The sequence below is a fragment of the Oncorhynchus kisutch genome, linkage group LG12 (assembly GCF_002021735.2).
Source record: "Oncorhynchus kisutch isolate 150728-3 linkage group LG12, Okis_V2, whole genome shotgun sequence".
In the NCBI taxonomy this organism is placed as follows: Eukaryota; Metazoa; Chordata; class Actinopteri; order Salmoniformes; family Salmonidae; genus Oncorhynchus; species Oncorhynchus kisutch.
In genome coordinates this window covers 29,286,416-29,574,773 of record NC_034185.2, presented here as the reverse complement: position 1 = coordinate 29,574,773, position 288,358 = coordinate 29,286,416, and the positions used below count along the sequence as shown (strand labels likewise).

The following is a 288,358-nucleotide window of genomic DNA, read 5'->3' as shown; positions in this document are numbered from 1 at the left end:
ACTGAAGGCAAACATGGCAGAGAAGAGACAATTAATGGAAATAATTAAATCAATGCAAAGTCGCCCAATGACGAGGTGTGTTCAAGGTTGCTTACTCAACGCATAATTAACGCTCTCTGGCGATCGTTATCGCGTCGACTTGAAAGGGAGCAGCTCGTTAAGGCGCAGTCAATTACGCCCGTGAGAAAACAAGGGTTAATGTATTCAAATTAGAGCGCTCTTCATTCAACAGACTCCTATGGTCTTAATAAACAAACAGTGTGAGTAAGAGGCTCCATTTGACCTCCGGAAAACTGCAGCTAATGCGGTAAAATGGGATGGGAATGATAACATTTTCAAGGCCGCTGCATCTCACATGCACACAATAAGAAAAAACGGTATATCACAAATCACATATACTTTATTAAACAGATGTGTAACAGATATGAAAAAGAGAAAATGCATCTCTTAGACCTAAATTCAGCAGTTTTAACATAGTAATTTGGAGACATCTACTGGTTAAAAGAGTGAGTCAAAGATTTTGAATGTTATGTTTTTGTGCATCTCTGAGCGATGTTCTATCGATTCCCTGAATAATTTCATGTTTTCATGTGTATTTGATCTGATGCCGTTCAACCGTGCAGGAATTGGACCGGTATGACGTGACGTTGCGATAAACCGTTCTCCGTATACTGGAAGTGTACGTCTTTTAGATCGCGAAAACGTCTATCATGCATGTAAGATGTCAATACTGGTCTCCTATCACACATGTTAATTTTCAACACATAATGTGGGAGGTTGTCTTCTCTCAAATTATCCATTGATCATATTTTTTGCGATATTTCTACCTCAAGAAATGTGTCATTTATCAGAGGGTCCACCACATTTCTCCTATTTGTCTGCTCTTCAGTCCAGGGTGCATTGCATGGTGTTGTTGGATGGCTGTTGCGAACTCTGCTCTGCAGGTGGAACATGGTGAGATTGTAGACTCCTAAATTGATAGTACAGTTCGTGTAGGCGATTTTACAGCTAATATTGACTTCGGTATTATTGTGTGTAGCCATATGGGCCGGCGGCCCATAGAAAGAGCATTGCATTGTGGGTTTTGTAGTCGACTTGAGCTGCAACAGATTTCCACAACAATTTTCACATGTTGCTACCAACCTTATAATAAAGACTAAATTAAACGTTTGTTCCCAAAAAACATTTTCAACAAATATTAGTGTTATTTTAACACTGTAAATTATAGGAAGTAGTGGTTTTGTTTGGATTTTTCCTTAGGGCTCCTGAGTGGCGCTGCGGTCTAAGGCACTGCATCTCAGTGCTAGAGTCATCACTACAGACCCTGGTTTGATTCCAGGCTGTATCACAACCGTATCCAAAAGGGGGTGGTGCACAATTGGCCCAGTGTCGTCCGGGGTAGGCAGTCATTGTAAATGAAATAATTGTTCTTAACTGACTTGCCTAGATAAATAAAGGATAAAAAAATTAAGGTAAGCAACTATGTCTGTGCATTACTAATAGTATCGTTTGGGCCCAATCCCAAATGAACCTCTGAGCTCTATGCACTTGTTGAGATATGAGAGGATTTGACTGGGGTAATCAATATGGTAATAGCTTCACCTTGTCTTCTAATAGGTTAGGTGTGGGTTTCACCAAATTGCTTATACCAATCAAATCCTCTCCTCTCAGTGCATAGGGTGCTGCAATGTATCTTTGATCCTTAGATACATGTTCAGTAAATAGAGAAAAACATGTTTTAAGAACAGAAAATAACATGTATAGTAGATTAAATGCTAGCCATTGCAACTAACAAAGTATTCATACTTTGTGTTTTGGGCACATTTTCAGAATGAATTGGATGATAATACTGAGAAAATTCAATAACTGCATCAAATATAGTACCTATGTACAGTAAGTTAAAAAAAATGTCTTTGGAAATCGACTACAGCCAAGGTACAGTAATTTGAAAAAAACATCCTAGGTTATATTTTGAATGGAACATCCCAATATCCCAGGGCAGTGATTGTGGTGCCATCTTTTGGATGGGAGGTTAAACGGGTGTCCTGACTGTCTGTGGTCATTAAACATCCCATGGCACTTATCGTAAGAGTAGGGGTGTTAACCCCCGGTGTCCTGGTTAAATTCCCAATCTGGTCCTCATACCCAGCTTCCAATTAGTACTCCCCTATAACAATTCCTCAGGTTGTTACTATAAATGAGAATGTGTTCTCAGTCAACTTACCTGGTAAAATGAAGGTTTAAAAAAAATCTAGCTTGAGGTTGCTTTATACAAGTTATCACACAATGTGATCAGTATACCTTGTACAGATAAAAATAGTAGTGATGTAATCTTTCTCTCCGTCTCCCTTTTCCCATCGTTTTTCTCTTCTCCACAACCCCCCTCCCCCTTGTTTTCGTTCAGTAACCCAATTTCCCTTATTAAATTCAATCCCCTGTGCTGCAGCAGTGAATGATTTCCTGTTTGCCTGTCGCTCGCAAAAAAAGTCAGTGTCCTCTTTTAGACAGGAGGAGGATGAAGGAGAGCTGCCTGCTCCAGTGTGTGTCCATGGGGATACTTTCACAACAATTTTACTTGGTGCCACATGGGAAATCCCCATAGAATTGGCTGTGTTTTTGTATATCCTGTTACTAATGTGTGGGTGTGTGTTTTGAGGTTGGAGTAGCGGGAAGTTAAGGGGTCAAAGTCGCTGGCTCACCAGCAAATAAGTATCACATGCCTTCACTGCTTCAATGGTGTCCGTGTAACTTCCTGACAGCAAAGGGACATGGGAAACCTGCACAAAGGCTCTTTGTCCACTCTCTTCATTTATAGTCATTCTATACAGTCCTCAGAACTAAGATAAATTCCCTTTCCAGAGAAGACAGAACTCACTAACCCGGCAATTACATAAAATCCAATCAAACATTACTGAAAGTGCATAGAATCGCAACACAGTAAAATGTAGGAGATGAAAAAAAAACTGAATGCAATAAAAGAGATTCATTAAAGAGCTGTTACGGCTTTCTTCCATCGAAGGAGAGTCGGACCAAAATGCAGCGTGATTAGTTCGATACATGTTTAATGAAAGAATAAACACAATAAATACAAAAACAAGAAACGGAACGTGAAACCCTATACAGCCTATCTGGTGAATACAAACACACAGAGACATGAACAATCACCCACAAACACACAGTGAAACCCGGGCTACCTAAATATGGTTCCCAATCAGAGACAACGAGAATCACCTGACCTTGATTGAGAACCGCCTCAGGCAGCCATAGACTCTGCTAGAAAACCCCACTAAGCCACAATCCCAAAACCTATGAAAAACCCCCATACATAAACACAACACAAAATAAACCCATGTCACACCCTGGCCTGACCAAATAAATATAGAAAACACAAAATACTAAGACCAGGGCGTGACAGAACCCCCCCCCCCCCCCCCCCCCCAAGGTGCGGACTCCCGGCCGCACACTAAAACCCATAGGGGAGGGTCCGGGTGGGCGTCTGTCCACGGTGGCGGCTCCGGCTCGGGACGTGGACCCCACTCCAACCAAGTCTTAGTCCCCCTGTAACGCGTCCTTTGATTGGCGACCCTCGCCGCCGACCTTGGCCTAATAACCCTCACCAAGGACCCCACTGGACTCCCTCAGTCCAGCTCGGGACTGAGGTGGAAGCTCGGGACTGAGGGGAAGCTCAGGACTGAGGGGAAGCTCGGGACTGAGGGGAAGCTCGGGACTGAGGGGAAGCTCGGGACTGAGGGGAAGCTCGGGACTGAGGGGAAGCTCAGCACTGAGGGGAAGCTCAGCACTGAGGGGAAGCTCAGCACTGAGAGGAAGCTCAGCACTGAGAGGAAGCTCAGCACTGAGAGGAAGCTCAGCACTGAGAGGAAGCCCAGCACTGAGAGGAAGCTCAGGCAGGTAGTAGGCTCTGGCAGATCCTGGCTAGCTGGTGGTTCTGGCAGATCCTGGCTGACTGGCGGATCCTGGCTAGCTGGTGGTTCTGGCGGATCCTGGCTGACTGGCGGATCCTGGCTGACTGGCGGATCTGGAAGATCATGGCTGACTGGCGGATCCTGGCTGACTGGTGGATCTGGAAGATCCTGGCTAACTGGCGGCTCTGGCTGCTCCAAGCAGACTGGCGGCTCTGGCTGCTCCATGCAGACTGGCGGCTCTGGCTGCTCCATGCAGACTGGCGGCTCTGGCTGCTCCATTGAGACTGGCGGCTCTGGCTGCTCCATGCAGACTGGCAGCTCTGGCTGCTCCATGCAGACTGGCAGCTCTGGCTGCTCCATGCAGACTGGCAGCTCTGGCTGCTCCATGCAGACTGGCAGCTCTGGCTGCTCCATGCAGACTGGCAGCTCTGGCTGCTCCATGCAGACTGGCAGCTCTGGCTGCTCCATGCAGACTGGCAGCTCTGGCTGCTCCATGCAGACTGGCAGCTCTGGCTGCTCCATGCAGACTGGCAGCTCAGGCTGCTCCATTGAGACTGGCGGCTCTGGCTGCTCCATGCAGGCTGGCAGCTCAGGCTGCTCCATGCAGGCTGGCAGCTCAGGCTGCTCCATGCAGGCTGGCAGCTCAGGCTGCTCCATGCAGGCTGGCAGCTCTGGCTGCGCTGAACAGGCAGGAGACTCCAGCAGCGCTGTAGAGGAGGAAGGCTCTGGCAGTGCTGAACATGCGGGAGACTCCGGCAGCGCAGGAGAGGTGGATGGCTCTGGCTGCGCTAAACAGGCGGGAGACTCCGGCAGCGCAGGAGAGGAGGAAGGCTCTTGCTGCGCTGAACAGGCGGGAGGCTCCGACAGCGCAGGAGAGGAGAAAGGCTCTGGCAGCGCTAAACAGGCGGGACGCACTGAAGGCCTGGTGCGTGGTGCTGGTACTGGTGGTACTGGACCGAGGACACGCACAGGAAGCCTGGTGCGGGGAGCTGCCATCGGAGGACTGGTGTGTGAAGGTGGCACAGGATGGACCGGACCGTGAAGGCGTACTGGAGAACCTGAGAGCAGGACTGGCACAGGACGTGCAAGGCTAGGGAGGTGCACAGGAGGCCTGATGCGTGAGACTGGCACAATCTTCACCAGCTGACTAACACGCACCTCAGGACGAGTATGGAGCGCTGACCCAGGTGCCATCAAATCCCCGACACGCTCCGTCGTGCGACTATCTTGCATACTACGCCAAATCAACTGCTCTCTCTCTTCACTCTCCTCCAATTCTATTAACAACTCATCAAGTGTCTCCTCATCTCCCATCTGTTCACTCTCCTCCATTCTGTCCAATAATTCCTCGACCCTCTCAGACTCAGCCCTCAGCTTCGCCGATAGCTCCGATAACATCCATGGCTCTTTACGGTAAACAGGGGAGTTGGCTCAGGTCTGAACCCTGACTCTGCCACACTCTCCCTGAGCCCCCCCCCCCAATACATTTTTGGGGCTGACTTTCGGGTTCCTTCTGCGCCGCCGTGCTTTTCTCTTCAACTCCATCCTCCTATAGCCCTCTTCGCACTGCTCCAGCGAATCCCAGGCGGGCTCCGGCACTCTCTCTGGGTCGACCGCCCACCTGTTTATTTCCTCCCAAGTAGTATAGTCCATACTCCTGCTGTCCATAACGTCCTCCCATGTCCATTCCTCTTTTCGCTGCTGTTACTGTCGCTGCCTGTCACCACGCTGCTTGGTCCAGTTGTGGTGGGTGATTCTGTTACGGCTTTCTTCCGTCGAAGGAGAGTCGGACCAAAATGCAGCGTGGTTAGTTCGATACATGTTTAATGAAAGAATAAACACGATAAATACAAAAACAAGAAACGGAACGTGAAAACCTATACAGCCTATCTGGTGAATACAAACACACAGAGACATGAACAATCACCCACAAACACACAGTGAAACCCGGGCTACCTAAATATGATTCCCAATCAGAGACAACGAGAATCACCTGACTCTGATTGAGAACCGCCTCAGGCAGCCATAGACTCTGCTAGAAAACCCCACTAAGCCACAATCCCAAAACCTATGAAAAACCCCCATACATAAACACAACACAAAATAAACCCATGTCACACCCTGGCCTGACCAAATAAATATAGAAAACACAAAATACTAAAACCAGGGCGTGACAAGAGCATGAAACAAAGAATGTCTAAAATTGTGAAATAATTGATTAAAGGCTAAGATCGCAGTAATTAGATTTTTCGTGTAATATTGCCCCTCTTTAAATGTAGATTTTTTGGGTCACAGTAGTAACGTCATGCTGGTAAATAAGCCATGATGTAGCCTTAGACTGGTTGGGCCAAGTTATTATGTAGAAATCGATATAATCGCAGCAGCAATCGATAGTAATAGATTAGGCACGTTCACACCTTAGCCCAGGGCTAAGGGTGATTTTAGGCCAAGGCTAATTGGGTGTTCATACTTGCACATTCTAAAGTGGGCTAGCTTAGCCCGGGACTAGCTGGCTCTTTTCAGGGTTAGCCCCAGAAACACCGTACCAAAATAGTGAAACGGGGTCAAAAACAACACATATCATTTTCACTGTCCAATCACAAAAGCTGCACTTTCACTTAATTTGCATACGCTCGTGACTCTCTTGTTTACCTCAGTCAGAGTGACACTTACCTAGCTATCAGTTGGAAGATGGGGTATGTTTTTGGTCAGTGTCAGCGGAGGAAAGGCAGAGTGGAGGGGCGTTGAGAGGCGGACCCTGAAAGGCTCTGCATGGTCAATCAGACACCTGCAGTGGCCGTACAGCATTTACAGCGATGTGGCTTCCACAGAAGGAAGAGCGTTCATCCTTCTTCCACTTCGCGGAATGTGTCATATGCATCCAATACAAAAGGTGGCAGTATAGACGATCAATGTAGAATTCAGCAGAACATTTCCAAATATCTGAAGAAGAGGATAGGGCGATACAATACAAACAACACAACATTACAAAATGGCAACATATGATGGAGAGACACTTATCGATGAAGAGGAGGAAGAGTTGCTGTGTCTTGTATTGGAGCAGAGAAGGAGGAACCGCAGAAAACACATAATATGTTCAGTGCAACATCTTAAAGGCTTTGCATGGTCAATCCAACATCTGCAGGGCCCATAAACCATTGGGGACATCTGCTGTAGCCGTTGCTGTAATGCATCCAATAAATTGGTCTGCACCGCACTACTAGTGGTGATTCAGAGCTAATCTCTATAGTCATCCACCTAATTACAAGCAACTGGCTAAATGAAAAGAGAAGACCTTACCTCTTCTGAGATGTTGGAGTCCATATCCCAGTGCTTGACATAGGAGCTCTGACAAGATATAATGAAGTAAAAAGGCTGCACCATTTCCCACCTGCATCTCCATCCATAAACTCCCCATTTCCCCCAGCAAAATGTGTGTACATTTAGGTTAATGTTTATATGCGTATTTTTATTTACCTTTACCTTTAAGAACAAATTCTTATTTACAATGACGGCCTAACCCGGCCAAACCCTCCCCTGTCCCAAGTGACTCCCGATCAAGGCCGGTTGTGATACAGCCGGTTGTAGTGACGCCTCTTGCACTGCAATGCAGTGCCTTAGACAGCTGTGCCTCTCAGGATCCCACTATGTTGAGGTAAAAATAGAAGTATAATGCTTGTATGGATGTCTACTCCAACACATGTTCATGTCATCATCATCAGTCCACTGCATCACAGTTAAAAATGACTGACTACCACCACCGATTTCTGTATGCTAACTATACTACCAGTTTATACAAATGGGAATTAGCGTTTAACAGTCACTTTTTCTAAACCTGAAAAGGGACAACTAAATGTTATGCAGTGAAAACAGCCAAATATATCCAAATCAGATTTTGGTAACCACATTGTGGACCTGATACAGTAACTCAATCATTATGGATTTGACAAATATACACTTTGTTTTATCAGATTTGTTGATTGTGCGCCAATCCAGCGTACTTATGTCCGCCACTGTCTGCAATTCATTGATGTCTTTTCCGCATCTATCCTCATTAAACAAATTCAAACCTCAGTTCAACCAAATGTTTGTGTCTTTGAAATCCATACATGAAGTATCATAAAGAGGTTTTTTATTTGTGAACTTGTTCCGGTTAGCCTGTCATCAAAGTTATCCTTGTTAGTTGTCATGGAAGTTGTGATGGAAGTGAGTTTGTGTTCATACAGGATGTACCGCCCCCAGCTACCCTTAAACCAATCATGTCAATGCGGAGCTATACAGAGCTATGCAGAACAATGAGCCAGATATTTCAACGGATGTATAAATATGAAGCATCCGGTTACCGTTTCCACTCACTACCAAATATGGTGATGAGAGGAAGTCCAGTGGCCGGCAGTGGGAGAAGGTGGAGAAGTTCGGCATCTAAAGATCAAGCATAAATTGTCTTTCAGTCTGCTGCTCTCTCCCTCCACTGAGGCTGACCATCAGATGCAGGCACCATCAGCCCACTAAAATAAAAAGCAAATTATTTAAATGTATGTTCACTCAGCTGTGCCTCACAAGTAATACAACTACGTATCTATTACCGGTGTGATCATATAACCTACCTCAAATGTTTTAATATAATTCAAAGAAATGGTCAGAACAATGCAATGGCAGGGCAATTCAAGCAAAGCCATTATGTGGGGCTATAGCCTACTGCACAAACCTCATCGCTACAGTACTTTTTTTAATACGTTCAGTTTGCGTAGCCTTTCGTTTTTTAAGTAATGTTAAAAAAATAATAATCTGAGCGGTAGATCTCGGCATACATTTTGACTCAGGAAGTGATCTTGACTCAGGAAAGATTGGCGACCGCTGGTCTAAACCCTATGTGTCTACGATATACAGTGCCTTCAAAAAGTATTCACATCTTTTTACTTTTTCCAAATTCTGTTGTGTTACATCCTGAATTTAAAATGAATTAAAATGACATTTTGTGTTCCTGGCCTACACACAATACCTCATAATGTCAAAGGGGAATTATGTTTTAAGAAATGTTTACAAATTATTTAAAAATGAAAAGCTGAAATGTCTTGGGTCAATAAGTATTCAACCCCTTTGTTATGGTAAGCCTAAATAAGTTCAGGAGTAAAAATGTGCTAAATAAATCACATAACTCACTCTGTGTGCAATAATGGTGGTTAACATGATCTCTGAACCCAACACATACAATTATCTGTGAGGTCCCTCAGTCAAGCAGTACATTTCAAACACAGATTCAAATGCAAATAAGGGCACCTATTTGTACATGGGTCAAAATAACAAAAAGAAGACATTGAATATCTCTTTGAGCATGGTGAAATTATTAATTACACTTTGGATGGCGTACCAATACATCCAGTCACTACAAAGATACAGGAGAGGAAGGAAACCGCTCAGGGATTTCACCATGAGGCCAATGGTGACTTTAAAAGAGTTACAGAGTTTAATGGCTGTGATAGGAGAAAACTGAGGATGGATCAACAACATTTTAGTTACTCCCCAATACTAACCTAAATGGCAGAGTGAAAAGATGGAAGTTTGTACAGAATAAAAATATTCCAAAACATGCATCCTGTTTGCAATAAGGCACTAAAGTAAAACAGCTCAAATGTAGCAAAGACATGTCCTGAATACTAAGTGTTATGTTTGGGGCAAATCCAACACAACACATCAATGAGTACCTGTCTTCATAATTTCAAGCATTGTCATCTGTAAGGAGTAGGGGATTTTTTTTAGGATAAAAATAAATGGAATATAGCATAGCACAGGCAAAATCCTAGAGGATAACCTGGTTCAGTCTGCTTTCCAACAGACACTGGGAGCCAAATTCACCATTCAGCAGGACAATAGCCTTAAATACAAGGCCAAATGTTCCTGAGTGGCCTAGTTACAGCTTTCACTTAAATCAGCTTGAAAATCTATGGCAAGACTTGAAAATGGCTGTGTAGCAATGATAAACAACCAACTTGACAGAGCTTGAAGAATTTAAAAAATAAAAATGTGCAAATGTTTTACAATCCAGCTGTGCAAAGCTCTTAGTGACTTAGCCAGAAAAACTCACAGCTGTTATCACTGCCAAAGGTGACTCAGGGATGTAAATACTTACGTAAAGTTGGTTGTTTATCATTGCTACACAGCCATTTTCAAGCCATTTTCAATTTATCATTATGGGGTATTGTGTAGTTGGGTGAGAAAAACAATCTGTTTAATCCATTTTGGATTCAGGCTGTAACACAACAAAATGTGTCAATACATTCTGAAGGCACTGTATATTGTTTAATGCACAGTTCTACAAGTCTCAGTCACAAATGACAGCTCCAATAAGCCCCCTATGGTGAACATCATGTGAACATGAGAGGCTTGTACAATCCTCACTCTTTCAATTTTTCAGTTCATCGTTCGCCGGTAGGGGGTCCTGCATACTCTGGGCATTACTGACTGAAATAACTAATATTTGGACAAAATTTGTTCATTCGACTGAACAAGTCGGTAAAAAGAGCAAGACTTCCATTCAATAATAGATAAAACAAAGCAAGCTTGCTAGCCAGATGTGCAGCCCTGCCCCATGTGGAGTTGGTAGCTAATTTGAATATCCAACTGCATGCACGTCTCATTGGCTGAGCTGGCAAATCAGCTCTTTTTGACTAGTATATGTCCACACCATTCTGTTATTTCCCAACAGGCCTAGCAGGGGCACTGAGAAAAGCTCCTCTTTTAACATCCTAATTATAATTTTTGGGAAATCGATTTAATTCATATTGTAATTAATTACAGGTCATATGTCATAGAAATCTGGAACACTGGACAGGTACTTTAAGCACAAAACCAAAGAGAAAATATCCACAGGTAATGACTAGTACTACTATTAATAAACATTACACTAGCCTATACAATCACTATAATATGTCATGATGATCTCTAGCCCTAATAACAAACAGTAAATCATCATTGTCATGTTGATACTGTGACGTCCTAGTGTAATGGGGTTGAAGGACACTAGGGGGCGCCTGTGTGTTATATAAAGTACAAGGAAATATTGAGTAAAGATTTAATAATATGTAAGCAGGTAAACCTGAAATAAATGCCCATGCTAATTAGTAACTCTAGTTATTGCAATACTACATATTGGCGTCGATTCCTCACTGTTACCTTAATACATACTGTTAAGTATTTCAAATGATTGGACCTTAATAAATGTTGTATTTCCAGACAGCAGAGATGGATGCCCCAGAAGACCTGTATAATCACATCACAGACAACTTGATAAAATCTGGTTCTCCTGTGACAATCATCCCAACCCCACAAAGCAACCCGCCACTCCCCAGCCTGCACCTGCAGAAGATTCTCCACCAATCTGTCTGCAAGTACCATCCTCATTATCTTATTTGGAGCTACTTGATTGTCAACCATTTTACTAACCACACCACCAAATGAAACAGCAGTTTTTTAAAATTGTTTTGTTGTTATGTCACCTCTGTCCTACAGCTACTAACACCAAAGACAATACAGTATGAAGATAGGCAGAAACTGCTTCTCCAATAGATATCCCCGATTCCAATAGAAATCCCTGATCACGCTTGTAGGCGATGTTATGGTGACATTGGCTAGCTAAGCTCATGTGCAGAATCACATCATTGGTTCTTACAGTAGACTCGCAACGAACTGCGCATGTGCAGAATCACATCACTGGGTCTTACAGTAGACTCGCAACGAACTGCGCATGTGCAGAATCACATCATTGGGTCTTACAGTAGACTCGCAACGAACTGCGCATGTGCAGGCTGTCAAATCAAAGGCACTCATTCGATATAGAGTTATTGTCACTTTTATGAGGTTGGAGTAATAACTGCTTTCTCTGCTGCCTGTGACTGGAACGAATTGCAAAAATCTCTGAAGTTGGAGACTTTTATCTCCCTCACCAACTTCAAACATCTGCTATCTGAGCAGCTAACCGATCGCTGCAGCTGTACATAGCCTATCGCTAAATAGCCCACCCAATTTTACCTACCTCATCCCCATACTGTTTATATTTATTTACTTTTCTGCTCTTTTGCACACCAATATCTCTACCTGTACATGACCATCTGATCATTTATCACTCCAGTGTTAATCTGCAAAATTGTAATTATTCGCCTATCCCCTCATGCCTTTTGCACACAATGTATATAGACTGTGTTGTTGACTTGTTAATTGTTTACTCCGTGTGTAACTCTGTGTTGTCTATTCACACTGCTTTGCTTTATCTCGGCCAGGTCGCAGTTGCAAATGAGAACTTGTTCTCAACTAGCCTACCTGGTTAAATAAAGGTGAAATACATTTTTTAAGACTTTGACTCAAATCTAGGTTGTGCCTTTAGATTTGGAAATTAACAACTAAGGAAGAATTTTGAACTTCTCTCTGGCCTGGTCTGCGTGGTCTAACTCTCTAGGCTTAGAAACTCTGTGCTAAGACCACAACACCTGTGAAATCAACAAGCAAGAGGTGGATAAGTCCAGGGGCCTCGTTTATAACCGTTACCTAAATTTAACACGAAATATCTGCGTGGACTCACAAACATATAGAGATTTATGAACTTGGCGTACGCCATACATACCCATGTTTCCTATTATAAATCAGACCTGTCATGAAACTGTGCAAGCATGAACAAGAATTATAACCCCGCCTAAAAAACGCCCATCATTCACCTTTTATGTTGACTATAATATCCGTATTTGCTGTGTACCTTGGAAGTACTGGAATAAGGCCAATACAGTATCTAAAGAAATAGCAATGCATGGCGAACTTTATCAAATGTCTTTGGATGGGTTGGAAAAATGTTTTCTTTTGCAGTGACATGAACTGTTTCTGACCATGTCTGAAAGACAAAAACAATTACACATTGTTGTGGACCTGTAAACAGACTGCTTGAATTCAATAATGTTTTGCATTGACTTTTTCCCGAACAAAAATATGCTGCACTGCCCACGAATTCTGAAATATTGTTTGCTTGGGAAAAACATGAAAACTACAAGTAGGCCTACTTATAGTGGTAGCCTACACACTTCAATGCAAAATATCAACTGTCTGTTCACCTGTCAAATTCTACTGTATGTTATAAACCACTCTCCTTTTCGGATGAGAAAACTTGAAATTATCATATCTAATAGGCACAATGAAAGATGCACATGGTAATTTGTTGTATGGCTACTTCGGGAATATGAACTCATAATGTCCAGAAAAGGTGTGGAATTTATTCTGCAATGTTTATGATATGGGCTATGTTGTAACGTACTGTATACGCTGGGAGTCTGGAAGCAGGTGCAGAAGGTGAGTTTAATGATAAGGATACGGCAGATTAACAAAACAGGAGAAGCATACTGTGACCAAAACCAATACTGCCTGATGACTGTGTAATGGGCGGCAGAGAAGTCAGGCGCAGGAGAGCAGAACTTGGTAAAACCGGAGATTTATTAAGCAAAACCAACGGCATCCAGAACAACAAATGTGTATAAATGTGCACATAATAACCCGTTGTGCGCTCCAGGGGAACGTGCACAAGCACTACAATAAACAATCCCACACAAAGACAGGTGTGAGGAAAAACAAGACAAAGAAATGGAAAATGAAAAGTAGATCGACGATGGCTAGAAGACCAGCGACGCCGAGAGCCGTGCGCCGCCCGAACAAGGAGAGACAGTACACCCCCCCCCCCCCCCCTTGACGCGCGGCTCCAGCAGCTCGCCCATGCTGGCCTCGGCAACGACCCGGAGGGCGATTCGGACGGAGACGGTGGAACTCCCGCAGCATTGAAGGGTCCAACACGTCCTTCACAGGAACCCAGCACCTCACCTCTGGACCGTACCCCTCCCAGTCCACGATGCACTGAAGGCCCCTCACCCGACGCCTCGAATCCAGTATGGAGCAGACGGAGTACGCTGGGGGCCCCTCGATGTCCAGAGGAGGCGGAGGAACTTCCCGCACCTCAGACTCCTGGAGCAGGCCAACCAATACCGGCCTGAGGAGAGACACATGGAACAAGGGGTTAATACGGTAATCAAGAGAAAGCTGTAAACTATAACAAACCTTGTTAACTCTCCTCAAGACTTTAAATGGCCCCACAAACCACGGGCCCAGCTTCCGGCAGGGCAGCACGGCCTGCTGGAGGTGAACATGGGCGGCGTCCCATGTTTCCTCCGCGCGCCTGAACCAGTTGTCCACTGCAGGAGCCTCGGTCTGACTCTGATGCCAAGGCGCCAGAACCGGATGGAACTCCAGTACGCACTGGAAGGAGGAGAGGTTACGAACACTGCCCACTCCCCCGGCCGATCCTGGCAATACGACCGCATAAACCTGCCCACATCCTGGTTCACTCTCTCCACCTGACCATTACTCTTGGGATGAAACCCAGAGGTAAGGCTGATCGAGACCCCCAGACAATCCATGAATGCCTTCCAGACTCTCGAAGTGAACTGGGGACCTTGATCAGACACTATATCCTCAGGCACACCATAGTGCCGGGAGACATGCGTAAACAAGGCCTCCGCAGTCTGTAGGGTCGTAGGGAGACCGGGCAGAGGGAAGAGACGGCAGGACTTAGAGAACAGATCCACAACGACCAGGATCATGGTGTTTCCCTGTGAGGGGGGAGATAGGTAAAAAATCCACCGACAGATGCGACCAAGGCCGCTGTGGAACGGGTAAGCGGTGTAGCTTCCCTCTGGGCAGGTGCCTAGGAGCCTTACCGTGAGCACACACCGAGCAGGAGGAAACATACACCCTCACATCCTTGGCCACCAGTACTTCCCACCAAACAGTGCACCGTCCGACAGATCCCAGGATGACCAGAGGAGGGTGACGTGTGGTCCCAATAGATCAACCGGTCACGGACAACCGACGGAACATACAGACGCCCAGCAGGACACTGGAGAGGAGCGGCCTCTGCACGTAATGCCTGCTCAATGTCCGAGTCCAGCTTCAGTGATTTTTGCAGTTCGTTCCAGTCATTGGCAGCAGAGAACTGGAAGGAAAGGCGGCCAAAGAAGGAATTGGCTTTGGAGGTGACCAGTGAAATATACCTGCTGGAGCGCGTGCTACAGGTGGGTGCTGCTATGGTGACCAGTGAGCTGAGATAAGGCGGGGCTTTACCTAGCAAAGACGTATAGATGACCTGGAGCCAGTGGGTTTGGCGATGAATATGTAGTGAGGGCCAGCCACCAAGAGCATACAGGTCGCAGTGCTGGGTAGTATATGGGGCTTTGGTGACAAAACGAATGGCACTGTGATAGACTGCATCCAATTTGCTGAGTAGAGTGTTGGAGGCTATTTTGTAAATGACATCGCCGAAAGTCAAGGATCGGTAGGATAATCAGTTTTACGAGGGTATGTTTGGCAGCATGAGTCAAGGATGCTTTGTTGCAAAATAGGAAGCCGATTCGAGATTTCATTTTGGATTGGAGATGCTTAATGTGAGTCTGGAAGGAGAGTTTACAGTCTAACCAGACACCTAGGTGGAGACAGGTGCATGATAAATCAAATTAGATTTCACACATATATTATTTAGTATATGTAAAGACAAGATTCAATCAAGAATAGTCTGATGGGTGACAAACTTTGCCCATCACTTGTGAACTATATATTATCAGTTGTGAATGATGCTCAGCGTAAGGCAAGAAACAACTTTTTCTAATCATAGTCGCACACCTCATGTAGTCTAGCCCATAGGCCTATATGTTTTGATAAGGTTTGTATCACAACTAAAGTGACCAAATAATTTCTTAGAATTAAGCATATTCATTTGCTTTACAAGGGGTGTAGAGCCTAACTGGCATACATAAACCGCATTTGAATTTTGAAGTTTGTGGAAGATAATTTTCACAATAAAAATGCACCTTTATACTAAAAGCATTACATGCATAATTTCATGTGCGGTCACTTCTGATAATGGTGTTTTACCGCTAATGGAACATAGCCTACTGTCGTGTGAGCATTGCTGCGATTACAATGTGAAGAAATAGCCTAATAGTTTCTCAACATTTTAAGCCAAACGGGATAGTAAGATTGACATCGGCTAGTGCTTTTGTTGTTCGTTAGGCATACTCATCTTGTTTGCTGATGAAAAGTAAATGTGTGTCACGCCCTGGCCTTAGTATTCTGTGTTTTCTTTCTTATGTTGGTTAGGCCAGGGTGTGACATGGGTGATTTATGTGTCTTGTTTTGTCTAGGGGTTTTGTGGTCTATGGGGTTGTGTTCAGTTGAGTGTTCTAGGTAAGTCTATGGTTGCCTGAAGTGGTTCTCAATCAGAGGCAGGTGTTTATCGTTGTCTCTGATTGAGAACCATATTTATTTATATATTGTTCCTGTCTCTGTGTTTTGCACCAGTTAGGACTGTTTCGGTTTTTCCACATTTTCTTATTTTGTATAGTGTTCACGTTTTCATCTTTCATTAAAGATGTTTATAAATAACCACGCTGCATTTTGGTCATCCTCTCCTTCCCAGGAAGAAAACCCTTACAATGTGAACAGTTCCAATATCTTCAATATGCACCTCGGAATTGGATAAGGACTTGCGCAGTTGCGTCCCGATGTGTTTGTCTTCACTTGTAGCCTGTGAAAAAGACCCGATCAGATGATGGAGAGCCATGTGAGTGAGAGGTTCTTCGGAGAAAGCAGCATTCAGGGAGAAAGGAATGATCATTATTATATTCAGCCCAAAGGCACAACGGCCACTGGCCGCAAAAGGCATGGATTACGGCCACACAAAGGGGATGCCTCGCGGCATTATCAAGTGCATGTCAAATTGTGAATGATAGACTGATGAAGTGTGTATAGCCTGCACACCAAAAAAGCAGAGCTCATGCCTTTCATTCAACTTTTTTCAAATATGGTGATGAGAGGAAGTCCAGTGGCCGGCAGTGGGAGAAGGTGGAGAAGTTCGGCATCTAAAGATCAAGCATAAATTGTCTTTCAGTCTGCTGCTCTCTCCCTCCACTGAGGCTGACCATCAGATGCAGGCACCATCAGCCCACTAAAATAAAAAGCAAATTATTTAAATGTATGTTCACTCAGCTGTGCCTCACAAGTAATACAACTACGTATCTATTACCGGTGTGATCATATAACCTACCTCAAATGTTTTAATATAATTCAAAGAAATGGTCAGAACAATGCAATGGCAGGGCAATTCAAGCAAAGCCATTATGTGGGGCTATAGCCTACTGCACAAACCTCATCGCTACAGTACTTTTTTTAATACGTTCAGTTTGCGTAGCCTTTCGTTTTTTAAGTAATGTTAAAAAAATAATAATCTGAGCGGTAGATCTCGGCATACATTTTGACTCAGGAAGTGATCTTGACTCAGGAAAGATTGGCGACCGCTGGTCTAAACCCTATGTGTCTACGATATACAGTGCCTTCAAAAAGTATTCACATCTTTTTACTTTTTCCAAATTCTGTTGTGTTACATCCTGAATTTAAAATGAATTAAAATGACATTTTGTGTTCCTGGCCTACACACAATACCTCATAATGTCAAAGGGGAATTATGTTTTAAGAAATGTTTACAAATTATTTAAAAATGAAAAGCTGAAATGTCTTGGGTCAATAAGTATTCAACCCCTTTGTTATGGTAAGCCTAAATAAGTTCAGGAGTAAAAATGTGCTAAATAAATCACATAACTCACTCTGTGTGCAATAATGGTGGTTAACATGATCTCTGAACCCAACACATACAATTATCTGTGAGGTCCCTCAGTCAAGCAGTACATTTCAAACACAGATTCAAATGCAAATAAGGGCACCTATTTGTACATGGGTCAAAATAACAAAAAGAAGACATTGAATATCTCTTTGAGCATGGTGAAATTATTAATTACACTTTGGATGGCGTACCAATACATCCAGTCACTACAAAGATACAGGAGAGGAAGGAAACCGCTCAGGGATTTCACCATGAGGCCAATGGTGACTTTAAAAGAGTTACAGAGTTTAATGGCTGTGATAGGAGAAAACTGAGGATGGATCAACAACATTTTAGTTACTCCCCAATACTAACCTAAATGGCAGAGTGAAAAGATGGAAGTTTGTACAGAATAAAAATATTCCAAAACATGCATCCTGTTTGCAATAAGGCACTAAAGTAAAACAGCTCAAATGTAGCAAAGACATGTCCTGAATACTAAGTGTTATGTTTGGGGCAAATCCAACACAACACATCAATGAGTACCTGTCTTCATAATTTCAAGCATTGTCATCTGTAAGGAGTAGGGGATTTTTTTTAGGATAAAAATAAATGGAATATAGCATAGCACAGGCAAAATCCTAGAGGATAACCTGGTTCAGTCTGCTTTCCAACAGACACTGGGAGCCAAATTCACCATTCAGCAGGACAATAGCCTTAAATACAAGGCCAAATGTTCCTGAGTGGCCTAGTTACAGCTTTCACTTAAATCAGCTTGAAAATCTATGGCAAGACTTGAAAATGGCTGTGTAGCAATGATAAACAACCAACTTGACAGAGCTTGAAGAATTTAAAAAATAAAAATGTGCAAATGTTTTACAATCCAGCTGTGCAAAGCTCTTAGTGACTTAGCCAGAAAAACTCACAGCTGTTATCACTGCCAAAGGTGACTCAGGGATGTAAATACTTACGTAAAGTTGGTTGTTTATCATTGCTACACAGCCATTTTCAAGCCATTTTCAATTTATCATTATGGGGTATTGTGTAGTTGGGTGAGAAAAACAATCTGTTTAATCCATTTTGGATTCAGGCTGTAACACAACAAAATGTGTCAATACATTCTGAAGGCACTGTATATTGTTTAATGCACAGTTCTACAAGTCTCAGTCACAAATGACAGCTCCAATAAGCCCCCTATGGTGAACATCATGTGAACATGAGAGGCTTGTACAATCCTCACTCTTTCAATTTTTCAGTTCATCGTTCGCCGGTAGGGGGTCCTGCATACTCTGGGCATTACTGACTGAAATAACTAATATTTGGACAAAATTTGTTCATTCGACTGAACAAGTCGGTAAAAAGAGCAAGACTTCCATTCAATAATAGATAAAACAAAGCAAGCTTGCTAGCCAGATGTGCAGCCCTGCCCCATGTGGAGTTGGTAGCTAATTTGAATATCCAACTGCATGCACGTCTCATTGGCTGAGCTGGCAAATCAGCTCTTTTTGACTAGTATATGTCCAAACCATTCTGTTATTTCCCAACAGGCCTAGCAGGGGCACTGAGAAAAGCTCCTCTTTTAACATCCTAATTATAATTTTTGGGAAATCGATTTAATTCATATTGTAATTAATTACAGGTCATATGTCATAGAAATCTGGAACACTGGACAGGTACTTTAAGCACAAAACCAAAGAGAAAATATCCACAGGTAATGACTAGTACTACTATTAATAAACATTACACTAGCCTATACAATCACTATAATATGTCATGATGATCTCTAGCCCTAATAACAAACAGTAAATCATCATTGTCATGTTGATACTGTGACGTCCTAGTGTAATGGGGTTGAAGGACACTAGGGGGCGCCTGTGTGTTATATAAAGTACAAGGAAATATTGAGTAAAGATTTAATAATATGTAAGCAGGTAAACCTGAAATAAATGCCCATGCTAATTAGTAACTCTAGTTATTGCAATACTACATATTGGCGTCGATTCCTCACTGTTACCTTAATACATACTGTTAAGTATTTCAAATGATTGGACCTTAATAAATGTTGTATTTCCAGACAGCAGAGATGGATGCCCCAGAAGACCTGTATAATCACATCACAGACAACTTGATAAAATCTGGTTCTCCTGTGACAATCATCCCAACCCCACAAAGCAACCCGCCACTCCCCAGCCTGCACCTGCAGAAGATTCTCCACCAATCTGTCTGCAAGTACCATCCTCATTATCTTATTTGGAGCTACTTGATTGTCAACCATTTTACTAACCACACCACCAAATGAAACAGCAGTTTTTTAAAATTGTTTTGTTGTTATGTCACCTCTGTCCTACAGCTACTAACACCAAAGACAATACAGTATGAAGATAGGCAGAAACTGCTTCTCCAATAGATATCCCCGATTCCAATAGAAATCCCTGATCACGCTTGTAGGCGATGTTATGGTGACATTGGCTAGCTAAGCTCATGTGCAGAATCACATCATTGGTTCTTACAGTAGACTCGCAACGAACTGCGCATGTGCAGAATCACATCACTGGGTCTTACAGTAGACTCGCAACGAACTGCGCATGTGCAGAATCACATCATTGGGTCTTACAGTAGACTCGCAACGAACTGCGCATGTGCAGGCTGTCAAATCAAAGGCACTCATTCGATATAGAGTTATTGTCACTTTTATGAGGTTGGAGTAATAACTGCTTTCTCTGCTGCCTGTGACTGGAACGAATTGCAAAAATCTCTGAAGTTGGAGACTTTTATCTCCCTCACCAACTTCAAACATCTGCTATCTGAGCAGCTAACCGATCGCTGCAGCTGTACATAGCCTATCGCTAAATAGCCCACCCAATTTTACCTACCTCATCCCCATACTGTTTATATTTATTTACTTTTCTGCTCTTTTGCACACCAATATCTCTACCTGTACATGACCATCTGATCATTTATCACTCCAGTGTTAATCTGCAAAATTGTAATTATTCGCCTATCCCCTCATGCCTTTTGCACACAATGTATATAGACTGTGTTGTTGACTTGTTAATTGTTTACTCCGTGTGTAACTCTGTGTTGTCTATTCACACTGCTTTGCTTTATCTCGGCCAGGTCGCAGTTGCAAATGAGAACTTGTTCTCAACTAGCCTACCTGGTTAAATAAAGGTGAAATACATTTTTTAAGACTTTGACTCAAATCTAGGTTGTGCCTTTAGATTTGGAAATTAACAACTAAGGAAGAATTTTGAACTTCTCTCTGGCCTGGTCTGCGTGGTCTAACTCTCTAGGCTTAGAAACTCTGTGCTAAGACCACAACACCTGTGAAATCAACAAGCAAGAGGTGGATAAGTCCAGGGGCCTCGTTTATAACCGTTACCTAAATTTAACACGAAATATCTGCGTGGACTCACAAACATATAGAGATTTATGAACTTGGCGTACGCCATACATACCCATGTTTCCTATTATAAATCAGACCTGTCATGAAACTGTGCAAGCATGAACAAGAATTATAACCCCGCCTAAAAAACGCCCATCATTCACCTTTTATGTTGACTATAATATCCGTATTTGCTGTGTACCTTGGAAGTACTGGAATAAGGCCAATACAGTATCTAAAGAAATAGCAATGCATGGCGAACTTTATCAAATGTCTTTGGATGGGTTGGAAAAATGTTTTCTTTTGCAGTGACATGAACTGTTTCTGACCATGTCTGAAAGACAAAAACAATTACACATTGTTGTGGACCTGTAAACAGACTGCTTGAATTCAATAATGTTTTGCATTGACTTTTTCCCGAACAAAAATATGCTGCACTGCCCACGAATTCTGAAATATTGTTTGCTTGGGAAAAACATGAAAACTACAAGTAGGCCTACTTATAGTGGTAGCCTACACACTTCAATGCAAAATATCAACTGTCTGTTCACCTGTCAAATTCTACTGTATGTTATAAACCACTCTCCTTTTCGGATGAGAAAACTTGAAATTATCATATCTAATAGGCACAATGAAAGATGCACATGGTAATTTGTTGTATGGCTACTTCGGGAATATGAACTCATAATGTCCAGAAAAGGTGTGGAATTTATTCTGCAATGTTTATGATATGGGCTATGTTGTAACGTACTGTATACGCTGGGAGTCTGGAAGCAGGTGCAGAAGGTGAGTTTAATGATAAGGATACGGCAGATTAACAAAACAGGAGAAGCATACTGTGACCAAAACCAATACTGCCTGATGACTGTGTAATGGGCGGCAGAGAAGTCAGGCGCAGGAGAGCAGAACTTGGTAAAACCGGAGATTTATTAAGCAAAACCAACGGCATCCAGAACAACAAATGTGTATAAATGTGCACATAATAACCCGTTGTGCGCTCCAGGGGAACGTGCACAAGCACTACAATAAACAATCCCACACAAAGACAGGTGTGAGGAAAAACAAGACAAAGAAATGGAAAATGAAAAGTAGATCGACGATGGCTAGAAGACCAGCGACGCCGAGAGCCGTGCGCCGCCCGAACAAGGAGAGACAGTACACCCCCCCCCCCCCCCCCTTGACGCGCGGCTCCAGCAGCTCGCCCATGCTGGCCTCGGCAACGACCCGGAGGGCGATTCGGACGGAGACGGTGGAACTCCCGCAGCATTGAAGGGTCCAACACGTCCTTCACAGGAACCCAGCACCTCACCTCTGGACCGTACCCCTCCCAGTCCACGATGCACTGAAGGCCCCTCACCCGACGCCTCGAATCCAGTATGGAGCAGACGGAGTACGCTGGGGGCCCCTCGATGTCCAGAGGAGGCGGAGGAACTTCCCGCACCTCAGACTCCTGGAGCAGGCCAACCAATACCGGCCTGAGGAGAGACACATGGAACAAGGGGTTAATACGGTAATCAAGAGAAAGCTGTAAACTATAACAAACCTTGTTAACTCTCCTCAAGACTTTAAATGGCCCCACAAACCACGGGCCCAGCTTCCGGCAGGGCAGCACGGCCTGCTGGAGGTGAACATGGGCGGCGTCCCATGTTTCCTCCGCGCGCCTGAACCAGTTGTCCACTGCAGGAGCCTCGGTCTGACTCTGATGCCAAGGCGCCAGAACCGGATGGAACTCCAGTACGCACTGGAAGGAGGAGAGGTTACGAACACTGCCCACTCCCCCGGCCGATCCTGGCAATACGACCGCATAAACCTGCCCACATCCTGGTTCACTCTCTCCACCTGACCATTACTCTTGGGATGAAACCCAGAGGTAAGGCTGATCGAGACCCCCAGACAATCCATGAATGCCTTCCAGACTCTCGAAGTGAACTGGGGACCTTGATCAGACACTATATCCTCAGGCACACCATAGTGCCGGGAGACATGCGTAAACAAGGCCTCCGCAGTCTGTAGGGTCGTAGGGAGACCGGGCAGAGGGAAGAGACGGCAGGACTTAGAGAACAGATCCACAACGACCAGGATCATGGTGTTTCCCTGTGAGGGGGGAGATAGGTAAAAAATCCACCGACAGATGCGACCAAGGCCGCTGTGGAACGGGTAAGCGGTGTAGCTTCCCTCTGGGCAGGTGCCTAGGAGCCTTACCGTGAGCACACACCGAGCAGGAGGAAACATACACCCTCACATCCTTGGCCACCAGTACTTCCCACCAAACAGTGCACCGTCCGACAGATCCCAGGATGACCAGAGGAGGGTGACGTGTGGTCCCAATAGATCAACCGGTCACGGACAACCGACGGAACATACAGACGCCCAGCAGGACACTGGAGAGGAGCGGCCTCTGCACGTAATGCCTGCTCAATGTCCGAGTCCAGCTTCAGTGATTTTTGCAGTTCGTTCCAGTCATTGGCAGCAGAGAACTGGAAGGAAAGGCGGCCAAAGAAGGAATTGGCTTTGGAGGTGACCAGTGAAATATACCTGCTGGAGCGCGTGCTACAGGTGGGTGCTGCTATGGTGACCAGTGAGCTGAGATAAGGCGGGGCTTTACCTAGCAAAGACGTATAGATGACCTGGAGCCAGTGGGTTTGGCGATGAATATGTAGTGAGGGCCAGCCACCAAGAGCATACAGGTCGCAGTGCTGGGTAGTATATGGGGCTTTGGTGACAAAACGAATGGCACTGTGATAGACTGCATCCAATTTGCTGAGTAGAGTGTTGGAGGCTATTTTGTAAATGACATCGCCGAAAGTCAAGGATCGGTAGGATAATCAGTTTTACGAGGGTATGTTTGGCAGCATGAGTCAAGGATGCTTTGTTGCAAAATAGGAAGCCGATTCGAGATTTCATTTTGGATTGGAGATGCTTAATGTGAGTCTGGAAGGAGAGTTTACAGTCTAACCAGACACCTAGGTGGAGACAGGTGCATGATAAATCAAATTAGATTTCACACATATATTATTTAGTATATGTAAAGACAAGATTCAATCAAGAATAGTCTGATGGGTGACAAACTTTGCCCATCACTTGTGAACTATATATTATCAGTTGTGAATGATGCTCAGCGTAAGGCAAGAAACAACTTTTTCTAATCATAGTCGCACACCTCATGTAGTCTAGCCCATAGGCCTATATGTTTTGATAAGGTTTGTATCACAACTAAAGTGACCAAATAATTTCTTAGAATTAAGCATATTCATTTGCTTTACAAGGGGTGTAGAGCCTAACTGGCATACATAAACCGCATTTGAATTTTGAAGTTTGTGGAAGATAATTTTCACAATAAAAATGCACCTTTATACTAAAAGCATTACATGCATAATTTCATGTGCGGTCACTTCTGATAATGGTGTTTTACCGCTAATGGAACATAGCCTACTGTCGTGTGAGCATTGCTGCGATTACAATGTGAAGAAATAGCCTAATAGTTTCTCAACATTTTAAGCCAAACGGGATAGTAAGATTGACATCGGCTAGTGCTTTTGTTGTTCGTTAGGCATACTCATCTTGTTTGCTGATGAAAAGTAAATGTGTGTCACGCCCTGGCCTTAGTATTCTGTGTTTTCTTTCTTATGTTGGTTAGGCCAGGGTGTGACATGGGTGATTTATGTGTCTTGTTTTGTCTAGGGGTTTTGTGGTCTATGGGGTTGTGTTCAGTTGAGTGTTCTAGGTAAGTCTATGGTTGCCTGAAGTGGTTCTCAATCAGAGGCAGGTGTTTATCGTTGTCTCTGATTGAGAACCATATTTATTTATATATTGTTCCTGTCTCTGTGTTTTGCACCAGTTAGGACTGTTTCGGTTTTTCCACATTTTCTTATTTTGTATAGTGTTCACGTTTTCATCTTTCATTAAAGATGTTTATAAATAACCACGCTGCATTTTGGTCATCCTCTCCTTCCCAGGAAGAAAACCCTTACAATGTGAACAGTTCCAATATCTTCAATATGCACCTCGGAATTGGATAAGGACTTGCGCAGTTGCGTCCCGATGTGTTTGTCTTCACTTGTAGCCTGTGAAAAAGACCCGATCAGATGATGGAGAGCCATGTGAGTGAGAGGTTCTTCGGAGAAAGCAGCATTCAGGGAGAAAGGAATGATCATTATTATATTCAGCCCAAAGGCACAACGGCCACTGGCCGCAAAAGGCATGGATTACGGCCACACAAAGGGGATGCCTCGCGGCATTATCAAGTGCATGTCAAATTGTGAATGATAGACTGATGAAGTGTGTATAGCCTGCACACCAAAAAAGCAGAGCTCATGCCTTTCATGCAACTTTTTTCAAATCATCATTAGAGTCGCATCATGCAGCCTTGCAATGTATGAAAAAATGTAAACATATAGCCCAACTTTTGTATAAGAACTAAAGTTACATTAATAACTCTAAATTAAGCATATAGGAGTGACAAGGTAAAAATGTGTTCTGCCCCTGAGCAAGACAGTTAACTTCTTGGATATAGGGGGCGCTCTTTTAATTTTTGGATAAAAAAACGTTCCCGTTTTAAACAAGATATTTTGTCACGAAAAGATGCTCGACTATACATATAATTGACAGCTTTGGAAAGAAAACACTCTGACGTTTCCAAAACGGCAAAGATATTATCTGTGAGTGCCACAGAACTGATGCTACAGGCGAAACCAAGATGAAATTTCAAACAGGAAGTGCCCCAGATTTTGAAGGCGCTGTGTTCCAATGTCTCCTTATATGGCTGTGAATGCGCCAGGAATGAGCTTACACTTTCTGTCGTTTCCCCAAGGTGTCTGCAGCATTGTGACGTATTTGTAGGCATATCATTGGAAGATTGACCATTTTACAATACATCCTGCAGGTGCTTGCTTAGTGTCCTCCATTGCAATTATTGCGTAATCTCCAGCTGTGTGTATTTTTCCATTTGCTTCTGAGGTGAAACCCAACTGCCACGAATGATTTATCATCGAATAGATATGTGAAACACACCTTGAGGATTGATTCTAAACAACGTTTGCCATGTTTCTGTCGATATTATGGAGTTAATTTGGAAAAAAGTTTGGCTTTGTAATGACTGAATTTTCTGGTTTTTTTCTTAGCCAAACGTGATGAACAAAACAGAGCGATTTCTTCTACACAAATAATCTTTTTGGAAAAAATGAACATTTGCTATCTAACTGAGAGTCTCCTCATTGAAAACATCTGAAGTTCTTCAAAGGTAAATGATTTTATTTGAATGCTTTTCTTGTTTTTGTGAAAATGTTGCCTGCTGATTGCTAGGCTTAATGCTATGCTAGCTATCAATACTCTTACACAAATGTTTGTGTAGCTATGGTTGAAAAGCATATTTGAAAATCTGAGATGACAGTGTTGTTAACAAAAGGCTAAGCTTGTGAGTGAATATATTTCTTTCATTTCATTTGCGATTTTCATGAATAGTTAACGTTGCGTTATGGTAATGAGCTTGAGGCTATGATTACGCTCCCGGATACGGGATTGCTCGACGCAAGAAGTTAACCCACTGTTCCCTGGGCGCCGAAGACGTGGTTGTTAACTCTCCGATTCAGAGGGATTGGGTTAAATGCGGAAGACACATTTCAGTTGAATGCATTCAGTTGTACAACTGACTAGATATCCCCCTTTCCTATTCCTATTTCTCTGTTAACCGTTCAACACAGAAGAGTTTGCACTCCCTCAAATATTATTTATATTTTATTCAGCTTTGTTCAATTGTATCCTTCATACTATAAAATAATGCCATGGAATTCTAAGCAAATCATGTCTGCTAATGAACTAGTTTAGCCCACAGCCATATTGCATATGAGGACCTAACATAAGGACAACTCAGAGTACGCTATTCTGTTCTTCTGAAATAAACAAAATTTTCTTCATGTTTCTTTAGACCTGTCTAAAATAACTCATGGATCTATTGTGAAGGTGTAGACTAAATTAAATGGATGTATTAGACTAATTTCAAATGTAGACGTTCCAAAGGTCTGTATCAGTGGCATGTAGGCTATGTGTGGAAGCCAGGAGCTGCTAAATGTGTTTAGTTAATTCAGTCAATTTCCTTGAGACCGGCAGTTATTTGCTTGACAATCACCGGCTGACAATATTTTGTGACTGCCGAAGCGTTAAGTCTGATGAAACAAACTCACTCAACAACTCTCTGGCCTGAATGGCAAGAGACACGTCTGGAGGAAACCAGGCACCGCTCATCACCTGGCCAATACAATCAGCATCATCCTGTGGAGACGTTTTTCAGCCGCAGGGACTGGGAGACTAGTCAGGATCGAGGGAAAGATGAACGGAGCAAAGCATAGAGAGATCCTTGATGAAAACCTGCTCCAGAGCACTCAGGACCTCAGACTGGGGCGAAGGTTCACCTTCCAACAGGACAACGACCCTAATCACACAGCCAAGACAACGCAGGAGTGGTTTCGGAACAAGTCTCTGAATGTCCTTGAGTGGCCCGGCTAGAGCCCGGTCTTGAACCCAATCTAACATTTCTGGAGAGACTTAAAAATAGCTTTGCAGCGATGCTCCCCATCCACCCTGATAGAGCTTGATAGGATCTGCAGAGAAGAACGGGAGAAACTCGCCAAATACAGGTGTGCCAAGCCTATAGCGTAATACCCAAGAAGACTCAAGGCTGTAATTGCTGCCAAAGGTGCTTCAACAAAGTACTGAGTAAAAGGTCTGAATATAGATTTTTTTTTAAATAAATTTGCACACAAAAAATAATAATACTTTTTTGCTTTGTAATTATAGGGTATTGTGTGTAGAACAATTTAATACATTTTAGAATAAGGCTGTTACATAACAAAATGTGGAAAAAGTCAAGGGGTCTGAATACTTTCCGAATGTATGTATTGGACACTGAATCATTTTATTTTGGGGGGACTCTATACTACAGCATTTTAGATTTGAGATAGAATGTTTCATATTAGGAGACAGTCCAGAATGTCACTTCTTATTTGAGTGTATTTTCAAACATGTCTGTTTTACCTTTTAGAAATGAAAGCACTTGATGTATCTAGGCCCCCATGTGAAAATGTTATAACTATTTGGACAAATTCACTAATAGGGTATTAAAGTAGTCAAAAGTTTAGTATTTCGTGTCATATTCCTTACACACAACGACTACATCAAGCTTGTGACTCTACAAACTCGTTGGATGCATTTGCAGTTTGTTTTGGTTGTGTTTTGGATTATATTTTGTCCAATAGTAACTGAATGGTGAATGATGTCTTGTGCAAGTCTTAAGAAGAGAAGATGCTCCACTTTTATACTGAACAAAATATAAATGCAACATGCAATAATTTAAAAGATTTTACTGAGTTACAGGAAATCAGACAATTGAAATACATTCATTAGGCCCTATTCTATGGATTTCACATGACTGGGAATACAGATATGCATCTGTTGGTCACAGACAACTTTTTTAAAAGGTAGAGGCGTGGATCAGAAAACCAGTCAGTATCTGGTGTGACCACCCTCATGTAGAACTACACATCTCCTTCACAGAGTTGATCAGGCTGTTGATTGAGGCCTGTGGAATGTTGTCCCACAGAGAGATTAAAGTAGATGTCACGTGTCAAAATTTTGATTGATGACCCTATGTGAACCTATGTGAACTCTATGTGAACCCTATGTAGTGATGACGTGTGCATGTCTTCTGGTCAGGCAAGCCTGGTTAGGTGGGGGCTATGGGTTGAGTAAGGGTCCATTTGACAGGCCGTTAATGATTGATGACCCAAGCCTGATTTATGACCCTATGTAATGATTTATGACCCTATGTCATGTAGAAGGGTGCATGCCCAGGGGTGTTGTTGGGGTTGAGTAAGTGACCATGTGTCAGGTCAACCTGTTACTGTTTCTCACGGTTTGGGTTGGTTAATGCCCCTTATAAAGCGCCTGAACAATACCTGTTTAAGAGTGCACAAGATCTTAAGAATAACCATGGAATTTGGGATCGGTACCAAAGCAGTGATGACGGTAACAACTGAAGCAGGCCCTCGGGTTGCCCATAGAGCAAGGGCAAAGTATCAACCAGCAATATATGATGCGCCAAAAAAACGTTTTTTAAATGTGTATAGAACCCAAATACCGCCAGCAAATGCTCTGACAGATCAAGTGTTGATGTCTAATGGCCAGCAGTGGGGGTATCGGTTTGATTACCTGGCCTGTAGAGTGACCCTCTATACGGTAGATGAAGGAGAAGAATATACAGACCAGACTGTAGGCTTGGAATATGGTGTTGAAGACTGGTCGGTTTTTCGCAAGGTTGTGTGTCCTGAACTGAGCCTTATCACCAAGGGGTATAGTGTGTTCACGGGCCACGAGACCCGTTGGGAAGGTACCCCTGACTCCTCAGGACAAATATTTCACAGGGTGAAAATACAAAGAAAGAATGGCCGACCGTGCGGCAGCGTGGAGTTCTATATCGGCACCGAGGCAATCCGAAACCACAACCTTAGGGGTGGTGGCCTGACTGGGGATACCCGACTGCGTCTGCTTATTCCTTTTAACAGTTGGGATGTACTGGAATTGAAAATGTTGCAACCGTTGGATGCTCTCTTTGTACAGAGCCAACAGCGTCAGAGCCTTGTTCATTTAAAGAAGTGCATAATATATACGAATCGTAAAGATTACGATGCAAAAGAGCCTCAAGAAGATACAGCGTCAGAAGAAAACTAAGTAAGCGGATGCTTTAACCCCGCCCCCCCAGATACCCAATGGCCTTGTTCTACAATAAAAAGAAAAAAGCAGCCAGTTCTTCATTTCAGCATACACCATGGATCTCCAGACCATCTACGAGGAAGCCACTACGTCATGGGGGCCCGACACTAAAGACTCTATGCCACGAAGCCCTACACTCTACGCACCCCTGGCAAGACCCGTGACACCCCCGACATTTACCCAGCCTGAGGATGTGTTTGATGGGGTGGCCAGTACTATTTTTGTGGATACAATCAAGGCCTCTGTAGCTACACTTTTAAACGTGGTGATTGGCGAATATATACGAGAAAAATGCATCGGCTGTGAGATCAATCATCCCAGCCAGCGTCGTCATCCTTGCCTCTACGACCCTCCTAGATACTACTTTTTCAATCATTTTGAGGAGCTGGTGAAAAGACTGTGGTCCTGCCGTTTTATACCAGCGCTGGTCATCGCCCTGGAGTCTATGGGTATTGCGCCGTCTATCCCTAGAGTTTACGGGGTAACCGAAGCCTTCCTACATGAACTGAAGGAGGCCATCTTCATCCATGAGAAACTCAAAGAAATCCGACACACCCTGGTGGACGACAACAAATACAGGGAAGCTGTGGTGGCTGATGTGATGCTTTTCTGGCTCAATAAATCCCAAGAGACCGAGTGACATTTTGTTTATTTAGAGCTATGGGTAACTATGTGTCTACGATGTTTGAGCGAATAAATACATTTTTTCTTTTGAGAGACCTTACAAATGTTATGCATCAGATTATTGAAAATAAAGTGAACAATGTAAAGTTCTACACAACCCACAATACAGGGGTTATTGTAGAGCGTGTGTTAAAAATGGAGCAAATCATGAAACATGTCCGACATACGGGCGAGAGTTTACAATGGTCACATATGGTATCAAGGCTTGTTGAGGATTCTGAAGAACTAGAAATAACTTTGGCTAAGATTTTACATTATTTGTTTGAACCACCCTTTAATGTGAATGTGTATCATATTTGTTGTTTATATACTTATATATCAGACGTGTGTGTTTTAAAAATTCAGCGAAACAAACCTGTAAATCTAAACAATATATACAGGGTGTTGCATGCTGTGATTGTTGAGAAAACGGGGACTTGTATCTTGCAACAAATCCTGAATTGTCTGTATACGTAATAATTGTTGCATTCTTAAAATAAAAATTCACAAACTGAAATGTTGTCGTTATATGAAAGTGGCTCATTACAGTTATTGTACCTCAGAGAGGCAAGAAGGATGGCTGAGCAGCTGTTGAAAAACATATATTATAATCCCTCTAACCCCGGGTCTTATGGGGGTAAAGAGCGTTTACAGAGAGCTATAGTCGAAGAAACAGGTAGTCTGTTAAGCGATGCTAAAGTGAATGAATGGTTATCAGAGCAAGATGCCTACACTCTACATAAACCTGTAAGAAAACATTTTCCAAGAAATAGAGTTTTTTCTACGCATCCATTATCCCAATTTCAGGCGGATCTATGTGACATGCAGTCCCTTGCCGATAAAAATGATGGAAATCGCTACATGCTAACGGTTATAGATATTTTCTCTAAATTAGCCTATGTAAGGGTGTTAAAAAATAAGAGCGGGGCAGAGGTGACCAGGGCCTTTGAATCGATCTTGAAGGCAGGAGGCGCACCCAAGAAAGTGCAGACGGATGGCGGAAAATAATTTTTTAATAAAACATTTCAGAAGCTAATGAATAAGTATAATATAGTACATTTTGCTACAGGCTCTGATTTGAAAGCTTCGGTTGTGGAACGCTTTAATAGGACTTTGAAAGAGCGGATGTGGCGCTATTTTACAGCTCACAACACCAACCGATATACAGACATAGTTCAGGATTTAGTAAACGGGTACAACCACAGCTACCATAAGACTATACGTATGAAGCCCTCGGAGGTCTCTTCGGAAAACTCTTTTCAAGTCTTTAAAAATATGTATGGTTTGTTCCCACTTCGCCGTAAGAAAAAAATGACTTTTAAATTCCTAGTGGGTGACTTGGTGCGTATATCAAAGTTGAGGGGTGTTTTCGACAAAAAATACGAACAAGGCTTTAGCTCGGAGTTGTTTACCGTTACCGAATGTCTGCCACGCATTCCGCCGGTCTACAAATTAAAAGATTATGACGGGGATCTTATAGAGGGATCTTTTTATGAGAAGGAATTACAGAAGGTCCAGTTGGGTAAAGACAAAGTCTTTCACGTGGAGGAGATTCTAGATCAGAAGAGAGAAAAGGGTAAAAAATGGTTACTGGTCCGCTGGAAAAACTGGCCTCAAAAGTTCAACAGTTGGGTATTGGAGCAGGATGTGGTGGAGGCAACGGGGCTTAATTTAAACCCCTAGTCATGATAACTAGCGCATCATTCGCGTGTACACAGTTGGGCATCATGGAACACAGCGGCTTCTACCTGACTCTCCCCAGTAATGCGTCGGCACAGATATATCGTAATAATCAGAGTTCGAAGTATACAACCAATTTTCCAAAGCCTATAGAGTTATCAGAGGCTTGGGAAGTAGGTCTCAGCGAGATTACATACCCCCATAGTTGGTATAATATCAAAGCTAAGGACCGTGATTTTTATTGCAAAAGGTTCTCGGAACCTGCGATACTTATTAAGCTTAAAAAAGGTTTCTATAGAACCGTCGACAGGATCGTCTCAGAGTTGAATGAACACCTAACCCTGAACAAGATGGAAATATTCCTATTCTACAATCCAATCCATAAAAGGATACAAATCTCAGGGCCTGCTAACGGAGGTATAAAGACCAGCGGTAATTTATCCTACATGTTGGGGATGGGTCCCAATAAATGGACGTATGTGAACGATAAATTATTCCCATTCCCTGCGGATATACATGCAGGCTTTTACAACATATTTGTCTATACCGACATCATAACCTATCAAAGGGTCGGAGACAGCTGTGTGCCCCTCCTGCGAACAGTTCATATAGACGGCAAGGATGGGGACATCGTCACTGTCAATTATGACAAGCCGCACTACGTACATGTCAGCAAGAACTATATTGAAAACATTCTGGTTGAGCTTAAAACGGATCAGAACGAAAACATTGAATTTACTTATGGTAAAACGATTGTAAAACTCCACTTTAGACCCACCAAAACCTCTCTACATATATAATAGCTGTATTATATTTATAAACATAATACAAATAAAAGTGTTATGGAGCACCATCAGCTCGACCCTAACCGTTATGTTTCATACTATGTGGATCAAGTGGGTAATGGACTACCAGGATATCATGGAGCGCCGACAATGTATGGTTCGGGGATAGGAGGTATATTCCGTAACCTCTTCAGGATGGTTTTACCGTTTATGAAGAGAGGCTTCAGCATAGCCAAACCACATTTAAAATCAGCGGCTAAAAATATAGTAAGTGAGGTTGTAGCCAATGCTATGACCCGAAGGGCGTCACCAGAGGTGGAGCATCAAGAAGGCTCGGGGCTTATGATATTGTCTCGAAGGCCAAAAAAGAGACCCCCTGGTTTAAGGCGTAGGCCGGCACCTAAAAAGCGGCGGTTAACTGTTAAAAGAACCTCAGTAAGTCAAAGACGGGGTAAAGTGAGGAGGTCTGTACCAAAACAGGCTAAAAGAATACTAGGAAGTATTTTCTAAAAGAATAAGTGACATGGCTCTTTTACATCGAATGTCCTCTGAAGCTATAAAGACAGAACTTGATCTTTTCACGGCACCGTTAACGCAGCATTCAATAGATAGATCCAGTTATGTGGAGATAGCCCCTCTCTCTGCTATTACCGATAACGGGCCTATCGAATTTTTCATACCAGGCCATGGTGACAACTATCTGGACCTCAACAACACCTTGGTGCATTTACGTCTAAAAGTGACCAAAAGAGATGGGTCTAATATTGCAGACGATGCCAAAGTGAGTCTCATTAATTACCCCTTGGCCACCATTTTCTCCCAAGTTGATGTGACTTTGGGTGAACGCCTAATCAGTCAAAGCAGCGCTACATACCCTTATAGAGCCATCATGGAGTGTTTACTAAACTACTCCGAAGACACTCTCAAAACCCAATTTAGCGCCGGGCTGTTTAGCAAGGATACTGCAGGAGCCTCTATGGAATCGACAGACCCTTCCACCGGTGCAAACAAAGGACTAGCGGCACGAGCTCGCTACTGCGCCGAATCTCGAGAGTTTCATTTGCTAGGCCCTATACACTCTGACATTTTCTTTCAAGAACGGTTACTCTTAAATTCGGTTGATTTAAGATTAAAATTAACCAGGGCCAAGGATGATTTTTGCCTGATGTCTCCCCAAGACGGGGATTTTAGTTTGAAAGTGTTGGGGGCAACCCTTTTTATTAAAAAAGTATCTGTATCTCCGGCCGTGCGCCTGGGTCACTCACATGCTTTGATGAAAGGAAATGCCCTTTACCCTCTCCAAAGAATTACCATGAAAACCTTTAGCATACCTGTGGGCAGTAGAATCTGCAGTCAAGAAAACCTATTTCTAGGCCCTTTACCTAGATATGTGGTTATAGGTCTGGTTGATCACGCCTCTAATACGGGCAGTTTAGATAAAAAACCCTTTAATTTTCAGCACTTCAATGCAGAGTATGTAGCGCTCTGTCAGGACGGACGTCAGGTTCCGGCGAAGGCTTTCCAACCACAATTTAATAACAACATATCTGTGCGAGAATTTTACAATCTATTCCTGGCTACAGGGCGACATCTAAAAGATCTCTCTTTACCTATTGACAGAAATGATTTTGCAGAGGGTTACACATTGTATGCTTTCAATTTATCACCTGATGATGACACCTCAGGAAATCTGTCTGTGGTGTCCCAAGGTAACCTCAGGCTGGAAATGCGTTTCCGTACACCTTTAGCCTGTACAGTTAGCATGATTGTTTACGCATGCTCTGATTCAATCTTGGAAGTGAATGCCCGAAGACAGGTCTTAGTGGATTATTATTAAGGACCTTTGAACAAAGACATGAATACCCAAGAGTTGGACGGGCTCATGAGCCGCTTGATTGGAAAACAATTTTGTGGAGTGTTGGCTTGTGATGAATTACCTATTGAGATATGGCCTGAGAGGCCTGCAATGTTTATTGTCAATACCCATCCTAAACACATGCCTGGTGAACATTGGCTAGCTATGACATTAGAACAGGAAGGTGGACGAAAAATCTCAACTTTTTTTGATTCCTATGGCTTTCCCCCCGGTTTTTCACATTTCCCTAAATCTATTAAAGATTTTTTGACCCTAAACGGTACAAAGATCTACTACAACATCAAACAAGTGCAAGATAACCTTTCCACTACATGCGGTCACCACTGTGTATTTTACCTGTGCCAAAGAGCCCGGGGAGTTTCTTTTGAAGATGTTATGTCTCTTTATAAGGATGATTTAAGAAGTAATGATAACCTTGTATCTTGTTTTGTTAGAAAATATCAAAAGTGTTCAAATGTGTGTCCTTTAAGAACGCGTAATCAAGGCGTATGCTCACGTCATATGTTTCAAGAATGCCACAAATGTTAACTTGCTTATTTTTCAAATAAAAAATTTATTGAATTTAATCATAGTCATTCAAAAGTCATTTTCAAAAGTCTAACCACGCCGAGAGATCGGGTTTAGGAAAAGGTCCTGAGACGTTCATGGGAGTAAATGAGTTAGCATCATCGCTTTCATAGGGGGACGGTGTCGTTGGGGCATCTTTAGGGGTGCTGTATCTCGTTGAAGGCTTTTGTTTTAAAGCTTGAATCTGTTGACGAAGCTTATGGTTGGGTACACCGGAGAGGGGGATGTTGAGGATTGCCAGGGCCTTAAGAAACTGACGCCAGCCGGGAGGCCTTCGGTCATCAGCAACCTTGTGGGCAGCCGTGGTACTTTTAAGCAAGTCCTGCATATGGGACCCCCTAACCACAGAGCCCTGAAGGATAAACTCTCCAGAGTCGTTCCAAGCAGCTATCCCCTTTGAGTCTTTTATCTTGTTCATAATGTATTTAACATTCTTCCTGTTACGTAAAGGCACATGTGTCAGTAGGTCATGCATAACTTTATCTTCAAATGGCATTTGAGCTTCACCCGACATATTATCTCCACTAGGTAAGATCGACGGTACAGGCCTTACAGGGGCATGGCTATCGTTAGGTTCGACATCTGTTAAAGGGTCCGGTAGGGAAAGGGTTAAATGGTTAGTCTCTCTCTCCCCTTGCTTTACCCGAGTCAAATACCTTTGCATTAGGTTTGTGTATTTTTGAATCTTATCATAGGGGTTCAATCCTTTTCGGTTCAAAACATCCTTCATGGCCGTATCCAAATCATTTTCCGCTGTTTGTCTGATATCTTCAGGACCCTGCATTTGTTTTTTAAGTCTATCCAACTCTTGTTGAGGCACCAAGTACATTTTAGTGGCCATCACACCACGTGTTCAACCCCCACGTCTGGCCGCAATAAGGCTGGTGATGAAGGGCACGGCTATACTGAGTAAAGGTAGAAGAAAACCCCCAGACTGTTGTATACTATGTCTTTTCTTTTGAAGACTGGCCCTTTTATTGGCAAAGAGTTTGATCGCTGTCTTTTGTCTCCTTAATTTTTTCAATTGGTTCAGGGTGAGTGGAATGCGTCCTTTGAGAAGATTCAAAGCAATCTCACATAGGGCTAATATGAGATCTGAAGAACAGCGACCCAAGATGGCCTTCCGTTCTTTAGCTGTAGAACCTACTAGCCTTCTCAAGAGGGGGAGGTTTCTTTTTAAACGCAGAGACATAGCGTTTACTTTTTAGGAAGGTATGCAGCAGGCCTCTCCCCCGGAAACAGCCCTGTACGTAGCCTAAGGTGTTCTGGAGTATTTGCTTTTAAATCCACGATTAAATAAGAAAATGGCTCTTTGGTAGCGTCCTCATAGCTCTCCATAAAGTATGATTTCCGTCCAGGGTACATCTGCTGAGCTAGAGTGCTAATTTGCAGTTTGTCTCTAGGATTTTTAAACAATACCATGTAGTTGGCATTCAAGCTAATGGTCCGACTATTTTTACCTTGGTGAAACACATTCTGGACCAAGTAAAGCACGGACAGGTTTCTATGATGAGTATATTGGGTAAAAGCTCGTGCAATTTCAGGGTGTTCGCTACCAGCAAATAGCATATCGTCCAAAACCAGCAGATTATTTACATGTGGGGGGAGAAGTTCATCATCAGACAGAGAATCGGGTATTCCTTCAACAAACTTGATTTTTATTGTCTTCAATAATTCATCATACAGAGGTTGGTAACATGAATAACACCATACAATATTGTCAGGCTTTTGAGATAACACATGTTCAGAATTCTCTAAAATACTTTTTACAAAAAAAGTTTTACCACTGTTTGAAGGGCCTGCAATTAATGCTGAAAAAGGCAATTGTAGACGGGGGTCAAAACCCTCGACAGCAGTCATAATATCTTAAGCTTTAAGACACACTGGGGCTTGTAGCATAAGTCAGTAGCCAAAGGGCAATGTGGTACCGTCAGGCAATAGCTGTCTCTTGTCATAGACTACCCTGAATCTTTTAGTGAGTGGTGCGTTTCTTAGATGGAACCCCTTTTTATCCCTCACTATTTTGTTGTAGGAGCTCAAAATCTCCAAGTCACTATTCTTGTCCTTTACGAACCCCTCGACCAAGCGCGTGATTGATTCCAAGTTTACACGCGGTGCATTTTCATAGTTTTGAGTCACGCCTTTGGCTTTCAACACCACGTGATTGGCTTTAGTCCTAAAAGCATAGCTTTTTGGACCACATGAGGACCATTCTGTAATATGGTCACCCTCTTCGAGTTCACTCGTTAAACCCCCAAGATAGTTGCTAAGTGGGGGGGTCCAATCCCCCGGTTTGCTTACATAGACCACAGAGTCTGTGTCGTGGTAAAGAACCCGCCTCTGAAGCTGTTCCATGAGGGTGTACAGTTCAAGGCGGCCATAGGCTGTGGTAAATGCTGCAAGAAACACATTTACATTACCCGGGGGTAGAACCCACTTTTGGTGGCGCCTCCATTGCACCAAGGCAATGTCTTGACTCAAGAAGGAAAAATGTGAAATTTCGTATTGGTCCGAAAAAACAAATTCCAAAAATTCTTCGGGGTCTTTAATGATCGAAGTTGTTAGCATATTGCATCTCTGCGCTAATTTCCCCCAAAGGGAGTTCAAGTACAATTTCGACACATTTCTTTTGGTTTTGTTGACCTCTATTCTGTCAGGGTCAAGAAGTATGCCTTCTCTGTCATGGTAGTCTTGAATGTACTGGTCTTTACTTTCTTGATCTGTGACCGATGCAGGATAGCCTGAAGCCATCTGCTTGCATCTCAAGAAGGTTTTGATGTACTCTTTAAAAAGTGTGTCTGATTTCCTGGAAAAGTTCCACACTTCAAAGATTTTGGCCACACGATACCCCTTCTCTAAAGCCTTAGAGAATTCTACAGTGACCCATACACCGGTCAGGGCTCTTTCTTGATCTGTGTGATCACAGGGGTTTTCCTGGTTGTGGTTTTCACAGCATGTGCGACAAAGGGGAAAGAAAAGTTTTCCTTTAGGACCCTTGTAAGGCAACACAGGTATAAACAGCCCCCTAGGAGGGTAGACAGTCGCTTTGATTAAACCAAAATAATTTTGGGGTTCGTCAAAGTCGCTGTGAATAATTTCAGGATGCCCTATAGGATAGAATGAGGAACTCATTACATGAGGATATAGGGATGTAAAATCTACATAGCCTATTGTCTCGTCGGGTTGAGCTACATAACGCAATGTCAAAGCATTGGTCCGGCCTCCAAACAAGGCCTGTCGCGGTTCCAGGGGCTCTGGAGGGTCATAATGGGTAAGGAAGGCCTTAACACTAGGATCTGCCTTTTTGAGGGCTGTCCATTCGTGCTCCCACAAAACCACAACTTTTAACCCGTAAGTAGCCTTTAAAGAATTCAGTTTGTCTTGAAACTCTTGGTACATTTCCCCAAAAGTCTTTTGGGTTAGGACACACAAGGTCTGGGGGACAAAGCATAATTTACAACCGTGGAAGAAACAACCGTTGTACTCATACACTGTCTCAACCCCGTCAATCTGTGTGTATCCATCTACATGGTAAGGCCCAAAAGCCTTCTCCCCCCGATTCAAAGCATGTTGGATAAAAATATCTTTATCCTGGGCCAAGTACTCCAACCATTGAATGGAACCACTAGAGTAGGCCTTGAATTGGCGTCGGTAGTTGTCTGGCGATGGGATAGCTATAGATTCAGGAGTTAGATAGTGTGTACGATAGGTTTTCATGCACGCTGATGCAATAGTTGTACAGCTCCAGGGGTCAATGCCCGCATCTTTGATTACCTCTTCTCTGAATCTGAGGCATCCTTCACGAAGTATAACAACGTCATTGTCACAGTATGATTCCATCTCTTTATGGAAATCAAAAGTGCCATGTCTTACGGTCTCGTACCATGTCATGAATCTCTCACGCTCTTTGGGAGACATTTGATCACACCCGTACATTTCGGGGGCTGGATAAGATCCTATATAATGTAGATTCTCCTCAGATGTGAAGAAATGAGGGAAATAGCCTTTGACAGAGTTTTCAAAACCCAAGGCCTCTGGCATTTGAGCCAATCTCATGGGTAAGAAGCTTAAGCTGTCAATGTATCTCTGTTTGAAGGCGGGGTCAACAAAGCATAATATTTTACTCCCTTGAGCTATGACACTGGGGGCCACGCCTTGCTGTATCAAAGGGTTCAGAAGCAGATAGGCGTCATAGGCCCTAGCATTGTGAGCTATAAACGTGAAGTTTCTGTACTGGGCTTTTCTAAAATGTTTTAGAAAGAGCCGGGCACAATTGGGTCCCTCGGCCGACCATTTTTCACCCTTGAAAGTCATGGTTGACACAAAAATAGGCAAATGAACCCCTGATTGCTGATTTGTCTCAAAATCATAAAACACATATTTCTCTGTATGTTCATCTTCAGCCAAGGGCTGAATGTAACACTCATGTGTTACTTCTTGAACCGCTTCCGCGTCTCTGCTTTTCAAAGGACCTTTACAGATTGGGCAGTGTATAATTCCACAAACATGAGGTTTAGGGCTATCTATTTTAAGGTTGTAATTGCAATGACATTTTGGACATTTCTTGTTAATGTCACAACTGCTTACAGATTTACATGCCTTGGGATGCCATGTTTCAGTTTTGTGTTTTTCGTAACAGTAGGCCGAACGACATGTGCGGTGACAATCCGCACAGGGGGTCAAGTTTAGCGGCTGCATAGGGCAATGTTTATCCAGACATACTGAACAGTTGTAACGGCACGAGTGCCCCCCCATGCGTGTGTAGCCGGTATGACAGGCTGGACAGACATATGGAGCGCCTAAAAAGGCTGTGATGTTAGTTACGGCATAGTAATGCTCATTTTGCACATAAAAGTACATAGTCTTAGGATGTGGTTCGGGTATATTTTGGAACTTGAGGAGAGCGTCATTAGCCCTACTGTGGTACAAAACCACAATCTTGATGTTCAGAAAGTTTTCAAATTTGACTATGTCTGAGAAAGCCACAGCATCCTGTATACCGAGACCCACCGCAGTTTGTAGCTCTCGAGCTTTTTGTAACGCGGCTTGATCAGTACATCCTGGGCTGAGTAAGTGGGCCAAACCTATGGCAAAACATAGCTTATTACCTGGATTGTGAACGTTTATGAGATAGGCCCTTTTATTGCTTATGATTTCGGACTGCATTAAACTCTCGAGCTTTCGTCTCTGACCCCCGCCCCCTTGTGGTTGTCGTACTAATTGTACTACAAGTTCGAGGGTCCTATCTGCTAGCACGTTTAAATTTGACTGAACAAGGCGTTCTAGCAGTTTAACAAATTGTTCAAGCTCTGCTTCACCATTCTGTAAAATAAGCGATACCTTGCTCTGTAGACTGTCTCCACAAATTTCCAACTGTAAGAGATCCCTAGGTTCGCTATAATCTCTAATCCTCGCTAACAGTTCATTCAAAGTGTCCATAAGCATTACGTAAAACACAGCATATTCCCGAATCTGACCCCCCCATGCGAAATTGAAAAACTGGCGAACCTCAATATTGCTGAATTTATTTCGACGCAAAACATGTACACTTCGATCAAGACCTCCCCCCTCCAGATTTGCTAGGCAATTGTCCAACTGTTCAAAAACATCGTATTGGGTTTCAGACTCTTCGGACATTGGTGTTAAAGGCTGATTTATAGGTGTCTGGGGTGCCGAATTAAACCTAGCGCTCTCGTTCTGTACACTGATCTCAAGACCGCCCCCCTCCAGATTTGCTAGACATTTGTCCAACTGTTCAAAAACATCATATTGACTTTCAGACTCTTCGGACAATGTTGTTAAAGGCTGTCTTAGAGGTGTCTGTGGGGCCGAATTAAACCTAGGGCTCGCGTTAAGCTGGGTAATTAGAGATATGATGGTTTCGGGAATCTGTGTTAACATGTTTTCCTCGGAAGGCCCTGACTCATTCATACGTGTAATAATGTCTATGAGTTCGGAGGGAATCTGTGATAATAGATTTTCATCTATTGTCATTATGTCAATTACCCCCGAATCATTCATATGGTTAACTATATCTTGGAGCTCTGTAGGGATCATGGCTAAGAGGGTTTCAATTGTCTCACTTTGGTCTATAGGGGGCGCCATCTGTCTAATTAAGGATGTGTGTGTGTGTGTGTTTACATGTGTGTTTTTTAACGGCGGTATTTGCTTGTTTTAGCCCTAATGTTTTTTAACATACGGGGTAGCTCGCTACGCCAGAATGACACATCCTGATTGTATTGATGCTCGAGTAGAATACACATGCGCCTCTGGAGTAGAGCCTTTCGTGATTTTAAACCCAGGGTAAACGCTTTGAAAAAACGTTCTTGGTCTATTTCAGAATCTGCTGTTTCCCCCACAGAATTGGCCGATTCAAGAAGGTTGGCAGCTTCACAGAACATCAAATCGTCTACCTCAGAAATGTCATTTAAATCTTTGAAATCATCAGGTTTCGCTGTTTTCTTGACTGGTGTCTTTGGAGCCTCCTCGGGGATGCTTGTCTGGGCATCCTCCGATGTTTGTGCGTTGTCTTTATAAGCCGGTGAGGAGTCTGAAATAAAAATAATACATACAAAAATAGGTTATTAACCCTAAAATATGTTAAAAATGCCAAATACATTTCAGATATAAGCCTATATATTAACAATACATTAATTAAATACCTCGGCTTTTTTGACGAGGGCTGTTCTGAAGAAGCTCTGAAACCAGGGGCTGATGTCTTTGTTCAACCTGTATTACAGCATCTGCAGGTTCGGTAGATGGTGAGCCTGAAAAAAACAAAAAAAAAAAAAAAAAAACAGCATTAGGCCTTGTTTTAACATATTCCGGCATAAAAAAAATATATAAATATTAAAATAATAATATATATAAATAATAATATATAATTGATTCATACCTTGTCCTTGGAACGACGTCTCGTGAATATCGGCCAAGTAGAATTGTTCGGGTGAAGCGGAACTGTGGATCTGAGCACTAATTATCCTTTGGTGTTTAGAAATATGGGGGACAACGTTGTCCTGGCCAAGGGGAGTTGACCTGCCGTTTAAAGTCTCTGTTCGCTGCTTTTGTGTAAATACATCCTGGGAGTAGGGCAGAATTGTCTCGTAGTCATATGCTTCGCAGAAACCGTTCAGGCTCCATAGGGCCTCGTTTAACCTTCTAGGCTTTAGGTCCTCTGTAAACATATAAAATAACTTTTAATATAAGATGCCCACACTTTTTGTTTTTAAGGTATAAATATTTTTATGTATGGAATTCTTGGAGCTTACTTACGTTTACAATTCAGGGTAGGCGTTTGTTTGTCTGCACTTTGTTCCGGAGCCCCATTGGATGGTTCGAGCTCAGTTATACCTCGGAGTATCTGCGTGAATGCTTCAGAATCTATAAAACATTCGACAATATTAAAGCTATAATCACTTTAGCTAATATTGCCTTGTTATACGGTAAGCATACTGATCCTAATGATTGTTTAATATTTCTATAACATCCCACGCTTTTCAAACAATTCCCCACAACAACCAAATCTAATAAAGATTTATTTCAAGAACTCACCTTGCGATAGATCCATTAGACTGTTTTCCCCGATTATCTTTTTTAACGCTTCAGTCCGATAACGATTCTTGGAGTTTCTGGAGGTGCTGTTTGCATCGGAACTAAAACGCTGCTAACATTGCCCATGGTTTCTAGCGCTTTTGTACCCTACGACCTAGAGAAAAACCCCTGAATGATTTTTACATAGCATTTGGGGTTTGTCGTTTTTTTCGGGCTATACCCCCGCCCATGGTATATTTGACACATTTCAAACACATGGTATTGGGTGTGTCTAAACATTAGGATCCTTTTGGATCTTCTAAAATCTCCGGGGTGCTAGCACCTAGATGCATGGGGGTGGGTTGGTCTCGACATCGCTGGGATGAATGACTTTTTAGCCCACCTAAAAAATAGTTTTATGAAAGGCCTTTAAGATTAGGAGTCGTAAGACACAATATTATTGTTGGGGGGTAGGCATCTGTTTTGCAGGCTAGTGTAAACCTTGGTTTCAAACGACTGCAAGGGTATTTTTTTAACAAACAACCCGCCCCCCTTTTTCTGTTTTTGAAACACACACACACACACACACACACACACACACACAGCCACTACAGAAAACTCCCTCACGCACATACGCGCGCACATGGCTTTTTCCGCAAGTTTTTTCTCAGGGACAGACTGCGCTAAGAGTGAACAAACGCGAGAGTTCATAACGTGGTGAGATTCTGATTTTAAAACCATTTATTTCATTCAAAATATTTAGTACATACATTTTATATCCTTACATTCTTAAGGTATTTTACGATGCCTTTCTTACAGATCCTGGGAGCTTATGCAACCAACCGCCATTGTCCGTGTCGAGTTCGCCCTCAAAAGGCAAGGCTCTCTTGCTAGGTCCATCAACACTTGGTAAGTTTTCACTCCAGGGGTAGATCCTCCGTCGGGCCTTTTGGTCTTGACTCTGTCTCAAGGAAAGCCTCGCCCAGCGCTTTAACTGTTCCCCATTTTGGAAGAGAATGTCCAGCTTATTCATAAGTGTTATGAAAATTGGATAATCCACCCATTTAAAACTAAACACAGGAATAAAAAAGTTTACATGTTTGCGTGCTCTGGAAGCTACAGGAGAATTGACAGACTTTGTAGCATTATACTTATCATAAAGGTCACAGGCTAAAATTGTCACTTTGTTGTCAGGGCTATAGTCCATTGAAGCAATTCTTAGAGCCTTGAGATCACTGCGGCCGCAGACCTGTTCTTCCAACGCATATCCTGGCACATTTGTACCACTCAGGACCTGTTCAATTTTACAAAGAGCCAGCCTGATGTTTAGCCATTCTCTCATCCCCAGAGCCGGGGGAAAACTCCCAGGTTTTGCAGGATAAAGGGGTTTGGGTCCACGGTCTGTGAATATCTTTACCGTAGAATCCTCCGGGTGGAATATGTAAAACATGTGGCCCTCACTCGTACCCAAAAATCCTTTAAAACATTCTGGAGCTTCACACAGAACTTCTTCAAGGCTTTGGTCACTGGGTTCATGACAAGCCGAGCATAACATCCCTAAAATTGGCATAGGTGTCATTTTTGTTTAATATTCAGGGGGGTTATCATGTACAGTCTTAAACAGGTATTGTTCAGGCGCTTTATAAGGGGCATTAACCACCCCAAACCGTGAGAAACAGTAACAGGTTGACCTGACACATGGTCACTTACTCAACCCCAACAACACCCCTGGGCATGCACCCTTCTACATGACATAGGGTCATAAATCATTACATAGGGTCATAAATCAGGCTTGGGTCATCAATCATTAACGGCCTGTCAAATGGACCCTTACTCAACCCATAGCCCCCACCTAACCAGGCTTGCCTGACCAGAAGACATGCACACGTCATCACTACATAGGGTTCACATAGAGTTCACATAGGTTCACATAGGGTCATCAATCAAAATTTTGACACGTGACATCTACTTTAATCTCTCTTCCCACTCCTCTTCAGTTGCTGTATATTGGTGGGACCTGGAACATGCTGTCAAACACCTCGATCCAGAGCATCCCAAACATTCTCAATAGGTGACATGTCTGGTGAGTATGCACACCATGAAAAAACGGGGACATTTTCAGCTTCCATGAATTGTGTACAGATCCTTGCGACATGGGGCCGTGCATTATCCTGCTGAAACATGAGGTGATGGCAACTGATGAATGACACGACAATTATTTTTTTATAATGATAACTGTCTTGTGTGTAGGCAGAAACACTTCCCCCAAAACCTTCTTAATTTAATGTTAACTACAAGTAGACCTACCTGAAAGAATGATATCATGATTATTTGTATCAATCGACTGGGCTTTTTTTTCTCAAACTCTGCCATCACATGTGCAGTAGCAGTACAGAACCATCACTAGACAAGCACATTCCTCTCTCGCTATATTCAAAATTGAATTAAAGGAAAATTACATAACATTTTGAAATATCACTTTTTTTCCAGAATGGTCTCCAATGTGATTTAAGCATTGACATTGACTCAGAACTAGTGGTGGAGAGTTCACTCCAAAAGTGTCTATTCCTATCATTAGCACCTCTAACTGACAACACGAAGTGATAGACAAACCTGTGATAGACTAACATGCACACCACACAGAAAGAAAGGGGCAATGTTACTGGATATTATTGGCAGATATTGTGTTACATTTGGCTGCCTAAGCCAATTGTGGCTAACGAGGGACTTTGTCACTATATCTAGCAAGTTTTCAGACCTCTCTAGTGGCATTTTAAATTAGGGCATAATTCGAGCCCGATCTCACAACTGCTGCTAGCCCAATTAGATTCAGACCAGTGACATCGTCGCTCAAGTTGGTAAACGCCATTGCTAAGCAACCAGCTGTCAGCTACCTCATCAATTCCTTCTGTCAACTAAAAATGGCTATCTGTTGCAGAGAAGAAAACAGAGGTCTTGCATGGCTCAGTTGGTAGAGCTCTACAACTCTAAGGGCCTCCGTTAGAGTTGTAGAGTATGTTAATCATCTGTTCAAAATTGTTAAAATTAGATTGAAAATCGTTAGGTAGATTGTGTTTGCTGCTTACTTTTTGCAAATCCTATCTATTTTGTCAATTGACAAACATAAAATACAGTGCGTTCAGTAGCTGCAACATTGATTTAATCTATTTTTGCCCGGTGGGTAGGCTTGACAGTGACACTGTTGTTCTTTCATGTTTGTCGTTGTGTAACAAAAGTGAAATAGCTAGCTTGTTAGCGGTGCACGCCAATAGCGTTCAATTGATGATGCCACTTGCTCTGAGACCTTGCAATAGTTGTTTCCCTTGCTATGCAAGGACCACAGCTTTTCTGGAGTGATACTAACAATGCTTCTTGGTGACAGTTGGCGATGTGTTCGAGCCCAGGTTGTGGCAAGGATCGAGACAGAAGCAATACTGTTACAGTTGCATGCACAGTTCGGCTTGGAATCTAGTTCAATGGCAGGAATTTTCAGTTCTTTGATGTTTCTCCTAAGGGAGACTATTTATATGGCGCCACTTGTTCTCTGTCAAGCGTTTGCCTCTGCTCGTAGCCCATAGCTCAGTGCTGTACAGTACACAGGCATGTAAACACCACAAGGCTTTGAGCGGCCCCTCTCCTTATCGACAGGAACTGAAAGTTCCTTCGGTGGAAATGTCTTTGTTCCCCCAACTCCATCACACACAATGCGAGCGACCTTCTGGTGAAGGATTCTCTCATTCCAGGAAGAACAGAGTGAGGCTTTGACCTTCACAATAAGCTTTTAGAAGCATTCACTATAGCAAACACTCACACAAACACACACAAACGAAATAATACCAACAATAGCATTGACTAGGTGGAGAAGAAAAAGCCTTATTGCGGAGGACAGAGCAAAAGCTGAGGAGACATTGTACTAATGCATTTGTATGCTCAAATTCAGGAACAGTTAGAAGTATTTACCATAGAGGTATTGACCTGTGGAGTCTGTATGAAGGCCATGCTTAACTGTAGGTCAACCATAAAGAATTAGTGGTTACACTTCACTTGAACCATCTGTCATTAAGGCTGCAACATAACACGGTCATAATGCAGATCATTAAATACAAGGTAATGCAAGTGTTTACGTTAAACCTATTACACATGTACCTGGAATCCCAGTCGTTGTTGTTTAATTTATCATTTATAATCTTCAGAGCCAGAAATAAAAGTTGTATGTCCAATCGCCACTGTACTATCCTCGTGAAAGTCAAAAAGGCAAAAACATAACTAATCATATTCCATAAATTAGTTAAGGAAAGTTATCAGTTTCAAAATCTAAGATACTACAACTGACTGTTGGAAACTGACAGTTGAAAATGTATAGTGACGTCAACCTGAGCTGTACGTAGCATCTGGCGGCAGTTGAAAATGTCAGAATGTCTCGAGACTCTGAAGTGGCGCGCTCTCTCCCCCTCTCATTGTGTGGCTGATGCATAGACTGTATGTTCCGTTTCTACATGGAGCCCGGGGAACCACATCAGAAACTAAAAGTGTTACCCCTCCAGTTGTGCAGAGCTGTGGTTGAGTATTCCCCACTGGAGTTCAGGGTTCAATCCCAGTGTCCACCATTCCCACATAGTCTCCTGCCTGTATCCCCTTCTGATTTCCATAAATACATTTTCAAAATACCCTAACAAATAGATGTTAGAAGCTGCAGGGAGAGGCTAGTGTGGGTAGAAACAACTACAGAACAGTGAAAGAGTTATACAGTACAAAGACAAATGACTGTGGGTATAAACCAGTGCACTGCCCTCCTCCTTGCTGTTGGCACAGCCACACTGAGTGTGGGCATTTGGCATGACACACCATGACCCTTTGGCCCGCCCCACATCCTGTGCCTGTGAGGAGGAGGCAGATTTGTAATATAACACTCGGAAGAGCACCCACATACTGTACAGTAAAACAACACACACGTGTACACACCATCCCCCTTGCATGTGTGTAGGCTTACACGGCATCATGCAGACCTACACAAAGATGCATGTGTACGCTGCCAAAATAGACCACACATGTGAACATACACACACAAAAACTAGAAGAAAGGGGTGTAAGCAATACTGGCTTCGTGACACGGATTACTCAATTGGGCTTGGGCTGATGCGTAGAAGGAGGAGGTCAAAGGGGGGTGAGTGCAACCAATGTGAAGAGGCTATCTAGTTAGTGGTGCATGCTAGTAGCGTTCAATCGGTAACGTCACTTGCACAGCAAGATCTCTCTTTCCCCCTAATCTCACGGCAACAGTCAGATGCTATTCCGTTTAGGTGATTAAACCCATTACGCCTGCCTTTTCATGATATCTCTAACCACATTAAGCTCCCCTCTCAAGTAAGGATCACATTTCCCTATCAAACAAGGTGCTGCAGCTACACTTTAATTACCCTGACTTTAAACTCCATCACCATCAAAAACAGTGGCGGTAGTTTTTTCTAAACACCCAATGGGGGCGGTTCTCTCTGGGCCTTTGACTGGGATTTGATTCGATTAAAGGGGCTAGGACAGATAGGCAAGCTGTTTTTAGAGATTTGCCCCTAGACACAGATCCAGCGCTACCCTGTACAAATTGTATAAATGTAATCGTTATGATCTGGTCACAGAACGGGGTTGACTCGGGAGATAGATATTCCAGGGGCGTTTACTTGCTTTGCAAGAATGATTTTCCCAATAATCCTGTTTACATGGACACATCTGAAATCAGGCTACCGGATGGGACTTTGATAATTCCTGAAAATCACCAATCAAAATAAACATTCTACCACAGCAGCTATTGCTTTTCTGAGATGCATACTCTCAGTTTTTCCGAACTCACTTCACTTGTGCATAAGAAGGAAACTTGCGCTGTTCGTGCTAGCACATGCACAGATCAAATACACCGCTATCACTTGGATTAAAGCGTTTACATATCGGAAACTCATGGGGCGGTGCACAATTGGCCCAGCATCGTCTGGGTTAGGGCAGGGTTTGGCCGGCAGGGATGTCCTTGTCCCATTGTGCACTAGTGACTCCTGTGGCGGGCCGGGAGCAGTGCACGCTGACACGGTCGCCAGATGTATGGTGTTTCCTCCGAAACATTGGTGCGGCTCACTTCCGAGTTAAGTAGGCATTGTGTCAAGAAGCAGTGCAGCTTGATTGGGTTGTGTTTCAGAGGACACACTGATCTCGACCGTCGCCACTCCCGACTCCGTACGGGAGTTGCAACGATGAGACAAGACTGTAACTACCAATGGGATACCACGAAATTGGGGAGAAAAAGGGCCAAAAAATTATAATTATTTAAAAAAAATCTTGTTTCTGATATGATTTCATAAACTTTCATAAATAAGTGCCTACGATGGACCGTATACATCAGATGCTCAGACAAGGTCAGCAACATCGACCTGTGCACCATCCGGGGGAGATCCAAAGGAGTAGAATGGAAAAGATCGGCCACAGCCACCGAAGCACCCCTCCAACAACACCAGTCTCTATACTGGAACCTGCAAGTGAACAGAAGAGCGGGCGCCCACAAAACAACTGGAGGCGGGAGCTTGAAGCAGACACCAAAATATCCAGCATGGGGTGGAACGAGATTGAGAAGAGTCGTCGATGACCTACGCATGAGTAAGTAAGTAAACGGCACTGGGTGTGTAGCAAATTGCCCCTGTCCAAAATTGTAACACAGCACAAGCATTTGCTGCATTTAAATGGGTTACCCAAAACATGAATGCAAGGGAGTATGAAAGGAAGACACACAAATTGTCGCTTTTTGACATCACACAGCTTTCTAAAACGTACATAACCTATATATAAATAAGTATGTGGACACCCCTTCAAATTAGTGGATTCCGCTATTTCAGCCATGCCCATTGCTGACAGGTGCATAAAATCAAGCCCACAGCCATGCAATCTCCATAGACAAAACATTGGCAGTAGAATGGTTTACTGACGAGCTCAGTGACTTTCAATGTGGCACAACTCAGTTCGTAAAATTTCTGCTCTGCTAGAGCTGCACCGGTTAAGAGTGCTGTTATTGTGAAGTTGAAACGTCTAGGAGCAACAATGGCTCAGCCATGAAGTGGTAGGCAACACAAGCTCATAGAATGGGACCACTGAGTGCTGAAGCGTGCAAAAATTGTCTGTCCTCAGTTATAACACTCACTAATGAGTTCCAAACTGCCTCTGGAAGCAACGTCAGCACAAGAACTGTTTATCGGGAGCTTCATGAAATGGGTTTCCATGGCCGAGCAGCCGGACACAAAACAAATTACCATGTGCAATGCCAAGCTTCAGCTGGAATGGTGTAAAGCTCGCTGCCATTGCACTCTGGAGCAGTGGAAATGCATTCTCTGGAGTGATAAATCACGCTTCCCCATCTGGAACAAATCTGAGTTTGGCGGATGTCAGGATAATGCAACCTACCCGAAAGCATAGTGCCAACTGTAAAGTTTTATGGAGGAGGAATAGTGGTCTGGATCTGTTTTTCATGGTTCAGGCCCCTTATTTCCAATGAAGGGAAATCTTAATGCTACAGCATACAATGACATTCTAGACGATTCCAAATTTTTGGCAACAGTTTGGGAAAGTCCCTTTCCTGTTTCAGCATGACAATGTCCCTGTGCACAAAGCGAGGTCCATACAGAAATGGTTTGTTGAGAACGGTGTGGAAGAACATGACTGGCCTGCACAGTGCCCTGACCCCAACGAACACCTTTGGAATGATTTGGAACACCGACTGCGAGCCAGGCTAAATCGCTCAATATCAGTGTCCCTGCAGCAATGTTCCAACATCTAGTGGGAAGCCTTCCCAGAAGAGTGGAGGCTGTTGTAGCAGCAAAGGGGGACCAACTCCATATTAATGGCCATGATTTTGGAATGAGATGTTCAACGAGCAGGTATCCACATGCTTTCGGTCATGTAGTGTATTTGTCCCGGCTTTAGACCGCTCATGTGTTCTGGCCATGATCAGTTCTGTTGTCATGGGATGCTCCGTCCAACATCCTCCCCATCTCTTAATGCTCAATGCACGACAGCGCAAGAAACAATTCATGGCAGCTTGCCATCTCACCACTCTCTCACTCTTTTTCTGTGTCTCCATCTCTCCCTCTGCCTAGATATCTAATCTTCTCTCTCCTCTTTGTCCCTCCCTTTGAGTAGATGAACCGTAAATATTTGGATTGGATTTTTGTAGCGCTTTTTCCAGGGCTCTATTCATAAAGTGTCTCATTAAAAGTAGGGGTGCTGATCTCGGCTCATGTCCCCCATCAGGTCCCTTATTATTATTTAAAAGGCAAAACTGACTGATCCTAGATCAGCACTCCTACTCTGAGACACGTTATGAATACGGGCCCAGGTGCCCAAGACACTACATTATTTGGACGGAGGATTCTCCTCACCGAATACCCAGCTCGGTGGTGCCATGGTGGCCATTTTGCGCCAGGAAGCTCAAAACAGATGGTTTAGGAATCCTTTCTTAGCAGTTAGCCATTTGATTGTATAGCGACAAAAGTTGATTTATAAATCTGACGAAAATAATAACATATTTTGCATGTAAATTTGTGATTTATAATTCAAACTTGTTTATGTATGTGTGATCGAACAAAAAATATGTTGTTCAGTTTGTGTTCATGTGTTTCCTCAATTTCCCTGAAGAGCTGATCTATGTATGATCATAGTCCAATACAAATAAAAAAGGACAGAACCTGAGATAGCTATCTCTTACAGTGTCAAGAAACCATGTCACAATCAACTATACTTAATGTATATAAATCACTGTCTAGCTGTGAGAAAGAGAAACAGAGAGGGCATGATACAAAGACATAGACGGCGGTAGTTGAAGAGAGACAGTTAGAGAGACAAAATGAAAGAAAGAAAGAAACACGAAGACAAAGAAAATAGAGAGAGAGGGGAGAGAGAGATCCTCAGGTCAAGCTGTTTTCCTGAGCAGGAGAATGAGGACCTCACCTTTCCTTGCGCTGGCAGTGGGGAAACCCCTCTGGGGCCGATCTGGCCTCCAGCGGCAGCCACATGTTCTTCCTCCAAGATCAAAGGAGGGCCCTTATTAAATCAGCTGTCATGCCAAGCTGGCACCATGCCAACCGGCGTGTTGACCTGCCAATCCCAGCTGTGCCCTGACCCCCTCAGTACCCCCTAATGAGTCTGCACAAGTTGGCCCGCATGACCTCCCACACCCTGATCCCCCTCCTTATCAAACCCTATCCCATAACCTCATACCCCACAATATATCAATATATCAAGGTTCGCAAAAATACTTTGACTTTATTTGTTTACTCCACTGAGACCATGTACAACAGACATTGTACCAGATGTTTGTATTGATGTCTCGTTTCACGTGGGAACCGTATGTTTGAGAAGGGCTGATGGAATCTCTTGGAACATCCCAGACACCCTTCATTCAAAAACAACCTCCTTCCTTCTCTTGGCAGCCGCTCCCTCTCTCCTATGTGCAAACAGCTGCGTGAGGAACGGAACATCTGTTAGCACTAAGCTAGCTAGCTAATTCCGCAGCGCTAGCTGCTGCTGAGACTCTGCCCTGACTGACTATTACTCTGCCTCGTGTCAGCTATGGGCTGGATGATGGATTTGAGGTAGGTTTAGCTGTCTCTCAAGGGGTCATGTCAGGTATTTCAATTGAAATCTTGTCAATCCAAAGAATGAACTAAAATCCATATGAGAAATTGTTTGATCAATGACAATTTCTACAGATAACATTTTTTTATTGCATTTGTTTGATGAGAAGTGCTCAGATTAGAGACATATACTAATTCTAAAGCATGAATAATCTTCTAATAGTTCAATCATGGGTAAAGGATTTGGCTATTGATGATGATGCTATTGATTGGGAGAATATATTTCACTCATCAAAGAACCCAAACCATCAGTCAATCCATTTAAGCTCTGTCATAGGTCGTACTGGACACCAATTATAAAATTTTATAAAAACAGGCTCCAAGCCCAAACTGTAACGTATGTTCCCTATACACCTGGGGTTGTTCAATAAAGGGAGATGTTGTGTTTTTTTATTGGTTGTATTGCCTTTGGTCCAATAAAAACAATTGTTCACAAAAAAACAAGACATAGTAGTGTCCAGTCTAGCAACATAAACATTTAGAGAGCTAGGGTTGCAAAAATCCTGTAACAAAATTCCCAGGTTTTCCAGAAAGATTTCTGGAATCAGGAGGGAATGAGCAGAAAATCCAGATGCCTCCAACTAGTTTGGGGAAAGAAACCAGAATTTTGCCGCACTAAGGACAGTGCAACTTACTCAAAAACAGGTCTCACCATCTAATATGGACAATACTAGGAGACAAGCAAGGATGTCGAGGCAGAACGAATAAGGAAACTGGCCAAAGGAATAAGTTACATCAGGGCTTCAACTGTTCCCTTTCAAGTTCCGTTTGATGTCCGTTGAAGAAAGAACCTGTGGATATCCATTGATTTTCGAAGCAGTTCTGTATGTTTTGGAAACCCTTCTCTTTGATGTCTGGCAGATTTTTTTTTACAGATTGAGACTGTTTCCCTAGGTTATCCTACATCTAGGCTGTGTCCCAGAGGTCACCTTATTCCCTATTTAGTGCACTACTTTTGACCAGGGCCCATAAGGCTTTGGTCGAAAGTAGTGCACTATATGGAATATGTTGCCATTTGGAACGGAGCCCTAGTGTGGGATACATAGTCAGCTGACTGTCCTGAAGAAAGGAGATGGGTTAAAACGAGAGGAAACAAGGGAAAGCCAAAGGAAACACGGTTCTCTTCGGGACGAGAACCATGAAAAGCTCTCTCTCTTCATCCTCCTCTTCTGACTTGTTTTCTTGCCTTGTTCTCTCTATCCCCAATGAGGCTGCTTTCCTATCAAGCCTTTATTACAAAGTATCTGATTGAGTACCTGATTGTTCTCAGCTTCAGATAAGCACTCAAATTCTTTACATGTCCAGTATCCACCTTTGTGGCCGATTTGTGGGGTGACCGTTGTAGCACAAACAGGACTGAGAGAGGGTAAGCTCCCAGCTAGCACATAACGTTCTGAGAACCATATGTTTCTTAGAGCATTGTGAAAGCGTGGTTGTCCTATGGTTATTTAGCATACAACCTTCCCACAACTTTCTGGGAATGGTGCAGGCTAGTTGCTTGGCTTTGATTTTCTTGGTATTTCATTACTTTAACAGAATGTTTCCTAAAAGTTCAAACGTGGTTACCCTGAAGTTGTAGACATGCAGACCCACAATTAAGAGGTACTGACTTTTATCAGAAATCAGTCTGTAGCTAGATCACCATGTTTCTCTGCGATCGTATTGTTGGATCCGCTGGACACAGTCAGCAGCTGACTCGGGAGACTACTGCAATGACTGACTCGTGGCAGAAGAACAGCTGCTTCTTGAAAACTAATAATAATGTAAGCATCAGCACTACTAGATACAGTAGCTTGCTAGCTACTGTAGCTTTTGATAGAAGATTCAACATTGTGCGTGTAGCACTAAGTAGGGAGCTGGTTGGTTAGCAGCATCATTTCAGTCAAATATTATTTCAGTGAATGGCTCAGCTAAGGTTCGTGTTAATGTAGGACAAATTTATGCTAGCTTTTGTGCCACAGTTAAACTTGAGAAATACTGCTCCTTGAAGCACAATAATCCTTAGCTAGATGTCAAATGGGGTGTCTAAGACTTCTTCACCAAAAAAAGCATCAACATTATTTACATATTTATTGTTTTAGCTTAGACACCTCAAACTCAACTCTGGACCGCGAATCCAGTTCCATTGTGTTTTTTCATCGTTCCCCTCGAATCAGGGAATGTTTAAGACCTGTGACACCAGGTGTATACAATTAATTATCAAGTAGAACAGAAAACCAGCAGGCTCTGGACCTCGTAAGGTAAGAGTTGAATATCGCTGTTTTAGATTCATTCAGACAGTTTTGAGGCAGAGATGGGGTTCAACAGATCATGTCACATAGGTAATATTTTTTAATGTTAGACAGCACATTGTAGCCTAGGAAGATACAGAGTTGTATTTGAGATTTCTCAAGCGGCCGCTGGGCCAGCCACCCACAATCAGTCAGTATCAGGCAGCTGGTGTTCTTGTTTGCTTGTAGATGTCATGACGTTGGCCTGGGGGTAGGTTTATGACAGTCATAAGTACCTCTTCCCCCCTTTTTCCTCTCTCTACCCTACTGATGTTACATTTGCAAACACGTTGGTTAACATAGAGATTCTGGGAACATCAGAACGTGGGGGGAAATTAACTATATTCTGGTAAGCCGACCAATTGAACATATGCGGTGGTACTTAATGAATATGATGTCAGTTCGGTTGTCATCTGAGACATTCTCATCAATGATAAGATGACATAAACTTATTGGATTCACATGGAATTGTTGTTCAATTTAAATGTTTGAATATGAAATTATTTGTGATGGGATGACATGATTTTAGCTTCTAAAACCGCCCCTGTGAAGGGACATGGGCTATAAAACTTTTCAAACACACCCTCCTCTCCCTTCCTATATAAAGCCTTGACGATAATATAACCTCCTGTTCCGAGGATGTGAGGACGATGGTCCGATGTCAGAATGGTTCAGATAATAACTACAGAACGAAGCCAACATCAGCGTGAGCTTTGGTTGCGAATGGTATGAACTTTGAACTCTTATTCACTACAGAAGTGATACCTCCTAGCAGTTGAGTTAGCAACAGCAGCTGCAAACGCAGGTTAGGAAGGAACAGAGAGTATCCCGTCTACCACACAACGACGTTACTACAACGTAACCAATTGACCACCAGAGACATTCTTCAAAGGACAAAGGACTCGGTTGGGCAACACGGCCTTCCATCTACCACCAACCTACCGAAGCGCAGCTCAGAGTAAATATTTATTGCATTTTCCTTTTCCAAATGGGCGGTAATTTAGAATGCATAAGATACTGTATTTACGACAGCAACCTACAAATTAACATTCTTTAAATGCTTTATATATTTGTATTTTTGTATATGAGTTTGTATATGAGTTTCTACAATTTAGAGTTGGTTTGAGGTTTTTAAGTCATTGAAATTGGGCTATTGGAATTTTAACATATAGTTGTCCCATGTACATTGTGTAATTTAACAATGGTCCCTAACTTGCCCCATAGGGATATCCATAGTCAACCCGAATTTACCACAGGCATTACGATTGGGTCGAGTGCAGCTGCACTCCGAATTGATAATTTGTGTGCTGCCAGCTGTGGACATGTGGGCATGATTGAAACAAACCCAAACTTCATTTATGCTGCGATGCCGTCATAAAACTCAGTTTTGGACGAGACTGACTTTATGACCACAATTATCCTACTTACACTTTGTAATAAATGTTTATGGTAGAAATACTCTTTCTGACCCATATCAATGCCACATAGGCTGTTTTCTAAATGAGAAGTTGGTTTGTAAGGACAGTTGCTCTTTGAAGAAGTTTACCGCAAGTCCAAACTCAAACACACATTGGCGAGCATCTACACTAGAGTAGTTTATCATTCTACAATACACCTGTCAATCAACTGATCAACCAGTAGTGGTGGGTGGGTAAAAATCACTGGGGCAGCAAAGACCCCCCCACGCACTTTTGCTGGTCCCCCCAGCAAAAGTGATAGCGGATTCTGGATGATAGCGGGGTGAACAGGCAGTGGCTCGGGTGGTTGCTGTCCTTGATGATCTTTATGGCCTTCCTGTGACATCGGGTGGTGTAGGTGTCCTGGAGGGCAGGTAGTTTGCCCCCGGTGATGCGTTGTGCAGACCTCACTACCCTCTGGAGAGCCTAACGGTTGTGGGCGGAGCAGTTGCCGTACCAGGCGGTGATACAGCCCGACAGGATGCTCTCAATTGTGCATCTGTAGAAGTTTGTGAGTGCTTTTGGTGATAAGCCCGAATTTCTTCAGCCTCCTGAGTTTGAAGAGGCGCTGCTGCGCCTTCTTCACGATTCTGTCTGTGTGGGTGGACCAATTCAGTTTGTCTGTGATGTGTACGCCGAGGAACTTAAAACTTACTACCCTCTCCACTACTGTTCCATCGATGTGGATAGGGGGGTGTTCCCTCTGCTGTTTCCTGAAGTCCACAATCATCTCCTTAGTTTTGTTGACGTTGAGTGTGAGGTTATTTTCCTGACACCACACTCCGAGGGCCCTCACCTCCTCCCTGTAGGCCGTCTCGTCGTTGTTGGTAATCAAGCCTACCACTGTTGTGTCGTCCGCAAACTTGATGATTGAGTTGGAGGCGTGCGTGGCCACGCAGTCGTGGGTGAACAGGGAGTACAGGAGAGGGCTCAGAACGCACCCTTGTGGGGCCCCAGTGTTGAGGATCAAGACCATTTCAAGGACAGCTTTTTTCCATCTACATAACATTGCACAAATCAGAAACTTTCTGTCCAAAAATGGTGCAGAAAAATTCATCCATGCTTTTGTCACTTCTAGGTTAGACTACTGCAATGCTCTACTTTCCGGCTACCCGGATAAAGCACTAAATAAACTTCAGTTAGTGCTAAATACGGCTGCTAGAATCCTGACTAGAACCAAAAAGAATTGATCATATTACTCCAGTGCTAGCCTCTCTACACTGGCTTCCTGTCAAAGCAAGGGCTGATTTCAAGGTTTTACTGCTAACCTACAGAGCATTACATGGGCTTGCTCTGATTTGGTCCTGCCGTACATACCTACACATACGCTACGGTCACAAGACGCAGGCCTCCTAATTGTCCCTAGAATTTCTAAACAAACAGCTGGAGGCAGGGCTATCTCCTAAAGAGCTCCATTTTTATGGAACGGTCTGCCTACCCATGTCAGAGACGCAAACTCGGTCTCAACCTTTAAGTCTTTACTGAAGACTCATCTCTTCAGTGGGTCATATGATTGAGTGTAGTCTGGCCCAGGAGTGGGAGGGTGAACGGAAAGGCTCTGGAGCAACGAACCGCCCTTGCTGTCTCTACCTGGCCGGTTCCCCTCTTTCCACTGGGATTCTCTGCCTCTAACCCTATTATAGGGGCTGAGTCACTGGCTTACTGGGGCTCTCTCGTGCCGTCCCTGGAAGGGGTGCGTCACCTGAGTGGGTTGATTCACTGATGTGGTCATCCTGTCTGGGTTGGCGCCCCCCCCCTTGGGTTGTGCCATGGCGGAGATCTTTGTGGGCTATAGTCAGCCTTGTCTCAGGATGGTAAGTTGGTAGTTGAAGATATCCCTCTAGTGGTGTGGGGGCTGTGCTTTGGCAAAGTGGGTGGGGTTATATCCTTCCTGTTTGGCCCTCTCCGGGGGTGTCCTCGGATGGGGCCACAGTGTCTCCTGACCCCTCCTGTCTCAGCCTCCAGTATTTATGCTGCAGTAGTTTATGTGTCGGGGGGCTAGGGTCAGTTTGTTATATCTGGAGTACTTCTCCTGTCCTATTCGGTGTCCTGTGTGAATCTAAGTGTGCGTTCTCTAATTCTCTCCTTCTCTCTTTCTTTCTCTCTCTCGGAGGACCTGAGCCCTAGGACCATGCCCCAGGACTACCTGACATGATGACTCCTTGCTGTCCCGAGTCCACCTGGCCGTGCTGCTGCTCCAGTTTCAACTGTTCTGCCTTATTATTATTCGACCATGCTGGTCATTTATGAACATTTGAACATATTGGCCATGTTCTGTTATAATCTCCACCCGGCACAGCCAGAAGAGGACTGGCCACCCCACATAGCCTGGTTCCTCTCTAGGTTTCTTCCTAGGTTTTGGCCTTTCTAGGGAGTTTTTCCTAGCCACCGTGCTTCTACACCTGCATTGCTTGCTGTTTGGGGTTTTAGGCTGGGTTTCTGTACAGCACTTTGAGATATCAGCTGATGTACGAAGGGCTATATAAATACATTTGATTTGATATCACATCCTATGTGCTGTGATAATTGTGTTGTTTGCTCTATAACCTGTTAATTCATGATCGTGACATATAGGCCTAAAGGCCAGGACAATAGGAAGACACACTGTCAGAATAAATTCAACCACACCTTTGTTTTAGCACAAAACCAGATAACAACCTCTGTCCAGTGAAGTCAACAAAGCGTGTTGCATGCACAGTAACAGACAGTTAGTTATATGGCCTGAGCATGGTCAAGCAAGTTAATGTTTCTGACATTTTCGGACCACTAAACAACTATTGATTTAGAACCATAGAGAGTTACCACAAGTCACAAAGAAAACAGGAGCTGCCTCCACTATTCCAACCCCATTTACACTTCAACATTTCAACATCATCAAATCCCTTCTGCTTAGTAGAATACAATGATGACTAAAAGATACCAACAACTATTTAGTTAAATATGATGTGGCTGTCCATGGTTCTGATTTTTGTGTACGTGTGTGTGCGTGCTCATTCGAGCAAGTAGAAAACCATGTTGACTCACCCTGTTTGTAGAGAAACGCAAATGTCATCCTCCTCTCTTTCATGTTGACGAAGCGGTCTATCACTCTGTCATACAGTACACGCTTGTATTTTTTGGTTGTCCTAGGATACCTGGCAAAAATGCTTGCTCGATAGCCTAACTTCCATTCATGGGCAACATTAGCTAGTTAACATTAGCCTTCTACATCTAGCTACATATTGAACTTTCATCCTCTTAAGCCAGGGGCACAACAAGGTAAGAATTAATGGTTGGATCAGATTCACTGTTATAATCATTAGCCGGTATGGAGAATTTAGTAAAACCACAAGTCCAAATCCATTTCTCCATCCATGGCTAATTTTGGAAAGGGACAATTTTAGCTAGATGGCTAACTAGCCACAGGAGGACAACAACACAACCAGATGCAACAAATCAAGTTGTTCTGTCAATGATGTATGCTCTCAATGGGACTTGATAGGAGTGACGCCAAATTCAAGCTGGCTTCACTTCACACTTTTCTTTGGTGCGCCAGGACCATTCACAGTTGAGCTCGCTCAGTTTAGCACAACGCTTATTGTCAAATGTGTTACACTTTTTTTGTTAAGGGAGACCAAATGCTCGCTTGTTTGGACCAGACAGCATCAGATAGATGGCCTACACATAGAGAGACAGAGGGGCACTGTTTTGCTCGCTCGGATGCTTTCTCCTGTGAGATACATTCAGCATCTTGCGATTTGAAGGAAAATTATGAAACACAGAGCGACGAAAGATCAATTATTTATTTGCATTTCTGGGGGGAAGCCTGGCATCCCTGAATACACTCCGCAATTCAGTGCTTTCGGGGAGTGTTAATTGTCATAGTGACAACTGCAAATAATACTATATTAATAATAATTTAAAATAATACAAAAACTCGTATTTAAATGTAGCAATTCAACAGCGAATGCCATTTAGCCTGCACATACTGTCATTGCTTGCCTTGTTGCTCAAGTGGTTTGCAAATGATTTTTAAAAATTCTAATGCTTGTCAATTCTTTTGGATTTGCCGACAGTTAATTTGACCAATGTTATAGTAGGCCTGTTTTACATACAGCAGGAAACCCAAGCCTGCCTCTTTTCCTTCATAGCCTATTACAAGCACAAAACCATATTTGCAAAATCATATTTGCGAAACAACATACAGTCGTGGCCTAAAGTTTTGAGAATGTCACAAATATTATTTTTCACAAAGCTTGCTGCTTCAGTGTCTTTAGATATTTTTGTCAGATGTTACTATGGAATACTGAAGTATAATTACAAGCATTTCATAAGTGTCAAAAGCTTTTATTGACAATTACATGAAGTTGATGCAAAGAGTCAATATTTGCAGTGTTGACCCTTCTTTTTCAAGACCTCTGCAATCTGCCCTGGCATGCTGTCAATTAACTTCTGGGCCACATCCTGACTGATGGCAGCCCATTCTTGCATAATCAATGCTTGGAGTTTGTCAGGATTTGTGGGTTTTTGTTTGTCCACCCGCCTCTTGAGGATTGACCACAAGTTCTCAATAGGATTAAGGTCTGGGGAGTTTCCTGGCCATGGACCCAAAATATCGATGTTTTGTTCCCCGAGCCACTTAGTTATCACTTTTGCCTTATGGCAAGGTGCTCCATCATGCTGGAAAAGTTATTGTTTGTCACCAAACTGTTCCTGGATGGTTGGGAGAAGTTGCTCTCAAGGATGTGTTGGTACCATTCTTTATTCATGGCTGTGTTCTTAGGCAAAATTGTGAGTGAGTGAGTGAGCTCCCTTGGCTGAAAACCAACCCCACACATTAATGGCCTCAGGATGCTTTACTGTTGGCATGACACAGGACTGATGGTAGCGCTCACGTTGTCTTCTCCGGACAAGCTTTTTTCCGGATGCCCCAAACAATCGGAAAGGGGATTCATCAGAGAAAATGACTTTACCCCAGTCCTCAACAGTCCAATCCCTGTACCTTTTGCAGAATATCAGTCTGTCCCTGATGTTTTTCCTGGAGAGAAGGGGCTTCTTTGCTGCCCTTCTTGACACCAGGCCATCATCCAAAAGTTTTCGTCTCACTGTGCGTGCAGATGCACTCAGACCTGCCTGCTGCCATTCCTGAGCAAGCTCTGTACTGGTGGTGCTCCGATCCCGCAGCTGAATCAACTTTAGGAGACAGACCTGGCGCTTGCTGGACTTTCTTGGGCACCAAGAAATATAACAAGGCAAGTCAGTTAAGAACAAATTCTTATCTTCAATAACAGCCTAGTGGGTTAACTGCCTGTTCAGGGGCAGAACAACAGATTTGTACCTTGTCAGCTCGGGGATTTGAACTTTCAACCTTTCAGTTACAAGTCAAACACTCTAACCACTAGGCTACCCTGCCGCCCCAAATTGAACTGCTCTCCTTGAAGTTCTTGATGATCCGATAAATGATTGATTTAGGTGCAATCTTACTGGCAGCAATATCCTTGCCTGTGAAGCCCTTTTTGTGCAAAGCAATGATGACGGCACGTGTTTCCTTGCATTCAACCATGAGAATCACTGACATGATGTCAGCTGGTCCTTTTGTGGCAGGGCTGAAATGCAGTGGAAATGTTTTGAGGCAAACACTGAGGCAGAAGACTTTGTGAAAATGTATATTTGTGTCATTGTCAAAACTTTTGTCCACGACTGTACATTAGATCACTCATTTCACAAGCCTTGGCCACACTGTAGGCTTAGGCTACCCTTTAAATGTAGGCATACAAATTAGGCCTACACTAATTGTGGTAGTGTGATGTGAAGAGAAGTGCTGGCAAAACCCGTATGAAGATTACGAATACATTTTATAAATAATCGTTGCAACTATAGGATATATTACATAGATTTTAATAATCATCTACTTTGTTACATATGCATTATTGACTTGAGGACTAACAGGGGACTTACCTCAAATAAAAACCTTGTGGCCTCCTGAGTGGTGCAGCGATCTATAAGGCCCTGCATCGCAGTACTTGAGGCGACACGACAGACCCGGGTTCGAGCCCGGGCTGTGTTGCAGCCGGCCTTGACCAGGAGACCCATGAGGTGGTGCACAATTGGCCCAGTGTTGTCCAGGTTAGGGGAGAGTTCGGCCGCATGGGATGTCCTTCTCCCAATGTGCTCTAGCGACTCCGGTTGTGGGCCCGGGCGCATGAAAGCTGACATGGTCGACAGTGGTAGGGTGTTTCCTCCAACACATTGGTCCAGCTGGCTTCCGGGTTAAGAGAGCAGTGTGTCGAGAAGCAGTGCGGCTTGTCAGGGTCGTGTTTCGGAGGATGCATGGCTCTCAACCTTTGCCTTTCACCTAATCCGTTCGGGAGTTGCAGTGATGGGACAAGATTGTAACTACCAATTGGATATCATGAAATTGTAGGTAAAAAGTTTTAAAAAATTAAAATAAAGACCTTGCCCCAAGGGGGATTCAAACTTGTGACGTTTCCACCTACCCACCGCCTTGATGGATCACACCACCAATTAGTGATAGCAGTAATGGTAAATTACAGCTTTTTGACAAGACCACATGAATCTTAAACTTTTTTTACGATGTACGAATATAGACATACATGTTGTGTTTTATTTTATTTAAATTTTGAACCTTTATTGAACTAGGCAAGTCAGTTAAGAACAAATTCTTATTTACAATGATGGCCTACCAAAAGGCAAAAGGCCCCCTGATGGCCTGGGATAAAAACAAAAACAAAACAACTATATAATTATAGGACAAAACACACATCACAACAAGAGAGACAACACTACATAAAGAGAGACCTAAGACAACAACATAGCATGGTAGCAACACAAAATAACAACAACATGGTAGCAACACAACATGATAGCAGCACAAAACATGGTACAAACATTATTGGGCACAGTCAACAGCACAAAGGTCAAGAAGGTAGAGACAACAATACATCACACAAAGCAGGCAAAACTGTCAGTAAGAGTGTCCATGATTGAGTCTTTGAATGAAGAGATTGAGATAAAACTGTCCAGTTTGAGTGTTTGTTGCAGCTTGTTCCAGTCGCTAGCTGCAGCGAAATGAAAAGAGGAGCGACCCGGGATGTGTGTGCTTTGGGGACCTTTAACAGAATGTGACTGGCAGAATGGGTGTTGTATGTGGAGGATGAGGGCTGCAGTAGATATCTCAGATAGGAGGGAGTGAGGCCTAAGAGGGTTTTATAGATAAGCATCAACCAGAGGGTCTTGCGACAGGTATACAGAGAGGACCAGTTCACAGAGGAGTATAGAGTGCAGTGATGTGTCCTATAAGGAGCATTGTTGGCAAATCTGATGGCAGAACGGTAAAGAACGTCTAGCTGCTCAAGAGCACCCTTACCTGCCGATCTATAAATTATGTCTCCATAATCTTGCATGGGTAGGATGGTCATCTGAATCAGGGTTAGTTTGGCAGCTGGGGTGAAAGAGGAGTGATTACGATAGAGGAAACCAAGTCTAGATTTAACTTTAGCCTGCAGCTTTGATATGTGCTGTACAGAAGTTTACATACACTTAGGTTTGAGCCAAGAAAACTTGTTATTCAACCACTCTACAGATTTCTTGTTAACAAACTATAGTTCTGGCAAGTCGGTCAGGACATCTACTTTGTGCATGAAACAAGTAATTTTTCCAACAGACAGAGTATTTCACTTATAATTCACTGTATCACAATTCCAGTGGGTCAGAAGTTAACATACACTAAGTTGACTGTGCCTTTAAACAGCTTGGAAAATTCCAGAAAATTATGTCATGGCTTTAGAAGCTTCTGATAGGCTAATTGACATAATTTGAGTCAATTGGAGGTGTACCTGTGAATGTCTTTCAAGGCGTACCTTCAAACTCAGTGCCTCTTTGCTTGACATCATGGGAAAATCTAAAGAAATCAGCCAAGACCTCCGAAAAATAAATTGTAGACCTCCACAATTCTGGTTCATCATTGGGAGCAATTTCTAAACACCGGAAGGTACCACGTGCATCTGTACAAACAATAGTACGCAAGGAAAAACACCATGGGACCACACAGAAATCATACCGCTCAGGAAGGAGAAGCGTTCTGTCTCCTAGAGATTCAAATACTTTGTTGCAAAAAGTGCAAATCAATCCCAGAACAACAGCAAAAGACCTTGTGAAGATGCTGGAGGAAACAGGTACAAAAGTATCTATATCCACAGTAAAATGAGTCCTATATCGACATAACCTGAAAGGCCGCTCAGCAAGGAAGAAGCCACTGCTCCAAAACCGCCATAAAAAAGCCAGACTACGGTTTGCAACTGCACATGGGGACAAAGATCGTACTTTTTGGAGAAATGTTCTCTGGTCTGATGAAACAAAAATAGAACCGTTTGGCCATAATCACCATCGTTATGTTTGGAGGAAAAGGGGGCAGAGTTGCAAGCTGAAGAACACCATCCCAACTGTGAAGCATGGAGGTTGGCAGCATCATGTTGTGGGGTTGCTTTGCTGCAGGAGGGACTGGTGCACTTCACAAAATAGATGAGGTAGAAAAATGATGTGGATATATTGAAGCAACATCTCAAGACATCAGTCAGGAAGTTAAAGCTTGGTTGCAAATGGGTCTTCCAAATGGACAATGACCCCAAGCATACTTCCAAAGTTGTGGTAAAATGGCTTAAGGAAAACAAAGTCAAGGTATTAGAGTGGCCATCACAAAGCCTTGACCTCAATCCTATAGAAAATGTGTGGGCAGAACTGAAAAAGTGTGTGCGAGCAAGGAGGCCTACAAACCGGACTCAGTTACACCAGCTCTGTCGAGAGGAATGGGCCAGAATTCACCCAACTTATTGTGGGATGCTTGTGGAAGGCTACCCAAAACATTTGCCCTAAGTTAAACATTTTAAAGGCAATGCTACCAAATACTAATTGAGTGTATATCAACTTCTGATCAACTGGGAATGTGATGAAAGCTGAAATAAATAATTCTCTCTACTATTATTCTGCCATTTCACATTCTTAAAATAATGTGGTGATCCTAACTGACCTAAAATAGGACATTTTTACTAGGATTAAATGTCAAGAATTGTGAAAAACTGAGTTTAAATGTATTTGGCTAAGGTGTATGTAAACGTCCGACTTCAACTGTATATCCACAGCAGCAGCCCAGGGAACTACAGAGAAGTACGGATGTAAGGTGGGCTTGCTGATACATGGCATGCCGTAATCTGAGGGACAGGTTTCCAGCAGTTCTGAAAGAGCTACTAGATATCACAGTTGAAAATAGTAGTGATAGATCAGTGGAGGCAAGGTGCCTTCTTTCTCAGATAGATTTACATTTCATTGGGCCTTTGGTTACCTTTTGTAAAGTGCTTGGTGACACCAAATGTCTTTCTGACATACTCCAGTCAAGCTCGCTTGACCTAGCAAGGGCTGTGTATCTAGTAGGTGCCTTTACAGACACATTACAGGACTACAGAAGTGAGGGTAACTTCTTAGAACTATGGAAAGAGGTTGAAGAGATTGCAGAGCACTGCAAAATAAGTGTACAAACTGTGTAAAAGACAGCCAGCCTAAAACAAGCTTAAGATTTCACGACTCATTGATGATGAGCACTGTAGGACAGAAAAATTGTGACCAGAGTGATGGTAAGAACTTCCAAAGAGCTATCTTTTATCAAGTGCTTGACAGTCTCACAGCTGAGCTGCAGGAGATGTTTTTCAAAGAAGAATTGTGAGATAATGCAAGTCTCTAAACCCAAAGAGTACAACATTCTTAAATGAGGAGCCTATGTTTGCCTTTGCTCAGACCTTTGAGGCAGATTTAGAGAACCTCAAACATGAGGTTCATCAAACCAAGTGGCTTCTTGATAGGAGAGAGAAAAGTTGATTCTAGAATCTTATAAAGAGGTCTTCCATGAGCTATTTCGACTTTGTAAGATTTATGACACCAGTCAGCAGTGCTTCTTGCGAGAGAAGCTTTTCAGCTTTAAAACTGTTTAAAACCCACTGTCATGAGGTTACCCTCTTTGGGTACAGCGAGCACCATCCCCCACTCTCTGCTTCTACAACCAGACTGCTGTGGTCAGAGTGAGGTTGTAAATTCCTAGGGAAGACCCTGCCTCATGGCCACACAGTATAGAGATAGAGTGAAGTTTCATAGAGAACATTGGAATTTCTTCCACCTCACAGAACTTGAGGCCACGGTGAAGGAGAGCCCACAGGCTTTGGTAGCAGGCCGTGTCAGTGGCACTGTGTTGTCCTCAAAGCGAGCAAAGAAGTTGTTTAATTTGTCTGGGAGCAAGATGTCGATGTCCGCGACGGGGCTGGTTTTCTTTTTGTAATCCGTGATTGACTGTAGACCCTGCTATATACGTCTCGTGTTTGAGCCGTTGAATTGCGACTCTAGTTTGTCTCTATACTGACGCTTTGCTTGTTTGATTGCCTTGCGGAGGGAATAACTACACTGTTTGTATTCGGCCATGTTTCCAGGCACCTTGCCATGATTAAAAGCGGTGGTTCACGCTTTCAGTTTTGCGAGAATGCTGCCATCAATCTACGGTTTCTGGTTAAGGAAGGTTTAAATAGTCACAGTGGGTACAACGTCACCAATGCACTTGCTAATAAACCTGCTCACCGAGCCAGCGTTTACGTCAATGTTGTTGTCTGAGGCTACCCAGGAACATATCCCAGTCCATTTGATCGAAGCAATCTTGAAGCGTGGAGTCCGATTGATCAGACCAGAGTTGGATAGACCTGAGCACGGGCGTTTCCTGTTTTAGTTTCTGTCTATAGGCTGGGAGCAACAAAATGGCCAGGGGAGGGCTTTGTATGCATCGCAAAAGTTAGAGTAGTAATGCTCCAGAATGCTACCAATTCGTGTCGCGCATTCTTAATGCTGATAGAATTTAGGAAGCCTTGTTCTCAGATTAGCTTTGTTAAAATCCCCAATTACAATAAATGCAGCCTTAGGATATATGGTTTCCAGTTTATATAGAGTCCAGGGAAGTTCTTTCAGGGCCGTCAAGGTATCTGCTTGGGGGGGGGGGGGGGGGGGGGGGGATATACACGGCTATGACTATAATCGAAGATAATTATTTTGGTAGAAAATGCAGTCGGCATTTGATTGTAATTAATTTGAGGATAGGTGAAGAAAAGGACTGGAGGGTCTGGGTGGGCATCTACCCTCGGTGGCGGCTCTGGTTCGGGACGCCGCCCCCCCTCTTTACACTGATCCCTCCGCCTTTGTAGAATCAGGCCGTGGATCATCGCCGGAGGCTATGGACTGCGGATCATCGCCGGAGGCCCCGGACCGGGGACCGTCGCAGGAGGCTCCGGACCGGGGATCGTCGCAGGAGGCTCCGGACCGGGGATCGTCGCCGGAGGCTCCGGACCGGGGATCGTCGCCGGAGGCTCCGGACCGGGGATCGTCGCCGGAGGCTCCGGACCGGGGATCGTCGCCGGAGGCTCCGGACCGGGGATCGTCGCCGGAGGCTCCGGACTGGGGATCGTCGCTGGAGGCTCCGGACTGTGAAACGTTGACGGAAGCTCTGGACTGGGAACTGTCGCCGGAAGCTCTGGACTGGGAACTGTCGCCGGAAGCTCTGGACTGGGAAATGTCGCCGGAAGCTCTGGACTGGGAACTGTCGCCGGAAGCTCTGGACTGGGAACTGTCGCCGGAAGCTCTGGACTGGGAACTGTCACCGGAAGCTCTGGACTGGGAACTGTCGCCGGAAGCTCTGGACTGGGAACTGTCGCCGGAATCTCTGGACTGGGTACTGTCGCCGGAAGCTCTGGACTGCTGAGGCGCACTGGAGGCCTGGTGCCGGCACTGGTGGTACCGGGCTGGGGACACACCTCAGGGCGAGTGCGAGGAGCAGGAACAGGACGTACTGGACTTTGGAGGTGCACTGGAGGCCTGGTGCCGGCTCTGGTGGTACTGGGCTGATGACACGCATCTCAGGGCAAGTGCGGAGAGGAGGCACAGGACGTACTGGACTGTGGAGGCGCACTGGAAACCTGATGCGCGGGACCGGTACATGTGGCACTGGGCTGATGACACGCACCTCAGGGCGAGTGCGAGGAACAGGCACAGGGTGTACTGGACTATGGAAGCGCACTTGAGGGAGAGTGCGAGGAGCAGGAACAGGAAACACCGGGTTGTGAAGGTACACTGGAGACCTGATGTGTATAGCCGGCATCAATTGTTCCGGAACTTTAACATACGTTTCAGGACGAGTACGAGGAACTGACACAGGTGGCATCGGACAGCTAACATGCTCCTCAGGGCGAATGCCATGCATACTACGCCAAACCAACAGCTCTCTCTCTTCACTCTCCTCCAATTTGATCAACAGCTCCTCGAAGGTCTCATACTCTCCCCTCCGTTCACTCTCCTCCAATCTGTCCAATAACTCCTTGACAGTCTCTGACTCACCCCTCAGCTTCGCCAACCAACCCGTGTTCCCCCCCAAAATAAATTGTTGGGGCTGCCTCTCGGGCTTCCGTTGACGTCGTTGCTGTCCTCTCATGCTCCTAGGCGACTCCCGCCAAGAAAGGCAATCATGTCCTGCCAGGATTTCCTCCCAAGTCCAGGATCCCTTCCCATCCAGAATCTCTTCCCAAGTCCAGGATACTTCCTCCTTCTGTCACGTTCGTCGTACGAAGGAGACCAAGGTGCAGCGTGGTATGCGTACATTCTTCTTTATTTAAGAATGAACACTGAACAAAATAACAAAATGAACTGTGAAGCTAATATGAGTAGTGCAGACAGGCAACTAAACATAGAACAAGAACCCACAAACACAAAAGGGAAAATGGCTACCTAAATATGATCCTCAATCAGAGACAACGATAAACAGCTGCCTCTGATTGGGAACCATATCAGGCCACCATAGACATTCATATTACCTAGACCTACAAAAAATCCTAGACATACAAAAACTAGCATACCCACCCTCGTCACACCCTGACCTAACCAAAATATAAAGAAAACAGAGATATCGAAGGTCAGAGCGTGACAACTTTTTTGTAAATAAACTATGCAATTTATGTAACACACAAATGCTATTTTATCTACTTGTTGCTTGAGCTGTATTTTCTGAAATATTTTGGATGTTCAACACTTATAGACCCAGATGATATATTCATGAAAACAGAGTGACCCAAGTCTCTCCACTATGTGAGTACAGTACTGTGTGTGTGTGTGTGTGTGTGTGTGTGTGTGTGTGTGTGTGTGTGTGTGCGTGCTTGCGTGTGTGCGTGAGAGAGAGAAAGAAATTGAGCTGCAGTTCTGAGGTAGAGACACTGACTATAAAACTCTAGTTCCGCCACTGCTTACAATGATACGATAATTGTGGATAGTCAGATTAATATAATAGTTTGTTTAAACATTTACATGCTTTGCAAAAAAAAAAACGATTTCCCTAATAATCCAGATTAAATAGATGGACACATCTGAAATCAGGCTACTTGATGGGATTTTTGATAAATGCAGAAAATTGTTCTACCACAGTGGCCATGCTTTTTTTATGAAGACTATTTGATTCTGAGTTCATACATATAACTATTTCTAAAATGCATATTTTAAATTGTATTGTAATTTGCGCATAAGAGGGAGGCTTGCGCTAAAGGTGCTTGCACATGCAGCAGATAAAACACACCGCTGGAATTACCTAGACCTACAAAAAACCCTAGACATACAAAAACCCTATGATTACTTCGATTATGACCTTACGAGTAAGGTGTTTACATTACTAATGCTGCAATCGCCTTTCTGCAATAAATCCATTGAATAATGAATTATTAGTTGCATGTAAACATTCTATCACGTGCAAGTAAATAAACTATTTCAATTGGCTGATGCGCATTTTGAGACAGAGAAACGGTTTAAATTTAAATAGTGTCTATATACGCAAGTATGGCCCCTGCATATTTTATCTGGGACGGGATTCAATCCGATTGCGCTTTGTCCGCAATGCAAAGCCAATGTTCCCATGTTCTCAAAGACCACATTCACGGAAATGCAGCATGATGTAGGCTCAATCTGAAAATACCTTTAAATGACGCATTGTCCAAATCCCGATCAGAGTGGTTACATTTCTCCGGGCCCATCCCTCAACTGTTTAACCCAAACATTTGGTGGGGTGACACAGGACAGTCAGTAAGCGGGACAGGAAAGACAGGAGACGACAGTGTCAAAGATTCGTACCCACACCAACATGGTACATGTGTGCACTGGGGGGCAGTGTTACTAACTGCTAGACCACCACTGACCACATATCCTTATCCCCTAATTTAGAGAAAATAGGACTCTTAATCCTCTGAAATGGCCTTTATCCATGCCCTTTCCTTAATTTCCACAGATTTTTTAAAGATTGGACAGGATTCCAAAACATTGCTTCTACTGGTCATGTGCTGTCAGATTACTAATCAAGGAGCAGAGGACATGAGGAAGGGAAAGTTTTCAGAACAACCCACCTTTACAGAATTTAGAAATACAGTACTAAGCATGGTTCTATTCAGTCTACTCAGGGATTGAATTGAAATTCTCTTCAGAATTGTTTTATTTGCCTATAATTCTTTTGGAAAATTGTCCATTATATTCTGAGGAATTTTCCATCAGGAAATGAATTTCAATGTTAAATGTCCCTTCTGGAATTCTGAAAACATTAGTGAAATGTTTCGAAAAGGTTCTCTTAAACCCTAGCTTTATATTGGAGAATGAGAGATATAGAAGATCAACAACATGTTGTATGGCTTTTGCTATGGCTTTTCCATGCTCAGCCTCAGTCAACTACAGAGAGGTAGGTAGAAAATGACCTTGCATATCACATGGGTGGGATGGCATCAGGTTGCACCAGCGCATACCGCCACCACTTGAGCTTGCTCTCACTGACATACTCAAACATGCAGAGAGAATAAACATACGCGTGCACAGCACAGAATTCTCTCTCTCACTCTCTCACATAGAGAAAGAGGGAGTGTCTATCTCTCACACACAAGTGAGGATTCTTGTGCATTACACACTTTCATTTGACAGGGACTCACAGCGTCACACCACAGGCAGACAGAGATACACGATACACCCAATTGGAAACACAACCACACACATTCTTGCCATACTGTAAGCACTGCACTGTCCCTATACCCATGTCACAGACTCCACATGCTGAACTCTTATCTCTCTGTCATGCACACAAACACACACACACACCCACAGCATCACTGTCCTTGTCTGTATCACAGACTTTCGTTCTATCAATCCCTCTCCCCAAAACACACACAGCTGGCGCTGTCCTTGCCTGTCACAGATCTGTCCTGCAGTAGCTAGCTTGCTAAATCGGCCCTTTACTAAGCCATGGATGGAGATTTGGACTTGTGGTTTTTACTTAATTCTCTGTTCAGGTAAATGATTATCATGGTGATTCTGATCTAATCATAAGTTAATATATTGTGTCACTGGCCTGAGATGATTGAAGTTCAATATGTAGCCTAGATGTTGCCTAGCAGGCTCACGTTAACTAGCTAGCTAACTTAGCTGGTTCATTGTTGCCCATGCAAGGAAGTTAGGCTAGCATGCATTTTAGCTCAGTAGTCTTTGACAACAAACATTAAAAGCGTACTGTATGACAGAGCCAAGGACTGTTTTGCCAACATGAAGGAGAGGAGGACGGCATTGACTTTCAACTAGTCTACAAGTAGGATGTGTCCCAAAAAATGTTTTACTTACTGGCGTAAGTAAAAAAATGTTTTACTTACTGGCGTTATACACACAAACAGACAGAAATTGGTACCATGGACAGCCACATGATATTTATCAACAATGATCTGTGGTTCTAAATCAATACTTCTGTGGTTCTAAATCAATAGTTGTTTAGTAAACTGTCGAAAACCTTATTAACTTGCTTGCCCAGGTTGCAGGTCATATAATTCTTTTTTTTGCCCTTTTTCTCCCCAATTTCTTGATACCCAATTGGTAATTACAGTCTTGTTTCATCGCTGCAACTCCCGTACGGACTCGAGAGAGGCGAAGGTTGAGAGCCGTGTGTACTCCGAAACACAACCCAACCAAGCCGCACTGCTTCTTGACAAAATACCCACTTAACCCGGAAGCCAGCCACACCAATGTGTCAGAGGAAACACCGTACACCTGGCTACCGTGTCAGCGTGCACTGCTTCCGGCCTGCCACAGGAGTTGCTAGTGCATGATGGGACAAGGACATCCCTGCTGGCCAAACCCTCACCTAGCCCGGACAATGCTGGGCCAATTATGAGCCGCCTCATTGGTCTCCCGGTCGGCTGTGACAGAGCCTGGACTCAAACCCAGAATCTCTAGTGGCACAGCTAGCACTGCGATAGACCACTGCGCCACTCGGGAGGCCCATGTAACTCTTTGTTAGAAACAATATTTGCTTTGTGGACTTTACCTGACAGATGTTGTTCTCCGGGTTTTGTGATGAAACAAACGTATGAGTAGTTCCAGTTATTCTGTCACTGTGTGACTGTTGTCTTTTTGTTGTCTCGGCCATATTGTATTTCACCGTGGCGTATGAATAAATGGGTTATAGAGCAAACAACACAATCATCACAACATACATGTAGGTTGTGATATGGCTTTGTTTTACTGGCTTGGCTAGCCCACTGATTTTACCCACGCACCACTACTGATGCCAACTGGAGCATTGGGCCAGTCGTTCATACGTAAATATCACCTGTGCTAGCACAGGTGAAACTAACGACTGACTAACGAGGCGACAAGTGACACACATCCTGACCAACAAGTATGAATCCATTCAGGGCAAGCCACATCCAAACAGAACCAAATTCGAAAACAAAATCGAGCAACACCGCAAAGCCTATAACACATCTGACCATAGCACTGGTTCCAATCCAAGTGTCAATGCCATTTATCAAACTCCAGGGGCCTCATTTATCAACTGTGCGTACATTTCTTAGTAAATTCCGCCCTACATGTGCAAAACAAATTATTGGGACTTATCAAACTGTTGCACACAACGTATACACATGTTTTCATTGATAAATCAGAGCCATACTATATTTGTGCGCTCGTGAACCCCACCAGGAAAATGCCTTCCATTCACCTATTATCAGACAGCAATACCGTAGCCTACCAATACTCAGTGGCAGCCCATCATTCAGGGCAGGTGGCCCCACATGTTTAGCAAAAAAATAATAATACAGTTGAAGTCGGAGGTTTACATACACCTTAGCCAAATACATTTAAACTCTGTTTTTCACAATTCCTGACATTTAAAGCCGAGTAAAAATTCCCTGTCTTTGTCCCCATGTGCAGTTGCAAACCGTAGTCTGGCTTTTTTATGGCAGTTTTGGAGCAGTGGCTTCTTCTTTTCTGAGCGGCCTTTCAGGTTATGTTGATATAGGACTCATTTTACTGTGAAATAGATACTTTTGTACCCGTTTCCTCCAGCATCTTCACAAGGTCCTTCCTTTGCTGTTGTTCTGGGATTGATTTTCACTTTTCGCACCAAAGTACGTTAATCTCTAGGAGACAGAACATGTCCTGAGCGGTATGACGGCTGTGTGGTCCCATGGTGTTTATACTTGCGTATTATTGTTTGTATAGATGAACATGATACCTTCAGGTGTTTGGAAATTGCTCCCAAGGATGAACCAGACTTGTGGAGTTCTACAATTCTTTTTCTGAGGTCTTGGCTGATTTCTTTTGATTTTCCCATGATGTCAAGCAAAGAGGCACTGAGTTTGAAGGTGGGCCTTGAAAGGCATCCACAGGTACACCTCCAATTTACTCAAATGATGTCAATTAGCCTATCAGAAGCTTCTAAAGCCATGACATCATTTTCTGGAATTTTCCAAGCTGTTTAAAGGCACACTCAACTTAATGTATGTTAACTTATGACCAACTGGAATTGTGATGCAGTGAATTATAAGTGAAATAATCTGTTTGTAAACAATTGTTGGAAAAATTACTCGTGTCATGCACGAAGTAGATGTCCTAACCGACTTGCAAGAACTATAGTTTGTTAACAAGAAATTTGTGGAGAGGTTGAAAAACTAGTTTTAATGACTCTAACCTAAGTGTATGTAAACCTCCGACTTCAACTGTTTATATACAGTGCCTTCGGAAAGTATTCGACCCCTTGAGTTTTTCCACATTTTGTTGCCTTACAGCAGTATTCTAAAATTGATTAAATAAAAAAATCCTGAGCAATCTATACACAATATCCTATAATAACAAAGCAACAACAGGTTTTTAAAAAACATTTTGCAAATGTATTCAACAATAAAAACAGAAATACCTTATTTACATAATTATTCAGACCCTTTGCTATGAGACTTGAATTTGAGCTCAGTTGTCTCCTGTTCCATTGATCATCCTTGAGATTTTTCTACAACTTGATTGTAGTCTACCTGTGGTAAATTCAATTGATTGGACATGATTTGGAAAGGCACAAACCTGTCTATATAAGGTGCCACAGTTGACAGTGCATGTCAGAGGAAAAACCAAGCCATGAGGTCAAAGGAATTGTCCGTACAGCTCCGAAACAGGATTGTGACGAGGCACAGATCTGGGTAAGGGTACCAAAACATTTCTGCAGCATTGAAGGTCCCCAAGAACACAGTGGCCTACTTCATTCTTAAATGGAAGAAGTTTGGAATCACCAAGACTCTTTTTAGAACTCTAGAGCTCTGTCAGAGTGACCATCGGGTTCTTGGTCACCTCCCTGATCAAGGCCCTTCTCCCCCGATTGGTCAGTTTGGCCTGAATACTTATGTAAATGTGATGTTTTAAAAAGAAAATCAAAAGATTTCAATTAAATTAGCAAACATAAAAAAAAAACGTTTTTTGCATTGTCATTATGGGGTATTGTGTGTAGATTTATGAGGGGAAAAAACTATTTTATACATTTTAGAATAAGGCTGTAACGTGACAAAATGTGGAAAAAAGTGAAGGGGTCTGAATACTATCCGAAGGCACTGTATATATTGTTGTTGCCTGTTTTGCATGTTATTTTGGCATCAATACGTGTCACATATCAGTTTGCAAACAGTAAAAAATATATATAATTTAGTTAATAAAGCCTCTTTCTTGAGTAAGGCAACTCCAAAATGCAGTAGTTTCAACCTAACTCAGTGCTTTCTGTGGTGGAGAGGCAGTCAGAGGCAGTCAGTGGAAAATACGGAGTGTAGGTGTTGGTAATGTTCTCTAGTTGCTCCGTAATTGGCTCAGTGTTCTGTAACTAATGGAGACACTACGTCACTGCAAAATCTATCGAGAGAGCTCAAATTCAAGCCCCCTGGGTGCTGCAATAGAGTAACATTACAAGTGCCCATCCAAGAAGGCTCAAGGTCATTGGCCATAGATAAAAGGACGTCAAATCACTTTATATCTACCGTAGCTTTGATTGGACTGATCATGTCAACATCATACTTTCAAAATCTTAGCTATCAAGCTAGACAAGCAGTCGTCATCATGAATCAAGTCGACAATCTACTGGCAAATCATTTTCAATCCTTGTCATATGAAGAGAATTTATAGATAAAATGTATCGATGAGCTTCGGCCATTGGACATAAACATTACACAACAAGTTGGAAATCGCAAATTCAACAGTGAGTGGTTTGGAAGGAATCCGTGGCTAACTGCAAGCATTGCAAAGCAATCACTAGTGTGCTATTCAGTGGAGTGGGTGTGTGGTCCATGTCTGGGTTTAAGGGTCTCTTTCCAGGCATAAAAGGATAAACATTCAAAACCATGGGCCAGAAAAGGATCCATCATGACTTCTGCTGCATTCAAACACCTGAATATCTCAGACTTCAGTGAATTCACTAGGAAAATACTTTCTGAACGGTCATCCAACTTGGAATTCCAAGTCGGGAACTCGGACCTCTTTCTAGACCTCTGACCTAAAGATCACTGACGTCATGATTCAACCTTGTTTTTTTTCTCCAGAGTTTTCAGTTGTCTTGAAAGCAACATAAATCCAGAGAACGCCAGACTTTGATGACAAAGTTTGATGACAAAATTTGCCCACAAGAAGGACAGCCGCACCACCTTCCTGTTCAAATGAGCACAGCACAACGAGTCTAAAAATGTATTGTATGCTGCTGCATAAATGATGTAACATGCCACGGAGATATGTATACTGTAGAAGTAATAATAAGTGTATGCTGTGTAGTAAGCTGTTAGTAGCCCAAATAATTTGGTCCCTTTCCCCCTCATAACTTAGCCTACTGTTCTGACTTGGTGATGCACATATAGACTATACATGTTTAGAGAAATGTAATCATCGGACATTTTAAGAGCTGTCATTGTCTGCTTATATGTCCCCTTTATTTATCCTATGGTTCTGACTTGGTGTACATGTAGAATACTGTAAAAACAGCCCATGTTCTGAATTCTGTCGCTGAATATTTAAAAAGTGCTGAACAAATAGTTATATTGACTAGGTCTTCCTAGCTAGCTCATAATTGTCTTAATCAAAATTACGGATTGCCTCTTATCCACTCGTCGTCTCCTTATGCCATAGTTTGTACATCCCAATTGTCAGTAGAAACCACATTTGTTTAAGCAAGTCAGCCATATCAGCTATGTTTTTTTATTGGCAGTAAAGGAGGCTGAATGAACTGTGTCGCTGCCAGACAAGGCTTCACTGATAGCCAGGTGTAGCAGTGGTAAGGATTCACTCCATGGTGCTGAAAAGAAAGCTCTGCAGTTGGGACAGATTTATGTTGGCCTTAACAGTTTGTGGGCACATTTAGTCACCGTTATAGTGCAATTAATGTATTGTTTCAGTTTGTGTTGTGTAGTGGCTTTGCTTGCATACATCCCCCCAAAAATTTTTGAGTCTGCCCCATCAAGATTTTCATGCTAAAATCGGCAATGTCCATACTGTGAAATATTTTAAATAGTCTACCTACCGGTCTATTTACCTTCGATTATGCTTGGCTATTGAATGAGCGATGTTAGGCTAATATTTTTTGTGTAGCGGGAATGAACCAGTCATGTCAGAAAAGGAGAGACATATGATTACGTAATAATTACGATTTCAACCTATATAATTAAAGTAAACTAAATCTATTAGACTACATGTGACTATGAGATCTCCTTACCAACGTCAAATGCATCGTTTTTTTCATTAGGCCTACATTTTAATATTTTTATTAGCCCACCATTATTAGAATTCCTGTGCATCAAACACTTCCATCCCCCAAAATAACAATATTTGCTTGCAATAGAATTGATCAACCACTAGAAGTTGTGCCGTACGCATGGTCTGAGTTGTACGCCTAGATACGCACACTTTCCGTCAAGTTCAGAATTATCAATATCAATCATTGAGGAAGAACTGGAGCATGCAAGATTTAGAGCCTTTTTTGTAGGCACGCACGTTTGATATATGAGGCCCCTACATTTTGGCGATTCCACGCCAGGACAGCCCAAAAATATTTTGGTTATCTCAGATTGTTCTACCAATTCTCACATAGGAACTTAATTGGAAAGAAGGATGTTTGACATGCTTTCTACATTTGTATCACTTTTTTATTTTGTCATGATGAAAGTTGCCATTTTAGGTCCTTTTTAGACCTATACATGCTTCCTGTAAAACACTATAATCCATGAACTGTACATGATAATCCTTGTGTAATCCAGTGTGTTCTGAAATATGGAGTCTGATTACAGCAGTGGTGTTTTTCCTGAAGAGACTGATAAAAAAGGTGAAAAAGTTGGAGACCCAGAAAGTAGACATGTTGGCCTCCCGGGTGGCACAGTGGTCTAAGGCATTGCATCGCAGTGCTAGCTGTTCCACCAGAGACTCTGGGTTGGAGCACAGGCTCTGTCGCAGCCGGCCGCGACCGGGAGGTCCATGGGGCGACGCACAATTGGCCTAGTGTCGTCCGGGTTAGGGAGGGTTTGGCCAGTAGGGATATCCGTGTGTCATCGCGCACTAGCCACTCATTGGTGCGGCTGGCTTCCGGGTTGGATGCGCACTGTGTTAAGAAGCAGTGCGGCTTGGTTGGGTTGTGTTTCGGATGACGCATGGCTCTCAACCTTCGTCTCTCCCGAGCCCCTGTACGGGAGTTGTAGCAATGAGACAAGACAGTAACTACTAATAACTGGATACCACGAAATTGGGGAGAAAAAGGGGGTAAAATAAATAAATAATAAAACAAAGAAAGTGGACATGTTTGTGGAGTGGTTGACTGTTGTGGAGAAGTTCAGGGGGCCTTGGTACCCTGACAACCCCAGCAAAGGACATGCCTTCAGGTGTATTCTTCTGAACAGGTTGCAGAGGAGTATCCAGAGCTGCTGCAGGCCTGTCAGGAGAGTGGGTTTCAGTACAAAGACCGTGGCCTGCCCAGAAAACTCACTCTGTGGGTGGACCCAGGGGAGGTGTGCTGCAGGTATGGAGAGAAGAACCATGCTTTCACGGTAGCCAGTTTCTTTGGTGATGAGGATGTGACAAAGAAGGTGAACAGCGCAGTGGAGGGTGACATCTCACTACCACTCCGGTTCATCCTCAGATGAGGACAGTGGCATCAGGGAAACCTGTCCTCCCCGTACCTTCCCCCAAAATTGCCACGCATACCAGGTGATCTACCCAGCTGCTCCTTTGTGGTGTCATCCAGTGCCCAAGCGGCCCTCCACGTCCTCCTCACTATGTCAGACACCAAGGCAGACCCACCCAGCCCTTCAGACACAACGGCTGGGCTCTACCTGGCCAGATAGGGGGGCACAGATACTAGTGTGTTACTCCAGGCCTCCAGACCACTGTAGCAAGTGTTGACTTTATTAGTATTAGCATGTTCCAGGTGCCCAGGTTCCCTGAGCTGTTGAGGGTAGCCACTAGAGCAAGCAATAGTTCATGGGCGGCATGTAGCCTAGCGGTTAAGAGTGACATACTCCATATGTTAGAGCACAATATAAGGAGTAAAGAGCATGTTCCCCCCCAATAACGTTTCTATGTGAGAATTGCCAGAACAATCTGAGGTACCAAAAATATTTTCAGGCTGTCATGGCATGGAATCGCCTATTTGTTGGTTGCTCTCAATAAAGTTTTTTTCTGATAACCCTTCAAAAGAGCCTATTGGCATGGAGTTGGCGTCTTATTATAGATTTGGAGACAAGTTATCCAACCGTTGGATTTTTTCTTTGCTTCCCGAACCATCTTCCTCATTGTGCTTGGGAACAAGATACACTTGTGTCCAATACCAGACAAGTTTACCACTTTTAAAATGCTTAATTGTTTCCCTAATATCGAGGTTCCATCTACGATTTACCCCGATATTTTACCCAGAAGGCTCAGAATTTTCTGTTTCCATCTACACGAGCCAGCACCATGTCTCACTGGGACATGGTTCCGGCAGACATGCTCTGACTTGGGGCCAATTCCAGGCCACTGGTACTTTTCAGCTGGCATTTACATAACAAGGGCTAACTGTGAACTTTAATATCTCACAAAGCAACTGTTTTGATGATGCCGAGGTTGTCAATTCTGATCCCCTAAATGGGGGGGGGGGGGGGGGGGGGGGCTGTCTACAAAAAGTGCTGTAATTTCTAAACGGTTCAATGAAAATGATGAAAATACCCTCAAATTAAAGCTGACAGTCTGCACTTTAACCTCATAGGCATTGTATAATTTCAAATCCAAAGTGCTGGAGTACAGAGGCAAAACCACTGTCCCAATAGTTTTGGAGCTCACTGTAGCTATCACACACAGAATCACCCACCCACACACACACACACACACACACTACCAAAAATGGGCAAAGAGGAACTTGCAGCAGAAAAACAACTGTGCAACACCTGGCCTGACATGTCCTCACAATCAAAGTGCCAGGAGTGGAGAACCTGCATGCCCAAACACACCCACACAGTTTAATACTTTTGAATGCTTTGAATTTGTTTTTATCCAGAGTGAAGCATTACTATATGATTAGAAAGGAGCCAAAAATATTTCTGACGTCATGAAGATGCCTTGACTCGTGTGTCAAATAATTAGGCTATGGGGTGAAGTTTCCCCTATGCGCAGACCTGGGCACACATCAAGTAAGTGCAGTCCAGTGGCAATAAGATGGAAAAATGTGCATTCTAGATCTGAAAAGTGATCATTCTCGAATCATTCAGGTGTGTCAACATGTCAACCTTGAAAGACTTACGGTCTAATGACTGGTGGAATTCAATCGAAGTACATTGCCAGTTAAAGCCTACTGCATTCTCATTGGCACATGTCCGCACATTTACTTAATTCCATACCCAGGCATGACACAGCCACTGTCAGAATATTGCACAGAATTCCTTATGATAATGGATCGTTTGTGCCATAGCGTTCAACTGTGGTAAAAACAACAACAACATGGAGTTAGAAGTGGAAATGTACTGAGACGTTTTGGCTTTGGATTCTGCCAGGAATGTGGGTATGTATGGTATGTAAGTTGATTTTACCTATGCTGCAGGTCCAAACTTCACCATAACCCAAGGTGGTGGTGCTACCTGTTGCGGCATGTGCTCAACCCTCTTCGATTGTTCCACTCTTTTTGTTTTAAATCAAGCCTCAAGAGCTACAAATGAAACATAACGATGACTCATGTCCATCAATTTGAAAATAAATATTTTTAAAACGACAGTGAGTTTGTTATTTTGGGTTATACCCTGCAGACAATTTGCAGTTGCTGGTAGGCAATGGAGAGTAGTCTGTCTGTTTGATAAATTTTGAAACGTTTCAGTAATATTACAGCAACATATTCAGAACTTCAGCGGGACACTCTTGAGCTGAAATAAAAGATCCCAGACATTTTTCAAAAGCACAAAAAGTGTATTTCTCAAAAAGAAATTGCACACATTTGTTTACATCCCTGTTAGTGAGCATTTCTCCTTTGTCAAGACAATCCATCTACCTGACAGTTGTGGCACATGATCATTACACAGGTGCAGCTTGTGCTGGGGACAATAAAGGGCCACTAAAATGTGCAGTTTTGTAACACAACACAACTTCACAGATGTCTCATGTTTTGAGGGAGCATGCAATGGTTATGCTGCCTGCACGAATGTCCACCAGAGTTGTTGCTAGAGAATTTAATGTTAATTTCTCTACCATAAGCTACCTCCAACATTGTTTTAGAGAATTTGGCAGTATGTCCAAACAGCCTCACAACTGCAGACCATGTGTAACCACACTAGACCAGGACCTCCACATCTGGTTTCTTCACCTGGGGGATCGTGAGACAGCCACCCCAACAGCTGATTAAACGGAGGAGTATTTCTGCCTTTAATAAAGCCCTTTTGTGAGGAAAAACGTATTCTGATTGGTTGGACCTGGCTCCCCAGTGGGTGGGCCAGGCCCACCCATAGCTGCACCACTGCCCCTGCCCTAATGAATTTGTTTCAATTGACTGATTTCCTTATATGAACTGTAAAGCAGTTAAATCGTTGAAATTGTTGAATATTACGTTTATATTTTTGTTCAGTATAATATTTTATATTATAAAAAAATCACAGATTTGTTTTCCCACCACACAAGCATGCATGCATGCACGCCTGCACACACATAACCTTAATATAATCAGTTTCCCCAGAAAATCAAACTGTTTCCATCTCTTTGTTGCGCCAGTGTTTACACTCCGTGCCATGTCGGTGCCTACCTCAGGCAGCAGAGTGTGGGGGACAGGCTATGCCGCAGTGCCTAGGGGAAGCTCCTGTACCGGCCAAGCCCCTCATCCAATTTAGCCAGCCAGCGCACCATGGCTGGGTGCCCTGCTTTGCTTCAGCCCGTGGTGCCAGCTGCAGCCTGCATGCCCAAGCGTGCCAGCTTATAGCCCAGTAAGGAGAGTTTATGTGTGTGGGTATGTGTTATGTTTGTATGTGTGTGTATGGAGAGGGGGAGGAAGGGGCAAGGGCTTAGCCCCACATCTTTTTCAGCCATCTATTTCCTGTGTTCGAGGGGTGCAAAATTACTCATGTGACTCTTTCATACTCTTGAATGTGCCTGTCATTTTTTCCCATAAATGTTACAACTGCAGAAATGTTTGTAATGACCTGTCAAACACAAACCGGAAATGGGCTCAATGGAATACATTGTCTTTCATCTATAAGAACGCTAAAGCTTAGTCTGAGATTTGACTTCTGTGATCGAAAAAGCCTTGGTTTCATGCATGTCAACATCAGAAGCCTCCTCCCTAAGTTTGTTTTACTCACTGCTTTAGCACACTCTGCTAACCCTGATGTCCTTGCTGTGTCTGAATCCTGGCTCAGGAAGGCCACCAAAAATTCAGAGATTTCCATACCCAACTATAACATCTTCCGTCAAGATAGAACTGCCAAAGGGGGAGGAGTTGCAGTCTACTGCAGAGATAGCCTGCAAAGTAATGTCATACTTTCCAGGTCCATACCCAAACAGTTCGAACTACTAATTTTGAAAATTACTCTCTCCAGAAATAAGTCTCTCACTGTTGCCGCCTGCTACCGACCCCCCTCAGCTCCCAGCTGTGCCCTGGACACCATTTGTGAATTGATCGCCCCCCATCTAGCTTCAGAGTTTGTTCTGTTAGGTGACCTAAACTGGGATATGCTTAACACCCCGCCAGTCCTACAATCTAAGCTCGATGCCCTCAATCTCACACAAATCATCAAGGAACCCACCAGGTACAACCCTAACTCTGTAAACAAGGGCACCCTCATAGACGTCATCCTGACCAACTGGCCCTCCAAATACACCTCCGCTGTCTTCAACCAGGATCTCAGCGATCACTGCCTCATTGCCTGTATCCGCTACGGAGCCGCAGTCAAACGACCACCCCTCATCACTGTCAAACGCTCCCTAAAACACTTCTGTGAGCAGGCCTTTCTAATCGACCTGGCCCGGGTATCCTGGAAGGACATTGACCTCATCCCGTCAGTTGAGGATGCCTGGTCATTCTTTAAAAGTAACTTCCTCACCATTTTAGATAAGCATGCTCCGTTCAAAAAATGCAGAACTAAGAACAGATACAGCCCTTGGTTCACCCCAGACCTGACTGCCCTCGACCAGCACAAAAACATCCTGTGGCGGACTGCAATAGCATCGAATAGTCCCCGTGATATGCAACTGTTCAGGGAAGTCCGGAACCAATACACGCAGTAAGTCAGGAAAGCTAAGGCCAGCTTCTTCAGGCAGAAGTTTGCATCCTGTAGCTCCAACTCCAAAAAGTTCTGGGACACTGTGAAGTCCATGGAGAACAAGAGCACCTCCTCCCAGCTGCCCACTGCACTGAGGCTAGGTAACACGGTCACCACCGATAATTCCATGATTATCGAAAACTTCAATAAGCATTTCTCAACGGCTGGCCATGCCTTCCGCCTGGCTACTTCAACCTCGGCCAACAGCTCCGCCACCCCCCGCAGCTCCTCGCCCAAGCCTCTCCAGGTTCTCCTTTACCCAAATCCAGATAGCAGATGTTCTGAAAGAGCTGCAAAACCTGGACCCGTACAAATCAGCTGGGCTTGACAATCTGGACCCTCTATTTCTGAAACTATCTGCCACCATTGTCGCAACCCCTATTACCAGCCTGTTCAACCTCTCTTTCATATCGTCTGAGATCCCCAAGGATTGGAAAGCTGCCGCAGTCATCCCCCTCTTCAAAGGGGGAGACACCCTGGACCCAAACTGTTACAGACCTATATCCATCCTGCCCTGCCTATCTAAGGTCTTCGAAAGCCAAGTCAACAAACAGGTCACTGACCATCTCGAATCCCACCGTGCCTTCTCCGCTGTGCAATCTGGTTTCCGAGCCGGTCACGGGTGCACCTCAGCCACACTCAAGGTACTAAACGATATCATAACCACCATTGATAAAAGACAGTACTGTGCAGCCGTCTTCATCGACCTTGCCAAGGCTTTCGACTCTGTCAATCACCATATTCTTATCGGCAGACTCAGTAGCCTCGGTTTTTCGGATGACTGCCTTGCCTGGTTCACCAATTACTTTGCAGACAGAGTTCAGTGTGTCAAATCGGAGGACATGCTGTCCGGTCCTCTGGCAGTCTCAATGGGGGTGCCACAGGGTTCAATTCTCGGGCCCACTCTTTTCTCTGTATATATCAATGATGTTTCTCTTGCTGCGGGCGATTCCCTGATCCACCTCTACGCAGACGACACCATTCTATATACTTTCGGCCCGTCATTGGACACTGTGCTATCTAACCTCCAAACAAGCTTCAATGCCATACAACACTCCTTCTGTGGCCTCCAACTGCTCTTAAACGCTAGTAAAACCAAATGCATGCTTTTCAACCGATCGCTGCCTGCACCCGCATGCCCGACTAGCATCACCACCCTGGATGGTTCCGACCTAGAATATGTGGACATCTATAAGTACCTAGGTGTCTGGCTAGACTGCAAACTCTCCTTCCAGACTCATATCAAACATCTCCAATCGAAAATCAAATCAAGAGTCGGCTTTCTATTCTGCAACAAAGCCTCCTTCACTCACGCCGCCAAGCTTACCCTAGTAAAACTGACTATCCTAACGATCCTCGACTTCGGCGATGTCATCTACAAAATGGCTTCCAACACTCTACTCAGCAAACTGGATGCAGTCTATCACAGTGCCATCCGTTTTGTCACTAAAGCACCTTATACCACCCACCACTGCGACTTGTATGCTCTAGTCGGCTGGCCCTCGCTACATATTCGTCGCCAGACCCACTGGCTCCAGGTCATCTACAAGTCCATGCTAGGTAAAGCTCCGCCTTATCTCAGCTCACTGGTCACGATGGCAACACCCATCCGTAGCATGCGCTCCAGCAGGTGTATCTCACTGATCATCCCTAAAGCCAACACCTCATTTGGCCGCCTTTCGTTCCAGTACTCTGCTGCCTGTGACTGGAACGAATTGCAAAAATCGCTGAAGTTGGAGACTTTTATCTCCCTCACCAACCTCAAACGTCAGTTATCTGAGCAGCTAACCGATCGCTGCAGCTGTACATAGTCTATTGGTAAATAGCCCACCCATTTTCACCTACCTCATCCCCATACTGTTTTTATTTATTTACTTTTCTGCTCTTTTGCACACCAATATCTCTACCTGTACATGACCATCTGATCATTTATCACTCCAGTGTTAATCTGCAAAATTTTAATTATTCGCCTACCTCCTCATGCCTTTTGCACACATTGTATATAGACTCCCCCTTTGTTTTCTACTGTGTTATTGACTTGTAAATTGTTTACTCCATGTGTAACTCTGTGTTGTCTGCTCACACTGCTATGCTTTATCTTGGCCAGGTCGAAGTTGCAAATGAAAACTTGTTCTCAACTAGCCTACCTGGTTAAATAAAGGTGAAGAAAAAAAAATATTATCGTCCCAGAACTACACGGAATGATCTTGTCAATGATCTCAAGGCAGCTGGGACAATAGTCACTAAGAAAACAATTGGTAACACACTACGCCGTGAAGGACTGAAACCCTGCAGCGCCCGCGAGGTCCCCCTGCTCAAGAAAGCACATATACATGCCTGTCTGAAGTTTGCCAATGAACATCTGAATGATTCAGAGAACAACTGGGTGAAAGTATTGTGGTCAGATGAGACCAAAATGGAGCTCTTTGGCATCAACTCAACTCACAGTGTTTGGAGGAGGAGGAGGAATGCTGCCTATGACCCCAAGAACACCATCCCCACCGTCAAATATGGAGGTGGAAACATTATGCTTTGGGGGTGTTTTTCTGCTAAGGGGACAGGACAACTTCACAGCATCAAAGGGACGCTGGATGGGGCCATGTACCGTCAAATCTTGGGTGAGAACCTCCTTCCCTCAGCCAGGGCATTGAAAATGGGTCGTGGATGGGTATTCCAGCATGACAATGACCCAAAACACACGGCCAAGGCAACAAAGGAGTGGCTCAAGAAGAAACACATTAAGGTCCTGGAGTGGCCTAGCCAGTCTCCAGAACTTAATCCCATAGAAAATCTGTGGAGGGAGCTGAAGGATCGAGTTGCCAAACGTCAGCCTCGAAACCTCCGATACAATTATACGATACAAGGTGTTAAAATTGACCATCATTCATATACTGCAATTTCCACATACTGTACACAAGGAAATGGATTCATTTATTTGCAAAGAGGAGTGGGACAAAATCCCTCCTGAGATGTGTGCAAACCTGGTGGCCAACTACAAGAAACGTCTGATCTCTGTGATTGCCAACAAGGGTTTTGCCACCAAGTACTAAGTCATGTTTTGCAGAGGGGTCAAATACTTATTTCCCTCATTAAAATGTAAATCAATTTATAACATTTTTGACATGCGCTTTTCTGGATTTTTTTGTTATTCTGTCTCTCACTGTTCAAATAAACCTACCATTAAAATGATAGACTGATAATTTCTTTGTCAGTGGGCAAACGTACAAAATCAGCAGGGGATCAAATACTTTTTTCCCTCACTGTATGGATGCAAGAACTTACCCTCCATGACATCAGCATAGTTTAAAACATGTTTTGGGCTACAGTAGAAGTGTGTTTACATTTACTTTGTTCACAAACATTGAAGTAAAACAATATTATATTTTGGATTCTGATGGGATACGACTGTTGAACTAACATGCTGACCAAACCGGTTCCACACATGCATCTGCGTGCGCATGGTGATTTTGTCTATCCCCACCAGACATGTTCACGACACACAGTGGTCTAAGGCAATGCATCTCAGTGCTTGAGGCGTCACTACAGACACCCTGGTTCGAATCCAGGCTGTATTACAACTGGCAGTGACTGAGAGTCCCATAGGGCGACGCACAATTGGCCCAGTGTCGTCCGGCTTTGGCCGGTCATTGTAAATAATAATTTGTTCTTAACTGACTTGCCTAGTTAAACAAAAGGTTAAATAAAAAATAAATAATAATAATACCAAAACCAACTGTGAACCAATTATATTAATTTGGGGACAGGTTGAAACACACATGAAACATTCATTGACATTTAGCTAGCTTGCTGTTGCTAGATCATTTGTCCTGGGAGATAAACATTGCTAAATTATTTCAGGTAAAATAACAACCCAGACAGTTTTATGCAAAGTGGCTTAGAGATGGATATTGGATAACACATATATTCAGTATTCTGTAATGTTACTATAGATGACTATCCAAATAAACACTATCAACAAACTACCAACTGCAACTATTTTAATATGCAACCGTTTGCTAGGGGTTAGGTTTAGAGTAAGGGTTAAGTTTAGTAGATGGATGGATAGCTGAAATGTAGACAGGTAGGTGAACATCACTGAATCATCACTGTGGAACTAGCCAAATAAAGTGAGAGGGAGTTTGCAACACTACACCCTCTCAAATAAGACAAGTGATGTGCATGACTGGGAAATTGGTTTCAAAGCACATTTTACTGGAAATCATAATGACCAAACTGATTGGAGATCAGATGTAACTGCATTCCCCAAGTCACTGATGGAATAGGGAGCAGTGAGCACTCACTGAACCAAGCATTACTCAACATAGTAAGTTAACCCATGTAAAGATCTACAAAATCGTCATATTGACAGATACACATCATCAACATTGATTGAAACTTGAGATGTTTTAAAGGTAGACTCAGCGATGCACAAAGTAAACCGCAATATCGGGCCGACTTCCACAACAACTAAGAGCTTGATTCAATCTCTAGCGCTGAAGATCAATTGGAAATTACCTTCACATTTTGATTGCGCATTAACGCTGAATTTTGGCAATACGGATTGAATCCAGCCCTAAGAGCGCTGAAGCGAGGCTAAACTTCTCTGCCGTTTTGGTCCCGTAGTTACTGACAAAGTTGTAGGAGCATGAAGCGCACCGGTGTACATGCACAAAGAACATGCATTGGCACTCATCTCTATGGCCATGTTCGAGAACATGAAAACATGACGTAACATGGGCAAATTGTGACTGATTAATCTACAAATAACATCGAATAGTTATTTAGAATACAAGGTGTCTAGTATGTCAAACGTGCCATCGCCAAAAGGCTGAGTCTACCTTTAATGGCAATATGGCCATTACACCTGTGTAACAATTCTATTGCTCATCATCACTTACGATCATAACTGTCATCCTTCATTTTACTATCGTTTATCCTTACCACCCCTTTCTTCATCAATCCCATTATCACCATCGTTAGAACCCAAAATCATTTTACCAGTCATCACACTCATCTATTGTTCAAGAACCCTATCATCAACATCACTCAATTATATTTTAACTACCGTCATCATCATCACCATTACCTGGAATACTCATTCATCTTATTTTTACAACATTCATTGTCTTTAGCAACATCAACGTTGGCCCTTCTCCATCCTTCATCTGTTGCTGGCCGGAAAAGCCTCCTGCGGCTGGGGCTCGGGCACTTCCTTCCTGGGGTGTAAGCCGATCCAGACTTCCCTCCACAAGAGCGAGGGATGGTCCCATTAACCTCGGGCAGACAGGGCACCCACGGGAGATGGGAATAGCACTGCCCCCCCCCCACTCACAGCCCATGAACGATGGGATGGAAACGCCAGCCTCCCATTGGTGGAGCCTCGATCGGCTGAGAACTGGAGACCACGCGCCATTGGTGTGTAGGAGGCAGGGTGGAGTGATCGAGTGGGGCAGTATTGTATCGATCTAGACTCATCCTCAGCTCTTGGCTGAAGCAAGGGCAAACATTACTCAATTTTTTACCTTTGTCATTGATATATTTGCCCAGTTAGGCCCCCAAATGAGACAGTTTGACTTATGTAGGTATTGGAATGGTATAGAGCTAGTGAATTCCAGTTGTCCAATTATGGAGCTAATGGGGAACTGAAATCACTTAATGTTGATCCTCATATTTATTAACAAAAGACAGAATTTGATTAACATTCAGCTGTGGAAGATATACTTCGGTGAATGCCATGTCAGCACTGGTCGGAAAAACTTCTGATTCATTCTCCCCTCTTGCATACCAGTAGTGTATAAAATGCTTTAAACCAATGAGTACCACCACAATGCTGTGCTTTTAAACATTGTTTGTCCTACAGACTTCTGGGTAAAACCTCTTTCCGAGGCTAAATATAAGGGCTGGACATGCAGAAAAATGAAAGTCAGATAAATGAAAAGACGATTTTTGCTGGGGTCTTGGGACTGAGAAAATAAATCCAAATTATTTATTAACCAATAATTTTTAACAAATGACAAAATTATCCAAATAACTTTTTTTCTTTTGTACAAAAACAAAGAAAAAAAAAGTCAAACCTGCCCTCCCCCCTTCCATTTGCCACAATCCTCGCCATTAAGCATACCCAACATTCACTTTACCAGGTAGGAGTTTTAAATTCTTTATTTTGCTGTGTGCCATGAGGAAACATGGCTGTTTGAGACGTTAACATGAATTTGAAGGGCAAAAGAGAACAGAAAAACAAAAGAAAACATCTGTAATTTGCCAACTTCTGAGGTAAATCCTTTTGGATTGAGTTGGTACCTCAAAACACAACTGCATTATCAAAGCAAAATGTGTTCCCTTCATTGAAGCCTTGAACCAGAGCAGGCTAAAAGCAGATGCGAACAATACAGTATTTTTCACATGGTTTGACAAACTAGTCTTGCCACAGGTTAGGAACGTCCATCGCTATTTTCCCAGAAAACTCCATTGACAGCAGAGTGAAACAGGGAAGAGAGAGCTTTACTGAGGCGAACAAAACACGCCACGATACACCACACAATTTTTAAGAGATACTTTCCTTAATAAACAAACCAACAAAAAGATGACCGTTGATTAGATAAATATAACTTTACATTAAGGAACCCTCTATAAAGGCTTTACAACTTGGGGAGTTTTTACACTAGTATACAAATGGGCAGTATTGAATACCAAAATATTGTTCATAAATCATTGTGGTAGTGCTCGCCAAATAGAGGGCTGTTATCAATCCTTCACAGACCCTGGTTCCCATCAGACATTATCTAGAACCCTGGGCATCACAGTTACATTTCCCTGGATGATTTGGTGGCACCTGTAATAATCAGGAGCAGATCTGGGTATATTATGATTTCACCCATTTGCTCACTATCCGGCAAGCACTAAAACAACAGTCACCATTCAATACATTACAACCACTACCCTGTAAATGTGGATTGAGGATGTATAACATATGTTTAAAAGGAAATAACAAGAGTTAATGAACTACTTGCAACCCGTCATAAGTCCTTTATAAGGGGCACCTTAATGCAAATGCTCTTGACTGTGGGACGCTGTATATTCTCCTTTGAACTGGCATAAATAAAAGGAATGGCATTGTAAAAAAAAATAAAAAAAAGTGAATTGTCTTTAAGTTACTAAATTCAAATATACACAGCGACTCCTTTATTATATACACCTATGTACAGATTTCTAGTTTTTTTAATCGAATACCTTTGAAATGGTGTTGCTATGAGGGCGGACTCTCTGGATACACACCTATCCCTTTGAGTGGTAATCATTGGGGTCAAACTGGGCAGCGAGACTCGGGAACCTCGGCTGTAGTATGGAGTATTACAGAGCTCATAGAAAGGCACTTGCTACCAACTCAAATACTGCAATGCTTTAAACAGAGCTTTCAGCCTAGAAAACCAAGAGATGTGAAAACCGAAAAAATGTGAAGGCCACATAGTAGGCACAGGGGTTTCTTTCCCCCGAGGCTGTGCTCTTGGTAAGGCTGGCGCGGGACGGCTGCAGACGGGCACGCCAGGCAAAGAAAGAGATGGGTGGGTTGCCGCAGTAACCTCTGTTGCAGTGGTCAACCGAGTCCCCCGAAAAGCCCTCCCCCCAGTCTCTGTCACAACCAAAAGGGCCCACTCACAATTAAACAAAATCACAATCAACAAACAAAGTCTTTATACAGGTTATTCCCCCCCCCCTCCATTTTGGACTTTATCTTCGCTCATTTTAACAGTACAATTCAAACAAAGGCGAGGCCTCACTTTTCCTCGTTCAAAAGTAATACAATTATGCTTCATCTGTACATAAAAAAGAAAACGCCCTCCTCGTGTTATCACCCCCCCCCCCTCCCCAAAACAAATCATTACAGACAGCAAAATAACTGAAAAGCCGCTCTTTTAATAGTACAATATATAGGATCCTCCCCATCTTTCCTCGGTCAGGGCTGTGGAGTGAGTCCGTTTCAGAGTCCTGTTTGTTCATACAAAATGGTCTTTGACAGCCAGGGAGGCGTTGACATTTTTCCAGAGGTTGTCTTTGGTGGTGGTCCGGATGGGTGTTTTTAAGGGCAAACTCTGCAAAGTGCAGATCACATCCCCTTTGGACTGCACTCCGGTTTTAGAGTACTTACAGACGGGCCCCTTGCCTGCTTCCGCTTCTACGTCCTCCTCCTCGAACTCCATCTCTCCCTCTGTCTCCTCCTCCTCCTCTTCCTCCCCTCCATCACGCATCCTGTAGGGGGAGCCCATGAGCTTTTTGCGCTCCTGTTGGGCCTCATTGTTGTCTTTGAGCTGCGGTTGTTGTTGACGTCCTCCAACGGGCTGCAGGGGCTCCCACTGGTTGTTGACGCTCTCGTCGATGGGGCCGCGCACCCTCTCACGCTCTTTTCTCCGCTTGCGTGTCCACCACACGCACACAATGATGCAGAAGAGCCAGAGTACACAGAAGACCACACACAGAATGGGCACAAGGTAGTCTACGCCACCAAGAGAAAGAGGGAAATACAGAAAGAGAGAAAAGAAACTGGGTTCAAATGGATTGCTCAACATAAAACACAGCAAAATTATAAAGCTGCAATATGTAACGTTTTGGGCAACTCGACCAAATTCATATAGAAATGTGAGTTATAGATCTGTCATTCTCATTAAAGGAAGTCTATGAATTGGTAGACCTGATCTATTTATATGCTTCCCGTGCTCAAGTTTTGTTTTTGCGTCTTTCACTTTCAGTTCAAACAGTTTAGATGGTACAATGATGCTTTAACCAATACTTGCTTGTTTTGTCACGTCAACTGAAATTAAGCAAATTATTCAAATTTTAGCAAACAGAAATTAGCGGAGCGATTTCTGAATAATACATCTTTAAGTAGAGCTGAGGCAGCCAAGTTAGAATGCAAGGATGAAATACCATTCTCCCTACGTGCAGTTGGTCATCTTAAGGACTCATTACATTTAATACTGTACACGGATGCACTACACGTTGAAGTGTGCAGACTGAGGTTGTTAGTGAGTCACCCCATTAAGGTAACACGCAGGGGTTTTTAAGCCCTGTTTTTGAGAAGTGGGGTGACGGCCACTGACACGATTTATGACCGCGGCTATAAAATCAATTGGCTTCAGCAGGTAAACTTAGTGCCTTTAGGAAGACAGCGCCTCAAATGAGGAATTGAAGGACTACAACATAGCCCTGGGGGTCAACCTCAGGCATTTTACTTACCCACTGTGGGGGGCATGACCTGCGTTTCCACTTTGACCTCAATGACAGCCAGCATGACTGTGCTGTTGTGACGCTTAGACAGCGTGCCAACAATGGTGCTGGCCGCCTCTTGGATCAGACTGTGGTCAGGCTGCTCATCCGGCTGGAACGACTGGAAAACAGTAAAGAAAGGGGGAAGGGGTGAGAAAAGGAAAGAGGACGTGTGTGTGGCATTTTATTTACAGGATTAAACTCCTTGAGTGTCATCATCCTGTATCTGTGCGTGTCGTTAAGTCTACGAAGCTGTGTGTGCACACGTGTAATGGGTAGTGAAACGAATCATTTAATGCAAGGCACATTAAAATCACCCAAAAACCGTAACATGGTTAATGATCATAAGAACCTCTTACACAAACCACCAAAACACATGCCCCCAATTTCATTAATAATAAACCCCTCACCTTAACAGTAACCCCACCAACACACATTTCCATGCATACAGCTCCAGGCAGCACAGTTGTTACCAGACAATGCCCACTCTTTATCCCAATACAATCAGAGAATTGTTCCATGGCCTTTAAGCTCAAATTAAATACAATAGACAACCATCAGAATCAGTTACAACAACCCCAGACCCAACTCATTGGTATACCCCCAACCCAACTAGCAATTCAGACCAGTTCGAATGGTGGCGCCAACGATGCGGGAAAAAGGGGGCCGGGGGGTGGCAGGATATTTGGATGGTATTTTTGAATGGGCGCATCTCTGCCTGTCCTGTGCGTTCAGAGCAACAATGTATTGATTGATTCATCACCAGCCACTGATCACACCATCACACTGGGCCGATGTGGATGGGCATCTATTTTAATAAATCCACTGAATATACACCATCAAAGAAAAGCCTTTTTTACTTCATATTAGGCAGGTTCTAAGAAACATTTTAAAGAATAGAATATTGAGTTCAGTTATGTTACTGGTCTATGCCTATAGGCTACATGGCTGCGCCATGCAAATGAAATCAGAAGTTCAAGTGATATTTTTAAAAACAGAGCCCATGCAACAAAAAAGTGATTCTCAAACAGAGCCCAAGCACTCTCCTTTTTGAAAGCTTGTAGGCGCCTGCTGGTGGTTTAGAAACCTTAGAATGTGCACTTTCTGATCATGTAAATAAATGACCAAATCTGACCAACCCTCACTGCTCTGAGGCTAGGAAACATTGTCACCACCGATAAATCCGCTATAATTGAGAATTTCAATAAGCATCTCTACGGCTGGCCATGCTTTCCACATGGCTACCCCTACCCCGGTCAACTGGCCGGCACCCTCCACAGCAACCCGCCAAAGCCCCCACTATTTCTCCTTTACCCAAATCCAGATAGCCGATGTTCTGAAAGAGCTGCAAAATCTGGAACCCTACAAATCAGCTGGGCTAGACAATCTGGACCATCTCTTTCTAAAATTATCTGCCGAAATTGTTGCAACCCCTATTATTAGCCTGTTCAACCTCTTTCATATCGTCTGAGATTCAAGAAGATTGGAAAGCTGCCGCGGTCATCCCCCTCTTCAAAGGGGGAGACACTAGACTCAAACTGCTACAGACCTATATCTATCCTACCCTGTCTTTAAGGTATTCGAAAGCCTAGTTAAACAGATTACTGACCATTTCGAATCCCACCATACCTTCTCCACTATGCAATCTGGTTTCAGAGCTGGTCATGGGTGCACCTCAGCCAAGCTCAAGGTTCTAAACGACATAACCGCCATCGATAAGAGACATTACTGTGCAGCCGTATTCATAGACCTGGCCAAGAGTTTAGACTGTCAATCACAACATTCTTATTGGCAGATTCGACAGCCTTGGTTTCTCAAATGATTGCCTCGCCTGGTTTACCAACTACTTCTCGGACAGAGTTCCGTGTGTCAAATCGGAAGGTCTGTTGTCTGGACCTCTGACAGTCTATGGGTGTCCCACAGGGTTAAATTCTCGGGCCGACTCTTTTCTGTATACATCAATGTTGCTCTTGCTGCTGGTGATTCTCTGATCCACCTCTACGCAGATGACACCATTCGGTATACTTCTGGCCCCTCCATGGACACTGTTAACTAACCTCCAGACGAGCTTCAATGCCATACAACTCTCCTCCAACTGCTCTTAAACGCAAGTAAAACTAAATGCATGCTTTTCAAATCGATCGCTGCCCGCACCTGCTCGCCCGTCCAGCATCACTACTCCTGGGTGTCTGGTTGGACTGTAAACTCTCCTTCCAGACTCACATTAAGCATCTCCAATACAAAATTAAATCTAGAATCGGCTTCCTATTTCGCAACAAAGCATCCTTCACTCATGCTGCCAAACATACCCTCGTAAATCTGACCATCCTATCGATCCTCGACTTCGGTGATGTCATCTATAAAATAGCCTCCAACACTCTACTCAACAAACTGGATGCAGTCTATCACAGTGCCATCCGTTTTGTCACCAAAGCCTCATACACTACCCACCATTGCGACCTGTACGCTCTCGTTGGCTGGCCCTCGCTTCATCCTCGTCGCCAAACCCACTGGCTACAGGTTATCTATAAGTCTCTGCTAGGTAAAGCCCCGCCTTATCTCAGCTCACTGGTCACCATAGCAGTACCCACTCGTAGCACGCGCTCCAGCAGGTATCTCACTGGTCACCCCCAAAGCCAATTCCTCCTTTGGTCGTATTTCCTTCCAGTTCTCTGCCGCCCATGATTGGAACGAATTGCAAAAATCTCTGAAGCTGGAGACTCACATCTCCCTCACTAGCTTTAAGCACCAGCTGTCAGAGCATTTTACAGATCACTGCACCTGTACTTAGCCTATCTGTAAACAGCCCATCTATCTACCTACCTCATCCCGATACTGGTACTTATTTATTTATTTTGCTCCTTTGCACCCCAGTATCTCTACCTGCACATTCATCTTCTGCCGATCTACCATTCCAGTGTTTAATTGCTATATTGTAATTACTTCGCCACCATGGCCTATTTATTTCCTTAACTTACCTCATTTGCACTCACTGTATATAGACTTTAATTTTGTTCTACTGTATTATTGACTGTATGTTAACGGCACGGTGAAGTAGGTAGTTTGAAAGGGATACTACAGTGCAGTCGGAAACTCATTGACTTTACACATTTTGTTACGTTACAGCCTTATTCTATTTATTTTTTCCCCTCATCAATCTACACACAATACCCCAAAATGACAAAGTAAAAGCAGTTTGACATTTTTGCAATACATTTTTTATATAACTGAAAAATCACATTTACATACAATAAGTATTCAGAGCCTTAGTACTTTGGTGAAGCAGCTTTGGCAGCGATTACAGCCTCAAGTCTTCTTGGGTATGACGCTAAAAGCTTGGCATACCAGTATTTGGGGAGTTTCTCCTGTTGTTCTCTGCAGATCCTCTCAAGCTCTGTCAGGTTGGACGGGGAGCGTTGCTGTTCAGCTATTTTCAGGTCTCTCCAGAGATGTTCGATCAGGTTCAAGTCCAGGCTCTGCCTGGGACACTAAAGGACAAATCAGAGACTTGTCTCGAAGCCACTCCTGCGTTGTATTGGCTGTGTCAGGGTGATTGTCCTGTTGGAAGGTGAACAGTCACCCCTGTCTGAGGTCCTGAGCACTCTGGAGCAAGGGTCTCTGTACTTTGCTCTGTTCATCCTTGCCTCAATCCTGACTAGTCTCCCAGTCTCTGCCGCTGAAAAACATCCCCAAAGCATGATACCAGGTTTCCTCCAGACGTGACGCTTGGCATTCAGGCCAAAGAGATCGAATCTTTGTTTCATCAGATCAGAGAAACTTGTTGCTCATGGTCAGTGTCTTTAGGTGCCATTTGGCACACTCCAAGAGGGCTGTCATGTGTCTTTTACAAAGGAGTGGCTTCCGTCTGGCCACTCTACCATAAAGGCATAATTGGTGGAGTGCTGCAGAGATGGTTGTCCTTCTGGAAGGTTCTCCCATTTCCACAGAGGAACTCTGGAGCTCTGTAAGTGACCATTGGGTTCTTGGTCAACTCCCTGATCATGGCACTTCTCCCCCGACTGCTCAGTTTGGGCAGGTGGCCAGCACTAGGAAGGATCTTGGTGGTTCCAAACTTATTCCATTTAAGAATAATGGAGGCCGCTGTGGTCTTGGGGGACCTTCAATGCTGCAGAGATTTTTTTGGTACCCTTCCCCAGAGCTGTGTCTCGACACAACTCCTTTGATCTCATGGCTTGGTTTTTTCTCTGACATGCACTGTCAACTGTGGGACCTTATATAGACAGGGGTGTGCCTTTCCAAATCATGTCCAATCAATTGAAATGACCACAGGTGGACTCCAATAAAGTTGTAGAAACATCAAGGATAATCAATGGAAACAGGATGTACCTGCGCTCAATTTCAAGTCTCATAGCAAAGGGTCTAAATACTTACGTAAATACGTTTTAAATTTTTAATACATTTGCAAAAAATCCTAAAACCTGTTTTCGCTTCGTCATTATGGGGTAGTGTGTGTAGATTTGAGTATTAAAAAAAATATATATTTTAGAATAAGGCTGTAACTTAACAAAATGTGTAAAAAGTCAAGGGGTCTGAATACTTCCCTAACTTGGTTGTTTTTCACAGTATAGTTCAGTCTGTTACACCCAATCTAGGGGTTGCTGTGTAGCCTAATAAGATTAAAATGTGTGACTACTTTACCTCTTGCAATCTACCTGTGGGTAAATGGGTAATTTTTTTGTTTGAATTATGGGAGTAGGATATTCATTAACTGTTGAAAGGAGGAACACGAGAGCTAGGGAAAGCAATGTGGAAATTAGAATCAAAGCCTTTATGCTCAGATGGACATTCTATAACAAGTTAGTTACAAAATATAAAATTTTGTTATATCAAAATCACAATAGCCTGGCTATTTCTAAGACTGTAGGCCACATTGATTTATTCAAGTTGACAGTGTTTGAGAGGTAATAACTCCCATTTTGGAATAAGCCATCATGATAAAAGGGAACCCATTTCAACCCAAGACCTTAGTCTTTCTAATAATGTTGAAAAGAGTCTCATAAGATTGACAATAGGACTACTGGTGTTAAGAAATACACGCCAGTGGAATAAAAAAAGAGCCCCGGGTCTCTTCTAAACTGAATGAGTAAAGAGTGACACAGCCCAAGTCTCCACCAAGTCAGATGCATTGCAGAGTTAACCAAAACATTTTAATGGAGGGGAAACCAAATTATTATATGGCCTGCATTTCATCAAATTCAACATTGCATGTGTTTCCTTGCCACGTGGGCACAAACAAGTATGCTTTGGGAAGGCCCCCTGTTCTGTGGTTATTGACTTGTGATTTGAGACCATCAGATTCTCTAGGAGAATTACAACCAACAAACATGCTCCGAATTTTAATTCACATATACGTGATGGTGCTTAGCTCTTCAGAGTTGGCTCGATTGAAATGAACTTTTATTTGTGTGGAATCACTCCAAAAGACACAATTTACAACTTTGAGAAGCATTGTGACAAGCCCTCCGAAATAAAAATGGTATTGATTGATCAATTCAAACCCTTTCCCTGCATCCCCAACAGTGTGGGAAAAATCTTCCTGCCCCACCTGGTATTCCCAAATGTATTTAAGGGAATCCGATTAGAGACCAGGCAGTGATATTTAAGGACGTGGTGCGCCAATTTGGAATATCAAGGAGATCTGAGCCGCATGGAAGGAAATCTGATTTCCGTTTGTTAGTTTATGACCGACCATAAAACAGAAAAGATAGGTAAATTTTGTATCAAAGGGTTGAGGCTCCAACTTTACATGCTGGCAATGCATTTCCTGTACCCACTGTCAAACATAGCCTGCCTGCACAGCGCCAATGATATAACGGATGAACAGTTGTAATTAGCTAGTTCCAAACCACGAGCCCCTTAATAAGCCACCTCAGTGCTTTGGAGGGTGTCAATGAGTATCGCATCTATTCCATTGAATGTAGCCAACTTTGTTTCTTCAACAGGTGGGCACTTTATGCAGATGATTGAATCTAACTAGCTTCTCGCATTCATTCAGGGGCTTACCTTTCACTGGGGACAGACATGGACCACCCCTACATTCTGAAATTGCATTTTTTATCCCTCCCAGTTTTATCATTGCACTGTGATACAAAAAGCTGCACCGGTGTGCTTTAGTACCATGTGGACAACTCAGAGCGGTCGGGTAGGCTGTCTGGATTTAGGATCACACTGATACCAGTGTGCACGGACAGGCTGCATGAAGGCAAAGCTTCTGAAAGGCTGGTGTATAGGACCAGCACTGGAGAGATGAACAGAGGCAGCTGCTGTCTGTGTTGCGCTTTTTCTCAAGATGTAAAAGTAAGCAGAGCAGAAACTGGCTACTTTTTAGTTGACTGATCTAGCTGTCAAGGTAACTGCTGTTAGAGATAACTTTTTTTTTTATTCCCAGTGCTGAGCTAGTAGTATAACGGACATGTTACATTAGCAAATATTTCATCCCCTCTCGACTGACGTGAATTAACTAATAGCTAGCTACCACAGACAGCTAGAGTTTAGCTTGAGCTGAACTATCTGTCAGGTCGCAGTGTAACAGCTGTGTGTATTGAAATGTCTTAAAACCTTTTGTTTTGTCCCGTTTCAACCAAAGTAAATTTGATGTTTCGTTAGCTAGCTCACTAACTTTAGCTATTATTTTTGCCTCATTCACACTATACCTGAATCAAATTACGAAACCACTACGCTCATCTCAGTGCAGCAAACACTGGACAAGCAAGATGCTTCAAAGATTAAAACTATTTTAAGGGAGTATATGTAAATATGTAAAACAAAAATGTGAGGAAGACCTGGGAGACACTATTGATGAATGTATACAGATGTTAGAATGCCGAGTCATGCTCATATAATCTCAGATTACAATTACTGCAGTTTAAGACATAGAACGTACTATATGCCAGTTAAACTGAATATCATACACTCAGAAATGTAATTCTGCTGGATGTAAAAAACACAAAAAGGGGACATATTTGCATATATTATGGTGTTGTGATGGCTGGCTGAATTCTGGCAAAAACAATGTTCTTTTATCTCAGCATGTCTACAGATTGTCCCGGTTTTTGTATGCTTGGAAATGCTGATACTGGAGACTTATCAGAAGAAACTGTATCCTAGCATTCATAGCGGCTAAGAAATGCTTTGCCATTAAGTGTAAGGTTGGTTATCCTCCCACAATGTATAGCAGAAATGTCAAGTTATTTATCACTAGATTTGATTGATTACAAGATTAAGGGTATACTGTGCAACTTTCATAAGGTCTGATGCTTTATATGCAATACTGTACAACAAAAGGAGTCTGTATTGAAAACATGCCAATGTCAGGAAAGACAGCTATTTAGTGAATCCCTAGCTTCTGTGCTGCTCAGTCCTGGCTCTGGGGATCTGCTGTACTGATGGTAGTCACTCTGGCCTTGGCCTAACACACCTGAAACCAATAATTCATGTTTCACTAATATCCTAGAGCTAAATGGGGTTGGGGTGCTGCAGGGCCATGGACCCCTAGGGGCAGGACGGGGTGACTCAGCTATAGTGTGTGCAATTAAAAGAGCTTTACAGTATTATTAAGGTCTATGATATGAATTATATGGAGGATATACTGTTTGTGTGTTAATGTGTGTTTTTATTAAACTTTTTCCAAACCCTTCCCTTAATAAAGCCCCAAAAAAAGACAAAGTTGTTGGGGAGAGAGTCGAGTTATTGACTAGACTGGTGAGGGTCGGCGTGCACGCGGCTCGGGTTGGCTGAAATTTGATAGAGGATGTCATAAAGACAATCAAAAGTTAGGTCTTCATGCTTTATTTGTAAGAACTGTTCACTTGTGATGCAATTGGTTAAAGGAGCAACACAATACTGATTATTGAATTATCATTGATCTAGTTCAGTTTAATTACTTAAAAAATATATTTTTTTATGTTTTTATTTCACCTTTATCCAGGTAAGCTAGCTGAGAACAAGTTCTCATTTACAACTGCATCCTGGCCAAGATAAAGCAAAGCAGTGTGACAAACAATAGTTACACATGGAATAATGGAACATGGAATAATAAATAACACAATAGATAAAAAGAGCCTGTATACAGTATGTGCAAATGGCATGAGGTGTTACGGCAATAAATAGGCCATAGTAGCAAAGGAATTACAATTTAGCAGATTAACACTGGAGCGATAGATGAGCAGATGGTATGTAAGCAGTGATACTGGTGTGCAAAAGAGCAGCAAAGTAAATAAAAACAATATGGGGATGAGGTAGGTAGATTGGGTGGGCTATTTACAGATGAACTACGTACAGCGATCGGTTAGCTGCTCAGATAGCTGATGTTTAAAGTTAGTGAGGGAAATTGTAAGTCTCCAGCTTCAGCGATTTTTGCAATTCGTTCTAGTCACTGGCAGGTGGCCAAAGTAGGTTTTGGCTTTAGGGATGACCAGTGAGAAAAACATGCTGGAGCGCATGCTACAGGTGGGTGTCGTTATCGTGATCAGTGAGCTGAGAAGGCAGAGCTTTACCTAGCATAGACTTATAGATGACCTGGAGCCAGTGGGTCTGGCGACGAATATGTAGCGAGGGCCAACCGACTAGAGCATACAGGTGGGTAGTATAAGGAGCTTTGGTACAGATGGCACTGTGATAGACCACATCCAATTTAATTTTACTAGCGTTTAAGAGCGGATGGAGGCCACGGAAGGAGTGTTGTATGGTATTGAAGCTCGTTTGGAGGTTAGTTAACAGTGTCCAAAGAAGAGCCAGATGAAAACAGAATGGTGTCGTCTGCGTAGAGGTGGATCAGGGAATCCACCGCAGCAAGAGCGACATTGTTGATATACACAGAGAAAAGAGTTGGCCTGAGAATTTAACCCTGTGGTATCCCCATAGAGACTGCCAGAGGTCCGGACAACAGGCCCTCCGATTTGACACACTGAACTCTATCAGAGAAGTAGTTGGTAAACCAGGCGAGGCAGTCATTTGAGAAACCAAGGCTATTGAGTCTGCCGATAAGAATACAGTGATTGACAGAGTCGAAAGCCTTGGCCAGGTCGATGAAGACGGCTGAACAGACTGGTAAATAGGGGTTGCAACAATGGTGGCGGATCATTTTAAAAAGAGAAGGTCCAGATTGTCTAGCCCAGCTGATTTGTACGGGTCCAGGTTTTGCAGCTCTTTCAGAACATCTTCTATCTGAATTTGAGTGACGGAGAAGCTGGGGAGGCTCGGGCAAGTAGTTGCTGGGGTTGCGGAGCTGTTGGCCGGGGTTGGGGTAGCCAGGAGGAAAGCATGGCCAGCCGTAGAGGAATGCTTATTGAAATATTCGATCAACATGGATTTATCGGTGGTAACAGTGTTACCTAGCCTCAGTGCAGTGGGCAGCTGGGAGGAGGTGCTCGTGATCTCTATGGACTTTACGGTGTCCAAAAACTTTTTGGAGTTGGAGCTACAGGAAGCAAATTTCTGTTTGAAAAAGCTAGCCTTGGATTTCCTGACTGACTGTGTGTATTCCTGACTTCCCTGAACAGTTGCATATCGGGGGGGACTATTCAATGTTATTGGAGTCCGCCACAGGATGTTTAAAATAACTTTTAAAAAGCGACCAGGTATCCTTGACTGACGGGATGAGTTTAATTAGAAAGGCCTGCTCGCAGAAGTGATGAGGGGTGGTCATTTGACCGCAGACCCATAGCGGATGCAGGCAATGAGTCAGTGATCACGGAGATCCTGATTTAAAACAGCAGAGGTGTATTTGGAGGGTAAGTTGGTCAGGATAATATCTATGAGAGTGCCCATGTTTACAGATTTAGGGTTGTACCTGGTAGGTTCCTTCATAATTTATTTGAGATTGAGGGCATCTTGCTTGGGGTGTTAAGCATATCCCTGTTTAGGTCACCTAACAGAACGAACTCTGAAGATAGATGGGGGGGCAATCAATTCACATATGGTGTCCAGGGCACAGCTGGGAGCTGAGGGGTGTCTATAATAACAGGCAGCAACAGTGAGAGACATTTCTGGAGAGATTCATTTTTTAAAATTAGAAGCTCGAACCGTTTGGGCATAGACCTGGAAAGTATAACAGCACTTTGCAAGCTCTCTCTGCTCTCTCTCATATTTAATAATGATCTCTCATCTAGCTTGATGACTGTGGCATTTCTGCTTTTTTGTTCTAAATAGAGATGGCTAGAAGGGCCATGCATCATAATAGATCGCATAGAAATTCAGGAAATGAGCATTAGATGCCCCAAAAACTGGGAGGACCATCAGACCAAGCCAAGTTGTCCCCCTCACTTCAAAAACCAAAGTTGCGCGCCCGGCATGAATCTTCTATTGACATCAACGCATGATTTACCAGAATGTCGGAAAAGAACAACAACCTGCAGTCAGGATTTGTCCCTAATGGCGGAAGTCCAAGATGAGGAATTGATTTTGATTGGCTAGCCAGAGGAGCGGACTTACTATGGCAACTTCTACAGCATCCTGATTGGTGTAGGAGAGGTCACAGAGCACAAGGAGGGCGTGGTCTTTGGCCAGGGAACGGGTGGCAGGCAGGTATCTCAGCTCTGAACAGATGTTCTCCACCGTCGTGCCCTGGAGATTACACATAGATACAGTTTGTGAATGTAGGAGGAAAGCAACTTGCACCACAGTGCTTCCTGTAAAGCTGGTACTTCCATTCTATGTGATAACATCAAACATCGGTGTGTACAAAGATAATACACTCACCACTGGCACTTTGGCCCGGTTGAAGATGAGCGTGATGCGGGCACAGCTGTTGTCCAGGTGCCCACTGTTGGGCTGGCACTTGGTGTGGTCGTGGGGTGCGGGCTCACCACTGCCGGAGGAGGATGAGCACACCCCCCAACGATGGCAGGGGGGCGAGAAGCAGGCGAGGTAGTTGTGCTCCTGGCACTCACGCCCACCTGGGCCCGCCTGGGCACATTCCTCACCCGTTGACTTTGATGACCCTGGGAGAAGGCACAGCCGCCGTCCGCAGAGGACCTGTGGGGGTCAAAGGTCAGAGGGAGGGGTCAACCACAAGCCTCTGGACCAATAAGAGGCCCCGTTTCAGTGTTGTACGCTCCAGATATTGAAGTCCCAATTAGTTTAATTTATTACGAGTGAGTGTGTGGTGTGTGAATTAGGTGCGAGTGTACACTCACCTTGGTACACTCCACTTTGCCATCGACACAGTGGCAGTTGTTGCACTCCTCTTCCCATCGACTGCCATGAAGGAACTGCAGGCCGGCATAGTGGCAGCTCTTCCCGATACCGATAACTACAAACGCGCACACACACAGTAACATACTGCTGTCAATCAACTGAAACCTCAGAGGCTAAGGTCAATTGTGTCTAGGCAGACAGTAAGAGCATGTTGCCATAACAAGACATGAAGGTCTTGATTCTCTAATGAAGTGACACTCATCCTCGTCGGCGCATGTGTGTGCGCATCACGAGGGGGGAGTGAGACTCACACTCTTGGCACTGTGGGCCCGTTCGCCCCAGTGGGCAGACGCAGCGGAAGCCGTTGATCTCATCCACGCAGGTGGCACCGTACGCGCAGGGAGACGACTGGCACTCATCTAGATCTGAACGAGAAGAGAGAAGATGAGGAAGGGAGATTATAATAATAATAGAAGTAATTATTTGGGGGATTTCCCCCCCTTTTCGTTGATATGCAATTGTGATCCAATTATGATCTTACGCATCTTTGCTGCAACTCCCGAACGGGCTCGGGAGAGGCGAAGCGCGAGTCATTTGTCCTCCAAAACATGACCAGCGAAACAGGGCTTTTTAACATTCGCCCACTAAACCCGGAAGCCAGCTGCACCAATGTGTCGGAGGAAACAACGTTCTACTGCTGACCGAAATCAGCCTGCAGGCGCCCGGACTGCCACAAGGAGTCACTAGAGCACGATGAGCCAAGTAAAGCCTCCCCAGCTAAACCCTCCACTAACCCAGACGAAGCTTTGCCAATTGTGCGCAACCCTATGTGTCCAGGTTACGGCCGGGTGTGACACAGCCTGGGATCGAACCCGGGTCTATAGTGACACCTCAAGCACTGCCTCAGACCACTGTTCCACTAGGGAGGCTTTACAGAAGTGTTTTTATGCTTTCTTAGACAGGCATGAAACAGATGGGAAGAGGAAGGATGGAGAACGATTGAACCATGGTATCCGGTGGGGAGGCATGTACAGTGGGGCAAAAAAGTATTTAGTCAGCCACCAATTGTGAAAGTTCTCCCACTTAAAAAGATGAGGCCTGTAATTTTCATCATAGGTACACTTCAACTATGACAGACAAAATGAGGGGGGAAAAAAAATCCAGAAAATCACATTGTAGGATTTTTTATTAATTTATTTGCAAATCATGGTGGAAAATAAGTATTGCTCCTAGCTAGCAGAACACATTCTTATTTTCAATGACTGCCTAGGAACAGTGGGTTAACAATCAACCATAATCACTAGTTATAACTACACATGGTTGATGATATTACTAGTTTATCTAGCGTTTCCTGCGTTGCATATAATCGATGCAGTGCGCATTCGCGAAAAAGGACTGTCGTTGCTCCAACGTGTATCTAACCATAGACATCAATGCCTTTCTTAGAAGTATATATTTTTAAACCTGCATATTTAGCTAAAAGGTTAGCAGGCAATATTAACTGTATGACTTCAAGCCTATCAACTCACGAGAACGCTGGTGTTAGAGTGCGCGCTAATAGCGTTTCAAACGTCACTCGCTCTGAGACTTGGAGTGGTTGTTCCCATTGCTCTGCATGGGTAACACTGCTTTGAGGGTGGCTGTTGTCAATGTATTCCTGGTTCGAGCCCAGGTAGCGGCGAGGAGAGGGATGAAAGCTATACTGTTACACTGGCAACACTAAAGTGCCTAAATGAACATCCAATAGTCAAAGGTATATGAAATACAGATCGTATAGAGAGCAATATTCCTAGCATAACTACAACCTAAAACTTCTTACCTGGGAATATTGAAGACTCATGTTAAAAGGAACCACCAGCTTTCATATGTTTTCATGTTCTGAGCAAGGAACTTAAACGTTAGCTTTCGTACATGGCACATATTGCATTTTTACTTTCTACTCCAACACTTTTTTTTGCATTATTTAAACCAAATTGAACGCGTTTCATTATTTGAGGCTAAATTGATTTTATTGATGTACAAGTGAGGGGGAAAAAATATTTGATCCCCTGCTGATTTTGTACGTTTGCCCACTGACAAAGAAATGATCCGTCTATAATTTTAATGGTAGGTTTATTTGAACAGTGAGACAGAATAACACAAAAATCCAGAAAAACGCATGTCAAAAATGTTATAAATTCATTTGCATTTTAATGAGGGAAATAAGTATTTGAGCCCCTCTCAATCAGAAAGATTTCTGGCTCCCAGGTGTTACCTGTATAAAAGACACCTTTCCACAAAAGCAATCAATCAGATTCCAAACTCTCCACCATGGCCAAGACCAAAGAGCTCTCCAAGGATATCAGGGAAAAGACTGTAGACCTACACAAGGCTTGAATGGGCTACAAGACCATCGCCAAGCAGCTAGGTGAGAAGGTGACAACAGTTTGTGCGATTATTCGTAAATGGAATAAACAAAAGAACTGTCAATCTCCCTCGGCCTGGGGCTCCATGCAAGAGCTCACCTAGTGGAGTTGCAATGATCATGAGAACGGTGAGGAATCATCCCAGAACTACACGGGATGATCTTGTCAATGATCAAGGAGGCTGGGACCATTGTTACTAATTGTTTTCTTGGTGACTCACTACACCGTGAAGGACTGAAACCCTGCAGCGCATGCAAGGTTCCCCTGCTCAAGAAAGCACATATACAGACCCGTCTGAAGTTTGCCAATGAACATCTGAATGATTCAGAGGACAACTGGGTGAAAGTGTTGTGGTCAGATGAGATCAAAATGGAGCTCTTTGGTATCAACTCAACTGACAGTGTTTGGAGGAGGAGGAATGCTGCCTATGACCCAAGAACATCCTTCCTTCAGCCAGGGCATTACATGGGTCGTGGATGGGTATTCCAGCATGACAATGACCCAAAACACACGGCCAAGGCAACAAAGGAGTGGCTCAAGAAGAAACGCATTAAGGTCCTGGAGTGGCCTAGCCAGTCTCCAGACCTTAATCCCATAGAAAATCTGTGGAGGGAGCTGAAGGATCAAGTTGCCAGACGTCAGCCTCGAAACCTTAATGACGTGGAGAAGATCTGCAAAGAGGAGTGGGGCAAAATCCCCCCTGAGGTGTGCAAACCTGGTGGCCAACTACAAGAAACGTCTGACCTCTGATTGCCAACAAGGGTTTTGCCACCAAGTACTATGTCATGTTTTGCAGAGGGGTCAAATACTTATTTCCCACATTAAAATGCAAATCAACTTAACATTTTTGACATGTGTTTTTCTGGATTTTTTTGTTGTTATTCTGTCTTTCACTGTTCAAATAAACCTACCATTAAAATGATAAACTGATCATTTCTTTGTCAGTGGGCAAACGTACAAAATCAGCAGGGATTCAAATAATACTATAATAGTGAGGGGGAAAAGTTAAAATAAGTTAATTCAGTATTGTTGTAATTGTCATTATTACACAAAAAAAAAGAGAAAAAAAGACACTGGCCGATTAAAATCGGTATTGGCTTTTTTGGTCCTCTAATAATCGGTATCGGCGTTAAAATCATAATCCGTCGACCTCTAGTATCTGGGGTGGCCACCAGCTGCATTAAGTACTGCAGTGCAGCTCCTCCTCATGGACTGCATCAGATATGACAGTTCTTGCGGTGAGATGTTACCCCACTCTCCCACCAAGGCACCTGCAAGTTCCCAGACATTTCTGGGGGGGGGGATGGCCCTAGCCCTCACCCTCCGATCCAACAGGTCCCAGACGTGCTCAATGGGATTGAGATCAAGGCACATCGCTGGCCATGGCAGAACACTGACATTCCTGTCTTGCACGAAATCACGCACAGAACGAGTAGTATGGCTGGTGGCATTGTCATGCTGGAGGGTCATGTCAGGATGAGCCTGCAGGAAGGATACCACATGAGGGAGGAGGATGTCTTGCCTGTAACGCACAGCATTGCGATTGCCTGCAATGACAACAAGCTCAGTCCGATGATGCTGCGACACCGCCCCAGAACATGACGGACCCTCCACCTCCAAAATTGATCCCACTGCAGAGTACAGGACTCTGTGTAATGCTCATTCCTTCAATGATAAACGTGAATCCGACCATCACCCCTGGTGAGACAAAACTGCGACTCGTCAGTGAAGGGCACTTTTTGCCAGTCCTGTCTGGTCCAGCGACAGTGGGTTTGTGCCCATAGGCGACGTTGTTGCCGGAGATGTCTGGTGAGGACCTGCCTTACAACAGGCCTACTAGCCCTCAGTCAAGCTTCTCTCTGCCTATTACGGACAGTTTGAGAACTGATGGAGGGATTGTGCAGTCCTGGTGTTAATTCGAGCAGTTGTTGCCATCCTGTACCTGTTCCACAGTTGTGATGTTCGGATGTACCGATCCTGTGCAAGTGTTGTTACGTGGTCTGCCACTGCGAGGACCATCAGCTGTCCGTCCTGTCTCCCTGTAGTGCTGTCTTAGGCATTGCACAGTACAGACATGGCAATTTATTGCCCTGGCCACATCTGTAGTCCACATGCCTCCTTGCAGCATGCCAAAGGCACGTTCACACAGATGAGCAGGGAACCTGGGCATCTTTCTTTTGGTGTTTTTCAAAGTCAGTAGAAAGGTGTGTCCTTCAGTGTCCTAAGTTGTCATAACTATGACCTCAATTGCCTACCTGTAAGCTGTTAGTGTCTTAACGACTGTTCCACAGGTGCATGTTCATTAATTGTTTATGGTTCATTGAACAAGCATGTTTAAACTGTTTAAACTCTTTACAATGAAGATATGTGAAGATCTGTTTACATAGGTCTGTCCATAAGAGATTAGTGCCGACAAATTCAACATTGTTTTGACGTTGGCCGATTTTAGGTGGCTTCGTATCATTGAGACAAGGCACTTTTAAAGGACGGTTAAAAGGAGGCTGAAATAAATCAAATCATTTTATTTGTCATATACAGTTGAAGTCATAAGTTTACATACACTTAGGTTGGAGTCATTAAACACATTTTTCAACCTCTCCACAAATGTATTGTTAACAACCTATAGTTTTGGCAAGTTGTAAACAAGTTATAAACATCATGGGACCACGCAGCCATACTGAAAAGGAAGGAGACACGTTGTCTCCTAGAGATGAATGTACTTGTGTGAAAAGTGCAAATCAATCCCAGAACAGCAGCAAAGGACCTTGTGAAAATGCTGGAGGAAACAGGTACAAAAGTATCTATATCCACAGTAAAACAAGTTCAATATCGACATAATCTGAAAGGCCGCTCAGCAAGGAAGAAGCCACTGCTTCAAAACCGCCATAAAAAAAAGCTACGGTTTGCAACTGCACATAGGGACAAAGATGGTACTTTTTGGAGAAATGTTCTCTGGTCTGATGAAACAAAAATAGAACTGTTTGGCCATCATGACCATCGTTATGTTTGGAGGAAAAAGGGGGAGGCTTGCAAGCCGAAGAGCACCATCCCAACCGTGAAGCACGGGGGTGGCAGCATCATGTTGTGGGGTGCTTTGCTACAGGAGGGACTGGTGCTCTTCACAAAATAGATGGCATCGTGAGGGAGGTAAATTATGTGGATATATTGAAGCAAAATCTCAAGACAGTCAGGAAGTTAAAGCTTGGTTGCAAATGGGTCTTCCAAATAGACAAATACCCCAAAGAATACTTCAAAAGTTGTGGCAAAATGGCTTAAGGACAACAAAGTCAAGGTATTGGAGTGGCCATCACAAAGCCCTGACCTCAATCCTATAGAAAATGTGTGGGCAGAACTGAAAAGGCATGTGCGAGCAAGGAGGCCTACAAATCTGACTCAGTTACACCAGCTCTGTTAGGAGGAATCGGCCAAAATTCACCTAATTTATTGTGGGAAGCTTGTGGAAGGCTACCCAAACATTTGACGCAAGATAAACAATTGAAAAAGGCAATGCTAACAAATACTAATTGAGTGTATGTAAACTTCAGACCCACTGAGAATGTGATGAAAGAAATAAAAATCACTACAATTATTCTGACATTTCACATTCTTAAAATAAAGTGGCGATCTAACTGACCTAAAACAGGGAATTTTAACTTGGATTAAATGTCCAAGGAATTGTGAAAAACTGATTTTAAATGTAAACTTCTGACTTCAACTGTACATGTGTTTAGCAGATGTTATTGCGGGTGTAGCGAAATGATTGTCTTTCTAGCTCCAACAGTGCAGTAATACCTAACAATACACACATCTAAAGTAAAGGAATTAAGAATATAAAAATATTTGGGCGGGCAATGAGTCATTTTTCTGGCTTGGTCATTAAGAAATTCAAAGGCCATGACTGAAGCCAAGTTGTGTTGGGGGGATTTTAACGTGGGGATCTCTTGTGTGTGTGTGTTCGGATGTGGTATGCGTTTGTACATTCCCTTTGCAAAAACAGTACCCAGTCATTCACCATTCTAGATAACTTGACAGTTTAACCAAGTCTTGAATCTTAGTCGCATTGGCTAGCTAGTGCTAGCCAACTTCTTTCGCCAATTATCTTCAGCTGGTTGCAGTTCAACCATGGCAAAATTGGTTTGATATTGGAAATCCCATCTGAGGATAGTTAGGGAGAGTCAATAAATTACACAATGTAAACTAAACAATATTAACATGTTGGACATATTTAAGTCGTCTCATTAAATGCTTAAGTAATTGAAATTTGGAGCAATTGACTTTAAAATATTGTCGCATGTACATGGGGTAATTGACTGATTGTCCCCAACCAGCCCCATAGGGATATCGAATGTCAAACAAAATTAACCATGGGCATTACTATTAGATTGAATTGATGATCATTTGGGACCTATCATCCGTGGGCAGGACTAAAATAAACCCAACCAAAGGAAAAATGTTACAGTGCCCTCCCTTCATTCCATGATATACAATGTTTTCCTATCATCTCATAAATCTGACTTTATGACCAAAATGCTCCTATTTACACTTTGTAGTCCATTTTGACACTATAATAAATGTTGGACTCATATTTATGCCACATTGGCAGTTTTCAAAACGAGAAGATGCTTTTTAGGGGCAGTCGCTCTTTAACGCTGACTAAATTCTAACAGTTTCTTGGTTATTTGGATGTCTAATATGCCACAATGTTAGAAGAGCATCTGATCTTTCGCCTAGCCAGTGTGAGAAAAACTGTAAAAGTCTGAATGAAAGACAACCACTAGTCATCTGACAAAGGCGAGAGAGGAGATAGAAATGTCAGGGTCAGTGAATAATTAATCTACTCAGTTTATGTGCGTGCGTGTGCCTGAAAGACAGAAAGATAGTTTGCGTGTGTGTGAGAGTATGTACGTGTGTGCGTGCGCGCCGAGGGAGGAAAAGAGGAAGGATGACCTCTACTCCCCAATAGGTCAAAGGGACGTGTCGCCCCCCTGTTCTTTCTGTCATTGTCATGGTTACGTTTGTGGTGTCCGACAGCTCGGGTAGCATTGGTGTGTGAGAGTCAAAGGCCTGCTACACTGGACATTTCAATGAGCAGCGTGTTTGCTCCAAGATGCTTTGGATAACCGTACTGTGACTTACTGATACGACAGTCCGGTCCGGCGAACCCGGGGGCACACTCGCATCGAAACCAGTTGACACCGTCCACACAGATACCACCGTTGTAGCTGTAAAGATCGAGGGACGGAAAAAGAGGTAAGAAAAAGTGTGAGAACAGTGAGCATGAGGTTAGATAGGCCAAAACAGAGCGTACCCGTCTTGACTCATCTCACACATAACAGCAAAGAGGGGAGAGAGTGCAAGTGTGTGTGTTGGGATCCAAGTCACAAAGGCTAAATTCTGCTCATCAATACACACCTTTCAAATGCTAATATCTACCCCCCCACTCCTCAATCCAACCCCTTCAAGCCTCCTTCCCCTCCTTGTGCTCTCTAGGTCAGCAGTGAAGAATGGAGGGGAGGAGAAGAGAAGGGGAGGTGGAGGAGAGGTTGCTCCCCCGTTGTTCCTATATGGGGGAGGTGGGGGGACTCATTTAAGGCCCCCAGAGCCTCCATTGTCCCCTCCCGTTCATTTAAAACCAACGCTGGGTTTCAGATTAAGGAACATCTTTCCTGTATTTTACGAGTTGGGGGGGGCGTTGAGACAATTCATGGTGGTTGTTGTACAGCAAAAGGGAGGTTCGAAACAGAGAAAAGGCATGACAAAGGGGGAGGAGAGGAGGAAATGCACGTACCAGGGGTGAGGGTTACAGTCGTTGGTGTCTGGAGAAAAATACAAGATAAAGTCATAAGAAAGTGAAAACCATGCTTTCAAAAAATACATATATGAATCTAAAATGTCAAAATCTTTAAGTTGCATAAGTGCATTCGAGTCAGGACGAGGCCCTTGAAATAGACATATCTACATGGACATGTGCAGGAGTATGATTGAGGCGCTGAGAAAAACTCTGGGTTTTGTTTATCTTGAAGTGTACACTCGTTCACTACTTCAAACAAATCTAAAAGCATTGGATTGGTGGTGTGGCCTAGGGGGGAGTTTCCACCATACCAGTCATTTCCTTTCAAATAAGTGAAGACGTAGCCTCTGTGCGACACTGGTGGCAGCAGTGGGATACACTGGTAGCAGCGGTGGGATCTAAGCCATGACTTACTTTGGGAGCAGGTGGGGCCCTCCCAGCCCTCTTTGCAGATGCAGGTGAAGGAGTCGCCGCCTCCCACACAGGTGCCTCCGTTGGAGCAGGGGCTGGACACACACATGCTGTTCTTGGCTGGAGTGGAAGGGACAACGACAAAAATAATAATAAAGTGGTGAGACACGATATGATACAGACTGAATACATTGAATCGATAGAGACGAGACAGGCGGGGATACAAACAGAGATATTCAAATAATGCATAAAAGCACACCCCCCTCACCTGTGTTACAGGTACTGCCGCCCCTCCCAGGGGGGCAGGCACAGCGGAAAGCGTCCCCGTGGTCATAGCAGGTGCCCCCGTTACTGCAGGTGTTGGCGTCACACTGACTCTCACCTGTGTGCGCACACATTTTAGATGTCATACCGAAGATGCTTAGACCCAATAGACCTCGGTCTGTTCAATTTAAATTATGCAATTCATTTCATTCAACACATCTGATTAGCGTACACACAGACACTGCAGGGCTTGACATTACCTTTTTTTAGCCACTTGTCCTTCAGACAAGTAGGACAGATTTTTTACTTGTCAGAAAGCTCAAGTTTATTTACACCCCCCCCCCCCCCCCCGCCCCCAAAAAGGTTTAACACCATGGGCTAAAAGGATGATTGAGAATTGTATTGTGTGACTAAGGTAGCAAAATTAGATTAATTTTAGCATAATTCCAAATTTCCTACTTATTCTCTCCTGAATCTTCTAACCGGGAGTTGTTGATTTTGGAAAGATAACCAGAATTTTGCAACCCTATGAACGATGCTAGGAACCGCTTCATAAAATAATATCTGGATGACACTTGGATCCGCTTTCAGTCAGAGTAGCCTAATTGTTTGATAGATTTTTTTCTTCTTGTCCATTCATTCAACATAAATCTATAATCTGCTTGCCTGAATGTTTATTTTATTCTTTTTAACTTGCCCTGGGCAAGCGTTAATGTCGAGCCCTACACACACTTACGGGAGTGGCAGGTCTTGCCCTTCCAGTTGTTGGTACACTCGCAGTAGAAGTCGTTGACCAGATCCACACAGAAGCCACCATTCTTACACGGGTTACGGTTGCACTCGTTCACATCTGAGGAGGAAGGAAGGAAAGGAAAATAAAATGTCAATTGCTGTGTTATAAGGAGGAGGTGAATGGGAGGGAAAGGAAGATGGAGAAAGGGGAGGAAGAGTAGTATGGTGAAGAGGAGAAAGACGAGGAAGATGAGAAGATAGGCGTAGGAGAAGAACGACAGGGGGAAAGGGTAGGAAGAAAAAATAATTGGAGCAGGAGGATACAAAAAGTAGGAGGAGAAAAAGGAGCGCTAACTTACTAAGGTCACAGAGCCGGCCCTCCCACCCATCAGGACAGAAGCACTGGAAGGAGTTGACCCCATCGATGCAGGTGCCTCCGTTCCGACACGGGCTACTCACACAGTCGTTCACATCTAAAATTGAAAAAAAAGCATTCTATTTTTTTGCCTTTATTTATCCAGGAAGTCCCATTGAGGTCAGAACAGGGGTTTTCAAACTATTTGGGCCTGGGAGCCCTTTTGTTATAGCAAATTCATCAGGGACCTCCGAGCATGGTGAGAATTTAGCAGTTTGAAAGCTAAAATTGCAGTGCATTTACACTGAAAATAACATTTTTAGGGCATACAAGAAGTATTGAGTTGAAAACTGGATCAATGATGAGAGTACTGTGGATCCCTGTGAGCCTCCCAGGCCCTGTTGTGCATCTAAGGGAAGCATATATTGTAGATTATCTATATTACATTGCAAAGTTTTCACCCTCAATTTATTTCACAAAACGCTTGGCCAAATCTGTTAAATCTGTAGTTCCCAGCAATATTTATTTAAACAAAAAAAATGACATGTAAAAAAAGAACATTCTGGCAGCAGACCCCTTGCAGTACCGCCACAAACCCCGGTTTGGGAACAACTGAGTCAGCAGACCCCTTGCAGTACCGCCACAAACCCCGGTTTGGGAACAACTGAGTCAGCAGACCCCTTGCAGTACCGCCACAAACCCCGGTTTGGGAACAACTGGGTCAGCAGACCCCTTGCAGTACCGCCACAAACCCCGTTTTGGGAACAACTGAGTCAGCAGAACCCTTGCAGTACCGCCACAAACCCCGGTTTGGGAACAACTGGGTCAGCAGACCCCTTGCAGTACCGCCACAAAACCCCGGTTTGGGAACAACTGGGTCAGCAGACCCCTTGCAGTACCGCCACAAACCCCGGTTTGGGAACAACTGGGTCAGCAGACCCCTTGCAGTACCGCCACAAACCCCGGTTTGGGAACAACTGGGTCAGCAGACCTCTTTTACAAGGGAGACATATCCCAATAACAATAATCTGCTTTGTCCTGAAGTGTGCACTCATTCACTACTTCCCACAAATCTAAAAGCATTGGATTAGTGGATGCACGGGCTAGTGGGAGTTTCCGCCACATTTATTATACTAGTCTACACTAGTTCTCCTGCAAATCAGTGAAGGGAATTGAACAAAAACACTTTGGTAAGAAGGAAAAATAATTAGGACATAGCCCTAGACTAGAGTGGTTGCCACACCCACTGAATGAGATCCTCAGGAAGCGATGTTTAAATCGGAGAACTTCTACCCAGACTGAGGTACCCAGTTAGGCGGGCTGTCAGACAGGCAGAGAGACAGTGTCCAGCTGGAAAACTGGTTGCATTATTATAAGACATTGTAATCTTCTGCCATCATGGTCAGGTTGTATAAGGAATTTAACAGCTTTTTTAGCGACCAGAAGAATTGCTGTAATTTTTCAAATTTGTGGTTAGATATATTTTTTAACCTTTATTTAACCCGGAAGGCTAGTTGAGAACACGTTCTCATTTACAACTGCGACCTGGCCAAGATAAAGCAAAGCAGTGCAACAGTTTCACATGGAACAAACATACAGTCAATAATACAGTAGAAAAAGTCTATATAGTGTGTGTGCAAATGAGGTAGGATAACAGAGCTAAGGCAATAAATAGGCCATAGTGGCGAAATAATTACAATATAGCAATTAAACACTGGAGTGATAGATGTGCAGAAGATGTGTGCAAGTAGACATACTGGGGTGCAAAGGAGCAAAAATAAATAAATAGATAACAGTATGGAGATGAGGTAGTTGGATGGGCTATTTACATATGAGCTATGTACAGGTGCAGTGATCTGCTCTGACAGCTGGTGCTTAAAGCTAGTGAGGGAGATGTGAGTCTCCAGCTTCAGTGATTTTTGCAGTTCGTTCCAGTCATAGACAGTAGAGAACTGGAAGGAAAGGGGGCCGAAGGAGGAATTGGCTTTGGGGGTGACCAGTGAAATATACCTACTGGAGAGCATGCTACGGGTGGGTGCTGCTATGCTACCGGGGCAGGGGTAGCCACATGGAAAGCATGGCCAGCCATAGAAAAATTATTATTGAAATTCTCAATTATTGCAGATTTATCAGTGTTGACAGTGTTTCCTAGCCTAAGTGCAGTGGGCAGCTAGGAGGTGCTCTTATTCTCCATGGACGTTACAGTGTCCCAGAACTTTTTGGAGTTTGTGCTAAAGGATGCAAATTTCTGTTTGAAAAGCTAGATATAGTGTAGTCAACCCAGAAAATATCATTTTCAGGCTGTCACCTGGTTAAGACTTCATGTCTCAAATGTATATACTCTTGGCAGTAGGTGCCACTGAAAATTAGAATTGAAGAAAACCATGCTTGGAATGGAATTAAAATCGTATTTAAAAAAAATATCTAAAACATCAAAAACTTGATTATAATTTTTGAAATTGCAGTTAAAAATTACTAATGTTATTTCAATGTTTTTATGAATATCGCTAGCAACAGAATACACATTTTGAATTACATAGTGCCGTCAGAAAGTACACACCCCTTGACTTCTTGCACATTGTGTTACAAAGTGCTATTAAAAACGGATTTTTATTGTCGTTTTTTGTGAACAATATATACAAAACTGTCATTGTTTAATAATCTTGTAAAAAAAATTTTTTTAACCAATATATCTTATTAGATACGTATTCAACCCCGAGTCAATACATGTTAGATTCACCTTTGGCAGCGATTACAGCTGTGAGTCTTTCTGGGTAAGTCTAAGAGCTTTCCACACCTGGATTGTGCAACATCTGCCCATTATTCTATTAAAAACATCAAGCTCTGTCACATTGGTTGTTGATCATTGCTGGACAACCATTTTCAGGTCTTGCCATAGATTTTCAAGCCGATTTAAGTCAAAACTGTAATTAATTCACCGTCTTCCTGGTAAGCCACTCCAGGGTAGATTTGGCCTTGTGTTTTTAGGTTATTGTCCTGCTGTAAGGTGAAGTCATCTCCCATTGTCTGGTGGAAACAAACAACCAGGTTCTCCTCTAGGACTTTGCCTGTGCTTAGCTCCAGTCCTTAACGATTACAAGCATACCCATAACATGTAGCCACCACTATGCTTGCAAATATGGAGTGGTACGCAGTAACACTTTGTATTCAGGATCAAAAGTGAATTATTTTGCCACATTTTTTGCCGCATTACTTTAGTGTCTTGTTGCAAACAGCATGCACGTTTTGGGATATTTTTATTCTGTACAAGCTTCCTTATATTCACTGTCAATTATGTTAGTATTGTGGAGTAACTACAATGTTAATCCATCCTCAGTTTCTCCTATCACAACCATTAAATTCTGCAACTGTTTTAAAGTCACCATTGGCCTCATGGTGAAATCCCTCACCGGTTTCCTTACTCTCCAGCAACTGAGTTAGGAAGGACACCTGTATCTTTGTAGTGACTGGGTGCATTGATACACCACCCAAAGTGTAATTAATAACTTCACCATGCTCAAAGGGATAATCATTGTCTGCTTAAAATTTAAAAAATGTAATCTGTGCCCTTCTTTGCGATGCATTGGAAAACCACCCTGGTCTTTGTTGTTGAATCAGTGTTTGAAATGGATTGTTTGACTAAGGGACCTTACAGATAAGTGTGTATATGGGGCACAGAGATTGAGGCAGTAATCTCAAAAAATCATGTTAAACACTTATAGCACACAGAGTGAGTCAATGCAACTTACGTGACTTGTTACATTTTACTCCTGAACGTATTTAGGCTTGCCACAATACCAGGGTTGAATACTTATGGACTATTTGTAAACATAATAAAAAATAAAAACAATTCCACTTTGACATTATGGTGTGTAGGACAGTGACTAAAACACATTACATTTAATACATTTTGCATTCTGGCTATAAAATGTTGAAAAAAAATCAAGTGGTATTAATACTTTGAAGGAACTGTACCTACAGTCGTAAATGAGATCCTAATTGAGCAAATTACACTCACTGAAGTATCTGACATAGCGAATAGGCTACCAGTGCAGCAAGTGCTGCTGGCTAGCTAAAGATTGAGAGAAGACTTGAAATACACAAGATGGTGGCGGTCACACATTGTTGGACTACTTCATGGAGAAAAAAAACTATTAATTTTAATAACAAAACACTTTTCTGAATTCATAACAGACCCCCCTGCAACTGGACAATGACATTGAGACTCCTGTTTCCACGAATCGAGGACAAAGACCGTACCGCCAAGTTAAGGTAGGTCAAAAATTCTCCATACTACACCAAAACAGTACCCAACCTGTAACTCCCAGTATAATGGATACCAATTTTTGGGGGGGGAGGGGGTTAAATCACATTATCTGGTGTTACAATCTATTGCTAGTTGCTGGTAACTTTCTTGACTTGAAAACTAAATAGTTGCCAACACATGGCTAACATTTGTTTAACCAGCTAAACAGCTGCTCTAAGCGAAAGTGTTCGGAGTTACCTTTCTAGCTAATAGGCTGTGTTAAAAGTTTACACACTTCCTCTTCCAATTATGTGGGGAGGTCAAAATAATAAAAAAACGATCTACCAAATCAATTAATTTTTAAGTGTTGATTACTTCTTTCCATTATCATTCACCTGGTAAGTAACATGTTTTATTAAGTATATTGGGGGTCCCTGGGTTACCGGTTTGCCTGGGAGGGGGTCCCTGGGTTACCGGTTTGCCTGGGAGGGGGTCCCTGGGTTACCGGTTTGCCTGGGAGAGGGTCCCTGGGTTACCGGTTTGCCTGGGAGGGGGTCCCTGGGTTACCGGTTTGCCTGGGAGGGGGTCCCTGGGTTACCGGTTTGCCTGGGAGGGGGTCCCTGGGTTACCGGTTTGCCTGGGAGGGGGTCCCTGGGTTACCGGTTTGCCTGGGAGGGGGTCCCTGGGTTACCGGTTTGCCTGGGAGGGGGTCCCTGGGTTACCGGTTTGCCTGGGAGGGGGTCCCTGGGTTACCGGTTTGCCTGGGAGGGGGTCCCTGGGTTACCGGTTTGCCTGGGAGGGGGTCCCTGGGTTACCGGTTTGCCTGGGAGGGGGTCCCTGGGTTACCGGTTTGCCTGGGAGGGGGTCCCTGGGTTACCGGTTTGCCTGGGAGGGGGTCCCTGGGTTACCGGTTTGCCTGGGAGGGGGTACCTTGGCAAAAACAAGTTGAAGACCACTGCCTTAATACAACGCAGGCTTGCATAAAACATTGTGCTAGTTTACGGAGATCAGTTTAATTCCAATTGGAATCCAATCAGAGAGAATATCTAGGAATTGGGAAAGTACACCATTCACCTCATGTGGAAGGTATGGAAAATAAAAAATCAGTACAGCCATTTCAATAACGGATGCAATAGGGATGTGCACGGTTATTTGAATAGCCAAACAGACTTTTATTCAAATACTAATACTATACAATTTATAATTATAAGCCTCTTAACACTGAAATATTTTTTAAATAAATCAAATATCCATATAACATAACATTTCAAATGATTCATTTAATAAAACAAACCTTCAAAATGTAGTTTAGGCTGTGCACCCCATAAGACAGGTAGATAACCGGTAGCTTTCAGGTGTGTAGCTTGTTGTTTATGTTGGCCAATCAAAATCGGCAAAGACGCTCAACGTGTAGCAAGTGGAGTGAGTTCACTAAAACAATGCAAGACAGAGTACAATTACAGAATTAAAAAGTTTGAGAAATGAGGAGTAGGCTACAACAAGCAAACCGGTAGGTTTTTAATCTGAATGGGGTTGGGGGGGGGGGGGGCGCAAAGTGTAGCCTCAATTGGCCTAGCAAGCTATAGCTGGCTTAGCTAGCTTCCCTAGGCTACCCAATGCACTGTTATATGGGGTAATAAATAACATTGTGGCTGCTTCAAGTTGGCTAGTCTTGGCTGTAGCCGAGTTTCCTTGGCGTTCTCTCGCTCCCCCTCCGTCTGCTCTCTCCCATCTCACACACATGCACACAACGCCCCCTCCGCAGCTACATGTGTGAAGTTACTGTCTTGTTGATTTATGTATACCCTGTATTAAGATTTACACAGACAAAGTAAATTCCACAAATGTTTAGTGACCAATGTCTGTTAATACTTTCATTTAAAAAAAATACAAATAATAACAAGAGTAGAATTCCACTCTACCGTTCGTATTTTTGCTTAATTTAGATAAACAAATTGGGTGAGAATAAAGAGGGAGTCATTGAATGAAATGTACAGACAGGAATTGAAACATGGTCTCCAGTGGGGAAGTATTTTGCATTTACAGCATTATCCCAGGCTGTTCGAATTAAAACAGCTTTTACTTGGTCAATAGATTTGCCTAATAACAGATGTGCATAAAAAATGGACATCTTTATTCAGCTTTCCCATAGGATGGTTTAATATTCATAATGTTTTACAGCTTTATGATTATTTTTTTATTCGAAAAACATTGTATTATTTTATATATTTTAGGTTTATACAAACTTACAAACTTCCTGAAAAGTGTAAGTCAGGGTGCATTTAAGGTTTCTAGGAATATTACCCCAAAATGTGTAAAGGTCAAGTCTTTCAAACTTGCCATGCATTGAGGTAGTTGGGTTGAGTTTGGCTTGAGTTGAAAGAAGTAAAGGAATTGAAATTCAGGGAATGGGTCAAGAGGGAATTGAATTGAATTAATTTTTGTGGCAGAATATTGAATTTACTCAATTTAACTACTCAGGGTAAGAAAAGCTACCCCAACCCTGGCCACTGAAGCCCAGGTCACATGAACAGACAAAGACAGGAGACAGACAGACATACTATTGTGGCAGTAAATGCGACTGAAGCCCTGGTCTAAGTTTGGGTGGCATCTTGATTTTCAGACAGTCATACTGTATCTGTACCATACTGGGGAATACGATATTACCGGAAGTGCACACAAGGGGATAAATTGTTTATTTTTTACACACTAAACAATTTAGCCAATAGGGATCTTGATCCAGGGAGGGGACTGAAGGTCTCTCCTTTAGCCAAGAAGCTTGATCTTGACATCTAGCTACTTAGCTAGTAAGTTAACAATCCAAGTGCATAGCTGGAGCCCTGTGCTGGATATAGTTTATAAGCACTTAACACTTTCATATACTGTATAACGAGGTATTGTTATACATTATACAAGTTATTTACTTTTCTGCTCTTTTGCACACCAGTATTTCCACTTGCACATCACCATCTGTTCATCTATCACTCGTGTTAATTTGCTAAATTGTAATTACTTCACTATACTATGGCCTATTTATTGCCTTACCTCACGTCATATGCTCACACTTTATATAGACTTTCTTTTTCCACCCTATTGTGTTGTTTATTCCATGTGTAACTCTGTGTCGCACTGCTTTGCTTTACCTTGGCCAGGTCGCAGTTGTAAATGAGAACTTGTTCTCAACTAGCCTACCTGGTTAAATCAAGGTGAAATAAACATTAAAAAATTGCCCAAGTCTACTGGTCACAAGGACAGATGGCAGCCATGCGGACCGACAGAGAAAGACACAGTGGTACGTACTTTCGTGGCAATAGGTGCCGCTGAAGCCGGAGTCACAGAAGCAGGTGAAGTTGCCGCGGGGCTGGCTGATACAGCGTCCCCGGGGGCCACACACGTTGGACGAGATGTGACGAAAGCCACCCTCGCCCGCGGAGTCATTGGTCGCCACGACAATGGTGCAGCTGTCAATTACTGAGAGAAAAAAAAAAACAGGAGGGATGAATGAGGTGTCTGCCTCTACCTGATCCGGTGTCTAGTTCCCCTAGGTACAGATCTAAAAAAATTAAATAAAAATCAGCTTCACCTATTAGTGGGGGGGAAATGCAAAAAAAACAACCCAAGACCTGAGTCTTGGGGAAACCTCATAATACTCTGGGGCTCTGGCAAGTTCAATCTTAGTAACTGATTTGGAATCAGCCTTTTCAATTTACATTCAGGCATTATGTATAGGGAACAAAACAAAAACCGGTCCAGAATCAGTCACGGTGTGTGGCTCTACCTTGGCAGGGGGTGGTCCTGCAGTGGTCCCTGAGGTGGGCACAGGTCTTGCCCTCGTAGCCATCGGGACAGGCGCAGTAAAAGTCACCCGTTAGGGTGTGGCACGGTGCCTCGTTCTCACAGGGGGTTGGCTCACACGGGTCTGAAGGAGACCAACCTGGGACCTGTGGGGGAGGGAAGGAGAACGTTCACACATGCAAGCATGTACACAAGCACGAATGCACAAACAAGTACTACACACAGCCACATGCACACATTCACATGTACAAACAAGTTTTACATTTGTACTTAGTTTCATTTATTTTATCCACTTTATGCAAGTACTTCAGATAATGAATCCTTGCCACCCAGTATGGACAGAAATGGTGTGTGGGAGAGAAAGAAAGTGTGTGAGAGGCCTTGCAACACTTCACACAAGTTGTTCTTTAAGTATATAGATAAACACAAAGGGCTAAGCTGTGGAAGCCTGGCATAAGCTCAGAGGTACCTGAAGATCACCAACACATCTGTGTGTGGAGGTAGTTTGTGTGTGTGCGTGTTTGTGCGTGTGCGTGTGTGTGTGGTTTAAATTAATTTCAATTTCATTCAACCAGTCCTCGGTGACATGGCAGCGGCTCCAGTTTCTACATTTTCTCTGTTCTCAGGGCATCAAGTAGGGAAAATTAACAAAAAAACGCAGTGTAAACCATGGGGTACAACTCGCTGCCATTTAAGGCACTGAGTCTGTCAGTAGTGTGGTGCAACGGGGTGGGCTGATCCACTTGGGTTATGGTGCTCTCCTGGTCATGCTGCTCTCACACAGATTAATACACACGCGGACACACAAACTCAGCCTGCGCAGACACACACACGCACACAGACAGATACATGTACCCAACTTGTTCATTTGACTTTATCTGATGGGGCAGAGATGTATTTATTCTATTCTGTTCTGTTTAAAGGCTTCTCTGAGTGCTGTGGCCATGAAAAGTATGTGTGGGATGTAAACTGAGGGGTCTTAGGGCTAAAGGCTGGGACAAGTCCCATAAATCTAAGCCTCTCCACAGAAGAGGAAGAACACTTGAACACCCCGTCTTTCAAACAGCCCACCCAAAACCACCTGTAATGCACATCTCAAACGCCCGATCCCAAATGAACTCAGTCACATTGGTGTGCAGAAGGACATAGGGGTGTTAAAAGGGTGGGATAGGTGTGCTAAGAGATTGTGTGTCAGGCATGCCAATTGCATAGATGTGTCATAGCAGTGCCTCGGCCTGTTATAGGTATGCCATACGAGTGTAGTAGGAAGGCAGGGGAGAAAGTAAGCTGGTATGTCGTCTTGGCAAAATTAATAGTGGGGGTACGCAGTACCGGTATAACATGAGCCTATCACAATAATTACAACAAAATGTCAAGAAAACTGTAGGCCATTACTTAACATTACCACGTCAGCCACATGAAATCTGAGCGGATTGTCTTGAAACCGGGTTGTATATGCTCAAAATTGCGTTGTGGTTCGATGAAAACTCGTACATCTGGCCAAGGCGGAAATGAGTTGCCGATACAGAGACACACGGACAGCAGTGGATGCATGAAGTATAGGCCTAATGACAATCGCAAAACGTCATTACAATACACATAGGTGTTTTGTAACAGAGGTCTCTTTCCATTCATCAAATTGTGAGTGAACAATGCACTGTTTGGATGTTGTAATCATTTTGTGAGTGGACAAAAGTGCACGGGTAGCCTACAGGAGGGCATTTTTTGAAACCATTGACTGGTTGTGTTTATGTCACATTAAAATATGTTAAAAGTTATAATAGGCCCATAGGGATCATAGGGCATAGAATTACATAGGCCTAGAATCCCTATGATTACCTAGGCTAACAACAAAAAGTGTGCAAACACTTGCACACATAGGGATTCCCGTACCTGTAAGAAACTAAATAGGAATGTCATATGTACAATATGTTGAACATGTGTAGGAGTTTATAGTGTCATCATGTATGCGGTCTGAGTTTAGCAGGAGTGCATAGGGAAGTCATACGCATGTTGCACATTTGTGGCATATCAATGCAATACAAGTGTAGTAAGTATCATACGCATGTCACACGATGGTAACAGGAGTGTAAGAATAGAGCCACAATTCCACGACAGGCATAAACTTAGCTTCTCAATGCCCTGGAGTGACTGAGTGGGCACAGGGCCATAGTAGAGTTGCCTCATTCAAAAGGGTTCGTATTTATAGCCTGTTACGCCAAGTACAGGACTGGGCTCACAACCAGTACTGTCTGCCGTTCAGTCAAAGCAAAACAGTACAGCGGTGTGTGTGTGTGTGTGTGTGTGTGTGTGTGTGTGTGTGTGTGTGTGTGTGTGTGTGTGTGTGTGTGTATAGTTCTAGGAGTGCGTGCGTGTTTATTCTCTTATGCGGGAGTTTTGCTTTGACTGAATTCAGGACATACCATTGTTTTTAATCTCACCGTAAAACAGACTGTGCGCACGCATATATACCAAAAGGACCAACACTTGAAAGCAGCGCAAACTGGTCCCGAGACTTCGGCCTTTGAACTAAAGGCTCACCTCACACAGTTCCCCAGAGAACTTGGTCGGGCACTCGCACACAAAGCCGTCCAAAACGCTGTGGCAGCGCCCACCGTTCTGGCAGGGCCCACTGGCACACCTGTTCCGCTGGATCTCGCAGTGCGTGCCCACAAAGCCTGACGGGCACTGACAGAGGTATCCCCTGGGCCCTTCCTGAAGGGAGATGGTGGGAAAATAGATAGATCTAACACATGAGAATCCTATAGGACAGGGTATGACCTGCTAACAGGTAAAGGACAAGTAGAATGCAAGAAAGGACTTGACAGTATATGATATGGCTCCATGGTTAACAGGATATCTAGGTGAGCATGTCCTCTAGGGTTCAGTCTAAGAGCCTTCTTAACCTCCATTTACATACTACCTCTTGGTCATAGAGTACCAGTCAAAAGTTTCTCATTCAAGGGTTTTTATTTTTTAACTATTTTCTACATTGTAGAATAGGGAAGACACCAAAACTATGAAACATATGGAATCATGTAGTAACCAAAAAAGTGTTAATTAAACAAATCCAAATAATTTTATATTTGAGATTCTCCAAATTAGCCACCCTTTCTCTCAACCAGCTTCACATGGAATGCATTTCAATTAACAGGTGTGCCTTGTTAAAAGTCCATTTGTGGAATTCCTTTCCTTATTAATGCGTTTGAGCCAATCAATTGTGTTGTGACAAGGTAGGGGTGGTACACAGAAGATGGTCTTATCAAATATGGCTAAGTCCATATTATGGCAAGAACAGCTCAAATTAGCTAAGATAAACAGTCCATCTTTACTTCATGACATGAAGGTCAGTCAATCCGGAACAGTTCAAGAACTTCTAAAGTTTCTTGAAGTGCAGTCGCAGAAACCAAGCGTTGATGAAACTGAGGACCGCCACAGAAAAAGAAGACCCAGAGTTACCTCTGCTGCAGAGGATAAGTTCATTAGGGTTACCAGCCTCAAAAATGTAAGCATTTATTTGGGCTGCAGAGTTCAAGTAATAGATACATCAACTGTTCAGAGGAGACAGTGAATCAGGCCTTCATAGCTAAATTGCTGCACTACTAAATGACACCAATAATAAGATGACTTGCTTGGGCCAAGAAAGATGAGCAATGGACCTGTGAAAATCTGTCCTTTGGTCCAAATTTGCGATTTTTGCTTCCAACCACCGTGTCTTTGTGAGACGCTGTTAGTGATTTCTTTAGAATTCAAGGAACACTTAACCAGCATGGCTACCAAAGCATTCTGCAGCAATTCACCATCCCATCTGGTCTGCACTTAGTGGGACTATCATTTGTTTTTCAACAGGACAATGACCCAACACACCTCCACAGAGTGATTGAGTGCCGCATCAGGTGACCTGGCCTCCACAACCCAATTGAGATGGTTTGGGACGAGTTGGACAGCAAAGTGAAGGACAAGCAACAAACAAGTACTCAGCATATGTGGGAACTCCTTCAAGACTGCTGGAAAAGCATTCCAGGTGAAGCTGGTTGAGAGAATGCCAAGAGTGTGCAAAGCTGTCAAGGCAAAGGGTGGCTACTTTGAAGAATCTAAAATACACGCTGATTTGTTTAACACTTTTGGTTAGTACATGTTCCATATGTGTTATTTCATAGTTTTGATGTCTTCACTTATTCTACAATTTAGAACATAGAAACCATTAAGAAAAGCCCTTGAATGAGCAGCTGTGTGCAAACTTTTGACTGTTACTGTATATAGTTCAGAGTTGATCGTTTTCCATGAAATAATTACAGAAATGGTTGAGCAGATTTTTTTTTTTTACATTATTCATTTATTGTGTGTGGCATTGAGTCACAAGGCCCAGAGAAGGGCGCATACCTTACACGTCGCTCCATTCTGACATTGGCCGTGGCAGCCCTTGACATCTGAGATAGGTGAGAGAAAGATGGTTACACACAGAAGGGTTTTTAATAACTATTGCAAAACAGACCCACCATTTTAATGTGCAATCAAGGCAGGTAATGTAGGTGTTTTGTTAATGAATTGAAGACGGAAAGTTAGTCGTCTTTATGAACAAAGCAAACAGTGCCTTTAGAAAGTATTCACACCCCTATTAAGTCATAGGAAACCTATAGTTCACAAGTAAACATTTAAAATAAGTCACATAAGATGCATGGAGTCAATGTGAAATGCCATTTAACATATTTGAATGACTCCCTCATCTCCATACCCCACACACAATTATCTGTAAGGTCCCTCCAACAGTGAATTTCAAAACAGATTCAACCAAAGACCAGGGCGGTTTTCGAATGCCTCGCAAAGGGTACCTATTGATAGATGGGTAAAAAAAAAACTACACTTTGGATGGTGTATCAATGCACCCAGTCTCACTACAAAGAAACAGGTGTCTTTTTAACTCAGTTGCTGGAGAGGAAGGAAACCACTCAGTGATTTCACCATGAGGCCAATGGTGACTTTACAACAGTTGCAGAGTTTAACGGCTGTGATAGTAGAAAACGGAGGATGGATCAACAACATTGTAGTTACTTCACAATAACCTAATTGACAGAGTGAGAAGAAAGCCTGTACAGAATAAAAATATTCCAAAACACGCATCCTGTTTGCAACAAGGCACTAAAGTAATACTGCAAAAAATGTGGCAAAGCAATTCACGTTTTGTTATGAATACAAAGCGTTGTTTGGGGCACATCAATTACAAAAATGTACAGAGTACCACTCATATTTTCAAGCATAGTGTTATGGGTATGCTTGTAATTGTTAAGGACTGCCGAGTTTTTCATGATAATTTTTTTTTACTGAACGTAGCTAAGCACAGGCAAAAATCCTAGAGGAAAACCTGGTTCAGTTGGCTTTCCACCAGACACTAAGAGATCAATTCAAAACTTTTCAACCGGAAAATAACCTAAAACACGAGGCCAAATCTACACGAGCTGCTTACCAATTAGACAATTTTGACTTAGATTTTCAAGTAGATTTATGGCAAGACCTGAAAATGTTGCAAAAACCCGGTGTGCCAAACTCTTAAAGCCAATTTATGCTCCATCCGCAAATGTGTGTCGGAGGCACTGTATGGATGGACGGTTGGTGTGATGCAATTACGGGGCATCCGGAGGCACGCAGAGGCCAAATTGAGCTCTGTACTGCATTGGCATGCGCCGGCCCAAAAAAATTAACAATGCGGAGGGCTCCTTAAAGCTCAGCATTGACATGATTGAGTATATACTGGCACTCCCGCGCAAACTCACTTCCTTGACAACTTCCTTCACAACAACTCGGCAACGCGGCAGCGTAGCCTAGTGGTTAGAGCGTTGGACTAGTAACCGGAAGGTTGCGAGTTCAAACCCCCGAGCTGACAAGGTACAAATCTGTCGTTCTGCCCCTGAACAGGCAGTTAACCCATTGTTCCCAGGCCGTCATTGAAAATAAGAATGTGTTCTTAACTGACTTGCCTGGTTAAATAAAGGTAAAAAAAAAAAAAAAAAAAAAAATTAAAAAAAAAAAAAACGCGCAAGAGGTATAAATGCCCTGACTTCTGCACAGGCCGTATCGCAGTAAATGCTGTACGTCCACTGCAGACATCAGATTAACCAATCAGCGCCTTTTAGAGACTTACCCAGAAAGACTCACAGCTTTAAATCGCTGCAAAAGGTGCTTCTACAAAATATTGACTCAGGGGTGTGAATACTTAAGTAAAATGAGATATTTATGCATGTTCATTTTCAATACATTTATGTTTGCAAATTGTCATTGTGAGGGTAGAGTATAGATGGGTATTTTTATATAGTTGATGCATTTTGCCTGTAACAAAATGTGGAGTAAGTCAAGGTTATGAATACTTTCTGAAGGCACTGTATGCAGTTGACAAGAAGCTATACCCATCATGCAATAAAAACCACAGAGGCAAAGTTGGTGAGTTTTACAGAGACAGCTACGGAGATGGTGGCCTCTTTAGAAAGTGACAATGTGACGTCGCCCAAAGCCTAGAGAGACCGAGAGGAGTGGTAGAAAAACACGGATCAGTAGCAAGAGTGAAAATAACGAGAGAGAGAGAGAGCGAGAGAGACGGTGACGACAATAAAGGGGAAAGGAATACTGACTGATGTCACAGTTTTGTCCAGACCATCCTTGAAAGCAGTCGCAGTGATATCCGCCAATTAAGTTTTTGCAAGAGTAAGCGTTTACACATGGTTTCCCCACACACTCATTCGCATCTGTGGAGGCAGGACATGGGAGTCAGAGTCAACGGGTAAAGGGAGGAAAGAAGGAAAGAGAGGTAAGAGGGATAGAGAGTAGAGGTTGACCGATTAAATCAGAATGGCCGATTAATTAGGGCCGATTTTGCCGATTAAATTACTATTTTAAAAACCTTTATTTAACTAGGCAAGTCAGTTAAGACATTCTCATTTTCAATGACAGCCTAGGAACGTTCTTACCTTTTCAGCTCAGGGGATTCAATCTTGCAACATTACAGTTAACTAGTCCAACGCTCTAACCACCTGATCACATTGCACTCCACGAGGAGCCTGCCTGTTACGTGAATGCAGTAAGCCAAGGTAAGTAGCTAGCTAACATTAAACTTATAAAAAAAAAAAACGACTGTCGTTGATCCAATGTGTACTTAACCATAAACATCAATGCTTTTCTTAAAATCAATACACAAGTATATACTTTTAAACCTGCATATTTAGCTAAAAGAAATCCAGGTTAGCAGGCAATATTAACCAGGTGAAATTGTGTCACCTCTTGCGTTCATTGCACACAGAGTCAGGGTATATGCAACAGTTTGGGCCGCCTGGCTCTTTGCGAACTAATTTGCCAGAATTTTACGTAATTATGACATAACATTTAAAGTTGTGCAATGTAACAGGAATATTTAGACTCATGGATGCCACCCGTTAGATAAAATACGGAATGGAACGTATTTGTGTGTTTATTATAGTTAAGTCTATGATTTGCTAGAGCAGTATGACTGAGGGGTGGTAGGCAGCAGCAGGATCGTAATAGTCAAAGGTATATGGTTGAGAGAGAAATAGTCGACGCGTTATAATTCCTGTAATAACTTGCAGCTGAACTTGAGGTTCCTTCGTTATTTTACCATTCATGTCTTCCAATACTTATTTTCCACCATAATTTGCAAATAAATTCATAAAAAATCCTACAATGTCATTTTCTGGATTTTTCCCCCCTCATTTTGTCTGTCATAGTTGAAGTGTACCTATGATGAAAATTATAGGCCTCATCTTTTTAAGTGGGAGAACTTGCACAATTGGTGGCTGACTAAATACTTTTTTGCTCCACTGTGTTTGTGTGTATATAAAAATAAAATTATTTTTTATTTAAAATCGGCCGATAAATCGGTAGCGGCTATTTTGTCCTCAAATAATCGGTATCGGCATTGAAAAATCATAATCGGTCGACCTCTAATAGAGAGGTGAGAAAGATGAGTGAGAGGGGGAAGAAAGAGGTGAAAAGGCACATTGAAGCCCCACCACCAACACATCAGCACAAAAGGAGTCCACGAATGGGTCTTCTTGTCAGTCTCTCCCACTTATAACAAACTACAGTAAAGAATGGTACAAAATCCCTTTAACATACAAAGGTTTGGGTAAAGCTCCCCTTCATTTTTGGCAAGTGGAGGGAAATGTATAAGCCTATACTACTGGTGGGAGAAATACACTTATTATCCAGTCAGCCATTTTAGTCCAACAAGAAGAAGAGGTTCTACTCTATCCCTGAATCCTAAAGTGATCCCTAGTCCCTCCTACGCACACTACATGAGTGGCAAAGAGTCTCCTCCACCTGTCCTCTCTCAACTCCCTCCATATCCAGCCACCCAGATAACTTGTTTGGGCCTATCCCGTCAAAAAAAGCAGATGACACCTGAGACGCTAATCTTTTTAAACCACCTAAAAAAATAAAAATAGAATGCCCTGCTGCTTATTAGCATATTAAATATTCAGGAGGGGGGGCTGTGCTTGGGAGCATGGCCAGTCCACTCGCACACCTGTACTCTTCGAAACACAAACATCCAACACTCAGGTAGTAAGGGGAGACCAGGTTACGGTTCCAGCTTTGTAAGAGGAGACCAGGTCCCCCCCCCCCCCCGGAGCTTGTTTCCAGGTCATAATCCTCTTTCTGGCACACCACGCTTCCTCTCAACAGGTACGAGTGGATAAATAAACAAAGATGAAAGAAAAATGTGACACGGGACTCTGGTCATAGACAATAGCACTCATGACTTGTGGTCATTGAGGTTCGAGTGTAGCGGTTGCCAAGCAGTTTCCGGTGTACATCGCTGTGCTCTGAAGGCACCCGCATCGGGTTGCGGACAGTAGCCATCTTAATTTGAGCGGCCCAGTGTAATGACCACAGGAGTAATGTAGACTCAATGGGGTGGAAGGAAGTACACACACAAAAACACATATACAAACCAATCATACAGGATTGTACGGCTAGCGATAGCATTGCTCATTGTAATGTGATTGGATGTACACATTTTATTCCTGCAATGTCAATGGTTCTGAATGGACATGGCATTACCTCCTGTAATTTGAGTGGAAGGGAGAGGGGGGACTGAGAATCAGTAAAGCACAGTGCACTACTTTTGAGAAAAAAAATATAGCAGTCTGTAGCGCAGGTACATCGGTCCATTAATACAGGACTAGCAAAGGCCCAGTACACTACTTCAGTGATGAAAAAAAAGGGTCTGCAGCAGCACCCTCCTTCCTGGGGCTATGGAAGGACCTATTGGTAATTGTCATGCAAGTGGACTCTCCACTGATCAATGGTGTACTTGAAAGGATAGTTCACCAAAAAGCTAATATTAGCGGAAGTAGCTAGATTCACAAATCCAAAGAATGGATTGCCGTCTCTCGCGGTCGATAGACTTCCGTCATGGCAAGTAAGCAAATATGTACATTGTTAATTTGGATGAACTATCCCTTTAAATGTCCGAAAAGAAAAAGTTGACCTAGAGTCATGTGTTTTTACCAATCGATTCTTTATCTCGCGGTCGATAGACTTCCGTCATGGCAAGTAAGCAAATATGTACATTGTTAATTTGGATGAACTATCCCTTTAAATGTCCGAAAAGAAAAAGTTGACCTAGAGTCATGTGTTTTTACCAATCGATTCTTTATACAAATATATATATTAGAGTAACCCCCTTTTTCTACCCAATTTCATCGCTGCTCAGCAGTCCCCTGAAACATGACCCGCCAAACCGAGCTTCTTAACTCGGAAGCCAGACGCACCAGTGTGTTGGAGGAAACACTGTTCACCTGACAAGCGGTCAACCTGCAGGTGCCCGGCCGACCACAAGGAGTCATTAAAGCGTGATGAGCCAAGTAAACCCTCCCTTAAGCCGGACAACGCAGGGCCAATTCCGCTCCACCCTAAGGGACTCCCGATCACGGCCAGTTGTGATACAGCCCGGGATTGAACCTGGTTTACCCACTTTTTCTCCCCAATTTCGTAGTAACCAAATATTAGTAGTTACTAACTTGTCTCATCGCTACAACTCCCGTAAGGGCTCGGGAGAGGCGAAGGTCGAAAGTCATGCGTCCTCCGAAACAACCCAACCGCACTGCATATTAACACATTGCGCATCCAACCCGGAAGCCAGCCGCACCAATGTGTCAGAGGAAACACTGTGCACCTGGCAACCTTGGTTAGCGTGCACTGCGCCCAGCCCGCCATAGGAGTTGATGGTGCGGGATGAGACAAAGATATCCCTACCGGCCAAACCCTCCCTAACCCGGACGACGCTAGGCCAATTGTGCGTCGCCCCACGGACCTCCAGTCGCGGCCGGCTGCAACAGCGCCTGGGCGATACACTATGTGTTTTTAATAAAATCAACTATGTCTGATGTTTTAGGCACACTGTGATTAAATAATTATGACACACAAGTGACTCAAGAGGGAGCCAAAGATCAAGATCGCCTAAACAGAAGAAGAAAAAAAAATGTTCCGGACTCTCCTCCAGCTGCTGCTGGCCTTCGCAGATTATGCCATTAAGCTCCTAAAGTAGCCGGCTACAACTGGGGTGATCAAACTTTTCCATTTGGAGTGCCAATTTATGATTTTCATACACAGGGAACAGTTTCATTTCATTTATAATAATATCTTTGTATCTCAATCATTATGTGGTAAATCAAAATTCTAAAGGTCACTTTATTGCTAACTATGTAAAAAATTGCCTACATAAAGCCAATAAATAAAAACATTGCAGCCTGAAGGTATAAAATACCCTGATAAAATATCCTATAAATAACATTGTTTATGCATAGCCTGTCTGCAAGGAACTTTAAACATTATATCAACTAACTTGGGTCTGGCCTGAAGCGTGCACTAGCAAACTTGCAACATTGTATAAAATATTGTGGCCCCTCAAAGTTTCCCGCGCCACTGAACTCTGAACAGAGACAACTGTAGGCTATTTGCACAAGAACTATATCAGGTAGCCCTAATTTATGTATCCACCGGATTAGAGGATACATTTGTTTCCCCTTTTCACACTAGGAGCTGGAAAGATTTTACAAATAGGCTACATTGAAGAACTATTGTCATGTCAATGGACATAAAGACAGATTTAGTTTACTTGCTGTTTGAGGTGAAGAAAACGTCTTTGAAAAGCTTCAGTGGTGGTAAGCTAAGACAAGTCAGAAATACTAATCAGACCCACAAATGGGCATATTTATAGACCTACATTTGCACACAGGCCAGGTAGCCTAGGCCTACTTCTATGCATAATCAGGTGCGTGTCCTTACTCAACTTTGTCTTTTGTCTGTAGAGCTCCTGTCAATCAATAAATTGACAACTTGTAAATGGAAAGAAAAAAACTAAAACTTTTCCTCACAAGTGTAGCCTATGTTGTGTGGCCGACAAACAACGTGTCCACTGACAATTATAATAATAATAATAATAATAATAATAATAATAATAATAATAATAATAATAATAATAATAAATGAATGCATTAACAAATTATCGTAACCAAATAAACATTGTGCATTAGATATTATGGGAATTAACAGTAAATGTACTACTGGTGAGCCATCCCCGTAGCCTCCGCAAAGGATTAGTCCACTGAGACACGTGTGAATCAAGAAAGGTGTCTAGTCTGCCATACTTTAAAAAAAAATACAAAAATAAAAATAATGCTATATGACACTGCTTGATACATTTAAAAAAAATCTTGGTCGATCAACAGGCCATCGACAAATTTATTAGTCGACTAAATGGGGTCAGCCCTACTTTAATGGATTGTTGTAAAATCATGTCTGGATGCACCACTGAGACACTCATGCAGTCTGATTTGGGTGGGGTGTGTGATCAGGGGGTCTTACCGATCTGGCAGGTCTTCCCACCCCACTGTGGGGGGCACACACACTCAAAGCCGTTCTCCAGATCGATGCATGTCCCACCCTGGGCACAAGGACTGGACGCACATTCGTCCATGTCTGAGTAAAACCAAAAAGACAAAATTAAATAAACAGCACAAACACATTGCCACACATTTGGCATACTATACTAAGTCAGTGTTCAACATTTAACAATACATCGCATTTAATATGAAATAATGTGGTGACCGATTTCGATTGAATACAACCTCTACTTTGTTATCCAGTAACAATTTCTATAAACACAATGGCCGGGTGTGGCTCAGATGGTTGAATTGAATGCATCTTTATTGATTTGCCGAAGGCATTTGACACCGTGGACCATGCTTTGTTGGTGCAAAGATTAAAATGTTGTGGAATTACTGGTCATGCTCTAAATAAGTCATTTATAAACCAATCAAATTGTACACAATGTGTAATGGCGGATGGTTGTAAATCTGAGTCCATAAAGTTGTGCTCAGGTGTTCCGCAAGGTTCTATTTTGGGCCCACTGTTGATCATTTTGTATAACATTAGGGATCATATTGAAACAGTGGATGTTTGTTTTTATGCAGATGACACTGTTCTTTATTCAAGTGGTAGTAGTTTATCTTAAGCATTTGAAAAGGCCCAACGAGCATTTAACACCATATAACAGAATCTGTATGATTTGAAGCTGGTCTTGAATTCAGGTGAAACAAAATGCATGGTATTTTCTAATGCCAGGCATGTTACTAATCATGTCATTGCTACATTGGATGGACATACTATAGAGCAAGTCAAAGGGTACAAATATTTGGGTGTGGGGGTTGGTGACAAGCTGAGCTTCACTGTTCATGTGGATAACTTAATAAGGAAGCTCAAGATAGGTTTTAATTACTGGCATAAGGCTCGTTTTTCTCTGAAGGCCAGGAAGGCGCTGGTACGATAAACATTACCGGCAGTCTTTAGTGGTAGGTAGGGATAGATAGATATATATGCCTCAACCACTAACTACCCTGAGCAAACTTGATTCAGTATATCATGCGGCTCTCAGGTTCATTATCAATCAAAAACATCCTTGTGATTTCTACAGCGCCGTCGGCTGGTAGTCATTGACCTTGCAGTCTTAAACACTGGTATACACTGAGTTATAAGGCCATATTGGGTAAAATACCACTTATTCTTTAATCAGTTCAGTGAATAATTATTAAAATTACAGTCCCATTCTCATTTGCTTTTAAGAGTAGCAAGAATTAGAACAGGTCATGGTAGAAATAGCTTTAGTTACTCAATTCCATGGTCCTGGAATTCTCACATGTATATATTAAAAAGTCACGTTGGTGGAGTTAAAACACCTGGTCAATGTAAATATCATAGAAGAGTAACTGTCTTTAGGTCAGTTGTTTTTTAGTTATGACATGTAACTGTATGTGTCTATAGTTTTGTTCAATGTGTTAGTGCATGCAAGTTATTGTCTGAAACTTTGTTCCCCCTGCTGCTGTTGGACAAGGTTTCTTGAAAAATAGATTTGATCTCAATGAATAAAACCTGTAGGCCAAGGTTGTGGGTTCAATTCCTGCAGCGATCACATAAAAAAAACAGGCACTCAATGTACTGTCAGTCACTTTGGATGAGATTGTCTGCTAAGAGGCATGTATGACTTTAGATAATCACCTCCCCTATAAAACAAAGGTCGCAAAATTCCAGTAATTTTCTCAAAATAACCAGGTTTAGAGGATTACTGAGTGTCCTGCTAATTCCAGTAAACGTCTAAAGATTGATAGTATATCAAAATGCTACCCTTCGCTACAATTCACCTCCGGCATCTTGTTAAAGCGTACCTGAGCTCACTAGTGCAGGTGTTGGCTAACTGCATTTCATTATTTTAAAAGTGACCACACAAAAGCCTATTTTCAGGAGCTTGTTGCCAGAGAACACATCAATAACTTATAGCAGCACCACATGCTAAGAGTCTTACGCAGTCACTGAGAAAGAGGAAGGGAGTGAGAGAGCAATAAGATAGTTAAAGGGAGAGTCCAAGAGATGCAGTTGAAAGAGAAAGAGCACAAGAAACATGAGAGATGTTAGAGGTAGAGTCAGAGATGCAAGAAAGAGAAAAAAGACAAATAAAGCAAGAGCAATAGAGAAAGCAAAAGAGCAGAGAGAGAAAGCAAAGAGAGCGAGAGGGAAGACTGTCATGGTAGCATAACACGATTAGCATAATCCAGGCCCCAGCAGATTAGCTGCTATTAAAGCCCTCTCCTTGCACTTCTGATACAGGCATGGAGAAACAAACACAGGACTTCTGCAATCATACAGTCACTCTCCATTACCAGTGCAATACTTTAGGCCAGATAGCTACACACCTTGGGGGACTAGGGAAAGCACCTTGATGGGACAGGTAGGGGTGGGGGGGGGCACACATTGTGTGTATGTGTGGAAGATGCAGCGTATTCGCCACACCATGCCACCAATGCGGCCTGGTTCAAAGAGGGGGCAGGTTATGCAAATCACCCTCCCGGGTGAGCCTTCTGCCCGAAGGGTGTCTAATCCTAGCCCCTATGAAGCTAGGGCCCCCCACAGGAGCACACACACTCTACTGCAGGGATGGCCACCAAGGAGAGGGTTAAAGGAAGAAGAGTGGGATGGGCTAGCTAGATGGAGAGAAAACAAGTCACAGGCCCTATTCCAATGCTTTCAAAGTGCATGATAAGAGTAGGATAAGATTGGCGCTATAAAATATGATCCTAGATCTGTGGTTTAGGGGCAACTTCCACAGGAGCTGTTGGAACGAGGCCAAGGTTCACTGTTTGTATCAAGCTCGGAGGGAAACGCAAGCGTCACAAAGGAAAGAGTCGGAGACGGTACAGATATGGAGAGAGATGTTTAAGACAAAAAGGGGTGGTGTTCTCACCATTGGCGCAGGTGGGCCCCTCCCACCCCGGAGGGCAGTGGCACTCGAAACCAGAAGGGACCTCGTGGCACGTGCCGCTGTTGGCACACGGGTCGGACACACAGGCGTGCTCAGCTGTAGAACACACACACACACACACGTGCAGATACACAAACATCACTATACAAACAAGCAGGTCAAAATCTGGGAAAAGTCCTAAAGGGGTCTAAATGCAACAGGACCTTTAAGCACACCTGGAGTGGTAACTAGGGTAAGAGGGCAGAGGTCAAATGGGAACAGGCCTTTAAGCCCTTCCAAAGTATTTGTGAAAAACATGGAAGTGGCCAGCGCAGAGCTAGGATCTAGGGGAAGAAATAGAGCTGGGCCTTTAAGCCTTTTTGAGTGGTAGCTTGTATTCTGTGTCTCACCTATCTCGCAGGTCTTGCCAGAGTAGCCGTCGGGACAGGCACAACGATACTCATCCGGCTCCGTGTTCATGCAGGTGCCGCCGTTCACGCACGGCTGGTGTCTGCCACAGTAATTCAGATCTGGGCATAATTACACACACAGATTAGGAACACTAAATCAAGCCCCTCTCCCCACCTCTCTTACACTATAATTCTGGTTCTCTACAGCACCCCACCAGACACTGTGTGCAGATGTGAAATGACTGGAAAGGTGTAAGCCTATCCTGAAGGCAAGACAGAGCTAAAGTATTCCCATATAGCATATTTTTAAATACTGTTCAGTTCTACAAAAAAAAAAAAAACACTTGTCTAGATGCTAGGGGAATTTAGATTTGGTAAGCACACACTGGCTGCGTCCCAAATAGTGCAAAAGGTGTGTAATTTGGGACGCATCCCAAAGTCAGCCAACATAGTACTATGGAAGTGTACGATGTATCAAGCCCTGAGGCTGTTCTGTTCCCCCCCTAAAGGCCTTGTGAATAAATAAAGAGGGATTGGACCCCACTAGGGACCTGTGTACCTCCTCTCATCCTAGAAAGTACACAGTGACTGAGGGCAGAGGGAGGATTGGGTGTCCCTATGGCCACTACAGTAAGGTCTTGACACTAGTATCCTATCACCATGCTAACTTCACCCTAAGAAGCACGACAGACTGTACACAACACAAAGATTTAGAGTGTAATGCAGTACGAGAACGTCATGTTCATCACAAAATGGGTGGCTCCTTGTAGTAAGTAGTTCCGCCTATAGGCTTTGCATCATATAAGCAGTCTACTGTTCAAACTATAATTCAAACATTGTAGCCTACTGGCAGGCACAAAACAAGGTAATGTAAAACAAACCTCAACTTTCATTACAAGTAGCTATTATGTAAATATGCAGTTGGTTCTTTTTCAAATTAGCTTACAGTAGTTATTTTTCAAAGTATTTCTTCTTTGTCTTTACCACAAAATGGGAAGACAATGAGAATCTATGCCATTGCCCCCTTGTGAATGTTGCCATTTGGGAGTCCAGGAATGCATGCAAAAAATAAAAAATATGACTCCACACCCAAGTATAATAACGGCGTGAAGTGGAGCGATTAACACAAATGTACAATTACTACTATGCGTTAGGTGTTTATGCTAACAGCTAGAGGGATTTCCTCTGCTGTAACCATTAGTATCAACTCAAATAAACACCCTGTTAGCAGTAACGCTAACAAAAAAGTAGCATTACTACTATCACTATGTACTAGCCGTGTTGTGTGTTTATATAACTATGCCAACAGCTAGAAGGACGTCCCTTTGCAGTAGCCACAAGTTCCCATCTCCACCAGTCATTAGCGGGGCCCGATTGTCAGCTCTGGTTAGAGGTTTCCTCTAGGATCAGTTTTCCCTTGCCAACTCCAAAGCTTAAGTATTACAAAGAGTAAAGAGACCAAATTGATCTTAGATTCATTATCTGAGGCAACAAAAAAAAAAACAGTCAGGCTTTGGGCCCGGTGTCCCGATAGCGATGGAACTTAGGGTTACTAATTGTTAAAACAATGCATTTTTCCCACAACGGCCGAAGATGTAACATGCGTTCCCCGAAACGCAGACAGAACTTTGCCTAAGTGAGTCGTTAAGGCAGTGTCGATACTGATAGGATTGAAAGAAAGGCAACGCGGCTCTCAGATGAGCTTTCAACATTGAATTCTTACCTTAACATAATTATTCCATAATACTGATGATGGATCAGCTCCTAGAGAGATATTAGCTATGGCTGCAAATATTGAGGTGGCTTATCCTAATGCTTAACCTATAATAACGCATTAACTCAAGATTTGGCACATTGCGCACGTAGTTACATATCATGAAATACATTGAGGTAGAAATTAGATTGCTAATTGTAGGCTAAATACATTTCAATTGAATGAACAACCTATGTAGCCTATACATCTGTTAATTCAATCATCTCGGTTTTCATTTGATGCATCTTTTTATGCTTTGCTTGTAACAATTGCAATGACATCAGCAACTTTGTATTTGTAGTCGGCTTCATTGTGAAGTTATCGGTGGTCACAGAAAGACATCTCGATTCTGTGTTTAGTAGAGATTTTTGGTGTATAAAATGAAGAGGTAGGGGGAAAACGCATCTAGCGACAGACTTAGCCGTTCTACGAGTGGTCTGAGAGTCTGTAAATAACAAGCTATTTCAACTGCAACTTTAGTAAATGGTTTTGGGAAACACTGCTCCTACGAAAGTCCTCACAATGAACTTAGCCTTAAGATGCATTTGGGAATTCAGGCCATTTTCTACTTTAATTTGTGCATTATGAATAGGGAACAAAGAAACAAAAACAGGATCAGTTACTAAGGGGATTGGTTTGTCTCCACAGCAACCAGCAATGCTGACGCCGCAACAAGCAGCAAATCTGCTTGTTGTAAGAGGCAGTAATGCTATTTGTTACAGTGCAATGGTTTTGCGTCTCTGGAACTAGTGGGCATGCTCTGGTCACGGCAGCAATGTTCCAACATCTAGTGGAAAGCCTTCCCAGAAGAATGGAGGCTGTTATAGCAGCAAAGAGGAGGACCAACTCAATATTAACACCCATGATTTTGGAATGAGATATTCAACGAGCAGGTGGCCAAATACATACTGCAATGCATGTATGTACAGTTGAAGTCGGAAGTTTACATACACCTTAGCCAAATACATTTAAACTCAGTTTCACAATTCCAGACATTTAATCCTAGTAAAAGGAGCACCACTTTTTTTTTAAGAATGTGAAATGTTAGAATAATACTAGAGAGAATGATACATTTCAGCTCTTATTTCTTTCACCACATCCTCAGTGGGTCAGAAGTTTACATGCTACCAAATACTAATTGAACGTATTGCCTTTAAATTGTTTAACTTGGGTCAAACTTTTCAGGTAGCCTTCCACAAGCTTCCCACAATAAGTTGGGTGAATTTTGGCCCATTCCTCCTCACAGAGCTGGGGTAACTGAGTCAGGTTTATAGGCCTCCTTGCTCACATGCTTTTTCAGTTCTGCCCACAAATTTTTCTATAGGATTGAGGTCAAGGATTTGTGATGGCCACTCCAATACCTTGACTTTGTTGTCCTTGAGCCATTTTGCCACAACTTTGGAAGTATGCTTGGGGTCATTGTCCATTTGAAAGACCCATTTGTTACCACGCTTTAACTTCCTGACTGATGTCTTGAGACGTTGCTTCAATATATCCACATAATTTTCCTACCTCATCATGTCATCTATTTTGTGAAGTGCACCAGTCCCTCCTGCAGCAAAGCACCCCCACAACATGATGCTGTCACCCTCATGCTTCACGGTTGGGATGGTGTTCTTCGGCTTGCAAGCCTCCCCATTTTTCCTCCAAACATAACGATGGTCATAACAGCCAAACAGTTCTATTTTTGTTTCATCAGACCAGAATACATTTCTCCAAAAAGTACAATCTTTGTCCCCATGTGCAGTTGCAAACCGTTGTGTTTTTTTATGGCAGTTTAGGAGCAGTGGCTTCTTCCTTGCCGAGCGGCCTTTCAGGTTATGTCGATATAGGACTCATTTTACTGTGGCTATAGATACTTTTGTACCCATTTCCTCCAGCATCTTCACAAGGTCCTTTGCTGCTGTTGTGGGATTGATTTGCACTTTTCGCACCGAAGTACGTTCATCTGGAGGAGACAGAATTCGTCCCCTTCCTGAGCGGTATCATGGCTGCGTGGTCCCATGGTGTTCATGCTTGCGTACTATTGTTTGTACAGATGAATGTGGTACCTTCAGGCATTTGGAAATTGCTCCCAATGATGAGCCAGACTTGGACGTCTACAAATATTTTTCTGAAGTCTTGGCTGATTTCTTTTGATTTTCCCATGGATGTCAAGCAAAGAGGCACCGAGTTTGAAGGTAGGCCTTGAAATACATTCACAGGTACACCTCCAATTGACGTCAAATGGAGGTGTACCTGTGAAATAATCTGTCTGTAAATAATTGTTGGAAAAAGGACTTCTGCAAAGTAGATGTCCTAACCGACTTCCCAAACTACAGTTTGTTAACAAGAAATGTGTGGAGTTTTTAAAAAACAAGTTTTAATGACTCCAACCTAAGTGTATGTAAACTTCTGACTTCAACTGTGTGTGTGTGGTTCGCTTTACATACACACACGTTCAAAAGTTAGGGGTCACTTAGAACTGTCCCAAAAAAATGTGTCCATTAAAATAACATCAAATTGATCAGAAATAAAGTGTAGACATTGTTAATTTTGTAATAGACTATTGTAGCTGGAAACGGCAGATTTTTTATGTAATATCTACATAGGCGTACAGAGGCCTATTATCAGCAACCATCACTCCTCTGTTCAAATGGCACATTGTGTTAGTGTTGTAACTTTAATGTGTTACAGAGTTAATGTTTAAGTTAATTAATTGAGCTGTATCTAAAAGACATTTCTATAGTTATTTACATATGTAATTGTATTGGTTAGTATTGAATTACGCTTTTGACTGCAAGTTCCAGAATGCCTTGCAACAGGAATGAGAGAGATAACGCCAGTTATGTGCAGGTGCAAGGTGATTAAGCTGATTTTCTGCTAGCATCTTACCTGCATTGCTCTGTAGAAGCCTGTAATCGAACCCACAAATGCTGATGCTCCAGATACTCAACTAGTCTAAAGGTCAGTTTTATTGCTTCTTTAATCAGCAAAACCGTTTTCAGCTGTGCTAACATAATTGCAAAGTGTTTCCTAATGATCAATTTGCCTTTTAAAATGATACTTGGATTAGCTAACAACGTGCCATTGGAACTCAAGAGTGATGGTTGCTCATAATGGGCCTCTGTACCCCTACGTAGATATTCCATTTAAAACAAACCTGCCGTTTACAGCTATATTAGTCATTTACAACATTAACAATGTCTATACTGTATTTCTGATCAATTTGATGTTATTTTAATTGTTTTGCTTTTCTTTCAAAAACATGGACATTTCTAAGTGACCCCAAACTTTTGAACAGTAGTATATACACACACAGTATAATATGCGCATGCATCCAAACTGGTCATGGTCAGTCCGTATTCCACGCCACCTTTGTTACATGCACCAGGTATTATCGTCAGACCTCAATCCCAAATGACTGGGAAAGACTGGCATCTACCTGGGTGGAAACGTCCCTTTTCAAATCAAATCAAATTTATTTATATAGCCCTTCGTACATCAGCTGATATCTCAAAGTGCTGTACAGAAACCCAGCCTAAAACCCCAAACAGCAAGCAATGCAGGTGTAGAAGCACGGTGGCTAGGAAAAACTTTTCAAATGTACAGTATTTTACTTGATTTCACTTAAAATGCAAGCCATGGTGTGCATGTGCGCCTATGCCTTACCTTTGTCACACAGCAGGCCTCCCCAGTTGCGCTCACAGCTACATTGCCAGGGTATGACACAGGTCCCGTGAACACAGCCTGGGTAGGGGACACACTCATCACAGAACTGGCCCTGCCAGCCATAGTTGCACCTATGGACATCAAGGGCAAGCGTCATCAACACACACATGGTCATTAGGGCACGCAGTGGAAAATGGTTGTCACAGAATGAGCATGTCTCATGGGACAAGTCCAGGTAGACAATGTTTCAGTAAGGTTTCCGCTGAAAAAGTCAGGCTATTGTCAATCGCAAACCAATCCGTGAACCCTTTGGATGCACTTGTGTGGATCTGAGAGGATTGAATAAGTGTAAAGCATTGTATGAATAAGCTCACCTTTTCCTTCTAATAGGGCGAGGTGGAATTGTAGACAAAATGCTTAGAGCTATACAACCCTTTCAAATCGTGCATAGGGGGTAGGAGCTTAGTTGGGATTCTAAATGAATCCAACCTCTTTTCACCCATCCCTCCATCCATCAAGGCCTTATGCCAACTAATCTTAGCAGAACATTCCAGGGCACTAGAGGTTAAGAATACTTCCATAGTTCCATAGGGGCCAATACCGTTGGGGGGAGGTTCCTAGGCTGTTGTGGCGGTACGTGGTGTGTGTGGTGAGTCAAAGCATCAGTGCGTGTGTGTGCACCAATCATTTCACACAGCAGCACCCTGCTATTCCAAGGCCAGTGGTTTTCCGATACGGAGCAGTCAGTCAGCCCAGCTGTCTTGTCAGTTTTGGAGCGGCTGGGGGTATTTTGAGCCTTGCTCTCCTGCAGCACCGGCACGTCCAGCTGCTGCTCCTCTCACAGGCAAGGTCTCCATAACTCTGCTAGCCGCATACCTAGCATACTGCTCCTCCACTGTATAGGAGGCTTGAGAAGTGTCCTGTTAGCAGTAGCTCAAACACAAGTACAACATGACCAATTGCAGCTGTGCGAATATTTATGCTAACAGCTAGAGCAGAGTTGCCAAACTAATTTTGCCACGCGGGCCGCATGGCACCAATATCTGGAGGGCTGCACTTAAAATGTATTATATTTCCTCAGTGTCAATTTGCCAAAAATTGTCTTTAGCTTTCATTTTGATAACTGTAAAGAAAGAGTGAAAAGACTAACTATCCTTTCTATACAGTTTCAATTTGTTCATTTCAATGTGGGACAGATTGAATAGGCTTGCATGTTTGACACCCCCGCCAAGGATGTGCCCTTGCTGTAAGGCTAATGCTACGCTAACAGGGGTAAAATTCCTCAGGCTAACAGTTCGTTAGATCTTTTGCACGGTTGAAGTCAGTTAATTTGCATCGGAGGCCAGTAAACAGTTTCCATTCTTCCATTGTTGTCATGGTAAGAGCATAAATAGCTTCAATCTTACTCTGTATTTCAAAGGGTTTAGACATTCAGGCCCATTCTCCATTTATACTCAAACTAAAAAGACATATTGCTGCATAAAGTATAGCCATAAAAAAAAAAAAATCCAGAATCAAATTCAAATGTATTTCCACACTCATTATAAATGTGCTTTACAGTAGTAGACCCTAAAGAGCAAGAAACAAACTATGCTTAGCTTCCCTATAGATGTGAATGTCTCCAGCCTACACATCAAATATGGCTCCAGTCCAAATCCACCTCTAATGACTCCTTTGAGGTATCCAAAATAGCCCCTGCCCCCCCTTCTCCCACTGGAGATCTTTCCAAACTCTGTGCCTACGAGGCTGCCCAAGGGCGATTGCGTGTATATTTAAACTTAAGTGTACACTCGGCTCATGGGGTTGCCAGGTTACGCGTTTACTAGTAATATCACATAGTATATTTCCAGAACCCTATAGACCAATTTTTCACATTTGTTATTTTTTCCCCCAGAAATGAATGCTTATGGGTACCTTTGTGTCTGTAAAATGACTATTATTAGATTTTAGATTAAAATGGGTTGTCAAAACATATATACTTATCCATTGTGAAAATTACATTCCAGCTAAACGTGTATTTTACATACAGATCTTATATTACTGTGTGTGAGCTATATATCTCTACCCGCAAAAAAAAAGAAATGTCCTCACTGTCAACTGCATTTATTTTCAGCAAACTTAACATGTAAATATTTGTATGAACATAAGATTCAACAACTGAGACAAACTGAACGAGTTCCACAGACATGTGACTAAGAGAAATGGAATAATGTGTCCCTGAACAAAAGGCAGAGGGGGGGGGGGGGGGTCAAAACCAGAAGTCAGTCAGTATCATTAGGTACTGCAGTGCATCTCCTCATGGACTGCACCAGATTTGCCAGTTCTTGTGGTGAGATGTTGCCCCACTCTTCCACCAAGGTACCTGCAAGTTCCCGGACATTTCTGGGGGAATGGCCCTAGCCCTCACCCTCCGAGCCAACAGGTCCCAGACGTGCTCAATGGGATTGAGATCCGGGCTCGTCGCTGGCCATGGCAGAACACTGACATTCCTGTCTTGCAGGAAATCATACACAGAACAAGCAGTATGGCTGGTGGCATTGTCATGCTGGAGGGTCATGTCAGGATGAGCCCATATGAGGGAGGATGTCTTCCCTGTTACGCACAGCATTGATTGTCTGCAATGACAACAAGCTCAGTCCGATGATGCTGTGACACCACCCCAGCCCATGACAGACCCTCTAACTCGATCACCCTCCAGAGTAAAGGCCTCGATGTAATGCTCATTCCAGCGACAATAAATGCAAATCTGACCAACCCTGGATGAGACAAAACCACGACTCATCAGTGAAGAGCACTTTTTGCCAGTCCTGTCTAGCGACGGTGGGTTTGTGTCCATAGGCGACATTGTTGCCTGGTGAGGACCTGCCTTTACAGGCCTATGCAGAGGTTCATGCAGAGGAGCCTGGACACAGGTAATCTTTCTTTTTTCAGAGTCAGTACAAAAGCCTCTTTAGTGTCTTAAGTTTTTATAACTGTGACCTTAATTGCCTACCGTCTGTAAGAGGTTAGTGTCTTGACGACCGTTTCACAGGTGCATGTTCATTAATTGTTTGTGGTTCATTGAACAAGCATGGGAAACAGTGTTTAAACCCTTCACAATGAAGATCTGTTAAGTTATTTGGATTTTTACGAATTCTCTTTGAAAGACAGTGTCCTGAAAAAGGGACGTTTCTTTTTTCACTGATAGACACGCATACTTTTAAACAATTTTTTAAAACTTCAAAAATATTTGCATAACTTTAAAGTAATTTGTGACATTTGACTGTGTAAAACATTGCAGTGCTACTTTTGTCTCTGCAAGTGAGGCAGATATAGCATTTTCAAAAGAGACTACGATTGTCGCTCTGAAATTAAACTTGTCTGTCACTGAACAATCCCCATGCCATGATTGGATATATAGGGTTTTGGAATGAAACTTCACAGGTAGGCGCATAGGCTCAGGGTGGCACGTTGGGTCCAATTTGAGCCTCTGTTACACTGACTAATGCTAGAGTCCATTTAAGAACAGAGGTTGCAAAATACCATGAGTTGTCGAGGAGCATTGTAAGGGCTCAATGTGTCAGGAAAAGTCTATTGCTTCGACCAATATAACATGTGTACCCACCAACACAGTAAACCGCTGCAGCTCAAGACCTTGTCTTGAAGTCTTTTAAATTTTTTTATATCTGTACTGTCGGAGCCCGCTGAGAGGTGCCTCAAAAAAAATTACTTTGGATCGAGTACGATGAGGCCTTTCAATTGGATTCGTTACAGAGCGAGGAAATGAGGTTGCCGCTCACTCAACCCCGGCACATTCTGAGTGGCCTGTTAGCAATAATGTGGCTCGTACCAGCGCTCCCTTCCTGATGACGGCAGGGAAGCCAGTCAGTCCATCCGGTAAGACGGGGGAGTTGGTTGGGGGAATGTGGGAAGTTTAGGTGATTGACAGGATATTGTGTAATATCCTCCCTTCACAGGGAAACAAATACATCAGGCTCTCCATTCCGTAGCCCTTTACACACGTACCCTTATATGGATTGAAAATGGCAGATTCGGATACTGATAAGCGCCTAAATTGGAGCGCAGTGGCTGTACAGTAACATGCTATACATGACGTCAGAGCTCACGCTCTATGCATCACATCTCTGTATGGGTCTTAACTGACAGTCATTCTGAAGAAGTTGCCCTGATCCCTACCGCTAATGGGAAACTTTTGCAAATTGTCAGATTGAGGGAAAAGCTGTAAATTATGAGGGCTCCATCTATTTTGAAAGATGACTGAGGATTAAAATACCACTTTGTTGTCATGCAAGCAAGCCAAACACCCATGAGTCCAAATGTGCACTTCACAATTCCATATCATAAAACTCAGTGTCAACATTTATGATCACCATGTTTGATGTACAGTTACAAAATGACATGGCGTTATCCCCTGAGTTGCCCTGAACAGAATGAGTCAGTTGTACGTGAACACAAAATGCCGCAGGCTATATCTCAATGCACTCATGACTCCATTCTAATGTTCGGCTCTACCACAAATATTGATATCATATTTCTAAGTTACATCGTAGGCAGAAAACCTTGGTCATAAAACTCTATTACATTGTATCGCCTAGCTCAGTGCAAATTATTTGTGATAGGGAGATGTTAAAGGAGCTTACTTGCATTCCCCCGGGACTGAGCAGTCTCCATGTAACAGGTTGCAGCCTTGCTTGCAGATCGCTGTGAGAGAGAAAGAGAGGGAGTAGAGAGGGTGAACGAGAACAGAGTATTAAGAGAAAGAGCAAGAAAGAGTAAGCGAAGGGGGGGCAGATTGGAGAAGGGCTCGTTTATTTGCTTTCACTCAAAGTGCAAAACATCCTCTAACCCCTTGACTACTAAGGTCAAATGGGGTGATTTAGTGAGCCCCGCCATCTCCCCCAAACTACCCCCAACACCCCGCTACCTCTTCTACACTGCAGCTAGCCCATTCTAAAAAGGCAGTCCACACCAATTACGGTAACATTTATTTTTTTATTAATTCTAATTCAAGTGAACAGGAGTGTTCACACTACAGTGATTAATTACAGAAAGAGTGGAGAACGATAATGAGAGGTATCGTTTGGATCTCTTTCAGAGCAATTTTTTATATAGGATGACTTCGGAGAATGATGATCCACGACAAACAGCACATCAGGCCATATTTTGACAAAACCTACTGTCCTGCTGATGTGGCTTTCTGGACATTGCAGACTGTTGAGAAGAGACCATTACTGCTCCAAATGGTTGCCCAAATCAGGCCTAGGACAGATTATTTTGCAATGAAACATTAAATGCAGGGCTTATTGCAGTTATTGAAATGGCATATCCACTGCAGTTTACAGTCTAGAATTCTTTACTCAAATTTTTTAAATAAAAAAATCTATAAATAAAATGCATTATTGCATTGTGGTGTTATAGCCTGGGTATGATAAAAAACCTTAATTTGGGGAGATTTGCGATGCATGCCGGCGGGGACTGGAGCGAAGCAAACTATCTATCGTAGGTTGTCATTTCATAATCTTATTAAAATATATACTTCACTGTAAATTCATTAAGTATTCACTCTACTGTTAGGGCTAATATTTAGCTAATGCATGATGGGTTACATACACTTTAACCTGGGCGACACAGTCATCACGGTTCACTCTGCGCATCTACGCACCTGGCCTCTCAGCTACTTGGAATCCTTGGAAAAACTAGACTACAATCGCTTATTGTAAACTTAATTCATAGCATTATAATTACTACTACCCTATCGAGGAGAGATTCCAGCTTGCTGAATGTAAAATAGGGGTGTTTGAAAGGAGAGCGCACGCGATGGTGTGATCACGTTCGCCAGTGACAACATTGTTGCACTGATGCATTGCAAAATGGTTGCACAGGACAGAGCAGCACAGTGAAAAAAAGAACCCCCCCAAAAATACCATTAGAAAAATGTAAAATCCCTTGCTTTCCTCATAGCTCAAGTGGTTTGCAATGGCTTGATGTAAAAGAAACAGGCTAAACAGCATTTGTTGTTGAATTGCTACATTTAAATAGGAGTTTCAACATGTTTTCATTAGATGTACATTAAAGTATTAATTGCAGTGTCACTATGACAATGAACACACCTTGAAGCACTGAATGGTCGGTTAACACCTTATCGATAGGTCTACAGCATGGAGTAGGATGCGTCCACCAGCTGACTGACAGGTGTAGCCTACTACAGAATGATAAACACCCAGTCCTGAGACAGCCTCTGTGCCAGTGTGTGTGCACGCTATTTTCACATGACAGCTGCAGCACGAGGGGGAATAGACAGGGGTGGCTAGTCTAACAAGCTTTAAAAAGGTGATCTCAGTAATATCTCTTCTCCACATAATGTCTATGATAAAGTAGTAAGTAGTAAGGGAATTTCAATCTTTGAGGTGAAATTAAAATGGACAACATGCTTTTGAGACCGTTCAACTAGCTGCCAAGCATCTGCCCTTTTACCCTACTACGAAAATGTGCCTTCGCAGATTAAATGGATTTTTGGAATTTTCTGAAATACTTTATTTTATGAATTGCACATCAAAATGCCAATTTCTTGAATCTCAGAAAAGACCACCTCCAAGAGTGCACTCGTCAGACTTCATGTAGTGGCCACTGGGACACTTGAATACTGGTAGGAAGCTACTTTGAGTTGGATGTGTCACACTGTTAGGGACAAAGAACGTCTCAATTTGACTGCTTGCCAGTAAGAGATATCAGCAGCAGAGCAAATTCAAATCAAGTACAAAACACGTTTGTTTCAAAAGCATAGCTAAATAGCATATCTACATCATTCACTCGGCGTCACTGGCACTAGCTTGCGGTCTCTGTTGTAGAAAATAAAATAGGCTTATATAAATGTTGACATTTTGGCCGCAGAGGCTGTTGGTATGTTATGAATTTTGAGTTGTGAATATTGAAACTCAGGGCACCTGCCTCCCTTTAGGTCCCTGATGGACATTATTTATGGTCAAAGTGGCCTAGCCGGCCATCTTCAGTGTATACAAAAAAAAATGTAAAAGAAATAGAAGGTCCTCTGAGGTCGAAAATAATATAACAGTAGTTTAAGCATCTGAAATGACTTCTTTCAAGAGCATGATCAGGAAAGAAACTAATGCAGTCATACACTAAAACAATTGGAATTTAATGGAAAAATCCCTGAAATGTTACAATATAGCAGCTTTAAACTGCCTACATTCTATCGGAAGCATGTACTCCGCAGATCAAGGACGATTACCAATGGACTATAAAATCAGGGGAGCGGGCCATTTACATTTATCAAGCAGCGGAGGCCATAGACCGGCTTTTAATAAAAAGGCCACTGTTTATACCTATAGCACTTGGACTAAAGAGCTCAGAGCTTGCTAGCATGCGCAGTACCCATATACAATTGCCACCTGATGGAATTTGTCCCCTCCCCCGCTGAATTGGGATCATATGTTAACGTGCCAAGATCGCCAACTCACCCGTCTGGCAGTCTTCGCCCATCCAGCCCTCCAGGCACACGCGGTTGCCGGACTGCTCGCAGCGGTAGTGGCCGAAGTAGTCGTCACGTGGCCGGCACTGCTTGTTGCACTTGCTGCCGTAGTAGTTCTCGTCACACTTGAGACGGATGCGGTACTCGAGGCGCGCCACGGGCCCATCGTGCTGGATGGTCTGCCAGTGGTCGCCAGGGTTGATCATGCCTGTGTGGATGCTCCGCTCAATCAGCAGCTCCTCGTCATCTGCCAAAAAAGGAAGTTTAAAATGAAAGTTTCAGGTTATGAAGAAAAACATTTTAAATGGTCCTGACGGTCAATGGAATTGTCAGAGAATGGCATTTGCACGGGTGTAAGTGTAATCAAGGTATAACATGTTAGTATTCATTAAAATTTAAGTTTGTTAGATCAGGTTAAATTGTCAATTTGCAGTCTGATTTACTTTATTATAGTCATTATAAAATCAGAGGCATCTGAGAAGATGGGCAAGCCAGCGGTGGCAAACTAGCCCAGCAGGCAGAATCTGAGCCCATTTAATCACGCCTGTGAGAGGTTAAAGTAAAGAAGAAAAACAAAACAAGGAAACTCAAAATTAAAACTAGACAGAAAGTACGTAGAATTTCTAATGGACCTATACATTTTCAAATAACTACTATTTTTCTAACCTGCAAATTGATTTTGACAAACAAAATTGGTCCGCCAAAAAATCTGTGCAGCCCTCCATTGAATTTCAAAAGCCCAATATGGCCCTCGAACCAAAAGGTTAGCCCACCCCTGGCCTAAAGCTTAATATGGTTGGTGACCCTTGACCTAGTGCATTGTCATTGATGGTTGCAAGAATACACCAGGACTGCGCATCAATAAAATGGATTCCTTGTTACCGTTGGTAAATAGGATTCTACTTTATTGCTTCCAACAATTCGATCAGTGATAATGAGGAGACTGAAAGGAAGCCAACTTTCACAAGACACAACTTGCTCCGATTAACCTGGGAAGACCTGCCACATCCAATTCAGCAGTGTCCAAATTATTATCATCTCACTAGCTCATAGAGAAACAACCAACAAAGAGTAGATTAAAATCTGTGGTGTGAGGGAGATGCTCACATGGTGGTCCAGTCGGCAAATGACCACCTGAATTTGAAGTACCCCAACTCAATCTATAGCAAAACAAGCATTTTGCTATCCTCAGTGGTGTATGCTAAGACCGCTATGCTCTTTGCATCCAAACAGGCATTGCTGTTTATGGGTGGGGGGGGGGGGTGGAAAGGTGGTAGCCCGTAGCATGCTACGCTCACAATTACTATTCTCTCTCTCTGCTCGGCCAACTCCGACAATGAAGGCACTCTATCACAGTGGGATGAGAGATGAGACGCTGTGGAAATAGGGGACCTGCGATTTCCTCTGCCCCAATGCTCCGGGCTGCCCCGCCTCCCTTGCGTTCCTTTACAACACATATCCCAATCTCATGAGCGCGCTCGCACACACACACCTTCCTCTGACAACATCGGACAAATTAACCAACAAACAGAAATAACCCCCAGGGCTTCCAGACAGAGAACAATGGCCCCCGGGCAGCGCTGTTCAGTGTCTAAACACTGAGCCGTCCACAGCACATCCTGCTTGATAAACAACGCAAACAGCCTTTCAGGCTATTTCCTGATGTCCCCGGGGGCCCTACTGGATGACAATGTTGGTGAGTCAACACACACGCTAAATCTTATTGTGCCTCTGGTCATCACATGCATATATACATACCCTTTGAAAGTCAAGACATGGCAATAGGTGACATGTCTGGTGAGTATAAAAGCCATGGAAGAAGACATTTTCAGCTTCCAGAAATTGTGTACAGATCCTTGCGACATGGGGCCGTGCATTATGCTGAAACATGAGGTGATGGCACAACAATGGCCCTCAAGAGCTCGTCACCATCTCGGTGCATTCAAATTACCATTGATAAAATGCAATTGTGTTCGTTGTCCATATTGCCAAATTACATCGAGGCGGCTTTTGGTAGAGAAATTAACATTAAATTCTCTGGCAACAGCTTTGGTGGACATTCCTGCAGTCAGCATGCCAATTGCACTCCCTCAAAACATGAGACATCTGTGGCAGTGTCGAGTGACAAAACTGCACATTTAATTGGCCTTTTATTGTCCACCCTGTGTAATGATCATGCTGTTTAATCAGCTTCTTGATATGCCACACCTGTCAAACAAATTCACCCCACCACGTTCATAGAACGTCTCATTACAAAATGCCCAGTGCTGCTATAACAGCCTCCACTCTTCTGGGAAGGCTTACCGCTACATGTTGGAACATTGCTGAGGGGAATTGCTTCCATTCAGCCTCAAGAGCATTAGTGAGGTCAGGCAATGTTGGGCTATTAAGCCTGGCTCGAAGTCGGCGGTCCAATTTATCTCAAAGGTGTTCGATGAGGTTGAGGTCAGGGCTCTGTGCAGGCCAGTCAAGTCATTCTACACCAATCTTGACTAACTATTTTTTTTTTAATGGATCTCGCTTTGTGCACAGCGGCATTGTCATACTGAAAATAGGAAAGGCCCTTCCGCAAACTTGGAAGCACAGAATCGTCTGGAATGTCATTGTATGCTGTAGTGGTACAATTTCCCTTCACTGGAACTAAGGGGCCTAGCCCGAACCATGAAAAACCACCCCAGACCATTACTACTCCAAACTTTAGTTGGCACTATGCATTGGGGCAGGTTGCGATCTCCTGGCATCCATCAAACACGGATTTGTCCGTCAGACTGCCAGATGGTGAAGCATGATTCATCACTCCAGAGAACGCGTTTACACTGCTCCATAGTCCAATGGCGGCGAGCTTTATGCCACTCCAGCCGACGCTTGGCATTGTGAACTTAGGCTTGTGTGCAGCTGCTCGGTCTTGGAAAGCATTTCACGAAGCTCCTGACGAACAGTTATTGTATGGACGTTACTTCCAGAGACAGTTTGGAACTCAGTAGTGAGTGTTGCAACTGAGGACTGACGTTTTCTACATGCACTCAGCGGTCCCGTTCTGTGAGCTTGTGTCGCCTACCACGTTGCGGCTGAGCCATTATTGCTCCTACACGTTTCCACTTCACAATAATAGCACTTACTGTTGACTGGGGGCAGCTCTAGCAGGGCAGAAATTTGACAAACTGACTTGCTGGAAAGGTGGCATCTTATGTAGGTGCCACGTTGAAAGTCATTCTACTGACAATGTTTGTCTATGGACATTGCATGGCTGTGTACTCAATTTTATACACTGGTCAGCAACGGATGTGGCTGAAATAGCCGAATCCACTAATTTGAAGGGGTGTCCACATAGATTTGGCCATGTGTACCTAGATATCTAGTGTATTCCGAAAGTTCAGACCACGTGACAGCTTTATTCTAAAATGAATTAAAAATAACATATTTCCCTCACCAATCTACACACAACTCCACCATAATGACAAAGCAAAAACTGGTTTGTAGACATTTTTGCACATTTAAAAAAAACAAAAAAAACACATTTACATAAGAACTATTGCTATTAAACTCGAAATTGAGATCAGGTTTCCAGTGAACATCCTTGAGAGGTTTCTACAACTTGGAGTCCACCTGTGGTAAACTCAATTGATTGGACAGGATTTGAAAAGGCACACACAGTTGACAGTGCATGCATGTCAGAGCAAAAACCAAGCCATGAGGTCGAAGGAATTGTCCGTAGAGCTCCGAGACAGGATTGTGTCGAGGCACAATGTCTGCAGCATTCAATGTCCCCAAGAACACAGTGGCCTCCATCATTCTTAAAACGGAAGACGTTTGGAACTACCAAGACTCTACCTAAAGCTGGCTGCCCGGCCAAAATGTGTAATTGGGGGAGAAAGGTCTTGGTCAGGGAAGTGAGCAAGAACCCGTTGGTCACTCTGACAGAGCTTCGGAGTTCCTCTGTGGAGATGGGAGAACCTTCCAGAAGGACAGCCATCTCTGCAGCACTCCACCAATCATGGTCGAGTGGCCAGACGGAAGCCACTCCTTAGTAAAAAGACACAACAGCCCGCTTGGAGTTTACCAAAAGGCACCTAAAGAGTGTCAGACCATGAGAAACAAAATTCTCTGGTCTGATGAAACCAAGATTGAACTCTTTGCCCTGAATGCAAAGTGTCACATCTTGAAGAAACATGGCACCATCCCTATGGGGAATCATGGTGACAGCATCATGCTGTGGGGATGTTTTTCAGTGGCAGGATCGAGGTAGCGATGAATGGAGTAAAGTACAGAGAGATCCTTGTTGAAAACCACTATTCAGACCTTTTCATTGTTAATACATTTGCAAGAATTTCCCCCCAAAATGTTTTTGCTTTGTCATTATGGGGTGTGTAGGCAGGTGAAAAAAATCTAAATCAATTTTAATTGAGGCTGTAACAAAAATGTGGAAAAAGTCAAGGGGTGTAAATACTTTGAAGGCACTGTACATAGATACGATTATTACATTTTGCTATCAAAGTGTCTTATAAGATGCATGAAACTATAATAATAAAATAAATCAAATCATAGCAGCAACTCTGTCAGTGAGTTAATTAATGTGGATGCCACATACTTTGCAGTTTGGCAGCCATTAGAGCATGGTGACATCAGCAGGGGGCTAAAGGGCTAGCGCCGCAGCGCTAATTAGCCAGTAGCTAGCCAACCCAGTCAGCTTATATCTGCCTTAATGGCTTACAGCCACACTATTTTAATTTCAAGACAGGACCAATGTCAACGTCAACGTCAAGCAATATCGTTGTTTCACAAAGCAAGACAAGCTGGAGGAGAGTCTGTCAGAGGTTTAATTTGGGAGAATGTTAAATAGGGCATTTTCATTTAAGACAGGAGAAACATCATTTCAGTTGATAAAATATGTTTTGTTTAGTTACTTTTTCCTCAACTTGTTTCTAAAAGCTAGGCTTTACTGTAGCTAGCAACCTCCACCTAATAATCCTCAAACAAAAAACACCACTACCATCACAATAATCTAAAAAAGGAGAGGTAACAAAGTATAAATTGGCTTAAATGCCAATGTGTATTATTTTTTTAACAAAACAATATTCACTTACAGCAATAGGTAATTGTTTACAAGTTGCTAGCTATCCCGTAAACCCATCGTGGAAAACCAAATGTTCTTCTGTGGTTTGGTAACTTCCTGTTCTTCGATGGACTCTGGACGGACTGAAGATGCACAGTTAACGTTTCGAAACGGAGCCTACAACTACAAGGGGGCATTGGAATTCCTCTCCATTGTGGAGAGCGCCCATTGAAATGATTGACATCCGGCGCACAGTAATGGATTGCTTATGGTTAATGTGAATGACGCACCAGGCCGTGGCCAGACACTGATGAAAAACAGATGAAATTGATATTAGTTCATCAAAAGTAACAAGTTGCATAATAAAAACAAGTGTGGATGCTCTTCCGTACTCATCGTTGTCCGTCAACATATGAGACACTGAAACGACATTGGATGATACATTTGACAGATTTATACAAGTTCTGTGGCTGCTGCCTAAACACAAAAAGTCAGTACCTGCAGCATTCACCAGGATACACAATCAGAATGCATTCAGTAGTCTGCAGTTAGTAGTGCATTCAATAGTCTGCAGTTAGTAGTACATTCAGGAGGACAGCCGTGGGACCATGCGCACAGACACACACAAGCGTCCATCACCTCTGGTCACAACCTATATTCCTCCATCAGTTCTGCCTCTTCCTCACAACATTTCCTCAAGCAGTAAAAAGGGGAGATGGGAGCACACCCAGAGGACGGCCAAGGGAGAAAACAGGATACAGCTGCCAAGTGGCAGACCCTCGGAGCTAAAACCCACACAAGTTTTTCTGAAGCCATTTCCACCAATAGGCCTATAGATTGTTATGCAGGGTAGGAGCAGACCAGTCTGTGCAAGGTGGTTGACAGAGTATCTGACACCAAAATGTTCTACAACCACTGGATTTGTGGTCGGGACTTGGAAGTAGTGCCGAATGGCATATGACCCCAATCCTATCAACAACAAAAAAGTTTGTGTCCATGTGGCAAAAGTGGGGCAAACACACACACACAGGATGAACGCTTTGTTCAATTATCATATATAAAAAAGTATATAACTGTAGGATTTATTACGCAAATAAAAAGTGAATCAATTTAGATTTTTATTTTAGATTTTTTTTTTTGTGGAGCCCATGGCACTCCATGTGTTTTCGTCGAGGCAAGCCAGGATATTTCCAGATATCTGAACCACCCATTGCAACACACCCAACCCTCTTATCGCCCTAGAGGAGTGGTATATTTAATCTCAAATTGCATCGCTTCCATTAATCTAAACTCTGTGGGACTAAAACAATGGCCACCTAGCTACCCTCTGATGTTCCCTTTGATCAGGTAGGACTATTACGATTGGAAAGTGGAGACGTTACAAAATCATGACAAACATTACTAGAGATACTTTGCTAGCATTAAACTCAGTCTCCAAAATGGTAGATATTTGCAATGGCTAATCAACTGCTAATCAACAGTAAATAAGATAATTGTTTTACTTCCCACAGTTAGCCATGATGATTAACTAGCCAGCTAATACAGTTCACCGTTAGCAAATGCGCCAACTCTATTCCTCCAGTTACAGTAGCGCTACAGTGTTAATAAAGTGTCTCCAAAAATGTAACTGTGGTAACCATGGTAATGGCAAAGAAAGGAAGGGTGAGTGGCTGTATGCAATTCTGTACTCACTGTTGCGGGTGGAGTTGTCCCAGTCCCAGGCCTCCACGATGAGGGAGTACGCCCGCTAGAGAGAGAGAGAGAGACAGAACTCATGACCATCGGGGCTCTAACATATGTACATTCTGCCAAAGAGCATTATTCCTAAACTAGGAATGTGACACAGGAGCACATTGCCTAGAAAAAAATAGAGCCATGGGAGACACATAGCCTACGCACAATGTGTGTGTTGAAAAATAGGGGTGTTAAATGATTAAATAAAATTTAGTTAGTTAACTACATAAAACCATGTGACAGAGTAATCACATTTTTGAAATTGTTCAAAATTTTACCCTAATTATGTTTAAAGATTTAAAATATTGGGTTGTAAGTACAGTGGGGCAAAACATTATTTCATCATAGGTACACTTCAACTACGACAGACAAAATGAGAAGAAAAAAAAAATCCAGAAAATCACATTGTAGGATTTTAATGAATTTATTTGCAAATTATGGTGGAAAATAAGTATTTGGTCAATAAGAAAAGTTTCCCAATACTTTTGTTATCTACCCTTTGTTGGCAATGTCAGAGGTCAAACATTTTCTGTAAGTCTTCACAAGGTTTTCACACACTGTTGCTGGTATTTTGGCCCATTCCTCCATGCAGATCTCCTCTAGAGCAGTGATGTTTTGGGGCTGTTGCAGGGCAACACGGACTTTCAAAGACCAGGGAAGTTTTACAATGCCTCAAAGGGCACCTATTAGTAGATGGGGGAAGCAGACATTGAATATCCCTTTGAACATGAAGTTATTAATTACACTTTGGATGGTGTATCAATACACCCAGTCACTACAAAGACACATGCGTCTTAAAACCCGTTATGGCTGCGATCTCCGTACAGGGACCAACATCAGGGGAAATTTCAGTGTGACAACTAAAAATACAACTTCGTAACATTAAACATTCTTGAAAATGCAAGCGTCTTACACCCTTCAAGTGATTAGAATCTTGGTAATCAAACTACATTTTCCAAATTAGCTATTACAGAGAACAAATCCCATGCTTTTGTTTGAGAAGAGCAATCAAGAACAGAAACATTTTCCGCCATGACAGATTACACATTCACATCTGTAGGTAAAATTATGACTTACATTCTGATATCTTGCTCTTATTTCTCTTCCTGAGTATCCCATTGATCAAATGAAGTGCCATTTTCTTTGATAAAATCCATTTTTATAGCCTAAATCGAAACATTTTGTAAACCGTTTGTGCCGTGAATTCCATCTTTCAATTTTTTTTACGGAGCATTCGGCGTGATTGCCCTCTGTAAACAATCCTTTATCTAGTCATGGTGGGTTTCAGTGCATTCCTCTGGATGTTTGCAACACAGCCATACCTCATTGTTTTTTTTGCAGGGAGTATTGACCGAAGTGAGCTGATTTGAAGACAACGATAAATGACTACCTTACGCAACAATAATTTTAGCGAAGCTTCATTGATTGACTATATTTCTGCCCAATGACCACTGATCTTCTTGAAATCTAGCTGGGTAGATAGCCAATGAGCTGAGGTAAACGCCAGTATGTAATGGTTTGGGGTTGGACCACAATTCCTTGTTTGTAATTGCACGCGCAGGGAACTCCATTCTCGCCTTGACGATCAGAGGAGTTGCTGTAAGGCTTTTTACCTGCAGCTGTATTTCGGAAAGTTGTAGTTTCAACGATTTCATGGCGAATAAATCATGTAAAGCGAAGTCAAACTCAAGTGAAAGTGAAAAAGTGAAAGTGAGAGTTTTTGTTTGAGGAATATTGGAGTGTTATGATTCAAACGAACTGAGGAGCTGTTTCTGCAAGGACAGGACGTACTTCTGGACGGGTAAGTGCTAATGCCGTTTTATGAAATCTAAAAATATATTATTTAAAAAAATGTTTTTTTTGCAATGAAATGTATAGTTTGTGTGTGTGTGTGTGTGTGTGTGTGTGTGTGTGTGTGTGTGTGCGCACACAAATACATATACACATACATATATATACACACAACAATGGCCGGAGTTGAATGGAACACCTTAGTGACTGTTCCCTCTGCTCTATACAATACATATCTGTTTATTTTATGTGATGATAAAAGGCTCATAAAATACAAATATTTTTTTATGTTTTCTTTCACAGTGATAGCGACTCCGACTGGGAGCCCCCGGTACCAAGCTGCCCACTCTACCTGTGCCCCCAGTGGTGTTCATATGCCACAGTTCATTACTGCAGGCATGACTGTGCCTCAGGGCCAAAAGGGCACAGCATGGAGGTGTCGTTGTGTTCTGTGTCACATGAAATGCACCACTTGTTCAGTTTGCCTCTGCTTTACATCAGAAAGAGACTGCTATGGGACATGGCACAGGCAACAAAATATTATGACGAGGACTTCCAAGGGGTGTACTGTTTAAAAAAAAAAAAAAATTATTTTCTAATCTTTTTAAAAACTTTTTTGTGTGTGTGTGTGTGTGTGTGTGTGTGTGTGTGTGTGTGTGTTAGAATTGCTTTTTGATATGTTGTATATAGTTATTTGCACTGCTGTATATAGTTATAGGTCATTTCACCAATTCAGCCACTTGGATACATTTAGGCAACTTGTGTGGGACACCTGAGTGACTTCATGCTAAATGTCATGTAGCTCACCCATTCCTGAAGTTATCAGTCTCAAACTTTGCACACCTACAGTTGCCCTCGTGTTATCCATCAACATTATCTCCAGCATCCTATTCTAGTACATGTGAAAGATGATACTACAACAATAAAAACAAAAACAGAAAAAGTATGCTCTTTCTTTTTCTTCCACCAGATCTACTGTGTTATATTCTCCTACATTCAATTAACATTTTCACAAACTTCAGAATGTTTCCATTCAAATGATACCAAGAATATGCATATCCTTGCCTCTGGGGCTGAGCTACAGGCAGTTAGATTATGGTATGTCTTCAGGCGGAAATTGAGAACAAAGGGATGCAGCCATAACAGGTTAACTGCAGGAGAGGAAGGAAACTGCTCAAGGATTTCACCATGAGGCCAATGGTGACTTTAAAAACAGTGAGTAAGGTTACACAATGTGATTACTGTCAATAGTCAGATTAATATAATAGTTTGATTAAAATGTTTGCATGCTTGGCAAGAAGGATCTCTAATAATCCTGTTTACATGGACACATCTGAAATCAGCCTACCTGAAGGTACTGATAAATGCAGCAACGTTATTTTTGCTTAGCATATTTTAATGATTGTGGTGTTTTAAAAATCTGCCTATTCTTACTTCGATTTTGACCATACCCAAATTATGATAAGCAAAGTAAGGTGTTTGCATGACTATTGAATACTCTGCCTGCTGCCATAATCAGTTTAAATATTGAATTATTACTCATTCAGTGTTTAACTTCTCTAGGGTAGGGGGCAGCATTCGGAATTTTGGATGAAAAGCATGCCCAAATTAAACGGCCTGCTACTCGGGCCCAGAAGATATGATATGCATATAACTGATAGATTTGGATAGAAAACACTAAAGTTTCCAAAACTGTTAAAATAGTGTATGAGTATAACAGAACTGATTTGGCAGGCAAAAACCTGTTAAAAATCCATTCAGAAATTATTATTTTTGTTCGTTTTGTAGTTTCTATTCAATGCCATTAACTTAGGACATTGACTTAGGACTCAATTTGCAGTTCATATGCCTTCCACTAGATATCAACAGTCTTTAGAAATTGTTTCAGGCTTGTATTCTTATAAATGAGGGAGAAAGACCAGTCTGAATGAGTGGACCCTGACGTGTCACAGAGCTTTTCATGCACAATCCCGAGAGTGCATTTCTTGTTTACCTTTCATATTGACGAAATTATTGTCCGGTTGAAATATTGTAGATCAATTAGGCTAAAAACAACCTGAAGATTGAATATAAACATTGTTTGACATGTTTCTATGAACTTTACGGATACAATTTGGATTGTCTGCCAGTTTTGATTGCGTTTGAGCCTGTGGATTACTGAAGAAAACTCAAACAAAAGAGGTTTTTGGATAAAAAGAGACTAACAAAAGGAACATTTGAGTAAATTAATGTCTTCTGAGTGCCACCATATGAAGATCAAAGAAAGGTAAGGGATTAATCTTCCTATTTCTGAGTTTTGTAAAGCTTCTGCTTGGCTGGTTACTGTTTGTAATAATTTGTCAACTGGGCTATGTTCTCAAATAATAGTATGGTATGCTTTCGCCGTAAAGCATTTTTAAAATCTGACATCGTGGGTGGATTCACAAGTTAATATTCTTTAAAACTATGTAAAATGTGTTTTGTTTTCTGAATTTTTATAATGAGTATTTCTGTATTTGAATTTGGCGTCTGCAATCTCACTGGATGTTGGCCAGATGGGACGCTAGCATCCCACATACCCTAGAGAGGTTAATGGTTGTGATAGAAAACTGAGGATCGATCAAAAACAGTTAATCCACAATACTAACCTCATTGACAGAGTGAAAAAACAGAAGCCTGTACAGAATAAAAATATCCCAGAACATCTATGCTGTTTGCAACAAGACAAAGTAATACTGCAAAGAAATTCCCTTTTTGTCCCAAATACAAGGTACTGATCTGCCCCAAACATATTACCTCTCCATATTTCAAGCATAGTGGTGGCTGCATCATGTTAAGGGTATGCTTGTAATCATTAAAGAGTGTGGAGTTTCTCAGGATACATTTTTTAAAAAGGAATGGAGCTAAGCACAGGCAAAAGGACAAGGAAAACCTTGTTCAGTCTGCTTTCCACCATACACTAGGAGATCAATTCACCTTTCAGCAGGACAATAACCTAAAACAAGGCCAAATCTACACTGGAGTTGCTTACCAAGAAGACAGTGAATGTTCCTTAGTGACCGAACTACAGTTTACTTAGATCTACAAGACCTGAAAATGGTTGTTAAGCAATTATCAACCAATTTGACAGAGCTTGAAGAATTTTTTAAATCTTACAATCTAGTTCTGCAAAGCGCTTCGAGACATTCCCAGAAAGACTTACAAGCGTAATTGCTGCCAAAAGTGATTCTATCATGTATTAACTCTGGGGGTTGAATACATACCTAATCAAGATATGGGATATGAACATGCAACCTTTCGGTTACTAGTCCAACGCTCTAACCACTAGGCTACCCTGCCGCCCCAGTATACAGTTAATACAGACAATAATATTGAAATAATAATAATAATTTAAAATTCTATTTGAATGAAAAGTCAAGGGGTGTGAATACTTCCTGGAGGCACTATTTTGATTACAGGGTAGGAAAAGTACAACATCTAAGTAAAAACTTTTCTAGGTAATAATAACAGATAAACCAAATCTGAGTTCATGTAAAATGTCATACAGCTATTAGATCTAGCCTAGGCTACTTCTTATCCACTAGTCACAATTTGATAGAACTAAAATTGGAGTCATTTGCTTAAATCTTTTGACCTGAAAACTACAGAAAAAAATGTGCAAATAATTGAATAGATGTCATGTTCTGATTAAAATAAATGTGGGAAATTAAGACTTGAATCTAGAGGCATTCAGCCATTGCATTCTGAACATTCTCATTTGGTTAACTAGCTAGCTACTTCTGAGCAAATTAAGTGTTTGCTGTTATCTAAAGAAAACACCAGGGGAATGGGGTTAATGGTTGAACATTCTATAAAATGTTCCTTAATTGTTACTCAAAGCTGTGCATAGTGACTGTCTTAGCACCGCAAGAGAGCTTGCTATACTGCTGCTGCCGCCCGAGAGCACAGTGCGCATTGTCTACCGAGCTTAAGGGTCCGTGCGGGAAAATATTTTTGGGGTGAAAAAAAAAAACTTGCGATTAAATGATAAAAAAAATATTTTTTAAAAATAAATAAGTTAAATCCAAAAGTGAATTACAGTTAATGCGTTAAATTTGACAGCCCTGGCTGAAACGTGTCAGTTTCTACATCAGGGTTAGTCAAATCCAACACCTCAAGGTACACAGTCCTGCTGGTTTACTTTCCTCCCCAGTAGGTACATTTATTGACAGGCAGGGTTTCCCAAACTCAGTCCTGGGGTCCCCCCTTGATGCATGCTTAGTTTTTTCCCCAGCACCACACAACTTATTCAAATCATCATCAAGCTTTGATTAAGCTGTGTAGTGCTAAGGCAAAAACATGCACCGGGGTGGGGGGGGGGGGGGGGGGGGGGGGTCCAGGCAGTCCCCCGCCCTCCCCGTTTGTCGGTTTTATTCCTTTTGATGTCGAATGAATACAACCCAGTTGTACTGTGGCCTTTGAGATATCAAGAACTTGTCAATGTGAGTGGTCACTGTATATTCAGGTGATTCCGTCCATCTTTCCTTCAATTTTTTGGAAAGAAAAATAGTAATCCTATCATGATTCTGTTCCTCCTCCTGTGAGGCATAAGATACACTTGTCATGTTGATATTCACAGAAAGTACAAAACATTAGTAACCCCTTCCAAATATAGAGTTGCACCCCTTTTTGCCCTCAGAACAGCCTCAATTGGGGCACGGACCAGAAAGCGTGCCACAGGAATGTTGGCCCATATTGACTCCAATGCTTCCCACAGTTGTGTCAAGTTGGCTGGATGTCCTTTGGGTGGTGGACCATTCTTCATACACACAGCAAACTATTGAGCGTGAAAATCCCAGCAGTGTTGCATTCTTGACAAACAGGTGCACCTGGCACCTACTACCAAACATAATTCAAAAGGCCTCTGAATGGCACACATACAATCCATGTCTCAAGACTTAATTCTTTAAACCGTCTCCTGCCCTTCATCTACACGGATTGAAGTGGATTTAACAAGTAACAGTCGCTTTCACCTGGTCAGTCTGTCGTGGAATGAGCAGGTTCTCCTAATGTTTTATACACTGAGTGTAGGATATACCATGACTGAGGATACTGTACTATCAGTCAGGCGATGGGGAGCAGAAACGGAGTCAGAATCAAAGACCCATCCCTTCCCCCTGGGAATGAAATCATGACATAAAACGGAGCAACTGATCCAGGCTACTTCCCCCTTTAGGCATTTAATAGAACGATTGGTTGTTATCGAAAGTGGTGTTGTAACTTCAAATTGGACATTTTCATATTTCTTACACCTATGCAATTCTTTCAAATCTACACGTGCCTCTAGGGGCTGTCGCTGTCTAGACCGGGCCAATAACACTGCCACCACTACATTCAACCCTTGTCGTTAGTCCTACTACCCTCCACCATTTCCAATGTGATGTAACATAACTTCACAAGCAGTCTCATTAGCTGACAATAAGCGACAGCACACACACACGTCATAACATGACCACCGCTGGGGTAACAATCTAGCTGGCCAGCAGGTCACACTGCTAGGCAACCAGCTGACCTAAATAGCCACTTTGCAGGACTCACACTATCATGTCAGTCATCAAGGGCATATCTCCACTATTTATGACTACCGCTGTGGCTATGCCACTGATATATGCACTATATGTTTAGTGAGGGAGATTGTAAAGTTGGTATGACGGGGAGAGGCACAGAAGGAGAGAACGGACTGTGGTGTGTGTGTGTTGATCGAGGGGATTCTACTGGCTGGCTGTGCACTGCTGTGGGATTAAAGTGGGTTGTCTGGGAGGGTGTGAGTGTGTAGAGAGATTGGGCAGAGGCTGGGGATGGGGACAAGGAGCTTGGCTAGGGCATGCCTAGGATGGCTGCCTGCCTGTCTGCCACCCTCCTGTCTGATGCAGACGCACAACAGATGCCTCTCCAGAGATGGATTATTTGACATGGATCATCCCATGACACGCAGTGCAGCTTCTGACCCCCCCCCCCCCCCCCCAGCTGCCCCCGTCTGTGTGTCCATGCCTCTTATGAATGTGTACATTTATGGGGGTCCTGAATGGTGATTGTCTGTTTAAGATGTGTGCATCCATGTGGGGGGGCTGCCCTGCAAGTGAACAACACATCTGTCTGGGTGTGTGGAATCTGAGCATGTGTAGCCTTTACATGTGACAAAATGTGCGTGCGAATGTCTACACATGCATTTGTTGTGTGTGTGTGTGTGTGTGTGTGTGTGTGAGAGAGAGGCAGTCGTTAGCGCTAGAAAGGAGAGTATTTCTATTACGCGTTTGTGTGCATGAGAAAAACTGAGCGGTAGCACGAGAGGGTGTCTGTATTCTTGTGAGTATATGATAAAGAGTGATGTTAGCATCAGGAGAGAGAGAGCGTCAGTAGCGCGCGAGAGAAGAGGGGGCCAGTCAGTCTCATTTAACACACACCCTCTCCCTCAGTGATTAGGTGGATTAAGTGACAGCTGCCGCAATGGATGGATTTGGGGGGGGGGGGGGGGGGGGGGGGGATAAAGGAGGAGTGTGGGGCAAGCGATGGAACAAAGACTCAGGTCCCCAACAGTATCAACCCCCCTCCCCCCAAAGAGACACCGGTGCTCCACATTCCAGAAAAACACACTTTGAGGGCTCAAAATACCTACAAACACCAATACCCCCACCCACATGCTTGTGGGCACACATTTGATTTTTTTTGTTTATATTTTAAAAAAAATTATGTCACACACCGGTGCAATGAAATGTGTTGTTTTACAGAGTCAGCAATAGTAGTACGACGCCCCTGGATTACATTAGGGTTAAGTGCTTTGCAAGTGCATTACACACACGCCATTATAAGTGAGATGAACTTGATGTTCTCCCCATATTGTACACCCCAGGCAATAGGAGCCGCTTGCTGCTGATCATATGACGCCTAAACACGTCTAGAGACAAGTCTGGGAACCACAATACGAGACTGCTGTTCTAAAGTGTGTTGTAAGAATATAGGTTCACACGCACAACAAAACCTTGGACCATAGTTCACATGCACAAGTGCCCTTGGATGCTTGACACCCACCCACCCACCCACCCACCTAGACCCTTAGAGGATTACAGGATTTAAAACCGTATAGGGGGATAGGGAGAACGAGACACGCCTTACACCCCTTGACCAATAAAGCATTAGGACTATGTTAACAAGGAAGTCCACCACTCAGACTTAGGCTAAATAGGGAGGTCTAATTGACTCACGCCTTGTCAATCAGGGGGGGGGGGGGGTCTGGTGGCTACAGGCTGAGAGCAGACAGCATGGTGCGGGGGGGGGGGGGCTGAGACTGCCACAGGTTCCCACACCAGGGGATGAGGGGCAGAGTTGGCTAGTGGGAGAAGGGAGGGAGGTGGCCTTAAATTATAGGGCTGGGGAGTTGAGAACGGTGGCAATTGAGTGGTGAGGTGGTTGTGTAGGCCTAGTTGTAATATTGTGCTTTAGGTCCCTTGAGACTTAAATCAGAAGAGCTCCAGGGTTAAGTTTCCTCTGGGTACAGATGTGGATCAACATTCACTCCCCTATCCTAGGGCTGTGACAAGACCAGTGTCGCAATATTTTTTTCTATGACAAATATGAAAACACGAAGCAAATCTAACTTTGTCCTTTAAAAACCTGCTGAATGTACAACTGCGCGTGAGAAAGTTTGGAAAACAAATCAAATGTGACTCTGGATGATAACATGTTTTCAAAAAGAACTTAAAATTTGCTTCTGGTATCATCCCTACTAAATCCCTTCTTTTTTTTTATAACCATTAATGGGGAAGAGCATAACTGACCCAAGATCAGCATCTAGTGGCAGGGTTGAGGGAGCCTTATAATTATTTTAATAATCAATCAATTACAAAAACAGAAGAAAAATATAGAAATGCAACATGTAAAGTGTTTGTCCCATGTTTCATGAGCTGAAATAAAAGATCAAAGAAATGTTCTATGCACAAACACTTATTTCTCTCAAATGTTGTGCACCAAGTTGTTAACGTCTGTTAGTGAGGAAAGCTCATTTGCCAAGATAATCCATCCACCAGACAGGTGTGACATATCAAGCAGCTGATTGAACAGCATGATCATTACACAGGTGCACCTTGTGCTGGGGACAAAAGGCCACTTAAATGTGCAGTTGTCACAATTCCACATTAGTCTCAAGTTGAGGGAGCATGCAATTGGCACGCTGACTACATGAATGTCTACCAGAGATGTTGGCAGAAAATGTAAACGTTAATTTCTCTGCCAATATCGGTTTAGAGAATTTAGCAGTACGTCCAACTGGCCTGACAACATGTAACCACGCCAGCCCAGGCCCTCCACATCAGTCTTCACTTGCAGGATTGTCTGAGACCAGCTACCTGGACAGCTGATGAAACAGAAGTATTTGTCTGTAATAAAGCAATTGTGGTGAATAACTCATTCTGATTGGCTGGGCCTATGCCCTCCAAAGCTCACCCATGGCTGCTCCCCTGCCCAGTCATGTGAATTCCGTAGATTAAAGGCATAATGAATTTATTTAAAATTGGCAGATTTCCTTATATGAACTGTAACTGAGTAAATAGTTGAAATTATTACGTTTATATTTTTGTACAGTAAACATTTTTATTATTTTAAATAATTACAACAACAAAAAATTGCACAGTAAATATAGATAGCGGACCAAGAGGTCCCATCAAGGCAGGTAGTTGAAACCCAGACACTGGGATTGGTTAGCGCCACACTGCAAGACATTTTGGGAAAGGGAGTTCATGCAGAAGTAAAAAAGAATATTGACATGACACTTTTTATGATGTTAATATTTGCATTGGGTGGAACTAAGTTAATCATTCATTTTGATAGCTGAAAGTGTCCAGGCAACATCTCCCTTGAAATAAATAGTGTGGGTACTTATCCCAAGAATAAAGAATTTACTTCTGTGAAATGCTTAACAAATAAACCCAATTAAAAAGTTGCATATTCTAAGCCTTCAAAACCTCAAGTCAGCCATTCTTTTTTTTTTATAAAAAAACTTTATAAAATGAACTTGTCCTTTGTCAATTACCCACACAATACACTATCAAAGTGGAAGAAAAATACATACATTTATGAAAAATAAAATATCTTGAAGTATTCAACCCTTAGTCAAGACATGTTAGAACAGCCTTTGGCAGCGATTACAGCTATGAGTGTTTTGGGGTAAGTCTAAGAGCTTTGCATAACTGGATTGTACAATATTTGTCCATTCTTAAAATTATACAAGCTCTGTCAAGTTGGTTGTTGATTATCGCTAGAGAGCCATTTTCAACATGATTTAAGTCAAAACTAACTAGGCAACTCAGTAACATTCATGTTGTCTTGGTAAGCAACTCATGTATATTTGGCCTTGTTTTAGGAAATGGTCTTGCTGAAAGGTGAATGTCTCCCAGTGTCTGTTGGAACGCAGTCTGAACCAGGTTTTCGCCGTGCTTACTTCACTCCAGTTCCTTTGATCAAAAATAACCTCATCCTTGCCGATAACAAGCACATACATAACATGATGCAGCCACCACCAAGCTTGACAATATGCAGTGGTATGCTGTGATGTTGGATTTGCCCTTAAACATAACACTTTGTATTCAGGACAAAAATATAATTATTTGACACATTTTTTGCAGTATTACTTTAGTGCCTTAATACAAACAGGATGCATGTTTTGGAATATTTTTATTCTGTATAGGCTTCCTTTTCACTCTCATTTAGGTTAGTATTGTTGATTTAGTCCATCAACTCCATTTGAAAATCCCCGTTAGCCTCATGGTGAAATACCTAATAGTTTCCTTACTCTGGGTGTGCGAGTTAGGAAGGATATCTGTTCTTTGTAGTGACTGAGTGTACTGATACACAATCCAAAGCATAATTGATAATAGCTCTAAGCATGGTGAAGTGTCTGCTTTTCTTTTTTCACCCATCTACCAATAAGTGCGCTCCTTTGCGAAGCACTGGAAAGTCTCCCTGGTCTTTGTGGAAGAATCAGTGTTTGAAATTCACTTCTCAACTGAGGGGACCTTAGAATGAAGGGGTCCATACAATTTTAAGCACATTTTTACTCCTGTACTTATTTAGGCTTGATAAAAAGGGGTTGAATGACAATATTTGACAGTAAAATTCAGGCTGTAACAAAAATGTGGAAAAAGTCAAACTTGGCTTCTGATATGCTAAACAAAACTTGCCCAATGCTTTCAGATCTGAAAAATGCCTAAGGTTTAAGCGGCCCCTAGCCTGTCCACCATTCGCAGGCACATCTGTAGAGTTCAGACGATTGGATAGTTAAGAACGATGGTAATGTCGCCATCTTGCTTCCAACTATCCCGATTCTTTCAGGGGCCATATTCATAAAGAGTCTCAAGAGTTAGGAGTGCTGATCAAGAATAATCTCCCCCGTTAGGGCTGCACAATTAATCTAATTCATATCAAAATCACAGTATTGACAGAGATCCATATTGCATGCAATACTTTGAACGGCCACGTTACATCCGTTTTTATAATTTACTCCATTTGTCATCTCTTCCCCCCCCCCCTTTGCAGCTGCTTCCCACACACCAAGCCCCACCCCTGTCACTCAAGCAGCGCAGTTCCTCCTCCTCGCTGTTACATTCACTAAGTCTGCATCCTGCTCTGTTAGGTCAAATTCAGGTCTGTTCCAAACAAGAACGATGCCGTTTCCACTTTGCTTCTTAATATAGAAAATTAATTTATGATTCCAAACAGTTCACCCAAGTGTTTTGATCTATCACAAGTCAAATCGCAATTGCAATATTTGTAAACATGTTTTAAATGGCCCATATCATGCAGCCCTACGGTCCATGTAGTCTTATTCATTGTGATCTAAAAGGCAAATCTGACACTAAAATCTTCACTTCTACTCTGAGTATCTTGATACATACAGCCCAGATCTACAGGAGTGGCTAGGGGTTGATATGGAATTCAGCGTGCTCTACCCTGCTTTGTGATGCATTGATCACCTGATCGCAGGCTGATTTGGGACACAGCGAGGGAGGACAAGCTCCTTTCTGTGACCCACTGTCAGCTCAGGGTGACCTAAATCCCCTCGCCATGGCCACCCCTGAAAAGGTTGCCATGACCCTGTCAGTGCACGCCACTCTGCGCTCTGAGAGCTCTGTCACACACCTCGACTGCAGCCACAAAGTGGTGTGTGAAAGGGCAAGAGAGCTTGGATGGTTTCTTTAAAGTCTGTCAGCCACTGCCCTTACAGATGGAGGGAGAGAGCGCCCACTTCCTGCTTTGTACTTTCCAAGAGAAACATCAGGAAAATATGCAGACTTACTTTGAGAGCACCCCCCCTTCAGTAAAGCACAGAGTCACCCAAACAGCTGGGGGACATCCCTTAGTTCCTTGGAAAAACTCTTCACCTTGGGGCTTAGCAGGGGAAGGAGGATTCTAGAATCAGCCATTCCCTCGAAGAATTAGAGTGACAGCCCCCTCTGATGATTTATTGCCCTCCAGGGGACACAGTCATCCATCCAGCTGGTGGCCAATAATGGCTGTGCATGTAATCTTCATTAATCTGTGATGTCAATCCTGGCTTCGGTTTTACCAGGGCTGAGTCTATGGGATGGCCTATCGCTGCAGAAAGCTTTGGTAGCCATGCTGGTTAAGTGTACCTTGAATTCTAAATAAATCCCCGAGTGTCACCAGCAAAGCAACCCATCACACTTCCTCCATGCTTCACAGTGGGAACCACACATGGAGAGATCATCCTTTCACCTACTCTGCATCTCACAAAGACACTGTGGTTGGAACCAAAAATCTCAAATTTGGACTCCGATCAAAAGGACAGATTTCCACTGGTCTAATGTCCATTTCTAATGTTTCTTGGCCCAAGCAAGTCTACTTATTGGTGTCCTTTAGTAGGTTGTTTCTTTCCAGCAACTCGACCATGAAGGCCTGATTTCACGCAGTCTCCTCTGAACAGCTGATGTGTCTTACTTGAATTCTGAAGCATTTATTTGGGCTCCAATTTCTGATTCTGGTAACTCATGAACCTATCCGCTGCAGGAGAGGTAACTCTGGGTCTTCCTTTGCTGTTGTGGTCCTCATGAAAGCCAGTTTCATCATAGGGCTTGATGGTTTTTGCGACTGCACTTCAAGAAACATTTCAAAGTCCTTGAAATGTTCCGGATTGACTGACCTTCATGTCTTAAATTAATGGACTGTAATTGCTTTGCTAATTTGAGTGGTTCTTGTCAAAATATGGACTTGGTCTTTTAACAAATAGGGCCATCTTCTGTATACCTTGTCATAATTGATTGTCTCAAAACGCATTAAGGAAAGAAATTCCACAAATGAACTTAAAAGCACACCTGTTCATTGAAATGCATTCCAGGTGACTACCTCATGAAGCTGGTTGAGAGAATACCAAGAGTGTGCAAAGCTGTCAAGGCAAAAGGGTGGCTACTTTGAAGAATCTGAAATAAAATAAAAATGTTGATTAAGCAATTGATCAGTGAGGAGCAGAAAGCCCCAAGGCGCACTCCCTCATGGCCTATTTATGAGCCCTAATTTGTCCTCCCAAGGATAGATGGAGTCTGGCCCACCATGTACTTCCATAGGCAGAATGCAACTTCATGGCCTGTATAGTACTAATGACTGCTGTTTGTACTGAATGGTGCCCCTGTGCAAAGAGTTTAAGGAAGGAGCCACTACCAGCCACTGGGTCAAAAACATTAGCGAGTGACATTATGTCCCTCTGACGGGTAGGAGAAAAGAATGGTCTGCTGCCCGATCATCACCCACTCCCCAAGTGCTCTCTCCTCCCATGGGGGGGAAAGAAAAACACAAAGGTCCCTGCTGTGGGTGCAACCAGGTGGTGGACAGCTACGCCCAACATCCATCCTTGCAACATTGACGTTTCCAAAACCCACCAGAGACCAAGGCGAACTCTGATATCTTCCCTTCACAACCTCTCTGAACTTGGGTTACGGGACATCAAAACTCTGAAAACATTCAGCTGTTAATACCGTCACCAGACAGACAGACATTAGGTCAACTACCAGGTCTCGGCAAAGAATGACAACGGTCAAAGCCTCCCCCCCACTCCTGTAGGAGAAGATTTTAAGCCGGAGTAATGACGGGGAGCAGGGCGGTGGTGAGAAGAGAGCGGGGGTGTCAAAAAAAATGCAGAGGCCTGTTCTCAGGCAAACAGGCAATGTCAGTGATATTTGCTCTCCTGCACCCCACCCCCAGTCTTCCCCATACTGATGCTGCAGAGGGTGCCTGTCAGGCTTCGTTAGCTCCCTTTCACAAGTCTTCAGAAAGGTCCCCCCCCCCCAAAATCGGACAGGATGACCCTAAACGCAACAGGAGCTTTTGTACCTCTGGGGTTCTTCCCAGGAACCCCCACCCCGAGCTCTGTTGTCCCTCTACCAATCTCCCCAGGGGGTAGGCTACCCCTCCCACCGAAATGGACAACACTCCTTGCAACAAACCTGCGTGGACCATTTCAGAAGCAGACACTGCTTGTGTCGTCATTGTACAACCCCGAGACAGCACCCCACTTCTTACACAATACCAAAGACCCCTCTGTTAAGAAGTCGTCTTGATGCGGCTCGCATTTCCTCCACCACAATTGGCATTTTTTTCGCTAAGATTTTACTGTGACACAAAGCAAACAATGGCTTTGTGGTGGGGCATTGTGGGCCTTGGAGGCACTGAGGTCCATAGAAGCTGACATGCACTTTACACCTCGCCTAGGAAAGGAATCCAGACATTAAAATGGAATTCAACAACTATTGAATTTATTAGAAAATGTATTCATTTGCATAAGTTAATCATAGGACATTAACAAAATGCATCAGTGATTCGTATTTTCCTGCAACTTTGAAGCGGCACAGGAATGCACCTGCCTGCACGCACAGTCCCAGCCAAAAGTTGACACCTACTCATTCCTACAATGTAGAATAGTTAAGACAAAAACTAAGAAATAACATATGGAATCATGTTAAATTAAAATATATACACTGCTCAAAAAAATAAAGGGAACACTTAAACAACACAATGTAACTCCAAGTCAATCACACTTCTGTGAAATCAAACTGTCCACATTGGAAGCAACACTGACTGACAATAAATTTCACATGCTGTTGTGCAAATGGAATAAACAGGTGGAAATTATAGGCAATTAGCAAGACACCCCCAATAAAGGAGTGGTTCTGCAGGTGGGGACCACAGACCACTTCTCAGTTCCTATGCTTCCTGGCTGATATTTTGGTCACTTTTGAATGCTGGCGGTGCTAGAGCTCATCCAGGATGGAACATCAATGCGAGCTGTGGCAAGGTTTACTGTGTCTGTCAGCGTAGTATCCAGAGCATGGAGGCGCTACCAGGAGACAGGCCAGTACATCAGGAGACGTGGAGGAGGCCAACAACCCAGCAGCAGGACCGCTACCTCCGCATTTGTGCAAGGAGGAGCACTGCCAGAGCCCTGCAAAATTACCTCCAGCAGGCCACAAATGTGCATGTGTCTGCTCAAACGGTCAGAAACAGACTCCATGAGGGTGGTATGAGGGCCCGACGTCCACAGCCCAACACCGTGCTGGACGTTTGGCATTTGCCAGAGAACAAAGATTTGCAAATTCGCCACTGGCGCCCTGTGCTCTTCATAGATGAAAGCAGGTTCACACTGAGCACACTCATTTTGACTTGTTTTTAAAGACATTACATCAAAGTTGGATCAGCCTGTAGTGTGGTTTAATTTTGAGTGTGACTCCAAATCCAGAGCTCCATGGGTTGATAAATTTGATTTCCATTGATCATTTGTGTGATTTTCTTGTCAGCACATTCAACTATGTAAAGATGTGTTATTTTAGTGTTCCCTTTATTTTTTTGAGCAGTGTATATTTTATTTGAGATTCTCCAAAGTACCTACCCTTTGCCTTGAAGACAGCTTTGCACATGCTTGACATTCAACCAGCTTCACCTGAAATGCTTTTCCAACAGTCTTGAAGGAGTTCCCACATATGCTGAGTACTTGTTGGCTGCTTTTCCTTCACGCCGCAGTCCAACTCATCCCAAATCACCTCAATTTGGTTGAGGTCAGGTGATTGTGGAGGTCAGGTCATCTGATGTGGCACTCCATCACTCTCCTTCTTGATCAAATAGTCATAACACAGCCTGGAGATGTGTTGGGTCATTGTCCTGTTGAAAAACAAATGAGCCCAAACCAGATGTGATGGCGTATCGCTGCAGAATGCTTTGGTAGCCATGCTGGTTAAGTGTCCCTTGAATTCTAAATAAATCACTGACAGTGTCACCAGCAAACCACCCCATCACACTTCACGGAGGGAACCACACATGCAGAGATCATCCTTTCACCTACTCTGCATCACAAAGACAAAGCGGTTGCAACCAAATATCTCAAATTTGGACAGATTTCCACCGGTCTAATGTCCATTGCTCGTGTTTCTTGGCCCAAGCAATTCTCTTGTTCATATATGTCCTTTAGGAGTGGTTTCTTTGCAGCAATTCAACCACAAAGGCCTGATTCACGCAGTCTCCTCTGAACAGTTGATGTTGAGATGTGTCCGTTACTTGAACTCTGAAGCATTTATTTGGGCTGTAATTTCTGAGGATGCTAACGAAGGGACTTATCCTCTGCAGCAGAGGTAACTCTGGGTCTTTTCCTGTTGTGGTCCTCATGAGAGCCTGTTTCATCATAGCGCTTGCAAAGTTATTGAAATGTTCTGGCTTGATTGACCTTCATGTCTTAATGATGGACTGTTGTTTCTCTTTGACAGCCTTTTACCAAATATCTTCTGTATACCACCCCTACCTTGTCACAAAAATGTATTGGCTGAAACACATGAAGGAAATTCCACAAATGAACTTAAGGTACACCTGTTCATTGACATGCATTCCAGGTGACCTCATGAAGCTGGTTGAGAGAATGCCAAGAGTGTGCAATGCAGTCAAGGCAAAAGTGTGGCTACTTTGAAGAATCTAAAATATATTTTGATTGGTTTAAAACTTTGATTACTACATGATTCAATATGTTATTTCATAGTGGATGTCTTCACTATTATTCTAGTGTAGAAAATAGCAAAAATAAATCAACCCTTGAATGAATAGGTGTCCAAACTTGACTTGTACTGCATGTCTACACTTCGTGTAGCATTAACAATTATGCTAACAATAACCATCCTCTGGTAGAGATGGAAAGGCTTTCAATTTTTTTAAATGTAGCCTATCTGGCAGGATAACTCACTGAACACGCTTTTTCTAAATTAAAAAGATATCCATGTGACATTGTTACATACTGTACAACGATACACCATGACATTTCAAATTATTAATTTAATACAACTTTAATGTCATTTATGATGTGCACCCCATAAAAAGACCAGTAGCCTTCATGTGTAGTTTGTTGTTCATGTTGGCCAATCAAAGCATCTCAATGTGTATAGAGTTCACGGAATTAAAAAAGTTAGAGAAATGAGTAGACTACAATGAGCAACCAACAGTTCTTTTATCTGAATGTTACATGACCAAATGTATGTGGACAACTGCCCGTTGAACACCTCATTCCAAAATCATGGGCATTAATATAGAGTTGGTCCCCCCCTTTGCTGCTATAATAGCCTACACCCTTTTGGGAAAGCTTTCCACTAGATGTTGGAACATTGCCGGGGCCTGCATCCATTCAGCTATAAGGCCATTAGTGAGGTCGGGCATTAATGTTGGGCGATTAGGACTGGCTCGAAGTCGGCGTTTCAATTCATCCAAAAGGTGTTCGATGGGGTTGAGGTCAGGGCTCTGTGCAGGCCAGTCAAGTTCTTCCACACAGATCAACAAACCATTACTGCATGGACCTCGATTTGTGCACAGGGGCATTGCATTGTTGAAAAAGTAAAAGGGCCTTCTCCAAACTGTTGCAACGAAGCACAAAATTGACTAGATTGTCATTGTTCAATGGAACTAAGGGGCCTAGGCCGAACCATGAAAAAGAGCCGCAGACAATTATTCCTCCTCCATCAAACTTCACAATTGGCACTATGCAGTCGGGCAGGTAGTGTTCTCCTGCAATCCACCAAACCAAGATTCGTCCATCGGACTGCCAGATGGTGAAGTGTGATTCAGCACTCCAGATAACACCTTCCCACTGCTCCAGAGTCCAATGGCGGCGAGCCTTACACCACTCCAGCTGATGCTTGACATTGTGCAGGGTGATCTTAGGCTTGTGTGCGGCTGCTTGGCCATGGACACCCATTTCATGAAGTTTGACACACACTGCTTCCAGAAGCAGTTTGGAACTCTGTAGTGAGTGTTGCAACCGAGGATAGACGATTTCTACACACTACGCGCTTCAGCACTCAGCAGTCCCGTTCTATGAGGTTGTGTGGCCTACCACTTTGCGGCTGAGCCATTGTTGCTCCTAGACGTTTACACTTCATAGTAACAGCACTTACAGTTGACCAGGGCAGCTCTAGCAGGGCAGAAATTTGACGAACTGACTTGTTGGAAAGGTGGCATCTTATGACAGTGGCACATTTAAAGTCACTGAGCTCTTCAATAGGGCCACTCAACTACAGGTGTTTGTTTATGGAGATTGCATGGCTGTGTGCTCTATATTATACACCAGTCAACAACGTGTGTGGCTGAAATAGCCAAATCCACAAAATTTGAAGGAGTGTCAAAATACAATGCTTAAACTAGAACAGGGAGAGACGCTGGCGTTCATTCGCTGCAGAAGTAAGCTGAAAGAGGGAAAGAGACGCAGTAGCCGACTCGGCTACAGCCACGACTAGCTAACTTATAGCTGCCATAGCTCTGTGTGTGTTGCTCCGGCACACATGGCACTTCGGCAGCTGCAGCAAACGAGCACCAGCCTCGCTCCCTGGTTGTAGTTTAAGCATTGTTGTGTACTTAAAAATGTAATGCTCTATTTCTAAAAACATTTTTAGATTAAGTGAATACCAAGGCAAAACTGAATCGGGCAAAAAATACAACTGATTTTATAGGGCCCAAGACCTCCCACAAACACACACCAAAAGAGAAATTCCAACTGGTTTTCGTTTCAGCCGCAGGACAAATGAAATGCTGGGTCATGTTCATTAGAGCACCTTGTAGCAAAACGCATCAGAACGAGCATGGACAAGTTCAGATAATAGCCTACCTTCCTGTTTCATCCAGTTTCTGAGCTGTTTTGTTCATACTTAACATAAACCTGTTCTGGAACAATTACACAAAAAAAATACAGCCATCTGTAGTGTTCTACGACTCACGAGACAGAGGCTAAATGGCAGCCCTAGTGCCTGGCCATATATCCTTGTACAAGAAAAAAAAGTAGACAAGGCCATTTACTGGATCAGTGTGCCAAGAGATGTGGCGCTTAACGCTGAGAACTTGGCCGGCACGCACACACTCCGCTGTGTGTAAACACACGGCCCATTGAGCATGCCGCAACTATGCCAACAAAGTCATTAGCCATGCACCAACAATAAAACAAACACCTCCCCTCTGGGATGCTAATAAACCAGTGTAGGGTTCAAGGGTAAGCACCTAAATGAAGGGGGGGGGGAGGGGGTGAACACGCAAATATATACACTGACATGCTCCCACAGACACAATGTTCATTATTTTATTTCCCCGAAAATCACTTCGGAATCATACACCAACACAGGGCTCTATGCTGACATTTTCTTTTTACAATTAGCATGTGTGTACCTAAGTTGGAAAACGTAGGCGTTTAAAGAAATTTAGGAGCAAAATTAAAAATATCAGAGGTGATAAAGCTAGAATCCTTCACCTTTCCTAGGTGCATTCCTAAAGAGAAAATTCCAGGTCGACAGAAAAATGTTCAGACGCATATGTGAGTTAAATGGTAGCACTGTAAAGCCCTGCAACAGTCAAATGCATGTCATTGGGAACTCCCAAGTTCCAGATCAATAAAAAAGTATGAGCAAGGATTTACGTACATTAAATAATTTAATTCCAAAATGTAAAGATATTCATACAATTTAGGGCCTACCCATTTTAAGGAAACAAAGAGGAATCCACTAGAGACTATTGATTAACCCCCTGACAGACCAGAACGATGACATAGGCTAACACCAGTTTCAGACCGGGTGCATCAACAGCCTCGGGCCAAAGTGGCTTCCTCCACTCATTCCCTTCATCTGCACTGATCTGAGGAGACAGGTTAGGTGAGAGAGAAATGCGTCTGAATGACTGAATCCTAACTAGATGCTTTACCACCCTTCTAAATAATTTAGATTGCCGACAGTGGAGGAAAACGAGACAAGGAGAATGTCTGATTATGGAGTGCACTGGTTAGCCATGGGTTGCGATGCAGCCCACCTTGACCACCAATTCCCAACCAACTTAATACACTGAACAAAAATATCAAATGCAACAATTTCAAAGATTTGAGTTACAGTTCATATAAAGAACTAAGTAAATTGAAATCAAATTAGGCCCTAATCTATGGATTTCACATGACTGGGAATACAAGACATGCTCCAGAGTGGGGCAGCGGTGTAAGGCACTGCATCTCAGTGCAAGAGGCGTCACTAGAGTCCCTGGTTCGAATCCAGGTTGTATCATATCCAGCCGTGATTGGGAGTCCCATAGGGCGGCGCACAATTGGCACAGCGTCATCCAGGTTTGGCCGGGGTAGGCTGTCATTGTAAATAACAATGTTCTTAACGGACTTGCCTAGTTAAATACAAATATGCATCTGGTGGTCACACACACACATATATATATATATATATATATATATATATATATATTTTTTTTTAAAGGGATGGGGCATGGATCAGAAAGCCAGTCAGTATCTGGTGTGACCACCATCTGTCTCATGCATTGCAACATCTTCACATAGAGTTGATCAGGCTGTTGATTGTGGCCTGTGGAAGGTTGTTCCACTCCTCTTCAATGGCTGTACGAAGTTGCTGGATATTGGCGGGAACACGCTGTCGTACAGGTCAATCCAGAGCATCAATGGGTGACATATCTGGTGAGTATACAGGCCATGAAGAACTGGAACATTTTCAGCTCCCAGGAATTGTGTTCAGATCCTTGCAACATGGAGCCGTACATTATCATTTCGAAACAGGAGGTAATGGGGGTGGATGAATGGCACGGCAATGGGCGACAAGGTCCCGTCACAGTATCTGTCCATTAAAATTGCCATTGATAAAATGTCATCGTGTTCTTTGTCCATAGTTTATGCCTGCCAATACCATAACCTCACCATGGGGCAACTCTGTTCAATGTTGACATCAGCAAAACGCTCACCCACACAAACGCCATGCACGTCGTCTGCCATCTGCCCGGTACAGTTGAAAATCGGGATTCATCCATGAAGAGCCCACTTGTCCCGTGTGCCAGAGGCCATCGAAGGTCAGCATTTGCCCACTGAAGTCAGTTACGACACTAAACTGCAGTCAGGTCAACACCCTGATGAGGACGACGTTGGAGGCAGTTTATGGAAGAGAAAGGAACATTCAAATCTCTGGCTACAGCTACACAAGGTGTACCTGTGTAATGTTCATGTGATTTAATAAGCTTCTTGATATGCCACACCTGTCGGGTGGATTATCTTGGCAAAGGAGAAATGCTCACCAACAGGGGTGTAAACCAATTTGTGCACAAACAGAAATGTGCTTTTTGTGCACATAGAAAATGGGATCTTTTATTTCAGCTCATGAAACATGGGACCAACACTACATATTTATATATTTTTTTGTATATAAGCCATTTCACAGACTTCTCCAAAGTGACAGTGCAAGCATACATTTCTCGTATGGGTGGGCATCAGCGGGAATCAAACCCACGATATTGGAGTTACAAGTGTAATGCTCTAAAAACAGTACCACCCTTCATAGCCAGGTCAATAGCACATCTCGGCCTGCCTGTCGTCAGAGGAGCAGCCAAACTAGTCTACACCGGCCTAGGGCTACATCTACCATACTGCACTTGCACACCAGATAAAGCAGCCATCCCACAAGCCGGGGAGGGGATAGAGAGAGAAAGTACTTTGGAAATTATGATAGCACTGTCCCATTTTGTTGCGCTCCACCTTCTACACATACCCTATGGAGCCACTGATACATTTTGTTTGTGGCCCCCACCCCCATCAAAGTTGCCCATCCCTGCAGTATGGACATGCACATTAAGTATTTTGTGGGATTCTGGCATTACAAGTTATTTTGTTTACATCTCTGCACAGCCACACATTCCCAGGTACTGCAGCAGCCGTACCTTGCTCACACTCAGAAAGATCCAAACGGGCACCGAAAACAGACCAATGGGAAGAAGCTCATCCATCCATTCACAACTTAATCTGCTCATTTGCACCATTTGAATAGTCTAGTGGACAGCTATCTAAACTTGTAGCAAGCATGGTCGAATTACACCCTCTACCTTAAGAGCCTTGCGAAGCCTAAATCAGCATGTTTAGCCACTAGTTCCTGACGGAGCCCCAGCAGAGTACAGTGAAATTGCCCCAGATGCTGATCTTGGGTCAGTTTAGCATTTTTCCCATTAATGGTAAAGGTTAGGATTGGTCCTAGATCTGTACATAGGGGAAACCTCACCCTGGAGCTAGTGCAAGAGGCTGCATGCCTAGTGAGTGCTTATGCAGCAGCCAGGCCACCTCAAGCGGAGGCCCAATATTATTTCAAACATGTTCAAGAGTCAAGTGAGCATTCAACTGGCCGTGTAAAAACTCTTTAATTACATAGGTAAGGAGGACCGGAGCATCTGCACGCAACTAATTTACCAAGTTGCATCCCAAATAGCCACAGATTCCCTTAAGGGCTCTGGTCAAAAGTAGTGCACTAGAAAGAAAGAAAAAATAATAGGGTGCAATTTGGGATGCACTCCAAGAGCAAGGAAGAAAAAGGAGGCCACACGACTGGGTTTGAATAGAGAAACAAGTTGGCTACCTGCTACAATCAGACTAAACACCTACACATATGCACGAGAGACCCACACCATCTTGCCCGAAGGGAGTTTATGGAAAATCAGAGACAGCAATCAAAGCTTTAGGTGTGTTTACCTAGCTACGGTCACCGTTTTGAATTTCTGAGCCGACTAGTTGAAAATACTGCCGACGTGCCCCTTGAGCAAGGCACTTAACCAGAGTGACTTACGTGAGCAAATAGGGTTAAGAGCATCAGCTAAAATGTAATGTGCAATAACATTTTCTAACCAAAGATCAATTTAAGTCAATGTACCCCAAATTAGCATGCCCAAATAATCTCACTGATTTGTTTAATGAATGGTATATTGTGCGGTCATGACCTGGTGGTTCACAATTTTTTTTAAATAAAATTGAAAGTTGAAACCAGTTTGGGAACCTCTGATATGGTGTAAAAAGCAGGGGGAAGCGGTTTCATAGTTGTTCACCTTAGGACCACTTGGCCTTGCTAATTGAGTGTCTTCGGTTTAGGGCTGGGCGGTATACCGTATATTACGATATACCGTTATTGATGCACTCATCCGGTTTCAGTTTTTACTTTATCCTATATAACGGTCTTTGAATGTTTAGTTTGTTAAAATGTGATACGCTGTGTGTAATGCCCATTTTTAGTTTCCTTCATTCGTTGTTCCTCAAAAACACAAAACACTTGCGTTCGGTCAGGCAATGCAACAATATTGATGACAACAATGCTGTTTTCACTTTGCTAAATACACTAGCATTCTATAATTACACTATTAGTTTGTGTTTCTTACATCTGCAAACAGCTAGTTTGTCTTTTCTTTGTAAGTAGCCCTAAACCTTGTTAGCCGCTAATGCTAATTAGCTGGCAAGCTAGCTAATAAATGTACTGAGTCAGAGCAAACGTAATTAGCTATACAGCCTGATAATACCAGTGAAGGCATAGACCTACATCAGCATGTTTGTGCAATAGTATCTTCTAAATCAAGAGGAATATGCAAAGCATGAATGTTAGCTACATGAAGTAGCTAAGATAATACATTCTTTGTAGCCAAAGATTCAAGTTCCCTAGGAAACACAACACTGATTCCTACCCTGTCATTTTCACTTGTCGTCATGTCAAACACTTAAAAAAGCACCCACTATTATAACTATAGAATTAGAATAAAGTCTATTTCCATGATTCCAAAGTGTTGTTCAAAATCAGAAGTCAAATCGCAATTGCAACATTTGGTTAACAATAAGGCTTAGATTGTCTGCCCATATACAGCCCTACATGGCAGTGTGGAAATGCTCTCCATTTATGACACTTTTGGCCATATCACCCAGCCATACTTCTAAAAATATCTTCCTCCCATGACCGGTGGGTGCATTGATGGCTGGGGAGAGGAGAATGCGGCCTCTTAAGTGTGTCCATTCCTTCCCCTTTCATGGGAAGATGTTGCAAAAAGCCCCACAAAGCCTCAGGGTCAAAAGAGTGAAAATCTTTATTGTGCTGGCAGACAGAAAGCGATTTGTTTGTGTCAGAGGAAAGGGGGAAAAAAGGCCAGAGATAGATTCTCCGGGTCTTTGTCGACAAACTTCCTGGCAAACTCAACGACAGCTCTCTGCACAACGTTCCTGCAACATCACGACAACACAACTGTAGCGATTGAGGACAACATGTCCCCGAGTCTGAACGTCCACTGACATTACATCTGTGGACTGGCATAAGAATAAAGAAGAAAAAAACAGTATACGCTTCATAAGGTTGAATTGGATTTGACCTTGTTGAGTTGTCATGTGTGCTCTATATATTATTATATATATATTTTTTAAACACACTATACAGCTACAAATAGTGAGTATAATTACAAATAGACCCACCGAATAGCCTGAAGCCACAGGGCTCTTCTCACAGGCTCCATTACCCTAAATCTGGAGCATTGCGAACAGTAGGGTGGGATTTTTTTTTACCGGGTTACATGTACATTGACCAACATTAGGTCTATCCTCGACTAAGAAAAAAACTCTTGGTCGACCAAAACGTCTGTTCTTTAAAAAAATATACAATTATAGACATATGTTTTTACCAAACATATACACGGAGCTTGTCTGATGCTTTAAGTGCACTGTTTGATTAAATAATTAAAGACACAAATGACTAGAGGAGTCCGACCGCAATTGATTTGATAGTGCCGGGCCAGGATCCGACTTGCTGGAAGCGAGTGACTAGCACCCATCTTCTCGCTCTCCTCCCTACTGCAGAGACCACCAGAGTTGTCAGAGTTGCTGAAGCTGCAATGTAATTACAGCCATTTGTCTGATTAGTTCTGTTACCAAAATCACTCATGTTTCGGAAGAAATTCCCTATTCTCTCAAACCTTGCCCTTTCTGTGACATGTCACATGCATGCGATGCATACGACCAATAATGCATATCATAATAACAAATAAATTGGTAATAAACTCTGAACACCGTAACAGCAAAAATGGATGCAGAGGACGTGATACACGAAATGGGGAATGTCTACATGTTGCTCAGGAGGTAAAGGGGAAGTCAGATGTGTGGAATAAATTGATCTAGTTGTGGAAAATACTGGAGATATAGAAAAATAAAAATGTAAGGAGAAAGGGCTGCATGCATATTATGTGTGCCAAACAAGTGCTGTTAGATTACAATATAATTCTGCCCGTTTGGAACAATGTAAACACTAAATATGCATACCAGAGAGTGTTTTGTTTTTGTTAAGCAAAGGACTAAATCGCCTTAAGTCGCATTAATTTGTGAACCCATTTTCCAAAATGAAACAGTTAATTTATTGTTTATGGTAATTATTCAAGGGTCGCTTTATTTTTATTTAGTAATTTAACAAAACGCTTGATTGCATTTCAAACAATGAATGAATCGTATGCTGTGTGAAGACTAACGAATGATTGATACAGTAGCATATATAAAGTAATTTAAATAGGCCTAAGTAAGTTATGGTATTAAGACTAAACAGGATGTCCCCTTTGGCCTACAGCTCGATGTTGGTTATACAAGGCTGCTATACTAAGCCTACTAATGACAATGACATGAGTTATTATAATGATGATCATAAGAATAACGAGATCGAGGAAAAGGAGGGGTATTATTTGACAACTTGGAACAGTGTAAACACTAAATTATAAATACCAACGAGGCTGTTCTAATGAAAGAAAAAGTAAAGCATTTAATACAGCATAGAAAAGATTAAAAACAGCTGAATTTGTGAATTTGTTTATCCAACGTGTTTGCTTGAGGCTTGGTGCTCAGGGAATCAGTTTGCTATTAAAAAAAACATTAAACCCAGCAAAAGAAGCAGGATCTGTAGATATTCTGTATATGGATGATTTATGAAGCCAGGCACATTTAACAGTTCGGATATTGACCATAGACCTAATTAAACTGGGGTTTCCTCTCACCTCACTTTTTCTTAGACAACTAAGGCAAGGGCTCTTTTCTCGTCTCCTCATTCTGTTGTTGCCTCTGCCGCATTGTTCTACAACATGCTGGTTAACTTTGCTCTTATTGGGTCTGAAACTTTAAAACTGTATGAGCATATTAAACAATGGTTTTTACATTATATATAATAAAACTAGAGTTGCTAAGGGACGTAAACTTTCCAGGAAATTTCCAGAAATATTCCATGGGAAGTTAAGCCTGGGAATTTTGGGCTAAAGTTATAAGCTAACAGTGAACCTCTTCTGTGGGATACACAAAGCAATTGTAGGTCTTGCGGCATATTTTGGTTAAACGATACCCAAATTTAATGGAATTGCAACCCTCTGCATTCTTCAATCACATGTACAGCTGATCCTCAAGATCTTGCACACTAATGAGATGCTATTGAGCCCACACTACTACACTGTCTAAGTCAAGGACTAGATGCTTTCTGCTAAGTTTTGATTACAATACTGGGTGGGGTGAATATTTTATATGACATACATGATTTTGTTAACTAGTAAATAGTAGCCTACAGCAAAGTGTGTTGAAATCATTTTTAACTTGTTAACAATCTCTGCTAGTTAGTTTTTCCTACCATGTGAGTTTTTAGCTTGCTTGAGCCTGCTAACCGAGGAGTGTTAATTCACCAGTTTCATTTAAAAAAAAATCTTACAAAAGGAGTTGTTTAATCTAACTGCTTAACTATTTATCTGTAATTGTATTATATATATATATACATTTTTTTTTTTTACTCATCTTTACAGGAAAATGCCACAGACACCATCTGATGTGTGGAGACATTTCACTGCAGCTAATGTGGAAGGAAAAGCTGTATACATTTGCAAATACTGTGCCAAATCATGTGTGAAGAATGCAACAAAGATGGAGAATCATCTGGCCAAGTGCATCAAGTTCCCTCAGTGCTACAGCAACCAACCTCTGACAAAAGCCCCTCTACTTCTATTTGTGGTGAAAATTATGAATCAGACACCTTATCGATAGCAACAGCTCATGGGCCTCCTGGAATTAGCTTTTTTATTCAATGGAGGAACGTAGTCAGAGAAATGAGGAATGTCTTGCTCGAGCTGTGTATGCAACTGGTTCACCTGATGCTCACAGGCATGTGTATTGGAAGAGATTTCTGAATGTTCTTCGCCCAGCATACACCCCTCCAAACAGACATGCTTTATCTACTCATTTGCTGGATGTAGAGTTCAGAACTCAAGTGAAGGTCAAGCTAATCATAGAGAAAGCAAACTGTATTGCAATCATCTCGGATGGGTGGTCGAATGTTTGTGAGCAAGGAATAATTAACTACATCATCTCCACCCTTCAACTTGTATTCTACAAGAGCACAGACAAGAGACAGACACTGGTATCTACATTGCAGATGAGCTGAAGGCAGTCAATGACCTTGGACCACAGAAGGTATTTGCACTGGTAACAGACAATGCTGCGAACATTAACGCTGCTTGGTCTAAAGTTGAGAAGTCTTACCCTCACGTCACACCCATTTGCTGTGCTGCTCATGCATTGAATCTGCTCCTCAAGGACACAATGGCCCTGAAAACAATGGAAACATTCTACAAGAGAGCCAGGGAAATGTTTAGGTATGTGAAGGGTCATCAAGTTATATCAGCAATCTACCTCACCAAGTGAGAAGAATAAGAGCACCAGATTGAAGCTGCCCAGCAAAACCCGTTGGGGTGGTGTTGTCATGAATGACAGTCTCCTGGGAGGGGAAGGAGTCTCCAAGAAATGGCCATATCACAGTCTGCCGATATGGACAGCCCCATCAAGAGGATCCTTCTGGATGATGTATTTTGGGAGAGAGTGGTAAGCAGCCTGAAACCCATAGCAGTATCCATTGCACAGATTGAAGGAGACAATGCCAACCTGTCTGATGTTCAGAAGAAGAGAAATCTGAACTTCCCTGCCCACTTCACCGTTGCGCCAAGCAGAGGAAACTGCAGTTCTGAAATACATCAAAAAGTGTGAAGACTTCTGCCTGAAGCCCATAGGCCGCAGCATACATGTCGGACCCCAAGTATGCTGGCAAGAGCATCCTGTCTGGTGCAGAGATGAACAAGGCCTATGGTTTCATCACTACCATGTCTCACCACCTTAGCCTGGATGAGGGCAAGATTCTTGGCAGTCTGGCAAAGTACACTTCCAAGCAAGGGCTTTGGGATGGAGATGCAATATGGCAGTTATGCCAACATATCTCAGCAGACACCTGGTGGAAGGGACTTTGCGGATCTGAGGCTCTCTCCCGTTGCCTCAATCATCCTCCAAATCCAACTAACAGCCGCCTCAGAGCACAACTGGTCCTTGTTTGGGAACACACGATTTGAAAAACTCGTGGACAACTGGGCAAATTTGAGGCTTTTTGAGCCGGACAATTAGCCATCCGCAACAAGGTTGGAAAGTGACAGTGAAGATGAGGCCTCAGTCTGATGTTCAAGAGGTGGACATTGAGGTCCAGGGAGAAGACATGGTTATCATTTTACAGACATATGTTGAATATGTTTTTGGGAGATGCGATGGATCATTCAATACTCCCTTTCTTTTGTTGTTCAGTGAAATCATCCCATGTTTAGAATAAACTAAATTAAAAGTTCAATTCATAACTGTTTTTTTATATTTCTATAGGAAGGATTATATAATTTGCAATTATGTCTACTTATGACAAAGTAAAAAGGTTTGTATTCATGACAAATATCCAATGCAAAAACATCTACATTGAAATGGTATTAATACTAATTCCCATATGTTCTCGTTAATTCCCACTTCTGACTATTCCCCAAAATGTGCAACCCTAATTAAAAACACAAATGAATTAAAACAAGTCATTGCCGAGAGTATGTGGACACCTGCTTGTCGAACATCTCATTCCAAAATCATTGTCATTAATATGGAGTTGATCCCCCTTTAATGCTAGAACAGCCTCCACTCCCCTGGGAAAGGGTTCCACTAGATGTTGGAACATTGCTTCCATTCAGCCTCAATAGCATTAGTAAGGTCGGGCACTGATGTTGGGCGATTAGACCTGGCTCGCAGTCAATGTTCCAATCCATTCCAAAGGTGTTTGATGGGCTATGTGCAGGCCAGTCAAGTTCTTCCACACAGATCTAACAAATCATTTCTGTATTGACTTCGCTTTGTCCACGGGGTCATTGTCATCCTCAAACACGAAAAGGCATTCCCCAAACTGTTGTTAAAGTTGGAAGCACAGAATCTACAATAACACGCTGTAGAATTAATATTTCACTTTATTGGAAATAAGGGGCCTAGCCTGAACCATGAAAAACAGCCCCAACCATTATTCCTCCTCCATCAAACTTCACAGTTGGCACTATGCATTGGGGCAGGTAGCATTCTCCTGGTATCCGCCAAATCCAGATTAATCCGTCGGACTGACAGATGGTGAAGTGTGACTTATCACTCCAGAGAATGCCTTTCCACTGCTCCGGAGTCCAATTGCGGCGAACTTTCCACCCCTCCAGCCAATGTTTGGCATTGCGCAGGGTGATCTTAGGCTTGTGTGCGGCTGCTCAGCCATGGAAACCCAATTTGCGAAGCTCCTGACAAAGTTATTGCTTCCAGAGGCAGTTTGGACCTTGGTAGTTTGTTTTGTAACCGAGGACAGGCGATTCTTACACGCTTCAGCGGTCCCATTCTGTGAGCTTGTGTGGGCCATCAGTTCTCGGCTGTTGCTCCTAGACGTTCCCACTTCACAATAACAGCGCTTACAGTTGACCGGGAAAGCTCAAGCAGGGCAGACATTTGACGAACTGACTTGTTGGAAAGGTTGCATCTTATGTCGGTACCCCTTTGAAAGTCACTGAGCTCTTCAGTACATACCATTCTACTGCCAATGTTTGTCTGTGGATATTGCATGGCTCTGTGCTCGATTGTATACGTCGGTCAGCAATGGTTGTGGCTGAAATAGCCGAATCCATTCATTTGAATGTGTGTCCACATACTTTTGGCAATGTAGTGTAGCAACATGGTCTAGGAAAAGTAATTTCAACAGCACAATGAGTTTCAGAACCGTGGACAGTGACCACTATCCAATGCAGGAGAAACTGCATAATATCATATTTATTACTGTTGCACCATTGTTCTTACGTAATAACCATATACAATTCAGGAGCAGGTCTTAAGAGTGATGACTGTCCCATCCCCACAGCCTTCACAATGGATTAGTCCACTCTGACACGCGTGAATCAGACAGGTGTCTTTCTTTTTTTTTGCTACTGCTCGTCTAAACAAATCTCGGTCGACCAGACTATCAGCCCTAAACAGCAGCTTTTTTGGCCTGTTTTGTCATTTCTGTATAACTAAAAATGTACGACGAAGTTGGCTCTTTTACAATAGGGATCAATGGGAAAGCATGTTTGTTGTCCCCAATGTGGGTGTGGTCGAGGGGAATTCTTTATTATGTGAATATCGACTTGGTGTATAGCATGAGCCATATCAGTTCATTAAAATGCCAACATTGTACATACCATGGAAATTATGGCATCACAATAGCAGGCAGCCATTGCAAGTGTACCCATAAGTTTACCAGTAAAATTGCCAGGGTTAGAGGTTCCAAGCCGAGTGTATTCATTCTATTTCTGCTGCATTATGGAAGACTGATTTGCTACAACACCTTCCTTGTTTCAACAAGGTACAACGTTTTATGTGATGAAGCGTCCACGTTGCGGCAGAAACGGACTCAACACGAACGCCGGCCGTCCTGTCTTCAGTCAGCTGTTCATTCCACAGTTTTCTTCATGATTGTGCCAGCCCTATAAACCCTTGATCTTTTTCCTGGTTAAATAAGGCATTTTGGTTCAGGTGACTTGCACACATCGTACAGGTAAATCAGATCTAGTAGTCACATTTTCCAACCCCTTCTGAAAATAACCATTATTACACCTCAACCTAATGTAATTATGATTTTAGCACATTTGAACATGAGCTATACACTCCATTACTGTAGTCCAATAGATAGCCACCTGTTCTCTAAATTCGCTAAATGCACAATCAGTAGTGTAATCAACCTAGTGGCTGGGACCCTAGCTTCCCAGGTGAGCCTCATACGAGTGTCTCTGTTCAAAGGTAGTGCACTATATAGGGAATAGGGTGCCATTTGGGACATAGGAGAGAGGGAGGGAGCAACATTATTGTTTACTAAAGGCCTATCTAACTGTTGCCTGGCGACGGCCCCGGCAAGCTCCAAATCAGGTGTGGCTGTGCTTGCTGGTTAGCCTTGGATCAACTGTTCCCCTGCCAGGCCCAGGGCAGTCTATCGACAAACGGAAGCCTTCCTCACAGTACAGATCAAGGGAAAGATAATTCATTGAATAGGGGAGTTGATAAAGTAAAAAGGGAAGAGATTAAGAGAAGAAAAGAGAAAGGGGGTGATAGAGCATTTATGAATTGATTAAGTGACAAGTTAGTTCTATTGTATCCCCATCTAATAGCAGATGCAGTGCATCAACCTAGAGTGAACACCTCCCTCCAAGCTTACCTAAGATCTGTGAGTCAGGGCAACTTCATCAACTACTGCTGGTAGGCTATATGAGCTACTAGAAGCCAGGCATAGATCATGGACCGTGTGTGCGTCAGCCTGCAACAAGGCTCCAACTGGACATCTGGCCACGGCTGACAGTCAATACTACACTATCTTTGTTGCTTTCAACCTGTAACACACAGCAGTGAGTAGACCAGCTAGCTGTGACATCTGCCACTGGAGTAGTAGGGCACTGTGCCCATTTCAATAGTTTAATGTGGCTTCCACACCACTGACAGTCCAAATCTATACTTGTGAGGGCAACTACCTAGGAGGCATCCTCCGAGTGTTTCATTGAACCTAGCTTGTGTTTTAAGGGGAGGGGAGGAGCGCTACTTGAGACTATTGAGATGCGTCTGCGGAAGCAGCTGCTGGGCACTTAAGGTAATGACAGGGGAGCTGGACAAGAACAGGTCTCTTTGCCTGTGTTGTAAAGCATACATGTTGCATAGGGACTTGAGACATATCCCTTTCAGCTCCCTCAGGATGATCAAGGGAACAAGGAAGTTAGTGGATGAGAGAAAAAAAAAACATTTCAGATCTGCCTGTGGTGGTGAGGGGGAGGGAGGGAATAGGTAGCATTAGCTAGCACTAGTCGGTTGAATCTCTACAAAAAAAATAGTATTTTTCAACCTATAGCTTGTTCTACATCTTTTTAAATAGTGAACCAACATGTTTCTCTGCCCTTTCATTTCCATGACTGATAAATATGGAAATAAGTCAATGGAACCTGACTTTCTAATGGTGAGCGAGTGGCGTGCCTTTTCTTGTGCTCTTGTCTGCAGCAGACAGTGAGCAATACACATAGTATCCTGATAGGCTGGGGAATTGCCAGAGAGAGTTAATTGCCCTTTTTTAATAGATTAAGTTGTGTTTTGTAAGGGATGCTAATCTTAACCTAATTTTCCAATTAATAAAATGTGCCGGGGGCATTGGCCTACTGAAAACGCAGTCTCATTTGAGACTGCTATTCTCTATACACCTTTACATTACATTCAAATACAACTGTTTTCTTATCATAGTGGTGAAAATAAGTATGCACTTGCCTAATCCGTATGCACACAGACAGACACACGGTGAGGCACACGCAATTGCGCCCAAGGTGCCACCTGCCACCCACTCAGACAGCAGGGGAAGCTGCGTGAGCTCTATGCAAAGAGAGCGGGATCAAGAACGTCACCTTATATGCACTGCCTCGCTTGCGTGTAGGCAGCTGTAATTTCGTTTTAATAAGAGCTCGCCACAAACTAGTGCACTCGGACGCTCCGAATAACGAACCCACATAATAATCGAAGGGGACACTAGCCTTGTGTAGTGCCGTTGCAATTGAGGTTACTGCTGTGACGTGGACCCAAGGGGATTTGGGTCTAGAAAATCAACAGGGAGCTACAGCAGTCACCCCAAATCACACGAATGCATCATCAAGACTCTAGAATAACAATCGTATAAACTCTAGTATTTCGGTGGCAAACGCTACCTTGGAAATTATGGAGCCCGTCAACACGAACCCTATCCAGTGCCTGCTAGTGACATATACTACTGTGTATGGCACTGACAAAGATACAATAAAACATTGGATTATCCTAAAATACACTATGGCTTATTAAAACATTTAATGGTGGTGGATTGATTAGGAAAGATGTACACTTACCGGCCATGCGTACTGAAAAGAGATGAGAACCTTGCCAGCATCGTTGATTTTGTTTTGGTTATTCTTCGTATTCTTAAAAGAAAAAATATTTCCACCAAGAACGTGTGTAGATCCAACTCCGTAGGTGCAAGAGCCAGTGGTTGTGACCTCGGTTTGGTACTCCTTTAAGCAAATTTTTAAGTAAGTATCACACTCGTCCCGACTACAGCGCAGATCCTGTGAGTTCCTTGTGCCGTCGCAGCATTCCCCGTCCGACAACTCACCGTTCACATTCTGAACGGTAATCAGTTGCAGCTCAAAATAGCCAGAGCACTTGGACACCTAAAAATAACATTAAAATAGAAAATAATTACTGAAAATTATTTGTTAGGTCGGTTTACTATGCGTGCGTAAACCGATAGTGGTGCACGCGACCACCGGGAATTTGATGGATAGGCTACGAGGACACGCCTGACGCCCAAACCGATATTTAATTTCAGAATAGGTTAGAGTTAAGGTCAGGTTTAAAGTAAAGCTCCGTTTTACGTTTTGGCTAGTCGGTTTATGCATCAGTTGTGTCCTTATAACGTTAGTATCCCCCGAGTTTGATAAGCTTGTTTACCAAGTAATTAATAGTTGGGGGATAATTGGGTCAATAATATTACAATGTGTTGTTTACTCATGTAGCCTACCTTTGGCACAACATGTTCTGTCATTAACCTACAAAAAAAAAAAAATAGGCCTTTCTTTCCAAGAAAATGCATTGGCTAGTAGTGCATCTGTGTAGTAGCCTATGCATGAGGATCCTTTGCTAATGTCGTTAGAAACAATTAACTGCAATGAAACTTAAAACATGTAACGTTAGGCTATTTAAAATATAGCCAAATGACAAGTGCATGACAGCAAAATGGAGTGTAACAATTCCTCACACTTCAACCTCGTCATGGTTACAATGCATGATCACATGATTCAATTGACGGCTGCGTAATTTAATTATCGATTAATATCTGAATACGAAAAAGGTAAATAAATAGGCCCACGCCCACTAACTTTTGACAACGATTGTTTATAAATCAACATTTATTTGGCGTAATATTTGACAACAGCCCTCTTACCTCCGTCCATATCGTCAATAGGAGGCACAGTATTGAGAGGCAATTCGTAATCCTTGTACAATTCCACATGCCTGCGAATAATTAGTATGTCATAGGGAAAAAACGATCCAAAACGGAAAAGAGCCGTTGACCGGCGACACAGTTCTCCGCTCCTGACATGCAAAATTCACAGCGTGCTTTTTTCCTCCGTATATTTCCAAAATTCACCGAAATATTAGCCTACATGCGTGTGTAGCAAGCAGCCGACGCAGCGTTGTGATGGTCCAGCCACAAGAACCTCCGTCAAATCACTCCACAGCAACTGATATGTTTCCCAGCTACAGCACGCCTGAGGATGTATTTTTGATTGGCAGTTCAACAAACCACTCACAAATCCGAATTCTTGCAATTGGCAAGAGCCGTCCCTGAGCCAACCAAAGGCACTGGGGGCGGAGTATTTCCAAAAACCTTGAATTACATGGCTTGGGTATATGAGAACTGAGAAACCGCATAGACAGACCTATTGGACATTGTGTGTAATAGGCTATGCCTATCAGGTTACAGGTTATTTAAATACAACATTTGAGAAATATATTTAAATACAACATTTGAGAAATATATCCAAATACAGGATAATATGCCCACCGTGGTTTTGGCTGTAGGTTTGCAATTATATTATCAGGGTTGGCCTACGTCTTAATTCCGCCGCTCACAGCCAATTTACAACGGGCAATATGCAATTTGTTTGCACTAGACTAATTGTTGTGAATCTAAGTTCCCTTTTCAAATGTCGAATGAATGTCTTCTGTGTGAATTAACATTTTCGGCAAATAGCCCACAACATTGATTTAACTTTACTCTAAGCATGGGCTTTACCTATAGTTTTTAAAATAGCTTAAAATAACGAGGTTATCGATTTATCACAGCAGAAATTGACCCACACAGACGGTGGGCTTTGCTGAATTAATGTAGTTGAGAGCGCCCTCTTCTGTATATCGGCGCATTAGGCTGCCAGTGTGGATAATGTGCTTCAATTTTTGCAGTATACTGTGTGTTACTTGTGACTTCGTGATATTGAGTTACTTAATAAGGAAAGCCTCTAATTTTTTGTCTGACAGGAAATAAGCAATAAAGGCCCTCCTTCGGCAAACGTCATTGACATCCATTGCTTGTTCAGGCACTTTGCCAAACAATCCACTCATAGCTTGAGAAATCCTGACATCCTTTTAGGTGACCACTTCCTACGGAGGAGTCATAGCACAAGTTTCTCAACACCCCACCATCAGTCTGCATTCAGTCACACAAGCATCTTATCGAGCACCTCAAAGGGAGCCTGGAGTGTGTGTGAGAGCGAGAGATAGTGTGTGTGTGTTTGCATGCACATGTGTGTATGAACGTGAAGACGATTGACAAAGGCTGTGTGTGTGCCAGACAAGGCTTCCCCCCCACCCGCCGGGCACGACCCTCTCCTTTCACCAGTCCAGCGGCATCATGTCATCAGATAGGGATGCAAATAAGTGCCCAGATAGCCCCAGCAGCAGCATTGGCTCACTGGTAGAAGTGTGTGTAGATGAGGTGGGTGGGGGGCAGTGGTGAAGAATAGGATTATGAGGTTGGGGTGGGGTGGGGTGGGGGCTGGAGGAGGAGGGGTGTTGGGCTCTGTGGGGGGTTTGTAGACCTCCCTCCCAGGGTTAGGGTTGGGGGGTAAAGTGGATTTCTCTCCTCATCCATTTTTCATGGGTTCTTCCTTTGAGAGTTGAGAGAGCACCCCTGCCTGAATGTATGACCTCTTGCTTCGACTCTCTTTTATCTTTAATCATTGAGGAAAGAGGGCGGGGGAGGGCGGTTGCGAAATTGTTGGTGAGGCACACGTTGGTGACGTTGTCAACCCACCCATGTATATGATTACATGGACAGGGGGGACCTGATCCTAAAGTACTCCTACTCTGAGGCGCTTTACAATGTCAATGGAATACCAACGTTATGCTACTGATATTCTTAAACCAATGTATACATTCAATTACTTTCAGATTACACCAAGTGCCTATATAGGGGGCAGGGACTAGTGGTTACTGCTGGATGGGGCCTGTTCCATGCTTTGCTCTAAAGGGGTCTAAGATTGAGGCCAGTTCCAGTACTGGATATTATTCATCCTACCTTCCTTCCTCTCTTACAGTGATTTCTGTTCTACATATGACTGGAAAGCAAGGTGAAAGCAAGGTTCTTTATATCCCATTTACCAGACTTTTCAGTTAAGTCCTGTGTTCCAATTCTGTTTCTGTAGTATGAGGCATCTTGATGTACAAGTACATCCCCTGGACAGGACGCAAGTCTGTCGCAGGGCCTTACCCCTAATCCGTCTCCTTAATTCTGAGTGCTGAGCAGAGGCATCAGGTTCCATTTTTAGTCTTTGGTATAACTCAACTGGGGTTGGAACTCCCAACCTTCCAATGTCAGGCCAAACACTAACTACAAGGCCACTGAGTTGAAGAAAAATATTCAGCTATTTTACAATGCTCATACCCAAGAACCCCTTAGGCATTTTTAAATATGGTTGCCAACGCACTACATAGCAGACGATTTAATGTTTGTTAAGCGTAGCATGGGGCTGAAATGGAATAGAGCAAAGCAGTCAGATTCTCAGACAAAGAGAGAATAGGCTTTCTGGTCCAGGTGGATTTGGTTTACTTTTGGGCTCATCTAGTAAGATGTCACGGATAGAAGGGAGTGACTAAAGGGATGTCAAGCCAATTTATAACCCTGACACTAACTCATTAGTGAATTCAACAAGGGTTTGCTGGTCAGTCATACCCCTTTCCCTAGATATAAACTTAATGTATAGAACGTACATGATTCTTCCATTATGTGGAACACACAACCGGATCCACCAACAGACATTTTTCAGCAAGTAATCAAATCAAGTTTTATAGGTCACATACACATATTTAGCAGATGTTATTGCGGGTGTTGCGAAATTCTTGTGTTCCTAGCTCCAACAGTGCAGTAGTATCTAACAATTCATAACAATACACACAAATCTAAACGTAAAATAATGGAATTAAATAATAGGCTGAACATACCGGCAAATATTGCTTGGGAGATTATTTTTTTTTACATTGAAGAGTAAGTGAATGAAAATTATGAAAACTATCAATGAAAATCTAACATTATATGTGGTCATGACATACTGTATGTGGGCTGGTACCAAATAACATATGTGTGCTATGTATAATTTTGGTCCCAGTTTCTCTCAACCTAACACTGTTAAGGTCCTAATTTTTGGCCAAAAAGGGTTTCCAGAGGGCAAGAATATACATTCTGCAAATTAACTATTTGAGCCCAAAGCCCTAGGACTGAGAACAGAGTGAAATAAACTGCTTAGGTATGTTTTGGCTGCCTCCCTGAAATCAGAAAAATACATTTGCTCACGTAGGATATCCTATCCCGCGACGATCTAAAAGCGTGGACTACTCCTGTCTTCCTCTTGACTTTGTTTTGAATCGGTCGCGAACCCTCACATCCTCTCTGAAGTTCAAAAATGGTTCATGGAGGCATGCAGAAGAACAGAGCTGAAATAATGGGTGTGTTTGAAATTGACTACATTACAGTTGGACTATGTGGAAACAAATCGACAAATCACTTTGCATAAAAATGCCTAGATAAAGACTTCACAAAAACCAATAACCAATGCATGGTAAAGGGAACCCACTGGGCACTGACGTCAGTTCAACATTCATTTTGATTTACATTTGGTTGAGTTTTCAACTAACATGAATTCAATGTGAAATTTGCAAATCCAATCAGTTTTTCAGGTTGACTCAATGTCATCACAAAGATTTTTGGTGGTTGAAATGAAATGGAAACAATGTTGATTCAACCAGTTTTTTCAGAGCGGGAAGTGTTGCAGCATCTGAGTTTGCGGGTCCTATACTTTATTACCATACAGACCTCTTTGGCACAGGATCCCATGATAAGTGAATGCTTTTTTTCCCATGCACCCTCCTCCTTTCCCTCGCTTCCTCCATAATAGGACTAGGGTGACCACATGTCCCAGATTGTGCGGGACAGTCACGCATTTTGGGCATTTGTCATGTGTCCCCCAACAAAACCATCCCACATTTTATCAACATTAAAACACCACTAAGTTGATCTGTCCCATATTTCACTCAAACTTCACATTCATTTGAAGATAATTGTCTCTTTTGCAATCACGTTGCGCTTATGACAAGATATACAATGCCTTCAAAAAGTATTTATACCCCTAGACTTATTTCACATTTTGTTGTGTTACAGCCTGAATTCATAATTGATTAAATATATTATTTTCTCACCCATCTGCACACAATACTCCACAATGACAAAGTGAAACCATGTTCTTAGAAATATTTGCAAATTTAATGAAAATTAAACGCAGAAGTCTCTCATTTACATAAGCATTCAAGCCCCTGAGTCAATACCAGGTAGAATCACAATTGGCAGCGATTACAGCCTGAGAGTTTTTCTGGGTAAGTCTCTAAGAGATTTGCACACCTGGATTGAACAATAATTGTACATTATTCTTTCCAAAAATCTTTAAGCTCTGTCAAGTTGGTTGTTGATCATTGCTAAGCAGCCATTTTCAGGTTTTGCCATAGGTTTCTTTGCCAATTTAAGTCAAAACTGTAACTAGGCCACGGAAGAACATTCAATGTCATCTTGGTAAGCAACTCCAGTGTATATTTGGCTTTGTGTTTTAGGTTATTGTCCTGCTGAAATGTAACTTTGGCTCCCAGTGTCTGTTGGAAAGCAGACTGAACCAAGTTTTCCTCTAAGATTGTGCCGGTGCTTCGTTCTATTCCGTTTCTTTTTATTAAAAAAAAACTCCCTTGATTTGCCTCAAACATAACGCTTTGTAGTCAGGACATAAAGTTAATTTCTTTGCCAAATTTTAGTGCCTTATTGCAAACAGGATGCATGTTTTGGAATATTTTTCATTCTGTACAAGCGTCCTTCTTTTCACTCTGTAGTTACTCCACAATACTAACCTAAATGACAATGTTCTCATTAATCTCTACAACCGTTTTAAAGTCACCATTGCACACACTGTATATATATTTTCCTATTGTGTTATTGACTGTACTTTTGTTTATTCCACGTGTAACTCTGTGTTGTTGTTTTTTGTCGCACTGCTTTGCTTTATCTTGGCCAGGATGCAGTTGTAAATGAGAACTTGTTCTCAACTGGCCTACCTGGTTAAATAAATGTAAAATTAAAATAAATACAAAATTAGCCTCATGGCGAAATCCCTAAGCGGTTTCCTTCCTCTCTGGAAACTAAGTTAGGAAGGACTTCTGTATCTTTGTAGTGACTGGGTGTATTGATACACCCTCCAAAGTGTAATTAATAACTTCACCATGATCAATGTCTGCTTTTTTATTTACCCATCTACCAATAGGTGACCTTCTTTGCGAGGCATTCGAAAACCTCTCTGGTCTCTGTTGTTGAGTCCGTGTTTGAAATTCACTGCTCGATAAGATAATTGTATGTGTAGGGTACAGAGATGAGTTAGTCATTCAAATATCAAATGCTATTATTGCACACAGAGTGAGTGAGTCCATGCAACTTATGTGACTTGTTAAGCAAATCTTTACTCATGAACTTATTTACGCTTGCCATAATTAAGGTGTTGAATATTTATTGATTCAAGACATTTCAGCTTTTCATTTTTAATTCATTTATGCAAAAATGCATAACAAAAAAAAATCTAATTTCACATTATGGAGTATTGTGTGTAGGCCTGTGACACAGTCTCAATTAATTCACTTAAAATTCAGGATATAACGCAATAAATGTGTAAAAGGTCAAGAGGTGTGAATACTTTCTGAAGGCAATGTACAGTATATCATAAGAATGTGGTACTGGTGATGTCAAACACTTCTCCAATCGTTGTTGAGATCTTCTGCCAAAGATGTAAACTACACTGTTCCGCAAAATCATCCTATTGTCCAGCATTTGGGGATTTTAAATGTGATCACCCTAACTAGGACGGACACAGGAAGCGTGAGGCACGGTTTACTTGGGCCCACGAGCCGACACAGCAGGGGATAAGCATGACAGACCCCCAGGTACCAGATAGGGGTCGCGAGGTCAACCAAGCTCTGCCAGATTCTAAATCAGAAGCCAGGTAATCCTTGTCATCAAACATGATGTCAGTGTTAAAGAGGGATATAGGTTGGTAGCTTGCAGTTGGTTCTGGTCCGACACCATATCAGCATTTGTAATAAAAGTGGGTATCCATCTGGTATATTGTGTTCGGTATCAGACAGTAGTGAAATAGTATTTGTTTTCTTTCAAATACGTAAGCTGAGCTTGATTGAACTTGGCTGGCGTGATTGAACCAGGGAAATAGTGCCAAGAGTGCAACCCTGCTCGTCTGGCACTCCAGGCAGGCTGAATCAAAGCTCAAAGCATTTAAAAAGTAAACAAACACTATTTGAACCCTGGGCAGCGGAGAAGATAATATCTGTGCTCTGGAATACAGGCAGTCATGGTATTCTCTAATTTTAGTGCAACTATTGCTCAAATCTTTTTGTGGCACACCAAAATTAAGAAGAAAGAATTTGTTGGATTTTGGCCTCCCGAGTGTGGCAGTGGTCTATGGCAGTGCTAGCTGTGCCACTAGAGATTCTGAGTTCGAGCCCAGGCTCTGTCGCAGCCGGCCGCGACCGGGAGGCCCATGGGGAGGCGCATAATTGGCCCAGCAACGTCCGGGTTAGGGAGGGTTTGGCCGGCAGGGATATCCTTGTCTCATCGCGCATTAGCGACTCCTGTGGCGGGCCGGGCGCAGTGCACGCTGACGCGGTCGCCAGGTGTACAGTGTTTCCTCCGACACATTGGTGCAGCTGGCTTCCGGGTTGGATGTGCATTGTGTCAAGAAGCAGTGCGGCTTGGTTGGGTTGTGTTTCGGAGGACGCATGGCTCTTGACCTTCGCCTCTCCCGAGCCCGTACGAGAGTTGCAGCGATGAGACAAGACTAACTACTACCAATTGGATACCACGAAATTGGGGAGGAAAAAAGGTGTGAAAAATACAACAAAAAAATACAAAATTGTTGGATTTTCTAGATAGTAAAAGCATGGAGCAGGTATTTTGATCCAATGTGAAGAATTGTGTCAATCCAACAAAATCCATATCATTTTAAATCCACATGAAACATGAAAATATATCCGAATCAGGATTTAAAGAATAAGACGGGTAACATTTTAACTTCCTGCAATGTATTCAGAAACAGAACTGAATCCTAAACGGCCGCATCTCACTCCAATGAGTTTTTGATGTAGGGCAGGGTTCCCCAACTGGTGATCTTATTTTGTACATACAAAAATGCTTATTCACGTCTGTATAAGGTGTGAAATGCTTATTCACACCTTGGATAAATAGGTCTGTCTAAACGACAGACGCTTATATGTTATTGTCCACACAGATAGGGGCATTTTGAGATGCTATAAGACATGCATTCAGCCCTTCTCTATGACGAACACTTGCGTCACAATAATACTTATTCACTTCCCTTTATGGATGTCAAAGGAAATCTGGAAACTGCAGGAGTGATCCACTTTCGTGAACAGGGTGATGTAAGTTATTAACTGTCTGGTGTATGTGATCATATACAAATGTAAGCAATTCTGTTTTCGTCAAATATGTATGTTGTGGCTTCTTGCGGTCAATTTACAGTCTACAAATTATTTGTAATTATGTTCCAGCCCCCTGACCACAAAATTTTTTCCCCCCCTGAATCTAATTGATGATCCCTGGTTTAGGGTGAACTTTCCCCAGACACTGATCTGGGATCGGTTTTGCATTTCCCACACTAATGGTTAAGGTTAGGATTTGGGGAGGGGCAGGGAAGCTGATCCTAGAGGAAACTTCACCCGAGCCAACGGGTTCCTCTTGGGGTTAGCGCCAACATACTAAGTTTACCAGGCTTCTCCTCTCACTGGCCGGGCCGAGGATCTCATTTGCATACAGGTGGACAGTGTAGTGCGCTGGAATCATATTGGTTGTCGCCCATGCCATGCCTTTTGTCCTCCCAGCCTCATAATTCCAGAGGTGGACACAAAGCAGCGCTTCACTTCAAAGAGGCTGGCTTGGTTGCACCTCGAAGTTCACCCAGAATGAGGAGGGAACGTGCCTGCTATGGCCACCGCAACCACAGATGGCCCATCTGGGACAAACACAGTAAGGAGGCCTGTTACGGCCCGGTGTCCAATTTCAACATGAAAGTGTCAGGACCACAATGTAGTTATGTTTCCACACTGGCAACACAAGGTGCATGGTGGAAGAAAGAGGTTGGGTGGGGGGAATTATTAATTCATTAGCGGGGGCTAAAAAGTGGGACTTGCATTTCAACTTTCCCCCCCTCTGGGACGTGCTCGGATGGTGGCCAGTGCGCGACCAGGGTTTGGCGTTCCTTTGTGTGACTGTCTGAAATGTCTCTATTGATTCGACAGAGCCTTTTACTTTCTTTGTGGAGTAGGGGAGAGTGGGGTAAGTTGAGTCGCCTCTTGTTTCTAGGAAACCTTGCACAAAATGAATCATGTGACCAAATATTTAGGAAGAGGGCTTCATATCAGCATGAAAGTGCATCCTTGTAGCTGTGTGGGCTAATATAGTCAAAATGTTTGCCTTGGGGTAAGTTGAGCCAATGGCCACCATACCCCATACAAACGATGATTAGATAGCACAGTAGGTTGGTGGCACCTTAATTGTGGAGAACGGGCTTGTGGTAATGACTAGAGCCGCATAACTGGAATGGTATCAAATACATGGTTTCCAGGTGTTTGATGCCATTCCATTTGCTACGTTCAGGCCATTTTTATGAGCCGTTCCCTCAGCAGCCTCCACTGTTAGTCAGTTTTATGCATAGTATTTTTGCAATGTGTCATGCATATGAACTCAAAGTGCTTTTTTTTTTACAGAGCAGACATTATGCCCTGTGTATACAAACATAAAACAAACAGGGGTCTAGCCTCCCTTGAGGTTCTAGAGAGAGCAGCATAGGAAGTGAGTGAAGGGAAGGAGTCCATTTAAGGAGCAGTAAGGGATGAACAAATAGACTGAATGACACTGAAGATGTACATTGACAAAAAGGAAAAGTACCTGGTTTTAAAAGAGGCTATGATAGAGTAGCAGAGGAACATAAGGTCTTATCTGATGCCATGGAGTTTGAACTTGTGGACTAGTTTTATGGACTTATTGGCCTCAAATGCAGAATTTGTTTCGATGTTGGCACATCAAAACAACATCCCTCCCTGTCCCAGACAACTGGTCATGAAATGGAAGGGTGAATGATATGGAACAAAATAAATATACTGTATATCTGAATGTAGGCATACATCTAAGATATACAATATACCATACCCTCATTCCATGAATTCAACTTTTACTTACCAGCACCATCACAGGACATCATCCCCCCACTTATCCCAAGGCGGCTCAATTTACCCCCATTTGCAGTCTACAAATTATTTGTAATTATGTTCCGGCCCCCTGACCATCGACTCAAGTTATGCCAAGAAACCAAGTTGTGCCAAGAGATCTGCAGGGGAATTTTTTTAAATATAATTTTAAGGCAGCAAATTGTAAAGACTTTCACTAGGCACTCAACGTACCTTCTACATTGTGTGCTCATGTGTGTGACTCAGTTGGTTGAGCACGGCGCTTGCAATGTCATGCCACCCATTCAAAATGCTTATTCACGTTGGCAAGTCACCTTGGATAAATAGGTCTGCTTAAATGGTAGACGCTTATATGTTATTGTCCACACAGATAGGGGCATTTTGAGATACTATAAGACATGCATTCAGCCCTTCTCTATATCGAACACTTGGTTGCGTCACAATAATATATAGTCTCCCTGCACTTATTCACTTCCCTTTATGGATGTCAAAGGAAATATGGAAACTCCCTCTAGCCTGTGCCTATACCAATGCGTTCACATTTGTGGAGTAGTGAACAAGTGCACACTTCAGGAAGAAGAGATTGGGATACCTCCTTATTAATGGAAATGCCAAAAAATAGAAAGATTAGATTGCACTTTTAAGACATTCAGAATCCAGTGACGACTAAGACCACTGATTTAATACAAAGGAAAATGTAGCTACACTTCGATAATCCAAACCCTGACTGAGAAGTGGTCATTACGGGGAGCTGCAGCAGAGTTGGGCATTCCTCTTCGTTTTCACAATTACATTAAATTTGTTGTTGCTGTATGCAATACAAAATCACTAGTTTCCCCAATATAGAACTGGAATAAAGTTCAATGTAATTGTCAAACCGGAGAGGACTGTCCAACATTTACGACACCATAACTAATCTCTACCTCTCACCCCAGACCCAACGGTTGTTGTTAGACTTGACGTGCAGTTGCCGTGAGGGCAGAAAGGTTGCACTTGGTTAGCTGATGCGTTCACTTGTACTACCCCCCCCCCCCCCCCACCCTAATCGAGTCCACTCTCCTCAAAAGTGTATGCATGACTGTCTCATGATTACTATTCCACCTTCAAAAGAAAATACCAACACAAATATTGCCATGACAATTACACTTCACTGGTGTCAAATATTTAGCATTGGACATTTGAGCGACCAAGAGCACTTTACTACACTCCCCCCCCCCCCTCAAACACACACGCAACAAAAGGAGGAATCGGCTAGCCCTCGGTTTGAATTAAGACACAGCGTGCAATTCAGTATTGTATGAATCTATGTGAGCATTCAAGAGCCAAGGAGTGAGAGAAAGAAAATTCACCTGATCAGAGCACCTGTCTCCTACTGGACCTTCTATCACTTCTTCCTCCTTGGGTGTGGAAATGGGGCAAAAAAAACACACCTTTTTGTGTTTATCAAAAAGAAGGATGTGATGTGCTATAGGGTACAATAGTAAATTGGCAAAATGTAGATTTAAGTTGCTCTGGTTATTGATCATTAAATAAAAAACCAAGGACAACCAACGCGGCAGGGTAGCCTAGTAGTTAGAGCGTTGGACTAGTAACTGGAAGGTTGCAAGTTCAAACCCCCGAGCTGACAAGGTACAAATCTGTCGTTCTGCCCCTGAAAAAGGCAGTTAACCCACTGTTCCTAGGACGTCATTGAAAATACGAATTTGTTCCTAACTGACTTGCCTAGTTAAATACATTTAAAAAAACGCACCCCTTAAGTTTAGAATATTCCGTTCCATTGAACATTCCACCACGATTAATATAGCAGTGCCTTGGTCCTCATGGTTGAATTTGTTTATTATATCAGAGATACTCATGTCATCAGGTGCGGGTGGAAGGGTGTTGTGTGGGATTGTTTTTTTACAGTTTGCTTCTAGTGCATGTTACTTTTGTAAAGAGTTGTGGGAAAGAGTTCTCTTGAAGGTCTCATATAGTTAGCCAGAGAATTTAAGGACAATTGGAAAAAAAACATGATTTAGGCATCAACCCTCTTTTATTTACACTTAATGCAGTTCAATGAAACAGTTAGTGCACATGCAAAATATAATATTTAAATATATATATTTGCACCAAGTGCCATAAGTAGGTTTTTTTTAAATTGTGAAATATTTGAAAAAGAACAATTACGAAATCAAGTTAAACATATAAAACATGAAGTATTACTCAAACACAAACCACAATGAATTCACTCCAAATAAAGCAGAAAAACTCTGATAAGAAACATTGACACTTAACTTTGTCGATATCCTTTCTCAGAGAATAAATTCAAAGAAAACACTAATTCTGTGTAAGACACACAAAAAAATTCACAATTGAACAAATTGCTTTGCAGTATAACCGACAATAAATGCATAAACTAAAATAAATCAGGGGCGTTAAATAGAAACTACAATTTAAACACCCTTTCTTGAGAACATAAGCAATAACTGATAGTCACAACCTCGTTGCTTGCAATGGATACTGAAAATACTCAAAAAAATTGTCAAAAAATGAAAAATAAATGTATTTATTGTCTTGTTCTCATCTATCACAAAACAATATTCCATGCTCTCAGAAAGGTACCGTTAAAAAAAACACAAAATAAACCAGTTGCAGTTGCAATATCAAGACAGAGTACCCAAAAAAGTGGTATCAAACAAGTATGTATTGAAAGGGAGATATAAGATGCATTCTATCCCAAAGAGAACTCCACTGAAATGGACACTTCCGATATTCATGGAACGTTTGATATGTTAGTGCCTTACGGGCATGCCAGCACGCGCGAAATGCAGATTTTTTTAGTAGTTTTTTTTTCTTCACATAGGCCATCGATGCTGTATGCGCTACAATGATGCAGTGTGACATGCCTACTTGCCACACGGTGATGGAGGTATAATCGTCGCATGATGTTATGGTAGTATCCAGCATTGTCATGATTGAGAGACCATCAGTGCTGGCAATGTTTAAGAAATTTGGACTCTTCACCAAAAAAAACTGTTGATGGCTTATAGGTTTCAGTTAAAGGCGCAATCTGTATGTTCTGTCTTTCAATGGTAACTTCGATTAATGATATGTACCCAACTTGGTACAACTGTCTTACTCCATCATAGCCCCAAATCTACAATTGTATTACTCCATGATGTATCATCTTTGTCGTAAACCATGCATAGCTACAAAATATTTCCTTTAATGATCATGTTGCTCTCACTGACTGTCGCTCCTTGCATCTGTAGGTCAGTCTATGAATTTCAGAGGGGTTACTTCGAAGCCCCATCCCTCACTTTTCCAAACAAAGTGACTAGGCTGTTAAAATTACAGATTGGGCCAGTGAAAGGGTTTGATACCTTATGACATAAGGCACCAATGTACTGCTATGTAAACTTATACAGAGTATTAGTCCTTAAAACACATATGAGTTACAGCTGTACAAATCAAGACCATCCAAAAGGTAAGAGGTAAGCGCCAACAACAACTTTTGGTGGAGTTCTCAGTTAAGATTTTGTCTTAGCAGGGACAATGCATGGTCAATGAATCTACCAAAAATCTAACTCATCTGGATTTGAATGAAGGCAGACATCAAATAAAAGATTGTCTCATAGGAACAAAGGCAGAGGGGACAGTGTGTTCAAGTCTGGGGTTATAGATTTAAAGCTGGGCTCCTTAATGGTTAAACAGTCATATCCGTTTTTGATATTACAACAACAAGAAGTCACTGCAAACAACGAACACTGTTTTCCCCTCCGGACATCATTGCACGCACGATAGAACATCAGAATATGTACTGCATTTTTTTAAAACCACGTTGGGGCAACGCTCCTCACCTCCACTTAGGCAACAAACAATAACAAAGTCCATGGAAGGGACAGTGGCGGACATTGTTTCCCATACAGTGGACTCCATCTTTACGGGAGAAACTGTAATGGTTAAGACAACTAAGTTACAATAGTTCCCTGATAACACTTTTGGCCTTCAACGCCTAACCCAATTTCACCTTATAAATATTTACCATGATTCAATCAGCGGCGCAAAGGAAGGACAAAACTCATACATGTTAAAGCCTTCAAGAGCGAAAGAGTAAAGAAAAATGTGTCTGTTCTGCTATTTATATAAACTGTAAAACTATCAAGCTGGCTAGCATGAGTATAGGGCCATCTTTTTTTTTCTGTAAAATAAATTCTAGCCATTCCAGAAAAAAAACAATCAATCCTGATACTTGATTGACAAATGATTCCAAATAGAGGGAGGAAGAATAATTTGGGAAAACTACATGCTCAGGGGAAAGGGCCCACCTTGGCTATGGAAGTCCTTTTGAGGTCAATAGGACTTTGATCAAGTCCCCCCCTCCCTTTTCAATGTTATGGTAAGGCAAACACGCCTGGTTAAAACAATTTAACAGTTTACCTTGCTATCTAACAGCATCATCAATACTGACATACTCCATCTATTCACACACCATTATTATAGAGGTCAGTCGTTTCAACGTGATATACCTGGGCTTTACTCTGATTTCCCCATAAATATTGAGTCTGAACAACGGCTGTGCTACTGACACGGCGAACAGCAGTGAACTAGAGTGTAGTTGCATCTCAAATCTGTCAGGAAATGTATGGTTGATGCAACAGTGCATTAAGAGCCTTACAGATTAATTGTTCATTCGAAAGATAAACTCTGGCTTGTAACAGTTGGACCATCAAACCAGCTGGCTGGGCAAAAAATATATGTTATTTTCTGGTGTTAAACTGGTTCTCTGTCTGAGAAGACATCAGATAACGGCAATTCTATGGTGAAATCTGAGTCTCAGATTTTTCACTTTACAATGTATGCCAAACAAAAACTATTGATATCAAAGTAACAAACCATACAACTCTATGCACAATGACTGCTTTGAATAATTTACACAGTACATAAATAAAAAAAAAAGAAAAACTGCAGATTAAAGTTTGGTAAAAGAATTACAGTAAAATCTCCCTCAGTTTTACTCGGTTACCAAAATCTGTACCTGCACGGTTCTTCCTCTAAATGTGTTTTTGTCAAATGTTCAGTGGAAATTGTTTAAAGTAGTCCTCGTGCATAGAGTGGTGTTAAACTTTGAAATCAATGGTTTTTGTTAAGTATACATTTGAAAGTAATGTATACTTAAGTTAACTTAAGTATGGAATTGCCCCTAACCAAATGGAATTGCCCCTAACCAAATGGAATTGCCCCTAACCAAATGGAATTGCCCCTAACCAAATGGAATTGCCCCTAACCAAATAACAACTGGCTTCTTTTACAAATCTGGGAAAACAAGCCAAGTCTTCACAAATATAAACAAAGTTCATGTATAATATTTTGATGTTACATCAACTGCTAAGTTAAGACCTACGTGGCTATGGAATGATGACACCCAGAATGCAATTACAGGCCAATTCAGATAAAGCTTAAGCTTTAGCTTAAACTAGGTAGCTAGCTGTACAAGTCCAAAACAAGTGAACATTTGAAAGTGACACTTGCTGTTTCCTTATTCCACCAACTACTAGACCTTGCTGTTAAGCCTTCGGTTAGGAAGCCAAGATACTTATTTAAGCCAATAGTTTTTTTCAAATCATTCTGAAATTGAATTATAATCGCTAACTATTTGGTTTTGATCCTTATATCACCACCGCTTCATCGATTTTTAACAACTTATTGTGGAAGGGGCCATGAATCCACACACTAATATGTTGCCAAAAGAAAGGTTTTTCATGAGATGTGTCAATTCACCATTTAGGACTTTAACAGGTCATAAAATTTGCAAACTATATCGAAATGTCACTACATCACCACCATACACAATGGTTAAAAAGTATATGGCTAAGACGGTGCAGAATGGTGATCCCTGAATGTTACCTCGTCAAGGGGGGGAAACTGTCTGGACCTGAGATGTTAAGCAAGTGCTTTTGAGATTGATTGTTGTCTTCATCTGTCCCAAATAGGGTTGCAAATCCCAGAACCATTCCCAGAGTTCTTAGGTTTTTCAGAAATCCCAGTTGGAGGATTTCCAGTAAAACTGAAGGGAATCATCAAGGAGGGAATCCTCCAGCTGGGAATCCTCCAACCGGGTTATCTGAAAAACCTGTGAAAACCTGTATTGCAACCCTAGTTTCAAACCACCATAGACTTGGATAGCTGTTGTTGATTTCTGTGGAAATGGGGGCGTTTTGAAGAGGTCTGGCCAAAACAGGCATAGGGAAAAGAGGGGTCTGTCTAACTGTTGGGCCATGTCTCTCAGATTCACAGGTTAAAAAGCGCAACCATTTTACTTCAAGCCTCACATACGGTGCTGGTATCAACAAAACTCTTCCGCCCCTGCCGTCAGGTTCAAAACAACAAGGGGGATCACAAAACAAACTAAGGGCTCCGGGTGCTGTTCCAGGAAGCTGGGTCAAGTAGCATGCTAAACTTCCTCCTACATGTTACAAGCTAGGTTTTCAGTTTCCTAAAACAAAACTCCCATTGACCCTGCTCAAAAACACTGGCTGAGATATACATAACTCTTGATCTCGGCCAATATCGGTGAAGCCTTCCTGCTAACATGCAGGTATAATTGTGATAGAAATTGTCCCCCAGAGGGTTCTCACAATTTCCAATTAATGATATAGTGGTTACTAGTGTTATCAAAATGCTCAGTATCATGATACTCAGAAGTATCATGATATTACAATACTTTCGAGTATTGTGATACTGAGTATTGTGGTGCTAGTATAGTGACAATAGTTACTGTAATAAATCTCCCCAGTGTAGAGGTAGGTCATATTCCCGTGGTAGTTAAAAGAAGCCTCTATCGAACGTACAACTTAATGGGACCTCAAAGGAGCACACACTACTGTAGTGACACCCCTGGACTCAATGCAATGCTTACAACTTATCTAATCACCTCTGCTAACTGAAATGTTTATTTTAAAATCAGACCATGATCAAACTACCAGCTATCAAGTATTGCTTAGAGAAGTGTTTCCCAATCCCGGTCCTGGTGGATCCAAAAGGTGAGCAGATTTGTGTTTTAGCCCAGCAATAACTCACCTGACCATGAAGCCATATTAATTAGTGGAATCAGGTATGTTAGTGCTGGGCTGGGATAAAATCGGCACCGCTCCAAGACTGGGAAACACTGGCTTCGAGGCTGAGTAGATTGTGGAGAAAATAAGCAAGGCGCGCCTGAACCAGCTGCAGTAATCGAACAGACTCAGCAACGGCCCTCGTATGTAATAAGCCCTGGCGCTGACTAAGCAACAACATTTTTGCATTCCTGGAACATGATTCAATCAACGGTAGACAAGCAGCTCCAAACGAGAGCGCCATCATGTAGCCATCTTCGTGAGATTGCACCCTGGACCTCTGTGAGGAAAAGGTAATACATTTACAGTGAAAACTAACAACAAACAGTGCTGCTGGCCACCAGCATATGGCAAGTTTTAGAGGAAAAGTACTAAAGACCATGTAAAAAAGAAAAGAAAAAAAGAATGAGACAAACCTCTGAAAAAGAACAGTTAGTAACGAGAAAAAAACGGTCCCCCTGGGGCCAACTTATATGGATACGGGCAAAGGCGAAGGGATTGGGAGTAGATTGAAGTTGTCTCTAACCACTGACAAAGGGTCAGATTTCTTTTCTCCATCCCCTAATTGTATAGATTAGGCCTAGGGGTTAGGGTCATTGATCCCAGATCTGTGGTTAACTGCAACTTCCACCTCAGGCTGAAGGGGGCAGGGAAGGGGACAGGTGTTGGGTGGGTTAAACGTTGGTGGAGATCTTGTACTTGGGCGACATGTTGTTGTGGAACCAGATGAAACTGAAGATGACGCCCATGGTCTTGGGGATGCTCTCATCATAGGCAAAGGTCATGGCCTCGTGGAGGGGTACCTTCACCACCTCGATCAATTCGCCCTCCTGTGGCTCGCCGCCGCCCTCACCCACACAGTTCTCGTCCGACACCTCGGCGTAGAACATGGTCTGCTTGGCACCCGTCACGCCAACACCGGACCTGCCGAGAGAGGTTACACAAACACACAGTCAAAGGACCATAAGTCTATTTGCGCCAGGTTAGCATTTCACACAGAAATGCGAAACAGAGTGAAGTATGCACAGCTAGGTCACTAGCTCTTCCGACAGCAATAACCCTACAACTAAATGTTTCTTCTTACCACAGCTGTATAAAAATGACCCCTACTATGCTAATTCCTACTTCGCATACTCTCTCCCCCCCCCAGTCTTAGTTTGATAGCTAGTAGTTTGATCATGGTCTTTTATTTATTTATTTATTTTACCTTTATTTAACCAGGTAGGCAAGTTGAGAACAGGTCTGATTTAGAAACAAATCAACATTTCAGTTAGCAGAGACAAGTTGTAAGCATTGCATTCTTGAACTTGTGAACGGTCATGTCCCTTAATTATAAACTTGTATGGGATCCGTAAATATGAATGCTAAATTATAAGCCTAGTTTAGCCAAGGAGAAAGCACTGCGCTATATAGGGAGAAAGACAGGGTCCTTCCTGGCTAGCCATGATTGGCTGAGATAATGGCGTAGATGGACATGAGTTGTCGGTCATGTCTATAACTCCACATGTCACAGGCTTCTGTTGCTCTACTGCGCTGTTGAGGAAGTAAGCATTTCACTGTAACGTTTACACCTGCTGTATCCTGGTCATGCGAACAAATAAACATTTTAATTTCATATACAGAGTGTGTTTACCAGAGACAATAATGTGAAGAAAAACATGACCTGCACCAAAGTCAGGTTAAAGGCTCAGGACTATATAAAGTGTATTTTACCTGGAGGTATTCCTTATTGTAGGCTACTACTTTAAATATTTTGGTTGTTTTCTACACTACCACACTCTTCCTCTGTTTAGCATATTGTCATAGACAGTCATGTTTTACATGTGAATTCTTAAAAAGTTGAGGACTATAACGGCATCCGCATGTTTCCCCATCCGAAACGGTTTGTGCATATATGACCACATTTGTGTTTGTTTTAGTCTTCGGGAAGGTTTTTTTTCTGGCTGTTCACGCACACAACATTTCTCCTCGAGGAAACCTGATATTTGGAAGCAGAAGTCCACGCCCCTTCGTCGGTGGTCGGTCAACAGTAGGGATTCTTCAATGTAGTGTTTGTTGTCATTCAACGATAGACAACTTGTTTTCATGCACATTTTCTCACTGGAGAAATAGTGCACCAAATATCTTAGTTAGATTTAAATGTTGCATCCGAGACCACCTCGGCAAAAACGTAAAAAAATAATGACTGATTTGTTGAGTTCCCTTATTAATTCTGACGATTTTGAGGAAATATATACTGGCTACGGCGTCAAGATGGGCAAACAGCACTATTAATGCCTTTTTCTTGTTTTTCAAGCGAGGGTCTTTATACTTGCCATTCAAGAAGATAGTCTCTCAAAAAAATTGATTTTCTCCTACCATATCGTGTTAAATTCTCCCACATTATTTTAACATTTCTACAAACTTCAAAGTGTTTTCTTAAAAGGTGTGAATGATGAGAAATGGGTGTAAACAAAGGAGAGCTCTCTAGCAAGTGTGAAATCACCGCAAACATCTTTTAAGGGCTTTTCCTCAAAACTGTGTTTACAAGTGTATAAACTTTCAATGCAGCATAGCTTCCCAATGTTACACCAATTGTAATGTATGATATAGATATACCATTACAAAGCTCTGGAACTGAACTTTACATTTTTTTTAAATTATTTTTATTAAATAAGCTCACATATAGGTGTGCAGACCATTGAACCGTGATGGCACAAGAAAAAATATTATACTGGTTTAGGGGTAATTCAATCTCCATAACACTTAAACAGAGAATGGTTTCACCATAGCAAGAAAAATCACATCCTTGGAATAAAATAAAATGTGTAGAATATTTATTAAAGCAGTGTTACAAAAAGAAGTGTTACAATGTTAATTTTACTACTCTGGAATCAATTGTCCCAGCTTACGGCTGAGACGTCACACACAGACACCATTCGTTTGTCTGGCTCTTGTTTTGCCACTATGGAAGAATTCAAACATCCATTGTTAGCCAGTCGTGAACCCAAAAGGGCTGGGGCCTGTGGGCGCCTGTCACCACGGAAGCACCCAGAGCACAGTGTTTCAAGCTAAGTACTTTTGTCATGGCACTCCCTCATAGGGGGCCATGGGGTTAGCCATGGGGGTTAAGACGATACCCATCTAATAAGACGGGAAGAAACCTACACATAACAATGCCGATAAACACACCACAACAAGTGGTGGAGCTGGTGGGGTCAAATCAAAAGGCATGTTAGAAGAACGGAAGTCTTCACTCTAGAGGTGGAGGGAACATAGGTAGGGAGGGGGGAGGTGCGGTTCCGTATGTTTTCCGCTGCAGTGTTCTACAGTGTCAGAGAACAGACCGTCATTTGTAATTGTTTGATGGATGGATAGTTGGTACTCCAAAAGGCCCTGGATACAATCTCCTTTTCCTGTTAGTCTTCCCTACATTAATAAATGAAACTACAACACTACCATACAAACAATACAACTGAGTGGATTGTTTTTTATAAACTAAGCTTTATATCACTTTATGAACAAGCTGGTGATGGCTCAAACATGCAGTTAAGGTCAAATAGCTGGTTAAGGTTGGTGCTAATGTACAGTGTGTTGTAAATGTCTGTGTTAATGAAAAGCACGCTACAAATAAAAAATGTATTAAGGATCAATGCAGTCTTTTTAATTGTATTTTTAAAATCCTCACCGTATGTCTAATAGAGCACTGTGTATTTAATGAAAATAACTCCAAATATAGTTATCATTTTTCCCCTGAGCCTCCTTTAGCCATTAAAATGCTCAGTCTGATCATTACTTGTTGCTTTTTTGTTGATATTTTTCTTAAACTGCATTGTTCGTTAAGGGCTTGTAAGTAAGCATTTCACTGTAAGGTCTACACTTGGTGTATTCGGCGCATGTGACAAATAGAATTTGATTTGGGCGTGTTGATACACATTTTTATACACTTACATACACAGCCCTGATTGGCAGACAGGATCGTCTAGACCCCTCAAACTCAACTCTGGACCATGAAGCCAGTTCCACAGGGTACACTGGGTGGGTGCAATTAATTATCAGGTAGAATTAAAAAACCAGCAGGCTCCGGACCTCGTAGGGTAAGAGTTGAATACCCCTGGTCTAGACTCTAGAGCAGGACTGAGAAACTCCGAGGGCCTGATTGGTGTCACACTTACTCCATCCCTAGCAAATACAGCTGATTAATCAAATTGCATTGAAGATCATGATTAGGTGATTATTGGAGTCAGGTGTATTACCTGGGGCAAAACTGTGACATCAGGCCCTCGAGGACTGGAATTGAACACCCCTGCTCTAGAGAGTACCATGTGTACCCTTTCAAAGTAAGAGGACACATATGCAAATAAAAGATGACTGGTCATGCTCAGAATAATCAGATCAGACTGTGTTGTCATGCTGTGGGCAAAAAAAACTCCATCCCACCTGAAGAGGCTGAAATTACAGGCAAAAAAAAGTACAATTAAAGCTTACACTAAAAGGGTATTCTCATAATTTTCACAATTTCATTGTTAATTTCAACCTCAGTGTGGAAATATCATACAAAAACAGGAAAATCACATTTCACTGGACTGCTCCTTTAAATGAGTCAACATAGAGCAAGTCACCACTTGTACTGCGATAAACAACGGCGAAGTGGAAGGAGATAAAAGTGTAAACGAACACCATTGTCATTGATGCAGAATAGCTATGTTACAGATGCAGATACGACTTCAGCAAGTTATGTTGCCGTAGGTTCGTGGGTGGACAGGGAAATGCAAGCAAATGCTCATGCAAATACAGTCGTATGAGAAAGTTTGGGCACCCCTCTGAGGCTGCATAATAATTTACTCTGTCGTCACAGAAAATGATCACAGTGGCATGCCATTCATTTGCTAATAAAAGCTGAGTACTGGGGTATTGTCCAGACAAAGATTTTTAGTGTAGCAATATTAAGTTGTATGAAATTAAATCAGATGTGAAAATAGGCTATGCAAAAATGTGGCCACCCTCGTCATTCTGTTGATTTGAATACCTGTAACTACTTAGCACTGATTAATTGGAATACACAATTGGTTTGGTGAGCTCATTAAGCCTTGGACTTCATAGACAAGTGCATCCAATCATGAGAAAAAGTATTTAAGGTGGCCAATTGCAAGTTGTTATTCTCTTTGAATCTCCTCTGAAAAGTGGCAACATGGGGGCCTCAAAACAACTCTCAAATGACCTGAAAACAAAAATTGTTCAACATTATGGTTTAGAGGAAGGCTACAAAAAGCTATCGCTGAGATTTAAGCTATCAGTGTCTACTGTGAGGAACATAATGAGGAAATGGAAGACCACAGGCACAGTTCTTGATAAGGCCAGAAGTGGCAGGCCAAGTAAAATATCGGAGAGGCAAAGGCGAAGGATGGTGAGAACGGTCCAAAAACAGTCCACAAACCACCTCCAAAGACCTACAACATCATCTTGCTGCAGATGGTGTCACTGTGCATCTTTCAACAATTCAGTGCACTTTGCACAAGGAGAAGCTGTATGGGAGAGTGATGCGGAAGAAGACTTTCTGCACACACACACCACAAACAGAGTCACTTGAGGTATGCAAACGCACATTTGGACAAGCCAGCTTCATTTTGGAATAAGGTGCTGTGGACTGATGAAACAAAGACTGAGTTATTTGGTCATAACAATGGACGTTATGCATGGTGGCAAAAGAACACAGCGTTCCAAGAAAAACACTTGCTACCCACAGTAAAATTTGGTGGGGGTTCCATCATGCTGTGGGGCTGTGTGGCCAGTGCTGTTACTGGGAATCTTGTTCAAGTTGAGGGTTGCATGGATTCCACTCAATATCAGCAGATTCTTGGGAATAATGTTGAAGAGTCAGTCAAAGTTGAAGTTACGCCGGGGCCGAATATTTCAACAAGACAACGACCCAAAACACTGCTAAAAATCTACCCGGGCATTTATGCAGAGGAACAAGTACAATGTTCTAGAATGGCCATCCCAGTCCCCAGACCTGAATATCATTGAGAATCTGTGGGATGATTTGAAGCGGGCTGTCCATGCTCGGCAACCATCAAACCTAACTGAACTGGAGATGTTTTGTATGGAGGAATGGTCCAAAACACCTTCATCCAGACACTCAGAGGCTATGGGAAGTGTCTAGAGGCTGTTATTTTAGCAAAAGGAGGCTCTAAATATTGATGTGATTTTTCTATTGGGGTGCCCAAATTTATGCACCTGTCTAATTTTGTTTTAATGCATATTCCACATTTTCTGTTAATCCAATAATACAAATTTCACTACTGAAATATTACTGTGTCCCATCAGTTATTTGATAGATCAAAATGAAATCGATGATCCAAACACCCAATTATTTATAAATGGAAATCATAGAAATTGTCAGGGGTGCCCAAAACTTTTCATACGACTGTATCAAGGAGAAAGCTGGTCTGTCATTTAAACTCGATGTGAACACCAAGGTTCCTGTCGTTCTGGTTTTTTTTTTGTGGGGGGGAGTGGTGAAGAGTCACTCTACTTACGTAAGTGCTTTATTGACAGATAAATGTGAAACTAAGTGGGAGATGGGAGAGGAGAGAGAGTCCGAAGGGAGCACACAAGAATTGAACATTGTCTCCAGAGGGGAGCCACACATGCATGGAGCCAAGAGTGTTACCAACTGACCAAGGGGTAGGGTCTTGCTTGCATGAGATTGCGCTAAACGCACATCAAACTCCGCATCAAATTACACATAGCACATACTTCTCCACCAGCTCTGCATGCGACTGCGTCGCCAGTGTGAATGCGCCCTTACCCAAGATTGAGCTTCTCGGTTAGTCATATATTTGTCTATTGTGAAGAAAATTTGCCACGGAACACCTGAATGCATGCATGACTCCTTTCTACGCGCACCAAAATTACAATCTGTTTCTCTGAATTGCCCTGTGAAAGCCAAACACTACGATGGCATTTTATAAAACTGAGCTAGTCATGTTGGCAAAAGAACAAGCTTTCAAATAATGGGCACCTGACAGTAATGGTGTGATGGCAGGGATAGAGGGCTGTGTTTCAAACAAAACAACTACAAGCGTGCTTGCTCTAGTCCCTCAACAGCACAGTTAGGAATGCTCAAAAAAGTATCTTATAGTTGAAATCATAAAAGGAACTGTGCACACTTTGGAGAGGTGTGTGGCCAATTGGAAGCATCAGTTAGTTCTTGGTCTTATGTTGCATCTACTACGCATTTTTCAGGAATATTCTTATCATGTTACTGAATGTAAAGAGTATTTTCAGATTTCGTTATCAACAAATAGAGTGAAAAGTACAGAATATAAAATGCACATAAGATCTAAAGTGCAATGGATTCAGTCTTAAGTCAGGTGAACAGCAGTGTCCTCAACTTTGGTCTAATAACTTTATCACCAAACTGTTCATTTTCAATTGCTACCATGCGTATGCATTTTTCATAGGCCAATTCGCACAAATGTAAAGGGTTACTGAGGGTCCTTTGGTCATACCAGAAGGGGTGCCTTCGCTCACGTAAAATAAAGATTTAGAATGTTATATAATTTTTGGGCATCACAGAGATGTTCTATAGATTCCCGGGGTCAATTCATGTTTGTCTGAGCTCTCGCCGTTCACGCAGGCAGAACTATAACCGGTCTGACATAGCATTGTGATGAAGCCACTCTCACTATACTGGAAGTTTATAGGAAGATTACTTTTAGATTGTGAAAACTACTATCATACTGTATGTCATATTTCTGGCCAATGTCATAACGCAGGAGGTTGTCGGCTCTCGAATGAACCATTGATCATATTTTTGCAATATTTCTACCTCGCAAAATTTGTAATTTAATTCTACCACATTTCTCCTATTTGTCTGTCTTCAGTCCAGGGTGTAAAATGCATGGTGCCGTTGCAAATGTCAGACTCAACTCTGAAGCACACAATCTGCAGGTTGAACATGGCGAGATTGTAGACTCCTAAATTGATAGTGCAGTTTGTTTAGGTGGTTGTACAACTAACTAGCTACTTTACATGATGATATTGACTTTGGCATTATTGTGTGTAGCTACGTTTTCTAGCACCTTAGCTAGCTAGCTAGCCAGCCAGCCAGCCCATAGAGAGCATTGCGGGTTTTGTAGTCGACTTGAGTGAGCTGCAACAGATTTCCACACCAATTCTCCAGTTGCAACCAACCTTATTATAACAACAAAATTAAACATTTGTAGCTTCCCATAATAAGTTGGGTGAATCTTGGCCTTACTTATGATGCCATCTATTTTGTGAAGTGCACCAGTCCCTCCTGCAGCAAAGCACCCCCACAACATGATGCTGCCACCCCCATGCGTCACGGTTTGGATGGTGTTCTTTGGCTTGTAAGCCTCCCTCTTTTTCCTCCAATCATATCGATGGTCATTATGGCCAAACAGTTCTATTTTTGTTTCATCAGACCAGGGGACATTTCTCCATTTCTTTTTGTCCACATGTGCAGTTGTAACCGGAGTCCGGCTTTTGTATGGCAGTTTTGGAGCGGTGGTTTCTTCCTTGCTGAGCGGCCTTTCAGGTTATGTCGATATAGGACTCGTTTTACTGTGGATATAGATACTTATGTACCGGTTTCCTCCAGCATCTTCACAAGGTCCTTTGCAGTTGTTCTGGGATTGATTTTCGCTTTTTCGTACAAAAGTACGTTCATCTCTAGGAGACAGAACGCATCTCCTTCCTGGGCAGTATGACGGCTACGTGGTCCCATGGTGTTTATACATGGGTACTATTGTTTGTACAGATGAATGTGGTACCTTCAGGCATTTGGAAATTGCTCCCAAGGATGAACCAGACTTGTGGAGGTCTACAATTTTTGTCTGAGGTATTGGCTGATTTCTTTTGATTTTCCCATGATGTCAAGCAAAGAGGCACTGAGTTTGAAGGCAGGCCTTGAAATACATCCATAGATACACCTCCAATTGACTCAAATTATGTCAATTAGCCTATCAAATTTCTAAAGCCATTACATAATTTTCTGGAATTTTCCAAGCTGTTTAAAGGCACAGTCAACTTAGTGTATTGTAAACTTCTGACCCACAGGAATTGTGATAGTGAATTCTAAGTGAAATAATCTGTAAACAATTGTTGGGAAAATTACTTGTGTCATGCACAAAGTAGATGTCCTAACCGACTTGCCAAAACTATAGTTTGTTAACAAGAAACTTGTGGAGTGGTTGAAAAACGAGATTTAAATGACACCAACCTAAGTGTATGTAAAATTCCGACTTCAACTGTATGTTGCATAGCCGTGTAACTGTATGTTGCATGTATATATGTGCATGCTCGTATGCATATATGTGTGTGCTTGTATGCGCCTGTATGAAGCAATGGGTGTGTTGAGCCGTGTAGGATGAACACGGCCCTAGACGCTGATCTTGGCTCAGTTTTGCATTTTCCTCACTAACGGTTAACCTCTCTAGGCTAGGGGGTGGTATTTTCACCTCCGGATGAAAAGCGTGCCCAATGTAAACTGCCTGCTACTCAGGGCCAGAAGCTAGGATATGCATATTATTAGTAGATTTGGATAGAAAACACTCTGAATGATGTCTGAGTATAACAGAACTTATTTGGCAGGCGATACCCCAAGGACAAACCATCCTGGAAATGTTTTTTTTTGAGGTGACAGTCTTTTCAATAGAAATCTAGATCCACATAGAAAACCTAAGTGACTTGCTTGCAGTTCCTATCGCTTTCACTGGATGTCAACAGTCGTTAGAAATTGGTTGATCTTTTTCCTTTGTGTAATGAAGAAGTAGGTCTGTTCAGAACGAGGGTCGAGTCTAGTGTACTGTTGTGGTTGGGGTGCGCGACCTGAAAGCTCGCTCTACTTTGTTTTTATCCGCTATCGAATATAGTTTATCCCGTCTTAAATTTTATAGATTATTTACGTTAAAAAATACCTAAAGTTGTATTAGGAAAGTTGTTTGAAATGTTTGGACAACGATTACAGGTAACTTAGATATTTTGTAGTCATGTTGCGCTAGTTGGAACCAGTGTTTTTCTGGATCAAACGCGCCAAATAAATGGACATTTTGGAGATATAACGACAGAATTAATCTAACAAAAGGACCATTTGTGATGTTTATGGGACATATTGGAGTACCAACAGAAGAAGCTCTTCAAAGGTAAGGCATGAATTATATCGTTATTGCTAAGTTGTGTGTCAAGCCTGGCAGGATGAAATATTTTTGTCTGTGTTTGTTTGACTGGGTGCTGTCCTCAGATAATAGCATGGTTTGCTTTCGCCGTGAAGCCTTTTTGAAATCTGACACGGTGGCTGGATTAACAAGATGTAAAGCTTTAATTTGGTGTATTGCACTTGTGATTGTATGAAAGTGAAATATTTCTAATAATTTAATTTGGCGCTCTATGTTGTCAAATCGATCCCGTTAACGGGATTTGATCCCTTAGAAGTTTTTAAGTTTAAGATTAGGGGAGTGGAAGCTGATCCTAGACCTGTAACTAGGGGAAAATTCACCTCGAAGCCATAGGTACACACACACCTGTATGAGGTGATCCTCCGCAGCTTGGCGACTGGCACGTCGTAGCCACACTCCTCCAGTACCTCCTGCCTGGCGATCTCTTCCAGCGACAGGTCAGCCTTGTCCACCAGGCCAGCGCAAAGCTCGTAGGTCATCCCCACTGAGCCTGGGGGCGTCTCCCCGCCACCAACCGCAGCCCCCTCTTTCTCCTCCGCCACCTGCTCGCTAGAGTCAGGTGCCTTGGGCTTGGTCCTCTCCCACTCGCACATGTACACAGCTGCAGGAGGAGAGTGTGAGAGTGGTTGAGCTAGATAGCAATAGATGTTACAGTATAGTGACATCAACTTGGAGGCCTATATACCTTTTTCTCAGTGATGTATCGTTCCTTTCACTTCACGACAATTGAGTGTGATAGTACGCAGTTCATATCAAAGTCTAGGTTTTAATCCTTCAAATAGGCCACAATTGAGATATAATAATTGTCTGAAACTTTGTTTCTGTGAACTGCATGTCTAGTAAAATCCTACCCCTCTAAAATCAGGAAAAGCATAACCCCTAAACGCATAAAAAAAAACTTTACTGGTGGAAGGAAAAATCATAAGAGTGTGATAAAAAATAGGGTGACACATTTACTTTATTCAAACAAATCAGCTTTCGACCAAAAACGCCTGTGAGTGATTTTGTCGCCTCACAATGGCCTTCAAACAAAGGCTGACCTTTTTAGACACATTGTTCCTCAAGCAATGGGAAAAAATGTAACTGAATACATCCCAAATGTCACCCTATTCCCTTCATAGTGCACTACTTTGACCAGAGCCCTAAGTAGTGCACAATACAGGGAATAGGTTGTCATTTGGGACACACAGACATTCAATGCGAGGCCTTCCTTCCATTCTGTGGAGCGCACTGTCCCCAGCGCCTTAGCGGCAAACAAAGGACGTTCCCTGCCTCGCATAGTAACGGGGGCATTTTGCGCACTATTACACAAGGAAGCATTGTGTTTGGAGGTGAGCTGGAGTAAACAAATGCATCCAATGCTTTTTTTTCCATAGAGTGCAGACACGAGGTGTGTTTGTCTGTATGAAATTAAACTGGAAGATAAAATCAAAGTTCACTGATCGCGTACACAGTTTAGCAGGTGTTATGACAGTGCAGCGAAATGCTTACATTGCAAGCTCCTAACAATGCAGTCAAATGTCAAGCAATTCAAATGTAAAAATAAAATCAAGAATACTGCACTGTAGCAGTATTAAAATGCAATCTATACATACAGTGCATTCGGAAAGCATCACATCTTGTTACATTACAGCCTTAAAAATTGATTAAATGTTTTTTTTTTCTCATCAATTTACACACAATACCCCATAACGACAAAGCAAAAACTGATTTTTTGAAATTTCTGCAAATGTATAAAATATAAATAACTAAAATAGCACATTTACATAAGTATTCATACTCTTTACTCAGTACTTTATTGAAGCACGATTACAGCCTTGACTCTTCTTGGGTACGAAGCTACAAGCTTGGCACACCTACATTTGGAGAGTTTCTCCCATTCTTCTCAGAAGATCCTCTCAAGCTGTCAGGTTGGATGGGGAGTGTCGCTGCAGAGATGTTCGAACGGATTTAAGTCTGGGCTCTGGCTGGCCACTCAAGGACATGCAGAGACTTGTCCCGAAGCCAATCCTGCGTTGTCTTGTCCCGAAGCCAATCCTGCGTTGTCTTGTCTGTGTGCTTAGGGTTGTTGTCCTGTTGGAAGGTGAACCTTCGCCCCAGTCTGAGATCCTTAGCAGGTTCATCAAGGATCTCTTTTTACTTTGCTCTGTTCATCTTTCCTTGATCCTGACTAGTCTCCCAGTCCCTGCCGCTGAAAAACATCCCCCAGCATGATGCTGTCACCACCATGCTTCACCGTAGGGATGGTATTGGCCAGATGATGAGGTGCCTAGTTTCCTCCAGATGTGACACTTGGCATTCAGGCCAGAGTTCAATCTTGGCAGGAGAATCTTGTTTCTCATGATCAGAGTCCTTTAGGTGCCTTTTGGCAAACTAAGTGGTTTGTCATGTGCATTTTATTGAGAAGTGGCTTCTGTCTGGCCAATCTACCATAAAGGCCTGATTGGTGGAGTGCTGCAGAGATGGTTGTCCTACTGGAAGTTACTCCCATCTCCACAGAGGAACTCTGGAGCGCTGTCAGAGTGACCTCCATGTGTGTGTGTGCACTGCTCCGCTTATGATACATCAAATGGAAGACGGATGAGATCTGCATCTTCACCTCACCCCATTGTAACCTGCACCAAAGACATTACTGATGGGACCTCCATGGCTTTAGCAACCTTCCCTAGAATCAGTTAAGCGGGTGAGATATGGGCCCCATTCCATTTTGGTCCCTATCCCCTACCCTTTGACACAAATTATTCAGGGTTTGCAGATCTAAGAGGACGGGATACATGTAAGCACCCAATCCTTCTACATAATATGGCGAATGCCCCACAGCCTACCACAAGCAGCCGAAAATAATATATAATTAAGCGCCTGTTTTCCCCCCTCATCGGTCCACACCAGGGTTGGGTTAAATTCCATTACAATTCCATTTAAATTCACAAAGAAATCGACCCCAACCCTGGTGAATACCACAGGGGTGGCGGGAGATGAAGGTAGGCGTTAGCTGATGCAATGGAACAGGGCCGCGTGCCACGGGATGACTAATGGCTTTTAAAGCCTTGATGGGGCGGTGCACCAGCCGGGTGGAGAGAGTCCATCAGCATTTTTCACAGTAGTAGACAAGCCTCGACAGTGCCAGACAGATCCCAGGCCACGTGGCAGGGGGCATATTGTTGCACTTGACACGCTCAAGTGGGAGTTCAGCATAATACACAGGTGTTGGGTAAGAAGCTTGGAATGTGACAATAGCAGGGTTTCCCCACAGGGATAAAGCAAGGTTGTGGTGGGTTCGAATCAGACCCACGCCCTTCTAACACTTTCTCTGCCTTACTTTCCTGCACTTTCCTGTCCCTCTTCACTGTCTAATAAAAAAATATATGGAAAGGGATGTGAATTTACAGTCCTTACAAGAAGAAAAAAAAAACTGTCCTTGTGGATGAAAGATGATTAGAGCAAAAAAGGGGGTATTACCTGGGCGGAACTGCTTGACCAAGACGAAGCAGTGCGAGGTGGTGTTGAAGATCAGAACCGAAACACTGGAAAGAAAAGGGAGCAGAGAAAGAGAGAGTTTATTCAGTTTGATTCATTCATTATTTTTCGGGTGATGAATAAAAGTGAGAATCACAAAGGTTTATATTGGTTGCTGTACAGTAGTTCCTGTTATTTTATTGTTGCTCTAATAATTTGATATTTTTCTATTTTTGTTACTTCAGTTTATTTTAGTAAATACTTTAACTTATTTTTCTTAAAACTGCATTGTTGGTTAAGGGCTTGTAAGTCAGCGTTTCACTACACCTGTTGTATTTGGCGCATGTGACAAATACAACTGATTTGATTTAATAAAGTAAATTAACTATATTACATGACATCATCATACGCAGTGGGACAACTTCCTGCTTACAGAAAACAAATAAATACATATCTACCCAGACTGCCCCGATTGAGTCTTCCCAACGTAGCCATGTGAGGGCACACAGTGGGAAGAATATTCGCTACTTGAATTACGTTGTTCTAGGCTCTAAGTAGGTAAGCACCCTGCTATGTTGATGATACTTTTGAGTGTTAACCTTTTACACTCGTACCTGTATACGTGTTGAAAATGGCACCTAAATTGGAACGTAGTGGCTGTAGAGTAACATCCTGTACATGAAGCCAGAGCTCGGTCTCTACGATTCACAGCGCTCTAAGGGTTTTGACTGACAGCCGTTCTAAACTTGAGCACCATGCGCAACAAGAATTACCCCAATCCCTCCCGGTAATTGGGCAACTTTAGCAAATGTGTTGTTGTCCGAGTCAGGGAAATTCTGTAAATGAAGAGGACTCAATGTATTTTGAAATATGAGATGTTGAGGCGCTTTGATGTCATATAAGCAAGCCAAACACCCGTGAGTCCAAATGTGCACTTCACAATTCCATATCATAAAACTCATGTCATATACAGCGTCAACGTTTATGATCACTATGTTTGATGTACAGTTACAAAATGAAAGGTCATCATACCCTGGGTTGTTATGAACCAAATTAGCCTTTTTGTATATTGTGAAGAAATGTCATAGTGGCACATGCACCCATGTCTCCTTTCTATGTGCATCAAAATTACAATCTGTTTCTTTAAATTTCCTTATGAAACCCTCACACTAAGATCAAATTTCATAAACTTAGCTAGTCATGTTGGCAGTAGTGACGCTTACAATTCCAATTTCGCCTAAATGTCACCGAAAAATGTATCACTTTTTTCCCCCACCACAATCTGTTTTTAGGACGAAACTGAAAAATAACTTGTGTAGAAAGTAAAATCATGCCCACCTGACCCAGATTGCGATTATATAATGGACTGTTTATGGATTGCGTAAACAACAGTAATTGTGTGATAGCAGAAATGAAAGGTTGTGTTCCAAACAAAACAACTAAACCCAGCAAAAAAAAAGAAACCTCCCCTTTTCAGGATCCTGTCTTTCAAAGATATTTGGATTTTTACAAATTAACTTCACAGATCTTCATTGTAAAGGGTTTAAAATTAATGAACATGCACCTGTGGAATGGTTGTTAAGACACTAACAGTTTACAGACGGTAGGCAATTAAGGTCACAGTTATGAAAACTTAGGACACTAAAGAGGCCTTTCTACTGACTCTGAAAAACACCAAAAGAAAGATGCCCAGGGTCCCTGCTCATCTGCGTGAATGTGCCTTAGGCATACTGCAAGGAGGCATGAGGACTGCAGATGTGGCCAGGGCAATAAATTGCTGTGAGACGCCTAAGACAGCGAGACAGGACGGACAGATCGTCCTCGCCGTGGCAGACCATGTGTAACAACACCTGCACAGGATCGGTACATCCGAACCTCACAACTGCGGGACAGGTACAGGACGGCAACAACTGCCCGAATTACACCAGGAATGCACAATCCCTCCATCGGTGCTCAGCCTGTCCGCAATAGGCTGAGAGAGGCTGGACTGAGGGCTTGTAGGCCTATTGTAAGGTAGGCCTTCACCAGACATCACCGGCAACCTCGTCGCCTATGGGCACAAACCCACAGTCTCTGGACCAGACAGGACTGGCAAAAAGTGGTCTTCACTGACGTGTCGCGGTTTTGTCTCACCAGGGGTGATGGTCGGATTCGAGTTAATCATCGAAGGAATGAGTGTTACACCGAGGCCTGTACTCTGGAGGGGGATCAGGGTCCGTCATGATCTGGGGCGGTGTGTCACAGCATCATCGGACTGAGCTTGTTGTCATTGCAGGCAATCTCAATGCTGTGCGTTACATGGAAGACATCCTCCTCCCTCATGTGGTACCCTTCCTGCAGGCTCATCCTGATAATGACCCTCCAGCATGACAATGCCACCAGCCATAAGGCTCGTTTCTATGCGCGATTTCCTGCAAGACAGAAATGTCAGTGTTCTGCCATGGCCAGTGAAGAACCCAGATCTCAACCCCATTGAGCACGTCTGGGACTTGTTGGATCGGAGCGTGAGGGTTAGGGCCATTCCCCCCCAGAAAATGTCCGGGATGTGCAGGTGCCTTGGTGGAAGAGTGGGGTAACATCTCACAGCAATAACTGGCAAATCTGGTGCAGTCCACGAGGAGGAGATGCACTGAAGTACTTAATGCAGCTGGTGGCCACAGATACTGACGGTTACGTTTGATTTTGACCTCCCCTTTGTTCAGGGACACATTATACCATTTCTGTTAGTCACATGTCTGTGGAACTTGTTCAGTTTGTCTCAGTTGTTGAATGTTATGTTCATACAAATATTTATGTTAAATTTGCTGAAAATAAATGCAGTTGACAGTGAGAGGATGTTAATACTTATTTTCCACCTTAATTTGCTAATAAATTCATTAAAAATCCTACAATGTCATTTTCTCGATTTTTTTCTAATTTTGTCTGTAGTTTAAGTTGACCGATGAAAATTACAGGCCTCATCTTTTTAATTGGGAGAACTTGCACAATTGGTGGCTGACTAAATACTTTTTGCCCCACTATATATATATATATATATATATATATTGTAATTTACCCTTTGTTGGCATAATTGATCTCTTTCAGGCAGCTACACCTGGCATAACCCTTTTTATCCACTGTATTGAAAAAGTGAGAGGAAAAGGGCGTGATGTTCCGTTCACCTCTAATAGTTAGGCAGAATTTTTTTTTTTTTATGCTTTTTTCTGATAAAAAGTAGTTCATGGCATCCACTGTGAAACCCAGTTACATAATATTACCCTGTGTCCCAGCTGCTTGCCGTATTTTTGAAGTAATCACGAAAAAAAATGGGCCTAATTTTGGCATTTTTCACCCTGCCAGCTCCTATTAGTTCTATTGAGCACCAACTCGCCTTCCGAACATTCTATTCCCAGCCTATTATTCTACGCCACAATGCCTGATTTTGCTATTGTTGGCAATGAGACCTGCCCACGCTGCTGTTAAAAAATTACCCATGGAACTCTGAGGTCATCCCACTGTTTCCTATAGGGAAATATAGGTATGTCTGTCTATTTTGCCAAATATCTCGCAATGTGTATATTTAGATTTTCAAATTGGACACCATTTTAATCATGATAATCTCCTCTTTCTAATTATGTAAGGATGGACATCAGCATAATAAAGTGATAATATATAATTCACAAGTGATAGGCTAACATTGTCACCCATCAGACTTGATTTAATCTTGTCATAACATATAGTAAATAATATATGTGTGAAATTTGTTTTGATTTAGAATAGAGCATTATCATGCAACTGTAAAACAGGGGCGGTGGAAAAAATATGTAATCTATGCACTTAGAGAATAGGACACTTTCACCGTGCTTTATTTTCATGCCAGCCAGGTAAGCTATACTCCTGTTGAAAATATAAACCATGTTTAATATTAGGAAAGTTGAGAAATATAGGAGGCCTAGCCTATAGAAAGCTGATGGGATCCTCTTCTCTTTATTAGTGGCCATCACTGTTTTCTCCCGCAATTGCATTGCCTACAGAAATGTTGAGCAACATGAGCTTATGGACTCATGAAGTGTTTGATTAGATTTGAATACATTTGCATTGATGTCAGAGGGACAATAGACTGCTGAGTACCAGACAAATAACACGTTTGGTAGGCTACTAATGACCATCAGCAGCATCAGAGCTGGTTTACCATGACTAAACGGTCACCCCATATTTCTGGCACTAAGGGAGATTCACTGGCCTTTATCTTTCTTTCGTTTTCGCGACTCGGACAGGAGTGTGGCGAGGTTGTTGTGTTTATCTGCAGTATGCATTCTGTAGGTAGGAGTTTCAGCACAAGTCTTATCCACTGTTCATCGGAGTTCACTTTACATTCATTCCAAGTTGTGCATGCTAGCCCTAAGGTCAATACATTATCACCGTATATTAGTTTGCATGAAATGCCCTGCCAATGCATTGTTGTTCAGGCAAAAAAAAATCCCTCAATTTGAGGAAGGCTATATGATCACACCGGTAATAGATCCATTGTTGTATTACTTGTGAGGCTTAGCTGAGTGAGAATACGTTTAAATAATTAGCTTTACATTTTAAATATATTAGTGGGCTGATGGTGCCTGCATTTGATGGTCAGTCTCAGCGGAGGGAGAGAGCAGCAGACAGAGTCCGCCTCTCAACATCCCTCCGCTCTCCCTTTCCTCCACTGACACTGACCAAAAAATGGACAGTCTTTCAGCTGATGGCGAAACTCGAGTCGCACCACATTATTTCTGCCTAATGTACAAATTCATGTTTTTACACCTATGAGAATAGTGAAATATTCCTTGATACAAAAAAGACCCGAGCCATGAATGATAACACCTATAGATACACTTTCCAACTAATTAATTACTGATGCAGTGCTTGTTGTAGCGCTGAGTGGAAATAGGAAGAACGCGCATTTTATGGTTAATAAAAGTCTTGAATACAAAGTGTTGACAGTGCAGAGTAAGAACTTAAACATGAACTCACTTATAAAAACAGCAGCTCTTTGCTATATTGACAGTCTCTCTCTAGTCGTGGTTTTAAAAACTTTGAAATCTCACATTATCAACTTTGCTGTAGCTTTCTTTTATGCCTGCTATGTTACTGCCGACACAGTAATCTTACAGAAAGGTTTGGCGATCGACTAGGAATGCCTTGGAGATCGACATGACCACTGCTCTAGAAAGTTGAGTGAAGTTCAATCTAGTGCTTCTCTCAGTGAGCTGATATTTCTGCACGGCAGACACGGGGCTACTGCAGGCGCGCAGTTTAGAGGGAACATTGCTCTTTATGTCCAAATTATCTTATGCAAATCATTAACTTCACTGAGCTAAGGAAACCAATGTAAATGTAATTTGAGTAAACTATCCCTTTAAAGCCTTAATAATGGGATTGTAACACAGAGGGTATGAAAGTACAGTAAGCCACGTACTGTAGCTAACTTGCAAGTCATCGGCATGTCACACAAAGGAGATGGCATGCTAATCTGTTATTTTATCTGAGCCGCTAGGTCGGAGTGAGCATTAAGGCACACTGATTGACCCCAGAAATATTCAAATACCCACTTAGTATGGAGTTGCTTTGATACCAGCGTGGTGTATGATTTAATTGAGGTATGTGTTTTGAATTTTGTTTGTCTTATTGACTCTGGGCTGGTTTTGGAATGGATGTATTGCTGTGTCACTATGCAGAGTAGAGGGTCTCCAGGTTAGGGCATCGTCTCAGCTGCACTCATGGATGGCCCTGTGTCCGTGTGTGACAGACAGTAGTGCCGTGTGTGTATTATAGTTTTTGGTGGTGGAGACTTGAGGGCTAGGGTTTGTGTTGGTAAAGCGGAAGTGTCTGTAAAGGCAGGAAGCCCTGCCCAGTCTCTCCCATGGAGTGCGTTGTGAGGTGATCCGGTGCAGGGGAACTTAAGTCTTCAGATGAAATTCACTACCAAGATCCATGCCATCTAATATTTGTTTTGTGTGTTCAGCAAACAGAGGTATTTTGAGATACTTGCATAACTTTATGAAGTGGGTTGTCTGTCCTAGTTAGTATTTACCTAGCATCCGCTACGGGAATCCCTTTGTATTTGTTAGCATTCTGCTAACTGATACTTTTTGGGATATTTGATGTTTGGAAAATAAATAACCCCCTGTGTGCACCGCCGGTAATACCGTATACCCAGTATGGGACAGGCACAGTGTGAAGGTATGAAAATCTGGATACCAGCTAACCCTAACACACTTTTTTTTCAATCTACACACAATACTCCATAATGACAAAGCAAAAACACGTTTGTAGAAATTTGATTATTTTATTTTATTTTATTTAGATAAGTATTCAGACCCTTTAATAAGAAACAAGAAATTGAGCTCAGGTGCATCCTGTTTCCATTGATCATTATTGAGAAGTTTCTACAACTTGGAATCCACCTGTGGTAAATTCAATTGATTGGACATGATGTGGAAAAGCACACACCTGTCTATACAAAAGGTCCCACAGCTGACCGTGCATGTCAGAGAAAAAACCAAGGCATGAGGTTGAAGGAATTGTCCATAAATCTCTGAGATAGGATTGTGTTGAGGCACAGATCTGTGGAAAGGTTCAAACAAATTATCTGCAGCATTGAAAGTCCCCAAGAACACAGTGGCCTCCATCATTCTTAAATGGAATTAGTTTGGAACAACCAACTCTTTCTAGAGCTAGCCACCCAGCCAAACTGAGCAAATCAGGGGAGAAGGGCCTTTGTCAGGGAGGTGACCAAGAATGCGATGGTCACTCTGACAGAGCGCCAGAGTTCCTCTGTGGAGATGGGTGAACCTTCCAGAAAGACAAGCATCTCTGCAGCACTCCACAAATCAGGCCTTTATGGTAGAGTGGAGTATGCCAAAAGGCACATAAGGGACCATGAGAAACAATATTTTCTGGTCTAATGAAACCAATTGACTTGAATGCCATGTGTCACGTCTGGAGGAAACCTGGCACCATTCCTACAGTGAAGCATGGTGGTGACAGCATCATGCTGTGGGGATGACTTTCAGCAGCAGAGACTGGGAGACTAGTCAGGATTGAGGGAAAGATGAACAGAGCAAAGTAGAGAGAGATCCTTGATGAAAACCTGCTCCAGAGCGCTCAGGACCTCAGACTGGGGCAAAGGGTCACCTTCCAACAGGACTACGCCCCTAAGCACACAGCCAAGACAACGCAGGAGTGGCTCCTGGACAAGTCTCTGAATGTGCTTGAGTGGCCCAGCCAGAGCCCAGACTTAAACCTGATCAAACATCTCTGGAGAGACCTGAAAATAGCTGAGCAGCGACACTCCCCATCCAACCTGACAGAGCTTGAGGGGATCTGCAGAGAAGGGAGAAAATGCCTAAATACAGGTGTGCCAAGATAGCGTGTAGCCTACTGCTTTTTAAAGTTAATGTTTGTTGCATAATGCAATTCGTGGGAAAACAAGTCAAAAACGCACAGCACATGCGAGCGTTCTCATGTGACAGAGATGGAAATATCCGTTAGAAATGTTGAAAGATGGGAGATCTAAAGATGCAACTAGCATGGGTTGCTAATATAACTAAGATTGTGCCTTTGGACAATGAAAGAATATTACATGAGAGAAATATATGTTACTTGTTTCAATGGCATTTGGAAGACTTAAGAAAATAATTTCCTCCAGGTTTATAGAAACAAATGTTGTCTCGGCTACTTCGAAACAATGTAAGACATGCCTCATAAGAGATGGGAGAAAATAGTAGCTCTTTAATAGTGGCGTCCAAACCGTTAACACACAATTGCATTTCAAATTGTTGCTGGAGTGAAACGTGCATTTATAACAGGACCTGTAGCAGCAGCAGCTCTCGCGTTCTTACAGATTTTCCGCTCAAACTAGACTATTTGTATGCTGTGTGATAAGAATCACAACGACTAATGAAAATACACACACTAATTTAATTCCACTCAATTATGCAAATTAACCTATATACCGATAAGCTTGACCAGTCAAATGTATTTATGTTGACCGGTGGCAATTTTATTTATTGTTTTTTCATTAAAAAAAATGTAAATCGTCCAAAAGCCAGCTGAAGGAAACCCTGCACATACAGTACACACATAACCATTATAAAAAAGAAGCCTGGGTGGGGAAAGTTCTTTATCGCCAGACATGATGATTGATTTTGGCCTCAGTGCACTGATTAAGAAAGGCTATGTTCCATTTTAGGGCCCTCTATCCCTTCCTTCCTGCCTCCTTTCCATCATCCCTGCTCAAGAAGAGGAAGTGCCTTCCTAGGGGCTGAGCGCTTTGCCCTCCAGTACGAGGACGGGAGACTGAGGCGATCAATTCCATTTAAATTCAGTGAATTTAGAAAGTAAATTCAAAAGCTGCAGGTTTTCTATTTCCAATGTGGATTTCAGATTTTTGTTGAATTAAAAAAAATACTATATCAAAATTACCCCAGGCTCTCAGTCCAGTGTTAGCAAAAGGAGTAAGGGACATAGGGGCAGTGTACGGTATGGCTAGGCCAGATCAGGGCTGAAGCGGGACAAACCAGCCTGCTGCTTTTACCCCAAAGCAGGCCCGGGCTTGTCGACTGTTCAACGCCGCTTCCCCCAAAAACCTATGCTAATGGTTAAACGGGCTCTCAGAACATTTCACGCACAGTTAGGCGTGTGGCCTTCTCCGTGGGGCTTCTGGCTAGCCATCAGGGAACAGTATAGGGCATAGTATCATACATGAGTGATAAGGACAGATCACAATCCTCTAAGAAGCGATGCTTCAGTTGGCTTAGTTGGAAGGCGCATGGTTGCTTATAACAGTAGTTGTGGGTTTGAATCCAAGATGACCCACAGATCCTACTGTATGTGTGTTAATTGGATGTCCCTGCAGATAAAATGCAAAATTCTCTCTTAAACTCCAAAAGAACAAAAATAATTAAGAAAATCTTTCAATTGATGAGATGGGAATGGATGCCCACTCCAAACTAAAATTTAAGAGTGTTCTCTACCTTTCCAAGTCACACCATTACAACTATTCTCCCCCATCCCTTCAGATTGAAACAAACTCTGGGCTCTACTCTTACCTTCCCAGGGCCCGTGGTGAGGACTAGTGCAGCACAAAGGACTGCAATGGGGCCTGCTGTAGTGGTAGTAATGACATGAACAGATGCTACTTCTAATGGCTATACCCTTCACAGCTCCCCCATTAAAACACACCCAAACACGCATGCAAAAGCCCCCACAAATACACACTTTAAAAAATATATGCACAATAAACGTGCTGGTACACAAATACTCCAACAAACAAATGTGCTAACATAACACTGAGTTATGTAGGTAAATGCAGTGCATTTGGAAAGTTCAGACCCCTCGACTTTTCCACAATTTGTTATGTTAGAACCTAATTCTAAAATGGATTGATTTGTTTTCCCCCCTCAATCTACACACAATGACAAAGCAACCACTGTTTTTTAGAAAAATGTTAGTTTATTTTATTTTTATATAAAAAACTGAAATATCAAGGAAGTGAGTGTGTTTATACAGGACGTACCGCCCCCGACCTTCTGTCAACCAATTATGTCAATGTGGACCTATACGGAGAAATACGGTGCCCTCCGCATTGTTGCAAAATTTGGAAGGCGCACGTCAGAGCTCAATCTAGCTTCTGCAAGCCTCCGGAGGTTCCGCAATTGCATCACACCCTCTGTACAGAGCCTCCAGACAGCATTGTTGGATTAAGCAAAAATGGTCTTTCAGCTAGCACGAGTCGGCTGTACCTACGCCAAAACTCCCATATTTTTCATCCTATAGCTTGTTCTCAAATATTCTCTTTAAATAGTGAGCCAACATGTTTTCTGCACTTTTATTTCCATGACTGATCAAAACAAATTCTCTCTCATCTCGACATATAGTGAGCAATATGTTTGGAACATCAAAACCGCTATCAAATAAAAAAATTCTATAAAAATATAGGGAGATTCGTGAGAATCGCAATACATATAGTTTCCGCACCTACAGTTGAAGTCGGAAGTTTACATACACTTAGGTTGGACTCACTAAAACTAGTTTTTCAACCACGACATCTACTTTGTCCATGGACACCAGTAATTTTTCCAACAATTGTTTACAGACAGTGTATGTCAACTTCTGACCCACTGGAATTGTGATAGTCAAATAATCTAAGTTGACTGTGCCTTTAAACAGCTTGGAAAATTCCAGAAAATGATGTAATGGCTTTAGAAGCTTCTGGTAGGCTAATTGACATCATTTGAGTCAATTGGAGGTATACCTGTGGATGTGTTTCAAGGCCTACCTTAACTCAGTGCCTCTACTTGACATCATGGGAAAAAATCAAAAGAAATCAGCCAATACCTCAGAAAAAAATAATTGTAGACCTCCACAAGCCTGGTTCATCCTTGGGCGCAATTTCCAAATGCCCGAAGGTACCACGTTCATCTGTACAAACAACAGTACGCCAGTATAAACACCATAGAACCAGGCAGCCGTCATACCGCTCAAGAAAGTCTCCTAGAGATGAACGTATTTGTGTGAAAAGTGCAAATCAATCCCAGAACAGCAGCAAAGGACCTTGAAGATCCTGGAGGAAACGGGTACAAAATTATCTATATCCACAGTAAAAACGAGTCCTATATCGACATAACCTGAAAGGCCGCTCAGCAAGGAAGAAACCACTGCTCCAAAACCGTCATTAAAAAATGGCAGACTACAGTTTACAACTGCACATGGGGACAAAGATTGTACTTTTTGGAGAAATGTCCTCTGGTCTGATGAAACAAAAATAGAACTGTTTGGCCATAATGACCATCGTTATGTTTGGAGGAAAAAGGGGGAGGCTTGCAACCCGAAGAACACCATTCCAACCGCACGGTGGTGGCAGCATCATGTTGTGGGGGTGCTTTGCTGCAGGAGGGACTGGTGCACTTCACAAAATAGATGGCATCATGAGGGAGAAAAATGATGTGGCTATATTGAAGCAACAGCAAGACATCAGTCATGAAGTTAAAGCTTGGTCGCAAATGGGTCTTCCAAATGGACAATGACACCAAGCATACTTCCAAAGTTGTGACAAAATGGCTTAAGGACAACAAAGTCAAGGTATTGGAGTGGCCATCACAAAGCCCTGACCTCAATCCCATAGAAAATTTGTGGGCAGAACTGAAAAGGCGTGTGCGAGCAAGGAGGCCTACAAACCTAACTCTGTTACACCAGCTCTGTCAGGAGGAATGGGCAAAAATTCACCCAACTTATTGTGGGAAGCTTGTGGAAGTCTACCCGAAACATTTGGCCCAAGTTAAACAATTTAAAAGGCAATGCTACCAAATTCACTCAATTAGTATGTAAACTTCTGACCCACTGGGAATGTGATGAAAGAAATAAAAGCAGAAAAATATAATATTATTCTGACATTTCACATTCTTAAAATAAAGTGGGGAGCCTAACTGACCTAAGACAGGGAATTTTTACTAGGATTAAATGTCAGGAATTGTGAAAAACTGAGTTTAAATGTGTTTGGATAAGGTCTATGTGAAATGTAAACTTCTGACTTCAACTGTAAGTATTGTGATATCATATCCTGATATTGTGATATCATATCCTGATATCCCTGGCAATTCCCAGCCCTAATGAACTATCAAATACCCTTTTCACAATATTGTGCCGAACCAAACTGCACTGGCTCAGCTCTTTTTATTTTTACATTGTCCTTTCTAGCATGGTTCCAGCAACTATGGTAGATAAGTAGACCTAACCATGCCAGCACAACCGTACAATTCAGCTTGGCTCAGCTCAGTGTGAAAATAATTAAAGATACTGATTGCTCAATACAAAGCACATCCATATAGATTATCCCATGCAGATAAGACATACTCCAAATCTAAACATATCTATCCAGTGTAGGCTATTTGGGGTTTATGAAAGTATGAGACCCACCACCAGCCTCCTATTTTAAGATCCTACCATTTTCCGCTCTCTTTACTCCCTTTTTCTATTCCATCCCTTCTCCTCATAAATTTGGTCTGTTTCCCTGACCTTTTTTTCAGAGAGGAAATCTGAAACAACCTTCACATCTCCATTGGACCCCACCCAAGTCTTGCCTCCACTTTCAACAAGAATTTCCATACCATTTTTTAAACACTGATTAAAGGTGCAGGCCAATATTTCTCTAATGAGAAACATCCGTTTACCCTTTACAAAAAGGACCATTATGCAAACCAACTCCTAGAGGTGAACCCCATGGTCCTGTCATCGTCCACTTTGGAAATGTCTGTGGAGGCACTTGGACTGAAGGCCAGATTCGGATGTGCCGGGGGGCTTTTTCACTGGCATTTTTCAGTTTACTGCTCTTTTCTCCATCACACCATCCTTTCCCAGTAAAATGAATGATCTCTCAGGGGTTGGTGGGGGGAGATGCAGGAATGAGGGCTTAAACGGCCCATGAAGTACCCCAAGGGCACAATACTACTGCTCTCTGAATAGCAGGTGGGAGCCTGGCGATGTGCTTTGACACCAAGGTGCGATATTACCCTTCCACTCGTCGTTCGTCAGGATTTTATAGTCATGGTTCAACAGTGTAATAAGTCCACAAATAAGACCACCTTGTTTCACCCAGAATGTTACTGTATTTTGGCAATTTATGGGGTGGCCATTTTATGAGAAGTGATTGCTTCCTGAAAAGTCAATGACAGACAAGGAGGGAGTCATGATTTGTCCGACACCAGGACCCTCAAAGGTGATACTTATTTGGTGAATTAAAGCTTCTTCGGTGGGAGAGTAGTTTCTACCTTCCTCTGTACTGGTAATGTGGATCACACAGACTTTTTACCCTGCAGTGGGCGGTATTACCATGTGCTTACCATCATCCACTTATTCAGACTGATAAGACTTAAACGAAGCAAAGAGCCCCTTTCAGATATGCATAAGTGAATGACAGCATGCGACCAAAGCTGTGGTGATAGGACTGGAGTGACTTTACTCTGATATATAAAAAGTGGTTACAATCGTGTCAACACATCTCAGTTTTTAAATCTCCATGATAAATACCCAGAGCTTATATCGACTGATGGGAGAAATTGTCAGGATGTTGGCTCTTTCCCAAGCTCATTGAAATGGCATTAATATTGTATTTTTGAGGTTACTAGGTAACATGTCAAAGTGAACAGTATGGGAAGGCGTTGGGAAAAGCAACAAAGGGGAGCCATGTGGGAATTTAAAAGTTTTCACTTCTTGACCACTGATTAGGGACGACTCCTTTCAGCTGACAGCGAGGGCGATGAGGTGGTGAAACAATTGTAGAGTGTGAATGTGTGTGTCAAGCTTTGGCACAGAATTTTCTCTTACCAACAATGAAACAGGTCAATGGCAGATAGAAGCTCACCTGTCATGTGTTCGCATGAAGTCCCACGATTTCTTTGTCCCATTCTGTGAACGAAACAAAAAACAACAAATGACATTCACATTCTGAAACCATTGTGCTAGGACTAGCTGTCCTACACGTCGGTGGGCTCGGATGGATATCAAATCATCCATGACCGCATATAAAAGGCTCTTTTGTAAATCCAGGTGTAGACTAGGGAAAGGAGCTAAACGAATAAAAACAATGGCTTCACACAAGACATCGGCCTCCTCTTCAGTGGGTCAAACATAGCTACCAGATCAATAAACACACTAGCCTACTCCCACAGAAAACATCTTGACGGACAAACAGAAACCAGCATAGCACCTGCACCAAAAAAGTGCCTATTTACAAAGTCCTTTGGGCTATTGATGAGTCGACTTTGGCGATTGGCTAAGCCAAGACTAATCAGAATTAATTTCCTCTCTTGCTATCAGTTTCTGGCTTGGATAGAGTGTTAAAGCTTGTTAATCACCGAAGACAAATGTCAATCTAGCTACAGTACATACACCAACACATACTGCTAACCGCATCATGGTCATATTAACTTATCATTCTTCCTCCCTCTTGTTTTTTATCAAAACGGGACTTAGGTGGTCGGCGTGACAGGGGGCGTGGCAATGGGCACAGTTGGCCCATCAGCGCAGCTGAATTGGAGCCCCCCCATCTTGGCGGTGTAGAGAATGTTTTACATTTAAGCCTATTTCCTGCATTTTTACACATTTCTCCATGGAGCAGAGATAGAAAATGTGCATTAAAACTGCATTTTTTTTTTATTCTACACTGAACAAACATAGAAACACAACATAAAACAATTTAAAAAAATGTTTAGTCATAAGGAAATCAGTCAATTGAAATAAATTCATTAGGCCCTAATCCATGGATTTCACATGACTGGGCAGGGGTGTGGGCCTGCGATGGGAGGGGGAGGCCAACCACCCACTTGGCACTTGGGAGCCAGGTCCACCAACTGTAGAGCCAGGCCCAGCCAATCAGAATGGGTCTTTCCCCACAAAAATCCCCTCCGCAAGTGAAAAAGGCAGATGTGGAGTTCCTGGGCTGGCATGGTTACACACAGTCTGCAGTTGTGAAGCCTTTTGGACATACTGCCAAATGCTATAAAACAACGTTGCACGCGGCTTATGGTAGAGGAATTAACATTCAATTCTCTGAACACAGCTCTGGTGGACATTCCTGCAGTCAGCATGCCAATTGCACACTCCCTCAAGACAGTGACATTGTTGCCTGACAAAATGGCACATTTTAGGGTGGCCTTTTACGGTCCCTAGTAGAAGGTGCACCCCGTGTAATGATCATGTTCAATCAGCTTCTTGATAAGCCACACCTTTTAGCTGGATGGATTATCTTGACAAAAGGATAAAATGCTCACCAACAGGGATGATAACAAATTTGTGCGCAACATTTGAAACACTTTGTGCGTATGGAACATTTCTGGGATATTGTATTTCAGCTTATGAAACATGGGACCAGCACTTTACATGTTGCGTCTATATTTTTGTTCAGTGTGCATATTCTGCCATTGAGCTGAGAGAAAATGTTTTAAAGCAAATTTCCTGCAATTCTATGCATTTTGCCATGGCTAAATGCTTTGTTATTTTGCTGAAACATAATAAATACTGCTAAATTAAATTGTTTGGGGAATTTTAAATTCTCCTAATCTAGCTTTTATTTTGTTGATTGATAGTTCGCAAAGATTATATTATAAAACAAAATAGGTCCATTATCTAGTCTACATACTTTATATCTGGTTTTAGTCATTTAAAGTTTACACTGAAAGTGTTGTTTTTTCCATCCCGATAATGTATATATTTTTTACGCTGCTTGGACTTACGAACACAGGCTAGCCTAAGGATTTCAATCCCTGCCGCTCTCCGCTACAGTTATGTAAACCTCTACGACACACACACTCCCTTCTTCAGTAAATCTCTGGCTTGTTTGATTACTTTGACGCCTGGGGATAGGAATTAAGCAGAGCAGAGCAGCACAAGAGGGGGCATGTAGGAAAACATTACTATAATACTAGGTGGAAGGCATGAGGCTTGTGTGTACATAAATGCTATTGTATAGCAACACACACCTAAAAACATGCTGCAAAACATTGTCACCTAGCACCGGCTCACAATGAACTGTAGCCTACTATGTGAACTGGCCAACAAAAGAGGCTTACTAGTGGGTGAGTAGGGCAATTAAAACCCCAGCAGAGGGAAGGCTGTGGGCCATCACACCTGCAGACTGACAAAGTGTCTGTGTGCATGTAATTTTTTGTTTCAATAGAAAAATGTATGACATACTGGCTCAGTGGCTTGCGTCATGTCAAATTTCTAAAATACTAATAGCAAGACATTGAAACATTGTGATGCTAGTTAAACTCCTCTGTGTAAGAATGGTAGACTGGATAAATAGGGGTTGGGTTGAACGATAAGCATTTTGCCCATATTTGGGCTTAGCAGATGCCCATCCTGCCACACCCATCTCAGACTGGACAGGCCCCAACAGAGAGTAGGAGGGTTGGAGGGAGGAAGAAACCCTTGCTAGCTCAGATGACAGGAGTTTACTAGAACAACTGAAGTAAATGCCAAAGATGCCTCATGTGGGTGTATGCTGGCACTGGATTCAGAACCACACAGGTTTTTTAAGGCCTTTCCAGTGCCAGCACAGGGCAAAATTAAAGGCCACATTCCTTCCCTATGTTGACTCAGATGACAGGCCATCATCGACTTACCCAGCATCCAAGGGCTCCATGCTACTAGTCCTGCTGTTATGGCGCTATGGCAACCTACTGGACACATTGCTTTTCCTAAGCAAGATTGTTGTTTTATCTATACGATTATGTTAGCTATTGATTATCCATCTACCCTCACTCTTCTGCTGTACAGGAAACAAGCCTATGGCTGGCTAGTCAACTCTTCTGCTCCCGAGTGGCGCAGCAGTCTAAGGCGCTGCATTTCAGTGCTAGAGGCGTCACTACAGACCCTGGTTAGAGTCCAGGCTGTATCACAACCGGCTGTGATTGGGAGGCAGTCATTGTAAATAAGAATTTGTTCTTAACTGACTTGCCTATTTAAATAAAGTTAAATAAAAAATTAAAATGTAAAAACACTTGTGATGTTCATTTCATCACAGGTTATAAAAAAATATATCCACAATTTAGATTTTGACAGGGCCTTTAATGCAAGTCGGGTAACTGACCATGCAATCTGATCTGGTTGGTTGGATGGATGGATGGTCGATCCAGGCTGGTTTGGTCATTAGGTGATGATTACAGAAGTTAATTCTCAAGACAGAGAGTTGACAGGCCAACGGCTCACTGAGCCAAACGAAAGCTTTGCAATTTCAGAAACTTATCCCCATGTTATGGTTAAACAACTTCGGCAAGACCTAACAAGTCTTTGGTCGTCAACATAAGAGGCTTGATCTGTTAATAAGAAGCTTGCATAATGGCCAATGTGCATCATTAACTGCTGGCTCTAGCGTAAAATGAGAGTGTGGAAAGTGAGTTTGCATACTGCTCCAGCAAACGAAGCGCAGCAAGAGAGGCCATCCGGGTCATGTTTGCTTTAGGGCCCCTTCCGTCATCCCTGATAATGAGTATTTTGGCTCCAAAATGTGGCGGGAATTGCAGTTCGTGCCAGCGAGAAGCACGTCCAAGGGTTATTACCCCAGAGAGCCAACAAATGGCTGAAGACAAACAAACAAAAATAATCTGGCCATCACAACCTTGCGGCGCATTCACAAACCAGGAGCGTGTTAAGGTGAACTAGTTCCTAGCGAGGCGTGCTCAATGAGTGGTCAGCCCTCACCTTTCTGAAAATAAAGTCCTAATCAATTTCATGAGGGAAATTAGAAAGCACATTATAGGCCTGTCTTAGATTATACAGTACCAGTCAAAAGTTTGAACACACCTACTCATTCAAGGGTTTCTTAGTAAAAAATTATGTTCTACCTTGTAGAATAATAGTGAAGACATCAAAACTATGAAAAAACACATATGGAATCATATAGTAACCAAAAAAAGTGTTAAACAAATCTAAATATAATATAGATTCTTTAAAATAGCCACCCTATGCCTTGATGACAGCTTTGCACACTCTTGGCAGTCTCTCAACCAGCTTCATGAGGAAGGAGTTCCCACATATGCTGAGCACTTGTTGGCTGCTTTTCCTTCACTCTGCAATCCAACTCATCCCAAACCAACTTAATTGGGTTGAGGTTGGGTGATTGTGGAGGCCCAGTCATCTGATGCACTCCATCACTCTCCTTGGTCAAATAACCCTTACACAGCCTAGAGGTGTGTTTTGAGTCATTGTCCCGTTGAAAAACAAACGATAGTGGGACTAAGCACAAACCAGATGGGATGGCGTATTGCTGCAGAATGCTAGTTCGCGGCACATGCTAGTTAAGTGTGCCTTGAATTCTAAATAAATCAGACCGTGTCACAAGCAAAGCACCCCCACATCATCACACCTCCTCTATGCTTCACTGAGGGGAACTCCACATGCGGAGATCATCCGTTCACCTACTCTGTGTGGTGTCCTTTAGTACTGGATTCTTTACAGCAATTCGACCATGAAGGCCTGATTCACACAGTCTCCTCTGAACAGCTGATGTTGAGATGTGTCTGTTACTTGAACTCTGAAGCATTTATTTGGGCTGCAATTTCTGAGGCTGGTAACTCTAATGAACTTATTCTCTACAGCAGAGGCAACTCTGGGTCTTCTTTTCCTGTGGTGGTCCTCATGAGAGCCAGTTTCATCATAGCGCTTGAGGGTTTTTGCAACTGCACTTCAAGTAAACTTTCTCAGTTCTTGGAATCTTCCGGACTGACTTACCTTTGTCTCACAATGATAGACTGTCGTTTCTCTTCACTTATTTGAGCTGTTCTTGCCATAATATGGACTTAGCCCCGTTTGGTAAAAGACTATGTTCTGTATCCTACCCCTACCTTGTCACAACACAACTGATTGGCTCAAACATATTAAGAAGGAAAGAAATTCCACAAAATTAACTTTCAACAAGGCACACCTGTTAATTTAAATGTATTCCAGGTGATTACCTCATTATGCTGGTTGAGAGAATGCCAAGAGTGTGCAAAGCTGTCAAGGCAAAGAGTAGCTACTTTGAAAAAACTCAAATATAAAATGTATTTAGATTTGTTTAACACGTTTTTGGTTACTACATGATTCCATGTGTGTTATTTCATAGTTGTAATGTCTTCACTATTATTACCGGTACATGATTAACAGCTCAGTGGGGGGTGGACTATGATTTTCCCCTCAGATGGCCCATATTCACCATTTAAAAAATACGTTAATTGAAGCTCTCTTACAGGGCATAATTGAGGTTACAGGACCGATAGCGAGAATAAACACTCAGTATCATACAATTTAATTGTTTACTTAACTGACTTGCCTAGTTTAATTTAAGAACAAATTCTTATTTACAACAACGGCCTACACCAACCAAACCCGGATGATGCTGGACCAATTGTGCGCCGCCCTATGGGACTCCCAATCACAGCCAGATGTGATGCAGCCTGGATTCGAACCAGGGACTGCAGTGAGACCTCTTGCATGGAGATGCATAGACTGCTGCGCCACTCAGAAGCCCCACAATGGACAAGTAAAGTAAACACAAAAGCCAAGTGAAGCAAAGCAGTTGAGTCTTTTGGAAATGTATAATCAGTATAGTTGACTCTAAGAAAGCCAGGCTATTGGGTGTGTGCCCACTTCAAAAGGGATCTACAAATATTTTTATAGGTGTGGAAATACATTTTCTCCTGTATGAGACTGGAAAGGGGGAAAGGTTAAAGAGGCACCGTTTCACTACAAGCACGTGCTTGAGTGCATAGTTGTGGAGGTGGGCATGTTTAGATCTGCGGGCCTGTTTGGAAGTGAGAAACTGGGAAATTAAAATGGTGACTGGCCCACATAATGACCTGCCTCAGAGGTCATGGTACAAAGCATGATCCATCAAAAGCACACTTTTCCAGCTTCTCTACCAAATACAACTGAGCAAATTCTTGCATACACGTGCCCAAACAAATTACAAAGGGGGGGGAAAAATTTAAATAAATCAGTTTTCTGGAGCATCAATGTCAGACTTAGCTTTTACTGTAAATGACAGTAAATACCCCAACCCAAAATCAAGGGGAAATGAGAGTCCCGCAGAGAAGCTACAAGTTCAAGCAGAACAGACATGCCAAATGCATGAAAAGTGATGACGAGCACTGAAAGTGAAAGCAGGGTAAATCCACCGCCTCTATACATGCGCCCTGACATGCTTACGGGAAACGCAGGTATTGACACGAGTTCCCGATTCAGTGGAGGCATGTAATTACTGACACAAAATCCTGCAGTGTCAACTAACAGCGCGAGTGTCTGACACGCTTGCTGCAGTTCCTCCCTGGGGCCAAGCCAACTGCAACCTTCTCACTTTCCCTTGGCGAGAGCAAACTACTGATGAGGGAGCCAATGATAGCGCACCTGTCACCATTAAGATTGAATACGCTTTGCACTTGGGGGCTTTGCAAACATTGTAGGTGGGTGATCACGCAACATTTTAGCATCATTTTTGTAGTATACATTTGATTATGATCTTTTAGTAGCCTCACAAGTCCAGGAAAGGAACGAGTCAATTCAAAAGATAGAGAGCTGCCAAAGTGTAGGTAACACCAGGTGAAGCTATTTTAGTACAAGGCATTATGCTTGAGAAATTCAACCATTGATGATGGGTAACACTGCAATGACAATGCCCTACTGATGCATCTTCAAGACTCAACAATCATGTAAAATGTGGGAATTAGAATTGTTCTGTAAATGCCCTTCTATGGCAATGATGTGCAAGATGCCGTAAGGCAGCTTGTAGATGTGGGTTTTCTCAGCGACCCTCAGCAAAAGCTATCAAGGCACAGCCAAAGCAATCATCCCTAACCGTACACACTTCCAAGTGTTTGGTGCGCCACGTGCTGTTCCAACTCTTCTCCTTCAGTGCCTCTGTGGGTTTTCTTTGGGGATGAGGGGACAGCTGGCAAGCTGAGAGGGGTGCGAAAGTGGCACTGTGGGAAGGGTCTTGGCTCAACTGCATGGGGCAACCAGTGGAAGTCGCACGGTGCTGGGAGGCAGGGGGAGGGTATCCGGGTATCAAAGAATGAGCTATGGTGACACAATGAGCTCTTTTGAGAGGCGCAATGGGCCTCTAGGAAGATCAAAGGCGACAGAGTCGAGACCTGTGTCAGCTCCAAGACAAATAGGCCAGGTCCATTGGGTGCCTCACACACACACACACACACACACACACACACGACAGCCATGTGTTTGATTCAGTGTAGAAATGAGATACTCTGTCTATTAATAAAAGTGCTTACCTTTGAAATATGTAAGCAGCATGAAAGCAATGAGCCTGTGTCTATACTGCAGTCAGAGAAACCCACCCTACTACAGATTCTAAATGTGCAGTATTGAGGACAACAAAATACAGCTTGGCCTACAGCAAAACTATCATTGTATTCAGAAACAAAAGAATACAGAGCAGGCATCGTTTTCAGACAATCTTCACCTGCATCAACTCCACATGTTCCCTCTTTATGACCGGTCTCAAGGGGAGGAACTGATCTTCCCCTATGAGGGACAACCTGTTTGGGGCCCGCCTGCCTGTCACCCCCCTCCTCTGGTACCCTGTCACTACTCCCAGATGGTGGCGGTCCCTCATTAACAGGGGCCACTTACTGGGGCAGCTTGAATAGCCCTTGGGGACCCCGAGAATCACCGGTGACACAGATTGCAATACAGATCACAGGGAAGAGGGGAGCGCAGGGAAGCTGCAGGAACCTTGAAGTTAATGTGGTCCCCCTGACTCAGGGCACAATAAAGACAGATCTTCGTGTGAATGGGTATTGAAGGGGGGGTGAGCCTTGTTCTTTTAGGTGCTTAAAGTCTAATTACCATCGTTCCCCTAGTTTTTAGTGCTTCGACCCCGGCAGCTGCCGAAAATTTCAATTGCTGTCACGCTGCCGGGTACAATGGCAGTCTTTAATTCCAACCATGTGCCATTCAATTTCCCAGGATTTAGGCCCCGCTCCTTGCCGGGCTCCCTGCGAGTGACAGTGGGTGTGTCATGTTTTGAAGCGCTTCTGACACCATTCATGTGTATTCTCATAGTGTGCATCAAGTTTCACACTGGCAAAGAGTGGCATGGTTCCTCACAACTTAATTGGGGATTCAAGCAAGAGGACACCGCAGCCCCTTGTGGCACTCAATCACAAGTAGCCTAATATGGGCAACAGCCTTAGTAACCATCTACATAAAAACTCCCTGCATCTTATAAAAGTCAGGCAAAATTAGAGATGACGACCTGAAAGAGGTTGTCACTTTGGAGTGACTACCTGAAAAAGAAAAAAAACATACACTCCCCTCCATATTCATTTGTACAGTGAAGCCCAAACTTTTAAATTTAGCTCTATACTCTTTTGGATTTGAGATCAAATGTTTTATGGAGGCGACAGTAATGGGGTGCAAAAGAACAAAAAATAATATGGGGATGAGGCAGTTGCGTGTGCTATTTACAGATGGCTGTGTACAGGTACAGTGATCGGTAAGCTGCTCCGACAGCTGATGCTTAAAGTTAGAGTGAGATACAAGACTCCAGCTTCAGTGATTTTTGCAATTCGTTCCAGTCATTGGCAGCAGAGAACTGGAAGAAAGGCGGCAAAAGGAGGTGTTGGCTTTGTGATGACCACCTGCTGGAGTGCGTGCTACGGGTGGGTGCTGCTATGGTGACCAGTGAGCTGAGATAAGGCGGGGCTTTACCTAGAAATTACTTATAGATGACCTGGAGCCAGTGGGTTTGGCAACGTATATGTAGCGAGGGCCAGCAAACGTGAGCATACAGGTTACAGTGGTGGATAGTATATGGGGATTGTGACAAAATGGATCGCACTGTGATAGACTGCATCCAAGTTTTTGAGTAGAGTGTCGGAGGCCATTTTGTAAATGACGTTGCCGAAGTCTAGGATCGGTAGGATAATCAGTTTTACGAGGGTATTTTTGGCAGCATGAGTGAAGGATGCTTTGAGAAATAGGAAGCCAATTCTAGATTTCATTTTGGATTGGATATGCTTAATGTGAGTCTGGAAGGAGAGTTTACAGTCTAACCAGACACCTAGGTATTTGCAGTTGTTCACATATTCTAAGTCAGAACCGTCCAGAGTAGTGATGCTAGGCGGGCAGCCAGCAATCGGTTGAAGAGCATGCATTTAGTTTAACTAGCATTTAAGAGCAGTTGGAGGCCACGGAAAGAGTGTTGTAAGCATTGAAGCTCGTTTGGAGGTTTGTTAACACAAGTGTCCAAGGAAGGGCCAGATGTATACAAAATGGTGTCATCTGCATAGAGGTGAATTAGAGTCACCAGCAGCAAGAGCGACATCATTGATATATTCAGAGAAAAGAGTCGAGCCGAGAACTGAACTGTGGCACTCCCATCGGGCGGCAGGGTAGCCTAGTGGTTAGAGCATTGGACTAGTAACCGAAAGGTTGCAAGTTCAAATCCCCGAGCTGACAAGGTACAAAATCTGTCGTTCTGCCCCTGAACAGGCAGTTAACCCACTGTTCCTAGGCCGTCATTGAAAATAAGAATTTGTTCTTAACTGACTTGCCTAGTAAAATAAAAAATTGAGATGGCCAGAGGTCCAGGTAAAAGATAACAGTCCCTTCGATTTGACAAACTGAACTCGCTGAAAAGTAGTTGGTGAACCAGGCGAGGCAGTCACTTGAAAAACCAAGGCTATTGAGTCTGCCGATAAGAATGCTGTGATTGACAGAGTCGAAAGCCTTGGCCAGGTCGATAAAAATGGCTGCACAGTACTGTCTTTCATCTATGGCAGTTATGATATCGTTTAGGACCTTGAGCGTGGCTGAGGTGCACCCACGGCCAGCTCGGAAACCAGATTGCATAGCGGAGAAGGTACGGTGGGATTCAAAATCGTAGGTGATCTGTTTGTTAACTTGGCTAAAGGTCTGTAACAGTTTGGGTCAGAGTGTCTCTTCCTTTGAAAAAGGGGATGACCGTGGCAGCTTTCCAATCTTTGGGGATATCAGACGATACGAAACAGAGGTTGAACAGGCTAGCAATAGGGGTTGCAATAATTTCAGCTAATAATTTTAGAAAGATAGGGTCCAGATTGTCTAGCCCAGCTGATTTGTAGGGATCCAGATTTTGCAACTCTTTCAGAACATCAGCTATCTCGATTTTTGTGAAGGAGACATAGGGGGGCTGGGCAAGTTGCTGCGGGGGATGCAGAGCCATTGGCCAGAGTAGGGGTAGCCAGGTGGAAAGCATGGCCAACCATAGAAAAATGGATATTGAAATTCTATTCATCAGTGGTGACCGTGTTTCCTAGCCTCAGAGCAGTGGGCAGCTGGGAGGAGGTGCTCTTATTCTCCAAGGACTTTACGGTGTCCCAAAACGTTTTGGAATTAGTGCTACAGGATGCAAATTTCTGTTTGAAAAAGCTAGCCTTTGCTTTTCCTAACTGACTGTGTATATTAGTTCTTGACGTCCCTGAAAAGTTTCATATTGCAGGGGCTCTTTGATGCTAATGCAGTAAGCCACAGGATGTTTTTGTGCTGGTCAAGGGCAGTGAAATCTGGAGTGAACCAAGGGCTAGATATGTTCTTAGTTTTTTTATTTTGAATGGGGCATGCTTATTTAAGAGGAGGAAAGCACTGTTGTAGAACAACCAGGCATTCTCTACTGATGGGATGAGGTCAATATCCTTCCAGGATATCCGGGCCAGATAGATTAGAAAGGACTGCTCGCTGAAGTGTTTTAGGGAGCGTTTGACAGTGATGAGGGGTGGTTGTTTGACCGCGGGCCCATTACAGACACAGGCAATGATCGCTGAGATCCTGGTTGAATACAGCAGAGGTGTATTTAGAGGGCAAGTTGGTCAGGATGATATCTAAGAGGGTGCCCATGTTTACAGATTTAGGGTTCTACCTGGTAGGTTCCTTGATAATCTGTGTGAAATTGAGGGTGGCTAGCTTAGATTGTAGGATGACCAGGGTGCTAAGCATATCCCAGTTTAGGTCACCTAACAGTACGAACTCTGAAGCTAGATGTGGGGCAATTAATTCACATATGGTGTCCAGGGCACAGATGGGGGCTGAATGGGGTCTATAACAAGTGGCAACAGTGAGAGACTTATTTCTGGAAAGGTGGATTTTTAAAAGTAGAAACTTTAACTGTTTGGGCACAGACCTGGATAGTATGACAGAACTCTGCAGTAGATTACAACTCCGCCCCCTTTGGCAGTTCTATCCTGACAGAAAATGTTGTAGTTGGGGATGAAAATTTCTGAATGTTTGGTGGCCTTCCTAAGGCAGGATTCAGACACGGCTAGGACATCAGGGTTGGCGGAGTGTGCCAAAGCAGTGAATAAAACCTTTAGGGAGGAGGCTTCTGATGTTAACATGCATGAAACCAAGGCTTTTAGTTACAGAATTCAACAAATGAGAGCACCTGGGGAATAGGTGTAATGCTGTGGGGCTACAGGGCCTGGGTTAACCTCTACATCACCAGAGGAACAGAGGAGGAGTAGGATAAGGGTACAGCTAAAGGCTATAAGAACTGGTCGTCTAGTACGTTGGGAACCGAGAATAAAAGGAGCAGATTTCTGGGCGTGGTAGAATAGATTCAGGGCATAATGTACAGACAAGGGTATGGTAGGATGTGAGTACAGTGGGGATAAACATATGCATTGAGTGACAATGTGAGAGCTTGCATTTCTGGAGACACCAGTTAAGCCAGGCGAGGTCTCCCCAATATATTGTCACCTTTATCGTAAATACGAATAGAATGTTTATGAACAGTTGTGCATTAATGTGGATGATACCATGATTACGGATAATCATGAATGCATCGTGAATAATAATGAGTGAGAAAGTGAGACGCACAAATATCATACCCCCCAACAATGCTCACCTCCCCTGTTATTGGTAATGGTGAGAGGTTAGCATGATCTTCATGCATCTGTAACTTTCTCATCATTATTTAAGATTAATTTATGATTATCTGTAATCATGGTAGCATCCACATTGTGTTCAGAAACATATTCTACTCGATTTCATGATAAAAAGGTGACATTATTTACCATAAATTTATAAATTGGGCACAATATTATCCAAAACAACCAAAATAAGACCACAAATGCATCCAACAATTTTGTAGAGTCACTAGCATTATGTAGTCATTGATTGCATGCTATGGACATGGGATCAAATACCAAACTTTTGACTAAATGTAATACTCTAAGTGAATTTGTCAAAATACTTCTGAAACCTTCAAATACATAAAGTTAATCAACAGTAAAAAAAACTGATGAAAATACTATCAAATTTTTAAAAAAGGTGACATTCTGTACTTTCGCCTCATAAAACATTTCAACTCAAATCCAAAATGCTGTAGTACAGAGCCAAATTAAAAGTTCAAGCTTTACTGCCCAAATAAATACATAGGGGAGTGTACATTTAAGCCTAGGCTATATGAAATAACCAAAGATTAGGCTACCCAAGTAAAATATTTTAATAGGTTCAGGAAATACAGCCTACACACTGCATTTTTGGGCCTGCTGAGAATATAAACTCTGTGGATTGTCAAAATCCCTCGGTGTGCATTGCAATATTGGGAATTTTGCAATAATGATAATACACATTATAAACTGGGTGGTTCGAGGACTGATTGTTGATTAGCTGAAGGGCGTGGAATATTATACAGTATACCAGAGGGTATGACAAAACATTTATTTTTACTGTTATAATTATGTTGGTAACCAGTTTATAATAGCAATAAGGCACCTCTGGAGTTTGTGGTATATTGGCCATATAACACGTCCTCGTGCCTTCTTGCTTAAATATAAAATCGCTCCAGCCAGTCCCTTTAGTTCTGATGGCACGATTATATTAAGGAATTCAGATTGCCATGGTTAATTGGAACACAATTAACAATTAAGCACAGTAGCACCACCTGACAAGAGACGAGAGGGGGTTTCTCAAATAGTCCACGGAGACAATCGGCAGCTTTGTGACGAAGAACTAAGGAGGCGACAAAACAAGCCATAAACACTAATTAAGGAGAGAGCCTCTTAGATTTGTCATTAGCTTCCTTTTTTTGTGAGGGAGAGGGGGAAGAGGGAAGGGAGTAAAACAGAATAAGTGTTTGTATGTTACAAGGGGAGGCATGCAGATGCACTGTGGAGAGACGAGGGAAGCCTGGAAGAGATGCCAGCTCATTTCAATTGAAAGGGGTCCCCCCCTCGCGCTCCAGAAGACAGAGCTAGGATGAAAGAAACACGAACACAGAGGGAGCCTTCCATCCTCTTTTGTCTTCCATCTGCTGTCTTTCGCAACAGTAGGCCTAGCTCCCCAAAATTACCCCCCTGGTCATTCTCTATGCCCCACTTCAGCCTCTTAAGGGGACCTGAGGATAAGGCTACCCCAGGAGAGTTCAACCTCACACCACCACTGCTTGGCCTACCTTCAAACCTTCAATTACTCACCCAACAGGGTACTCAATTACACAGCTGCTTGATGGGGACAGTCAGCACAAAAGCTTATCTCCTTTCCCAATGGAACAATGTCATGCTTTATAAAACAGGTTCTGAGAAATCTGCAATCTGATTGGATGGAATTGGGTCCTAAGCCTTTGACAATTCCCTGTTATCTGCACTGTCTGAAGTAGCCTAATGACTCGCTGAATTAGTATGTTACGTCAAAGTATCAATATACCAACTCCAAGCCTTAAAAAAAATAATAATAATAATAATAATAATTTTTAAAAATTCGCCTCAGATCTGTAACCAGTAGTAACTACAAAACATCAACGAAGGTTATCTTAAAAATAAATCTAATCTAACGTCCCACCCCACCCCCCCAAACTAACATTGTGCCGAGGTGCCATTGCTAGCCAGCAACAAAAAAAAAAATTGAAAATTGAAAATAAAAAATCTCAGCTGGCGAAATAGTTTGCGTATAGCTAGCTGTACTCGGAGCTCACCGGTATGCAGCTGGTTAGCTAGCTATGATTACACCATGGTCATGGATGTGACAAATAACCATCTAACTAGTGACTAGTTATTTTTCTGTAAATTATGTGTTGAACATAGTGGGGTCTAATAACTGTGCTTTTGCACATCGCCCTTCGCGGTCCCATTCTTTCACTCAAACATATTTGTTTTACCAGAATGGGAGTTGATCCTAAAACTGTTTTGCGTTCTCTAGCGTGTCAACCTTCTATCGGAGAGTGAGTGAGGCAATACAGGCAGAGTGTTGAGGCAATACAGGCAGTGGTTTACCTGTATTTACGACAATGCAATACCTGTATTTACGACAATGCAAGTGTCTATTAAGTGTTTATTGAACTTCTCAGTAGGGCTTGGCGATTTGGGCAAAATATCACAATATTTTTCACATTTGACAGTATTATATATTTGGTGTTATTTAATAATACAAAGTTCTACATTTGCTTTACAAGTTGTGCATGACCTTAGGATTGCAACACAAATTATATATATATTTTTTTTTCAATGGTGCTTTCTCCATTCCGATTGTTTTATACTGTACATTCAAAATTCTCATTTGCGATCAATTCCGCACTGTCACATAGGGCTGGACAATATGGATAAAAAAAAATCTAGACCTTATTTTAAACAAATATTGTAAATGACTTATCATTAAGATCTAAACACGTGGGTGAACTGTTGGAATCATGGAAACAGAACGATTATTCTAATTCTATAGTTAGTGTTGTTTGACATGACAACTAATGAAAAGGCCAGAAAGGCTTTCATAGAATTAGAACACTAATAGGATGCGTTATTGTGACAGGGTAGTAATCAAAGTGTTGGTCAGCATTTCGCAGGAGAGTTGGACCCTATAGTCTTTGGCTACATTATAAATGTTCTCTTACTTCATGTATCTAATATATTCATGCTTTGCCTATTCATCTCTGATTTAGAAGACACAGTTGTACTAAAAACATGCTGATTTAAGCCTACACCAGGAACTGGTATCAAGCTGTATTAGCTAGCTACGTTTGCGCTAACTCAGTACATTTATTAGCTAGCTAGCGATTAACATTAGCAGCTTACACAATTTATTTTAGCCTCAACTTGATAAGAAAAGAAACTAGCTGTTTGCGGGCTGTACGATACAAAATCTAAGTGTTAATATAGCGTGGGGATTTATATTAAGAAGCAAAGTGGAAAGCAACATCGTTGACATGAACATATTGTTGCAGAGTGAAAAGTGAACTGTCTGTAAATGATCTTGTGGTCGAGCAATAACAACTGCGCTGCGCTCATTGAGTGACAGGGCCGGGGTTTGGTGAGAAGAGAGGGAGAGAGACGACTCAAGTAGACTATAAAAACGGAGGGGCGTATCACATTTAAGAAACCAAACATTGAAACACTAATATAGAAGCTACAGTAAAAACCCAACCCGTGCATCAAAACCAGTATATAGTCAAATACGGTATACAGCGTTGGTTACCTGGAACAATCCAGTCTCACAGGGAAGTGCTACACAGGACGTAGACACAAAGCCTCCAAATGGCGGGCGCAGGAGGAAAAATGGCCCATCGTCAGCAACGTCTCTCCGTCGTACAGTGGGAAAATGTTCCTGCACTGCAGCCTCATCCTACAGTATGGGAGGCGGCGAGAGCTGGCCTGAGTGTGTGTGGGTGCGTGTGTGAATGGGTGCAACAGTGCTTCACAATGTTGGGAAACATTCAAGCTGAACAAAAACATTAAAACATGGTCCCATGTTTCATGAGTGGAAATAAATGATCCTAGAAATGCTCCACACGCACAAAAAGCTTATTTCTCTCAAATGTTGCGCTCTATTTTGTTTACATCCCTGTTAGTGAGCATTTCTCCTTTGCCAAAACAATCCATCCACCTGAAAGACATGGCATATCAATAAGCTGATTAAAACAATATGATCATTACACAAGTGCACCTTCTGCTGGGGACAATAAAAGGCCACTAAAATGTGCAGTTGTGTCACTCAACATAATGCCACAAGTTGAGGGACACATGTACTCAATGAAGGGTTTCTTTATTTTACTATTTTCTACATTGTAGATTAATAAAAGACGTCAAAACTATGAAATAACACATATGGATTCATGTAGTAACCAAAAAAAAAGTGTTAAAAACAAATAAAAACACTTTATATTTGAGAATCTTCTTACAAGTAGCCACCCTTTGCTTTGACAGCTTTGCACACTCTTGGCATTCTCTCAACCAGCTTCACCTGGAATGCATTTCCATTAACAGGTGTGCCTTGTTAAAAGTTAAATTGTGGAATTTCTTTCCTTCTTATGCATTTGAGCCAATCAGTTGTGTTGTGACAAGGCAGTGGTGGTATACAGAAGACAGCCCTATTTGGTAAAAGACCAAGTCAAGAGCAGCTCAAATAAGAGCAGCTCAAATAAGCAAAGAGAAATGACAATCCATAATTACTTTAAGACAGTCGATCAATCCGGAACATTTCAAGAACTTTGAAAGTTTCTTCAAGTGCAGTCACAAAAACTATCAAGCGCTATGACGAAACTGGGTCTCACGAGGACCGCCACAGGAAAGGAAGACCACCTCTGATGCAGAGGATAAGTTCATTAGAGTTACCAGCCTAGGAAAGTGGAAATAACATACACATCAACATCTGGGTGAATCAGGCCTTCATGGTTGAATTGCTGCAAAGAAACCACTACTAAAGGACACCAATAAGAAGAAAAGTGCTTTGTCCAAGAAACATGAGCAATGAACAGACCGGTGGAAATCTGTCCTTTGGTCTGAATTTTTGGTTCCAACTGCCGTGTCTTTGAGAGGCAGAGTAGGTGAACGGATGGTCTCCGCATGTGTAGTTCCCACCGTGAAGCATGGAGGTGGTGATGTGATGATGTGGGGATGCTTTGCTGGTGACACACTGTCAGTGATTTATTTAGAATTCAAGGCACACTTAACCAGCATGGCTACCACAGAATTCTGCAGCGATATGCCATCCCATAACAAAGAGTTCCATCCCATCTCTCTGTATCTCTATATCTATATATAATTATCAGTGACCCAAGGGGATCAATGCACGCATATTGACACCAGGCCGGGGTCAGAGGTCAACCCTACGGACCACCTGTCTATCAGAGAGGAACCCTCCTGTGCAAATTTAACGAGGCCCACTGCCAGCCACGAAGCAGTCTGGTAGTAGCACCACAGGACTGCACTGGGGCTTACTCTCACCCCATTTCCTCCAACTTCTCCAGTCTCCACATCGTCTTAAAGGCTCAATGCAGCTGGTTTTTATATCAATATCAAATCATTTCTGGGTAACAATTAAGTGCCTTACTGCAATAGACTTTCAGTAAAATGGGCAAAAAGTGGGGAGGGGAAAACTGAAGGTTTGGAACTCTTTGTTATTGGTCTATTAGCGAATTTACCGCAAGGGGATGTAACCATGGAAAGAAAACATGCAAACCTACTGATTAGAAGGTCCTGTGTAGTTTGTATTTTCAACCAGCAACTACCAGAAAATAACACTGATCACATTTTTTGGTTTCATCTGTTGACTGCACTGGCCTTTAACCATAAGCTACCTCTAATGAGCTCATTGGCAGACGGACGGTGTGGGAAAGAAAGCGTTTCATGGGAAGCGCCACCTTATCTCACTCATTGAGCCCCCATGCATTCATCACCTCCCGCCTGCCACATCTGCCTCCCCTCCCCGCAAATCCCATTTCCTGGGCGTCTATTGAGCGTGCTCAGTGGTGAGGGTCGCCACACGTTTTCCCATGGCCTTCTCACCCCTGTGCCTACCGCCCCAGCCCTCCCCCAGATAAAAAAAAAACGACCCCCACTCCATTGTGAGTGCCTCAACGGTTGTGCTTCCCCATACACCGATGGATGCACACCGCGGTCCGCTCACCGGCCTTGCCTTAATCCAGCCCCCCCACCCTATTTTCCACACACACACACTTGACATCCTAAATTCCAACACACAATCTTGAGAGCCTAAACCCCTTTGATAACCCCACTCCACAACACACACCCTTGCTCAGCTTTGATAACACCCCACCCACTCCCCCCTAGAACCCCACTGCTAAAACAGCCTAATCGCTGGGATATGTCGCCTCACGAGACGTAGGTAGTGTCTAACAGCTCCGAACGAGCTAATCCACTGGCCGAGCCTCAGAGCGGTGGCCTGGGTTTCATTATTCCACTGGTTGCCTAATTAATGGAGTCTTAATCCGGCAGGCCCAAAAAGTGCCAGCGACTGATGATCAGGCTATCTGTGCCGAGATGGGCAGGGCACACTGCGTGTGTGAGAGAGTGAGGTGGAGAAGGAAATAGGAAAAGAAATAGGGAGAGGGTGTCACCATTAATATGTTTAGAATTCAGGATGGCGCAAAGGCAGCTTAAATTTAGACACGTCTTTCACCTTGCTACTGTAGGCTATTCTAAACAAGCATTTAAGCCTATTTTCGTTGCTAAACTAAACATTGATCCAAGATTGCCGCATTCTTACTCCAAAAAATGTCATACAAAGAGACACAGAATTCCTAAAATGGGTCAGAATCTATACAATTTCACCATATCAACAATGTAGCACTTTCCATTTCACATTGTCCATTCTGTAGACCTAGAATACATTTTGTACTCCATCACATTGATATAAACATAGTTAGGCTACCCTTTCAATATTTCTATCCAAGAGTTTCAGCAAAAACCTTCTATAGTCTCATGGACCAATTCAGTGAGGACTAAATTCTACATGCTTTCCACATGTTTCTCAACTGCCTAAATGGCACACAGAAATAGCAGGAGTGGATGTTGGTTTACTCTCACAAGGAAACTAGCAAGTCATCTTGGATTCCAGAATCTGTACAGCTTGGTAACACTTCCTCACTGCAAAATTCAACAAAAATCTTAGAGTGCGGAATTGGATCACGGAAAGCACCTGATGATGATACCTGACGGGGGACACACAAGGGGGCAGAGGACCTATCTAGGCAGGCTCCTGAAGAGAGAGGGTGCCTACAGGTGGTGAGGAGTGTGGGCAGGAAGGCGGGGTGGGGGAGGCTTCTCAGTGGCAGTGCCAGCAAAGAGTGGGTGTCAGAGCGCTGTGACTCAGTGCTGCGGCTGCTGCTATTGAGACTTATACTCCTTGGAAGGAAGGAAGCTGGAGAGAAATTGATAAGGGCCCCCTTGAAGCCTTGGTGCCGACTGCCAACAAAAGGAGTAAAACGCCATAGGCCTACATGACCACTCTAGGTAAGCCTCGCTCCCGGCAAGCAGCAGTGTGAAGCACACCGCATCCGTGCATACACATACACTCACAAGACAAAAAAAACATGATTTTTGGTACTCTCAAAATGTGATCAATGGAAGGAGGATTATTGACATATGTATCTCAAAGCAAAATTGAGAGAAAAATATTTTGGCCTTACCAAGGCATGGAGGCGGCTCCATGTTTTATCTGTAGATGAAAAGCAAAAGAAATTGTCATATGAAGCTTTACAGCTTGCTCTGTAATATGAGTAGCAGGCCTATTTCATTTTTCAAAAAAAAGGAAAAAAATAGATATTGTTGACCATAATATGTGCTAGTTCCAAAGTTATGATGACATTTGTTAGCAGTGAATAGGAAAACAGATCATAGCGATTGATCACTACTTGGAAATAACCTGTTTTTGGAGGGACATTAAGTAGTGGGAGTTCTCAATGGCAAAGTAGTCAACTGGGTAGGACATCCTATGGGTTAAGGAAAGCTCACACAATGCCTTCCAGGTCATCAGGAGGGATCAGCCAATGAATTATACTCGTGCGCCAACATTCCACAAGCTCAGTTGGCACTGGCAATATGCACCCTTTCAGTTTGTTTACCAACACAAAGTAGAAGAAAACAAATGTACTACTTCAAAATGGAGATGGCCTCAATGGCGCTGCCCATGCCCTCAGACGCCATAATAAAGACTCCACAGCATTAGTCATAATGCCCTTGAAACCTAGCGATCCAACAAGGAAACCTAGCGATCCACCATTTTTCCCATAAGGGATTTTAGAAACACTTAAAATATTTATTTAACTAGGCAAGTCAGTTAAGAACAAATTCTTATTAACAATGACAGCCTGCCAAAAGGGAAACGGCCTCCTGTGGGGACAGGGGCCTGGGATTAAACATAAATACAATATAAATATAGGACAAAACGCACACCACAACAAGAGTGACAACGCTACATAAAGAGAGACCTAAAACAACATAGCAAGGAAGAAACACATAACACAGCATGGTAGCAGCACAACATGGTAGAAACATTATTGGGGACAAACAGCGCAAAGTGCAAGGTAGATACATCACACAAAGCAGCCACAACTGTCAGTAAAAGTTTCCATGATTGAGTCTTTGAATAAAGATATTGAGATAATATTGTCCAGTTTGAGTGTTTGTTGCAGCTCGTTCCAGTCACTAGCTGCAGCGAACTGAAGACGAGTGACCCAAGGGTGTGTGTGCTTTGGGGACCTTTAACAGAATGTGATTGGCAGAACGGGTGTTGAATGTGGAGGATGAGGGCTGCCGTAGATATCGCAGATAGGGGGGAAGTGAGGCCTAAGAGTTTTAGAAATATGCATCATCCAGAGGGTCTTGCGACAGGTATACAGACATGGACCAATTTACAGAGGAATATAGAGTGCACTGATGTGTCTGGCAAATCTGAAGGCCGAATGGTAAAAAAAAACATCTAGCCGCTCGAGAGCACCCTCACCTGCCGATCTATAAATCACGTCTCCATAATCTAGCATGGGTAGGATGGTCATCTAAAATCAGGGTTAGTTTGGCAGCTGGGAGGAGAGGTGCGATTACGATAGAGGAAACCAAGTATAGATTTAACTTTACCCTGCAGCTTTGATATGTGATGAGAAGGACAGTGTACCATCTAGCCACACTCTCAAGAACTTGTATGAGGTGACTACCTCAAGCTCTAAACCATCAGAGGTGGTAATCACACCTGTGGGAAGAGGGGCATTCTTCTTACCAAACCACATGACCTTTGTTTTGGAGGTGTTCGAAACAAGGTTAAGGGCAGAGAAAGCTTGTTGGACACTAACAAAGCGTTGAACACAAAATCCGGGATTTTGCATAAAAATGGATGAGAGCTTCCTACTGGTTGAGCTATGTTTTTGATGTAAATTGAGAAGAGCAACGGGCCTAGGATCGAGCCTTGGGGTACTCCCTAGGTGAAAGGCAGTGGCTGAGACAGCAGATTTTCTGACATTATACACTGCACTCTGAGGTAGTTAGCAAACGAGGCCAAAGACCCATCAGAGACACCAACACTCCTTAGCAAGGCTATATACAGTAGCGAGGCCATAATACAGGCCCCAGTAAGTAGGGCTAATTGAGGTAGTATGTACATGAATGTATAGTTAGTGACTATGTATATACACTGCTAAAAAAAAATTAAGGGAAGACTTAAACACAATGTAACTCCAAGTCAATCACACTTATGTGAAATCAAACTGTCCACTTAGGAAGCAACAAATTTCACATGCTGTTGTGCAAATGGAATAGACAACAGGTGGAAATTATAGGCAATTAGCAAGACACCCCCAATAAAGGAGTGGTTCTGCAGGTAGTGACCACAGACCACTTCTCAGTTCCTATGCTTCCTGGCTGATGTTTTGGTCACTTTTGAATGCTGGCGGTGTTAGTGGTAGCATGAAACGGAGTCTACAACCGACACAAGTGGCTCAGGTAGTGCAGCTCATCCAGGATGGAACATCAATGCGAGCTGTGGCAAGAAGGTTTGCTGTGTCTGTAAGCATAGTGTCCAGAGCATGGAGGCACTACCAGGAGACAGGCCAGTACATCAGGAGACGTGGAGGAGGTTGTAGGAGGGCAACAACCCAGCAGCAGGACCGCTACCTCCGCCTTTGTACAAGGAGGAGCAGGAGGAGAACTGCCAGAGCCCTGCAAAATTACCTCCAGCAGGCCACAAATGTGCATGTGTCTGCTCAAACGGTCAGAAACAGACTCCATGAGGGTGGTATGAGGGCCCGACGTCCACAGGTGGGGGTTGTGCTTACAGCCCAACACCGTGCAGGACGTTTGGCATTTGCCAGAGAACACCAAGATTGGCAAATTTGCCACTGGCGCCCTGTGCTCTTCACAGATGAAAGCAGGTTCACACGGAGCACGTGACAGAGTCTGGAGACGCCGTGGAGAACGTTCTACTGCCTGCAACATCCTCCAGCATGACCGGTTTGGCGGTGGGTCAGTCATGGTGTGGGGTGGCATTTCTTTGGGGGGCCGCACAGCCCTCCATGTGCTCGCCAGAGGTAGCCTGACTGCCATTAGGTACCGAGATGAGATCCTCAGACCCCTTGTGAGACCATATGCTGGTACGGTAGGCCCTGGGTTCCTCCTAATGCAAGACAATGCAAGACCTCATGTGGCTGGAGTGTGTCAGCAGTTCCTGCAAGAGGAAGGCATTGATGCTATGGACTGGCCCGCCCTTCCCCAGACCTGTATCCAATTGAGCACATCTGGGACATCATGTCTCGCGCCATCCACCAATGCCACATTGCACCACAGACTATCCAGGAGTTGGCGGATGCTTTAGTCCAGGTCTGGGAGGAGATCCCTCAGGAGACCATCCGCCACCTCATCAGGAGCATGCCCAGGCATTGTAGGGATGTCATACAGGCACGTGGAGGCCACACGCAATACTGAGCCTCATTTTGACTTGTTTTTAAATACATTATATCAAAGTTGGATCAGCCTGTAGTGTGGTTTTCCACTCTAAATTTTGAGTGTGACTCCAAATCCTGAGCTCCATGGGTTGATGAATTTGATTTCCATTGATAATGTGTGATTGTTGTCAGCACATTCAACTATGTAAAGAAAAAAAGTATTTAATAAGAATATTTCATTCATTCAGATCTAGGATGTGTTATTTTAGTGTTCCCTTTATTTTTTGGAGCAGTGTATAATAAACAGAGATTAGCAGCAGCGTAAGAGGGGTTGGGGGGGGGGGGACCACGACAATGAAAATAATCCAGGTAGCCATTTGATTAGGTGTTCAGGAGTCTTATGACCTGGAGGTAAAAGCTGTTGAGAAGCATTTGTCCTAAACTTGACGCTCCGGTACCGCCTGCCATGCGATAGCAGAGAGAACATTCTATGACTGGGGAGGATGGGGTCCTTGACAATATTTAGGGCCTTCCTCTGTAACCGCCTGGTGTAGAGGTCCTGGATGGCAGGAAGCTTAGCCCGAGTGATGTACTGGGCCTTACGCACAACCCTCTGTAGTGCCTCATGGTCGGAGGCCGAGCAGTTACCGTACCAGGCAGTCATGCAACCAGTCAGGGATGCTCTCAATATTGCAGCTGTAGAACCTTATTAGGATCTGAGGACCCATGACAAATCTTTTTAGTTTCTTGAGGTGGAACATGCTTTCTTGTGCACGCGTCACAACTGCCTTGGTGTGTTTGGACCATTCTAGTTTGTTGGTGATGTTGACACCAACAAACTTGAAGCTCTCAACCTGCTCAACCACAGCCCTGTCAATGACAAAGGAGGCGTGCTCTGTCCTCATTTTCCTGTAGTCCACAATCGTCTCCTTTGTCCTGATTATGTTGAGGGATAGGTTGTTATTCTGGCACCACCCAGCCAGGTCTCTGACCTCCTCCATAAGAGGTTGTCTTGTCATTGATCAGGCCTACCACTGTTGTGTCATCAGCAAACTTAATGGTGTTGGAGTCGTGCCTGGCCATGCAGTCGTGGGTGAACAAGGAGTACAGGAGGGTACTGAGCACGCACCCCTGGGGAGCTCCAGTGTTGCAGATCAGCGTAGCAGATGTGTTGCTACCTACCCTCACCACCTGGGGGCGGCCAGTCAGGAAGTCCAGGATCCAGTTGCAGAGGGAGGTGTTTAGTCCCAGGATCCTTAGCTTGGTGATGAGCTTTGAGGGTACTATGGTGTTGAACGCTGAGCTGTAGTCAAAGAACAGCCTTCTCATATAGGTGTTCCTTTTGTCCATGTGGGAAAGGGCAGTGTGGAGTGCAATAGAGATTGCATCATCTGTAGATCTGTTTGGGCGGTATGCAAATTGGAGTGGGTCTAGGGTTTCTGGGATAATGGTGTTGATGTGAGCCATTACCAGCATTTCAGAGCACTTCATGGCTACGGACGTAAGTGCTACGGGTTTTGTCATTTAGGCAGGTTGCCTTTGTGTTCTTGGTCTGCTTGAAGCATGTTGGTATTACAGACTCAATCAGGGACATGTTGAAAATGTCAGTGAAGACACCTGCCAGTTGGTCAGCACATGCCCGGAGCACACGTCCTGGTAATCCGTCTCGCCCCGCAGCCTTGTGTATGTTGACCTGTTTAAAAAGGTCTTACTCACCTCGGCTACGGAGAGCGTGATCACAGTCATCCAGAACAGCTGATGCTCTCATGCATGCCTCAGTGTTTCTTGCCTCGAAGCGAGCATAGAAGTGATTTAGCTCATCTGGTAGGCACGTGTCACTGGGCAGCTTGCGGACGTCCTTCCCTTTCTAGTCTGTAATAGCTTGCAAGCCCTGTCACATAAGACAAGCGTCTCAGCCAGTGTAGGATGAGTCAATCTTAGCCCTGTATTGACCCTTTGCCTGTTTGATGGTTCGTCAGAGGGCATAGCAGGATTTCTTAAAAGCTTCCGGTTTAGAGTCCTTGAAAGCGGCAGCTCTACCCTTTAGCTCACTGCGAATGTTGCCTGTTATCCATGCCTTCTGGTTGGGGTTCACTGTGGGGAAGACGTCCTCAATGCACTTGTTGATAAAGCCAGTGACTGATGTGTCGTACTCCTCAATACCATCAGAAGAATCCCGGAACATGTTCCAGTCTGTGCTAGCAATACAGTCCTGAAGTTTAGCATCTGCTTCATCTGACCACATTATAGACCGAGTCACTGGTGAATCCTGCTTAAATTCCCTTGTAAGCAGGAATCAGGAGGATAGAGTTATGGTCAAAATTGCCAAATGGAGGGCGAGGGACCACTTTTTTCCCCTGTGGTTGCACATTTAACACGCTGATAGAAATTAGGTAAAACTGATTTAAGTTTTCCTGCATTAAAGTCCCCGGGCCACTAGGGGGAGCAGTTTCCTGTTTGCTTATTACAGCTGACTGTGTGTGGTCTTAGTGCCACCATCCGTCTGTGGTGGTAAATAAATCACAGATGGATGAAGTATGGATGAAAACTGTCTTAGCAAATAGTGTGGTCAACAGCTTATGATAAGATACTCTACTTGAGGCAAGACTTCCTCCCGTCTTACCGGAGTGTGCGGTTCTATCTAGCCAGTGTAGCGTGTTTCCCGCTAGCTGAATATCCATGTCATCATTCAGCCACGATTCGCGAAACATAAGATGTTAGAGTTTCTGATGTCCCGTTGGTAGGCTAGTCGTACCGTCTAATTTATTGTCCATTGACTGCACGTTGGCAAGTAATATTGACGTAATGGTAGCTTTCCCAATCACCGTCTGAGGATCCTTACGAGGCACCCCGCTCTGTCCTCTGTACCTGCGTCCCTTTCTTTTGCCAATGACGGTGATGTTGGCCTTGTCGGGTGTTCAAAGTACATCCTGTGCATCCTGCTTGAAGAAAAAATCTTAGTCTAATCCAAGGTGAGTGATTGCTGTCCTGATATCCAGGAGCTCTTTGTCGTAAGATACGGTGGCAGAAACATTATGTACAAAATAAGTTCCAAATAATGTGTGTGTGTGGGGGGGGGGGGGGGGGGGGGGGAACACAGAATAGCCCCATAGGTTAGGCGCCCGTGAAACTGCTGCCATTTCCTCCGGTGTCATTTTCCATTCTAGGGCAAAATCGAAATAGCACTAACAGTTAGGATCAGCTTGCACCATGGCTGCCTTCCAAGCAACGGGAACCTCCCCAGAGAGGAGGAGAGACAGGTTACATAGGTCAGAGATAGGCTTAGCAATGATAAGGGTAGCAACCTTAAAGAAGGGTCTAAACCATCTGACCCAGATGTTTTTTGTGGCCAAGTTTAAGGAGCTCCTTTAGCACCTCGGACTCAGTGAACGCCTGCAGGAGGAAACTTTGTAGCGGGGCAGGGGGTAAAGAGGGAGAAGCATCGGGGATAGTTGTATTAGAAGGGGAGGGAGATGAGGAATATTGGACAGGCAATGAGGCCTGGCTGTATCAAATAGGAATCCTGATTTAATGTAGTGGTGATTAAAAGAGCTCAGTGCTCCTCGTAACAAACACATCAATGTTAAGAGACATGGGCAGCTGTGAGGAGGAGGGTTTATTCTCCAGGTTTTCCAGAACTTCTTGGGGTTAGACCCACAGAGAGAGAGAACTGCTCCCCTCTTGAAACTAGGGGGCACTATTCTCATTTTTGGAAAATAACATTCCCAAAGTAAAAGCGGCTATTTCTCAGGACCAGATGCTAGAATATGCATATAATTAATGGATAGTATATATAAATTATGGAAGGTAAAATCCAAACTGGTCCGTGCATCAATACCGGTATATCTAAATACAGTATACATACAACCCAGCCCTATAAAAATGCCAACTTTGATTAATTATTTCCCAATTAGGTGTATAGATATAAATGGCAAATATATTCAGGGGTCACGTTAGAGTTCAGAAATCTGCATTTTCAAAACACAGACCATCAAAAAAATATATATACTTTTTTTAAACCATTTCACCTGAGTTTTATATTGAAAGTTAAGTTGTTTTTTCAATAGAGTGGTCAGCGGGGGTGCAACTATAATTTTCCTTCACAAAAAAAAGACATTAGTGAAACACATATAGCAGAAAATAGCTTAATTTTCATCAGATGACAGAAGTGCAATGCTATTTGGCTAGCCACTTAAGGACGCATCTCTTTGTCCAAATAGCAGATTGCACCCACTCGTAAACTACTAAATAATATGCCATGTCCATGACCCCTGACCCCAACTCTCACCCTTGACCCCATAGCCAAAGGGAACATTTGTTTAGTGGGAACAATTTCCTGCACTCCAGCAGCAATGAATTAACGGAGGGGACTTTGATTTCGATCATCCTTGAGATATCACTACAACTTGATTGAAGTCCACCTGTGTCCAATTCAGTTGTTTGGAAATGATTTAGAAAGAAACACCTGTCTATATAAAGGTCCCACAGTTGAAAGTGCGTGTCAAAGCTGAAACTATACTATTAAGTCCAAGGAACTGTCCGTAGATCTCAGAGATATACATTCTGGGGAAGGTTAAAAAACAATTTTTACAGTGTTTCTCCAAGAGCACAGTAGTCTCCATAATTGGGAAATTGAAAAAAATATGGAACTAACCAGACTTTGCCTAAAGCTGGCTGTCCGACCAAACTGAGCAACCAGGCAAGAAGGACATTGAGTTTTTGGTCACCTCCCTGACCAATGACAGAACTCATTGGCTGAGACGGGAGAACATGCCAGAAGGTCAACAGTCTCTATAGCACTTCACCAATCTGGCCTTTCTGGGAGTGGCCAGACAGAAGCCACTCCTGAGAAGAAAAAAGGTACATGACAGCACAGCTGGAGTTTGCAAAAATGGCACGTGAAAGACTCAGAGAATAAGGAAAAATATTATGTGGTCTGATGAGTAGGCTTGGGCGACATACTGTATATCAGCTTATTATCGAAATACCGACGGTATTATTATCAATACCGGTTAAAAATATTTTGTGCAGTGCTACGCCACTGCTTATAACTATACATTAACTATAAAAAAATCTAAGATGTCAAATAAATGATTATCCAGTTTAGGGCTCCAGCTATGCATTTGGTTAGCTAACTTGTTGGCTAAGGGGCTAGATGGCAAGATCAAGCTTTTTGGTTACAGCAAAGACATTAAACCCCTCCTGGATCAAGATCCCTGTTTTTGTTTTGTGCGTAATAAAAATATTTAATAACACCCCTTGTGCACACATTCGTCAATACAATATACCCTGGTATGGTACAGAAACTGTGACCGTATTAACAAATGGATACTGAAATCTATTGAGTTGGACACTCTTTCGCCTGAATACAAAGCACTTTTGTCTGGAGACAGACCACCTGTGAGCTGTGCCTGGTCAACACCATCCCTACCATAAAGCATGGTGGTGGCAACATTATGCTATGGGGATGCTTTTCAGTGGCAGGGACTGGGAGACTGGTATAGATAGAGGGGGAAATTAATGGAGCCAAATACAGGCAAATCCTTGATGAGAACCTCCTTCAGAGTGCAAACGACTGATTTACATTCCAACAGGACAATGAGTATGGTTACATGCGATTATTGTGAATAGTCAGATTAATATAACACTTCAGGCCTAATAATCCTGTTTACATGCACACATCTGAAAATCAGGCTACCTGATGGCACTGATAACTGCAGAAAATCAGCAATCAAAATCAATTTTATACCACAGCAACCATGTTATTTTTGGGAAGCATATTTGTTTGGACATATACAGTTTGTATGTGAAAACTATTTCTAAGAGGCATAGATTCAGTTGTTTCCGAACTCTCACATCACTCACACTAAAGAGGGAGGCTTGCTCAGCTGGTGCTACATCATGCAAATCAAATTAAGGTGCTTGCTTACATGTCCAAATAATTTGAAAGATTTGAAAACAGGGGTTTTAAATCGGTGTATGCTTACTTTAATCTTACATGATTAAGATAAGCAGACTAAGGTGTTTACATGACTATTGCATAATCTGCCAAAATAACAGCATTACGACCAGGAATACGACATTCCCGAAGCGGATGCTTTGTTCGCGCCACCCAGGACAATTGAACTGATTCCAGAGGCAGACCCAAAACAACACCGGTGGAGAAGAGGGATTCGGAGTGGTCTTCTGGTCAGACTTAGGAGGCGCGCACACCACCCACCGTTTCCAAATATATTACTTGTTAAATGTTCAGTCCCTGAATAACAAAGTTGACGAGATCAGGGCAATGGTTTCTTTCCAGAGAGACATCAGGGATTGTTACATACTGTTTCACGGAAAGATGGCTCACTCTGAATATACTGTCGGAGTCAGTCCAGCCATCTGGATTCTCAATTCATCGTACCAACAGGAATAAACATCTCTCCGGGAAGAAGGGCGGGGGTGTATGTTTCATTATTAACGACTCGTGGTGTAATTGTAATTAGAGGTCGACCGAATATGATTTTTCAACACCGATACCAATTATTGGAGGACCAAAAAAAGCCGATACCGATTTCACACACACACATTTGTAATAATGACAATTACAACAATAATGAATGCACAATGAACAGTTATTTTAAAATACATAAATCTATTTAGTCTCAAATAAATAATTAAACATGTTCAATTTGGTTTAAATAATGCCAAACCGTGTTGGAGAATTAAGTAAAAGTGAAATATGTGCCATGTAAAAAAAGCTAACGTTTTGATTAGAACATGAGAACATATGAAAGCTGGTGGTTCAATATTCCCAGTTAAGAAGTTTTAGGTTGTAGTTATTATAGGCATTATGACGCAGCGACTATTTGACTATTGGATGTTCTTATAGGCACTTTAGTATTGCCAGCCTAATCTCGGGAGTTGATAGGCTTGAAGTCATAAACAGTGCTGTGTCAAGCATTGCTAAGAGCTGCTGCCAAAACGCAGTAAAGTGCTGTTTGAATGAATGCTATGAGTCTGCTGCTGCCTACCACCGCTCAGTCAGACTGCTCTATCAAATCAAACTCAATTGTAATAAACACAGAAATACGAGCCTTTGGTCTTCAATATGGTCAAATCCGGAAACTATCATTTCGAAAAAAACTTTTCAATCTTTCAGTGAAATACAGAACCATTCCGTATTTTATAGAACAGGTGGCAACCTTAAGTCTAAATATTGCTGTTACATTGCACAACCTTCAATGTTATGTCTTAAGTAACATTCTGGCAAATTAGCTCACAGTTCGCAACGAGCCAGGCGGTCCAAACTGTTGCATATACCCAGACTCTGCTTGCACTGAACGCAAGAGAAGTGACACAATTTCCCTAGTTAATATTGCCTGCTAACATGAAACATAACTAAATATGCAGGTTTAAAAAAATATACTTGTGTATAGATTAAGAAAAGGCATTGATGTTTATGGTTAGGTACATTTTTCACGAATGCGCCATTGTTCAATCATCACCCGTTTGGTTGAAGTAGGCTGTGATTCGATGATAAATTAACAGGCACTGCATTGATTATATGCTATGCGGGACAAGCTAGTTAACCTAGTAATATCAACCATGTGTAGTTAAATTCAATGTTAAACAAACTTTGCAGTTGTAGCCAAGGCTCATTTCCATGTAAAAATCCCCATGAGCACTAACATGAAGTTTATAGGAGGACATCAAATTTGGTGTTAAATTAATCTTTAGGAAATTTGTGGCCAGTTCACAAAAATGGTTCGCTCCTACAGAAAGTGAATCACATGGCAGTGGCTTGCTATATAAAGCAGGCAGACAGACATCCATTTACTGTTCGATTGAACATTGGGCAAAACGAGTGGGCAAAGCGAGTGACCTAAGTGACTGAGGGTGTTATGATCGGTGCCAGTCACGCCGGTTCCAGCATCTCAGAAATGGCCGGCTTCCTGTGCTTTCACGCACCGAGAATGGAGCGACAAACAAAAAACATCCAGTCAGCAGCAGCCCAACAGTGGTGTGCAGAACGGCATCTCAGAACGCACAACTTGTCCTTGTCACAGATGGGCTATTGCAGCAGATGACCATAACAGGTTCCACTCATATCAGCTAAAAACAAGAAGCAGCGCCAGTGGGCACGCGATCACCAACACTGGACAATTAAGGAGTGGAAAAACATTGCCTGCTCCAACCAATCCCGGTTCCTGTTGCGTCATGCTGATGGCAGTCAGGATTTGTCGTAAGCAGCATAAGTTCATGGCCCCATCCTGCCTGATGTCAACAGTACATGCTGGCGGCGGTGGAGTAATGGTTTGTGGAATGTTTTCCTGGCACACGTTAGGTTCTTGGATACCAATTCAGTTATGTTTGAACGCCACACCTTGTAAAATCCACACCCTGAAGAATTCAGGCTGTTCTGGAGGTACCGACCCGGGAACTAGATTGGTGTACCTAAAACCGGCCACTGAGTGTATAGAACAGTTTCAACCATTTTACATGGTAAAAATGAGCAACAAACAAAGCCTTTGATTTCTGGTCAAATGGATGGAAAAGGGGTCTTAGAAAACATCTAGCAGAAAAAGTTAAGGAATTAGAAACACTTCAAGTAAAGATCCCTGCCAACTAATATGAATATTCATATTTAGCTTTGCGTACGTTTAAGAAATATAGCCTAGTGTCGTGATTGTTACCAAAAACCCACATATCTTTAAAGACACTATATTTTCTAAAGGTTGTTCACAGAAGTAACAAGTTAGACCTACCAATCAGTTATAGGCCTTCTGTTTTTACTGATAAATTGGTTTGGGTCACCAGCTACTGTCCTCCCTTTCCACTGGAATACTGTTATGTTCAGCTCATTTGCTTTCGGCTGTGTGGTGGCAAACGTTCTCTCCCATGAGCCCCCCCTTTCCATTTACTGTAGCCAGCCCCCTCACCCATTACCATCGACCAACACGGGACGTCCATGGATGTTGAAAAGTAGGCCTAGTTGAAATTTGGTCAGTCCACATTTTTACCAATCATGCGTCTCTTTCACAAGTTAGGACATGACAGTGGAGCACAGTATAGAAAAGTAGAGATATGACCGTACAACACTGTAGAGTTTAGAACAGCAGACTAGAGTACAGCGTTGAATGTATTGTACTGAAAATACTGTACTTTACAGGACTATACTGTGCTGTCCAAATTTGTGAAACATAGAAGTCCATGATTGGTACAGATTTGGTCCGGTTCAACAAAATGTGGTATTGTTTGGGGCGGAGCTCATTAGAATAATAGCCAGTGTGTAGAATAATACCCAACATGCATTTTTCTACCTTTGCGTACCTAGTAAGGATGAATCACCATGAAGAGAATGACAATTATGCATTTCTGTATAGTAGAGATCAGGGACCCATGATGTCATTCTATTACCTGGTGTTAATCCACTTAATTTACTGTAGTTCAATAACAAAAATAGATTTTCTTCAAACTCTAGGTGTAATATTTGACATTAAATGTATCCTAGCTGACACCCCGTTCTTTCTGCAGACATCTTTGAATCTTAATTGAGTTTTTTGGAAAACGTGGTCACAAAACTGAGGGAAATTTTACCGTCAACATTCTGTTGCCAAAAGCGTGTTAAATCCAAATGAATTCATATTTGATTCTCCAAAGTAGCCACCCTTTGCCTTGACAGCTTTGCACACTCTCATTCTCTAAACCAGCTTCATGAGGTAGTCATCTGGAATGCATTTCAATTAACAGGTGTGCCTTGTTAACAGTTAATTTGTGGAATTTTTCCTTCTTAATGCGTTTCAGCCAACCAGTTGTGTTGTGACATGGTAGGAGTTGTATATAGAAGTTGGTCTTTTACCAAATAGGGCTAAGTCCACATTATGGCAAGAACAGCAAAAAATAAGCTAAGAGAAACGACAGTCAAGCTTTACCTCATGAAATTAAGGTGAGTCAATCCGGAAACAGTTCAAGAACTTCTAAAGTTTCTTCAAGTGCAGTCGTAAAAACCATCAAGCACTATGAAACTGGCTCTAATGGGGACTGCCACAGGAAAGAAAGGCCCAGAGATACCTCTGCTGCAGAGGATAAGGTTATTAAAGTTTCCAGCATCAGAAATTGGCAATTAACTGCACCTCAGATTGCAGCCCCCCAAAAAATGCTTCAGCGTTCAAGTAACAGATACATCTCAACATCAACTGTTCAGAAGAGACTGTGTGAACCAGGCCTTCATGGTTGAATTGCTGCAAAGAAACCACGACTAAAGGACACTAATAAGACTTGCTTTGACCAAGAAACACTAGCAATGGACATTAGACTGGTAGAAATCTGTCCTTTGGTCTGATGAGTACAAATGTTTGATTTTTGGTTCCAACCGCTGTGTCTTTGTGAAATGCAGAGTAGGTGAAGGGATGATCTCCGCATGTGTGGTTCCCACCGTGAAGTATGGAGGTGGTGGTGTGATGGTGCTTTGCTGTTGACACTGTTGGTGATTTATTTAGAATTCAAGGCACACAACCAGCATGGCTACCACAGCATTACACCATCCCAACTGGTTTGCACTTAGTGGGACTATCAATTGTTTTTCAACAGGACAATGACCAAAAACATACATCCAGGCTGTGTAAGGGCTATTTGATCAAGAAGGAGAGTGATGGAGTGCCGCATCGGATGACCTGGCCTCCACAATTACCCGACCTCAAACCAATTGAGATGGTTTGGGACGAGTTGGACAGCGGCGTGACAGCCAACAAGTGCTCAGCATATGTGGGAACTCCTTCAAGATTGTTGAAAATGCATTCCAGGTGACTAACTCATGAAGCTGGTTGAGAGAATGCCAAGAGTGTGCAAAGCGGTTATCAAGGCAAAGGGTGTTTACTTTGAAGAATCTAAAATCTATTTTGATTTGTTTTAACTTTTTTGGGTACTACACAATTCCATATGTATTATTTCATAGTGTTGATATCTTCACTATTATTCTACAACGTAGAAAATAGTAAGAATAAAGAAAAACCCTTTAATGAGTAGGTGTGTCCACACTTGACTGGTACTGTACATTGGGCCCTATGGATTTCCACGATGCGGAGTACGTGGACGGAATTGCGGAATTTGCTAATAAAATAGTCAACTGTAGAACATGTAATATTGCAGCATTGTAAAAAAATTATAATCAAAAGTAGGCATAATTCTTGCAGTAACCTAAATTATTTTAGAAATTGTAAAATTAGACGAATAGGCCTAGGGAAATCATTCCGTATTCAACTGGGGTGTTTTGAGGAGAGGTCGGTCGTGTGTGACCCTTACGTCACCTCGCAACTTGGCCGTCACTGAGAAACATGTTGAAGAGGCCTTCTGAGACAGCCAAGTTCTCAAAAAAGCGACAAAATTTGACTCTAGCCCATAAATTCAGAGCAGAGCGATACCCAAAGGACTATTAGGAGTCAGGCGATAAGCTCTTTTGCAAATTCTGTCAACATACTATTGATTGGCCTCGTAACAATACGTGTGATGACCAAAGTCTAAAGCCCATGTGAAGAACAAGGAAAAGCACTGTGTTAGTCAGAGCATGCCTCTTGAAAACAACCATTACTAGTGAAAGATCAGCAGATTCAAGACGAGAACTTATTCAGGACTGTGTGTCTGTGCGCCCCTGACATCCCCTTAGAAAAACTAAAGAAAGCTACGGCCGTTTCTAGTGAAGCATTGCAAACAGGAAGGATCGTTGCCCGAAAATGAGAGCAGCCGCTATCAAACTCACCTGCACCGTGTGTTCGACTAACATGACTGCCGTTCTACAAAAGATCCGTGGGAAGACGTTTGTGGTGGTTGTTGACGAGACAGATGCAAGGGATTGCAGCGTTCTAAACATAGTCATTGGTGAGTTCATTTAAGAGCCTATTAATATACCATTGCAATAGCCTACATTTACAATCTGAAATGTGAATTGTCCGCATGCAAATTGTGATATTCCAAACGATGAGCTATCGTGGTGAAATATAGCGATGCATAATTTCAGCAGCTGTCTGCCTCTCCATCTAGCTAACTATCGCTGTATCTGTATTGGTGTTTACACTTGAAATTGTCATTACACTTGTCACAATATTATTTTAGGTTAATACATAATTAAAGTTTCCTTCTCTTTCATTGCAGGTGTTGAAAACCAGTACTTTCTGGTGGATGTCATCTTCATGGACAGATGAAACTACTCAACGGTTTCCCAAGCTATACTAGCCTCCCTCTACAGCAACGATATGAACCTGAATGATGCCTGGGCAGTGGTCACAGATAATGCCTCCCACTGCCTGAAGACACAAGGAGGTTCTGAAAGGAGTGATGCCCAAGTGTCCATGTAACCCGTCTCTGCCATGTCAATCTGGTGGGTGAGAAATGGCAGCACTACAAATACTTCTCTGAAGTTGCATCACTTGTGACATGGATGAGATCTGGCTTCTTCAAGAAGCCTGCCAGAAAGAGAAGATGGGTGAGCTTCCTCATTAAGAACAAGTTTGTGCAGGCCAAGGCTCCTCCTGAAGCAGTGATCTCCAGATGGAATAGCTGGTTTGAGGCAGTTCAGTACCATCTAGGGCATGTTCATCTGTGGAGTTTTTGTTGGCAGAAAAGTAATCATCCCAGGCAGTCACTAACATCCTCAGCCAGCTGGAAACAGAGAAGTTCGCTGCATTGTTGCATTAGTTTTTTCCCCCATTTATAATGAAGTACTTAGAACTATTGAAGCACTCGCCTTGATAAAAAAAAATAGTGCAATGTGTTGCATCATTACAAATTTACCTGTTATATCTTACATTGTTGAGGTTTATACATTCACATTATTAGAGACACTTTCTGATGATAAAATTAGCGTAAGTCGTAAAACACAAATCAGGAAAATTCCAAATGGAAAATGTTTTGGGGGGGGGGGGATAAAAATAAAATGGCTTTCATAGGGCCCTACGTACAATTGAAGTCGGAAGTTTACATACACTTAGGTTGGAGTCATTAAAATTAGTTCTCAACCACTCCACAAATTTCTTGTTAACAAACTATAGTTTTGGCAAGTCTGTTAGGACATCTACTTTGATCATGAGGTCGACCGATTAATCGGAATGGCCGATTAATTAGAGCAGATTAAGTTTTCATAACAATCGGATATCGGTATTTTTGGACACCGATTTGGCCCATATTATTATTTTTATTTTTTTAAATGTACACCTTTATTTAACTAGTCAAGTCAGTTAAGAACACGTTCTTATTTTCAATGACGGCCTAGGAATGGTGGGTTAACTGCCTTTTTCAGGGGCAGAACGACAGATTTTTACCTTGTCAACTCAGGGATTTAATCTTGCAACCTTACAGTTAACTAATCCAATGCTCTAACCACCTGATTACATTGCACTCCACGAGGAGCCTGCCTGTTACGCGAATGCAGTAAGCCATGGTAAGTTGCTAGCTAGCATTAAACTTCTAAAAAACAATCATAATCACTAGTTAACTACACATGGTTGATGATATTACTACTTTAACTAACGTGTCCTGCGTTGCATACAATCGATGAGGTGCGTATTCGTGAAAAAGGACTGTCGTTGATGGAGATGGACAGAAGCTATACTGTTACACTGGCAATACTAAAGTGCCTATAAGAACATCCAATAGTCAAAGGTTAATGAAATAAAAATGGTAGAGAGAAATAGTCCTATAATAACTACAACCTAAAACTTCTTACCTAGGAATATTGAAGACTCATGTTAAAAAGGAACCACCAGCTTTCATATGTTCTCATGTTCTGAGCAAGAAACTTAAACGTTAGCTTTCTTACATGGCACATATTGCACTTTTACTTTCTTCGCCAACACTTTGTTATTGCATTATTTAAACCAAATTGAACGTTTCATTATTTATTTGAGGCTAAATTGATTTTATTGATGTATTATATTAGGTTAAAATAAGTGTTCATTAAGTATTGTTGTAAGTGTTATTACAAAAAAAAGTTTTTTTTCTTCTTTTTAAAATCGGCCGATTAATCAGTATGGGATTTATTTTTGCATTCCAATAATCGGTATCGGTGGACCTCTAATCATGACGCAAGTTGTTTACAGACTGATTATTTCACTGTATCACAATTCCAGTGGGTCAGAAGTTTACATACACTATGTTGACTGTGCCTTTAAACAGCCTGGAAAATTCCAGAAAATTATGTCATAGATTTAAAAGCTTCTGATAAGCTAATTGACATAATTTGAGTCAATTGAAGGTGTACCTGTGGATGTCTTTCAAAGCCTACCTTCAAAGCCAGTGCCTCTTTGCTTGACATCATGGGAAAATCAAAAGATCTGCCAAAACCTCAGAAAATTAATTGTAGACCTCCACAAGTCTGGCTCATCCTTGGGAGCAATTTCAAAATGCCTGAAGGTACCACATTCATCTGTACACAAGTATAAACACCATGGGACCACATAGCCGTCATACCGCTCAGGAAGGAGACGCTTTCTGTCTCCTAGAGATGAACATACTTTTGTGCGAAAAGTGCAAATCAATCCCAGAACAGCAGCAAAGGACCTTGTGAAGATCCTGGAGGGAACAGAAGTATCTATATCCACAGTAAAACGAGTCCTATATCGACATAACCTGAAAGGCCGCTCGGCAATGAAGAAGCCACTGCTCCAAAACCGCCATAAAAACAGACTACGGTTTGCAACTGCAAACTGGGGGGGGGGGGGGGGGGGGGAGAATCTGACTTTTGGAGAAATGATGAAACAAAAATAGAACTGTTTAGACATAATGACCATCAAAATTTTGGGAGGGAAAAGGGGGAGGCTTGCAAGCTGAAGAACACTATCCCAACCATGAAGCAAGGGGGTGGCAGCATCATGTTGTGGGGGTGCTTTCCTGCAGGAGGGACTGGTGCACTTCACAAAATAGATGGCATCATGAGGTAGGAAAATGATGTGGATATATTGAAGCAACATCAAGACATCAGTCAGGAAGTTAAAGCTTGGTTGCAAATGGGTCTTCCAAATGGACAATGACCCCAAGCATACTTCCAAAGTTGTGGCAAAATGGCTTAAGAACAAAGTCAAGGTATTGGAATGACCACAAAGCCCTGACCTCAATCTCATAGAACAGTTGTGGGCAGAACTGAAAAATCTAGAGCGAGCAAGGAGGCCTACAACCCTGACTCAGTTATATCAGCGCTGTCAGGAGGAATGGGCCAAAATTCATCAAACTTATAGTGAGAAGTTTGTGGAAGGCTACCCGAATCATTTGACCCAAGTTAAACCATTCAAATGCAATGCTACCAAATACACTCAATTAGTATGTAAACTTCTGACTCAATGGGAATGTGATGAAAGAAATAAAAGCTGAAATAAATCACTCTATTATTCTGACATTTCACATTCTATTTTTTTAATATATTTTATTTTTGCATTTTGCAATTAAGAACATTCAAAACAAAAGTGAAAAGATATTAGACAACGATGGGACAAAGTGACAGTAACAGACGAGCGTAACAAAAAAATATATACAAACATACAATAAGAAAAAAAATAATGAGACATTGGATCACCTGCCGTAGGCTACATATTATACATTACGTGTGAAACATTATGTGAGGATTATATAGAGATTCAATCAATGAGATGTGGGGGGAGATTCTCCATATAGTCAATAAAAGGTTGCCAAATTCTGTAAAATGTCTTTAACTTATTCCTCAAGCAGTAAGTGATTTTCTCCAAAGGGATACAACTAATAACTTCTGATAGCCACATTGCAAATGGCAGGGAGGAATCCAATTTCCATTTCAAGGCAATACATTTCTTGGCAATCGCTAGCAATATTTCTGTTAGCTTTATAGTATGGCTTTGCCTAAGATTGATGTTAGTAAAGTTGCCCAGTAGACAGGCCTCCGGGTCTAAAGTGAATGCAACCCCGTGAATTGAGGATATGGTATCGCATACCACCTGCCAGAAACCATGTAGTTTTGAACACTGCCAAGTGGAATGGAGGAATGTTCCTTCATCTGAGCCACATCTAAAACATAGAGAGGAGATATCTGGGTTGAACTTGTGCAGTTTAGATGGGGTGATATAGAGCTGATGGAGGAAATTAAACTGGATCAGTCTGTATCTGGAGTTCAATGTGGATGTAACATCATCCCTGCATAGGTCACGCCATAGATCCTCATCAAGATCAATACCCAGATCTTTTTCCCATCTAAGTCTGGGTTTATCTAGCCCAGGCAGTGTTAGTCCTGACATAAGAGCATCGTATACACGGGAAATGGTCTTGAACAGTGGTTGGTCTGCGTGGCAGAGTTCAAAAGGTGACATCTTAGGTAGGTTCCATTGTCCCTTGAGAGTCACCCTAATAAAGTTTCGTAGTTGTAGGTAGCTAAAGAAGTCCCTGTTAGGCAAGTGGTATTTCTATTTCAGCTGATCAAAAGACATAAGAACTCCCTCCTCGTAACAATGTTCCAGAAGAGTGATCCCCTTATCAGACCATGGTCTAAAGTTACTATTCTGGAAAAACATAGGAATCAATCGATTGTTCCATAAAGGGGTTTTAGGGGAACAGCTCATGCAGTTTGCACCATGCCAGGACAGAATGTATGATTAAAGGGTTGTCGGTGATGGTTTTTATAGATTTTCTGTCCCATTTGTAAAACAATTCTGCCCCAGTGTCATCATTTACCTAAAGCTTTTCAATGTTCAATCATGAGGGAGATGGAACATTGTCAAACCTCTGAGCCAGAAACCTAGACTGTGCAGCCCAGTAGTACATTCTAAAATTGGGAAGGTTTAAGACCCCTTAAGTGTAATCAAGGGTCAGTTTATTCAGGCCAACCCTAGGGGTTTTGCCGTGCCAGATAAACAGGTCTGGTCAACTTGTCGAGAGAGGAAAAAAATGCTGCGGGAACAGGGATAGGGAGAGATTGAAACCTGGGCAGGACATTCATTTTAAATTACATTGATTCTACCCAGTAGAGTGAGAGGTAAGTCCATCCATTTACAAAGGTCACCCTCCACCTTTTGCAACAAACTGACCAGATTGAGTTTATAGAGGTTGTTCAGATTACCATCCACCATTATGCCCAAATATGTGAAGCGCATTGGCGACCATCTAAAAGGAAACTTGTGCTTGATGGTATGATGGTCAAAGACAGACAACGGTAAGATCTCGCTTTTATCAAAATTGACCTTATATCCAGAGAAAGAACTATAACACTGTAGTAGGATCTGCAAGTGAGAGAGGGAGTGTTCTGGGTTTGTTAGAAATAAGATAAGGTTGTCCGCAAAGGGTGATAATTTATGGGTATGGGGGCCCACCTTAAAGACATGCATGTCAGGGCAATAGTCTCAGCCAACGGGTCGATGTTGAGGGCAAAGAGGTGGGGGCTAATTGGACAACCTTGTATGTTCCCCCTATAAAGAGGAAGTAATCCCATTGGTAGCAATCCTAGCTTTAGGAGATTTGTAGAGTGATTTTATCAAATTTACAAACACGGTACCTAAAATGAACTATTCCAAGACGCAAAAGAGGTATGGCCATTCAACCCTATCAAAAGGCCTTTTCAGCGCTGAGGGAGACTGCGACACTAGGTATTTTGTTTTTGTTAGCAAGGTGAATTATATCAAAGAACCTTCTGAGATTATTGGAGGACAATCTATTAATTATGAAGCCAGTCTGATCTGGGTTGACCAACAGGGGAAGACATGACTCCAGTCTCTTAGATAGATTGTAAACTGGTCACCAAGATGCTGTGTTAAGGAGAGAGATTGGTCTATAGGAGGCACACTTTAGCTGGGTTTTCCCTTTCTTGTGGATTACAATAATCACTGCTTGAGAGAAAGACTCTGGAAAACAGTTGTCTTCCCTGGCTTTTTTAAGTACCTCCATAAGGTAGCGGACCAACAGCTGCCTAAATTCTTTATAGAACTCTGGAGGGAAGCCATCCTCCCCAAGAGATTTATTAGAAGGTAAGGATTTAATGGCCTCCAACAATTCAGGAACTGAGAAGTGTTCACTCAGGCGATCGCTGTCTTCCCCTGACAGGCATGGGAGGTTGAGACAGGAGAGAAAGTAGTCGATCTCTGATAGATCATCGCTTGACTGGGAAGTGTAGAGGTCTTTATAGTATTATTAATTTCAGTAGGGTCAAAAGATCTCATTAGTAAGAGTTTCTATAGCATGAATTGTCCTCTTACTTTCCTCTGCTTTCAGTTGCCATGCCAATACTTTGTGAGCTTTCTCTCCAAGCTCGTAATAACGCTGTTTTGATTTAGTGATGGCCTCTCAGCTTGATATGTGTTCAGAATATTGTATTTAAGTTTTTTATTTACCAAAAGCCTGTATAGATCTTAGTCGGGCCTCTTTGGTAGGTTCTCTAGCTCGGAGATTTCAGATTCAAGGGCACTCAGTTCCGCACCGTGTTTTCTCTTCAGCCCTTTAGTATAGGAAATTATCTCTCCCCTCAGATAGGCCTTCAATGTGTCCCAAAGAATGAAACTGTCAGGAGCGGAGGGTTTGTTTGTCAAAGTAAAAATATTGATCTGCTCTTTGATGAATGCACAAAATTCAGGTTGCTTTAGGAGTGTAGAATTTAGTCTCCATCTATATGCTACATTTACCTTGGTAGGAATGGAGATTGATAATACCAGAGGAGAATGGTCACTAAGCAATCTGGGGAGATACTCGACATCTAACACTCTATGAAACAGTTGTGTCGAAAGTAAAAAGTTATCTATGCGTGTGTGTGTCTTGTGTGGGTGTGAATAAAAAAAGAGTAGTCCCTATCCTGTGGGTGCAACTGTCTCCAGATGTCTAGTAAATTGAGATCTTTCATGAATGACATGGTGAGCTTGCCGGCTTTGGTAAGAAGTGAAGGTTTATCAGAGGACCTATCAAGAACTGTATCTAAACAAAAATGTAAATCTCCTCCAACCAGTAGCCATCCTGGTGGTGCTTGAGCGACCTGAAGGAAGACATTCTGAATAAACATATGGTCATCGAAGAGCAGATAGGAGCATAAATATTCAATAGGGTCCAAGACCTTTTACGTTGAATGTGACATATTTTAGTGGATTAAGCATAGGTTGGGTTAAAAATATTTAACTGAATGGAAATCTATCATATGTAGATAAGTTTAAACATTTCCTAATTTGGTTTGAACACAGAAGTGACCTGTGTCTCTCTTTAGGAAGGAAACAAACATAGAAAAAAAGAAAAATCCCACCCACCCCGATTGTCAGACTAAAACAACAATCAAACATGAATACACTTGTAGAGATACGTTGCTGCTCGCTTTCCATCTTGCTCTTACTAGCTAAACCTTGGCGTAAACTAAAACCTGCGAGCTCTCTTAAGTTGAAAACAAACGTTGTGAATAGATATTTATGGCTGAATATTTACTGCCCACGGTAAGGGCTGCTTGAGTCTCTTTTCCGAAAGATTAACATAAATGAGGGGGAAAGCAGTGGGCCTAAGCCCACTTATTTGCCTCGCCCAGTGGATATGGACTCAACCAAAATATACTCTCCTGTAAATGTAATAGAACTCGCCCCGGAAAGATATGGTTAGTTGAAAATGTACAAATCAATTATAGTGACCGGAAGATATCAGCAGTTCAGTCCGGATAAGAGAAAACAAACAAACTGCATTTTATCCCCCAGAGAGACCGTCCTGGCTCAGACGTTGTTCAGTTGTTTGAGAAAAGTGTGCACTTCTCCCGGTGTGTTGAAGAGATGGCTTCGGCCTTTGTACTGAACTTTCATCCGCACAGGGTGGATGAGGTAGCCTGTGATGTTCTTCTCCTTCAGTGCTTTGGCGGCAGGTCTGAACGGCTTGCAACGTCTGGCGAGATACGTGCTCATATCCGGGAAAAGGCTGACCCTCTTTCCATCGATGGTGATGTCCCCTTTGGTTCTTTTGCGAGTTGCAGTATCTTCTCTCGGTCTTGGAAAAGGAGGAACCTGATCAGGACGGCCCGTGGGGACTCATCTGGCCGGGGTTTCGGCGCAGATGTTCTGTGGGCGCGTTCGATTTCCAGCGGCTTGGTGAAGTTGATTATGCCTAGGACCTCCGGGATCCATTGAGTGAAGAAACGGACCGGGTCACAGCCCTCACTGTCCTCTTTCAATCCCACCACACGGATATTACTACGTCTACTCTGGTTCTCCATCTGATCTACCTTGTTTTTGAGGTAGGCATTGTCCTTTTGCAGTTGTATCAAGACCTGGTCATGTCGAGCGATGGTATCTTCAACTGTGCTAATGCGCAACTCTGTCTCAGTCGTTCTCAAAAGGAGATCATTCATGGAGGATTTCAGGTCGTCAATGGAAGAATGGAGTTCAGCCGATTTATCAATTTTCATAGTAAGACCTTTGTTACCATCCTGAATTTCCCGGAGGAGAGTAGCCAGCATGTCGGCAGGCTTGCAAGAGGCTGCTGAGAGCAATAGTCTGGAACGGTCTTCTGACTTCTGAGGGCTAATGCTAATCTTGCTAGCTGTAGCGTTATCTTGGGAATCAACAAAGTTTTGGTCGTCCTTCTTGCCTCTCGGTCGGAGGTCCATGGCTCTCTGGGAAGGTAAGAACTTGACAATTTATTAGCCGATGTCAGAATATTTATATTATATTTATATTATATATTTATCAGAATATTGTTTCAACGTTGTTATTTAGGTAAAAATAGAATAACTTTGAAGAGCTCGGTTTGTCAACGTCTGCTCAGCTCCGCGGCATAACATGCTCCCGACATTTCACATTCTTAAAATAAAGTGGTGATTCTAACTGACCTAAGACAGTTTTTTTTATTACTAGGATTAAATGTCAGGAAATGTGAAAAACTGAGTTGAAATGTACTTGGCTAAGGTGTTTAACATTTAACAGTTTGGATATTGAGTATAGACGGAATTATGTTGGGGTTTCCTCTCCTTAATTTTCTTTTGACAATTAGGCTACGGCAAGGGCTGTTCCCTCATCTCTGCTGCTGCCTCCGCCGCATCGTTCTCAATACCAATATGCTGGTTAACTTTGCTATTATTCACATAGCAACATAGGGAACGGCTACTGCAGCGCCAGCTGTGCCATCAGAGACTGAGTTCGCGCCCAGGCTCTGTCGTAACCGGCCGCGACCAGGGGGTCCACGGGGCGATGCACAATTGGCCAAGCGTCGTCCGGGTTAGGGAGGGCTTGGCCGGTAGGGATGTCCTTGTCTCATCGCGCACCAGTGATTCCTGTGGCGGGCCGGGCGCAGTGCACGCTAACCAAGGTTGCCAGGTGCACGGTGTTTCCTCCGACACATTGGTGCGGCTGGCTTCCGGGTTGGATGCGCACTGTGTTAAGAAGCAGTGCGGCTTGGTTGGGTTGTGTATCGGAGGACGCATGACTTTCAACCTTCGTCTCTCCCGAGCCCGTACGGGAGTTGTAGCGATGAGACAAGATAGTAGCTACTAAAACAATTGGATACCACGGGAGAAAGAGAGGTCAAATTTTTTTTTTTAAATAATAAAAATAGGGGAAGGCGCCAATTCTACGCCGCTCTATAGATCATGTTTCAGAACTGCGGACTGTGACCGTATCCAATCCGGGAGAAAGCACATTTGTTATAAAATAACACTAGATGTATTAGTGTTGCACCATTGTATTACATAATATAACCATATACAAATTTCAGTTTCACGTCTGAGTGGACTGTGCCATCCGCAATGGATTAGTCCACTGAGACAGGGGCAAATCAGACAGGTGTCTTGTGCACCATAAAAACATATATATTTTAAATGCGACTGCTCAACTAAAGAAATCTTGGGTCGACCAAAAGCCTATGGCCCAAACAATCGACCAGTCAACTAAATGGGGTCAGCACTAGTAAATATATTATAATGCTTGCAAAAATGTCATGCTGAATATGTATTCATGTCATTATCACCAATCAACTCCAATATACAAAAACAATGAATTTAGATGCTAACTAGCTACAGTAACCATAACAGAGTTAGTGTATTTAGTTAGTATGCTAGCTAGCCCGACTGCTACATCCAAAATAATAGTGCTTGTAACAATAACAGAGTTCCATCTTATTGACTGTGTTACAGTCCAAACATGTAGGCCTGTTATAAGAACAACATTTATTATGAAATTTACAGGCAAATCATTACGGAATCCTGGTCTCTCAGCCTGTATCTTTGGTGCAACTTTAACAATGCTTGCTAGCTAAGTAGCTAAACCTGCTGCATCAGAAATAAAGTGTTCGCCGATAACAGAAATATAAAGCTCAGCGACTGTCCATGCAACCACCCAACACTAGAGGTATTTGGAGCAAAAAAAAGTAGTATGATGTTTACAAGTAATTCAATATGGAAATATAGGCTATTTGGAAAAGGCTCAATAGCTGGTGGGAGTGGTTTTGCTGAATAGAATCATGGGAGTTTGAACATATTGTAGTAAGCGGTCTATAAATATCGTTCTATAGCAGTGGTCATCAACCGGTCGATCGTGATAGTGTTCCCATTTTGAACCCTTTCAGGTGTCTGAAGTTTTTATTTATTTATTTAACTAGGCAAGTCAGTTAAGAACAAATTCTTATTTACAATGACGGCCTAGGAACAGTGGTTTAATGTTACGAGAATTATGTTCTCAAGGTTCATAACCCAATTTAATTATCATTACTCAGTCTGCAAACCAGAATTTGTAAGATACTGGTCGAATGAAACAGACAGAGGCCCAGCTAAAATAGTCAAAAAGGTTTATTCACGAGAGCGCTGGTCTGTTGTACAAAACCATTCATTTTATACTGGCTTCTTACACATATACTTTCACACACAAACATTAGGTATCCTACGCACACACTGTCCTACCCAGCCGACAAAGATTAGGGACCGTGAGAAGCACTCCCTGTCCTTTCCCAAATCTCTCAGTGGCCCCCAGCCAAGGTCGGCACCGAATCTTGCTCAGACAGTCTGTGTTTAAGACACTTTAGAGACATATTGTTATATTGTTTTACCCTAATTCTGACTAAAACTACACACATCATTAACAATAATTTGATGATTTATGTATTTCATTGATGATTCTAATCAATTACATACAATCATTTGTTTCAGGGTGGAATATTCTAATCATTCATTTAAACATAAATTCCATCCACAGATAACTGCCTTGCTCAGTGGCAGAACAACAGATTTTTACCTTGTCAGCTTGGGGATTCGATCTAGCAACCTTTCGGTTACTGGCCCAACACTAACTACTAGGCTACCTGCCGCCACAAAAGGTGGAAACTCTGCCTTCTCAGAGAGCAAACCAAGTGCACTATAGGCCTACCACTGGCTAATCGGATGGCTCAGATTACTGTGTCTGCAGTAACTTAGCAGGTATAAAAGAAAGCTACAGCAAAGTTGATACTGCGAGATTTCAAAACCATGACTAGAGAGAGTGTCAAACACAGCAAAGAGCTGCTGTTTTTATGAGTGAGTTTGTGTTTAAATTCTTATTCGGCACGGTCAATACCTTATTCAACCATTTTATATGCAATTAAAAATGTGCGTTTTTCCCTAATTCCACTCGCTCTACAATCAACCCTGCAGCTGTAATGAATGAGTAGGAAAGCGTATCAATAGGCTTGCGTTATTATTAGCAGCTTGGGTCTTTTTGAATATCGAGAAATATTTAACTTTCTTTGTTCAAAGGAGTAACACCATAAATTAGTTTATGAGGCAAGAATAATGCAGTGCGACTCGAGTTTCAAAATCAGCTGGAAGACTGTTTCCCTTTTTGTTCAGTGTCAGCAGAGGAAAGGGAGCGGGACAGTGCTCTCTCCCTTCGCTGAGACTGACCATCAGATACACAAAAATGTATCAACCCATGGAGCTCTGGATTTGGAGTCACACTCAAAATTAAAGTGGAAAACCACACTACAGGCTGATCCAACTTTGATGTAATGTCCTTAAAACAAGTCAAAATTAGGCTCAGTAGTGTGTGTGGCCTCCACGTGCCTGTATGACCTCCCTACAACACCTGGGCATGCTCCTGATGAGGTGGCGGATGGTCTCCTGAGGGATCTCCTCCCAGACCTGGACTAAAGCATCCGCCAACTCCTGGACAGTCTGTGGTGCAATGTGGTGTTGGTGGATGGAGCGAGACATGATGTCCCAGATGTGCTCAATTGGATTCAGGTCTGGGGAACGGGCGGGCCAGTCTATAGCATCAATGCCTTCCTCTTGCAGGAAATGCTGACACACCCCAGCCACATGAGGTCTAGCATTGTCTTGCATTAGGAGGAACACAGGGCCAACCGCACCAGCATATGGTCTCACAAGGGGTCTGAGGATCTCATCTCGGTACCTAATGGCAGTCAGGCTACCTCTGGCGAGCACATGGAGGGCTGTGCGGCCCCCCCAAAGAAATGCCACCCCACACCATGACTGACCCACCGCCAAACCGGTCATGCTGGAGGATGTTGCAGGCAGCAGAACGTTCTCCGCGGCGTCTCCAGACTGTCACGTGCTCAGTGTGAACCTGCTTTCATCTGTGAAGAGCACAGGGCGCCAGTGGCGAATTTGCCAATCTTGGTGTACTCGGGCAAATGCCAAACGTCCTGCACGGTTTTGGGCTGTAAGCACAACCCCCACCTGTGGACGTCGGGCCCTCAGAGTCTGTTTCTGTTTGAGCAGACACATGCACATTTGTGGCCTGCTGGAGGTCATTTTGCAGGGCTCTGGCAGTGCTCCTCCTGCTACTCCTTGCACAAAGGAGGAGGTAGCGGTCCTGCTGCTGGGTTGTTGCCCTCCCCCTGGCCTCCTCCACGTCTCCTGATGTACTGGCCTGTCTCCTGGTAGCGCCTCCATGCTCTGGACACTACGCTGACAGACACAGCAAACCTTTGTGCCACAGCTCGCATTGATGTTCCATCCTAGATGAACTGCACTACCTGAGCCACTTGTGTGGGTTGTAGACTCCGTCTCATGCTACCACTAGAGCGAAAGCACCGCCAGCATTCAAAAGTTACCAAAACATCAACCAGGAAGCATAGGAACTGAGAAGTGGTCTGTGGTTATCACCTGCAGAACCACTCCTTTATTGGGGGTGTCTTGCTAATTGCCTATAATTTCCACCTGTTGTCTATTCCATTTGCACAACAGCATGTGAAATTTGTCAATCAGTGTTGCTTCCTAAGTGGACAGTTTGATTTCACAGAAGTGTGATTGACTTGGAGTTACATTGTGTTGTTTAAGTGTTCCCTTTATTTTTTTGAGCAGTGCATATTTAAATGTATGCTCACTCAGCTGTGCCTCATGTTAAACTGATCTATTACCGGTGTGATCATATTGCCTACCTCAAACGTTGAAATATAAATTGTAAAAAATGGTGTGAAGAACAATGGATTGGCAGGGAAATTCAAGCAATTCCAATATGCGGTGATAATATATTGGGCCTATAGCCTACTGCACAAACCTCCTTGCTACAGTGCTGTTATTCATTGGTTAATGTTGCATATAGGCTTACGTTTGAGGAATGAAAAAAAAATTCTGATCGATCTCGGCTTGCATTTCAACTCGGAAAGTAATCTTGACTCAAAACGTTGGTGACTACTGTTCTATAGGTTTTTGAGCATCTCTTTAAAATATTTACCGTTGTTATTAGAAAAGGACAACTTGAGCAACATATAGCTTGGAGTTCCAATATGATCAGAAAACTACAGATGTGTCATATAGGATTGTTGAAAATGACTGTCCATAATTGTATTGGATTAGTAATTTACAGCATTTGCAGGCACTCTTATCCAGATAGTAGTGAGTGCATACATTGTCGTACTGGTCCCACTTGGGAATCGAACCCACAACCCTGGGGTTACAAGCGCCATGCTATACCAACTAAACCATCTCAGGGATCCTACTTCAATATGTCACAGAGAAGAAATGTACAGTTTTGCTCATCACCAAACAGTCAATAGAATATAAAATACAATTACTCAAACTGTGTATGACATCACTAAATATTTAATAATAACAACTCAAATGTTAAGTGGGCAGAATTGTTCTTTAAGGTGCTTCGCATTGAGCAACTACTGCACCTTGTCAACAATGACCTCAAATACTAATCTGCACAATATTCAGTGTTTCCCCTATATTCCCACTGTAATCAGCATATACTCTTCAGATATTGTAATTCAGTATGATGTCTGTATTTTGTTTGTAAACTCAGCAAAAAAAGAAACATCCCATTTTCAGGACCCTGTCTTTCAAAGAGAATTTGTAAAAATTCAGATCTTCATTGTAAATGGTTTAAACACTGTTTCCCATGCTTGTTCAATGAACCATAAACAATTAATGAACAATGCGCCTGTGGAATGGTCGTTAAGACACAGACGGTAGGCAATTAAGGTCACAGTTATGAAAACTTAGGACACTAAAGAGGACTTTCTACTGACTCTGAAAAACACCAAAAGAAAGATGCCCAGGGTCCCTGCTCATCTGCATGAATGTGCCTCAGGCATGCTGCAAGGAGGCATGAGGACTGTAGATGTGGCCAGGGCAATAAGTTGCAATGTCCGTACTGTGAGATGCCTAAGACAGCACTACAGGGAGACAGGATGGACAGCTGATCGTAATGATCGTACTCGCAGTGGCAGACCACGTGTAACAACACCTGCACAGGATCGGTACATCGAACATCCCACCTGTGGGACATATACAGGATGACAACAACAACTGCCTGAGTTACACGAGGAATGCACAATCCCTCCATCAGTGCTCAGACTGTCCGCAATAGGCTGAGAGGCTGGACTGAGGGCTTGTAGGCCTGTTGTAAGGTAGGTCCTCACCAGACATCACCGGCAACAACGTCGCCTATGGGCACAAACCCACCGTCGCTGGACCAAACAGGACTGGCAAAAAGTGCTCTTCACTGACGCGTCGCGGTTTTGTCTCACCAGGGGTGATGGTCGGATTTGCATTTATCGTCGAAGGAATGAGTGTTACACAGAGGCCTGTACTCTGGAGCGGGATCGATTTGGAGGCGGAGGGTCCGTCATGGTCTGGGGCGGTGTGTCACAGCATCATCGGACTGAGCTTGTTTTCATTGCAGGCAATCTCAATGCTGTGCGTTACATGGAAGACATCCTCCTCCCTCATGTGGTACCCTTCCTGCAGGCTCATCCTGACATGACCCACCTACATGACAATACCACCAGCCATACTGCTCATTCTGTGCGTGATTTTCTGCAAGACAGGAATATCAGTGTCCTGCCATGGCCAGCGAAGAGCCCGGATCTCAATCCCATTGAGCACGTCTGGGACCTGTTGGATCGGAGGGTGAGGGTTAGGGCCATTCCCCCCAGAAATTTATGGGAACTCGCAGGTGCCTTGGTTGAAGAGTGAGGTAACATCTCACAGCAAGAACTGGCAAATCTGGTGCAGTCCATGAGGAGATGCACTGCAGTACTTAATGCAGCTGGTGGCCACACCAGATACTGTTACTTTTGATGTTGACCCCCCCATTGTTCAGGGACTCTATTCAATTTCTGTTAGTCACATGTCTGTGGAACTTGTTCAGTTTGTCTCTCAGTTGTTGAATCTTATGTTCATACAAATATTTACACAAGTTTGCTGAAAATAAACGCAGTTGACAGTGAGAGGACATTTATTTTTTTACAAAACCTTTTGTCTATTGCATGCTAGGAGCACATTCTCACAAGAGAAAATTCTGGGTATGTGTAAATGTACTTGGCAAATGAAGGTGATTCTGAGCTCAGAAAAGGTTGAGTGAATGTGATGAAACATTGCCCACCCCAAAGGGAATCACTGCAGAAAAATTTTGCATTCTTAGAAAGGTCAAAGTAGAGGCTAGAGGCCAGACACTGTAAGCCTACATGTCATTGACATGGGTATAGCTTTCAATTCAGAGTGGAAACTGACTAGTGTAAAGAATGGCAACCATACCAAATCTGGTTCCAATAGGGTTATTATAAGTAACTAAATATGCATAATTGCTTGTGACCAGAACTATAGCCCAATCAATAAACACACACTCAACCACAAAGATAGTCATCTTGAACATCACATGGTCATTTAAGTGTAGCCAATCCATCTTCCAAGCTAGCTACCCAAATGGAGCAGGTACTAGTGGAATCAATAGACCCACACATTCATTTTAATACCTGAGGGAATTTAGCTAACTACAGTAGCTTCATAGGTAGCTGCCCTTTAGATTTAATATTTAGGGAGATCAACATTTTAACATAATTTGTGGGCCATACAATACTGGTGGGTTCGATTCATAAAAGTGGACTTGTGGGTTTCCTGGTTATATCCAAATCAATCACTGGAAGTCGAATAGGTTTGCATGTTCAGCATAGCACCCAAATGCTGCATCAACATCCGACCTCAGTCCCACAACAAGCTAGCTAGTTGACGAGCCAGGCTAGCCATCTCTCCGTTTGACACATCTCAAGGTCTTGCCCAACTAGCACCAGAGCTACTGTGCCACTCAACCTACAACAACCATCACCAACAGGGGAAATTCAGATATTATAGTGGTCAGGTTGTCAATTTCCAGCAAGTTAGCCAGCTAGCTAACTAGCCTAATGTAAAGCATGTGCTCGACATGAGACAGCAACTGATATGTTAGCGAACTACTATACTTGCTTGAATATTTACATTTCATGCAATTGATTTGAGTAAATATTTGGTGGCAGTGGTGATGCAGAGTTAATAAAGACGTTAAGTCGATAAGTATGGTCATTTAAATATGGTGTGCCATCTTTTTATGAAGGTTACGACGTTGATGCTGCACAATAAGGCAATTGCAAAATGAATGGGGGTTGGGCAACTAGCAATAAAAATACATGGTGTCCGCAATTCATGCTGGATGATATAACGCGAGTGTGCTATTTGGACTCACCTGGCTATAGTGCACCCTGAATGGTTTTAGATAATTGGAGCTGGTGCACGGAACGACCTGGATATCATTTATCTGCTCCATAGTTCAGACTGCTAGCTGCCCACCGGTGTTTCTCACCACAACAGAAAGCACAAACCGCAGGTCGTAGTGGAGAATAAGACAAATGCCTACGGATGCCTAGTAAGGACAAAATAAAAAATCAAATACTTTCTTCTTTTTTTTAAGTCACAAAATTAAAACAGGTTAATGAAAACGCATTGGATGATGATGAATATTGCATAAACCAAAGTAATAAAAATAAAGATAATAATTTTCATGACAACTGAATGACAAGTGAGTGGGATTAAAACGATATGCAGTGCTTCATATAGTATAATAGAAATTAAACTCACTAGCACAGTGGTGCCTCTACCTATTGTTGGCTGGTGTCCCTTTCCCGCCGACAGAAGTTCTTCGCGCACTTTGCATGCAGGATGTTTGCCGCGCGCGCCTGGCAAGTGCAAGTGTCCTCAAGGCGTGCAACTATACAGTAACTTTCCCGCCGTGACCGAAGGATTATAGATTAATTTCACTTGACTCACCTCCACCTCCGCTTTATGTCTGAAATCATCTCATAGGAATTTGTAGAGAACTTCGAAAGCTGTTCAATTTAAGTCACGGGTAGCACACCTGGCTACCGCTGCTTGATAACGTCTTGGCTGTGGCAGCTATCAATGGTTATGTTCTTTGTCATGGACTAAAGTGCAGGAGGCTTTGTTTCACCATAGAGACGTTTTGCCCAGGGGATTTTTTATTCAATTGCTAAAGTAGCCTAACAAGTGATAGAAACAAATCAGACTGATGCACAAATCTGTCCCATCCAAACATAATTAAGGTAGTGACTTAATGGAGGGGCTTACCGGGGCTGAAGCCCCTGGGCCCAGGCCCGTGGGGGGCCCAACAGACAATAAAAAAAAGTATATATATTAGGGAAATATATACAGTATATATTATATATGTAGAGTATATTGTATATTTTTACACTGCAACCGTCAACCACAG

General features: G+C 42.8%; 2 protein-coding genes and 1 pseudogene across 4 annotated transcripts; 1 reads left to right on the top strand and 2 right to left on the bottom strand.

The window, feature by feature from the left end:
* Positions 1-77,211: 77,211 nt before the first annotated feature.
* On the top strand, positions 77,212-78,965 carry LOC109901386 (protein BTG3-like; annotated as a pseudogene).
* A 10,551-nt stretch (positions 78,966-89,516) lies between these two features.
* jag2b (jagged canonical Notch ligand 2b) lies at positions 89,517-192,500 on the bottom strand. Of its 3 annotated transcripts, XM_020496698.2 has the most exons (26): positions 192,149-192,500; positions 191,055-191,375; positions 156,639-156,693; positions 149,883-150,140; positions 147,045-147,105; positions 142,405-142,535; positions 137,001-137,120; positions 136,594-136,707; positions 133,665-133,778; positions 128,414-128,527; positions 126,174-126,220; positions 124,332-124,505; positions 121,774-121,936; positions 121,296-121,466; positions 113,754-113,867; positions 113,399-113,512; positions 112,667-112,780; positions 112,402-112,518; positions 111,985-112,012; positions 111,333-111,418; positions 104,103-104,216; positions 103,791-103,906; positions 103,354-103,629; positions 103,087-103,218; positions 92,605-92,755; positions 89,517-91,864 (listed from the first exon to the last, which is right to left on the bottom strand). In XM_020496698.2, the coding sequence occupies exons 1-26, from the start codon at positions 192,215-192,217 to the stop codon at positions 91,368-91,370; spliced, it is 3,771 nt and encodes a 1,256-aa protein (XP_020352287.1). In that variant the 5' UTR covers positions 192,218-192,500; the 3' UTR covers positions 89,517-91,367. The 3 variants fall into 3 exon arrangements, with proteins under 3 accessions (XP_020352287.1, XP_020352288.1, XP_031693212.1); XM_020496699.2 differs by lacking the exon at positions 128,414-128,527; XM_031837352.1 differs by lacking the exon at positions 191,055-191,375.
* An 11,072-nt stretch (positions 192,501-203,572) lies between these two features.
* On the bottom strand, positions 203,573-287,472 carry nudt14 (nudix (nucleoside diphosphate linked moiety X)-type motif 14). Its single transcript, XM_020496697.2, has 5 exons — positions 287,318-287,472; positions 235,677-235,720; positions 222,302-222,366; positions 219,188-219,443; positions 203,573-209,582 (listed from the first exon to the last, which is right to left on the bottom strand). Exons 1-5 carry the CDS (start codon positions 287,396-287,398, stop codon positions 209,333-209,335), a joined length of 696 nt encoding a protein of 231 aa, XP_020352286.1. The 5' UTR covers positions 287,399-287,472; the 3' UTR covers positions 203,573-209,332.
* Between the last annotated feature and the right edge of the window lie 886 nt (positions 287,473-288,358).

Coding starts and splice junctions, on each gene's coding strand:
- jag2b (XM_020496698.2), bottom strand. CDS start 192,217: ATGTGGAATTGTACAAGGATTACGAATTGCCTCTCAATACTGTGCCTC. Junction 112,013..112,401: donor GGGCCCCACCTGCTCCCAAA/GTAAGTCATGGC, acceptor ATTTTTCTCCAG/ACACCAACGACTGTAACCCT. Junction 92,756..103,086: donor ATGCTGTAGAAGTTGCCATA/GTAAGTCCGCTC, acceptor ACTGTTTTCCAG/TCGTTCCAGCCGGATGAGCA.
- nudt14 (XM_020496697.2), bottom strand. CDS start 287,398: ATGGAGCAGATAAATGATATCCAGGTCGTTCCGTGCACCAGCTCCAAT. Junction 235,721..287,317: donor TCAGGGTGCACTATAGCCAG/GTGAGTCCAAAT, acceptor TTTCGTTCACAG/AATGGGACAAAGAAATCGTG. Junction 209,583..219,187: donor CGGAGGATCACCTCATACAG/GTGTGTGTGTAC, acceptor CTCTCTCGGCAG/GTCCGGTGTTGGCGTGACGG.